General features: G+C 52.1%; 6 protein-coding genes and 3 long non-coding RNA genes across 9 annotated transcripts; 5 read left to right on the top strand and 4 right to left on the bottom strand.

Annotated features, from left to right (window-relative positions):
• Positions 1-26,342: 26,342 nt before the first annotated feature.
• Positions 26,343-182,041, top strand: LOC135306026 (zinc finger protein 345-like; the record flags this gene model as incomplete). Its single annotated transcript, XM_064429591.1, has 2 exons — positions 26,343-26,802; positions 181,407-182,041. Coding segments are annotated over exons 1-2 (1,095 nt in total), but the record flags the coding sequence as incomplete, so codon positions are not given.
• LOC135305929 (serine/threonine-protein kinase pim-1-like) lies at positions 90,072-95,529 on the top strand (the record flags this gene model as incomplete). Its single annotated transcript, XM_064429505.1, has 5 exons — positions 90,072-90,147; positions 93,926-94,032; positions 94,166-94,267; positions 94,405-94,771; positions 95,417-95,529. Coding segments are annotated over exons 1-5 (765 nt in total), but the record flags the coding sequence as incomplete, so codon positions are not given.
• On the bottom strand, positions 157,358-162,557 carry LOC135305802 (serine/threonine-protein kinase pim-1-like; the record flags this gene model as incomplete). Its single annotated transcript, XM_064429458.1, has 6 exons — positions 162,447-162,557; positions 159,029-159,241; positions 158,856-158,957; positions 158,689-158,739; positions 158,118-158,484; positions 157,358-157,470 (listed from the first exon to the last, which is right to left on the bottom strand). Coding segments are annotated over exons 1-6 (957 nt in total), but the record flags the coding sequence as incomplete, so codon positions are not given.
• Positions 182,042-188,924: 6,883 nt separating the features above from the next.
• LOC135306025 (olfactory receptor 14J1-like) lies at positions 188,925-189,857 on the top strand. Its single transcript, XM_064429590.1, has one exon. The coding sequence runs from the start codon at positions 188,925-188,927 to the stop codon at positions 189,855-189,857; it is 933 nt and encodes a 310-aa protein (XP_064285660.1).
• A 6,039-nt stretch (positions 189,858-195,896) lies between these two features.
• On the bottom strand, positions 195,897-202,707 carry LOC135306024 (serine/threonine-protein kinase pim-1-like). Its single transcript, XM_064429589.1, has 6 exons — positions 202,597-202,707; positions 199,457-199,507; positions 198,902-199,268; positions 198,085-198,288; positions 197,371-197,520; positions 195,897-195,982 (listed from the first exon to the last, which is right to left on the bottom strand). The coding sequence occupies exons 1-6, from the start codon at positions 202,705-202,707 to the stop codon at positions 195,897-195,899; spliced, it is 969 nt and encodes a 322-aa protein (XP_064285659.1).
• A 5,203-nt stretch (positions 202,708-207,910) lies between these two features.
• Positions 207,911-210,932, top strand: LOC135306078 (uncharacterized). The gene is made up of 2 exons (XR_010366946.1): positions 207,911-209,598; positions 210,350-210,932. It is a non-coding gene; the product is annotated as an uncharacterized LOC135306078 (long non-coding RNA).
• A 788-nt stretch (positions 210,933-211,720) lies between these two features.
• LOC135306082 (uncharacterized) lies at positions 211,721-212,972 on the bottom strand. The gene is made up of 2 exons (XR_010366950.1): positions 212,737-212,972; positions 211,721-212,128 (listed from the first exon to the last, which is right to left on the bottom strand). It is a non-coding gene; the product is annotated as an uncharacterized LOC135306082 (long non-coding RNA).
• Positions 212,973-215,908: 2,936 nt separating this feature from the next.
• Positions 215,909-216,946, top strand: LOC135306023 (zinc finger protein 551-like). Its single transcript, XM_064429587.1, has 2 exons — positions 215,909-215,941; positions 216,323-216,946. Exons 1-2 carry the CDS (start codon positions 215,909-215,911, stop codon positions 216,944-216,946), a joined length of 657 nt encoding a protein of 218 aa, XP_064285657.1.
• A 5,804-nt stretch (positions 216,947-222,750) lies between these two features.
• On the bottom strand, positions 222,751-223,794 carry LOC135305813 (uncharacterized). The gene is made up of 2 exons (XR_010366794.1): positions 223,450-223,794; positions 222,751-222,992 (listed from the first exon to the last, which is right to left on the bottom strand). It is a non-coding gene; the product is annotated as an uncharacterized LOC135305813 (long non-coding RNA).
• Positions 223,795-254,814: the final 31,020 nt, after the last annotated feature.

Below are 254,814 nucleotides of genomic sequence, written 5' to 3'. Positions count from 1 at the left end.
CAGGAAGGCTTTGCTCCCCTCCAGAGTCACTCTCAGGACTCTCAAGAGGCTCCTTGTGTTCCTTGTTCTCCCAGGGCTCAGTGGGATGAGATCAGGGTCTCACTGGGGCCGTCCGGGGACTCAGGTCTGGGTCAGGTTTTGCTTGTGGGTGGCCAGTGCCCATCAGATGGGGAATGGTCTGTGCTGAACCTTCCTGGGGCTCTGCAGCTTGTGCCAGGGCTGATGGCAGGGGAAGGTTTGTCTGGAGGGCCTTGGGAGCTGCCAGGAGAACACAGGGGACCTGCAGGGACAGTGTGTGCCAGGGAGCAGCAGGGAGTGGAGCTCACTGGGCACAGGCCTGGCCAGGCTGGGGTCACCCCGAGACCAAGGACTGAATGTCTGCTGTGAGCCAGGAGAGCTCTGCAGCCCAGGGACACAGCAGGCCCAGGGAAAGGAGTCTGGGCACTGCCTGGTCTGAGCCTCAGGGAACTCCCCCAGGAGGATCCAGGGCAGCCCCAAGCCCCTCTGGCAGCCCTGGCACAAGGCAGGCACCTCTGAGCCCCCTCCATGCCCCGCAGAGCCTGTGTGGGAGGGGGTGAGTGCAGGGGGCACCATCAGCTGCCTCTGTGTGCCAGGCTGAGCAGCAGAGCCCAGCAGAGGCAGCCCAGGGCCCCGGGCAGCACAGCCCCCGTGCTCTGCAGAGCAGCAGCCCCAGCTCGGGGCTCTGGGCAGCAGGGCAGGGGCTGCAGCAACGGCTGCTGGGGCCAGCCCAGACGTGTTCCCCTGGGAAAGGCTCTGGGGTCAGCTGGCATGGGCCAGGAGCAGAGCAGCAGCCCGTGGGTGTGCAGAGGAGCCCTGGCAAGAGGCTGGCCTGTCCCTGGGCCAGCAGGAGCTGCCTGAGGAGCCCCGGGGCCAACCCTGCTGCTGGGCCGGGCAGCGGGGCTGGCCCTGGGGCTGCAGGAGCTGCCCGAGCTGAGCATTTGCTGAGCATTCCAGACCCAGAGTGGCTGTCCCTGACCTCCAGTGCCTGCAGTTCCTGCAGTTCTGTGGAGCCCACAGGGTCAGTTTTGCCAGTGGGCAGGGTCAGCACCAAAGACACAGACACCAACTGAAGGAATAGTCTAATTTATATAATGTAAATTCCGAAATTACAAAAGGAGCAGCTCAGCAATGCACTCAACTATCACCACCAAAGATTGCAGCAGTGATTAAGAAAGATGCAGAACCTGGTCCCCTCAGGCTTCACCATCCCCCAGATCCACACAGCAGCTGGGGGAAGCTGTCCCAGCCAAGGGCTGCAGAGCCACTCCTGGACACTGGGAATTCCTGCAGGTGCCTCCAGCCACAGGTGAGGCTCCAACCTCGCTGGGAGAGGGCCCAGTTCTGACAGTGCTGAATGAACAAACTGACAGCACTTCTAGTGTGGGAACATCTGGTTTCATCCTCCTCTTGGGTTCCTCCCAAAGCCTGGCCAGGGCCCAAGGAGGAACCAAAGGAGGTGACTTTGATCCTTCAGCCCCCGAACAAGGCCAGATGGGGCCTTGTCTGTTTTTTAAATACAGAAAGGTAAATCCATGTTTCACCAATGAACACATACAGAGATCATATTCCTCATAGTGATACATTAATGAGTAGATACAAATATAAGATTTGGTGGCAAAGTTTATCTAGAGCTGAACTTTGGCTCAGGGCCTGTTGTTCAGGCCTCAGTCAGGGCCTGGTGCTGAGGCCTCAGGACTTCAATTTGTCCTTTAACCTGTAGAGGAACTACAATTCATAACAATTCTTTCAATAACACAGTTTAGATTTAGGTATTAGTCATAAAGGCATTGCCTCTTGTTCTTTATTTAAGTGCTGTTCAGTACTCAGAGCTATAATTCACATTCCTTTTAGAACAGCCCTAATTAATTGCTATTCCCTGTTATTTTATCAAATGTCCCTTTTTTCTTGAGACTGTGTCTCTTTTTAGACATGTCTCACTACTCCATTTCCAGCACAGTGTCACAACAACATGGAATCATAACACACCAAGTGTTCACACTGCAGTGATGACAGTGACTGCCACAAATGCATTACACAGCAGCCTCCAATTTGGCAGCCATGAAGCCAATGCCACCAAGAAAAATGTTCTTCTTGCTGGCACTCTTCTACTGCTTTTCCTGTCAAGGTGATTCCTGACTGCTGGCTTTCAAACCCATCAGATAGCAGTGCAACATTCCTGTCCCATGAGAGCCCAGGTTCCTCCCTGGCCAGCAAGCAGATAATCCCAGGCTGTGTGGTTCTGTAGAGCCCCATTTGTGTTTGTTGGAGCTCCTGGGATGTGCGATTGGACATTTTAAGTGTATCATTTGCTATTTCTTCTAATAATCTAATATTTCTTCTAATAATCATTACTGTAATATCCGCAGGACAGGGCAGTGGACATGAGGCACAGGGTGAACCAGAATCTTTGGTTTTCTGAGATCAAAAGCACTCCTTGGGTGGAAAATGTTCTCTTGGCCCCAACTCTTCCTTGTGGTTCTTGCTGATGGACCCTCATGGGAGGCATCAGCATTGCCTGGAAACAGGACCCAAACCATCCTTTAGGAAGCTGTTTATGGGCAGTCTCCATACACGCAGCAGCTCCCATTCCCAGTACCAAAGGTCTGATTTCCTATTTCCCACTGGGGGGTGCTGATGGATCCAGGGCTCCTCCCTGGGCCCTCCAAGGGAACCCCATTCCTCCCAACATCATCTAAGAACATTTACAGCAATTAGTTACATTGAGTATTTTGGCTACTTTAACCTTTACATTCTCATAAGAATTTAATGACGAATCCTTGGGGAAACTGTAGAGGTGTTCGTGGCAAACAAAGATTCTGGCTGACTCTCAAGATACAATTTACAGACATCAGCAGTACTTCAGTGACACGGTTAATCATTCTTTTTCCTCAGTCTCATTTGGGTTAGAAACAATAATTCTGTTGTCCATGGAGCTGGCACTGTGTTAATTCCAGAATAATGCCCCCAAGTCCTTTGCTGTTCAGCTTTAGCACGGTGTCTGTGGCTAACAAGGCTTGGTGGGGCCCTTTCCCCTTTGGCTGGAAGGGGGCTGGATCCCAGTCCATGAGGGGCACCCAGGCTCCTGGATGGAATTTGTGTGCAAGTCCCTCAGTGTCACAGCAGCCTCCACATGGAGCCCTGTGGATCAGAGCATTTTCCAAAGGGGTCATTGGGGCAAACAGGGAGATTTGGTCTGGCAGGATGTGTAAAATAGTATCCTGTAATATCTCCTTGTTCTCACACTTGGCTGCAGGGACACATTCCCATTGTTCCTGCCCAGGTTTCAGGATTCAAACAGTGCTGTCTTTCCCCAGAGCTGTTCCTTCAGCTGCCTCTGGACGACCTTTTGGCCTATGGAGCCACACTCTTGCTCCTTTATTAGGACTGGTGGATCCAAACCCTTTATCTACACCAACAGCAGTGATTTGAGACGGATGTCCTTTTTTCCAATTGTTTTAAAAACTGACAATATCAGTAATAGTGCTACTCTGTAGTTGAATAATCCAATCTTGTTCACTGTTTTTAACACAATTCCTTTAATTTTTCCTTGATAATCTGCATTAGTTCCTCCTCCCATGACATGAACACATTTCAAGGCCAAGCTCCAGTGAGCAGTTACCAAACCAAAGTGTCCTGGAGGAATCTGAATTACTGTTTTGGTATTTATAACTCTCATTTGCTTCTGATTTATCCTAATTAATTCCAAGGCATGAAGGTCCAGCCCTGCAGCCTCTGGGCTGGCCCTGCCAGGGGCCATCACACCCACAACAATTTCCCTGGCAGTCCAAGCCTCAATGCCCCTGGTTGTAGTTGCAAATTGGGTGCAGCTGTGCACAGCCAGGGGTTTCCATTTCCCCGGTGGGCCACTGTTAAGGGCATGGAGCACATCTGGAGGAGGGGTTCTCCATGGGGACAGGTTCCCATCTCCTCATTTTGTCAACTGCTCTTTTAATAACCCCTACACCCATTCAACCAATCCTGCAGCTTGTGGATTGTCTGGGATATGAAAAACCCAGCACACTTAATAATTGTATTTTTCACACTAACAGACAAAGGATTCCCCATCACAGTATCAGCAAATCCTATAAAAATAGCCAAATTCATCCCTTCCTCCTTTATCTCGCAAAGTTTAGCACTGACAGCTGGGTCTTGGCTAGTCATTTTATGTAGGGTATTTAGTGTTACAGTGAGCAACCAAAGCGGACATATTACGAGTGTCAGCCTTATTTCACAGTATCCATTTTTAATTATACAGATATAAATATAAATTTTTGTGTTATATTTATTACTAGTATTAGTATTACTATTAGTATTACTATTAGTGTTACTAGTATCACTTGCACAAATGCATCGGAGCTCAAGATTAAAACCTTCTTCTGTTGCTCCATGTGGGAGTATTCCAACAAGAACTGTCCCTCCTGAAGGTGCTGTTTCCAATGTACTGTTAACAAATCCATCGTTGTCTGCCCAAACCCACAAGTTCTTTTCCTTTTCTGTATGCAATTTTTGGATGCCTTTTAAGACATCCAGGGGTTCAGCTTCTTTTAACCAACTGCCCCACTGCTCACACAGTGCTGCGACCTCAGCCCACTCCAGAGCCAGCCAACTCCAGGGAAGGGCTTCCCATCTGGGAATTTCTGATGACACTGATTCCTCACATTTACATTTAACAAGAGACATTTTGCTGTGATCTGGCCAGACTGTGTCAGTTTTGTTTTACCAGTGGGCAGGATCAGCACCAAAGGCACAGACTCCAACTGAAGGAATCAGTGTCATTTACTGCAGCTCAAAGCAGCAAAGGATCACAAAAGGAGCAGCTCAGCAATGCACCCAACCATCAGCACCAAAGATTGCAGCAGTGATTAAGAAAGATCCAGCACCAGTTAACCTCAGACTTCACCATCCCCCAGATCCACACAGCAGCTGGGGGAAGCTGTCCCAGCCAAGGGCTGCAGAGCCACTCCTGGACACTGGGAATTCCTGCAGCTGCCTCCAGCCACAGGTGAGGCTCCAACCTCGCTGGGAGAGGGCCCAGCTCTGACAGTGCTGAATGAACAAACTGACAGCACTTCTAGTGCGGGAACATCTGGTTTCATCCTCCTCTTGGGTTCGTCCCAAAGCCTGGCCAGGGCCTCAGGAGGAACCAAGGGAGCTGACTTTGATCCTTCAGCCCCAGACAAGGCCAGATGTCAGATTTCATGGCCTTGTCTGGCTTCTAAATACAGAAAGGTCAATACATGTGTCACTAAGGAGTGGCTACATCTATCACAGTGCTAATGACCATGCATATTTCATCAGTGAGCAGATGCAAAGATAACCTTTGGTTGGAAGGTTCATCCAGAGGCCACCTTTGGTTCAAGGCCTGCTGTTCAGGCCTCACTCAGGGCTGTTGTCCAGGCCTTGGCACTTCAGGGATGTGGTTTAGTGCTGGGCTTGGCACTGCTGGGTGAGCGGCTGGACTGGATGAGCTCAGAGGTCTTTTCCAACAGAAAGGATGCTGTGATTCCAGGATTCTATCTGCTGAATTCAGCTAGGTCCATTTGAGCAGCACTCATTTGCTCAGAAAGTCTCCTCTTGCTCAGCTCTTGTGGCCTGAGGCTTCAGCTCATGCAGTCCTGGTGCTAAGCTGCTCATGCTGAACGAGACGACTTGGAGAGAAGAACACAGTCCATCCAATTGCTTCTGGGACACAGAGAGGGGAGGGTGTGGAAACAGGAGCATTGTTTGCTGTGGCCTCCTCTCTGCCCTTCATGCCTTTCAGTGCTTTGAACCAGCCAAGAGCTTTCTCCAAGAGTGCAATGGAGCAGCTGTTCCTGTCCCAGGTCTGGCTCTCTCCAGTCTCTGACCTTGCCTGGTTTTTGTCCCTCTTGCTGTGCCCTCTGTTCCCCCAGGGCTCAATGGCTGCTGCCCAGGACTGTGGGACTGGCACAGATCCAGTGGTTGAGATTCTCCTTGCTGTGGCCTTGGAGCTGCCTGGGCACAGCAGCCTCTTCCATCTGGAAGCTCCCCATGGACAGGGAGTCCCCAGCTCTGTTCCTTGCACAACCTCCAGGAGCCCAGGGCTGCCATCTCAAGTCCCTGCTGGCACTGGGGGCTCCCAGGTGCCTCAGGCTGCTGTGACACTGCTGCACACGGGACGGAAGAGTGGCAGGGGCTATGCTGAAAGTCAGCTCCATGTGCTGCTGCTGCTGCTGCTGCTGCTGTGGGGTCATTTGTCCAGCCCTGGCCCAGAGTCAGGGATCAGATCCAGGCCCTGCTGCTGCTCCCTCGGGATCAGCCCCAGTTTGGGTGTTGCTGTCAGGGCCAGCAGGAGCGGTGGCTGGAGCAGCAGGTGCTGACAGTGCCCCAAGCCCCGGGGCTGGAGGGGTCCCTGGGCTGGGGCTGGGAGGGAGCTGCCCCTTGTTCTCCCTCTGCCCCAAGCAAAGCTGGGCCAGGAACAAGTGGGGCAGCACAGCCAACAGGGAGCCTGCGAGTCTCTTCCAGCCCTGGCTGCTCAGAGTTTGGGCCTTGGAGCCTCAGGTGGCCAAAGGCAGCTGCTCCTGGTCTGTCTGGGTGTGCCCCCATGTTCAGCAGTGCTGCTCCATCAGTCTGTGCCCAGCAATGGGGAAAATTCTCAGCCCTGCAGGGCCAGGAGCTGCCGGGCTCTGCCTGAGCAGCTCAGCCAGCAGGAAGGGAGCTGCTCCACATGGGAACCAGGAGCAAAGGGCTGCAGCACCTCGTGCTGGGGCAGAGCCTGAATTCTGAGAGGGAATAACAGAGTTATTCGTGTGCATTGGTGCGTCAGCACTGCAGGTGCTGTGCCTGCAAACACCAGGTTCGAGATCTACAAAAGAATTCTGCAGCTCTTGACTGGATCAGGATGTCAGCAGTGCTGAACTCCAGCACAGTCCAAATGAAACACTTCACACCTCTGCTCATATCTGCTAGATTTTTTTCTTCAGTGTATCCAGAGAAAAGTAAACAGAGGAGGAGCCTACATTTTCATTGTTTATCAGAAATGTTTCTCATTTTGCTGTACATTCCTTTTGTAGGACGAGTTCTCTGTTAAAAACACTGGACAAAAAAGAAAATAAAAAACCATGAAAGATAAAACCAAAAAACAAATGTGTAGTGAAAATCTTCTCTAACTTTGGATTAAGAGGTAACTGATCTTCTTAAGAAGAGAAATCAGTTACTCTGTAAATGTTCTGATGGCATGGATTCGTCTTACTGACTTCAGCATCCCTTTTTTAAAACATTCAGGGGTGTGTTTGCAATATTATGTTATTCTAAATTGTGATTGAATCAATAGGAAATTGAAAGATCTCTTATGCATTTGTGCATTACTGTGTCTGGAGTGTAAAAATATTGCAGTTTGAAATTTGGATTTAAAGTGTTGCAAAAGAAAGTTATAAATCCCAGTAGATTGTCTGACAGCAGCTTTTCCTAGAGGATGTGCAGCGCTCTAAGGACTTCATCAGTGGGGTTGGGGGTACTTGGACCTTTGTCCTGTGCCACTCTGAGATGTCATGGAATGGAACTTCGCCTGCCTCCAGCCCAGGTCACCCTCTGCCAGCAAAGCTCCTTGGGCCTTGTGTCCCCCAGGCAGGCACAAAGTGTTTGTGCTGCTCCCCCTTTTGCGCAAACCCACAGAGAGCTGGGATTTTTCCAAGTCTTATGTCTGCGTTGGGCCAAATTCCTAAAGAAGCAGCAGCCCATCCCGATGAATATGGTGAGTTATGTGGATGGTTGTGAGCTCCACTTCCTGCCTAGAAATCCTGAAACTGCTTCTGAATACCGCTCCTTCAGATCTTGGACATCTTCTCACACAGAGCTGGGTTAAAAATCCTCTGGTCTCTGGCTAAAGGGTGAGTTATGCCAAAGTAAGAGCTCTGTGCGAAGTCTCTATCCATGCCTATCCTATTAATATACCAATATGTGGGGGTGTGCATGGATGTGTCTTGTACATAAAGGAAGGAGTGTGCAAGCAACGGTACTGACACTTTCACTGTCCATGTTCATCCCATACCCATGGGTACAGAGATATTATGGAAACTCCGGCACACACAAAGCCTTCTGTCCCTGGATACAGAGACATCCAAGAGCTCCTGGCACACACAGAGCCTTCTGTCCATGGATACAGAGACATCCAAGAGCCCCTGGCACACACAGAGCCTTCTGTCCCTGGATACAGAGACATCCAAGAGCCCCTGGCACACACAGAGCCTTCTGTCCATGGATACAGAGACATCCAAGAACCCCTGGCACACACAGACCCTTCTGTCTCTAGAGGATGGACCATGGTGGGTGGGGGCGGTTGGTGGGCAGCGAGTCCCAGACAGCAGGCCAGACCCGGCTCCAGCCCTGCCAGGCCCTGCCAAGGCTCAGTGCAGGATCCTCTGGAATGGGAAAGCCTTTCAGCCTTGTCCCTGCCCAGATGGGCAGTGCTGGTCTGGCAGCACAGGTTGTTTTCCCAACAGGCTGCAGGAGATGAGAACACAACACTTGCCAGCACTGAGTGCGAGGCACAGCTCCGGGTGCTCCCCATGAACCTCAGCTCTGGGAGCACTGTCTGCCCCAAGCTCCAGGGGCTGCAGTGGGAGCCCGGCTGGGCTCTGCCCTGGGGCCATCCTGCAGGGACAGCTGGAAACAGGGAGCATTCAGCTGCCACAAACAGCCAAGCCAGGGCTGCAGGGCAGCTGCTCCAGCCCGGACTGCACTGCTGTGTGCTGTGCTCTGGGGCTGGGGCTCCCCACACAGGGGACTGGACTGGAGTGCCAGAGGAGACAGAGAAGCTTCAGCTTCAGTCTCACTGAGGTGGCTGCGTGGGCTGGGAAGAGTGGGGAGGCTCAAGGGGATTCACAGAGCTCATCCTGCTGCAAGGACAAGGAAGGCAGTGGGAACTCAGCAGTGAGGAGAGCTGACGGCTGGAGAGTGGCTCTGAATGACACTAAAATGCCACTGGACCTCTGAAACATTGCTGCTCCTCAGCCAGGGACAGCATGAGTCCCTAAACCTGGGGCTCAGCCCTCCTTGTGGTCAGGGGCAACAAGGAAGGCCAGCAAGTGATGGAGACAGCAACGGGCTGGGAATTCACTGGGGGGAAAAAAAGGGAGCAGTTGAGAAGTAAAAGGCAGGTGGGGGAGAGAACTGTTCAGAGAAGGGCTGAGCTACAGCTTGAGCAAGCGAAAAAATGTCATTTGCAGTCCTCCCAGATTGATTTCATTTCAGAAGGTATTGAACAAGTTCAATTTTTGGGAGGTGTCATGTTTTCCCTTGGAGGTGTACACTCTGCAAACTTGAGCTGTGTTGCCAAAATGCTCAAGCAAGTCTGTGCTGCAGGTGACACCATTTCTTCTTTGGCTGATTCCGGCCCCGTGCTGAGCTCCAGCAGAGCCCTGGCAGAGCCCAGAGCAGCCTCAGCATCCGCAGAGCCCGGCTGCAAGGAGAGAAAGCAGAAACTGCCCGTCAGCTGAGGGCTCCTGCCCCCTTGTCCCAGCTGCTCGTGGTGCCCAGGCCATGCTGGCTGTGCCCAGAGCTGTGCCCAGAGCTGCCCATCAGTGCTGCCTTTGGGAGCAGGGCAGGAGGGCAGGACATGTGCCCAGCCTGCAGCCAGCCTTGGCACATCCACCTGCTCAGCAGCTGCCCAGAGCAGGATGCTCCTGTGCTCGCTGCCATCTCCCAAAAGCTCTGATCCCACCCTGCCAAGCAGATGGGGACCCACCTCATGCCATCCATGGCTGGAAGAAAAGCTGGTCCCAAACGATGTCCTCAGCCTGCTCCAAGGGCACGGCCCATCCACGCCGCAGCTGCTCCCAAGAACTTCCCGATCCAGACTGGACCAACCAGAATGCTTCCTCTAGAAAAACAAACAACAAATTGTTGAAAATAGATTACAGACAAAAAGGAAAAAAAAAGAACAAAGGTAAAAATCATATGTCTGTGAGGGGATTGAGGAAGGCCCAAGCCCTGCAAGCCAGGGAAAAACCCAGCCATGTGTGAGCAAAGCCCAGGTTTTCTCCGTTCCCCCTGCACTGTCCCCCACAATAACCGTGATCCCAAAGTAAACTAGGGCAGTGGAGCTGCCCAAGCCCTTCCTTGCCTGCACAGCAAAGCACCTGTGCACAGATTTGGGAGTCCCACCTCTGCTCCCACCATGGGGGTTTGTTTGTGTTGGTCTGGCTGCCCCAGCCCCAGCCCCAGCCTGGAGCACGGTGGGTGCTGGGGGCTGTTGGCAGGACCAGGAGCCCACTCCCATTTCGTACCCACCCCAGCCCATGCCCCCAGCCCTGCCAAAAGCAGCTGGGCAGCCGACTGAAGGATCAGCTGCATCTGCCCCCACAAAGGGGGGAACCGTTGCTTCCTAGCCCGGCTGGGCAATGCCCAAATCTGGGAGCATTTCCCCAGGTGTGGACTCATCTGCAAATTCCCTGTGGAGTTTGGCTTTGAAGAAGGTGCCACAATCAAAGTGCATCACCTTCAACTGCTGGTGGCCAGGTTGAGGAAGAGGTTGTCATCCTTCATGTCATCCTTCATGTCATCCTCGCTGTCTCCTGCAGCAGCAGCCCCACCCGGTACAGCTTCTCTGGGGGATCCTTCTCCTGCCCTGGGGTGAGACCAGGATGTCAGGGCTCTGCCCAGGGCCCCAGCTGTCAGGGAACCAGGACAAGCAAAACCTGCTTGGATGGCAGCCACCAGGGCTGGGCAGAGCAGCTCAGCTCCAGCACAAGGGCTGTGTGCTCCCATCTGATGAGCCCTGGGCAGTGACACAGGCCGGACAAAAAAGTCTGGGGTTCCTTTGCTTCTCATTGCCAAGGCATGTGTGGAGCTGTAACTTACCGGGGCTCTGCAGCACAGTGTGCCTGTGGCTCTCTCCCTTCTTCTATGGCAGATGAATATCCTGCATCCAAGGATGACAGAACACCTCTTCTAATGAGGGTCTGTCCCAGTCCAGCATGGATAAACACCGCCTGATCAGATCTTGGCATTCTGGGCAGAGAAACCAGAAACCGCTGGTCAGTTGGAGAAGGCTCCTGTTGGCTTTGCCCAACCATTCCCTGCCCACTCCATGCTGGATGTGGTCAGAGCTGGGCCTAAACTTTCCCATCAGTTCCCTGTTTTGGAGGCGAGCAGGAGAGCAGGACATGTGCCACCTCCTCAGCAGCTGCCAGAGTGGGATGCTCCTGAGCCCGCTGCTGTCTCCCAGCACTGGTATTGCACCCATGCCCAGAGATGAGGATCCACCTGGAGAGAGCCGTTGTGGCAGCGAGAGCTGATGGTCCCAGCTGATGTTCTGGTCCCTCCTGAAAGGGTGCTCCCCGCAGACCATCTGGTGCAGCACGATGCCCAGGGACCAGATGGTAGCTGGCTCGCCATGGTACCAGCCAAAATGGGTCCATTCCGGGGGGCTGTATGATGGTGTTCCTATGGAATACAGATGGAGCTCATCAGGGGGATGCTGCTGCTCCCAGAGGCTGGCCCCAGCATCCCTGGGCGTGCAGGGGCTGCCCCAGTGGTACGCAGGTTGACCCACTGCCCCTCTTTCCAACACATGGGGTTGGAAAAGAAGCCATCGGTGTTGGAAGAGGGCAGCAGAAGCCCTGGCAAGGCCCAAACATGTCAGAAACACACTTAGTGCTGAGGGAAAACCATGCCTTCATCCTCCCTGCCTGCATTGCCCCAAAAAACAAACCCAGAACAAACCAGGTGAGTGGAGGAGCCCAAGCCCTTCTCACCTGCACACCAAACTGGCTGGGGCACAGGTTCCAGGCCCCCCCATCTCTGCTACCCTCACCTACGGGTGTTTTTGTTGGGCTGGCTGCCCCAGCCCCAATCCTGGGCAGAGTGGTGGGCAAAGGCTGCCAGCAGGACTGGAAGCTGGCTCCCCACCCAGCCCTGCTCAAACCCAACTCAGCTGAAATCTCAGGGCCATGAAGGGCAGCAAAAGGAAGAATCCCCGCTGCCACACCCAGCTTGGGCCCTGAGATGCTGGGCCATGAGATACCAGAACCAGGAGCACACCCCTGTGTAGGCTCACCTGCAAAGCGAATGTAGGCTGTCTCTTGCAGGTAGGTGCCACAGCCGAAATCAATCAGTTTGGCTTGCCCGGTGGCCAGGTCAACGAGGATGTTCGCTGGCTTGATATCCCTGTGCAGGACCCCGCAGCTGGTGCAGTGCCGCACGGCCTCCAGCACCTGCCGGAACAGCTGCCGCGCCACCCCCTCGGACAGGAAGCCCCGTGCCCGAATGAAATGGTGCAGGTCCTGACAGTGCTCCGGGCGCTCCAGCACCATCAAGATGTCGTTGGGGAGCTCAACCCACTCCAGCAGTTGGACCACGCCGGAGAAGCCACTGGACACCTTGTCCAGCAGCACAATCTCCAGGGGTGCTGGTGCCGTCGGGCTGCGGGAGGAGCACGATGCTGTCAGTGGGGCTGATGCCGTGCCAGGGGTCAGGAAGCCCTCAGCCAGCCCGGGATGCTCTGCGCCCTGCGCTGGCCCCATGCCCGCTCTCCCTCGAGGCGTCCTGGCGGCTCCCACCCTGCCGGGCCTCGGCTCATCCCTGCCCAGCACAGCACCTCGCTGACTCACCAGCTCACCCCAGTGATGGACGCAGTACCGTGGCACCCTTTTGATGGCCACCTGCAAGCCAAATGCAGAACAGGGCTCAGCTCGCTGTCCACCCTACCCAGTGCCATCCTCCTCCCGCCTCCTCCGCCCTGCTCCTCCTCCTCCACCCCCTCCTCCTGCGCCCGCCGCCGGCCCTGCCGCTCACCCGGGCGCCGTCCGAGAGCCGCGTTGCTGCGAAGACGCTGCCGAATCCGCCCCGGCCCAGCAGCGAGCCCAGCTGGTACCGCTCCTTCAGGCGCTGCTGCGCCTTCCCTGAGGGCGGGACGCGGCTGTCAGCGCTCGGCCCGGGGCCGGCAACGGCCCCCGAGCGCCCCTCACCCGCCCCGGCCCGGCCATCCCCCGGCGTTCGCTCCCTGCAACGGGACAGCGGCGGCTCGGGGCCGGGGGCCGCGCTGCCGAGCGGCGGAGCTCGGGCCGGACAAGCCGCAGCGGAGGCGGCGGGAGCGGCCGCGCCGCGTGTGTCCTGCGCGGGCCCCGGGAGGAGCCGGGGCCGGGGCCGGGGCCGGGGCCGGGGCCGGGGCCGGGGCCGGGCCAGGCGGAGCCAAAAGCCGGCAATACCACCCCAGCCCCAGGCACTGATCCCCGCCCAGCAGCGCCAGCGCCAGCACGGCCAGAGCCGGGCTGGGACCAGACCTCGGTGGGACGGCCGGGGGCGGGCACGGGGCAGCCCCGCCCGGGGCCGGGGGCGGGCCGGGGGCATGGCCCAGCTCGGCACGGGGAGAGGGAGGCGGGGAGAGGAGGGGAGACCGGGAAAGGGAGAGCGGGAGAGCTGCGGGAAAGTGGCAGAGGGAGAGGGAGAGGACAAGGGAATCTAAAGTTTTTTGTCTCGCTGCTGCCGCTGCCGATGCTGCTGCTGCCTCTGCCGCTGCTGCTGCTGCTGCCGCTGCCGCTGCTGCTGCTGCTGCCGCTGCCGCTGCTGCAACTGAAGCTGCGGGGCCGTTTGTCCCCGTGTCTGTTTGTCCATTGCCCGCTCGCCCCCACCCCGAGCCCCACGTTCCCCGAGGGCAGCCCCTGAGCCTGTCCAAACACGGGAACTTTGCCGAGTTCAGCCAAGAGCCAGAGTCTGGACTCCTGCACAGTGGCTCAGGAATCCCCTCGGTCCCTGCTGTGCATTGTCCCTGCTGAGGGTCAAACACTCTCAGAGCGCATTCCCTGAATGCAGAATTTGTACCTGACACAAACACTGCACTTACCTCTCCAACATTGCTTTCCAAGAAAAACAGGGGAAGCCAAACTCTGTGTAGGTCATGGTATCTTAAAATGTCTAAAATGTACCAACTCATGGATCTGAGAGGTGAGATCTGCTTGGAATTAATGGGATGGACAACTAGTGCAAGATGGAAAAGGGGAGCATAAAAATAAATCGAGAAAAACGTCTTGAATTGTTTCAATTTTCATTTCATTTCTTAAAAGCTCTTTCAGTTTTTCCAGAAACTTCTCCTCAGTCCTGTTTGCTTTTTCCATGAACCTTTCCTGAAGAACAAGGTGCAGCTTCTGTCACAAGGTTGCCACCAACTGCAGCTTTCCACACTGTGTGTGCAGCTCAACTCTTGCAGCAAAGCAGGACAAATATTTGAAGAATTTTGCAGCTTGTTCTTTTATTTTCCTTGTGGGGTGGGCAGTTGTGCCATTGGTAAGGTTTTCATTGTTACTGTTCTACCCTAAGAAAACATGACAGGCTACCAAGAACTCCTGGGGAATGCAAGCCTGACTGAATGCAGAGAAAGAATCTGCAGAGCCTGCAGCCAGAAGTGGAGAGCTGTGTGATCATCATTCCAACACCCCCAAGGACATCTTGAAAGTGATCTAGAAGATGAAAATGGGCTGACAGAGGGAGTTTGTTGCGGTGCTCACTGCAGATTCTGCTACATCTGAAATCAATTCTACAGTCTCCATCTAAATCAAGAGTACAGTCAGTTCATGAAAAGCCCCAGAACAAACTGGACCTCTCAGGAGATGACTGAAAGAATCTGAAAAGGAAAAATGCAGGAGAAATGCATTTCTCAGCACTGCGGTATTTGCCTGCCTGAAACCCTCCTCCATTTCCGCCCCATCCCTGGATCTGTTGGTGTCAGTTCTGTATTTGGTGGTGCCTCCAGCCCTGAATCCCCTCATCTACAGCCTGAGGAACCAGGAGCTCAGGGCTGCAGTGTGGAGACTGATGACTGGACATCTTAGGAAGCATTAAACTGCTTGCCAATTTCTGCAAATCACTTGTAACAAAATTAATTTTTGATAGTTCTGTTGGTTTGGTTCTTTGATTTCCCTTTTTTTTTTTTTTAATATTCTCCCTAAAGCTAGATGATTGTTACTGCTATTTCTGACTTTGTTTCTCTCCACATTCACTGTGGCCGCAGACTGTGACAATGAGGAGCTGTGCACTCAGTGGCTTTAGACGAATTAAGAATCTCCCAGCAGAGTTTTCTCCAGAGATGCCCTTTTGTTGCCTTCTCTGGAGCTGCAGCAGCAATGTCTGTGTGCAGAGCTGGGGCAGATCAGTGCTGGCACAGCAGCTGTGCCCAGCAGCAGCAGCAGCACTTGGTGTTGCCAGTGCTGCTGCCGTGGCCCTGCCCCGCTGCCCTGGTGGCCCTGGTGTTGCTGCAGGGCCTGAGTGCTCTCGGGGCCGGGCACAGTCCTGGGGGTGGCAGTGCCGGGGCTGCAGCAGGGACAGGCCATGGGCACTGCTGGGGCAGCGCTGACACCTCAGGCCAGGCCCTGGGGGCTGCAGGCTCCTTGCCCAGGCTCTCTCAAGAACACGGCCAGGCCAATGCTCAGCACAGAAAAGCCCCAGGGTGAGCAGCCCCAGGCTGGCCGTGGGCAGGCTGGGGGCAAACAGCATGGCTGGGGCTCTGCAAGGGCCCTGGGGGAGACGGGAAGGAGCAGCAGAGCAGGGGCTGATCCATCCCCAGTGTGCTGCACAGCCCAGGGCAGCGTCCCAGAGCGTCCTGATGGAGCTGCCAACAACATCCCCCCTCTGCAGCCCTGGCCTCTCCCCCAGCTCACAGAGGTGCCGCATCCTTGCAGGCACAGCCACGGCAGCACTGGCTCAGGAGCCCCTGTTTGCATTGCACAGAGCAGGCAGGAGCACCCCCATGCTGTTGCTGTGGGGACATGAACCTGAGGGAGCACAAATGCCATCAGCCCCTGGAGCCAGCAAGGGCTGGGGGACACCAGGGAAACCACTCAGCTTTGTCCTGGCCTCTGCAGTCAGCCAGAAAGTTTGTTCCCATCAGCTGGGAGTGTCTTGTCCCGCTGCAGACGCTGTTGCTCAGAGCCAGGGCTGCCTGGCAGCCATCCCCAAACTGCCACAAGCATTTCATTTGCTTCACCTTTGCTTTTACTCTTCCCTTGTACAAATATCTTCCTATTGCCCACCCCTGTCCCCTCCCCTGCAAACAGCCCATCCCTGTTTGCCCTTTCCTCTCTGGCCCCACTCCCCATTGCAGTTCCTGACTTGGCACCATGGGAACGTCCCTTGGGGAGCAGGATCATCCTCCAAGTGCTGCAGGAATTGTCTGCAGGCTCCTGCAGTGCCTGGTGCTGCTCCCTTGCCAGAGGCAGCCCAGGCCAGGGGGGCACATCTGGGCTGCTGTGTCTGCCTGTGGGGCTCCCTGTTCTGGGCAATGAGGAGGAGCTGCAGAGGCTCTGCACGACTGACAGGATGGGCTTTGGGGCTGGCAGGAGAAGCTGAGGCACCTGGGCTGCTGGAGCTTCTGAAGAGAAGGCCCAGGGCTAATTGTAGAACTGCTCCAAGGGTGGTTTCAGAGAATCCCAGAATCAGCAGGGCTGGAAAAGACCTTGGACATCATCAAGTCCAACCTGTGCCCTGACACTGCCTTGTCTCCCCTGAGCCTCCTCTTCTTCTGGATAAAATATCCCAGCAGATCCCTCAGCCCCTTCTCACAGGACATGTGTTCAAGACCCCTCCCCAGCCTTGTTGCCCTTCTCTGGACACGCTCCAGCCCCTCCATGTCCTTCCTAAATTGGGGGGCCCACAACTGGACACAGCACTCGAAGTGCTGCCCAACCAGTGCCCAGCACAGGGGAAGAATCACTGCCTTGCTCCTGCTGGCCACACCATTCCTGATCCAGGCCAGGAGCCATTGGCCTTCTTGCCCACCTGGGCACACTGCTGCCTCATGTCCAGCCTGCTGTCCATCAGTGCCCCCAGGTGCCTTTCTGTCTGGCTGCTGTCCAGCCACTCTGTCCCCAGCCTGGAGCGCTGCAGGGGTTGTTGTGGCCAAAGTGCAGGACCCAGCACTTGGACTCGTTAAATCTCACCTTGTTGCATTTGGCCCCTGGATCCAGCCTGTCCAGGTCCCTCTGCAGAGCCCTCCTGCCTTCCAGGTGATCAGCACTCCCAGCCAGCTTGGTGTCACCATGCTTCCATAAGGCCCCAGAGTGTCTCACTGGTCTCCATGATTAAATGAGTGTCACAATATCCTTTTGGTTCCAGGGAACCCCTTGGTTTCACAGAGTCCCTTGGCTCCTTGGGCCCCACAGTGTCACAATGGTGCCATGGTCCCCCAAGGCCCTGCAGTGTCACAATGAATCCTTGGTTCCATGAGATCTGGCAGTGAAGCAATGCTCTCCTTGGTTCCCACAGTCTTTTATACCTCTTACTCTCAGACAAGAGAAGGATACCTGATAGATGAAGGGGAGTGGGAGTAGATATCCACTCAAGGAGGTAATAATAAAAATTCCTCCTGACCCCTACTCCCCAGCCAGGTGACACTTCGGAACAGGTATGAGCCCCTGGATCTGGAGAGTCAGCCACATGATTTAGAAGAAAATTATCTGTCCAGTGAGTCTCCCAATTATGATTCATCTGTGAGAGGTATTGCCACCTGTAACATCCAAAAGGAAAAAAAGGGTAATCATGGTGAGTGACTCCCTTCTGAGGGGAACAGTGAGCCCCATACATCGACCACACCCACCCCACAGAGAGGTCTGCTGCCTCCCTGGGGCCTGGGTACGGGATATCACTGAGAGACTGCCTGGGCTGATTTAGCCCTCTCATTATTAGCCACTGCTGATACTCCAGGCTGGCAGTGAAGAGATTGAAAAGAGGAGTGTCAGGACAATTAAAAGGGACTTTAGGGCACTGGGTCAGATGATTGATAGGACAGGGGCACAGGTAGTTTTTTCCTCAGTCCCGCTGGTGGCTAAGAAGAACAGTGAAAGGAATAGAAGAGCTCAAATTATTAACAAGTGGCTTAAGGGTTGATGTTACCTGCAGAATTTTGAATTCCTTGATTATGGGACAACTTTTACTGTACTTGGCCTGCTGGAACCAGATGGGCTCCATCTCTCTGTTAAGGGCAGAAAGTTTTTAGCTCATGAACTAGCAGAACTTGTTGAGAGGGCTTTAAACTAGGTCTGAAGGGGGAAAGGGATGCAGCTGGGCTCTCTGGAAGCAGGCCCAAGGGTGGTAAGCCTGAGTTAGGGGTGAAATCAGCAGCCCAGCTGAGGTGCATGGATACCAGTGCACACACCATGGGTAACAAACAAGAAGAGCTGGAGGCCATGGTGCAGCAGCAGAGCTGTGGTGTAATTGCCATCACAGAAACGTGGTGGGATGATTCACAGGGCTGGAGCACTGCACTGGATGGCTACAAGCTCTTCAGGAGAGATACAAAAGGGAGAAGAGATGGAGAGGTGGCCCTTTATATTAGGGAGGCTTTGGACACCACAGGTAATGAAACTAATGAGGATGGAGTTGAATGCCTGTGGGTGAGAATTAGGGGGAAGGCCAACAAGGCTGACATCCTACTGGGAGTCTGTTATCGTCCACCCAGCCAGGAAGAAGTGGTGGACAACTCATTCTGTAAGCAGCTAGAGAATGTTTCTGGATCATCAGCCTTTGTTCTTGTAGGTGACTTCAACTTGGTAAACATTTGCTGGGAACTTAATAAAACTGAAAAGAGGCAGTCCAGGAAATTTTTAGAGTTTGTGGAGGACAACTTTTTGTCACAGCTGATGGGAAAGTCTACCAGGGGAGGTACTGTGTTAGATCTTGTTGTTTGCAAATAGAGATGGGCAGGTGGGAGATGTGGTGGTTGGAGGCCACTTGGGGCAGAGTGATCACAAGATTATAAAATTCTTGATATTTGGTGAAGTCAGGAGGAACATTAATAAGACTTTTATACTAGACTTTTGGAGAGCAGACTTTGACCTATTTAGGTGGCTTATTCCAAGAGTTCCTTTGAAAGCAGCCCTTAAATGCAAGGGAGTTCAGAAAAAGTGGATGTGCTTCCAAACAGAGATATTGAGGGCACAGGAACAGACTGTCCCTCTGTGCTGAAAGATGAGGCAACGAGGCAATCACCCAGCCTAGAGGGGGAGGGGAGGTTTTGGAGGACCTTAAGAATAAAAAGAGGTTGAATCATCTTTGAAAGGAGGGTCAGGTCTCTCAGTAAGTATTTAAGAGGGCTTCTAGAGCATATAGGAAAAAAATCAGGGAGGCCAAAGCTCATTTTGAATTTAAAATGGTGACTTCTGTAAAGGATAATAAAAAATGTTTTTACAAGTACATTAATGGTAAAAGGAAGGGTAAGACCAACCTCTGTTCTATACTGGATGAGGCAGAGACTTAGTAACGGCAGATAAGAAGAAGGCAGAAGTGCTTAACACCTTCTTTGCCTCAGTCTTTGGTGGGAAGACGGCTTGACCCCAGGACAAATATCTTCTTGAATTGGTTGATGGTGTCAGGGAACAGAATGGTCCCCCCATTATCCAAGAGAAGGCTGTCAGAGAACTTCTGAGCTGCTTGGATGTTCATAATCCATGGAACCAGATGGGATCCACCCCAGGGTGATGAGGGAGCTGGCAGATGAGCTTGTCAATCTGCTCTCCATCATTTACCAGCAGTCCTGGCTCACTGGGGAGGTTCCAGATGACTGGAAGCTGCTCAATGTGACGCCCATTCACAGCAAGGGTGGGAAGGAGGATCCTGGTAATTACAGGCCAGTCAGCCTGACCTCAGCACCTGGTGAGGTGATGGAACAGTTTGTACTGAGTGTCATCACCCAGCACTTCCAGCATGGCCAGGGTATCAGACCCAGCCAGCAGGGGTTCAGGAGGGGTAGGTCATGTTTGACCAACCTGGTCTCCTTTTATGACCAGGTGACCCTCCTGGTGGATGCAGGAAAGGCTGGGGATGTGTCTATTTGGACTCCAGCCAGGCCTTTGGCACTGTGTCCCACAGCACACTCCTGGAAAAGCTGCAGCCCAGGGCTGGGACAGGAACACTCTGTGCTGGGTTCAGAACTGGCTGCATGGCCGGCCCAGAGAGTGCTGGTGAGCGCTGCTGCATCCAGCTGGCAGCCAGGCACCAGTGCTGTCCCTCAGGGCTCTGTGCTGGGGCCAGCTCTGTTCAATATCTTCACTGAAGACATGTATGAGGGGATTGAGTCTTTCATTAGTAAATCTGCAGATGACACTGGGCTCGGAGCGTGTGTCCATCTGGTGGAAGGTAGGCGGGCTCTGCAGGCAGATCTGGAATGGTTGGGTGATTGGGCAGAGTCCAATAAGATGAAGTTTAATAACTTCATGTCCCAAGTCCTGTATTTTGGTCACATAACCTCCTGCAATATTATAGGCTGGGGACAGAGTGGCTGGACAGAAGCCAGGCAGAAAGGGACCTGGGGGTACTGCTCGACAGCCAGCTGAACATGAGCCAGCAGTGTGCCCAGGTGGGCAAGAAGGCCAATGGCTCCTGGCCTGGATCAGGAATGGTGTGGCGAGCAGCAGCAGGGAGGTCATTCTTCCCCTGTACTCATTCACTGGTGATGCTGCATCTTGAATGCTGTGTCCAGTTCTGGGCTCCTCAGTTTAGGAAGGACATTGAGATGCTTGAGCACTTCCACAGGAGGGCAACAAGGCTGGTGAGGGGCTGGGAACACAAACCCTGTGAGGAACAACTGAGGGAGCTGGGGGTGTTTAGCCTGCAGAAAAGGAGACTCAGAGATATCCTATCAATCTCAACAACTTCCTGAAAGGTGGTTGTAGTCATGTGGGGGTTGGTCTCTTTCTGCAGGCAACAAGTGACAGAACCAGAGCACACGGTCTACAGCTATGCCAAGGAAAATATAGGCTAGATAGTAGGAAAAAGTTTTTCATGCAAAGAGTGATAAAGTACAGGAATGGTCTGCCCGGGGAGGTGGTGGAGTCACCATCCCAGGATGTGTTTAAAAAAAGATTGGATGTGGCACTCGCTGCCATGGTTTATTTGAGGCATCAAGGAATGAGTAGGACTCAATGATCTTAAAGGTCTCTTCCAACCCTGTGATTCTGTGATTTGGTGATTCTGTAACCAGGGGAGCATTATGACACCTCAGAGCCCCATGGAACCAAGGGAACATGGAACAGGTCTGGTTGGCTTGGCCTCCCAGGGGCCACCTGACAGGTCCAGCTGATCTTGGGATATCAAGGGCTGCCTCTCATCAGCTCCTGCAGCACTGGGACTCCATGATTTCATTGCTATGGAAAAGAACCATCCTTCTTTTCAGGTGACCATAGCCAAAATTGGTACTCTCCCTAAAAAATTTCCTGTAGGCAAGGATATCTCCCAGAACAAAACCTGCCAGCTCTGGCTGGCCTTGGCCTCTGGTGATCACCTCTCATCTTCCCCTGAAACACTGCGGCTGTTCCTTCCTTCCGATGGAAAAGAATGAGCTTTCATGCCAAGGGCCATGGCCAAAATTAGAATTTGGCCTCCCAAATTCCGTATATCTAGGGATTGCTCCCAGACAAAAGCAGCCAGGACAGACAGGCCAGGCAGGTCCTGTCCTCTGGTGATTTTCTTAGACTCCAAACTGAATGTTTTCATTTTAAAACACCTTGGGCGGAGCCCCCAGAGATCTCCCAAAAAAGGGGTTTTGAGGCCTCAGGCCCATGACCACTCCATATGGAGAAAGGAGCTCTGTGCTCTGTGCTGGTGTGGGGGTTTTCCATCATGGAAGTGATGTTCGAAGAGAAGCTGCTAGCAGATTCCTCTGTGTCTAATAAAAAAAAATCAGTAATAGCTTTGAGAATTGACAATCTGTTAAACCACTAAGGAAACTGTACACACCTCTGTGAAGACACATGTTAAAGACGAGAAAGCCTGGGAGGGTCTCTTTCCCTTCTGGCCAGCAAAGAGGTAACAAGGCTGGCCCAGCCCCTGTCTCAGCCGGGCCGGGCCGGGCGGCTCCTGCCGTGGGGCCGGGCCCCTTCCCAGGGAGCCCCCCAGGCCCCATCGGCTGCCGGGCAGGGCAGGGGAGGCCGCGGGGCCGAGGCCGGGCCGGGCCATGGCTGCGGTTGCCAACACCTGGGCGCTACCGAGCCCTGCCCCGCCGCCAGCCCGGGCCCAGCCAGGATCCGCCGGGCCCCAGGAGCAGCCCCGGGCCGGGCCGGCTCGGACAAGATTCTGCCACCCTTGGGGTTCACCCGTAAGCCCCGGGCAGGGGGAGGAGAAGCCATGGGCCCGGCCCTGCTGCTGCTGTGTTCTGGCCTGGCTGCTGAGATCCTGGCCCTGCCCCAGTGCAGCCCATCCTGACACAGCCCCAGCACAGCCGCTGCAGAAACCTCCATGGTAAAACAGCTCCGGCCGCAAGGACCCAGCCCGGCCGGGGTGACGGAACCATCTTGTCATGGTTTGACCCTGGCACAATGCCAGGGCCCCCATGAACGGTATATTTCTAAAAGGGTTGCTGTGAGATGTTACCCGGGAACAGAACAAAACAGGCTCCCATTCGGGGATGGAGGGAAAAACACAACATTTTATTAATAACAATATCCATAAAGGAACACACACACACAGAGCAAAGAATAAAAACTTTCCAAATACATTCCTCCTCCCCCCTCCCTTTTCTCCACAGAATGAGATAACACCATAGATTCCCACCTTTCAGGTAATCAGCTTTCAGTCCATCATCATCTTTTCAAATAATCCACCCTCAAATCCATCGGGGAGAGAGAGAAGTCCTCCCTTGCACCATAGGCTTCCCCCCCATGTCCAGTGCTCTCACCACTGGACACAGGCCAGGACTGCTTTTAGGGTATCTTGTTTAAGGATGCTCTACCCAGTTCCAAAAGCAGCAGTCTCTCAACTTTGGGACACCAGTCCCCCCCCAAATTTACCCCCTGGGGCCGAGGGGCTCGTGAGCAGAGATCTTCCCCTCCACGGAGACAGAGGGCATCCCACACCCTCCTCAGCCGTCTCTGTTCACTCCACTGCTTCACTCTTGGCTCCAAAGCATTGTCTCCCCCTAAATACAGTCTCCAGGTATGGGTCTGTCCATGGCCATACAAGAAAGAGTCCCGCTCAAGGCCACTCCATCATCTCTTCCCACCTAGGATTCTTCTCATCTCTTCCAGTTTTCCTCACACGCAGTCTATCATCTCTCTCTCCTCATTCTGATTCAGGAGGAGCAGTATTTGCAAGGTTTCTATTACTCTACCAAGGGGTTAAAAACTTCGCCTCTGCCTGTCCAGGACTCCCACAGCTGCCGGGCACCTTCTCTCGCCACCTCCCCCGCTTCTGGCCGGCTGAGCCGCCAGCACAATCTCTGTCCCTCTCTCCGGGGGGGGGGGGGGGGGGGCTGCCCAGACATCTCAAATCTCGTCAACCCCTGCATGTTCTCCTCCACCTCTGCAGCTTTTGGGGCTCCCGGCCTCCTCCCTGTCATGGCCTCCCCCTCCCCCACCCAGACGCAGCTGGGCAGGGGAGAGGCCAGACTCTACTCACCAACGCCGGATTCCCAAAGAGGAAGTTCTATGGGAATCTCCTGCTTTTAACCCCCGTGTGTTCTCAGAGGCGTATCCAGATCCTCAGTGGCCATATCACATGCCAATTGTGATTTTGGCCACTGATTGGCCCGACTTAGACCTTTCCAAAAACACATTTCTGGGCCAAACCACGACACATCTGCAGGCCCCGGGAGAGATATTAACTCTTTCAGTGCTTCCATCCTCCCTCGAGGGAGAGAAAAGGACAAAGTGCAGGTACATAGAAGAGCAACATGAAGACAGTGAGGTCAGTGAAGAGGAACTTGTGTCCCAGATGGGAGGGATGAGGAAATGCCTTGATCTTAGAGCTGAAATCCTCTTGTAAAGCTATGGAGAAGGATGTAATTGATACATCAGACTCTCTTTTTCCCTATCTAATAAATAGTTGTGATCTGTGGTGATAAAATTGAAACAGTACTCAATATTAATACAAGAATTAAAATAATTAATATTTGGAAATAATAAAACAGTTAAAGGTATAATGCCAAGAAAGACAGGGAGAGGAGGGGTGTCATCCTCCCCCCCCACCCTTCTCATGCAGATGTTCAGAAGAAGAAGAAGAAGCAAGAGATAACTATTTCTAAATTTAGTTGGAAGAGAGGAAAATTTGGTTGGACATCCAGGAAAATTAATTATATGAGATTTATTGCTTTGATGCTAGAACATAATATTGGCTTGTATGATATTAGCTGTGGCTTACATTATACCAGCTTGGTGTGCATGTGTAATCCAAAAGGTGAATCAAAGGACATTGAGCAAGAGGAGAGGCCTTCATCAGAGATGACCCCCAAAGAGTGGCATGACCCCCTAAAAAATGTTGGATCATGCATGGTAAAGGTGATAATGAGGGTGGAGATACAAGTGTGACAAATTGAAAATGGGAGGAGATGGTGATGATGTACATTATAAAAAGGAGAATTTTAGGTTTGGCAATATGTACGTGAGGGGACAGGGGTCAAGCCCTGCACTCTGTACCCTGTGCTACCCCACACAGTTATTTTTGCTTATGTGCTATTATAAGAACCAAATTATCCCTATAATAACCAAATTATATTGTCAATATTTTGAGTGCATTCAATTTTATATACTTTTAAGCTACTTCATTTAAACTGCTGCTACATTTAATGTTGTTTGGGTTTTTTTTATGATGGGATAATTAAGAAAATATAACATAAACATTTGTTCAAAAGACCTGAACAAGAAAAGCTCATGGCAAAAATTGAAGTTTTAAATCTTCTGTGCTTAATTAGACAGATTTCAGATGTGTATCCCAGGTGAATATGTTATATCGGAAAAAATGCAGAGACAACTATTTTGTCCTGTTTTCTTTTCCTGTTTATAGATTGATATCAGTAATGTCCAATTGATATTGACCTCAGCACCTTCTAAAGCAGTCTGAAAAGATATGAAAATCAAGAAACTTCATGGCTGACAATCAAGAACACTTTGTCCCCACCACCTCCCTGCCATATCCCCCATCCAACCTCTGGCACTCCTATGGATAAGGAATGGTGTGGCCAGCAGGAGCAGGGCAGTGATTCTTCCCCTGTGCTCAGCACCAGTTAGGCAGCACCTCAGGTGCTGTGTCCAGTTCAGGACCCCCAATTTAGGAAGGACATGGAGGGGCTGGAGCATGTCCAGAGAAGGGCAACAAGGCTAGTGAGTGGTCTGCAGCACATGTCCTGTGAGAAGCAGGTGAGGGAACTGAGTTCATTTATCCTGGAGAAGAGGAGGCTTCAGGGAGACAAGGCAATGTCAGGGCACAGATTGGACTTGATGATTTCCAAGGTCTTTTCCAACCTTACTGATTCTGGGATTCTCTAAATCCACCCTTGCAGCAGTTGCAGGATGAGCCCTGGGCCTCCTCTTCAGAAGCTCCAGCAGCCCAGGTGCCTCACCTTCTCCTGCCAGCCCCAAAGCCCATCCTGTCAGTCCTGCAGAGCCTCTGCAGCTCCTCCTCATTGCCCAGAACAGGGACCCCCACAGGCAGACACAGCAGCCCAGATGTGCCCCCCTGGCCTGGGCTGCCTCTGGCAAGGGAGCAGCTTGAGGCACTGCAGGAGCCTGCAGACAATTCCTGCAGCACTTGGAGGATGATCCTGCTCCCCAAGGGACGTTCCCATGGTGCCAAGTCAGGAACTGCAATGGGGAGTGGGGCCAGAGAGGAAAGGGCAAAGAGGGATGGGCTGTGTGCAGGGGAGGGGACAGGGCTGGACAATAGGAAGAAACCTGGATCAGGGATGGGTAAAGAAAGCAAAGGTGGAGCAAAGGAAATTCTCGGGGCAGTTTTATGGTGGCTGCCAGTCAGCCCTGGCTCTGAACAACAGCGTCTGCAGTGGGACAGGAAACTCCCAGCTGGTGGGAACAAACTTTCTGGCTGACTGCAGAGGCCAGGACAAAGCTGAGTGGTTTCCCTGGTGTCCCCCAGCCCTTGCTGGCCCCAGGGGCTGATGGCATTTGTGCTCCCTCAGGTTCATGTCCCCAGAGCAGCAGCATGGGGGTGCTCCAATGCTGTCCTGCCACAGATGAACTGGGGGAATTTCCTTTCCCTTCCCTCTGGCACAGAGGCAAATCCCATCCTCTTTCTGTCCTCCCCCCCCCCCCCCCCCCGACAAGGATCTGAGGATGGAGACCAGCGAGGACAAAGCCCCATGGCACGACATCGTAGCAGAGGCGATGATGTTGAGCAATTTGAGTGGCTCCACAGCACAGGAATACAACAGGGAAGAAAAGCCGCAGAGATCCCACAGGAGGAGGGGCTCCAAACTCAGCCCAGGGTACTCTGAAAAGGAAAGACCCACCCTGAGCCAGGTAGGTGGACAGAGCTTCAGCCAGAGCTCGGAGCTGGTGGTCCATGAGCAGCCTCATGATGGGGACAAGCCCCACAAGTGCTTGGAGTGTGGGAAGAGGTTCAGGCAGAAGACCACCCTGATCTGCCACCAGATGATCCACACTGGGGAATGGCCATACAAATGTGGGGAGTGTGGGAAGGGGTTCAGCTACAGATCCACCCTTGTGACCCACCAACGCATCCACAGTGGGGAGAGGCCCTACGATTGTCCTGAGTGTCAGAAGAGGTTTCGGATCAGCTCAGCTCTCCTCCTGCACCAGCGGATTCACTCAGAGAAGAGGCCCTTCTGCTGCCCTGATTGTGGGAAGGGCTTCAAGTGCAACTCCAACCTCGTCAGGCACCGGCTCATGCACACCGGGGAGAGGCCCTACGAGTGCCCCACGTGTGGGAAGAGGTTTCAGGCCCGCTCCAATCTCCTCAGGCATCAAAGGATTCACACAGATGAGAGGCCCTTCCGCTGCCCTGACTGCGGGAAGGGCTTCAAGCAAAACTCCCACCTCATCAGGCACCGACGCATCCACACTGGGGAGACGCCCTACGGGTACCCCACATGTGGGAAGAGCTTCACCCAGAGCTCTGACTTGACCAGCCAGGAGTCACTGGTAAGGGCTGTCCTGCCAGTGCCCCAACTGCAGGGAGAGCTTTGTGCCCTGCTCCAGCTTCATCCCCCATTGGAGGACCCATATTGGAAAGAGCCCTGGAGATATGTGTTCCCTGTGATCCATGCTGGGGAGACACCTGTCCCTCCTCCTGCCCCTGCCAATGACATGGTGTGGGATCAAAGACCATGAGGGTATGGCCAGGGCCATGTCATTACCTTCACTCTCACCTCTAGTCATTGCCAGGGGCAGGAAAAGGACTCTTTCCCTGAGGAGAAGAGTGTCCTTTCCAGGCAGGAGGAAATTGTGGCCGGGAAGAGACAGTTAGTTGCATTGTAGTTTTCCCTTTTGCATATCCCTTCTGTGATCAATATTGTTTTTGTTTCTGTTTGTTTCATATCTCATTGCTGTTCCCAATAAATTGTTCTTATCCCAGCCCAGGATCTTTGCCTTTTGTTATTTCCATGGGAGGTGGGATGTCAGCGCATGGCAGTGCAGTTTTAGTTGGATCAGGAAATTGGGGAATCCCATTCCTAAAGGCCAGCCTGTGGAAACAGAGCATCCCAGCTGGTCCCAGCCCTGGTGCCCATGGCAACAGCCTTGAGAGCGGGTCCCTGGCTGGGGCTGTGGGAACCTCTTCCCTCTGGTGCCCAGGGACAGGACTAGGGAACGGCTGCAGCTGAGTCGGGGCAGGCTCAGGTTGGATCTCAGGAAAAGGTTTTTCCCCAGAGGCTGCTGGGGCACTGCCCAGGCTCCCCAGGGAAGGCTCCCAGCTCCAGGGCTCTCTGAGCTCCAGCAGCATTTGGACAGCGCTGCCAGGCTCTGGCTGGCATTTTTGGGGTGTCCTGTGCAGGGCCAGCAGTTGGACTCCAGGATCCTGATGGGTCCCTCCCAGCTCAGCCAATTCTGTGGAACTGGGGGAACAGGGGCCTGGTGATGGATGCCATGGAAACTGACCATAGAAATGGGGCTGGTGATGGTTGCCTGTTAAGGATCAGATTTTTCACACGCCCTCAGAGGAGTTACATGGGGACATTCCAAGAGTCTCCAGGATGTTCAAGAGCTAGAATGTCACAGGCAGAGACAGGGGCTCCATGGACACCTCCCAGGGGTTTCTGGGGATGGTAAAGAGCCCTGTGCTCAGAGGCAGTCACAGCCATTCCATGGTGACATCCCAGGGCACCTTGGGCTGCAAAGGCACCGATCTGTCACAGGCACTCACGAGGGCTCCACGGTGACATCCCAGGAGTCCCCAGGCTGCCAAAGAGCCGGGATGTCCCAGACACTCCCAGGGTTTCCTGTCATGGGCACAGTGCGAGGTTCAGGCACAAGCTTTATTTCTTTATTGGAGAAACTCCTGTTGAGACATGATGTGGAGAAATGACACCCAAGAGCCACCATGGATCCTCAAAACCCCTGCAGGACCCCTACACTTCTAAAACTCCTTTTAATACAGGAGACTGGGAGTGGTTGGATCCCATCCCAGGCCCAGACATTTTCAAAGGTGTAAAAGATTGGACAGGTAGAATTGAACCTTAATGCAATTTGTCCCACAGGATTAATGATGGAATACCAGATAAATTTCTATTAATACAGCTCGGATTGCTTCTGATCATAATTAGAAGAAAGAACTTAACTACAGTTATTTACTCCACATTACAGGACCTATAACAATTATTAGAATATTCTGCTCTAGGCAACATTTTGAAATAAACAGGGCCTTGCAGGAGTTGTTGGAGCCCACTGCAGGCAGAGCCTCCTGCTCCAGCAGGAACTGCCTTTCCTGTGCCAGGAGCAGGGCAGGTCCCGCTGCAGGAAAAGCCCCAGGCTAGCCCCAGCACAGGGAAGGGCTCGGGCACAAGGGCAGAGTGCCGTGCTGGGAGCTGTGCCAGGCAGAGCCTGAGGCACCAAAGGCACCTTGGCAGCAGCAGCTGCTTGCAGGCCATGGCCAGAAGCCTCCCTTGGCAGCCTGGCCTGGTGGCCAGCACTGCAGAGCTGCTGCCTCAGGGCTCATTTCTGCCTGGGCTCTGAAAAGCCACTTCTGCTCCAGGAGCCTGCCTGGGAAGCCATTGGCCCCAGCGCCTTGGGCACAAGATATGAATGACAAAACTCTTCATGCCAGCAGAGACAAGGCAGGGGCAGAGGAAAGGGGAGAGGCAGGCCCAGGGCACAGGGCTGCCATGGTGATGGCTGTGAGGTCACTGCCCCTGCAGCAGCCTGGCTGCCCTCAGCAGACATTCTGGCCAGAAGCATTGTGAGGGCACCCAGCACATCAGAGAACCCACACAACAGCAATTCTGTTCTTGGGGATAAGAGGGTTTCACTGGCTCAGGTTGCACAAAGCTCCTGCTCATGGGCAATTCCTGGGATGGGGCATTCACTTATCTGGAAAAGCAGTTGCAGTTTCCTGCCTCTCTCATAACTGTAAAATATTTCCTCTTTCTAACAAATGTAAATCCACCCTCATTCGGTTTAGAGATATTGAGCCTTGTTCTGTCACTGCAAGATTTGGGAGAACGTAACTTTGACCACTATTTTTCCATTTTCACACATCTTGGAGAGGACCCAAACATCTCCCAAGATGAGGTTTGGAGGCCTCATCACATAACCAGCAGGGAGAGGCTGATGGCTCTGGGCTCAGTGGTGTGGAGACTGAGGACAGAACAGGAGTAGCCTGGGAGGGATTGAAGGGTGGTTTCAGAGAGGCTGGAGCTTCATATTTAAATGATCCTGAGAAAGATAATGGCAGCAAGGACAGCTGAGGAGGCCCGAAGTGGACACTAGGAGAAAGGAATATTCCTCCCAGGGCAGGGCTGTGGTGCAACACATCCCTCAGAAGGAGCCTGGAGCAGCCCAAGGCTTTGTGTGGGCGGGCAGAGGCAGGCAGGAGGCAGAGCTGTCAGCAAAGGAAGGGGCCAGCCAGGTGGGGCAGCCGGGGGATGACGACAGCCTGCAGGGACAGAGGCGCAGGGCAGGGACACCGTAGGACAGCCTGGGCTGCAGAGGGCACAGGGATGGGCAGCAGCTGCAAGGCCCTGACAGAGCCAACTTGGGCAGCACTTTGGCCATGGCTGCTGGCCCTGGGCCTGAGCCAGGAGCAGGAGACAAGTGACCCTTGCAGGCCTGGGGCCTCATTGCCTCCTTGTCCCTGCTCAGCAGCCTTGCAGGGGCCGCCCCATTGTGCTGTCCTTGGCATTGCACATCCCCACATGCCAGAGCCCATCCCGGGAAGAGCCCTGAGCAAGGAGGGAGGGACAGGATCTGCCTTGCCAGGGGCTGGGGCTCAGGCCTTGGCCCTTTGCATTCCTGAAACACATCCAGGTTTACTCAGCACCAGAGGCACGTTTCCCTTCCTTGTCTGAAGCTGTCATCACTGCCTCCATTGTTCTGCTCTAACTGGAACCTGGGGACACTTTCACATGAGTTATGTCCCTCAGTAGACCCCATTTAAACTACAAGAAATCTCTATGTTTCAGCTTAACTTGGAGTTCTTGAGAAGCTTTTTGAGCACACTCCAAGGGACTGAGTCTGATGCAAAGAGCACCAAAGCCCCAGAGTGTGATTAAAGTCCTGGTGCTGTGTCTGTGCTGCTGAGCTGGGCCGGGCTCCTGGCCCAGAGGCAGCTCCTGGCAAGGGCAGCGCTGCAGAGAGACAGCTCTGGCCAGGAGCAGCTCCTGTGCACAGCCCAGCAGGGCTGGGGCACTGCCAGGGCAGCTCAGGGACACCAGCAGGGCACAGCCAGAGCTGACAGGGGCTCAGCACTGGCAGGGGCTGGGGGATGTCCCAGAGGGGGCTGTGTCACAGCGGCACCTCTGTGGCTGTGTCCTAGAGGCACAGAGCAGCTGTGATGTCAGCAAGGGGCTGTGTGACAGCACAGAGTGGGCTGTGTGAGGTCACAGGTTGGGTTATGACATCACAGAGTTTGTTGTGTGAGGTCACTGAGCAGCTGCAGCATCATAGAGGAGACTGTGTGACAACACAAAGCAGGCTGTGACATCATGGTATGGCTGTATGACATCATAGAGGAGACTGAGGTCAAAGTGTGTGCTGTGACATTACAGAGTGGCAGCATGACATAACAGAGAGGGTTTTGTGACATCACTGAGGGTGTTGTGACATCACAGAGCTGTCTGTGACATCATGGAGTAGGGTATGAGGCGATAGAGCAGATCCGGACGTAACAGCTGGTGGCTCTGTGACATCAGCGAGTGGGTTGTGACATCACTAGGTGGCTGTGTAACATCATAGAGAAGACTGTGACATCACAGAACAGACTGTGACATCACAAAGCAACTTTCTGACATCACAGAGTCTTCTGGGACATCACAATGCAGCTGCATGACATTCCAGGGTGACATCCCAGAATTGGCTCTGTGACAAAACAAGGGTGCTGTATGACATCCCAGAGTGGGCTGTGACATCACAGGTGGCTGTGTTAAATCATAGGGTGCTCTGTGACGTCACAAGATGCTGTATGAGATCACAGGTGGCTGTGTGACATCCAAGGGGCTGTGTGACATCACAGGGTAGCTGCTTGTCCCTGCTCAGCAGCCTGGCAGGGGGCCGCCCCATGGTGCTGCCCTTGGCATTGCACATCCCCACATGCCAGAGCCCATCCCGGGAAGAGCCCTGAGCAAGGAGGGAGGGACAGGATCTGCATGGCCAGGGGCCGGGGCTCAGGCCTTGGCCCTTTGCATTCCTGAAACACATCCAGGTTTGCTCAGCACCAGAGACACCTTTCCCTTGCTTGTCCCCACCTGTCATCACTGCCTCCAGTGTTCTGCTCTACCTGGAACCTGGGGACACTTTCAGAGTCGTGTCCCTCAGTGGGACCCATTAAAACTTCAAGAAACTTTGGAGTTTCAATTTAACTTTGAGTTCTGGAGAAGTCTTTTGAAGGCTCTCTCAGGGACTGAGTCTGATGTAAACAACACCCAAGTCCCAAGAGGGTCATTAAAGTCTTTGTTCTGTGTCTGTGCTGCTGAGCTTTAAAGGAACAGCTCTTCCCAGGACCAGCTCCTCTCCCAGCCCAGCAGGGCTGAGGGCTCTGCCTGCAGGCACTGAGGGGACAGGAGCCTGGCAGAGACAGGCTGAGGAAGTCATTGAGCTGAAACTTCACTTGGGGAAAGATCTTCACAGCCCTCCACATGGTGAGTCAGTGGATGCAGGGCAATGTCCCCTGTGCTCCTGGAGGGATCTCCTGAAGCCAGCACACCCCACAGCCTGGGGGATGTGCCAGGAGGACTCTCCCAATTTCTCTGTGGCAGGGGAGCAGGAGGAGGAGGAGGATGTGCTGCAGAGCAGGGCTGCCCTGGGCACCCTCAGAGGGACAGGGCAGGACGGCTCCTGCTGCCAGGGACGGCTGCAGGGGGTGAAGCTGGGGCTGCAGCCAGGGCTGCCAGGGCTGTCCTGCAGAGCAGGTCCTGCAGCCCTCAGGGCTCTTGGCCAGCCCAGGGGATGTGCCACCTGCCAGGGGCAGCTCTCAACCTGCCTGGCAGCTCCCCATGGACACTGCAGGGGAGAAGTTGGAGGTGGCAGGAGCAACCCCCATCAGGACAGATTCCTCCTGCTGTGGAGATGGTGCTGCATGGCCAGGGCTGCTCTCAGCTTTCTCCTAAAGGGAAGGGGCTGTCAGCTTTGGCTGTGTCACTGAGACTCCTGCACTGTCAGCCTGGGCATGAGCAGATGTGCCTCAGATCTCCCTCAGAAATTGCCTCCTCAGCCTCCTCTCCCTACAGACAGCAGCAGCAGCACCTTGGCTTGCAGCATCTCTGTTTGTCTGCCCTGTCCTTAGGGCCCTGCTGCCAGGGAGATGCCCCTGGGCAGTGCCCTGTGCTGGGAGGGGTCTGCAGGGCAGAGCTGAGTTCCCAGGGCTGGGCTGGGCTCTGGCAGCACTGGCAGGGACAAGGCTCAGGTAAAGAGAAACAGCTCCAAATAGGCACAACTGCAGGCAGCAGACAGACAGACCAACCTTTGGCATCCCTCCCTGTCCAGCTGCACAGGGAAAGAGAGAAGGGTTTGGAGAGATTGATTTTGAAACTGGAGTGTTCAAAACGGCCACATTATTTTTAAGTACACTTTGAAATTTGTCCATCCTGTACTAGAGGCTGGTGAAATGAACAAAGGACACCTGTGTGGGACCAGCAGGTTTGACTGCTCTGGGGCACAGGGAGCCCTGTTTTCCCTCTGGGCTCCCCAGTGTTCAGGCTGAGAGCAGTGCTAAGAACAAGACATCAGCCCCTTCCAGAAAACACGTAGTTACTTAGCAGCCAAACCTAAATTAAAAAAAAAAAGTAAATGAAATTTCCCCAAAGAAAGAGAAGCAATTTTGAGTGATTGTGTAAGAAATTAGCAGAGGATTGACTCAAGGTACTTTGTCCAGATTATAATTGTTGTCTTTGAATAGCTCATAATACCCAGAGTGAAGAAATGTCCAACAGCAGCTCCATCAGGCATTTCCTCCTGCTGGCATTGGCAGACACGCGGCAGCTGCAGCTCCTGCACTTCTGCCTCTTGCTGGGCATCTCCCTGGCTGCCCTCCTGGGCAACGGCCTCATCATCAGCGCCGTAGCCTGCGGCCACCACCTGCACACGCCCATGTTCTTCTTCCTGCTCAACCTGGCCCTCAGCGACCTGGGCTCCATCTGCACCACTGTCCCCAAAGCCATGCACAATTCCCTCTGGGACACCACCACCATCTCCTACACAGGATGTGCTGCACAGGTTTTGGTTTTTTGTGTTCTTCATCTCAGCAGAGTATTTCCTCCTGACCATCATGTGCTACGACCGTTACGTGTCCATCTACAAACCCCTGCACTACGGGACCCTCCTGGGCAGCAGAGCTTGTGCCCACATGGCAGCAGCTGCCTGGGCCAGTGCCTTTCTCTATTCATTGCTGCACACAGCCAATACATTTTCCCTGCCCCTGTGCCATGGCAATGCCCTGGGCCAGTTCTTCTGTGAAATCCCCTAGATTCTCAAACTCTCCTGCTCAAACTCCTACTTCAGGGAACTAGGGCTCATTGTGTTCAGTGCCTCCTTATTATTTGGCTGTTTTGTGTTCATTGTTTTCTCCTATGTGCAGATCTTCAGGGATGTGCTGAGGATCCCCTCTGAGCAGGGACAGCACAAAGCCTTTTCCACCTGCCTCCCTCACCTGGCCATGGTCTCCCTCTTCATCAGCACAGTCATGTTTGCCTACCTGAAACCCCCCTCCGTGTCCTCTCCGTCCCTGGATCTGGCCCTGTCAGTTCTGTACTCAGTTGTGACTCCAGCCCTGAACCCCCTCATCTACAGCCTGAGGAACCAGGAGCTCAAGGCTGCAGTGTGGAGACTGATGACTGGATGCTTTCAGAAACATTAAACTGCTCATCAATTTTGGCAAATCTTTTGTAATAAAGGTTGTCTTTGATACTTCTTGTTGGTTTGGTTGTGTTTCATTTTTTTTTCCCTTTGTTTTAGTTTTTTCATATTGTCTACAAAGTAGGGTCATTGTTTGTTCCATTTCTCATTTTGTTTCTCTACACATTCACCGTGGCCGCAGACTGTGTCACTGAGGGGGTGTTTGCTCAGTGGCTTTAAAGGAACTAAAGGATCTCCCAGCAGAGTTTTCTCCAGAGATGCCCTTTTGTTGCCTTCTCTGGAGCTGCAGCAGCAATGTCTGTGTGCAGAGCTGGGGCAGATCAGTGCTGGCCCAGCAGCTGTGCCCAGCAGCAGCAGCAGCACTTGGTGTTGGCAGTGCTGCTGCCGTGGCCCTGCCCCGCTGCCCTGGTGGCCCTGGTGTTGCTGCAGGGCCTGAGTGCTCTCGGGGCCGGGCACAGTCCTGGGGGTGGCAGTGCCGGGGCTGCAGCAGGGACAGGCCATGGGCACTGCTGGGGCAGCGCTGACGCCTCAGGCCAGGCCCTGGGGGCTCCAGGCTCCTTGCCCAGGCTCTCTCAAGAACACAGCCAGGCCAGTGCTCAGCACAGAAGAGCCCCAGGCTGAGCAGCCCCCGGCTGGCCGTGGGCAGGCTGGGGGCAAACAGCATGGCTGGGGCTCTGCAAGGGCCCTGGGGGAGATGGGAAGGAGCAGCAGAGCAGGGGCTGATCCATCCCCAGTGCGCTGCACAGCCCAGGGCAGCGTCCCAGAGCGTCCTGATGGAGCTGCCAACAACATCCCCCCTCTGCAGCCCTGGCCTCTCCCCCAGCTCACACAGGTGCCGCATCCTTGCAGGCACAGCCACGGCAGCACTGGCTCAGGAGCCCCTGTTTGCATTGCACACAGCAGGCGGGAGCACCTCCATGCTGCTGCTGTGGGGACATGAACCTGAGGGAGCACAAATGCCATCAGCCCCTGGGGCCAGCAAGGGCTGGGGGACACCAGGGAAACCACTCAGCTTTGTCCTGGCCTCTGCAGTCAGCCAGAAAGTTTGTTCCCATCAGCTGGGAATTTCCTGTGCCACTGCAGATGCTGTTCCACAGAGCCAGGGCTGCCTGGCAGTCACCCCCAAACTGCCCTCAGCATTTCCTTGGCTTCACCTTTGCGTTCTTTACTCTTCCTTGGTCTAGATTTCTTCCTATTGTCCACTGCTGTTCCCTGCCCTGCAAACAGTCCATCCCTGTTTGCCCTTTCCTCTCTGGCCCCACTCCCCATTCCAGTTCCTGACTTGGCACCATGGGAACGTCCCTTGGGCAGCAGGATCATCCTCCAAGTGCTGCAGGAATTGTCTGCAGGCTCCTGCAGTGCCTGGTGCTGCTCCCTTGCCAGAGGCACCCCAGGCCAGGGGGGCACATCTGGGCTGCTGTGTCTGCCTGTGGGGCTCCCTGTTCTGGGCAATGAGGAGGAGCTGCAGAGGCTCTGCAGGACTGACAGGATGGGCTTTGGGGCTGGGAGGAGAAGCTGAGGCGCCTGGGCTGCTGCAGCTTCTGAAGAGGAGGCCCAGGGCTCAATCTGCAACTGCCCCAAGGGTGGTTTCAGAGAATCCCAGAATCAACAAGGCTGGAAAAGACCTTGGAGGTCATCAAGTCCAACCTGTGCCCTGACACCACCTTGTCTCCCTGAGCCTCCTCTCCAGGAAAAATGACCCCAGCTCCCTCAGCTGGTCCTCACAGGACTTGTGTTCCAGACCCCTCACCAGGCTTGTTGCCCTTCTCTGGACACGCTCCAGCCCCTCCATGTCCTTCCTAAATTGGGGGGCCCAGAACTGGACACAGCACTCAAGGTACTGCCCAACCAGTGCTGAGCACAGGGGAAGAATCACTGCCCTGCTCCTGCTGGCCACAACATTCCTGACCAGCCCAGGAGCCATTGGCCTTCTTGGCCACCTGGCCACACTGCTGCCTCATGTCCAGCCTGCTGTCCATCTGTCCCTGCAGGTCCCTTTGTGCCTGGCTGCTGTCCAGCCACTCCGTCCCCAGCCTGTAGCACTGCAGGGGTTGTTGTGGCCAAACTGCACGACCCGGCACTTGGACTTCTTAAACCACACCTTGTTGAATTTGTTTCCTGGATCCAGCCTGTCCAGGTCCCTCTGCAGAGCCCTCCTACCCTCCAGCAGATCCACACTCACACCCAGCTTGGTGTCATCTGCAAATTTGCTGATGTTGGACTCAATCCCCTCATCCACATCATCAATGCAGATACTGAAATCCACGCTAGCTGGCTCTGATCCCTCAGCCATCCTGTGGGTGCCCTGTGATGGCTCTCAAGGTGATCTGCTCCATAACCTTGCCAGGCACCCAGGTCAGGCTGACAGGCCTGGAGTTCCCCAGATTCTCCATCCCGCCCTTCTTGGGGATGGGCTCACACTGGCACCTCCACTCCTCTGGGACCTCCCTGCTGATCCAGGACTGATGGTAAATGATGGAGAGCAGCTTGGGGAGCTCATCCACCAGCTCCCTTAAGCCCCTAGGATGGATCCCATCTGATCCCAGAGACACCTGTGAGCACCTGAGTGGCTCAGCAGGTCTCCAGCTGCTTCCTCCTGGATTCCAGGGGGCTGTTCTGCTCCCTGTGCCCATCTACCAGCTCAGGAGAACACTTGTCCTGAGGATGGCCTGTCTTATTGTTGAAAACTGAGGCAAAGAAGGGGTGAAGTACCTCAGCCCATTCTTCATCTTTGGTAATCATATCCCTCACAGTAAGAAATGCAGGTTGTCCTTACCCCTCCTTTTGACATTAACGTACCTATAAAAACATAATAATTAACCTTCACAGAAGTATCCAAGTTAAGTCCTAACTGAGCTTTTACCTCTCTAATTTTCTTTCTGCATGACCTAACAACATCCTTAAACATTTCTTGATTTACCTGCCTCTATGTCCAAAGGTGCTGCACCCTCTTTTTAATCCCTAGAAATATCCTTTTTAATCCCTTTTTAATCCCTTTTTAATCCCCCTTTTCCTTGAAAAGCTCCATGACCAGCCAGGCCAGTCATTTCTCCCTCTGGGTCATCTTTCTGCACAAAGGGGGCAGCCTACTCTTGCCCCTTCAAGATTTCTTTTTTGAAGTGTTTCCATCCTTCCTGGAACTAGTTGTTTTTAAGGGCTGTTTTTTTAAAAAAATCAATACCTGATTTGGTACTCCCCAAATCTGCATCCTCAACAGGCCAAAGTCTGCCCTCAAAAGTCCAGTGTAGAAGATTTATTGATGCCCCTCCTTCTTTTATAGAATATTTAAAAAGTCAATAATTTCATTGTGACTGTGCCCTAAACATCCTCTGACCAGCACTTCTCCCACCAGCCCTTCTCTGTTCGTGAACAGCAGGAGACAGAGCTTTCCTTGGGAGTGGGAATTGCAGGAAACCTCCCCAAAGTGCAGCTTGGAAGGTTCAGGCTGGAGCTGAGGAGAAAGCAAAGTCCCTGCCAGGGTGGAATTGTGGTGCTCGAGGTGTGGCAGCGTGAGGCTGGGCCATGGCCGGCTCTGTGTGCCAGGAGCCGGCAGCGCTGGGTTCAGGGAGCCCAGGGAGGGCACAGAAACGCTGGGTGAGAAATGCTGGGGCACAGCGAGAGGGGCGAGTGCAGCCGGCCAGGGCACAGGAGCAGCACGCACAGGGGGCACAGCCTGCAGGACAGATGGCCGAGGGCTGGGCAGGGCTGGCAGGGCCACAGGCACCCAGGCCTTTGTGCCCTGGGCTCGGGCAGCGCCTCTGGAGGCCCCACAGCAGGAACTTTCCTGGCAGGGGCTGCACTTTGGCTCTCCCTCGGCCTCCCTGGCCAGGCTGGCAGGGGCTGCAGGTTGATGGCATTTGTCCTTGCTGCCCCTGACATCCCCCTGTCCCACAGAGAGCCCCGAGCCACCCGTGAGGGACAGGCCCTGCTGGCCCAGGCTGGGCTCAGGCCTTGGCCTTTCTGCTTCCCCCAGCCAGCCCAGGCCTTGCTCAGCATTGCAGTTCCCTGCCCAGAGCCTTGGGCTCCCTGCACTCCTGGCCTCAAGGATCTGCTCTCAGCAGTCCCTGGGGAGCCTTTGGCACACCCTGCCCTCCCTGGGGCCCAGCCATGCTCCAAGGCACTTGGAGTTTTGCTGCAGACTCCTTGAGCAGCTTCTTCATCCTTCTCTCAGTGCCTGAGTCTCCTGGACCCAGCCCCAAATCCACCGTGGGGCTGATTAAAATACAGAAAGCCCTCAGGAGCTCTTTCTCTTCCTTCAATTTTCCTCCAAGCCTCCAGGGCTTGTGAAGCTGCTTGGAGTCAGTCTGGAGTTCTGTTAAGGAGGGAGATTTCAAAGTGCACCGACAGCATGATGTTTGGTTTTAATCACGTGTGTGGGTTTTTATTTTTCAGTTCAGAAAAGAGGTGAAAGAACGATTCCCCAGGTGATCTTGATGCTGAATGTCTCCCTAGAAGATCTGGGCATGGAGAGGAACAAGCCCCTTGCAGGCTGACCCATTTTGGACAACCTGCTCCTCACCCCAGCCTCACCACGTCTGACATCGCCCACCTGGGACTGACATCCCAAAACATAAAAAAGTATGCATTTTTCAAATAAATAAGATTGATTAATTTATAAAATTATAATTATAGTTTTAAAATTTATATTAGTATTACTGTATATTTCTATTACCTTTGATATTTATGTGAAAAATTGAATACATTTTTAGCAATCAAAAAATTATTTGTCATTGGTTTTAAATAAAACAATTCCTTTCATTAAATCATTGACCACTATTGGCCATTTATTTCTCCTTCTTAATGCTACTTAGTGCTATTTTTACATCTTTTGACATATTTTTTTATTATTTTCACGCACAGGGTAAAAGGGGCTACTTTGGGGTCCCTGGAGACATTTCTGGGGCACATTTGGGGCAGTTTAGGGTCTGGGCAGTGGGATAAACAAGTCCACTGAATTTAAGGATCAAATAATTATCTTTATTATTTTTGCAAGCAAGAATAAGCAAGGACAGCGCTGGGCGGCCCGGAGTCTCCGCTCCGCTTTGGCTCACAAAATTCCTATCCCCTGAGTCCACCTTTTATTGCCTTCTTCTCCGGGTTTAGGGATGACGTGATCTGTCTTCTGCGCTTGCTCATTCAGTTGCTAGGGGGTCTTTTTCTGCCTTCTGGTGGTCGTGGGATGAAGGCTTAGTCCCCCTTAGTCTTCCTCTTTGTGAATGCTGAGTGAACTTATGCCTTATAAGGCATATCTATACAGAACACTATACACTTTTCTGCAAGCTAAGCAATTCTTACTAGTACTATACACTTTCTGCAAGCTAAGCAATTCTAGCGAGTTTAAGGATTGTTATTACAGCTGCTTCTCATTACTTTCCTTTCACAAGGCATAACTTTACAATGGAATTCCCAAAGCACTATAGTAAACCAGCAACCATATGTATCTGCACAAGAAGTTTTTTTTGCTATTTAACTATTGTTTTATATTGTATAGTTATTTAGCTATTGATTTAATTAATGAACAAATGTATTACTACTTATTACAAATCCCCCATTTCTTTTTTTACCAATTTTGTTCATTAAATCTTTCTAGTTCTTTCCTAGCAAGCATTAAATGAGCTGCCGCATCAGTTAAGCTATGTGCACTAATTATAGGTGCTAACTTCCTTAGTTTCGTCATCATATTCCAATTCATAATGAATAGAACTGCTGACAAAATAAAACCAAGCACAGTCAAAATCAACAGAACAACAATGGGATGGCATATACTGTTTAGGACCCCTGTGGCATTAGGAGACAAACCGAAAATGGTATCCCACTGGATGTCACTCTGGAAATGCCAGTGGCTCAGCTGAGAGCTCTGGGAGTGACTGACACTGCACTGAGAGGGGCCACAGTCCTGCAAGGGGCTTTCATCAGGAGCAAACAGCAGCCTGGAGGGTGGGCAATGCTGGATCTGTACCACTGCGTGCTCATCCTTCACCTGAATGTGGAGCTGCCCCCAAAGTTGCCATGGATCACTTTTTCTTTTTCTCCTCTTGGGTATATTTTGGAGCAGCTGTTCTATGTGGCTTTTGATGGTGATCCTGTGGCAAGCAGCCATTTTCCTGCTGTGCTATCCTCACAACTAATACTAACTCTTCATTTCCTTTGGTTTTATTTGGCGTTTTTTATCTATTTGTTTGATTGGTTTGCTGCATGGGTTTGTTTGTTTAATTGACTGGGTTTTTGTCTGATTTGGTTTGAGTTTTTTTTTGGTTTTTCATAAATGACTGGTGAAGTTGGCAAAGCCAAACTCAAGATAATGTAAACCAGGATCAGCTTTCCAGAAATTCCTTTTGGCTGGGTTTAGCTACATCCCCCAGGCTCAGGATCACCAGTATATTTCCAGGCTTTGCTCTGCATATCAGCCTGCCCAGACTCCGCTTGGTGTTTCACAAATGGAGAAGACAATGGACATTGTGCCAAGCTTCCTTTCAAACAGAAAAACCTGGGACAGCATGACAGAAAAGAAGAAAAAGAAATCACCAGTTAGAACAGAACTAGTGTCCCACCATCTTCCTCTCCGCTGTTATTAATTTTGAACATTTAGAGGCAAACCTGGGTCTAAAGCTTGCATCTCTCAGTTCCTGATGCTATTTGCTACCCTGCAGCCTTGACTGGCCCTGATGTGACTGACTGCTGGGCAAGTGGGGCTGGGGATGCTCAGCCTGGAGAGAGGAGACACTGGGCGGCCTCACTGTGGCTGTGCAGGACTGGAAGGGTCCTGCAGGAAAGAAGGGGACAGAGTGTTCAGCAGGGCCTGTGCTGACAGGACAAGGGGGGATGGCTTTCAACTGCAGCAGGTTGATGGAAGCTGCATCTAAGGAAGCTGCTCTTTACCACTGGGGGTGGTGGGGCACTGGCCCAGGCTGTGCACAGAGGCTGTGCATGCCCCATCCTTGGCAACAGGGCTCTGAGCAGCATGCTCTGGGGGAAGACTGCTCAGCTGGGAACAAGATGTTGTTCTTCAGGCTCCCTTCCAAGCCCAACCATTCAGGGACTCCATCATTCCATGGTCTCCAGTGTCCACTTCAGATGGAGCCTGGGAACTGTGATGTCACAGCCCACGCTCCAGCTGGAACATCCAGTGCCCAGCAAAGGGCACAACACAACCGTTGTTCGTTGTGTTCACATGCTCTTCACCCTGCTCCTGCCCACTCTGCTTTTCACCTGCCCCCTGATAACCCATTCAGTCCTGAAAGGTCCTTAGTGCCTGGATTTTGTCATCCAGCCCTGCAGGATGCTCCCATTTGTCCTGAGGAAGGTCTGGTGCCATTCCATGGAGGTGGACACTCCCCACCTGCCCGGGTGGGCTGGAGCTCTGTGGGGATGGAGTGGGACAGGGACCCCACTCTGAGGTTTTGCTGCCTCTGCAGGCTGTCCCAGATGGAGAAGAGGAGATGGAGGTGGATATAGAGATTGATAGAGAGGAGGACATGGAGACGGAGGGAGAAGACACTGGCGAGGAGGAGATGGAGGTGGAGGTGGAGGTGACGGTGGAAGAAGAGATGGATGTGGATATGGAAGAGTCCATTGAGGACATGGACATTGATTAAAAAGGTGAGGAAGAGGCCATGATCTTGGCATGAAGAGCAATGCCAGCAGCAGGACAGGCAGAGTGGGTCTCCTGCTGCCAGGCTGGGACTGGGCTGGGTGCTCCCTGCTCAGGGACATTGTACCCACTGCACTGGATTCTGGTAGCCATCCACAGCCTGTCCTGTGCCTGCTCGCTCCACACAAGCTCCGTCCCAGACCCAGCCAGGCTCAGTTCTGGTAGCAGAGTCCTGCTGCTGGGCCAGTGTCTGCCCGCCTGGGGGCACATGCAAGAGCCCTCTGTGCCTGACTGGAGTGACTGTGGCATTTGCTTTTCTTCCAGGTGCGATGGACATCATGAAGAGAGATGCCACCCTTTTGAATATATGTTCTACGCTTTGTTGTTGTTCTTTAGAATGTAGATTGTAGGGCTATTTTTGACTTCTGTAAATACGTTTCATATATTTTTTGTTAGATAGGTTGTTCTGTATATATGTTCTATCGATTGTTGTTGTTACAAATATTCTTACAATGTAAATGTATTCTGCATTTTTGCTGCTGTTCTTCTGTAATAAACAAATTTTACTTTTCACACCCCAGGTCTTCTTGCATTTGCTTCAGGCACAGGCAGCATTTTGCAAAGTGGTTGTTTCCACTTGCTCCAGGTCGCCAGGACTGGGGGTCCCTGGCACAGCCACCCCAGGAGTGGGGGTCCCTGTGCACAGAGGGGTTCCCCTGACAGAGGTGAGCCTCTCCTTGCAGTTTCTCTGGACACACTTGGGAGCTGTAGGAGCAAAGCCCAGCGTGCCCTGACCCATGGATCCCATGTTGGAGCAGGGCTGAGCCTGTGTGCTCCTGCAGAGCCTCAGCCATGGCTCTTCCCTGGGCAGCCCCAGGGCTAAGGAGGGAGCACTGGGCTGTGGGCAAGCCCTGCTCCTGGGCACCCTGAGGGGCTGGAGCCAGCCTGGATGGAGCCTTAGCCCTACATGGACCAAGATTTCCTTTGGAAACCCCCTCTCTCCCCAGACTCTGCTGAGCACAACAATAATTGATTTTCCTAGTTCAAGGTGTGACCTCCATTGGCACAAATGTGTCCCTTGCACTTTCTAGCACAGCAAATGGCAGTGCTTGTAATCCCTGTTCTGCACACTCTGCTCAGGCAGCAAAACATCTGAACCTGAGGGAACATCTGGAATTAGCATCAACCTGCAGAGAGCTCCAGGGGGAGAACCTACCCGCAAGCACCCAGTGAAATACTTGACACTGATAGTCTGGGGCAGAGCTGAAACTAAAGTATTTTAATGCCAAGAGAGAGGATTTTTTATTGCTGAATTCATTCTGCAAGAACAAGAATGGAAGCTTTTGGTCTCCTCACCTGCCACAGATATGTATTGCCAAGGTTTTGCTTCTGGCTTATGACTGATTTTGATGAATCTGTTCAGAACTCTGATGCTGTTCCTGGCTAAGGTGCAGAGATGATATTTCAGAGCCAGATGAGCTCAGCACATCTTGTGCAATGCAGAATTTCCAGAACCAGACATTCAGGCCATGCAAACTGATACTTTTTCATCTCTGTGCAAAGATCAGTAGTAGGACATCCCTGATGTACCACACACTACTCAGAGCTGTCCCTTTCATCCAGCTCTCCCCAGTCACTTCACAGACTTCGCTCTAAGCCGTTTCTGATAGAGCTCAGTAGTACATGGGATTTAATCCTGGTTTTTCTTCATCTTCTCCAGAGCTGTCTCGTAACACGGTGTGTGGGCACTGTCTGACAGCAGCAGCATTAACGTGTCACCTCCCTGACACTGAGGTTCATGTCACAACTTTTCATCAAAAGCAGCAAATCAATGATTCCCACTGGGTCCCACACAGCTCCATGGGGAGTTTGTGTGGCTGCAGTACCAGCACCAGCCCTGGTGCTCAGAATTTCAGGAGGACATATAGAAGGAATCAGCCATTCACAAGGAAAAACATCCGTTTGCAGGGCCCAGATCCCCACAACAGAGTCCCCAGACTCTGCATTTACACTTTGGCCTCTGTGCCTTATTTTTTTCTCACTAAAGTCCTGCCAGTTTGCCTCATGCTCAGGTTGCTAAGATAATTAAAAGCAGCTTTAGGAGCTGGGATAGGTGATGGGAACTGTCCCAAGGCTTGACAAATTCTCAGGCGTCACAATTCCAGCCAAGGAGAGAGGAAAATCATGCATGAAAGAGGTGTGAAATCAAAGCAGTAATCAAATTGAGGTATAATGAGAGCAGCTGAAGAGATTTTCAGTGTTCAGAACAGGATTAGCAGCTCCAGGCACAGGAGGGATGTGACATTTCCCCGCTGTAACAACTCTGTCATGCAAATTGCATCTCAAATCCTCCTCCCCAGCTCTGGGACCTGTTCAGCCACAAACGTGGTGCTGAATTTTTAAAGCAAAGTGGAAGCTGGTCAGAGAGCTGGTTTGCAAATAAAAATCACAGAGGACAGTTTGGAAGCACCAGCTGGAGCAGAGAAAGGCAGAGCCTAGCCCTGGGGGGCAGCACAGCCAAACATGCCTGAAACTCTAAGAAATTAATGAACTTGCCACTTTTTTTCCCTCAGGAGCTACAGAAGGTGCTTTATGGAATCCCTCCTTTACACTGCACCAGCATGCAGGAGAGCGTAGGGATGAAGATTACAGCACCTTCTGCTGCTGCTTCCATCTCCTGACTCAAATCTCACCAAAATCTGTCACTATTGGGCCTTCCCAAAGTCTCAGATTCAATTGGTCCTTGCAGGATTTTGGTTCTGAGGAGCATGAAGGGAGATAAAGGCACTTGCAGACACCAGAGATGCAGTTGGTGCCTGAGGTGCATTTCACTGCCCAGGTTAGTGCCTCTAAAACCATCAAAAGCAGCTCCTTTGACAGCACCAAGCCAAGAGCAGAACACCAGGGCCTGCACATGGTTGGAAATGTCATTGTTTCATATTCCTCTCCCAGTCTTTCATTTCATGGTGCCATTGCAGGGGTTAATCCCATCACTCAGCAGCAAGTCTTGGCAATCAGCTTCAGATGGATTTTTAGTGCTGAGCAAATAAAAGGCAATTTTACTTTGTCTCCAATGAATGAAATTTCACCTAAATCAGATGAACTCTGTGTTCTGAGGCTGACCAGGCACTAACCACTGCCAGGTCCCCAAGCCTGGATGTCAAACTGCTCTAATATTGAAAAGTTCAATTTATTTGGCTTTGTGTACAAGATTATTCTCTCTCAAAAGAATTGGGATCCATAGAATTGCATTTCCAAGCACTACACTCAGACCAGCCACAAAGTGCACAAGAGACAAGAAAAGAAATAAAGATTTCTAAGGAGATGGAAATTGAATGCTGAGTTTTTCCCATTAGAGAAAGTTTCATAAAATATCACCTGCCAGCTCCTTGCCTTCACTTGTGTGGCCACCACTGAATACACTCACAGATAAGAAAATGTTTGTCCTCCTGAAAACTGGGACTAGAAGTAGAAAAAGGCTCAGATATCGGAATTAAAAGACAACATAATGAAAAGAGCTGCCTTATAATAGCAAGATATGATGGACAGCAGGAATGGCTGAAGCCAGCAGAGATAAGTCCATGAACTGTTCATGCTACAAAGACTTCCGACAAAACCTCCAATAACCCAAAAGCAATGTTTTGTCTGGCAGAGCTGATAGGAACCCTGTGCATTTAATTCAGTCATTGACAGCAAATGGAGATCAGCTTGAAGCTCCTTTGGTCCACTACTACTTATTTTTTTTCACCCAGCAAATGAAATTACATCTACTCTTTGGGAAGAAATTACTGCTTTGAGTGGTTGAAGGCAAAGAGTTTCTTCCCATACCCACTCGTAATCAGTCACCAAGAGAAATATTTTCTAAAAAGGTCTCTTCAAAATTTTGGAGTGACTTTCAACATAAATAACTTGGTCATTTTGCTCAAAATGATAAGGGAATTGAATTGGGCTCCCTCAGCTTAAAAAGAAGTGTTTCTTCCTAGTTCTTCACAAAGAGGAACAAAACATTTTGTTGCAGAAAACTGAAGGGAGGAAGAGGTTCCTTTCCCCTGAGCTGCACAATAGGAGACAATTTGTCTCCAAGAGGGAATAAAACCCAGCCAATTTCCAGGTTTTTTTTGTGTAAGGGAAAAGCTCTGAGGATCACAGCTGTGGGAGACACAGAGAGGGAGGAGCAGGGATCTGCTGGGGGTTTTGGGGTGGGGGACAGATTAAAGAAGTGTTCAAGCAAAACCTCTGAGAGCTCAAGACTCCATCCCTCAGAGGAGAAACTCAGTTTGACCCAAATGCCATTCAAATCCAGCAAACATTGAGGCATTTCCCAAAACTCTGCTGGGACATCAGGTACCCCCCAAATCACTCTGTGGGACCAGGGCAGCAGGGCCCTGGAACGGGACAGAGATGCTCCCCTGGGAAGCCGCCTGCATTGCCCGTGGGATTCAAGATCTACTTCTGAAGACCCCAACATCCAAATAACTCCACACTCAAAGCCTTTAATTTGGGGTTTCACTTCTCCACTTGTCTGTTGTCACTAGGCAGCTGCTCCAGTTCAACACCCTTCTGATGGGTACAAATGTTCTCCTAATTTCCAGCCTAAACAGGAAGCTACTTCCATTCATTCTTCTGTAAGTACGGGGAGCTTGTACCTGATTTGCTCTTCCTCTCCTAGTGTGCATTTGTGCAGATGAAATGCCAAAGCCAGGAGCATTTCCTTGTTTAAATCATGTCATTTATTTCATTCCCATATAGTTGCACGGATTTAGCACTGGCTCAACACTCAGAATGTTGACAGCACAAAGTCCAGTTCTCACACCAACTCCTCCAAGTTTTGGACCAATTCTGCAAAGAAGGAAATACAGCAAAGAAATTCCAAACAGGGGCCCTAATAAAGATAATAAAATGCCACATGCCTATGTTTGCTGCAGGGAAGAACAGTGCTAATTATTAAATCATTACAAACAATTAAAGCAGCAGAGAGGAGGAAGACAGCGCTATCGTTGGCAGCTCCCCAGTCCTCTGCCCCTGGCATGAATTTCATAAAGCACAAATCTCCCAGCAGAAATCCCTCAGCAATTGATTTCCTCCTCGTGGAACACAGCAGGCACACACCCTGGCTTTCCTGGCCAAGAAAAAGAAGAATTTGCCTCGACGTTTTTCCCAGGCACGCAGCTGTGAAGTCAAATCCCCCTCCCTGCCCTGCCAGGAGATTCCTCAAGTGACAACTTTCTGTAGGGTGACAACCCTCTGGAGAGGCACAGAGAGCTTTGTGTCAGTGTAAGGCACCCCCACAAAGGGCACATCCCTCATTCAGGCTCCATCTTTGTTCACAAGCAGTTCCTAGCAGAAAATTCGCAGTGATTGCATTTCCCCAGAATAGGTAATTTCAAGCACATTTTTCTCTTGAGCTGTTCTGCCTTTCACAAAAGCAGCATGCCAGGGATTGCTTTGGAGCCTCAGGAAACATAGCAACACCCAACAGCCAAGACCATCCAAAGCCACTTATCAGCTCATCCCCACATCTTCTGGACTCACTTGAATGCCTGGGAGAGTCTGAAAAGCCAACTGTTTTCCAAGAAACTTGTTGTTTGTTGTGCAATTGAAAGGTAAATAACAGGGACAACCAGTCCCACACAGGCGCCTCAGGCAGGGGAAGGAGCAGGAGGGATCCATCCCTAACTGGCAGAGGTGCAGCTCAAGTGATGCTCGTTCACTGTTTGGGCTGCTTTTGTTGCTTTTACATTAACAACGCATCTCCACACCACAACTGTTCTCCCTCCCTGCAGCCACAGGAAAACAATTCACTGCTCTCTCACCTCTTTCTTGCCTCTGCCTGAAATAATTTTTTCCCTCATACAACCAGCAAAACAGGGGTTGTTTTCATGCTGGAAATAAGTCCACAAACTCTTGACTGATTTCAATAAGGAGAACATCACTACAAACCACCCATTACTCAGATGCCCCAAGGCAGCAAGGGAGGGAAATTTGACAACAGAGGTGGCAACACCAGCCATGGGTAACAGCATCACATTCTGCCTCTCTCACGGATGCTTTTCTTTCCAGTCCAGAAAGATCCCTGTCCTTTTTAGGGCTGTAGAAGGCTGCTGCCTGCCCCAAAAAATGAGGAGCAAACCAAGCAGGAATGCTGCAGAACACCTCTGTTCCTATGATAGTATTCTGCTGAACCCATAAATCTGCAGAAGAATGGGCACTGCCAACTTCTGATTGCAGAGGAAGGAGTTCATCACATCTTTACTGTAAATTAGCATATATCAGAGATGGAGAATTGATTGCCAAGTAACCTGCAGAGACACAAAACTGTTCTGCAGTTTTCTAGGACTCACTCAGCAGTACAAAAAGGTTATTGATGCAGTTGGGGAGTGTTTCTGTACAGGATGTGCACCTCCTGACATCCCAGGTGGGGAAAAATTTACTTAACATTTGCAAGGAGAAAGCAATTCTTGTTATTAAAAAAAAAAGAAAAAATGAGAAAATAAATAGAAAATCAAATTCATGGCAAAGAGCCTCATTAAGAGTTTGCAGAGTTTGGTGAAAACAGGTCATTTACAAGGAAATAATTTCCATCTGCCTTCAAGTGGAGTTGTGAAGCAGGTGGAGATGGAGATGTCTCAGGCACTGAGTGTGCTCCTTACTGACAAAATGGTACTGATATTACCAAGTATTAGAAGTGAAAAACTTCAGTGATAATGCAGCCCTCCAACACAAAACACCTTCTCCCACGCAGTCAGCACTTGTCTGAAATCATTCCCCTTGGCAGGAGGCCCTGCATGGCCTGGTGAGTTCTGCACTTCAGAAATTATTCCCTGTGGAAAACACAGGGGTGTACCTTTATGTCTTGGCTTTTTCTGCATCTCCTCCACAAGCATGCAAAACTTCTTTTTGGTGTGGTTATCTATAGTTTCCACCAATATGATTTCTGATGGGAGCTTTATTTACCCAGCATGCTGTGAAAGCCCCAGTCAAAGACCTCACAGCTTCACTCCGCAGGGAATTAAATTTGGGGCTTTGCTTTGGGGCTCAAATTAGATTTTAAAGAGAGAAGAGCCAGGATTTCCTGACTGTCACTGCTCTTGGGGCTGTTTCTGGGGCCCACACTGAATCCAGTCCCTCCCTCACTTGCTCAAGCATCCCCACTATGGCCATGAGCATGGGGTGCTGAGAGCACCAGCCATAAACTTCATCTTGCAGTAATCCCTTCCCTTTTCCTTTTATCTTTTGCATTTTAAATTATTTTTATTATGAGTTTTATAGCACACCATTTCCTACTCAATTCACCTTAGTTATCCACCTTACAGTTTTCTCCATCACACTGACATAACCAACACAGCTCATGCTCTTAGCACTGAATTTTCATGAGCACATACATGGCCATAAGAATTATGATGTCCTATTTAAGTAGGTCAGGCTGGTATTAATTGTAAAACAGAGCTGTAATAAATTATTGCAGTCCAAAGCCAGAAACAAGTTTCACTAAGCTCAAACCAGGCCTTCTGCTTTTCCCTCTTTTCCTTACAATAGTTGATGGTGTTGTAAACTTGGTATTCCACAACATCTGTTGGTCAAAAGAGTGTGGAGAAAGGTGCCAACTCTGTGTAACTGCAAGGGAAAACGTTCCAGAAAACAGATTTCATCTGTTTTGTTGGTTTGGGCTTTTTTACAATGAACATATACAAAATATTAGACCATTTCTCTAAAACATTATATTAAGGTGAAGATGAGTAATTTCACTGTTATAACAGAAAAGGGAGGGGAAACCAGAGTGAACAAAGCAGCAAATTCATTCAGCAGCAATTTGCACTCCATAAGCCTCTGGTGCTGAGGCTTTTAGGCCAGAGGAGCTCTGCTATTTAAGCAGACAAGGCAACACATTAAGCTGTTGCTTAGAGATATTGGAATATATTGCACAGAGCCTGCTCCCCAGTGAGATCCTTGGAGGGCTCCAGGCTGTTTTTCCAAGGATGCATTATAGCCTTGTTGCAGTGCTGCTGTTTGTAGAGACTCTCAGCTTTTCCAAACAGGTCAAGCAATGACAGAAAGGGTGACTTTTCACAAGTGAAATTTCAGATGGCATTAAAAATGTCAAAGTGAATACTCATCTCACTTGGATGTGGCACATACTGAGGGCTCTTAGCAGATGTGTTACAACCAGCTTAATAGCAGCTAAATAATGTATATTCCTGCATTCCAGGACTGCTGATGGATCACAGCACTGCAGGCACAGGAAGGACAGTAATCCAGAGAAGAGCTGATTCCTACCTGCTGACTCATGTTAACTTTGGGCTAAAACATCCTTTTATTTTGGTTTTGCTCTCATCCTTTCAAACTAGGATTCCTCCTTATGTCTTAGTCTTCAGCTGTGCTGGGGAACCTCCTTGCACACGCTCTGGGCACATCTGATCAAGGCAACCAGCAGGAAACAGAACCCTGTTAACAAATCCGTGGTCAAGAGAACTCCAAAAGGAAGCAATTAGCTGTGCCCCAGAGTACTGCAGCACCAGGTCCTGTCACATCCAGGGCTTTTTCCTCACAGGTCCCACAGGCAAATTACACAAAATCTGTCACTCATGTGGGCTGACGGAAGAACTCTGACAGAGAGAAGCAGAAAAGCCCCAAGTCCAGAGGACCAATCGACCCATAGATTGATGCAGCAGATTAGCTTTTCCTGCTTCCAGAGTTAAGGAGGATGAGGCAGCAGCATTTCTGGTAGATTCAGAGCCATGGAACAGTTTTTTCCCACTACTTGTGGCAGCACTGACACAAGGGAAGGCACAGGCCACTGCCCTGAGCCCCTCACATGCCACCAAGGTGATCAGCAGCACTGGAGAAGGGGAAAGTCCCCTTCCAGAAACCTACCTCTTCCAAAGGGAGGTTCACACTCACTTCCACCTCTGGAGAAAAGCAGGAGAAAATGCTGGACAACAAAAGTATCCTGGAATGGAAGCAGATTTTAATTTCTCTCTGGAGCAAGGCTGCTTGAAGCCAGACCAGAAGGGAGTGGGAGAGGAAATGAGGGTATTTAAAGCAGCATTCCCTCTGCACTCAAAATTCTCACAGATATGTATGAATTGCAGCAGGACTGGCACCATGTCCTGGCTCCACTGTCACCAGTATCTACCAGAGCTCCATTAATTAACACATCTGACAGCACAGCTCCTGCTGGGAGCCAGGCAGCCTCTTGCACCTCGCCCACCAAGGCTGGTGGCACCTCTGGGTGGCCCCAGCCAGCACCACGGGGCTGGGAAAGGTGTGGTAGAAGAGCCAGGGTCTCCAAAAACTTCTGGGAATGATGACTAACCCATTGCAGGAGCCTCCCAAACTCTTTCCTGGCTGGCAGGAAGAAAACAGCTTCAGTCAGACACCCACCAGCTCCTGGTGCTAACAGCTTTTATTCCCCATCACATCTGGTCTGAGGAAACTGCTAACATGGCGTTTGTGTAGACTGCTCCCCTGCAGAGACAGACGGGGCAGTTATTAAAAACAAATCCAACAAGGTGAGGTTGAACAAGTCCAAGTGCCGGGTCCTGCACTTTGGCTACAACAACCCGTGCAGCACTACAGGCTGGGGACAGAGTGGCTGGACAGCAGCCAGGCACAAAGGGACCTGGGGGCACTGATGGACAGCAGGCTGGACATGAGGCAGCAGTGTGCCCAGGTGGCCAAGAAGGCCAATGGCTCCTCATCAGGATCAGGAATGGTGTGGCCAGCAGGAGCAGGACAGTGATTCTTCCCCTGTGCCCGGTTCTGGTGAGGCCACACCTTGAGTGCTGTGTCCAGTTCTGGACCCAAAATTTAGGAAGGACATGGAGGGGCTGGAGTGTGTCCAGCGAAGGACAACAAGGCTTGGGAGGGGTCTGAAGCACAAGTCCTGTGAGGAGTGGCTGGGGCTGTTTATACTGGAGAAGAGGAGGCTCAGGGAGACAAGGCAGTGTCAGGGCACAGGTTGGACTTGATGATACCCAAGGTCTTTTCCAACCTTGCTGATTCTGGGATTCTCTGAAACCACCCTTGGAGCAGTTCCACAATTAGCCCTGGGCCTTCTCTTCAGAAGCTCCAGCAGCCCAGGTCCCTCAGCTTCTCCTCCTAGGCCCAAAGCCCAACCTGTCAGTCCTGCAGAGCCTCTGCAGCTCCTCCTCATGGCCCAGAACAGGGAGCCCCACAGGCAGACACAGCAGCCCAGATGTGCCCCCCTGGCCTGGGGTGCCTCTGGCAAGGGAGCAGCACCAGGCACTGCAGGAGCCTGCAGACAATTCCTGCAGCACTTGGAGGATGATCCTGCTCCCCAAGGGACGTTCCCATGGTGCCAGGTCAGGAACTGCAATGGGTAGTGGGGCCAGAGAGGAAAGGGCAAACAGGGATGGGCTGTTTACAGGGGAGGGAACAGGGGCGGCAAAAGGAAGAAATTTGTGGCGGGAAGAGTAAAGAAAGCAGAGGTGAAGCCAAGGAAATGCTGAGGGCAGTTTGGGGGTGGCTGCCAGGCAGCCCTGGCTCTGAGCAACAGTGTCTGCAGTGGGACAAGACACTCCCAGCTCATAGGATCAAACTTTCTGGCTGACTGCAGAGGCCAGGACAAAGCTGAGTGGTTTCCCTGGTGTCCCCCAGCCCTTGCTGGCCCCAGGGGCTGATGGCATTTGTGCTCCCTCAGGTTCATGTCCCCACAGCAGCAGCATGGAGGTGCTCCCGCCTGCTCTGTGCAATGCAAACAGGGGCTCCTGAGCCAGTGCTGCCGTGGCTGTGCCTGCAAGGATGCGGCACCTCTGTGAGCTGGGGGAGAGGCCAGGGCTGCAGAGGGGGGATGTTGTTGGCAGCTCCATCAGGATGCTCTGGGACGCTGCCCTGGGCTGTGCAGCGCACTGGGGATGGATCAGCCCCTGCTCTGCTGCTCCTTCCCGTCTCCCCCAGGGCCCTTGCAGAGCCCCAGCCATGCTGTTTGCCCCCAGCCTGCCCCCGGCCAGCCTGGGGCTGCTCACCCTGGGGCTTTTCTCTGCTGAGCATTGGCCTGGCCGTGTTCTTGAGAGAGCCTGGGCAAGGAGCCTGGAGCCCCCAGGGCCTGGCCTGAGGCGTCAGCGCTGCCCCAGCAGTGCCCATGGCCTGTCCCTGCTGCAGCCCCGGCACTGCCACCCCCAGGACTGTGCCCGGCCCCGAGAGCACTCAGGCCCTGCAGAAACACCAGGGCCACCAGGGCAGCGGGGCAGGGCCACGGCAGCAGCACTGCCAACACCAAGTGCTGCTGCTGCTGCTGGGCACAGCTGCTGTGCCAGCACTGATCTGCCCCAGCTCTGCACACAGACATTGCTGCTGCAGCTCCAGAAATGGCAAGAATAGAGGGATCTCTGCAGAAAACTCTGCTGGGAGATCCTTTAGTTCTTTTAAAGTCACTGAGAACACTGTTCCTCATTGTCACAGTCTGTGGCCACAGGGAAGGTGGAGAGAAACAAAGTCAGAAATGGCAGAAACAATCATCTAGCTTGAGGAAGAATATTAAATAAGCAAAACTACAGGCAAATCAAAGAACCAAACCAAGAGAGCTATAAAAGATAATTTTATTACAAGTGATTTGCAGAAATTGGCAATCAGTTTAATGCTTCCTAAGATGTCCAGTCATCAGTCTCCACACTGCAGCCCTGAGCTCCTGGTTCCTCAGGCTGTAGACGAGGGGATTCAGGGCTGGAGGCTCCACTAAGTACAGAACTGACAGGGCCAGATCCAGGCATGGGGAGAAGATGGAGGAGGGTTTCAGGCAGGCAAATACTGCAGTGCTGAGAAATGCATTTCTCCTGCATTTTTCCTTTCCAGATTCTTTCAGTCATCTCCTGAGAGGTCCAGTTTGTTCTGGTGCTTTTCATGAATTGATTGTACTCTTGATTTAGATGGAGATTTTAGAATTGATTTCAGATGTAGAAGAATCTGAAGTGAGCACAGAAACAAACTCCCTCTGTCAGCCCATTTTCATCTTCTAGATCACTTTCAAGATGTCCTTGGGGGTGTTGGAATGATGATCACACAGCTCTCCACTTCTGGCTGCAGGCTCTGCAGATTGTTTCTCTGCATTCAGCCAGGCTTGCATTCCATAGGAGTTCTTGGTAGCCTGTCATGTTTTCTTAGGGTAGAACAGTAACAATGAAAACCTTACCAATGGCACAACTGCCCAGCCTACAAGGAAAAGAGAAGAACAAGCTGTCAAGTTCTTCAAATATTTGTCCTGCTTTGCTGCAAGTGTGCTGCACACACAGTGTGGAAAGCCAAGAGAAGCTGCAGTTGGTGGCACACCTTGTGACAGAAGCTGCACTTCATTCTTCAGGAAAGGTTCTTGGAAAAAGCAAACAGGACTGAGGAGAAGATTCTGGAAAAACTGAAAGAGCTTTTAAGATATTAAATGATAATTGAAACAATTCAAGACATTTTTCTCGATTTATTTTTATGCTCCCCTTTTCTATCTTGCACTAGTTGTCCATCCCATTAATTCCAACCAGATCTCACCTCTAAGATCCATGAGTTGGCAAGTTTTAGACATTTTAAGATACCATGACCTACACACAGTTTGGCTTCCCCTGTTTTTCTTGGAAAGCAATGCTGGAGAGGTAAGTGCAGTGTTTGTGTCAGGTACAAATTCTGCATTCAGGGAACGCGCTCTGAGAGTGTTTGACCCTCAGCAGGGACAATGCACAGCAGGGACCGAGGGGATTCCTGAGCCACTGTGCAGGAGTCCAGACTCTGGCTCTTGGCTGAACTGGGCAAAGTTCCCGTGTTTGGACAGGCTCAGGGGCTGCCCTCGGGGAACGTGGGGCTCGGGGCGGGGGCGAGCGGGCAACGGACAAACGGACACGGGGACAAACGGCCCCAAAGCTTCAGTTGCAGCAGCGGCAGCGGCAGCAGCGGCAGCAGCGGCAGCAGCGGCAGCAGCAGCGGCAGCAGCAGCAGCAGCGACAGCGAGACAAGAAACTTCAGATTCCCTTCTCCTCTCCCTCTCCCGCTGTCCCGTACCTCTCCCGCTCTCCCTTTCCCGGTCTCCCCTCCTCTCCCCGCCTCCCTCTCCCCGTGCCGGGCCGGGCCATGCCCCCGGCCCGCCCCCGGCCCCGGGCGGGGCTGCCCCGTGCCCGCCCCCGGCCGTCCCGCCGCCGCCTGGCCTCAGCCCGGCTCTGGCCGTGCTGGCGGTGGCGCTGCTGGGCGGGGATCAGTGCCTGGGGCTGGGGTGGCATCGCCGGCTTTTGGCTCCGCCTGGCCCGAGCCCGAGCCCGGCCCCGGCCCCGACCCCGGCCCCGGCCCCGGCCCCGGCCCCGGCCCCGGCTCCTCCCGGGGCCCGCGGAGGACACACGCGGCCCCGCCGCTCCCGCCGCCTCCGCTGCGGCTTGCCCGGCCCGAGCTCCGCCGCTCGGCAGCGCGGCCCCCGGCCCCGAGCCGCCGCTGTCTTGTTCCAGAGAGCGAACGCCGGGGCATGGCCGGGCCGGGGCGGGTGAGGTGCGCTCGGGGGCCGTTGCTGGCCCCGGGCTGAGCGCTGACAGCCGCATCCCGCCCGCAGGGAAGGCGCAGCAGCGCCTGAAGGAGCGGTACCAGCTGGGCTCGCTGCTGGGCCGGGGCGGATTCGGCAGCGTCTTCGCAGCAACACGGCTCTCGGACGGCACCCCGGTGAGCGGCGGGGCCGGCGGCGGGCGCAGGAGGAGGGGGTGGAGGAGGAGGAGCAGGGGGGAGGAGGCGGGCAGAGGATGGCACTGGGCAGGGTGGACAGCGAGCTGAGCCCTGTTCTGCACTTGCCTTGCAGGTGGCCATCAAAAGGGTGCCACGGTACTGCGTCCATCACTGGGGTGAGCTGGTGAGTGAGCGAGGTGCTGTGCTGGGCAGGGATGAGCTGAGGCCCGGCAGGGTAGGGGCTGCCAGGACGCCTCGAGGGAGAGCGGGCATGGGGCCAGCGCAGGGCGCAGAGCATCCCGGGCTGGCTGAGGGCTTCCTGACCCCCGGCATGGCATCAGCCCCACTGACAGCATCGTGCTCCTCCCGCAGCCCGACGGCACCAGCGCACCCCTGGAGATTGTGCTGCTGGACAAGGTGTCCGGTGGCTTCTCCGGCGTGGTCCAACTGCTGGAGTGGGTTGAGCTCCCCAACGACATCTTGATGGTGCTGGAGCGCCCGGAGCACTGTCAGGACCTGCACCATTTCATTCGGGCACGGGGATTCCTGTCCGAGGGGGTGGCGCGGCAGCTGTTCCGGCAGGTGCTGGAGGCCGTGCGGCACTGCACCAGCTGCGGGGTCCTGCACAGGGATATCAAGCCAGCGAACATCCTCGTTGACCTGGCCACCGGGCAAGCCAAACTGATTGATTTCGGCTGTGGCACCTACCTGCAAGAGACAGCCTACATTCGCTTTGCAGGTGAGCCTACACAGGGCTGTGCTCCTGGTTCTGGTATCTCATGGCCCAGCATCTCAGGGCCCAAGCTGGGTGTGGCAGCGGGGATTCTCCCTTTTGCTGCCCTTCATGGCCCTGAGATTTCAGCTGAGTTGGGTTTGAGCAGGGCTGGGTGGGGAGCCAGCTTCCAGTCCTGCTGGCAGCCTTTGCCCACCACTCTGCCCAGGATTGGGGCTGGGGCAGCCAGCCCAACAAAAACACCCGTAGGTGAGGGTAGCAGAGATGGGGGGGCCTGGAACCTGTGCCCCAGCCAGTTTGGTGTGCAGGTGAGAAGGGCTTAGGCTCCTCCACTCACCTGGTTTGTTCTGGGTTTGTTTTTTGGGGCAATGCAGGCAGGGAGGATGAAGGCATGGTTTTCCCTCAGCACTAAGTGTGTTTCTGTCATGGTTGGGCCTTGCCAGGGCTTCTGCTGCCCTCTTCCAACACCGATGGCTTCTTTTCCAACCCCATGTGTTGGAAAGAGGGGCAGTGGGTCAACCTGCGTACCACTGGGGCAGCCCCTGCACGCCCAGGGATGCTGGGGCCAGCCTCTGGGAGCAGCAGCATCCCCCTGATGAACTCCATCTGTATTCCATAGGAACACCATCATACAGCCCCCCAGAATGGACCCATTTTGGCTGGTACTATGGCAAGCCAGCTACCATCTGGTCCCTGGGTATCGTGCTGCACCAGATGGTCTGCGGGGAGCACCCTTTCAGGAGGGACCAGAACATCAGCTGGGACCATCAGCTCTCGCTGCCACAACGGCTCTCTCCAGGTGGATCCTCATCTCTGGGCATGGGTGCAATACCAGTGCTGGGAGACAGCAGCGGGCTCGGGAGCATCCCGCTCTGGCAGCTGCTGAGGAGGTGGCACATGTCCTGCTCTCCTGCTCGCCTTCAAAACAGGGAACTGATGGGAAAGTTTAGGCCCAGCTTTGAGCACATCCAGCATGGCCTGGGCAGGGACTGGTTGGGCAAAGCCAACAGGAGCCTTCTCCAACTGACCAGTGGTTTCTGGTTTCTCTGCCCAGAATGCCAAGATCTGATCAGGCGGTGTTTATCCATGCTGGACTGGGACAGACCCTCATTAGAAGAGGTGTTCTGTCATACTTGGATGCAGGATATTCATCTGCCATAGAAGAAGGGAGAGAGCCACAGGCACACTGTGCTGCAGGGCCCCGGTAAGTTACATCTGCACACATGCCTTGGCAATGAGAAGCAAAGGAACCCCAGACTTTTTTGTCCTGCCTGTGTCACTGCCCAGGGCTCATCAGATGGGAGCACACAGCCCTTGTGCTGGAGCTGAGCTGCTCTGCCCAGCACTGGTGGCCACCATCCAAGCTGGTTTTGCTTGTACTGGTTCCCTGACAGCTGGGGCCCTGGACAGAACCCTGACAGCCTGGTCGGAGCCCAGGGAAGTAGAAGGAGCCCCCAGAGAAGCTGTACCAGGTGGGGCTGCTGCTGCAGGAGACAGCGAGGATCACATCAAGGATGACAGCCTCTTCCTGGACCTGGCCACTGGTAAGCTTAAGATGATGGACTTCAATTCTAGCACCTTCTTCAAAGCCTGGCTGCACAGCAAATTTACAGATGAGTCCACATGCAGGGGGATGCTCCCAGACTTGGGCATTGCACAGCCTGGCCTCAACCCAAAAGTTCCCACCCCACTCATTGCTGGGATGGATGCAACTAATTCTTCAGTCAGCTGCCCAGCTGCTTTTGGCAGGGCTGGGGGCATGGGCTGGGGTGGGTATGAAATGGGAGTGGGCTCCTGGCCCTGCCAACAGCCCCCAGCACCCACTGTGCCCCGGGCTGGGGCTGGGGCAGCCAGCCCAACACAAACAAACCCCTGTGGTGGGAGCAGAGGTGGGACTCCAGAACCTGTGCAGGGGCTGCTTTGCTGTGCAGGCAAGGAAGGGCTTGGGCAGCTCCACTGCCCTTGTTTGCTTTGGGATCACGGTTATTGTGGGGGACAGTGCAGGGGGAAGGGAGAAAACCTGGGCTTTGCTCACACATGGCTGGGTTTTTCCCTGGCTTGCAGGGCTTGGGCCTTCCTCAATCCCCTCACAGAGATATGATTTTTCCCTTTGTTCTTTTTTTCCCTTTTTGTCTGTAATCTATTTTCAACAATTTGTTGTTTGTTTTTCTAGAGGAAGCATTCTGGTTGGTCCAGTCTGGATCGGGAAGTTCTTGGGAGCAGCTGCGGCGTGGATGGGCCGTGCCCTTGGAGCAGGCTGAGGACATCGTTTGGGACCAGCTTTTCTTCCAGCCATGGATGGCATGAGGTGGGTCCCCGTCTGCTTGGCAGGGTGGGATCAGAGCTTTTGGGAGATGGCAGCGAGCACAGGAGCATCCTGCTCTGGGCAGCTGCTGAGCAGGTGGATGTGCCAAGGCTGGCTGCAGGCTGGGCACATGTCCTGCCCTCCTGCCCTGCTCCCAAAGGCAGCACTGATGGGCAGCTCTGGGCACAGCTCTGGGCACAGCCAGTATGGCCTGGGCACTGCGGGCAGCTGGGACAAGGGGACAGGAGCCATCAGCTGACGGGCAGTTTCTGCTTTCTCTCCTTGCAGCCGGGCTCTGCGGATGCTGAGGCTGCTCTGGGCTCTGCCAGGGCTCTGCTGGAGCTCAGCACGGGGCCGGAATCAGCCAAAGAAGAAATGGTGTCACCTGCAGCACAGACTTGCTTGAGCATTTTGGCAACACAGCTCAAGTTTGCAGAGTGTACATCTCCAAGGGAAAACATGACACCTCCCAAAAATTAAACTTGTTCAATACCTTCTGAAATGAAATCAATCTGGGAGGACTCCAAATGACATTTTTCAGCTTGCTCAAGCTGTAGCTCAGCCCTTCTCTGAACAGTTCTCTCCCCCACCTGCCTTTTACTTCTCAACTGCTCCCTTTTTTTCCCCCCAGTGAATTCCCAGCCCATTGCTGTCTCCATCACTCTGTTGCCTATCTTGATGCCTCTGACCACAAGGAAGGCCGAGCCCCAGGTTTAGGGACTCATGCTGTCACTGGCTGAGGAGCAGCAATGTCTCAGAGGTCTAGTGGCATTTTAGTATCGTTCAGAGCCACTCTCCAGCCCTCAGCTCTCCTCACTGCTGAGTTCCCACTCCCTTTTCCTTGTCCTTGCAGCTGGATGAGCTCTGTGAATCCCCTTGAGCCTCCCCACTCTTCCCAGCCAATGCACCCACCTCAGTGAGGCTGAAGCTGAAGCTTCTCTGTCTCCTCTGGCACACCAGTCCAGTCCCCTGTGTGGGGAGCCCCAGCCCCAGAGCACAGCACACAGCAGTGCAGTACGGGCTGGAGCAGCTGCCCTGCAGCCCTGGCTTGGCTGTTTGTGGCAGCTGAATGCTCTCTGTTTCCAGCTGTCCCTGCAGGATGGCCCCAGGGCAGAGCCCAGCCGGGCTCCCACTGCAGCCCCTGGAGCTTGGGGCAGACAGTGCTCCCAGAGCTGAGGTTGATGGGGAGCACCCGCAGCTGTGCCTCACACTCAGTGCTGGCAAGTGTTGTGTTCTCATCTCCTGCAGCCTGAGGGGAAAACAACCTGTGCTGCCAGGCCAGCACTTCCCCTCTGGGCAGGGAGAAGGCTGAATGGCTTTCCCATTCCAGAGGATCCTGCACTGAGCCTTGGCAGGGCCTGGCAGGGCTGGAGCCGGGTCTGGCCTGCTGTCCAGGACTCGCTGCCCACCAACCGCCCCCACCCACCACACTCATTCCTCCAGAGACAGAAGGGTCTGTGTGTGCCAGGGGCTCTTGGATGTCTCTGTATCCATGGACAGAAGGGTCTGTGTGTGCCAGGGGCTCTTGGGTGTCTCTGTATCCATGGGTATGGGATGAACACGGACAGTGAAAGTGTCAATCACGTTGCTTGCACACTCCTTCCTTTGTACACAAGACAAATCCATGCACACCCCCACATATTGGTATATTAATAGGATAGGGATGGATAGAGATTTCCCACAGAGCTCTAACTTTGGCATAACTCGCCATTTAACTGGTGGCCAGGAGATTTTTTCCCCAGCTCTGTGTGAGAAGGTGTCCCAGAGCTGAAGGAGCAGCATTCAGAAGCAGTTTCAGGATTTCTAGGCAGGAAGTGGAGCTCACAACCATCCATATAACTCACCATATTCATCAGGTTGGGCTGCTGCTTCTCTAGGAATATGGCCCAACGCAGACATGAGACTTGGAAAAATCCCAGCTCTCTGTGGGCTTGTGCAAAAGGGGGAGCAGCACAAACACTTTGTGCCTGCCTGGGGGCACAAGGTCCAAGGAGCTTTGGTGGCAGAGGGTGACCTGGGCTGGTGGCAGGCGAAGTTCCATTCCATGACATCTCAGAGTGGCACAGGACAAAGGTCCAAGTACCCCCAACCCCACTGATGAAGTCCTTGGAGTGCTGCACATCCTCTAGGAAAAGCTGCTGTCACACAATCCATTGGGATTTATAACTTTCATTTCTAACACTTTAAATCCAAATTCCAAACTGCAATATTTTTACACTCAAGACACAGTCATACACAATCCATCTTTCAATTTCTTATTGATTCAACCACAATTTAAAATTACTTAATATTGCAAACAAAACCCAGAATCTTTTAAAAAAGTGATGTTGATGTCAGTAAGATAGATCCATGCCAAAGTAACTGAGTTCTCTTTTTAAAAATACCAGTTCCCTCTTAATCCAAAGTTAGAGAAGATTTTCACTACACGTTTGTTTTTTGTTTTTATATTTCATATTTTTTTATTTTTTCCTTTTTTAACAGAAAAATCATCCTAAAAAGGAATGTACAGCAAAAAGAGAAACATTTCTGATAAACAATGAAAATGTAGGCTCCTCCTCTGTTTACTTTTCTCAGGATACCCTGAAGAAAAAAAGCTAGCAGATATGAGCAGAGGTGTGAAGTGTTTCCTTTGGACTAAGCTGGAGTTCAGCACTGCTGACATCCTGATCCAGTCAAGAGCTGCAGAATTCTTTTGCACATTTTGAACTCTGTGTTTGTAGGCACAGCACCTGCAGTGCCAATGCAGCAATGCACATGAATAACTCTGTTATTCCCTCTCAGAATTTGGGCTCTACCCCAGCACGAGGTGCTGCAGCCCTTTGCTCCTGGTTCCCGTGTGGAGCAGCTCCCTTCCTGCTGGCTGAGCTGCTCAGGCAGAGCCCGGCAGCTCCTGGCCCTGCAGGGCTGAGGCTTTTCCCCACTGCTGGGCACAGACTGACAGAGCAGCACTGCTGAACACGGGCACACAGAGGGACCAGGAGCAGCTGCCTTTGACCACCTGAGGCTCCAAGGCCCAAACTCTGAGCAGCCAGGGCTGGAAGAGACTCGCAGGCTCCCTGGTGGCTGTGCTGCCCCACTTGTGCCCGGCCCAGCTTTGCTTGGGGCAGAGGGAGAACAAGGGGCAGCTCCCTCCCAGCCCAGCCCAGGGACCCCTCCAGCCCCAGGGCTTGGGGCACTGTCAGCACCTGCTGCTCCAGCCACCGCTCCTGCTGGCCCTGACAGCAACACCCAAACCGGGGCTGATCCCGAGGGAGCAGCAGCAGGGCCTGGATCTGATCCCTGACTCTGGGCCAGGGCTGGACAAATGACCCCACAGCAGCAGCAGCAGCAGCAGCAGCAGCAGCACATGGAGCTGACTTTCAGCACAGCCCCTGCCACTCTTCCCTCCCGTGTGCAGCAGTGTCACAGCAGCCTGAGGCACCTGGGAGCCCCCAGTGCCAGCAGGGACTTGAGATGGCAGCTCTGGGCTCCTGGAGGTTGTGCAAGGAAGAGAGCTGGCGACTCCCTGTCCATGGGGAGCTTCCAGATGGAAAAGGCTGCTGTGCCCAGGCAGCTCCAGGGCCACAGCAAGGAGGGTCTCGACCACTGGATCTGTGCCAATCCCACAGTCCTGGGCAGCAGCCACTGAGCCCTGGGGGAGCAGAGGGCACAGCAAGAGGGACAAAGCCAGGCAAGGTCAGAGACTGGAGTGAGTCAAGACATGAGAGGAGGAACAGCTGCTCCATTGCACTCTTGGAGAAAGCTCCTGGCTGGTTCAAAGTGCTGAAAGGCATGAAGGGCAGAGAGGAGGCCACAGCAAACACTGCTCCTGTTTCCACACCTTCCCTTCTGCGTGTCCCAGAAGGAATTGGATGAAATGTGTTCTTCTCTCCAAGTCGTCTCGTTCAGCATGAGCAGCTTAGCACCAGCAGCTGAAGGAGCTGAAGCCTCAGGCCAAAAGAGCTGAGCAAGAGGAGACTTTCTGAGCAAATGAGTGCTGCTAACATGGACCTAGCTGAATTCAGCAGATAGAATCACGGAATCACAGAATCCTTTCTGTTGGAAAAGACCTCTGAGCTCATCCAGCCCAGCTGGTCACCCAGCAGTGCCAAACCCAGCACTAAACCACGTCCCTGAGGTGCCAAGGCCTGGACAACAGCCCTGAATGAGGCCTGAACAGCAGGCCCTGAGCCAAAGGTGGCCTCTGGATGAACCTTCCAACCAAAGGTTATCTTTGTATCTGCTCACTGATGAAATATGCATGGTCATTAGCACTGTGATAGATGTAGCCACTCATTAGTGAAACATGTATTGACCTTTCTGTATTTGCAAGGCAGACAAGGCCATGAAATCTGACATCTGGCCTTGTTTGGGGCTGAAGGATCAAAGTCACCTCCCTTGGTTCCTCCTTGAGCCCTGGCCAGGCTTTGGGAGGGACCCAAGAGAAGGATGAAACCAGATGTTTCTGCACTAGAAGTGCTGTCAGTTTGTTCATTCAGCACTGTCAGAGCTGGGCCCTCTCACAGCGGGGTTGGAGCCTCACCTGTGGCTGGAGGCACCTGCGGAAATTCCCAGTGTCCAGGAGTGGCTCTGCAGCCCTTGGCTGGGACAGCTTCCCCCAGCTGCTGTGTGGATCTGGGGGATGGTGAAGTCTGAGGGTAAATGATGCTGGATCTTTCTTAATCACTGTAGGCAATCTTTGGTGGTGATGGTTGGGTGCATTGCTGAGCTGCTCCTTTTGTGATCCTTTGCTGCTTTCAGCTGCAGTAAATGACACTGATTCCTTCAGTTGGAGACTGTGTCTTGGTGCTGACCCTGCCCACTGGTAAAACAAAACTGGTAGTGTCTGGCCAGATCACAGCAAAATGTCTCTTGTTAAATGTAAATGCAAGGAGTCAGTGCCATCAGAAATTCCCAGATGGGAAGCCCTTCCCTGGAGTTCTCTGGCTCCGGAGCGGGCTGAGGTCGCAGCACCGTGTGAGCAGTGGGGCAGTTGGTTAAAAGAAGGTGAACCCCTGGATGTCTTAAAATGTATCCAAAAATTGCATACGGAAAAGGAAACGAACTTGTGGGTTTGGGCAGACAAAGATGAATTTGTTAACAGTACATTGGAAACAGCACCTTCAGAAGGAACAGTTATTGTTGGAATGCTCCCACATGGAGCAACAGAAGAAGGTTTTAATTTTGAGCTCCGATGCGTTTGTGCAAGTGAAATATTAATATGATAAATAACTATGTACATATTTATAGTATAATAAGACCTTAATATATATATCTATATATATATATATTATATGTATTTCTATACCTATCTAGCTATATCTATATTTCTATATCAATGTCTATATCTACGTATAAAATAGTAATAATGTGAAATAGTGCTGACAATACTAATTTGGTAGCTTTGGCTGCTCAGGGATGTAACATTAAATACTCTACAGAAAAGGATTGGCCAGGACCCTAATGTTAGAGGTAAACTTTGTGAGATTGTATACAATGAACAAAGGAGGAGGGGATAAAATTGTCTGTTTTTACAGGGTTTGCTGATACTGTGATGCAGAGTGCTTTGTCTGTTACTGTGAAAAATACCGTGATTAAGACTGCAGGGTTTTTTCATGTACCAAACTATCCTCAAGCTGCAGGATTGGTGGATCGGGTGAAGGGGTTGTTAAAAGAGCAGTTGAAAAAATGAAGAGATGGGAACCTGTCCCCATGGAGAACCCATCTCCCAGATGTGCTCCATACCCTTAACAATGGCCCACTGGGGAAATGGAAACCCTGTGGCTGTGCACAGCTGCACCCAATTTGCAACTACAACCATGGGCAGTGAGACTTGGACTGCCTGGGAAACTGTTCTGGGTGTGATGGCCCCTGGCAGGGCCAGCCCAGAGGCTGCAGGGCTGGACCTTCATGCATTGGAATTAATTAGGATAAATCAGAAGCAAATGAGAGCTGTCAATACTGAGACAGGAATTCAGATTCCTCCAGGACACTTTAGTTTGGTAACTACTCTCTTAGAGCTTGGCCTTGCAAATAGTTCATGTCATGGGAGGAGGAAAGGAGGAATTGATGTAGAATATAAAGGAGAAATTACAGTAATTCTGTTAAACAATTGTCAATAAGATTGTGTTATTCAACCCCATGACAGGGTAGCACAATTATTGATAATGCAATTTTAAGCACAATTGTGAAAAATGGAGATCCATCTCCAGTCATTACCATTTGTGGAAATAAAGGGATTGGATCCAGCAGTCCTAATAATGGAGCCAGAGTGTGGGCCCGGAGGCCAAGAGGCCCTCCCGAGGCAGCTGAAGGAACAGCTCTGGGGAAAGACAACACTGAATCCTGAAACCTGGATAGGAACAATGGGAATATGTCCCTGCAACCAAGTATTGTGTGTGAGAACAAGTAGATATTACAGGATACTGTTTTACACATCCTGCCAGACCAAATCTCCTTGTTTGCCCCAGTGGCCCCTTTGGAAAATGCTCTGATCCACAGGGCTCCCTGTGAAGGCTGCTGTGACACTGAGGGACTTGCACACAAATTCCATCCAGGAGCCTGGGTGCCCTCAGGGACTGGGACCCGGCCCCCTTCCAGCCAAAGGGGAAAGGGCCCCACCAAGCCTTGTTAGCCACAGACAACATGGTAAAGCTGAACAGCAAAGGACCTTGGAGGCATTGTTCTGGAATAAAAAAGGCTCCAGCTCCATGGACAACAGAATTATTGTTCCTAACTCAAATGAGATTGAGCGAAAAGAATGAAGAACAGTGTCACTAAAGTACTAATCATGTCTGGAGGTTGTACCTTGATAATCAGCCAGAATCTTTGTTTGCCACAAACACCACCAGTGTTTCACCAAGGGATTAGTCATCAAAATTTGATGATTAGTTCTGAAAATTTCAAGATCAGAGTAGCTAAAGTACTCCATGTCACTAATTGCTGGGTTTGTTCTCAGCTGAAGTTGGGAGGAATGGGGCTCCCTTGGAGGGCCCATCCTGTGGGCTGGCCAGAACTCAGTCCATGGGCTCTGACTCGTAACTGTCAGTGAAGGGACAGTTCAAGAAAACACAGGAATACAATGATCCCTTTGACAGGATTCACTAAGATTTCCCTTCAGGAGAAACCGAAGCCTCTTCTAGTTACAGAGGCCACGGTGTGAGAGGATTTCTGTGTTTTACCATCACTCCCCATGTCAGTAGAGCTTGGGCTGCTGGAGCTGGTTCAGTGTCAGTGTTACACCACTCCTGGCTTCAGGGCCACAATTTAGGGTCCTTCAGCAACAACCACAAGGAAGAGTTGGGGCCCAGAGAACATTTTCCTCCCAAGGAGTGCCTTGGGTTTCAGAAAGCAAAAGATTCTGGTTCGTCCTGTGCCCCATGTGTGCTGCCCCATCCTGTGGAGTTGACTGGATGGATTATTAGAAGAAGTAGCAAATGATGCTGTTAAAATGTCCAGTAGCACATCCTATGGGCTCCAACAAACACAAATGGGGACTCCACAGAACCGCATGGCCTTGGATTATCTGCTTGCTGGCCAAGGAGGAGCCTGGGCTGTCATGGCACAGGAATGTTGCACTGCTCTCAGTGATGGGTTTGAAGGCCAACAGTCAGCAATCACCTTGACAGAAAGAGCAGGAGAAGAGTGGCAGAAAGAAGAAAATACTTCTTGGTGGGATTGGCTTCATGGCTGCCAAACTGGAGGCTGCTGTGAAATGCATTTGTGGCAGTGTCTGTCATCACTGCAGTGTGAGCACTTGGTGTGCACTCTGACATTCCATGTTCGAGTTGTTGTGACACTTTGTGCTGGCAAGTGGAGTATTGAGACTTGTCTTAAAAGAGACAGTCTCAAGAAAAGAGAGGCATTTCATAAATAACAGAGAAGAACAGCAACTCTTTAGGCATGTTTGAAAAGGAATGTGAATAGCTCTGAGTAACGAAATTTAACAGCACTTAATTGAAGCACAAGGGGAGATGCCTTTATGCCTAATACCTAAATCTAAACTGTGCTATTGAAAGAATGGTTATGAAGGTTGTACTTCATTGTAGGTCTCAGGGCCCATCCAAGTAGCAACGCCTGAACAGGCTGGGATCAAGGCCTGAACAGGCCTGGAGGCAAAGTTCATCTCTAGATGAACCTTCCAACCAAATGTTATATTTGTATCCACTCCCTAACAAAGCATTATTAACAACATGATCAGTGGATGGGTTCCTTGATAAAACATGGATTTCTCTTTCTGTATTCAGAAACCAGACAAGGCCCCATCTGTCCTTGTTTGGGGCTGAAGGATCAAAGTCAACTCCCTTGATTCCTCCTTGAGTCCTGGCCAGGCTTTGGGAGAAACCAAACAGGAGAATGAAACCAGATGTTCCCACACTAGCAGTGATGTCAGCTTGTTTGTTTGACAGTGTAAAAGCTGTGTCCTCTCACAGAAGGCTTGGAGGCTCCTTGCCTGCAATGGTGGAAGCACCTGCAGGAATTCCCAGTGTCTGGGAATGGCTCTGCAGTCCGTGTCTGCCCCAGCTGATGTGTGGATCTGGGTGATGGTAAAGTCTGAGGGTAACTGGTGATGGACCTTTCTTTAATCACTGCAGGCAATCTTTGTTAGTAATGACTGGATGGATTGCTGAGCTTCTTTTGTAATTCTTTGCTAATGATTATGTGCTTTGCTAAGCTTATCCTTTTGTAATTCTTTGCAGCTGTGTATTATATAAATGACAGTATTCCTTAAGTTGGTGTCTGTGTCTTTGGTACTGACCCTGCCCACTGGTGAAACAGGGCCCCCTCTTGCCTAAGAGTTACCTGGGAAGGCAAAAACCCTCACTCCAACATTCCCCCTGTGTTCCTTGTTCCCCCCACTTCATACACTGAACATGATGTCCTGTGGTCTGGGGAATCCCCAGGGTCAGTTGGGGTCACCTGTCCTGGCTGTGTCCCCTGCCAAGCTCCCCACAGCCCCAGCCCCTGCCCAGGGTGGCTGGAGGAGGGGCAGGACAGGCCTTGGCTCTGTTGCAGCTCAGCAAGAACAAAACCATCTCTGCGTGCTCAGCCCTGTGCTCAGCACCCGGCCCAGCCATGTCTCAGTGCCAGTGTCTGTGCCCTCAGTCCCTGCCAGGGCTTTCCATGGCAGCTGCCAGGACAGGTGACCCAGGTGTCACCCCCAGTGAGGGCTGCCATGGAAACAGTGCCAGCACTGCCCCTTTCTGTCTGGCTGACCTGGCCTTTGGCCCTGGCAGTGCCCTTTGCTGCTGGTTCCTGGTGCCTGAGCGGCCAGCGCGGCACAGGGCAGGTGGCCATGGCACAAGCCCCCAGCCAGGGATCCCCTCTGGCTCTGGGCAGTGACAGCAGCCCTGAGCAAGGGGCTGGCGCACTGGGGTCGGTGCAGTGTCCATCCAACAGTGTCTTGTAATGGCCCAGTGCAGACTGGGATGATGATCCACCCTCACAGCTGGCCCAGGGCAGGTCTGCAGTGCCCTTCCCCACAGCCTGTCTGCACAGAAGCACTTGCTGGGTGCTCTGCATTTCCCTTCCCTCACTCTTGGGTCTCTCCCACACCACCCAACTCGGAGCTTTCAGCTGCAAGGAGTTCAAAGCTGGTCTGTCCTTCAGGAGTTGGTCTAATTCTGCCCTGAGCAAATTCTGTATTTGTGTTTATTGCAGAACTTCCTGTGTGTCTAAAATATTCCTTGCAGGGTTCTGCCTTAGGGAAGGGGAACCTCCTTGGTGGCAGCTTGGGCTTGGCACACACTTGAGGAGGATGTCTGTTTTCAATGGGGAAACTCAGGAGTTTTAGATTGCTTCAAAATATAAAAGAAACTGTACCCTCTTTGGCTGTGTACAGCCAGTTCTCTGAGCAAAGCAGGTCCCAGGTGAGTGAGGAGAGACAAAATGGGCATGGGGAATGTGGAGCAAGGTTGTCCACGCTGCATCAGACCTCAAGGCACAGCTTCTCTGAGCAGGCCAGAGCTCCTTAGGAGAGTCCCTGCTGGATCAATATCAGTCACTGATGCTGCAATCACCTCTTGTGTAATAAGAACAGCAATAAAAGACACCCTTTAAAATAGGAATACATACTTGCTAGAAGCTCTTTGAAATATTTCTCCATAACTGAAAAAGGAAACCCTCCTAATGAACTGCACTAGAGTGGAGGTAAATCAAGGCAGAGCCATGGTTTGTCAGGACTTGCTTGATGCTAACAAGCCCCATGGTGCATTTGGAGCTGAGTCCTGGAACCTCAGGACCTGAGAGGAGATTGTACAAACCTGTCCAGGAGTCAAAGTCAGAAGAAAACCCCAAAGTGTGTCTCAAGGCATGAATGGGTCCCACTGAGTTCCATCCCAACACAGGCTTCTCATGGACTCCTTGGAGGAGAGAATTGGGAGCCAGATGGCACAAAAACTTCTCAAAGACTCGGTGTGAAAAGGAAAATCCAAAGTACTTTAAAAACCTTGAGTACCTCAAAGTATTAATGAGCCCCGCTGAGTGTCAGTACAAAGATCTCAAGGGACTCGTTAAAGCAGATAACTGGGGCCATGATTGCACAAACCTCTCACAGAGTCTGTATCAAAGGGGAACCATCGAGTACCTTAAAATAACTGAAGTACCTTGAAGTATTAATGAGCCCAACTGAGTGTTGTTACTGACAAAGCCTCTCCAGGGACTAATTACAGCAGATAATTGGAGGCCATGATTGCACAAACTTCTCAGAAAGTCAAGATAAACCAAAACCCAAAGTCCTTTGAAAAACCTGCAGTCCCTGGGAGCATTCAGGAGCCCCCAGGGCCATTGCTGAGCAAGGCTCCCCAGGGACTCCTTCAGCAGATCCTTGAGGCCACTGGGATGTGGGCTAGAGGGGGATGCTGAGGGCAGGACAAGGGGCTGACAGTGCCCAGCCTGGCTGGGGCTGTGCCAGGAGGCCCCAGGGCCTCAGGACAAGGTGTCTCCTCCCAGCCCTTGGTGGCACAGACCCTGCTGCTGTGCCCCAGGGCACCAAGACTTGGCTTCTCTTTGTCCCCACCTGGCATCAGTGCCTCCAGTTCTCTGCTCTGCCTGGGGCCTGGGGACACTTTCTGAGTCGTGTCCCTCAGTGGGACCCATTAAAAGTCCAAGAAAGTTTGGAGTTGGATTCTGACTTGGAGTTCTGGAGAGGTTTCTTCAGCTGCCTCTCAGGGACTGATGTTCAGGGCCTGAGCACAAAGCCCCAGAGGGTCATTAAAGTCCTGCTGCTGTGTCTGTGCTGCTGAGCTGGGCTGGGCTCCTGGCACAGAGGCAGCTCCTGGTAAGCAAGAAGAGCTTCAAAAGCACATTTCTCTTGATGAGCAGCTCTTCTGCCAGCCCAGCAGGGCTGGGGCACTGCCTGCAGCCAGCCCGGGCACAGCCCAGAGGCACAGAGAGCTTCAATCCGTCAGGGCTGGGAAGGTGCTGAGAAGTGCCTGGGGCAGAATCCCTGCCAGCCCTTGGCACAGGAACCTCTGGCTGCAGGACAATGCAGCTGCAGCTCCTGGAGCCATCTCCTAAAGCTGGAACATCCCAATGCCTGCATGTTGCCAGTATTTTTAGTGAAAAAGCCTCTGCTAGGATTTTTCCTGTCCTGAGGAGCTGAGGGCCTCAGGAAAGAAATGTAAACAATAACTATCTGCTGCTGTGGAGTGCCACAGGTGCATCTTCCATTGGTCCATGTGGATTGTTTTCAATCAGTGACCAATCACAGCCACCTGTGCCAAGGCTGTGAGCAGTCACAGGATTTTTGTTATTCATTCTTGTTCTATTCTTGTCTTTGTAGCCTTCTGATCTTCTTCTCTCTGTGCTTTTTAGTATAGTTATAATGTAGTATTTTAGTATAATATATATCATAATAAATCAGCCTTCTGACCAACATGGAGTCAAGCCTCGTGTCCTCGCACCAGGGGTTCAAGTTTAAGCAACACCTGCAGACCCTGTGAGTACATCTCTGAATATTTCTGGTGCAGGGGAGGTGAAATGCTCATGAAGCTCTGACATGCTGAGGGGTTCTGAGCAGTTGTATAACATTTCCAAGACAAGGATTTTGATAAATATGAGGAAATTTCCTAATGTTTCTATTCAGTTTCCTACTCTTGGAGAATGTCTGGGATTGGGACCAAAATATTAAAAGCTTGATTATGAATTTTGACATGTTCCTGAGATATCTGAACTGTTGATTTTAGTGATCAGTAGGTTCACAGGAGATCCCTAATGTGCTTTCAGCCACTCTGCCCATGGACAGCAGCAGCATCACCTTTGCTGGACCCATCAGGCTCAGTCTGAGCTGTCCTTTCTCCAAGCTGCAAACAGAACCTGCCCCAGCCAGTGCCCTCCAAAAAGGCAGGGCTCTTTCAGGCCAAGGAGAGTGCACAGAAATTTGGTGTCTGTGAGTGCTGGCAGAGAGAGATCAGGAACAGGGAAACACCTGCAGGAGGAAAATCTCCAGGAAGCAGAGAGAAGATCAGGGAAGGAGAGAAAACAAATCCCAGCAATGCTGTGGCAGGGAGAGTTTAGAGATGTCCACAGGAGCCCCTCCAGTGCAGCCCCTCCCTCTGAACAAGCCCTCTCTCTCCTGTCCCCCAGCCAAGCCTCTGCCCTCAGGGCTGGGGCTCCAAGGCATGAAGCCCCTCCTGTGCAGGCAGAGCTGCAGCAGAGCCGTGGGGCAGCTCTGCAGCCCCGGGCCCAGTTGCCTCTGCAGAGCACAGGGCTGGGAGCAGCTGCCCGGCCCTGGGAGCTCTGGGAGGGGGCACAGCTGGCTCAGGGTGACGCTGTGCCCAGTGCCCGGCTCTGGGCAATGCTGTCAGTGCAGCCAGGGAAGGAGCTGCATCTCCCTTTATCCAGTGCCATCATAAGGACACTTAGGAGTCTCCCTGAGATTTCAGTCCAAGCTGGGAGCTTCAACCCGGGATGGAAACCTTTCCTAGAGCATCTCTTAGTGATAAGATTGATGGAGAAAGGCAGAGGTGTTCTGACACTGAAAATGCTGCTGAGTTAGTGAAATGAGCAATGTGAGTCCTTGGCTACAAAAAAGGAGCTGGGCTGCGGGTGATCAATCTGCTCTCAGCAATGCCTGGTGACGTAGGGGAAGCAAGGGAACGTGATCATCCTCCACACGAGAAATGTTAAAGCACTGTAAGAAGGACAGACCATGTACCCCCAGTCTCTACTTACCACCTTACTTTTGAGAACTTGCTCTGTTCTCCTGGATTGTAGCAGAAATGCTGAGGGCTTCTGACACCCAACACTCCAGGATATATATGGGGGAGCTTAGAAAGAAAACTCCAGAATTAAAAACACTAAAGACCATGTCTGTGTGTGTTACAGAGGAGGGTGTATGAGAAATGGCTTTGATTTTGGTTAAAGGTGTCTCCTCTAACTCTTCACTGTATTTTTCTCCATGCATAGGTTCTCATGTGCAGCCCCAGGAAATGTCCAACAGCAGCTTCAACAGCCACTTCCTCCTGCTGGCATTGGCAGACAGGCGGCAGCTGCAGCTCCTGCACTTCTGCCTCTTGCTGGGCATCTCCCTGGCTGCCCTCCTGGGCAACAGCCTCATCATCAGCGCCGTAGCCTGCGGCCACCACCTGCACACGCCCATGTTCTTCTTCCTGCTCAACCTGGCCCTCAGCCACCTGGGCTCCATCTGCACCACTGTCCCCAAAGCCATGCACAATTCCCTCTGGGACACCAGCAACATCTCCTACTCAGGATGTGCAGCACAACTCTTTATTTTGTATTTCTTCCTATCAGCAGAGTATTTTCTCCTGACCATCATGTGCTACGACCGCTACGTGTCCATCTGCAAACCCCTGCACTATGGGACCCTCCTGGGCAGCAGAGCTTGTGCCCACATGGCAGCAGCTGCCTGGGCAAGTGCCTTTCTCAATTCTCTCATGCACACAGCCAGTACATTTTCCCTGCCCTTATGCCATGGCAATGCCCTGGGCCAGTTCTTCTGTGAAATCACCCAGATCCTCAAGCTCTCCTGCTCACACTCCAGCCTTAGGGAACTGAGACTTCTTGCTGTAAGTGTCTGTTTATTTTTTGGCTGTTTTGTGTTCATTGTTTTCTCCTATGTGCAGATCTTCAGGGCTGTGCTGAGGATCCCCTCTGAGCAGGGACGGCACAAAGCCTTTTCCACCTGCCTCCCTCACCTGGCTGTGGTCTCCATGTTCCTCAGCACTGCCATATTTGCTCATCTGAAGCCCCCCTCCATGTCCTCCCCATCCCTGGATCTGTCGGTGTCAGTTCTGTACTCGGTGGTGCCTCCAGCCGTGAACCCCCTCATCTACAGCCTGAGGAACCAGGAGCTCAAGGCTGCAGTGAGAAGACTGATGACTGGATGGTTTCAGAAACATTAAACTGCTGGCCAATTTCTGAAAATCATTTGTAATAAAATCATCTTTAATACGTCCTGTTGGTTTCATTTTGGAAGTTCTTTTCCGTTTGTTTAGATTTTTAATCTTGTCCACAAAGAAATGTCATTGTTTGTGCCACTTCTCATTTTGTTTCTCTCCACATCCCCTGTGGCCACTGACGGTGTCAATGAGGGGCTGTGCTCTCGGTGGCTTTAAAGGAACTAAAGGATCTCCCAGCAGAGATTTCTGCAGAGATCCCTCTTTTGTTGCCTTCTCTGGAGCTGCAGCAGCAATGTCTGTGTGCAGAGCTGGGGGCAGATCAGTGCTGGCACAGCAGCTGTGCCCAGCAGCAGCAGCAGCACTTGGTGTTGCCAGTGCTGCTGCCGTGGCCCTGCCCCGCTGCCCTGGTGGCCCTGGTGTTGCTGCAGGGCCTGAGTGCTCTCGGGGCCGGGCACAGTCCTGGGGGTGGCAGTGCCAGGGCTGCAGCAGGGACAGGCCATGGGCACTGCTGGGGCAGCGCTGACGCCTCAGGCCAGGCCCTGGGGGCTGCAGGCTCCTTGCCCAGGCTCTCTCAAGAACACGGCCAGGCCAATGCTCAGCACAGAAAAGCCCCAGGGTGAGCAGCCCCAGGCTGGCCGTGGGCAGGCTGGGGGCAAACACCATGGCTGGGGCTCTGCAAGGGCCCTGGGGGAGACGGGAAGGAGTAGCAGGGCAGGGGCTGATCCATCCCCAGTGTGCTGCACAGCCCAGGGCAGCGTCCCAGAGCGTCCTCATGGAGCTGCCAACAACATCCCCCCTCTGCAGCCCTGGCCTCTCCCCCAGCTCACACAGGTACCCCATCCTTGCAGGCACAGACACGGCAGCCCTGGCTCAGGAGCCCCTGTTTGCATTGCACAGAGCAGGCGGGAGCACCCCCATGCTGTTGCTGTGGGGACATGAACCTGAGGGAGCACAAATGCCATCAGCCCCTGGGGCCAGCAAGGGCTGGGGGACACCAGGGAAACCTCTCAGCTTTGTCCTGGCCTCTGCAGTCAGCCAGAAAGTTTGTTCCCATCAGCTGGGAGTTTCCTGTGCCACTGCAGACCCTGTTGCTCAGAGCCATGGCTGCCTGGCAGCCATCCCCAAACTGCCCTCAGCATTTCCTTGGCTTCACCTTTGCTTCCTTTACTTTTCCTTCTACAAATTTCTTCCTGTTGCCCAGCCCTGTTCCCTCCCCTGCAAACAGCCCATCCCTGTTTGCCCTTTCCTCTCTGGCCCCAATCCCCATTCCAGTTCCTGACTTGGCACCATGGGAACATCCCTTGGGGAGCAGGATCATCCTCCAAGTGCTGCAGGAATTGTCTGCAGGCTCCTGCAGTGCCTGGTGCTGCTCCCTTGCCAGAGGCACCCCAGGCCAGGGGGGCACATCTGGGCTGCTGTGTCTGTCTGTGGGGCTCCCTGTTCTGGGCAATGAGGCGGAGCTGCAGAGGCTCTGCAGGACTGACAGGATGGGCTTTGGGGCTGGCAGGAGAAGCTGAGGTACCTGGGCTGCTGCAGCTTCTGAAGAGGAGGCCCAGGGCTCATCCTGCACCTGCTCCAAGGGTGGTTTCAGAGAATCCCAGAATCAGCAAGGTTGGAAAAGACCTTGGAGATAATCAAGTCCAAACTGTCTCCTTACACTGACTTGACTTCCCTGAGCCTCCTCTTCTCCCGGATAAACAACCCCAGCTCCCTCAGCCGTTCGTAACAGCTCTTGTGCTTCAGACCCCTTACCAGCCTTGTTGCCCTTCTCTGGACATGCTCCAGCCCCTCCATGTCCTTCATAAATTGGGGGCCCAGAACTAGATATAACACTGGAGGTGCCGCCCAGCCTGTGCTGAGCACTGGAGAAGAATCACTGCCCTGCTCCGCTGGCCATACCATTCCTGATCCAGGCCAGGAGCCATTGGCCTTCTTGCCCACCTGGACACACTGCTGCCTCATGTCCAGCCTGCTGTCCATCAGTCCCTGCAGGTCCTTTTCTGCCTGGCTGCTGTCCAGCCACTCTGTCCCCAGCCTGTAATGCTGCACAGGTTGTTGTGGCCAAAGATCAGGAGCTGGCACTTGGTCTTGTTAAACCTCACCTTGTTGGATTTGGGCCCTGGATCCAGCCTGTCCAGGGCCTTGTGCAGAGCCCTCCTCTCCTCCATCACATCCACACTCACACCCAGCTTGGTGTCATCTGCAAATTTGCTGATGGTGCACTCAATGCCCTCATGTAGACTATCAATGCAGATATTGAAATCCATGCTGGCTGGCTCTGATCCCTCGGCCATCCTGTGGGTGCCCTGTGATGGCTCTCAAGCTGATCTGTTCTATAACCTTGCCAGGCACCCAGGTCAGGCTGACAGGCCTGGAGTTCCCCAGATCCTCCTTCCAGCCCTTCTTGGGGATGGGCTCACATTGGCACCTCCACTCTTCTGAGACCTCCCTGCTGAGCCAGGACTGATGGTAAATGATGGAGAGCAGCCTGGGGAGCTCATCCACCAGCTCCATCATCCCTCTAGGATGGATCCCATCTGCTCCCAGAGGCACCTGTGAGCACCTGAGTGGCTCAGCAGGTCCCCAGCTGCTTCCTCCTGGATTCCAGGGGGCTGTTCTGCTCCCTGTGCCCATCTACCAGCTCAGGAGAACACTTGTCCTGAGGATAGCCTGTCTTATTGTTGAAAACTGAGGCAAAGAAGGGGTGAAGTACCTCAGCCCATTCTTCATCTTTGGTAACCATATCTCCCACAATAAGCAATGCAGGTTGTCCTTACCCCTCCTTTTGCCATGAATGTGCTTATAAAAACATAATAATTATCCTTCACAGAAGTATCCAAGTTAAGTCCTAATTGAGCTTTCATTTGTCTAATTTTCTTTCTGCACAAACTAACAACAACCTTAAACATTTCTTGATTTACCTGCCCCTATGATCAAAGATGCTGCACCCTCTTTGTAACCCCTAAATTCCTGCAAAAGCTCCATGCCTAGCCATGACAGTCATTTCCCCCTCTGGGTCATCTTTCTGCACAAAGGGACAGCCTACTCTTGCTCCTTCAAGATTTCTTTTTTGAAGTGTTTCCATCCTTCCTGGAACTCGTTTTTATGGGCTGTTTATCTTTAAAAAATGAATACCTGATTTGGTACTCCCCAAATCTGCATCCTCAATAGGCCAAACGCTGCCCTTAAAAGTCCAGGGCAGAAAATTTATTGATGCCCCTCCTTCTTTCACACAATATTGAAACAACTCATAATTTCATGGTGACTGTGCCCCAAACAGCCTCTGACCAGCACTTCTCCCACCAGCCCTTCTCTGTTTGTGAACAGCAGGAGACAGAGCTTTCCTTGGGAGTGGGAATTGCAGGAAACCTCCCCAAAGTGCAGCTTGGAAGGTTCAGGCTGGAGCTGAGGAGAAAGCAAAGTCCCTGCCAGGGTGGAATTGTTTAGCTCGAGGTGTGGCAGCGAGAGGCTGGGCCATGGCCGGCTCTGTGTGCCAGGAGCCGGCAGCGCTGGGTGCAGGGAGCCCAGGGAGGGCACAGAAACGCTGGCTGAGAAATGCTGGGGCACAGCGAGAGGGGCGAGTGCAGCCGGCCAGGGCACAGGAGCAGCACGCACAGGGGGCACAGCCTGCAGGACAGATGGCCGAGGGCTGGGCAGGGCTGGCAGGGCCACAGGCACCCAGGCCTTTGTGCCCTGGGCTCGGGCAGCGCCTCTGGAGGTCCCACAGCAGGAACTTTCCTGGCAGGGGCTGCACTTTGGCTCTCCCTCGGCCTCCCTGGCCAGGCTGGCAGGGGCTGCAGGTTGATGGCATTTGTCCTTGCTGCCCCTCACATCCCCCTGCCCCACAGAGAGCCCCGAGCCACCCGTGAGGGACAGGCCCTGCTGGCCCAGGCTGGGCTCAGGGCTTGGCCTTTCTGCTTCCCCCAGCCAGCCCAGGCCTTGCTCAGCATTGCAGTTCCCTGCCCAGAGCCTTGGGCTCCCTGCACTCCTGGCCTCAAGGATCTGCTCTCTCCAGTCCCGGGGAGCCTTTGGCACTCCCTGCCCTCACTGGGGCCCAGCCATGCTCCAAGGCACTTGGAGTTTTGCTGCTGACTCCTTGAGCAGCTTCTTCATCCTTCTCTCAGTGCCTGAGGCTCCTGGACCCAGCCCCAAATCCACCGTGGGGCTGATTAAAACACAGAAAGCCCTCAGGAGCTCTTTGTCTCCCTTCAATTGTCCTCCAAGCCTCCAGGGCTTGTGAAGCTGCTTGGAGTCAGTTTGGAGTTCTGTTAAGGAGGGAGATTTCAAAGTGCACCGACAGCATGATGTTTGGTTTTAATCACGTTTGTGCGTTTTTATTTTTCAGTTCAGAAAAGAGGTGAAAGAACGATTCCCCAGATGATCTTGATGCTGAATGTCTCCCCAGGAGATCTGGGCATGGAGAGGAACAAGCCCCTTGCAGGCTGACCCATTTTGGACAACCTGCTCCTCACCCCAGCCTCACCATATCTGACATGGCCCACCTGGGACTGACATCCCAAAACATAAAAAAGTATGCATTTTTAAAATAAATAAGATTGATTAATTTATAAAATTATAATTATATTTTTAAATTTATATTAGTATTACTGTATATTTCTATTACCTTTGATATTTATGTGAAAAATTGAATACATTTTTAGCAATCAAAAAATTATTTGTCATTGGTTTTAAATAAAACAATTCCTTTCATTAAATCATTGACCACTACTGGCCATTTATTTCTCCTTCTTAATGCTAATTAGTGCTATTTTTAGATCTTTTGACATATTTTTTTATTATTTTCACGCACAGGGTAAAAGGGGCCACTTTGGGGTCCCTGGAGACATTTCTGGGGCACATTTGGGGCAGTTTAGGGTCTGGGCAGTGTGATAAACAAGTCCACTGAATTTAAGGATCAAATAATTATCTTTATTATTTTTGAAAGCAAGAATAAGCAAGGACGGCGCTGGGCGGCCCGGAGTCTCTGCTCCACTTTGGCTCACAAAATTCCTATCCCCTGAGTCCACCTTTTATTGCCTTCTTCTCCGGGTTTAGGGATGACGTGATCTGTCTTCTGCACTTGCTCATTCAGTTGCTAGGGGGTCTTTTTCTGCCTTCTGGTGGTCGTGGGATGAAGGCTTAGTCCCCCTTAGTCTTCCTCTTTGTGAACGCTGAGTGAACTTATGCCTTATAAGGCATATCTGTACAGAACACTATACACTTTCTGCAAGCTAAGCAATTCTTACTAGTACTATACACTTTCTGCAAGCTAAGCAATTCTAGCGAGTTTAAGGATTGTTATTACAGCTGCTTCTCATTACTTTCCTTTCACAAGGCATAACTTTACAATGAAATTCCCAAAGCACTATAGTAAACCAGCAACCATATGTATCTGCACAAGAAGTTTTTTTGGCTATTTAACTATTGTTTTATAACATATAGTTATTTAGCTATTGATTTAATTAATGAACAAATGTATTACTACTTATTACAAATCCCCCATTTCTTTTTTTACCAGTTTTGTTCATTACATCTTTCTAGGTCTTTCCTAGCAAGCATTAAATGAGCTGCCACATCAGTTAAGCTATGTGCACTAATTATAGGTGCTAACTTCCTTAGTATCTTCATCATATACCAATTCATAATGAATAGAACTTCTGACAAAATAAAACCAAGCAGTCAATATCAACAGAACAAAAATGGGATGGCATATACTGTTTAGGACCCCTGTGGCATTAGGAGACAAACCGAAAAGGGCATCCCACTGGATGTCACTCTGGAAATGCCAGTGGCTCAGCTGAGAGCTCTGCGAATGACTGACACTGCACTGAGAGGGGCCACAGTCCTGCAAGGGGCTTTCACCAGGAGCAAACAGCAGCCTGGAGGGTGGGCAATGCTGGATCTGTACCACTGCGTGCTCATCCTTCACCTGAACGTGGAGCTGCCCCCAAAGTTGCCATGCAACACTTTTTCTTTTTCTCCTGTTGGGTATATTTTGGAGCAGCTGTTCTATGTGGCTTTTGATGGTGATCCTGTGGCAAGCAGCCATTTGCCTGCTGTGCTCTCCTCACAACTAATACTAACTCTTCATTTCCTTTGGTTTTATTTGGCGTGTTTTATCTATTTGTTTGATTGGTTTGCTGCATGGGTTTGTTTGTTTAATTGACTGGGTTTTTGTCTGATTTGGTTTGAGTTTTTTGTTTGCTTTTTCATAAATGACTGGTGAAGTTGGCAAAGCCAAACTCAAGACAATGTAAACCAGGATCAGCTTTCCAGAAATTGCTTTTGGCTGGGTTTAGCTGCATCCCCCAGGCTCAGGATCACTAGTGTATTTTCAGGTTTTGCTCTGCATATCAGCCTGCCCAGACTCCGCTTGGTGTTTCACAAATGGAGAAGACAATGGACATTGTGCCAAGCTTCCTTTCAAACAGAAAAACCTGGGTCAGCATGACAGAAAAGAAGAAAAATAAATCACCAGTTAGAACAGAACCAGTGTCCCACCATCTTCCCCTCCACTGTTATTAATTTTGTACATTTAGAGGCAAACCTGGGTCTAAAGCTTGCATCTCTCAGTTCCTGATGCTATTTGCTACCCTTCAGCCTTGACTCGCCCTGATGTGACTGACTGCTGGGCAAGTGGGGCTGGGGATGCTCAGCCTGGACAGAGGAGACACTGGGAGGCCTCCCTGTGGCTGTGCAGGACTGGAAGGGTCCTGCAGGAAAGAAGGGGACAGAGTGTTCAGCAGGGCCTGTGGTGACAGGACAAGTGGGGATGGCTTTCAACTGCAGCAGGTTGATGGAAGCTGCATCTAAGGAAACTGCTCTTTTCCACTGGGGGTGGTGGGGCACTGGCCCAGGCTGTGCACAGAGGCTGTGCATGCCCCATCCTTGGCAACAGGGCTCTGAGCAGCATGCTCTGGGGGAAGACTGCTCAGCTGGGAACAAGATGTTGTTCTTCAGGCTCCCTTGCAAGCCCAACCATTCAGGGACTCCATCATTCCATGGTCTCCAGTGTCCACTTCAGATGGAGCCTGGGAACTGTGATGTCACAGCCCACGCTCCAGCTGGAACGTCCAGCGCCCAGCAAAGGGTACAACACAACCCTTGGCCATTGGGTTTGCATGCTCTTCACCCTGCTCCTGCCCACTCTGCTTTTCACCTGCCCCCTGATAACCCTTTCAGTCCTGAAAGATCCTTAGTGTCTGGATTTCATCATCCAGCCCTGCAGGATGCTCCCATTTCTCCTGAGGATGGTATGGTGCCATTCCATGGAGGTGGACACCCCGCACCTGCCCGGGTGGGCTGGAGCTCTGTGGGGATGGAGTGGGACAGGGACCCCACTCTGAGGTTTTGCTGCCTCTGCAGGCTGTCCCAGACAGAGAGGAGGAGATGGAGGTAGATACAAAGATTGATACGGAGGAGGAGATGGAAATAGACGGAGAAGACCCTGGAGAGGAAGAGATGGATGTGGATGTGGAGGAGGAAGAAGAGATGGACGTGTATGTGGATGAGGAAGAAGAGATGGATGTGGATATGGAAGAGTCCATTGAGGACATGGATATTGATTAAAAAGGTGAGGAAGAGGCCCTGATCTTGGCATGAAGACCAATGCCAGCAGCAGGACAGGCAGAGTGGGTCTCCTGCTGCCAGGCTGGGTCTGGGCTGGGTGCTTCCTGCTCAGGGACATTGTACCCAAGGCACTGGATTTTGGTGGCCATCCACAGCCTGTCCTGTGCCTGCTTTGCTCCACACAAGCTCCATGCCAGACCCAGCCAGGCTCAGTTCTGGTAGCAGAGTCCTGCTGCTGGGCCAGCGTGTGCCAGCCTGGGGGCACATGCAAGAGCCCTCTGTGCCTGACTGGAGTGACCGTGGCATTTGCTTTTCTTCCAGGTGCAATGGACAGCACAGACAGAGACACCCGCCTTTGTATATATGCTCTTCATTTTGTTGTTGTTCTTTAGAATGTAGATTGTAGGGCTATTTTTGACTTCTGTAAATACGTTTCACATATTTTTGTTAGGTAGGTTTTTCTGTATATATGTTCTATCGATTGTTGTTGTTACAAATGTTCTCACAATGTAAATATGTTCAGTATTTTTCCTGCTGTTCTTCTGTAATAAACAAATTTTATTTTTCACACCCCAGTTCTCCTTGCATTTGCTTCAGGCACAGGCAGCATTTTGCAAAGTTGTAGTTTCCACTTGCTCCAGGTTCCCAGGGCTGGAGGTCCCTGGCACAGCCACCCCAGGAGTGGGGGTCCCTGTGCACAGAGGGGTTCCCCTGACAGAGGTGAGCCTCTCCTTGCAGTTTCTCTGGACACACTTGGGAGCTGTAGGAGCAAAGCCCAGCGTGCCCTGGCCCATGGATCCCATGTTGGAGCAGGGCTGAGCCTGTGTGCTCCTGCAGAGCCTCAGCCATGGCTCTTCCCTGGGCAGCCCCAGGGCTAAGGAGGGAGCACTGGGCTGTGGGCAAGCCCTGCTCCTGGGCACCCTGAGGGGCTGGAGCCAGCCTGGAGGGAGCCTCAGCCCTACATGGACCAAGATTTCCTTTGGAAACCCCCTCTCTCCCCAGACTCCTCTGAGCACAACAAGAATTGATCCTCCTAGTTCAAGGTGTGACCTTCATCGGCACAAATGTGTCCCTTGCACTTTCTAGCACAGCAAATGTCAGTGCTTGTAATCCCTGTTCTGCACACTCTGCTCAGGCAGCAAAACATCTGAAGCTGAGGGATCATCTGGAATTAGCACCAACCTGCAGAGAGCTCCAGGGGGAGAACCTACCCCCAACCACCACGAGAAATACTTGACACTGATAGTCTGGGGCAGAACTGAAACTAAAGTATTTTAATGCCAAGAGAGAGGATTATTTTATTGCTGAATTCATTCTGCAAGAACAAGAATGGAAGCTTTTGGTCTCCTCACCTGCCACAGATGTGTATTGCCAAGTTTTTGCTTCTGGCTTATGACTGGTTTTGATGAATCTGTTCAGAACTCTGATGCTGTTCCTGGCTAAGGTGCAGAGATGATATTTCAGAGCCAGATGAGCTCAGCACATCTTGTGCAATGCAGAATTTCCAGAACCAGACATTCAGGCCATGCAAACTGACAAGTTTTCATCTCTGTGCAAAGATCAGTATTAGGACATCCCTGATGCACCACACATTTCTCAGAGCTGTCCCTTTCATCCAGCTCTCCCCAGTCACTTCACAGACTTCACTCTAAGCAGTTTCTGATAGAGCTCAGTAGCACATGGGATTTAATCCTGGTTTTTCTTCATCTTCTCCAGAGCTGTCTCCAGACACGGTGTGTGGGCACTGTCTGACAGCAGCAGCATTAACGTGTCACCTCCCTGACACTGAGGTTCATGTCACAACTTTTCATCAAAAGCAGCAAATCAATGATTCCCACTGGGTCCCACAAAGCTCCGTGGGGAGTTTGTGTGGCTGCAGTTCCAGCACCAGCCCTGGCGCTCAGAAATTTCAGGAGGAGATACAGAAGGAATCAGCCATTCATAGAGAACAACATGAGTTTGCAGGGCTCAGATCCCCACAACAGAGTCCCCAGACTCTGCATTTACACTTTGGCCTCTGTGCCTTATTTTTCCTCTCACTAAAGTCCTGACAGTTTATCTCATGCTCAGGTTCCCAAGATAATTCAAAGCAGCTTTAGGAGCAGGGATATATGGGAACTGTACCAAGGCTCAACAAAATTTCTCTCCTCAGGCCTGACAATTCTAGCTAAGGAGAGAGGAAAAGCCTGCATGAAAGAGGTGTGAAATCAAAGCAGTAATCAAATTGAGGTATAATGAGAGCAGCTGAAGAGGTTTTCAATGTTCAGAACAAGATTAGCAGCTCCAGGCACAGGAGGGATGTGACATTTTCCCCGCTGTAACAACTCTGTCATGCAAATTGCATCTCAAATCCTCCTCCCCAGCTCTGGGACCTGTTCAGCCACAAACGTGGTGCTGAATTTTTAAAGCTTAGTGGAAGCTGGTCAGAGAGGTGGTTTGCAAATAAAAATCACAGAGGGCAGTTTGGAAGCACCAGCTGGAGCAGAGAGGGACAGAGCCTGGCCCTGGGGGGCAGCACAGCCACACAACACATGCCTGAAACTCTAAGAAATTAAAGAACTTGCCACTGGTTTTCCCTCAGGAGCTACAGAAGGTGCTTTATGGAATCCCTGCCGCCTTCACACTGCATCAGCATGCAGGAGAGCGCAAGGATGAAGATTACAGCACCTTCTGCTGCTGCTTCCATCTCCTGACTCAAATCTCACCAAAATCTGTCACTATTGGGCCTTTCCAAAGTCTCAGATTCACTTGGTCCTTGCAGGATTTTGGTTCTGAGGAGCATGAAGGGAGATAAAGGCACTTGCAGACACCAGAGATGCAGTTGGTGCCTGAGGTGCATTTCACTGCCCAGGTTAGTGCCTCTAAAACCATCAAAAGCCGCCCCTGTGACAGCACCAAGCCAAGAGCAGAACTCCAGGGTGTGCACATGGTTGGAAATGTCATTGTTTAATATTCCTCTCCCAGTCTCTCATTTCATGGTGCCATTGCAGGGGTTAATCCCATCACACAGGAGCAAGTCTTGGCAATCAGCTTCAGATGGATTTTTAGTGCTGAGCAAATAAGAGGCAATTTTACTTTGTCTCCAACAAATTAAATTTCACCTAAATCAGACAAACTCTGTGTTCTGAGGCTGGCCAGGCACTAACCACTGCCAGGTCCCCAAGCCTGGATGTCAAACTGCTCTAATATTGAAAAGTTCAATTTATTTGGCTTTGTGTACAAGATTATTCTCTCTCAAAAGAATTGGGATCCATAGAATTGCATTTCCAAGCACTAAACTCAGACCAGCTACAAAGAGCACAAGAGACAAGAAAAGAAATAAAGATTTCTAGGGAGATGGAAATTGAATGCTGAGTTTTGCCCATTATAGAGTTCCATAAATTATCACCTGCCAGCTCCTTGCCTTCACTTGTGTGGCCAGCACTGAATACACTCACAGATAAGAAAATGTTTGTCCTCCTGAAAACTGGGACTAGAAGTAGAAAAAGGCTCAGATATATGAATTAAAAGACAACATAATGAAAGGAGCTGCCTTATAATAGCAAGATATGATGGACAGCAGGAATGGCTGAAGCCAGCAGAGATAAGTCCAGGAACTGTTCATGCTACAAAGATTTCTGACAAAACCTCCAATAACCCAAAAGGAATGTTTTGTCTGGCAGAGCTGATAGGAACCCTGTGCATTTAATTCAGTCATTGACAGCAAATGGAGATCAGCTTGAAGCCCATTTGCTCCACTACTACTTATTTTTTTTCACCCAGCAAATGAAATTACATCTACTCTTTGGGAAGAAATTACTGCTTTGAGTGGTTGAAGGCAAAGAGTTTCTTCCCATACCCACTCATAATCAGTCACCAAGAGAAATATTTTCTAAAAAGGTCTCTTCAAAATTTTGGAGTGACTTTCAACATAAATAATTTGGCCATTTTGCTCAAAATGATGAGGGAATTGAATTGGGCTCCCTCAGCTTAAAAAGAAGTGTTTCTTCCTAGTTCTTCACAAAGAGGAACAAAACACTTTGTTGCAGAAAACTGAAGGGAGGAAGAGGTTCCTTTCCCCCTGAGCTGCACAATAGGAGACAATTTTGTCACCAAGAGGGAATAAAACCCAGGCAATTTCCAGTTTTTTTGTGTAAGGGAAAAGCTCTGAGGATCACAGCTGTGGGAGACACAGAGAGGGAGGAGCGGGGATCTGCTGGGGGTTTTGGGGTGGGGGACAGATTAAAGAAGTGTTCAAGCAAAACCTCTGAGAGCTCAAGACTCCATCCCTCAGAGGAGAAACTCAGTTTGACCCAAATGCCATTCAAATCCAGCAAACATTGAGGCATTTCCCCAAGCTCTGCTGGGCCATCACCCAAATCACTCTGTGGGACCAGGGCAGCAGGGCCCTGGAACGGGACAGAGATGCTCCCCTGGGAAGCCGCCTGCATTGCCCATGGGACTCAAGATCTACTTCTGAAGACCCCAACATCCAAAAAACTCCACACTCAAAGCCTTTAATTTGGGGTTTCACTTCTCCACTTGTCTGTTGCCACTAGGCAGCTGCTCCAGTTCAACATCCTTCTGATGGGTACAAATGTTCTCCTAATTTCCAGCCTAAACAGGAAGTTACTTCCATTCATTCTTCTGTAAGTACGGGGAGCTTGTACCTGATTTGCTCTTCCTCTCCTAGTGTGCATTTGTGCAGATAAAATGCCTAAGCCAGGAGCATTTCCTTGTTTAAATCATCTAATTTATTTCATTCCCATATAGTTGCACGGATTTAGCACTGGCTCAACACTCAGAATGTTGACAGCACAAAGTCCAGTTCTCACACCAACTCCTCCAAGTTTTGGACCAATTCTGCAAAGAAGGAAATACAGCAAAGAAATTCCAAACAGGGGCCCTAATAAAGATAATAAAATGCCACATGCCTATGTTTGCTGCAGGGAAGAACAGTGCTATTTATTAAATCATTACAAACAATTAAAACAGCAGAGGGGAGGAAGAAAGTGCTATCGTTGGCAGCTCCCCAGTCCTCTGCCCCTGGCATGAATTTCATAAAGCACAAATCTGCCAGCAGAAATCCCTCAGCAATTGATTTCCTCCTCGTGGAACACAGCAGGCACACATCCTGGCTTTCCTGGCCAGAAAAGAAGAATTTGCCTCGACGTTTTTCCCAGGCATGCAGCTGTGATGTCAAATCACCCTCCCTGCCCTGCCAGGAGATTCCTGAAGTGACGACTTTCTGTAGGGTGACAACCCTCTGGAGAGGCACAGAGAGCTTTGTGTCAGTGTAAGGCACCCCCACAAGGGCACATCCCTCATTCAGGCTCCATCTTTGTTCACAAGCAGTTCCTAGCAGAAAATTCGCAGTGATTGCATTTCCCCAGAACAGGTAATTTCAAGCACATTTTTCTCTTGAGCTGTTCTGCCTTTCACAAAAGCAGCGTGCCAGGGATTGCTTTGGAGCATCAGGAAACATAGCAACACCCAACAGCCAAGACCATCCAAAACCACTTATCAGCTCATCCCTACATCTTCTGGACTCACTTGAATGCCCGGGAGAGTCTGAAAAGCCAACTGTTTTCCAAGAAACTTGTTGTTTGTTGTGCAATTGAAAGGTAAATGACAGGGACAACCAGCCCCACACAGGTGCCTCAGGCATGGGAAGGAGCAGGAGGGATCCATCCCTAACTAGCAGAGGTGCAGCTCAAGTGATGCTCACTCACTATTTGGGTTGCTTTTTGTTGCTTTTACATTAACAACGCATCTCCACACCACAACTGTTCTCCCTTCCTGCAGCCACATGGAAAAAATTCAGTGGTCTCTCACCTCTTTCTGTCCTCTCTCTGCCTGAAATAATTTTTTCCCTCATACAACCAGCAAAACAGGGTTTGTTTTCATGCTGGAAATAAGTCCACAAACTCTTGACTGATTTCAATAAGGAGAACATCACTACAAACCACTCATTACTCAGATGCCTCAGGGCAGCAAGGGAGGGAAATTTGACAACAGAGGTGGGAACACTAGTCGTGGATAACAGCATCACATTCTGCCTCTCTCACGGATGCTTTTCTTTCCAGTCCAGAAAATTCCCTGTCCTTTTTAGGGCTGTAGAAGGCTGCTGTCTGCCCCACATAATGAGGAGCATACCAAGCAGGAATGCTGCAGAACATCTCTGTTCCTATGATATTATCCTGCTGAACCCATACATTTGCAGAAGAATGGGCACTGCCAACTCCTGATTGCAGAGGAGGGAGTTTGTCACATCCTCCTTGTAAATTAGGATTTATCAGAGATGGAGAATTGATTGCCAAGTAACCTGCAGAGACACAAAACTGCTCTGCAGTTTTCTAGGACTCATTCAGCAGTACAAAAAGGTTATTGATGCAGTTGGGGAGTGTTTCTGTACAGCATGTGCACCTCCTGACATCCCAGGCGGGGAAAAATTTACTTAACATTTGCAAGGAGAAAGCAATTCTTCTTATTAAAAAAAAAAAAAAAGGAAAAAATAAATAGAAAATCAACTTCATGGCAAAGAGCCTGAGTAAGAGTTTGCAGAGTTTGGTGAAAACAGGTCATTTACAAGGAAATAATTTTCATCTGCCTTCAAGTGGAGTTGTGAAGCAGGTGGAGATGGAGATGTCTCAGGCACTGAGTGTGCTCCTTACTGACAAAATGACACTGATATTACCAAGTATTAGAAGTGAAAAACTTCAGTGATAACTCAGCCCTCCAACACAAAACACCTTCTCCCACGCAGTCAGCACTTGTCTGAAATCATTCCCCTTGGCAGGAGGCCCTGCATGGCCTGGCGAGTTCTGCACTTCAGAAGTTATTCCCTGTGGAAAACACAGAGGTGTACCTTTATTTCTTTGCTTTTTCTGTTTCTCCTCCACAAGCATCCAAAACTTCTTTTTGGTGTGGTTATCTATAGTTTCCACCAATATGATTTCTGATGCGAGCTTTATTTACCCAGCGTGCTGTGAAAGCCCCAGTCAAAGACCTCAGAGCTTCCCTCCCCAAGGAATTATATTTGGGGCTTTGCTTTGGGGCTCAAATTAGATTTTAAAGAGAGAAGAGCCAAGATTTTCTGACTGTCAATGCCCTTTTGGCTGTTTCTGGGGTCCACACTGAATCCAGTCCCTCCCTCACTTGCTCAAGCTTCCCCACTATGGCCATGAGCATGGGGTGCTGAGAGCACCAGCCATAAACCTCATCTTGCAGTAATCCCTTCCCTTTTCCTTTTATCTTGTGCATTTTAAATTATGAGTTTTATAGCACACCATTTCCTACTCAATTCACCTGAGTTATGCAACTTACATTTTTCTCCATCACACTGACATAACCAGCACAGCTCATGCTCTTAGCACTGAATTTTCATGAGCACATACATGGCCACAAGAATTATGATGTCCTATTTAAGTAGGTCAGGCTGGTATTAATTGTAAAACAGAGCTGTAATAAATTATTGCAGTCCAAAGCCAGAAGCAAGTTTCACTAAGCTCAAATCAGGCCTTCTGCTTTTCCCTCTTTTCCTTACAATAGTTGATGGTATTGTAAACTTGGTACTCCACAATGTCTGCTGGCCAAAAGAGCGTGCAGAAAGGTGCCAGCTCTGTGTAATTGCAAGGGAAAACGTTGTTCCAGAAAACAGATTTCAACTGTTTTGTTGGTTTGGGCTTTTTTACAATGAACATATACAAAATATTAGACCATTTCTCTAAAATATTATATTAAGGTGAAGATGAGTCATTTCACTGTTATAACAGAAAAGGGAGGGGAAACCAGAGTGAACAAAGCAGCAAATTCATTCAGCAGCAATTTGCACTCCATAACCCTCTGGTGCTGAGGCTTTTAGGCCAGAGGAGCTCTGCTATTTAAGCACACAAGGCAACACATTAAGCTGTTGCTTAGAGATATTGGAATATATTGCACAGAGCCTGCTCCCCAGTGAGATCCCTGGAGGGCTCCAGGCTGTTTTTCCAAGGATGTATTATAGCTCTGTTGCAGTGCTGCTGTTTGTAGAGACTCTCAGCTTTTCCAAGCAGGTCAAGCAATGACAAAAAGGGTGACTTTTCACAAGTGGAATTTCAGATGGCATTAAAAAAGTCCAAGTGAATACTCATCTCACTTGGATGTGGCAAATACCAAGGGCTTTTAGCAGCTGTGTTACAACCAGCTTAATAGCAGCTAAATAATGTATATTCCTGCATCCCAGGACTGCTGATGGATCACAGCACTGCAGGCACAGGAAGGACAGGGATCCAGGGAAGAGCTGATTCCTACCTGCTGATTCACACTAACTTTGGGCTAAAACATCCTTTTATTTTGGTTTGCTCTCATCCTTTCAAACTAGGATTCCTCCTTATGTCTTAGTCTTCAGCTGTGCTGGGGAACCTCCTTGCACACGCTCTGGGCACATCTGATCAAGGCAACCAGCAGGAAACAGAACCCTGTTAACAAATCTGTGGTCAAGAGAACTCCAAAAGGAAACAATTAGCTGTGCCCCAGAGTACTGCAGCACCAGGTCCCATCACATCCAGGGCTTTTTCCTCACAGGTCCCACAGGCAAATTACACAAAAGCTGTCGCTCATGTGGGCTGATGGAAGAACTCTGACACAGAGAAGCAGAAAAGCCCCAAGTCCAGAGGACCAATCGACCCATAGATTGATGCAGCAGATTAGCTTTTCCTGCTTCCAGAGTTAAGGAGGATGAGGCAGCAGCATTTCTGGTAGATTCAGAGCCATGGAACAGTTTTTTCCCACTACTTGTGGCAGCACTGACACAAGGGAAGGCACAGGCCACTGCCCTGAGCCCCTCACATGCCACCAAGGTGATCAGCAGCACTGGAGAAGGGGAAAGTCCCCTTCCAGAAACCTCCCTCTTCCAAAAGGAGGTTCACACTCACTTCCACCTCTGGAGAAAAGCAGGAGAAAATGCTGGAGAATAAAAGTATCCTGGAATGGAAGCATATTTTAATTTCTCTCTGGAGCAAGGCTGCTTGAAGCCAGACCAGAAGGGAGTGGGAGAGGAAATGAGGGTATTTAAAGCAGCATTCCCTCTGCACTCAAAATTCTCACAGATATGTATGAATTGCAGCAGGACTGGCACCATGTCCTGGCTCCACTGTCACCAGTATCCACCAGGGCTCCCTTAATTAACATATCTGACAGCACAGCTCCTGCTGGGAGCCAGGCAGCCTCTTGCACCTCACCCACCAAGGCTGGTGGCACCTCTGGGTGGCCCCAGCCAGCACCATGGGGCTGGGAAAGGTGTGGTAGAAGAGCCAGGGTCTCCAAAAACTTCTGGGAATGATGACTAACCCATTGCAGGAGCCTCCCAAACTCTTTCCTGGCTGGCAGGAAGCAAACAGCTTCAGTCAGCCACCCACCAGCTCCTGGTGCTAACAGCTTTTATTCCCCATCACATCTGGTCTGAGGAAACTGCTAACATGGCGTTTGTTTAGACTTCTCCCCTGCAGAGACAGACGGGGCAGTTATTAAAAACAAATCCAACAAGGTGAGGTTTAACAAGTCCAAGTGCCGGGTCCTGCACTTTGGCCACAACAACCCCTACAGCACTACAGGCTGGGGACAGAGTGGCTGGACAGCAGCCAGGCAGAAAGGGACCTGGGGGCACTGATGGACAGCAGGCTGGACATGAGCCAGCAGTGTGCCCAGGTGGCTAAGAGGGCCAATGGCTCCTGGCCTGGATCAGGAATGGTGTGCCCAGCAGGAGCAGGGCAGTGATTCGTCCCCTGTGCCCGGCTCTGGTGAGGCCACACCTTGAGTGCTGTGTCCAGTTCTGGACCCAAAATTTAGGAAGGACATGGAGGGGCTGGAGTGTGTCCAGAGAAGGACAACAAGGCTTGGGAGGGGTCTGAAGCACAAGTCCTGTGAGGAGTGGCTGGGGCTGTTTATACTGGAGAAGAGGAGGCTCAGGGAGACAAGGCAGTGTCAGGGCACAGATCGGACTTGATTATCTCCAAGGTCTTTTCCAACCTTGCTGATTCTGGGATTCTCTGAAACCACCCTTGGAACATTTGCAGGATGAGCCCTGGGCCTCCTCTTCAGAAGCTCCAGCAGCCCAGTTCCCTCAGCTTCTCCTGCCAGCCCCAAAGCCCATCCTGTCAGTCCTGCTAAGCCCCTGCAGCTCCGCCTCATTGCCCAGAACAGGGAGCCCCACAGACAGACACAGCAGCCCAGATGTGCCCCCCTGGCCTGGGGTGCCTCTGGCAAGGGAGCAGCACCAGGCACTGCAGGAGCCTGCAGACAATTCCTGCAGCACTTGGAGGATGATCCTGCTGCCCAAGGGATGTTCCCATGGTGCCAAGTCAGGAACTGGAATGGGGAGTGGGGCCAGAGAGGAAAGGGCAAACAGGGATGGGCTGTTTGCAGGGGAGGGAACAGGGCTGGGCAAGAGGAAGAAATTTGTACAAAAAAAATGGGGGAAAAAAAGCAAAGGTGAAGCCAAGGAAATGCTCAGGGCAGTTTGGGGGTGGCTGCCAGGCAGCCCTGGCTCTGAGTAACAGCATCTGCAGTGGGACAGGAATCTCCCAGCTAATGAGAACAAACTTTCTGGCTGACTGCAGAGGCCAGGACAAAGCTGAGTGGTTTCCCTGGTGTCCCCCAGCCCTTGCTGGCCCCAGGGGCTGATGGCATTTGTGCTCCCTCAGGTTCATGTCCCCACAGCAACAGCATGGGGGTGCTCCTGCCTGCTCTGTGCAATGCAAACAGGGGCTCCTGAGCCAGTGCTGCCGTGGCTGTGCCTGCAAGGATGCGGCACCTGTGTGAGCTGGGGGAGAGGCCAGGGCTGCAGAGGGGGGATGTTGTTGGCAGCTCCATGAGGATGCTCTGGGACGCTGCCCTGGGCTGTGCAGCGCACTGGGGATGGATCAGCCCCTGCTCTGCTGCTCCTTCCCGTCTCCCCCAGGGCCCTTGCAGAGCCCCAGCCATGCTGTTTGCCCCCAGCCTGCCCACGGCCAGCCTGGGGCTGCTCAGCCTGGGGCTTTTCTGTGCTGAGCATTGGCCTGGCCGTGTTCTTGAGAGAGCCTGGGCAAGGAGCCTGGAGCCCCCAGGGCCTGGCCTGAGGCGTCAGCGCTGCCCCAGCAGTGCCCATGGCCTGTCCCTGCTGCAGCCCCAGCACTGCCACCCCCAGGACTGTGCCCGGCCCCGAGAGCACTCAGGCCCTGCAGCAACACCAGGGCCACCAGGGCAGCGGGGCAGGGCCACGGCAGCAGCACTGCCAACACCAAGTGCTGCTGCTGCTGCTGGGCACAGCTGCTGTGCCAGCACTGATCTGCCCGAGGTCTGCACACAGACATTGCTGCTGCAGCTCCAGAGATGGCAAGAATAGAGGGATCTCTGGAGAAAACTCTGCTGGGAGATCCTTTAGTTCCTTTAAAACCTTTGAGACTGCAGCCCATCATTGTCACAGTCTGTGGCCACAGGGAAGGTGGAGAGAAACAAAGTCAGAAATGGCAGAAACCATCATCTAGCTTTAGGAAGAATATTTAAAAAGGAAAATGACACGGAAATCAAAGAACGAAACCAAAAGAGCTATAAGTGATGACTTTTATTACAAGTGATTTGCAGAAATTGGCAATCAGTTTAATGCTTCCTAAGATGTGCAGTGATCAGTCTTCTCACTGCAGCCTTGAGCTCCTGGTTCCTCATGCTATAGACGAGGGGATTCAGGGCTGGAGACACCACCGAATACAGAACTGACACCAACAGATCCAGGCATGGGGAGGAAATGGAGGAGGGTTTCAGGCAGGCAAATACTGCAGTGCTGAGAAATGCATTTCTCCTGCATTTTTCCTTTACAGATTATTTCAGTCATCTCCTGAGAGGTGCAGATTGTTCTGGTGCTTTTCATGAACTGGTTGTACTCTTGATTTAGATGGAGATTTTAGAATTGATTTCAGATGTAGAAGAATCTGAAGTGAGCACAGAAACAAACTCCCTCTGTCAGCCCATTTTCATCTTCTAGATCACTTTCAAGATGTCCTTGGGGGTGTTGGAATGATGATCACACAGCTCTCCACTTCTGGCTGCAGGCTCTGCAGATTGTTTCTTTGCATTCAGTCAGGCTTGCATTCCCCAGGAGTTCTTGGTAGGCTGTCATGTTTTCTTAGGGTAGAACAGTAACAATGAAAACCTTACCAATGGCACAACTGCCCAGCCCACAAGGAAAAGAGAAGAACAAGCTGTCAAGTTCTTCAAATATTTGTCCTGCTTTGCTGCAAGAGTTGTGCTGCACACACAGTGTGGAAAGCCAAGAGAAGCTGCAGTTGGTGGCACACCTTGTGACAGAAGCTGCACCTCATTCTTCAGGAAAGGTTCTTGGAAAAAGCAAACAGGACTGAGTAGAAGTTTCTGGAAAAACTGAAAGAGCTTTTAAGAAATTAACTGAAAATTGAAACAATTCAAGACGTTTTTCTCGATTTATTTTTATGCTCCCCTTTTCCATCTTGCACTAGTTGTCCATCCCATTAATTCCAAACAGATCTCACCTCTAAGATCCATGAGTTGGCACGTTTTAGACATTTTAAGATACCATGACCTACACACAGTTTGGCTTCCCCTGTTTTTCTTGGAAAGCAATGTTGGAGAGGTAAGTGCAGTGTTTGTGTCAGGTACAAATTCTGCATTCAGGGAACACGCTCTGAGAGTGTTTGACCCTCAGCAGGGACAATGCACAGCAGGGACCGAGGGGATTCCTGAGGCACTGTGCAGGAGTCCAGACTCTGGCTCTTGGCTGAACTCGGCAAAGTTCCTGTGTTTGGACAGGCTCAGGGGCTGCCCTCGGGGAACGTGGGGCTCGAGGCGGGGGCGAGCGGGCAACGGACAAAAGGACACGGGGACAAACGGCCCCGGAGCTTCAGTTGCAGCAGCGGCAGCAGCAGCAGCAGCAGCGGCAGCAGCAGCGGCAGCGGCAGCGGCAGCAGCGGCAGCAGCAGCAGCAGCGACAGCGAGAGAAGAAACTTCAGATTCCCTTCTCCTCTCCCTCTCCCTCTCCCGCTGTCCCGTACCTCTCCCGCTCTCCCTTTCCCGGTCTCCCCTCCTCTCCCCGCCTCCCTCTCCCCGTGCCCGGCCGGGCCATGCCCCCGGCCCGCCCCCGTCCCCGGGCGGGGCTGCCCCGTGCCCGCCCCCGGCCGTCCCGCCGCCGCCTGGCCTCAGCCCGGCTCTGGCCGTGCTGGCGGTGGCGCTGCTGGGCGGGGATCAGTGCCTGGGGCTGGGGTGGCATCGCCGGCTTTTGGCTCCGCCTGGCCCGAGCTCGAGCCCGAGCCCGGCCCCGACCCCGGCCCCGGCCCCGGCTCCTCCCGGGGCCCGCGGAGGACACAGGCGGCCCCGCCGCTCCCGCCGCCTCCGCTGCGGCTTGCCCGGCCCGAGCTCCGCCGCTCGGCAGCGCGGCCCCCGGCCCCGAGCCGCCGCTGTCTTGTTCCAGAGAGCGAACGCCGGGGGATGGCCGGGCCGGGGCGGGTGAGGGGCGCTCGGGGGCCGTTGCTGGCCCCGGGCCGAGCGCTGACAGCCGCGTCCCGCCCGCAGGGAAGGCACAGCAGCGCCTGAAGGAGCGGTACCGGCTGGGCTCGCTGCTGGGCCGGGGCGGATTCGGCAACGTCTTCGCAGCAACGCGGCTCTCGGACGGCGCCCCGGTGAGCGGCGGGGCCGGCGGCGGGCGCAGGAGGAGGGGGTGGAGGAGGAGGAGCAGGGCGGAGGAGGCGGGAGGAGGATGGCACTGGGCAGGGTGGACAGCGAGCTGAGCCCTGTTCTGCACTTGCCTTGCAGGTGGCCATCAAAAGGGTGCCACGGTACTGCGTCCATCACTGGGGTGAGCTGGTGAGTGAGCGAGGTGCTGTGCTGGGCAGGGATGAGCTGACGCCCGGCAGGGTAGGGGCTGCCAGGACGCCTCGAGGGAGAGCGGGCATGGGGCCAGAGCAGGGTGCAGAGCATCCCGGGCTGGCTGAGGGCTTCCTGACCCCCGGCATGGCATCAGGCCCACTGACAGCATTGTGCTCCTCCCGCAGCCCGACGGCACCAGCGCTCCCCTGGAGATTGTGCTGCTGGACAAGGTGTCCAGTGGCTTCTCCGGCGTGGTCCAACTGCTGGAGTGGGTTGAGCTCCCCAACGACATCTTCATGGTGCTGGAGCGGCCGGAGCACTGTCAGGACCTGCACCATTTCATTCAAGCACGGGGCTTCCTGTCCGAGGAGGTGGCGCGGCAGCTGTTCCGCCAGGTGCTGGAGGCCGTGCGGCACTGCACCAGCTGCGGGGTCCTGCACCGCGACATCAAACCAGAGAACATCCTGGTTGACCTGGCCACCGGGCAGGCCAAATTGATTGACTTTGGCTGTGGCACCTACCTGCAAGAGACAGCCTACACTCACTTTGCAGGTGAGCCTACACAGGGCTGTGCTCCCGCTCCTGGCATCTCATGGCCCAAGATCTCACAGCCCAAGCTGGGTGTGGCAGCAGGGATTCTCCCTTTTGCTGCCACTCAGGGGACTGAATCTGCAGCTGAGTTGCTTTAGAGCAAGGGTGGGTGGGGAGCCATCTTCCAGCCCTGCTGGCAGCCTTTGCCCACCACTGTGCCCAGGACTGGGGCTGGGCTGGGGCAGCCAGCCTGACAAAAACAGCCGTGGGTGGGGGTAGCAGAGAGGGAGGTCGGAACCTGTGTCCCAGCCGGTTTGTGTGCAGGCAAGAGGAAGGGCTTGGACTGCTCCACTTGCCCTGTTTGTCTTGCCTTTATAATATGTTTGGGGCAGTGCAGGCAGGGAGAATGAGGGCATGGTTTTTCCCCAGCACGCAGTGGGTATTTCCTTTGCGTGTCATGGTCAGGCCTAGCCAGGGCTTCCACTGTCCCCTTCCCACACCAGTGGCTTCTTTTGCAATCCCAAGTTTGTACACCTGTCCCAGATGCTGGTGAGAGGACAGTGTGCCCTGCGTGCCACTGATGCAGCCCCCGCCCGCCCAGGGATGCTGGGGCCAGGCTGTGGGAGCAGCAGCATCCCCCTGCTGAACTCCATCTGTATTCCACAGGAACACCATCATACAGCCCCCCGGAATGGACCCGCTTTGGCTGGTACCATGGCGAGCCAGCTACCATCTGGTCCCTGGGCATCCTGCTGCACGAGATGGTCTGCGGGAAGATGCCTTTCAGGAGGGGCTGGAACTTCAGCTGGGGCCAGCTCTCGCTGCCACAACGGCTCTCTCCAGGTGAATCCTCTTCTCTGGGCACGGGGGGAATACCAGTGCTGGGAGACAGCAGCGGGCTCGGGAGCATCCCGTTCTGGCAGCTGCTGAGGAGGTGGCACATGTCCTGCTCTCCCCCAAAACCAAGAATTGATGGGAAAGTTCAGGACCAGCTCTGAGCGCATCCAGCATGGCCTGGGCATGGGAATAGTGAAGCAAAGCAGACAGGAGCCTTCTCCAACTGACGGGCAGTTTCTGGTTTCTCTCCCCAGAGTGCCAAAATCTGATTGGGTGGTGTTTATCCATGCACCCCTTGGCCAGACCCTCATTAGAAGAGGTGTTCTGTCATCCTTGGATGCAGGATATTCATCTGCCCTAGAAGAAGGGAGAGAGCCACAGGCACACTGTGCTGCAGGGCCCTGGTAAGTTACAGCTGCACACATGCCTTGGCAATGAGAAGCAAAGAAAGCCAGCCCGTGTCACTGCACCAGGGTCATGGGATGGGAACATGCAGCCCTTGTGCTGGAGCTGAGCTGCTCTGCCCAGCCCTGGTGGCTGCCATCCAAGCAGGTTTTGCTTGTCCTGGTTCCCTGACAGCTGGGGCCCTGGGCAGAGCCCTGACAGCCTGGTCTCACCCCAGGGAAGGAGAAGGAGCCCCCAGAGAAGCTGTACCGGGTGGTGCTGCTGCTGCAGGAGACAGCGAGGATGACATCAAGGATGACATGAAGGATGACAACCTCTTCCTCAACCTGGCCACCAGCAGTTGAAGGTGATGCACTTTGATTGTGGCACCTTCTTCAAAGCCAAACTCCACAGGGAATTTGCAGATGAGTCCACACGTGGGGAAATGCTCCCAGATTTGGGCATTGCCCAGCCTGGCTGGGAAGCAAAGGTTCCCCCCTTTGCGGGGGCAGATGCAGCTGATCCTTCAGTCGGCTGCCCAGCTGCTTTTGGCAGGGCTGGGGGCATGGGCTGGGGTGGGTACAAAATGGGAGTGGGCTCCTGGCCCTGCCAACAGCCCCCAGCACCCACCGTGCCCCGGGCTGGGGCTGGGGCTGGGGCAGCCAGCCCAACACAAACAAACCCCCATGGTGGGAGCAGAGGTGGGACTCCCAAATCTGTGCACAGGTGCTTTGCTGTGCAGGCAAGGAAGGGCTTGGGCAGCTCCACTGCCCTTGTTTGCTTTGGGATCACCGTTACTGTGGGGGGCAGTGCAGGGGGAAGGGAGAAAACCTGGGCTTTGCTCACACATGGCTGGGTTTTTCCCTGGCATGTAGAGGTTGGGCCTTCCTCAAGGCCCTGACAGAGCTAAGAGTTTTGACCTTTCTTCTTCTTTTCCCTTTTTGTCTCTAACATCTTTTCAACAATTTGTTTGTTTTTTCTTGAGGAAGCATTCTAAGTGGTCCAGTCTGGATCAGGAAGTTCTTGGGAGCAGCTGCAGCGTGGATGGGCTGTGCCCTTGGAGCAGGCTGAGGACATTGTTTGGGACCAGCTTTTCTTCCAGCCATGGATGGCATGAGGTGGGTCCCCGTCTGCTTGGCAGGGTGGGCTCAGAGCTTTTGGGAGATGGCAGCGAGCACAGGAGCATCCTGCTCTGGGCAGCTGCTGAGCAGGTGGATGTGCCATGGCTGGCTGCAGGCTGGGCACATGTCCTGCCCTCCTGCCCTGCTCCCAAAGGCAGCACTGATGGGCAGCTCTGGGCACTGCTCTGGGCACAGCCAGCACGGCCTGCGCACCACGGGCAGCTGGGACAAGGGGACAGGAGCCCTCAGCTGACGGGCAGTTTCTGCTTTCTCTCCTTGCAGCCGGGCTCTGTGGATGCTGAGGCTGCTCTGGGCTCTGCCAGGGCTCTGCTGGAGCTCAGCACCGGGCCGGAATCAGCCAAAGAAGAAATGGTGTCACCTGCAGCACAGACTTGCTTGAGCATTTTGGCAACACAGCTCAAGTTTGCAGAGTGACACCTCCCAAAAATTAAACTTGTTCAATACCTTCTGAAATCAAATCAATCTGGGATGACTCCAAATGACATTTTTCAGCTTGCTCAAGCTGTAGCTCAGCCCTTCTCTGAACAGTTCACTCCCCCATCTGCCTTTTAGTTCTCAACTGCTCCCTTTTTTCCCCCAGTGAATTCCCAGCGCATTGCTGTCTCCATCACTTGCTGGCCTTCCTTGTTGCCCCTGACCACAAGGAGGGCTGAGCCCCAGGTTTAGGGACTCATGCTGTCACTGGCTGAGGAGCAGCAATGTTTCAGAGGTCCAGTGGCATTTTAGTGTCATTCAGAGCCACTCTCCAGCCCTCAGCTCTCCTCACTGCTGAGTTCCCACTCCCTTCATCCTTGCAGCAGGATGAGCTCTGTGAATCCCCTTGAGCCTCCCCACTCTTCCCAGCCCACGCAGCCACCTCAGTGAGGCTGAAGCTGAAGCTTCTCTGTCTCCTCTGGCACTCCAGTCCAGTCCCCTGTGTGGGGAGCCCCAGCCCCAGAGCACAGCACACAGCAGTGCAGTCCAGGCTGGAGCAGCTGCCCTGCAGCCCTGGCTTGGCTGTTTGTGGCAGCTGAATGCTCCCTGTTTCCAGCTGTCCCTGCAGGATGGCCCCAGGGCAGAGCCCAGCCGGGCTCCCACTGCAGCCCCTGGAGCTTGGGGCAGACAGTGCTCCCAGAGCTGAGGTTCATGGGGAGCACCCGGAGCTGTACCTTGCACTCTGTTGCTGTGTGTCACAGCGCAGGCTGGCTTGTACTGTGTGACGGTACCAGCCCCTGGTGTGACTGACAGGGCCTCGCCCAGTCACATCTCTCCCAAGGCTGCAGCATTTCACTGCCCAGAATCTGAAGGGGCGTAGAGATCAGACCCATGACATTTTCCAGACTGGGTTTTTCAAAGGCTTTTTATAATGAAGGGCTTGAGAATAAGCGCTCTCTGTTTGCAGAGATGAAAATCAGGGTGAGTGGTCTCTTTGTCTCCAACCCACTGCCACCCCCGGGCCAACGTTAGAGCCACCCAGTCCCTCACCCACCCGCCTTGTGCCTTCCCACTGCCTTGTCCTGTCAGGGCTTCTGCTGCCCCTCATCCCTTCATGGCCTCGTCCCCTCAGGGTCTCCCCCAGCCCGGCCAAGCTGCCCGGCAGCAGCGCCGCAGCCCTCCAGGAGCTCCAGAGGAGCCCCATCCAGAGGCACCTGGGAGCCCTCAGCAATGCAGCCAGCAGCACACAGGCAGGAGGACACGGATGGTGGTTCCTGCCTGGGACAGGGCTTGTGGCCATCTCCAGGTACCAGTCTCACAGGGATCCCTGCAGCTCCAGCCTCTGCCCACCTGCTCTGTTGGCAGCACAAAGGCTTCAGCAGACCCACCAAAGGCCAAGGGGCTTCTGGCCATTTTATCTGCAACACTGCACGTCTGGGCAGCTGAGCCCAGACACCCTTTTCCCCCTCTTCCCCTATGCCCTGCAGACCCTGGGCAGCAAAAGAAAGCTCCTGGGAGTCTGTTTATTACAACACATCCTATATTCATATACTAAAGAAAAAAACAAGAAGAAGAAAAGAATAATCTCAAAGAAATGGAAAATTCCTGCTGGCTCAGGTGAGCCCAGCAGACAGAGCCTCTGGGATCAGCTCTCTGCAGAGCTCCAGCAGCACAGCCAGCCGAGCCCTGACAGACGAGGCCGTGTCCTCCATGCCCTGCGGAATTGATTTTGCAGCCTCTGGAAGATGGAATATCGCCCACTCTGTAGTGCCCGGAGGACATACAATGTTTGAAGTGCTGCATCTGACACGGCACTACTGATGTCCTCTGTCAGGTGTTCAAGGGCTGAAAGAGAGAGGAACAGAGCAATGGTCAGATCCTGGATCTGCAGGGACCTGAGGAGAGCCCCCTGCTAGGGCCATCCCAGCCCGCTCTAGCCATGGCCGGGAGGGAGCAGGGAGAAACGGGATCAGACCGAAACTGCAGGCCACGAATGCCCCAATGGCCCTGAAATCTCTTGTGTGCTCTGCCCACGCTGCCCCTCGACTGCACAAGGAGCAGACCCCTCGGCAGCCGGGGCAGCGCCCGCAGCTGCCCCCGCCAGCCCCCACTGCCAGCCCGCTGCCCTCACTCACCGCTGCAGATGAGCTGGAGCTCTTCCCTCTTCCCCCTCAGGTGCCGCCCGGCCATGCCTGTGAACATAGAGCCTGTCACGGCACCAGCGGCACAGCTCCCTGCCAGCGGCGCTGCCGGCGCTGCGGCCACACGCCCTGCTGGCCCGGCAGGGCTCAGCCCGGGCCACGCCGCACGCTGCCGCCCGAGGGCACGGCTGCCAGAGGGCAGCAGCAGGGCTGAGCCCAGGTGGGGCTCCACGGCGCCGGGCCCGGACGGCGCTGCCGGGGCAGCGGGCAGGGCTGGGCTCGAGCTGCGGCGGGCCGGGGAGGGAGCAGATAAAATGGCCATGGGCTCGTGGCTCACCCATGAACCTGATGGCTGCCTCTCGCAGGGACTCCTGTGGGTTCCGCAGGTACGGCAGGGCCCGGCGCAGGTGCTCGGCCGCTTGGCTCGTGTCCTCTGCCAGCTGCAGAGATCGGCAGCAGGGAAGGCTTGGCGCGGGCTCAGCCCCTCAGCCAGGCGCTCCCTGCGCCCAGCCCCGGCCTCCCCTGCCCGCACAGCCCTGAGGCGCGGCCAGCAGCCGCTGGCGCCAGGCTCTGGAGGGGGCAGAGGGCCGGCTGCTGCCTGGGGAGCTGCACTGCCATCCCATCCCGCAGCCCCGCCGGGCCGGGGCTCCATCGGCCCCCGGCTCGGGCCCACAGGAGCCTGGAGAAGAGCCCGCCCGGCCTCTGGGTGCAGCAGCGGGCAGGGGCACAGCTGCCAGCGCCGCACACTGAGCACCGCGCTCAGGGGCCTTCTCCAGGCTGAGGCTGGGGCTTCCAGCCCGTCCTTACCAGGCACTCAGTGAACTTCCACAGCTTCTTGTCCTTCACCAGTTTTTCAAGATTGCTTCTCTTCAGGAACTCCACCACACAAAGCAGTGTTTCCAGAGAGGCCTGGAGAGCAGCAGAGACGCGGAGATGGCCCCACAGCCCAGGGTGCAGGACCCGCGTCCCTGTGCCAAGGCGTGGAGGAGGCTGCAGCCTGGCAGGCGCCAGGGCAGGAGGCAGCCGAGCCCCCTGCCAGGGGGACAGCAGCAGTCCACGAGTCCTCACCTCTGCCACACGCTGATTCTCATCGTGGCAATGGAAGAAGACTGGCAGCAGGCTCTGGCGCAGGTGTGTCTTCAGGGCCTCTTTTTCCTTTTCCTGTGGAAGAGTCACCAATGTTCGGAAGAGCAGTATGGAGAGCAGCTGCACATGGCTATTCTCCTGTATGAAAGGAAGAAAAAAAGACCTCAGCATCAGCTGCACAGGGCTCAGCTTGGCGCAGCCTGCAAATCCACAGGGCAAAAAGTGTCTGGGCAGCACCCAGTGGCCGTGGCTGGGGGCAGCAAGCCTTACGTGGTCAAAGACTGGCAGGAGCGCCTCAACCAGCTGCAGTGCCATGGGGCTGGGTATCAGCATGTCATTGTCCAAGATGATAAAGCTGAGTAGCATGACTGTCATGCTGACTATCTCTCCATCTGCGTCCCACAGGAGCTCCACAAGACTTTCAGTCAGGCTCCACATTTTTTTGCTCTATGCGGAACACAAGTTTGTGAATCACCATCCATCCTGCTGCCACAGGGCTCAGAGGCTAAAGGTCTGTCCCGAAGCACTCAGGCAGCTGAACCGGGAGGCAAGAGAGCTGGGAGCATCTGCCCCAGTTCCCAGAGCCCAGCCAAGCCCAAGTGACTGTATTTTCTAGCTCAGCCTCAGGCGCTCCCCCTTTCTCACCATTGAGGGATCGTCAATGATCTCAAAAAGGACCCTGAGTGCCAGGCGACGCCTCTCCCTGCACTCGCTCCGCAGCTGCCTTGACAAGATTTGCTGGAGTCTGTTAGCACCATGTTCACCCAAGTCCAGCAACTCGAGGACCTGAAAGGCACAGGGCAGTGTCAGGGGACCCGGCCGGCAGGAGCCCAGAACCGCACAGGGCTGGGTCCAGGCAGCAGCACAGGGCGCGGGCAGCTGTGTCTACGAGAGGGCAGAGAGCTGGGAGGCAGCTCAGTGAGGCAGCACTGGCCATCAGGCTCACCTCCGCAAGGAACGCCAGGGCAGGCAGCTCCCAGCGTGGCTCCTGGGTGCTGAGCAGCCGGAGCAGGTAGCGAATGATCTGGGAACGCAAGGGGATGGAGACACAGGACATCTCCCTGGCAGGAGAAAAAGTAACCAAGACTGTGGGCTGGGGGATAGACCTCTGCCAGGACTGAATCACAGAGGTCTGGTCTTTCCCCAGCATCCTGCACGGGGCCCTGGGCTATTTGGGAGGCGGCTCCTTATGGGCACCCTCCTCTCCCAGCCTTTTCCACTCTGCTTGGCTGTCCCTCAGTGACAAGGCCCTGTGGTTCATGACAACAGGGACTGTGTGGGGCTCCCTGGGCACAGAGCACGAATGTCAGAGGCAGCGGGGAGAAGGGAGTCTCACCTGGCCAGCAGACCCACGGCATAGTGGTGGGTGTCAGCACACAGCAGCGTGTCCCAGCCACACTTGCGTTCCATTGCCACCACCACATCCTCGTGCTGCATTCGGCAGAGCAGGGACATCAGGGTCCGCACTGCAAACCTGCGTGCAGAGCAAAGCCCAGGTCACGCTGGAGCACTGGCTCCTGCCCAGGGATGTGGCAGGGACAGGAGGAGTGGGATGGACCACCTGTTGGGGCTGATGGCAAGGCCGTATTGCTGCTGGCATCCCTTCCAGAAGGTATGGACCTCCTCTGGCATATCCAGAGTGCTGAAGAGCAATTGGAAGAGCAGATGCACAAAGAGGCGGGGGAAATACACCATCACAATACATGGGATACAGGGCACCTGGAGGATCTTCCACATCACCACAGTTGCCTGCAAAGCCCCCCGAGACAGCGCTCAGTGCTGAGGTGTCCGTGTGGCAGGGCCTGAGCAGGGGAGGGAGAGGCCTGGAGAGAGGCAGGGGGAGCACCGGGCCTGGTGCCCCTGAAGCTGCCCCGAGGCCAGGTTTCAGCCCAGCGCCTGAGGCAGGGAGATGCAGTGGGGGAAGGAGGATGGAGAGCTGCTGGAGAGGCGGCTTTGGGGCCCGCAAAGGCCAGTTGCAGAAACTCACAGCCAGGACAAAGACACCTGTTTTGTCCCCATCCGAGGTGCACGTGCTGTGCTCGGGCCATCTCCTCAGCACATCCAGGAGTATCAGCAGCGCAGGCTCCGCAGTCCTGGACGAGCACGTGATGCTGTTCCACATGGTCAAAGCAGCTCTGTGGGGTTAGAGCTCTGTCTCAGGGGGGTCTCAGACACAGCACCATGGCTTGGGCAGCAGTGGGGACCTGAACTGGCTGCCAGCTCTGCCTCTGCCCTCTGTCCCTGGCCAGCAGCAGCCAGGCAGCCCAGCCCTGTGGGGACAGGCCCCTGAGGGGCAGCGAGGGGGCATGGCAGCAGGCTCGGGGACTGACGTGCCAGGGTGGCAAAGGGAGCAGCCAGAGAGCCCTCGAAGTCTCTGTTGGTCAGACACCTGGGAGAGGTTGTACAGGCTGATGGGCTGGGGAGCCCTGAGCCCTCTGGGCAGGTGGGCCCATACCTGTCACAGGATGGGGCCACACGCAGGAGTGTCATGACTACATCAGCTGGCTGTGCTTTGGTGAGATACAGCAGGGTCCTGTTCAGCCGGTGCTCTACAAACTGATTGGCCATGAGCCACTGGTGGATGTACCTCACCATGGCGGGCACCTGGAGAAGGCACAGGGAGACTTGGAAAGCTGCCAGAGGGAGGAATGTTGCCAGCTTCCCCAGGGAAGTGCTTCCCTTCCCAGCACACTGCCATGGCCTCAAAGGCGTCCAGCGACCAGCGGGTGTGGCTTGGGAGGCCAAGCACTTCCTGGGAGGATCAAAACCTGGCCACAGGCTGCTTACTTGCTTTGGATTGCAAAACCCCTCCTGTACGAGCATGCTCAGCAGGGCAGCACTGGTCTTGGTTTTGAAGATGTGCGAATATGCTCTGAACCCAGTGCCCATGGTGCTGGTCTCTTCCTGCCGAATTCGCTTGATGAATTTGCAGACCAGCTGTAGGAGAAGGGCAAGAAGCCAGGGATGTTCCACAGAATGCTCCAAGCGTGGTGACAGCAGGCCCAGCCCAGGTGGGGATGGCTGCAGGTACCTGCGCTGTTCTGCGGAAGCGGCCACGGGCAGGGTCCTGCTCTTGTGTCTGCCCCACGGCTGCATCTGGCAAAGAGCGAGCGCAGCCAGAGCTGAAGGGCTGCGGGAGAGGCCAGAGAACACAGCCTAGCCCTGCGCTCTCCAGGCAGGGACAGCCCTGGGATGCCCCAGGGGATGGAGCATGGCTGCTGTGGGGTGTCTGCCTGGCCCCTCTTCCGTCCTGTCCATGGGCATGTCCCCAGGGGATGGGATGGGATGGGATGGGACGGGATGGGATGGGATGCCACGGGATGCCACGGGATGCCATGGGATGCAATGATGCCAAGCTGGCTGCAGGCACAAGTCCTGTGGCCCAGCTCTGCCACTCACCCTCCTGTGGCAGCTCGAGTGGCACCACCTCTTCAGTCTCCTGTGCTGGGGCAGCTCCAGGGCCTTCTTCCTCCTCCTCCACCCAGGCCAGCTTGGGCACTTTTGGGGGTCTCTGCTCCATGTCAGTGACTGGATTTGTGGCTGCTTGCAGGAGAGATGCCTCGGAAAACCTCAGAGTCAGCAAGTCCTGCAGTCGTGCCTGGAAGGCACCTTCAAGAGAGAAGCCTCAGGAAGGCTGCAGGACAGCAAGTCCTGCACTCTGGTCTCTAGGGCTCCTGCCACAAGGACAGGAGACTCCTGTCAAGGATTGTGGTCTGGCCTCGAGGGCACCGGCGGCAGGGATGGGAGATGCCTCCAGGACACCAAGTCCCATGCTCTGCCCTCGAGGGCACCTGCAGAAGAGAAGCCTCGGGAAGGCCAGGGCTCAGCAAGTCCTGTGGTTTGGCCTCGAGGTCAGCTGCAGAAATAACGTCTCGGAAAGGCTCCGGGTCAGACACGAACGAGTGTGCTGTGCGGGGGCTCCTCACAGCACCGCTCTGTCCCGTCCTGTCCCGTTGTGTGCTCCGAGCACTGTGGCATGGTCTTGCCACCTCCAGCTCCTATGTCACCACGTGTCACAAAGAGCTCTTGGACACCCGTTCCATGCCACAGTGACCATGCTGCACTGTGTCACAAAGGGCCCCTGCGCACACCGCCCCCTGCCCTGGGGCCACCCCCAGCCCACCCAAAGTGGTCCAGGTTGGAAGGAATCCCTGGTCCCAAGTGTCTAATGCAGCCCGACAGAGTCTTTAGGAATGGCTCAAACCATCAGCAAACACTGCCCTGCTCTGCGGGCTCAGGGCAGCAGAAGGAGCCCCCAGGGCTGCCAACAGAGCTGTTCTGGGAAGGGCACGGGGCCTTCCACAGAAGCTGGCACGGCCTCCCTGGGACACGTCCCGGCTGCTGGCCATCCTAAACCCACGGGTGTGACCCAGACAAGGAACGTGTGGGCCAGGGCACAAATGCTGCTCTGACCCCTGGAGCCAGGGGAGCACTGACATCAGCAGGTGTGGCAGAGTCGCTGCCCAAGCATACCTGCTACCCCCTGAGCCCTGGCAGTGCTGCTGTCCCTCTCCTGCCCCAGAGACCTGTGCCCCCGGGGGGCTTCTGTGCCTGGGGCAGCATGAGCCCATGTGCACTGGGAGCTGTGCTCCTTCCTGCAGGGACTGTTGGCAGGAGCACCCGGAACAACTGCTGGCAACACTTGGTCTCAATCAGAAGCCCTACATCCTGAAATTATTTTTCTTATTGAAGTAATTTCCTTCAGCACAAAAACACCTTAGTGGGGTAGGCACAGAAGAATCTGGCATTTAACAAGCCTCACTTCAGGAAAGCTTTACTTCCCGTTGCTCAACTCAAGTAGTTCCAAAAAGTTGCAAACTTCCCAAATTGATTGGGATGACCTGAGAAGGTGAAGAGCTGGAATTTTGCTTCCCATCTCAAAGCAGCAACTCATTTGCATTAACCTCGTCCGCTGAGAGTCACTTTACAGAACATAACACTACACAGAGGCAAAAGAAAAAGGGCCATTCTTTGGTTTGCAAACAGTTTTCTGTGAAAGGATGATATTATCCAAATTCTCTTAAGGAATAAAAGCTCTCAATAAATGAAAGTCCACTCAGTGTTACAAAAGTAGCCCAAACAAATGAGTAGATGGCAAAAGGGCTAATCCTCCCCCTGGTACAGTTATCTCAGTGGCCAGTAAAGTACAGCTCTCCCCTGTTGTTCCCTGCAGGAGAATCAGGACCATGAAGAGGAAAAGTCACAGATAGTCTTTCTGCCCTCCGTAACCAAAGCTGTGCCAAGCCATAGATGCTGCCTTCAAACTGACTCAAATTCCAGCCAAGACCTCTCACCTTCCAGACAACGCCTTCTCCAACACCCCATCAACACCAACTCCCCAAACTCCCCCACAGAAGCTGTTAACACCCCGCCAGGACCCCCAGCTGTCCCCGTCCCTCCGCAGAGCTTTCCCACCCTCCAGCAGACGCCCTGGTTCCCTGCACGTGCTGTGGGATGGCCCTCAGGAGGATCTGCTCCAAGGCCTTCCCCGGTGGCAGCTCAGGCTGCCAGGCCTGTGGTTCCTGGATCACCCTTCCCACCGAGCCTTCCTGTGCACGGCTGTCCCATTGGCACCTTTGCTCAGCTCGGACTTCTCCACTTAACCAGGACTGCTGGTCAAGGATCCAGAGCAGCCTGGCCAGCTCTTTCTCCAGCTCCCTCTTTACTCTCAGGGCAGGTAGAACATTCCACAGGAAAGCTACAGCTGCCACAAGGAGCAGGCTGCCTCAGGCACCTTTGGCAATGAAACAAGGCCTTTGTTTGACATAAGTAAGCACAAGGCATTCACATTAGTAAACAAGTAATTAGCACAGATAGACATAAGTACTTAGCACCAATTAGCATAAGAAAAACCTGGCTGGCCTAACTTGACATGAGAGTGACTTGGGAAAAAGCTTTAGACATAGTCTACCAGAAGAACTAAGGGGAAATACAGAATCAGCCCAGTGCAGAGAAGGCATGAGGAAGACTTTGTGCTTTTTAGGGCATCGAGACTGCTTCTGGCCAGTATCTGGACATCAGCTTCAAGTATAGGAATCTGACACAGTGTATTTTGAACCCCCTGCCAATCAAATCATCTCAGCAGCATAAAGATGGATGGTGTGTTTGATGCAATTCCTACATCAACCCACTGAAATTTATACGTGGCAGAGAAATATTTTAGTGGGGGGCAGACTCCTGCCCTCCTGCCAGGTCAGTAAAAAGGCCAATTTCTTTGAATGAGGGAGACCACTCAGGACTGCTGTATCCTGAGGGAACACCGTTGGCCTTGGCATGTAGGCACCTGCACAAGCTTAAAATCAGCTGCCTCAGCTTCCAAGACCTCTGTTGGCCATCCTGATGTGGATGCAGGACTGCTGCGAGGCACTGCTGGGACCCAGCGGGACAGGACCGGCTGTCTCGTGTCCACGTAGCACCCTCTGACACAGCCAGGGTCATCCCAAAACCAGACAAACGCTCATGAGTCAGCAGAGGGGAGCAAGGAGCACTGGGCTCCTCTCAGGGTATCTCAGCTGGGCTTGCTCCACAACACGGCCCCAGTTTAAAGCCTGCTGATGCCCAGCTGCCAGAAATGCCTACCTTGTTCTCTCCAAGATGCACAGGGAGAGCCAATGAGCAGAACACCTGGGGAGGCAAAGCTTCCAAGCCTTTTCTGAGGCCAGGGACACACCAAGACTTGCCATGCTGCCTGACCCACCCAGCCCAGCTCTGTGCTGGCCCTGGGCCACAGCAGCTTCCACCAAGCAAGAGGCAAATGCATCTTGCCAAGAGTTGAAACACAGCAGACAGGGAAGATGTGAAAAGTGTGTGCATAAAGACTTTTAATTCACAGATCTCAGAGAGTTTTGGAGCTTGTGGCTGGACAGAGATGCTCCTGCTCACACCTCTGTCCAAAGTGGGGGAACACACCCCGCTGCAGGTGCTTGGGTTGGTCTCCACAGGTCCAGGCAGATGCCAAACCTGCTCTTCACAGCCTTCTCCCTTGCCCTGCCCCTCTGCCAAGTGCAACAGTCCTCAAGGACTGAAAGGACCACAGAGAGCCAAAGGGGACACTTTTACCTACCTCACTGGGAGCTCCCTGGGAAGCACTTTCCTTGAGAAGCAAGCCCCTTTCCTCCAAAGGCATTTCCCCAAATGTGTAGCTTTCCTGGGGAACAGCAACACACTCTTAAGAAAAGCTGGCAAGGCTGAATGACTTCAGGTCCTTTCAGGACAGGCACTCCAGCTCTAGCTCGTATTCCCCAAGTGAGTTTCCAGGTGAAGGTTCAGGCGTGCAGCCCCAGGCCCTCTACAAACACAGGCTGCTCGCTGCCTCTTCAGCTGCCTCAACTCCTGCCTGTGGTCACAGCAGCAAAACCAGGCTTTTCCAGCCAGACACCAGAGCCCTGTCCCCGCAGGATGCTCTTGCCAGCACCTTCCAGGACTCTCTGCTGTGCACACAGTGCTTTTCATGCCTGCACCCAACAGGCTTTGGAACACAGAGCACAACCTGGCTGGCTCTGCCAGCAGCACACCCCAAACACAGGCGGAGGAAGAAGCAGCAGGGGTTGTTTGGCGGCCATGCCCCAGAGAAACTGGAAGGGTGCCCTCCCTCTGGTCTCACTTGCTTGGATTTCTGACTGGGTCTGAGGCTGGGGCTGCCATTCCTCAGCTGTGGGGACCAGAACCACACCCAAGATCCCAGCACTGTCTGACAAGGCTCTGGGCACTGGCACGGTCGCGCTTCTGAGTCTCGGGCACCGTGCTGCTGCTTCATTTGCTCTTAGGCACACCCAAAGCTCTCTGTTAAGCCCGGATGGTCTCTGGTTCTGCCCTCTTCCTGATCCTGTGCAGGGATGGAGCACTGCTGTGCTTTCAGGAAGCTGTTCTTGAAACCGTCCAGCATTTCCAAGCTCCTTTGCCCTCTGTGGATGCTTGCCATGGAATCCCTCACAGCTGGGTTCAGAGCATCCTGAGCTTGGCTCTTCCAAAGTCCAGGGGCTCCAGGGTGCTCAGCAAGATCTGTAACTGCACAGTGTTGTGGAACTGGACCTTCAGCACAGGGACCTTTCCAGCCTGATTTGCCCTCATTCCTCTGTGTCTGTGCACAAAACACGGCGTGGAAGAGAACAGCAGGAGTGGCCTGTGTGTCCCAGGGCTCTGGATTTGTATTGCATCAGTTCCACAGAGATGCAGGCAAAGCGAGGAAGCCAAACTGTTTATTAATGGAAGGTGAAGCAAAGGGGTGAGCTGAGAGGGAAGAAAGGGGATGGGCAGGGTCTGAGGGCTGGAGGGAGGCAGCTGTCAGCAGGGAGGGAGAAGGCAGGAGCTATGGGAGCTTCCCACAGGCTCAGCTGCGCCAGTCATCAGCTGTGCCTGGAGCTCCAGCTGGTCTCCTCTGGTCTCCAGGTGGTCTCACCTTCCAAGGGATCTGGAGGTCTTAAAGAGACACAGGCTCTTCTGAGCCAGCAAATGAAAGTAGTTCTGCAGCTCTTCCCTGGAACATCACCTGAACAAATATGCTTATGTGGGAGGGTCTGTTGTTTTCACTCAGGGCTTGAGGGGCTGGAAGAGAGAGGAACAGAGCCACTGTCAGAACCTGGATCTGCAGGAATCCAAGGAGACTTTCCTGCCAGGGCCATCCCACCCAGCTCTTGCCATGCCCACAAGACAAGAGCAGCCAAGGGGATCAGCTGCAAGGTGCTGGCCATGAATCCCCTCACCCATGTCCCTAAAATCTCTGTGTGCTCTGCCCACACCACCCCTTGTCCACAAAAGGAGCAAAGCCCACCGCAGCCGGGGCAGGGATTGCAGCTCCCTGCCCAGGCATTGCAGCTCACCCGGTCAGCCCCGCTGACAGCCCGCTGCTCTCACTCACCCTCACAGAGAGCCTGGAGCTCTTCCTTCTGCTCCATCAGCAGCACCCCGACATCCCTGGGAACACAGGCTAACCATAGCTAAGGCTGCTGTGGCTGTTATCCAGTTTGCTTTATGGTTAATAAGGTGAGGATTTAATGGATCTTTAACTTCCACTGCAAGGCAGACACATGGATTCAGAGCTATCACATGCTAACTATGTGTTTTTGGGGTTACTTTAAAAATGGTACATACTGTGACAAAATGATACCAAGGCAAATTTTCTCCCAACCTGTCATAGGTTAAGAAGGAAGTGAGTTTTTTGGGAGGTTGTGGTCAAACCAATCAGTGCTTGGATTGGAATATTGGCACCTGGTTTGGCCACTGAAGGTGTGGACCGCCTCTGAGAACACAGGGGGTTAAAAGCAAGAACTCCCAGGAGAGCTCTCTCTTGGTCCTGGTCAGTGGAGAAGCTCAGAGCTCCCCTGCCCAGCCGGGGCTGGCTGGGGGAGGGAAGCCATGCGGCCAGGTGAGGTAGGCCTGAGCCTTGGGCAGAGGAGGGGGGTGAAGGCCTTGCAAGATGGAAGGGTGGAGGAGCCTGAGAAGCATCAGGCCCCCCTCCTACCCCCCTGGAGAGAGATAGAGAGAGAGAAAGAGAGCCAGTGCCTGTGCTGCCTTGAAATTCGGTATCGTGGACTGGCAGCACAGCCAGCCAGAAGCGAGGGATGCATCGAGAGAAGGTTCCTGGCAGCTGTGGGAGTTCTGGGGAAACAGAGGCAAAGATTTTAACCCCTTCATAGAATAATGGAAACCTTACAAATACCGATCCTCCTGAATCTGAATGAGATGAGAGAGAGATGAAGCCAGAGGAAATGGGCAAGTGTGAAGAAAGCTGGTGCAAGTGAGAGATGTTAGAAGAGGTGAGAAGAGTCCTAGGTGGGAGGAGATGATGAAGTGGCCTTGAGCTGGACTCCTTCTTGTTTGGTCATGGACAGACCCATGTTTTTCCTGTCACACAGAGACTGCATTTAGGGGGAGGCAGTGCCTTGGAGCCAAGAGTGAAGCAGTGGAGTGAACAGAGATGGCTGAGGAGGGTGTGGGATGCCCTGTGTCTTCTGTGGAGGGGAAGATCTCTGTTCACAAGACCCCTCGGCCCCAGGGGGTAAATCTGGGGGGGACTGGTGTCCCAAAGTTGAGAGACTGCTGCTTTTGGAACTGGGTGGAGCATCCTTAAATGGGGAACCCTAAAAGCAGTCCTGGTCCATGTGCAGTGGTGAGAACAGTGGACATGGAGGGAAGAAGTCAAAAGGGCAAATGTTCTCCAGGCAGTGCCACGAGTGGCATGGAATCACAAGAGGTTTCAATTGTGTTTCTGGGGGAAGCCTATGGTGCAAGGGGGGGGACTCTTGTCTCCCTAATGGACTTCAGAATTGATTATTTGAGTGGGGATGATGGACTCAAAAGTTGCTTATCTGAGAGATGGTGATGGTGTGGAAATTTATCTTTATTTCATTGTTATGTTTCAATTTATTTCATGCTGTGGAAGAAAAGGAGGGAGAGGAGGAGAAATGTATTTGGAGGGGTTTCATTCTTAGTTTTGTGTCTGTTCCTTTTTAGATGTTGTAATTAACAACGTTTGTTTCCTTTATTCCTAAGTTGGAGCCTGCTTTGCTCTGTTCCTGATCACATCTCACAGAAGCCACTAGGGAAAGTATATTTTCATGGGGGGCACTGGCATTGAGCCAGCCTCAAACCATGACACGAGTACAGCCGGATTGTGAGCCCTCTCTACCTGGTCACCTGCAAAAAGAACAATTTCCAGTGGGGCCCTGAACAGCAACAAGCCTCTGCCCAGATCAAGCAGGAGACCACTCATGCAGTAGCCCTTGGCCCCGTCACGATAGAACCGGAGGTAACGAATGTGCTCTACTCTGTAGCCAGGAGCAATGGCTTGTCCTGGAGCCTTTGGCAGAAGGTGCCTGGGGAGACTCGAGGCAGACCACTGGGATTCTGGAGCCAAAGTCACAGAGGATCCGAAGCCAGCTACATTCCCACAGAGAAGGAAATCTTGGCCACCTATGAAGGAGTTCAAGCGGCCTTGGAGGTGATTGGCACAGAAACACAACTCCTCCTGGCACCCTGACTACCGGTGCTGGGGTGGATGTTTAAAGGAAAAGTTCCCCCTACCCACCATGCCACCAATGCCCCATGGAGCAAATGGATTGCCCTCATCACACAGCATGCCCCTATTAGAAACCTGAATCACCCTGGGATTTTGGAGACAATTACAAGCTGGCTGGAAGGTAAGAACTTTGGTCTCACTGACGAAGAGGAGCAGGAACAAGTGACATGGGCTAAAGAAGTTCCACCATACAACCAACTACCAGCAGAGTAAACACGCTATGCTCTTTTCACTGATGGTTCTTGTCACATCATAGGGATGAACTGGAAGTGGGAAGCAGTCGTGTGGAGCTCCGCATGACAGGATGCACAAGCTACTGAAAGAGAAGGTGGATCAAGTCAACTTACTGAACTCAAGGCCATTCAGCTGGCCCTGGACATTGCTGAAAGAGAGGTTGCCAAAGCTCTACCTTTATACTGATTCGTGGATGGTAGCCAATGCTCTGTGGGGTTGGTTAGAAAGGCAGAAAAGGCCAACTGGCAGCATAGAGGAAATCCAATCTGGGCTGCTGATGAGTGGAAAGACATTGCCACTGAGGTAGAGAAGCTACCTGTGAAAGCCTGTCATGTAGATGCCCATGTCCCCAAGAGTGAGGCTAGTGAGGAACGCCAAAACAACAAGCAGGTAGATCAGGCTGCAAAGATAGAGGTGTCGTAAATAAGCTTAGATTGGCAACATAAGGGGGAGTTGTTCCTAGCTCCATGGGCCCATGATGCTTCAGGTCATCAGGGCAGAGATGCCACCTCTAAGTGGGCACAAAACTGAGGGGTGGATCTAACCATAGACAGTATTTCTCAGGTTATCCATAACTGTGAGACGTGTGCTGCCATCAACCAAGCCAAGAGGGTGAAGCCCCTATGGTATGGTTGTTGGTGGTCCAAGTACAAGTATGGGGAGGCCTGGCAGATTGGCTACATCACACTGCCCCAGACACGCCAAGGCAAGCGCTACATGCTCACAATGGTAGAAGCCACCACAGGATGGTTGGAAACCTACCCTGTGCCTCATGCTATGGCCCGTAACACCATCCTGGGCCTTGAAAGTCCTGTGGAGGCATGGTACCCCTGAGAGGATTGAGTCAGACAATGGGACTCATTTCAAGAACAGCCTTATCAACACCTGGGCTGGGGAACATGGCATTGAATGGGTGTACCATATCCCCTACCGTGCACCAGCTGCAGGCAAAATGGAGAGGTACAATGGACTACTAAAAACCCAGGTGAAAGCCTTGGGTGGGGGACCTTTCAAAAATTGGGAACAGCATTTAGCAAAGGCCACCTGGTTAGTTAACACTAGAGGTTCCACCAGCCAAGCAGGTCCTGCCCAGTCTGAGTCCCTGAATATAACAGATGGAGATAAAGTCGCAGTGGTACATGTCAGAGGTTTGTTAGGGAAGACCGTGTGGATCAATTCTGCCTCGAGTACAGACAAACCCATTTGTGGGGTTGTCTTTGCTCAGGGACCAGGTTGCACATGGTGGATAATGCAAAGAGATGGAAAAACACAATGTGTACCTCAGGGAGATCTGATTGTGGGGTGAGGATGAGTATAGCTTGTAATTTTGGGGGGGAACAGATGGAAGTTTTATGTTAGTATGTTGACGATATGGGGATAAGGGGTGGAATGTCCTAGGGTGAGGTTATGATGCTTGTATCCCCAGTCGTGTGTTCTGTTAATGCTGGATATTATGTACTGTGCCTTCAAGACTGGCTCTGAAGAGCAAGGTTTGTTTTGGTTTGTTATCAGCCTGCTCCCCCACGGCTGGCAGGACAGAGAGACGGGGAAGTACATAGTGTAGCTTTTGCTTTTTGGCTTTGGTTTTTGCTTTTGCTTTGCTCTTGCTTCTTGCTGTGCTCCTGCTTTGCTTTTGCTTTTTGCTTCTGCTTAGTTAGTTAGTTCACCTAAGCAGTCCACATTTTTCCCTGGACTGTTTTTTCCTTTCCCTTTTTGGAACCACTCAAACCTGCTCCGGACTGGGATCTGGGAAACACCAAGAGTTTGTATCCTGTGGCTGCAGCAGCTATCCCCAGAGCCAGAGGGAGTGACAACAGAGCGATCACTCCCAGGAAAGGCTTTCTGAATTTGTCATCCTTTTCAGATCAGTGAAAGAGTGTTGTCATCTGGTATTTGTAATAAAGAGGACAGGAGATCTTTCTCCTTTTTAATGCCTTTGTTAAAAAGAATCAGCTCAGGTGGGGAGAAATCGACGGGTTGCACCCACGCTGCCGCTGCTCCCAGGAGTGGCACGGAGGAGGAGGAGGAGGAGGATGCAGCTTTGTCCGCTGGTCTCCAGGCAGAGCTGGGGCTTCCGTCCTCACAGGAGATTAGGAGATTCCACTTTTTCAGTCTAACATTCCAGGTCCTCTTTCTAGTTAAGACCTTTTCAGGTTAGGGTGAGAAGTAAAAGGATCTTAGCAGATATTTAGCAGTTCCTCATCTTCAGACATCACTTAGGTCTCTTAATTCCACATTGGCTAGTTGTTTTTAGGGTTTTTTTCCTGGAACATTTCAAAATCTGGTGAAATGCATTCTCCTACTCAGCTGCCCCGGAGCCATGTCCCTCTGTGGCTTCGCAGTAGGGACCTCGGCACAGTGTTCAGCTCCTGCCTTGGCAAACTGCTCCAATACTTTATCACTCTTTCTGTAAAAAACTTTTCCCTAAAATCCAACCTATATTTCCATTGGTGTGGCTGAAGACTGTGTCCTCTGGTTCTGTCAGTCGTTGCTGGAGAAAGAGACCAACCCACACCTGACTACAACCACCTTTCAGGAAACTGTAGAGAGGGATAAGGTCACCTCTGAGTCTTCTTTTCTGCAGACTAAACAACCCCAGCTTCCTCAGTTGTTCCTCAAAGGACTTATGTTCCAAGCCCCTCACCAGCCTTGTTGCCCTTCTCTGGACACACTCCAGGCCCTCAATGTCCTGCCTAAATTGGGGGGCCCAGAACTGGACATAGCACTCGAGGTACAGTGCCAGTCCAGGGGAATAATGCCAAGTACACCAGTGCCAAGTGCAGGGGAAGAATGAGCTCCCTGCTCCTGCTGGCCACACCATTCCTGATCCAGGCCAGGAGCCATTGGCCTTCTTGGCCACCAGGGCACACTGCTGGCTCATGTGCAGCCGGCTGTCGAGCAGGACCCCCAGGTCCCTTTCTGCCTGGGCACTGTCCAGCCACACCATCCCCAGCCTCTAGCATTGCAGGGGGTTATTGTGGCCAAACTGCAGGACTTGGGACATGGAGTTATTAAACTTCATCTTATTGGACTCTGCCCATCCCTCCAACCATTCCAGGTCGGCCTGCAGAGCCCTCCTACATTCCAGCAGATGGACACACGCTCCCAGCTCAGTGTCGTCTGCAGATTTACTAATGTAAGACTCAATCCCCTCATCCATATCATCAATAAAAATATTGAACAGCCCTGGCCCCAGCACAGAGCCCTGAGGGACAGCACTGGTGCCTGGCTGCCAGCTGGATGCAGCAGCACTCACCAGCACTCTCTGGGCCGGCCATGCAGCCAGTTCTGAACCCAGCACAGAGTGCTCCTGTCCCAGCCCTGGGCTGCAGCTTTTCCAGGAGTGTGCTGTGGGAGACAGTGCCAAAGGCCTTGCTGGAGTCCAAATAGACACATCCCCAGCCTGTCCTGCATCCACCAGGAGGGTCACCTGGTCATAAAAAGAGACCAGGTTGGTCAAACACGACCTACCCCTCCTGAACCCCTGCTGGCTGGGTCTGATACCCTGGCCATGCTGGAAGTGCTGGGTGATGACACTCAGTATAAACTGTTCCATCACCTCACCAGGTGCTGAGGTCAGGCTGACTGGCCTGTAATTACCAGGATCCTCCTTCCCACCCATTGTTGTGAATGGGTGTCACACTGGGCAGCTTCCAGTCATCTGGAACCTCAGCAGTGAGCCAGGACTGCTGGTAAATGCTGGAGAGCAGCTTGGCAAGCTCATCTGCCAGCTCCCTCATCACCCTGGGGTGGATCCCTTCTGGTCCTGTGGATTTATGAACATCCAAGCAGCTCAGAAGTTCTATGACTGCCTCCTCCTGAATAGTGGGAGCCCATTCTCCTCCCTGATACCATCAACCAACCCAAGAGGACAGTTCTTCTGGGGACAAGCTGTCTTCCCACCAAAGACTGAGGCAAAGAAGGCGTTAAGCACTTCTGCCTTCTCCTCATCTGCAGTTACTAAGTTCTCTCCCTCATCCAATATAGAACAGAAGTTGGTTTTACCCTTCCTTTTACCATTGATATATTTGTAAAAGCATTTTTTATTATCCTTTACAGAAGTCGCCATCTTAATTTCAAAATGAGCTTTGGCCTCCCTGAATTTTTTACTACATGCTCTAGAAACCCTCTTAAATATTTCGTGAGAGACCTGACCCTCCTTCCAAAGATGATTAATCCTCTTTTCATTCTTAATGTTTTCCAAAACCTTCCTCCCCTCTAGGCTGGGCGATTGCCTCCTCACCTCATCTTTTGGCACACAGGGACAGTCTGTTCCTGTGCCCTCAAGATCTCTGTTTTGAAGCACGCCCACCTTTCCTGAACTCCTTTGCTTTTAAGGGCTGCTTCCGAAGAAACTCTTTGAATAAGCCTCCTAAATAGGCCAAAGTCTGCCCTCTGGAAGTCCAGTATAAAAGCCTTGTTGATGTTCCTCCCGACTTCACCAAATATCAGGAACTCCATAATTTCATGATCACTCTGCCCCAAGTGGCCTCCAACCACCACATCTCCCACCAGCCCACCTCTGCAAACAACAGATCTAACATAGTCCATCCCCTGGTCAGCCCACCCACCAGCTGCGACAAAAAGTTGTCCTCTACACACACAAAAAATTTCCTGGACTGCCTTTTTTCTTCTGTATTACGTTCCCAACAGTTGTCTGGGAGTTTGAAGTCACCTACAAGAACAAGGGTTGATGATCCAGAAACATTCTCTAGCTGCTTACAGAATGAGTTGTCCACCACTTCTTCCTGCCTGGGTGGATGGTAACAGACTCCCAGTAGGATGTCAGCCTTGTTGGCCTTCCCTCTAATTCTCACCCAAAGGCATTCAACTCCATCCTCATTAGTTTCAATACCTCTGGTGTCCAAAGCCTCCCTAATATAAAGGGCCACCCCTCCACCTCTTCTCCCTTTCCTGTCTCTCCTGAAGAGCTTGTAGCCATCCAGTGCAGCACTCCAGCTATGTGAGTCATCCCACCACATTTCTGTAATGGCAATTATATCACAGCTCTGCTGCTGGACCATGGCCTCCAGCTCTTCCTGTTTGTTACCCATGCTGCGTGCACTGGCATCCATGCACCTCAACTGGGCTGCTGATTTCACCCCTAAGTCAGGCTTACCACCCTTGGGCCTGCTTCCAGACAGCCCAGCTGCATCCCCTTCCCCCTTTCAATCCTGGTTTAATGCCCTCTCAACAAGTTCTGCCAGTTCACTAGCTAAAATTCTTCTGCCCTTAACAGAAGGATGGAGCCTATCTGCTCCAAGCAGACCAGATGCTGTAAAAGTTGCCGCATTATTAAAGAATCCAAAATTCTGTTGGTAACACCAACCCTTAAGCCACCTGTTAATAATTTGAGCTCTCCTATTCCTTTCCACCAAAGGGACTGAGGAAAAGACTGCCTGTGCCCCTGTCCTATTAACCATCTGAACCAATGCCCTGAAGTCCCTTCTAATTGTCCTCACACTCCTATTTTCAATCTCATCACTGCCAGCCTGGAGTATCAGCAGTGGGTAATAATCAGAGGGCTGAATCAGAGGCAGTGTCTCAGTAATATCCTGTACCCGGGCCCCAGGGAGGCAGCAGACCTCTCTGTGGGGTGGGTCTGGTCAACATATGGGGCCCTCTGTTCCCCTTATAAGGGAGTCACCCCCTACGACTACTCTTTTTCTCTTTTTGATGTTAGAAGTGGTGATCCGTCCTATAGATGAATCATAATTGGGAGGCAGATAATTTTCTTTTTAAGTCTTCCTGACTCTCTAGATCCAGGAGCTCATACCTGTTCTGAAGTGGCACCTGACTAAGGGATGGGGATCGGGAGGAGTTTTTATTAAAACTTCCCTGAGCAGGGACCCATTTCCAGTCCCCTTCATCTACCAAGCATTCTTCTATTGCCTGACAGTGGGAGGCATGGGAGTCCTCTGACCCATGATGCATCCCCTCAAGGATGGAAGGGCTGAACTCCACCAGTCAATTTCCTTTTCACTTTCCATGATACTCCTTAGGCTTTCAACTTTCTCTCTAAGCTCATCCACTAATGTGAGGAGATCTTTGACCTGTTCACACATCAGGCAGAGCTCCTCTGCAACACCCCCTGAAACAACTGACAAGCTAAAACTCTCCACAGAAGAATGTGTCTGTATGGTCATTTCCTTTTTGGAGGGTTCAATTTGTTTACATAGATTTGCACTAACTGGGGTTTTTGATTGTGTAAAGACCATTACTAACAGAAACCTGAAACCAAACAACAAAAACACCGAAAGCAACACACAGCAAACCTTTTGAACAGGGGACACCTGGTGTCCTAGGTTACAACATAAAGATGTATTCTATTCCCATCTTCAAGAGCTGTTGAAACCAGGAGGGGCATTGTTTTTCCTTATCTCCTGTTAATGGCCCCATCAATGCCTTTCCTCATGACTCAGAGATAACTCCCTTTGTGAGCCCATGATATGACTCATAGAATAACAGCCCATTGTGAGATGCTCCGCCCAGGGGGAGGAGCTGAGCATCCCCCCCTTGGATATAATCTGGGATTTGGGACAGAACAGGTAGCCCTTACCCACTGGTTTCCAGAGGAGAAGAGCTACCAGATCATTTCAAAGGGATCACCACTTCAACAAGACCATTTCATCTGGACTGCTACCACCACCCTAACTAGCACTGTGTCAGGTTGTATTCTGGCTCTGTCAGTGGTTTTTCTTTTGTATTACTGCATGCATTTTGTTTTCTTTCCCTTTTCCTAATAAATTGTATTTCTGACTTGGAGACTCTCACTGGTTTTGCTTTCAAACCAGAACACCTGGAAACCTGCAACCCTGCCTGTGCGAGCTGTCGCGCAAACTGCTGCACCACGCCCTCAAAGCTGTGCCACACCCCGTTTGCCCACTCCAGGTCACTGCGCTCCCCAGAGGCCTCTTTTAAAGCCTCTGCTTCATGCAGCAGCTGAGAAAAACCGTGCTGTGAGCCTGCATGGACTAAGGAGCACAACACAACCCACCTGCTGAGCAGCATTATGGGGGTGCATCTCCATCCTGCCCCAGGGAGGGGGTTTGGGAGCTTAGAAGCGCTCCTTGTGCCTCAGCATTGCACATAAATGAAAGCAAACCCATTCTCTCTTCACATGGCAAAGAGGAAAACGGTTCCCTGGATACCTGCAACATGGACCGCAGAAAGATGTTAACCCCAGATGAATGACCTTGTGTCCCCACCTCCTCAAGAACCAGCGGGACCCCATTGCAGAGAAGCGCAGGGTGACCAAGGATGGATGGGACACTGCTGGAGCCAAGAGTCATGTACTCTCCTGTGTTTGATCTCTTCCCCACCCCAGTCCTGATCTTCCTCACACTCATGCACCCCCACTCTTTCCTTCCCCACCCCATCCTCCATCTTCCACCTCCTTCCTTCTCACTCTCCTGTTTCCTATCCCTTTCTATCTGTCTAGTGCACATTCATTGTTAAATAAATTCCCTGTTGATGACTTTTGTAGATGATTTTCTGAATTGCTCATCGTTCTCAAGGAGAACCCAAAATACACGTAGACACAGCCTGACTCACAGGGTGAAGACCCTCACTTCTTTATTTATGCCAATTGATAAGCATAAATCGTAATAAGTATAATTTTAGTTAAATTCTGCACCATACACCACATGTCTTCCTCAGATGTGGTTGCAATCTGCTGTAATAGCAATTAAAAGGGAAGGAAATGAGGGCACCTTGACCACTGCTAAACAAAAGGCAATTTGGGATTATGACACTCTCTTTGAAAGGGTTTCCAATCTTGGTGACATCTTGTTAATGACACTTATTATCCCATTGAGGGTAAAGCCACAGCTTTTCTTTTAACAATACTGTATGCCTTATACCAAATTATAGTGCTGATTAAATCCCAATGGAACTGTCCTCTATCCGTTAGAACATACAAGTGTGAGCCCTAAATGGGAGCAAATGGCCAACTGTGGATGTTGCTGCTTGACTGGACAGGAGCAGCAAGGATTTATTTGTGAAAATCATACTATTAACAGCTAAGACATTTGCCTTGACATTTAAGAAAATATCAATATCGTGTTGAAACCCATGAGACTATACTTGCATATATTGGAAATGGATGTATCTGTATGAGAACTCGGTGTGATTCTGTTTACAGAAAACACTACCTGAGAGACATCTGATCACTCTAATAGCTCTATCTGTAGCAAATGATGGGATGCAGCTTTTACAATTCAGCTCTCTCACAACTCACCAATTGCTACAATCTAACTGCACACACTGTGTCAAATTTCATTGCCTGTCACTGCTGGAGTCAATCTGGCATTGACAAGAAACTGTTGCAATATGATGATCTGAGTCCATGCTGAAATGGACAACAGCACAACAGACAAAGAACCCGCATTACCACCCATCGTCAGGCAGAGAAGATACAGCATGTCCTGGAAAGAGGGAAGAAAGATAGAGAACTTTGCTGGTGGGAAACTACTTTTGGATGGCCACGCAGAGCAACTGGAATTTTGAATTTAATGCTTCATCCAATTGTAGTTTTGTTAGTGTCGTGGTTTGGCCCGGAAATGTGTTTTTGGAAAGGTCTAAGTCGGGCCAATCAGTGGCCAAATTCAAAATTGGCATCTAATGCTGGCCACTGAGGTTTGGATATGCCTCTGAGAACACACAGGGGTTAAAAGCAGGAGATTCCCAGAGAACTTCCTCTTTGGGAATCCGGCATTGGTGAGTGAAGTCTGACCTCTCCCCTGCCCAGCTGCGCCTGGGTGGGGGAGGGGGAGGCCATGACAGGGAGGAGGCCGGGAGCCCCAAAAGCTGCAGAGGTGGAGGAGAACATGCAGGGGTTGCTGAGACTTGAGATGTCTGGGCAGCCCTCCCGGAGAGAGGGACAGAGATTGTGCTGGCAGCTCAGCTGGCCAGAAGCAGGGAATGCGGCAGCTGTGGGAGTCCTTGGGCAGGCAGAAGTGAAGATTTTAACCCCTTTGTAGACTAATGGAAACCTTACAAATACTGAATCCTCCTGAATCAGAATGAAGTGAGAGAGAGATGAGAGATGAAATGGGCAAGCGTGAGGAAAGCTGGAAGAGGAGAGAAGAATCCTGGGTGGAAGAGATTATAGAGTGGCCTTGGGCTGGATTCTTTCTTGTATAGCCATGGACAGACCCGTGTTTTTTCCCTGTGACCCAGAGACTGTATTTAGGGGGAGGCAACACCCGGGAATCAAGAGTGAAGCAGCGGCGTGAACAGAAACAGCTGAAGAGGGTGTGAGATGCCCTCTGTCTCCACGGAGAGGAAGATCTCTGCTCATGAGGCCCCTCGGCCCCAGGGGGTGAAATTTGGGGGGGACTGGTGTCCCAAAGTTGAAACTGTTCATGAGGCCCCTGGGCCCCAGGGGGTGAAATTTGGAGGGGACTGGTGTCCCAAAGTTGAGAGACTGCTGTTTCTAGAAGTGAGTGGAGCATCTTTAAACGGGGAGCCCTAAAAGCAGTCCTGGCCCGTGTCCAGTGGTGAGAGCACTGGACATGGTGGGGGGGGGAAGTCACGAAGGCCGATGTTCTCTGGGTGGGGCGATGGGTGACACGGAAGCACAGGAGGTTTTAATTGTGCTTCCAGGGGACGCCCATGAGGCAAGGGGGGACTCCTCTCTCCCGGATGGATTTGAGGGTTGATAATTTGAGGGGTGGTGAATCTGTGGAGAAAAGGGAGGGGGAGGAGGAAGGTATCTGCAAGGTTTTTATTTTTAGCTTGGTATGTGTTCCTTTTTAAATTTGTAATAAATAAAGTGTTGTGTTTTTCCCTCCATCCCCCAATGGGAGCCTGCTTTGTTCTGTTCTTGAGTCACATCTCACAGCAACCATTTTGGAAATATACCCTTCATGGGGGCCCTGGCATTGTGCCAAGGTCAAACCATGACAAAAACCTAATGAAAAGTGACATTTGAAGTATTTTTCCACAAGGCTCTGTCATTCTCAGCCAGAAATTGTCAAGACTATTAGGAAGGGGAACCTAGAAGGCCAAAAAATTCTCTGCCTGTTTTTTTTCCTGCATGCTTCCTGTGATGTTTGATCCAAGGCAGCAATAGAGATCTGTGTCCCAGAGCCACATTGTGGAGCCTGACCAATATATTTGGATTCTTGCAGCCACCCCAGGCACTTCAGCGTCCAGCACTCCAGCTGGCAGTGCTGGTTGTGCAGCATTGACAGCCTCCAGCTCCACACAGAACGCACCTGGGGAAGAGCAGTCACCAGTGGATCTTGGCTTTGCCATTGAGCAAATGATCCGGGAGATCAGGAGATCCCTGCCTGAAAGGTCTCCCTCTGCTCAGGTCACCCCGTTGGAGGGGAAGGGAAGAGGCTGGGCTGGGAGCTATTGAAAGTTGTTACATGGAGAAGGAGAGAAACTGCACCCCTGATGTGATTAAAAGAAAATACTGAATGATCTTGAGTTTTCTTTCTTTCCATTGTTCTTTCAAGGGCAATATTAATGTTGTGCCTGAGTCTTCCGGAGGTGAGACTGTGAACCAGGCTGCAGCAGAGGAAGCCTCATCTGGCACCGAGAGCTGCAGGAACAGTTTGCCAGAGCCCGAGGAGCTTGGTAAGGACAGAGCCCCCATTGGTTTAGAGAGGTGTGAGATGGCTGCTCTGAGCCTGCCTCTGGCAGCAAGGGAGATGAGCAGAGTTGAGTTCCTGTCTGCAGGGTTGGTGCTTCCTGGTGCCTTTAGTTCAAATCCTGCACTGGCACAGCCTCCGCGAGCCCTGCCCTCCATGCTTCTCCAGAGACGCTGACACTGAGTCCGCTGCTGTGGCAAGAGAGCAGGGAATAAAGCTGACCTTGTGGCAGTTGTGTCACCAAGCTGGGTGTCCCAGTTTGGTTCATAAATCAGCTCCCAGCAGCCTTCAGCTTCAGCCACTTCAGTGAGGACTGAGGTCTCTCTGTCACTGAAACTGTCCGTGTTTCAAGCTCAAGCCATTGCTAAGACTTTATCAGGATACTTAAACACTTTACACAATTCAGTTTTGAACACTTGGAAGGATCCCTGTTCTTTAAAGAGCAGGCTTCAAAATGCCAAGTGAGAGTTTGCCTTTCAGGCCATCTTTGACAGTCCCTGATAGAAGGACATTTGGTGCTCAAGGAACACGTGTACAAGCGCCAATATTGACTCAGTGTTCCCTTTGCTTCCCAGATTCTGTGTGATCAACCTCTGCAGGAGGGCTGCCCTGTGTGGCAGGAAGAGACAGAGGGAGAGCCTGTGACCATCGGGCAGGTAGAATTCCTCTGTCTCTAGTTATATTTATAGATGCGTATAGTTATGTTTATTTATCTAGGTAGTTGTATTTATAGATTTATGTAATTATATTTATCTATATAGATAGAGATCTGTGCAGTTAATTTTTTTTCTTTTAGATGTATATTGTTATTGTTATAGCTTTAGATGGGTTGTTATAGTTACAGATGTGCACAGTTGCATTTTTACCAGTGTATAGTTACATTTACATATATACATTTGTAAATGCACATTTATATTTGTATAGGGAGGTTTAGCTAAATAGATTGATATCTCTATACCCCTTTTTTAACCTCTTGCCCTGTTCTGCTTCCCCCCTCACCTTGTGCTTTTCCCCCTGTGCCCCCTCTGTCCCCTCTCCCTGGGCTGGGTCCGAGCTGGCGGCCGGGCCGGGCAGAGCAGCAGTTCCAGCCCCGGGTGTCCCTGGAGCGCTGGGAGCTGCTGGTGGCCCCAGGCACTGTCCCCTGAGGAGCTGCTGAAGGACAGTGAGACTGAGGGGGCTGAGGGGGTGGTGGTGCTGAAGGGACGCTGACCCTGAGGTGCTGCTGGGGCTGAGGGCTGTGGGGCAGCTGAGGGCCATGGTGGCACTGAGGTGACAGGCAAGTGGCACAGGCTGAGGGGGTGGTGGGTCTAAGGGGACGGAATGGGTCAGAAGGGACTGAGGGAGGTGAGAGGACTGTGAGGGGCTGAAGAAGCTGAAGGGGGCTGGGGGTTTGCCGAGAGCATGGGTGGGGCTGAGGCTGGCGTGGGCTGTGGCCATGGGCCCTGCCCGTGCTGGGGCTGCTCAGCGCAGCTGCCCCGGCTGGCACAGGGGCTGTCCTTGGGCAAGGCAGCTGTGCCAGCAGGGCCCAGGAGCTGTGCTGGCTCTGCTGGGCTGCCAGGGCTCCTGAACGGTCCTGCCACAGCTGTGCTCACCACAGCCTGGCCCGCTCGGCTGCTTTCTCTTTCTAACCCTCCTGGGGAGGCTCTGACATTTCCTCTTCCCTGATGGAAGTACAGCTGCTGCTAAGGGAAAGGTCCACATACTGACTCAGTGTTCCCTTTGCTTCCCAGATGTCCCATCTGCTGTCCCTGTCCAGGAGATCTGCCGAACTTTGTCTGCAGGCTCAGAAGAACCGGTGTCCTTTGGCCACCCCCAGATACCACTGAAGATGGGACCACCTGCAGAGCAGAGGGAACCAGCTGGAGCTCCAGGCCCAGCTCTTGCTGCTCACAGATGAGCCTCTGGCAAGCTCCAGGAGCTCCTGCCATCTCTCTCCCTCTTGGCAGCTCCCTCCCTGCAGCCCTAAGGCCCTGCCCATCCCTTTTTTGTCTCCCAGCTCACCCCTTCACCTTGCCTTCCCTTAATAAACAGTTTGGCTTTTTCACTTGACCCATGGCTCTGTCCGTGGAGCTGAAGCGGCACAAATCCTGAGCTCAGGGACATGCAGGGGTCTGCTGCCCTTCTCTTCCACGCTGTCGTCTGTACACGGGCAGAGAGGAACAAGGGCAGCTCAGGCTGCAAAGGTCCCTGCCCTGCTGCTCCAGTTGCACAGCACTGTGGAGTTACAGGTGGTGCTGAGCACGCTGAAGGGGACAAGGAGCCTGGGTTTTAGAAGAGCCAGCTTGAGTATGCTCTGAACCCAGCCATGAGGGATTCCATGAGGCATTCCATGAGGCATCCACCGAAGGCAAAGGAGCTTGCAATGCTGGAAGTTTTCACAAAAGCTTCCTGAAAGCACAGCAGTGCTCCAGCCCTACACAGGGACAGGAAGAGGGCAGAACCAGAGACCACTGTGGCCTAGCAGTGAGCTCTGGGTGTGCCTAAAGGCAAATGAAGCAGCAGCAGCAGCAGCGGAGTGGCTGAGGCTCAGAGGTGCGAGCGTCCCAGTGGCTGCCGTGCTGTCAGGCAGTGCCTGCACGCTGGGTGCGGTTCCAGTGGCTCTGCTTTCCCTACAAGTGAGGAATTGCAGCCCCTGCCTCAGAGCCAGTCAGAAACCCAACCAAGAGAGACCAGGGGCAGGGGATCCTTCTCATCTCTCTGGGACATGGCTGCAAAACAGCGGCTGCGTCTTCCTGCGCCTGTGTTTGGGGTGTGCCGAGCCCAGAGCTGGCCAGCTTGTGCTCTGCTCTCCCAGGAGCGTTCTGGGCAGGCAGGAGAAGTGCTGCGTGCACAGTGCGGAAGGGGCTCACCAGAGCCTCCTGCGGGAACAGGGCTCCGCTCCCTGGCTGGCAACAGCCTGGTTTTGCTGCCCTGAGTGCAGGCAGGAGTTCGGGCACGTGAAGAGGCAGCGGGCAGCTCGTGTTTATAGGGGGCCTGGGGCTGCGCGCCAGAAGGGACCCGTAGAAACAGACTCAGGGAAGCAAGAGGAGCTCGAGCTGGAGTGCCTATGCTGCAAGGAGCAGAAGGAATTCAGCATTGCCAGGGTTTCTTACGTGTGTGTTAATGTTCTCTGGGAAATGTGCACATTTGGGGAAATGCCTTTGGAAGAGAGGGGCTTGCTTCTCAAGCAAAGTGCTTCCCCAGGAGCTCCCAGTGAGGTAGGTGCAGCTGTCTCCCTTTGCCTCCCTGCGCTCCTTTCCGTCCTTGAGTCCCCTTGCACTTGGCAGAGGGGCATGGGAAGGGAGAAGGCTGTGAAGAGCAGCTTTGGCATCTTCCTGGGCCTGCAGAGAGACAAAGCCAAGCACCTGTGGTAGGGTGTGTTCGCCCTTTGAGCACAGGACAAAGCCAGATCATCTCTGTCCAGCCAAGAGCCCCAAATGTCTCTCAGAGAGCTGTGAATTCAAAGACCTTTATGCACACATTAATGCCATCTTCCCTATCTGGTGTGCTTTAGCTCTCGGCAAGATGCATTTGCTTCTTGCTTGCTGGAAGCCGCTCTGCTCCAGGGGCAGCACCAAGCTGGGCTGTGCAGGCCAGGCACAGAGGTGGAGAGTCCTTCCCTGAGCACTTGGCCGGCCTTGGTGTGTCCAGGGCTGCGTTAGATACTTGGGCCAATGGATTCCTTCCAACCGGGGGCACCTTGCCTGGGGAGGGGGTGGCCCCGGGGCACGTGGCAGCATCTCCAAGGGCTCTTTGTGACACGCTGCAGCAGGGTCACCGTGGGGCAGAGTGGGACAGGGTGTCACAGCAGCCCTTTGTGACACGTGCTGACATAGGTGCTGGCAGCGTCGCAGCCAGGCCAGAGTGCTCAGTGCACGTGACGGGACAGGACGGGACAGAGCGGTGCTGTGAGGAGCCCCCACACAGCCGGCTCGTTCGTTGCTGATCCAGAGCTTTTCCGAGGCGTTACTCCTGTGGCTGGTCTCACGGCCAGACCTCGGGACTCACTGACTTGGAGCTTTTACAAGGCATCCCCCATCCCTGTGGCCGGTGCCTTCGTGGCCAGGCCGTGGGACTTGGTGACATCCATCGTTCACGAGGAGTCTCCTGTCATTGTGGCAGGAGCCCTCAGGAACACAGTGCAGGACTTGCTGTCCTGTCATCTTCCTGAGGCCTCCCTGTCGCAGGTGCCTGCAAGGCGCGACTGCGGCATCGCTGACTCAGACCTTTGCCGAGGCATCTGTCTCGAAGGTGTCCTCGAGGTCAGACAGCGGGATGGCGAGCAGAGTGCTCAGCCTGTTCAGGAGGCTTCGGGGGAAGAAAAAGAATGGCCCTGAAGCTGCCCCAGTGCAGCAGCCTGCAGAACTGGAGCAGTTGCAGCCGCTGCAGGATGGTGAGTGGCAGAACTGGGCCACAGGGCTGGTGCCTGCAGCCAGCCTGGCCCCATCCTATTGCATTGCATCCCATTGCATCCCATTGCATCCCATTGCATCCCATTGCATCCCATTGCATCCCATCCCATTGCATCCCATCCCATCCCATCCCATCCCATCCCATCCCATCCCATCCCATCCCATCCCACCCCATCCCATCCCTGTGGACATGCCCACGGACAGGATGGGACGGGGGCTGGGACTGGCCCTCAGTGGCAGCCGTGCTCCATCCCCTGGGCACGCAGGGGGCTGTCCCTGCCTGGAGAGCGCAGGGCTGGCCTGTGTTCTTTGGCCTCTCCCGTGGCCCCTCAGCTCTGGCTTGCTCTCTCTTTGCCAGATGCAGCCAAGGACCAGACTCAAGAGCAGGATCCCACCCGTGGCCGCTTCCGCACAGCGGTGCAGGTACCTGCGGCCGTCCTCACCTGGGCCGGGCCTGCTGGCACTGCTCGGCCCAGCCCCGCGCTTGAAGCAGACCATGGAACATCTCTCTCTTCCCACCCTTCCTTCTGCTGCAAGCACTGCGGAGGTTCCTGCGCGTTCGGCACAGAAAGACCAGAGCCACAGCCACCGAGGGCACGGCTGAGCCCAACTCCAGGCCCAGCGAGCTGCAGACAGAGCCTGCTGCCAGCACAGCGTCCGCTGAGCTCGCTGCAACCTGTGACCGGGCAGCGGCCGAGGGCAGGGCGGAGGCTGACATGGCCCTGACTGAGGGCATGGCCAGCTCAAACAACCAGACTCAGGCCATCCCAGATACTGACACCATGATCGCACTGACTGTGAGTCCTGCACCCAGGCTGGAGTTTCCAGAAGGGTGTTTCTTCTCTGCAGCAGGCAAGCAGCCTGGGGCTAGGGCCGGAGGCCTCCCAGGATCATGTGGCCCCTCCAGCCATATCTGCTAGGCCCACTCAGCCTTTGGGGCCATCACAGTGGGGTGGGAAGGCAAGCACTTCCTGGGGGAAGCTGGGGAAGTTGCTCCCTTTTTACACCACACCAAGTCTTCCCCATGCTGCTTCTTCTGCTTCAGGTGCTAGCCATGGTCAAGGACATTCTACAGAGACTTGCGTCCTGCGACACTGTGGACACTGGGCTGCAAATGGACATTCTGAGCCTGACTGAAAGATACCCTGCTCATGTGGTGCTGATCCTCCTGTGCTGTGCCCCACTGTGTGACAGGTACGGGACACAACTGCCTCGAGAGCTCAGTGCTCAGCAGCCCGTATGGCCCCTCGGGCCCCTCTGTTTCCCCAGCCCTCTGCCATGCTCCCTCCGGGCCCCTCAGGGCACCGGGGCTCTGTCACCTGGCCCCACGCAGCTGCACGGGGTAGGGTGCTGACGCACAGCTCTGGTCCCACAGAGCTGCCACACTGATGTGGAGGGCCATGGGCACCTCGGAAGTAGCTGCGGAGGAGGTGCTTCCAGCACTGCTCTCTGTGCTAGAGAAGCAGCCACCATGCAGCAGGATCTTCTGCAGCGGGGATGAGGCCGTCTTTGCCCTGGCTGTGAGTTTCTGGAGCTGGCCTTTGCTCGCCCTCCAGGTCACCTCTCCAGCAGCTCTCCATGCTCTCGCCACGCTGCAGCTCCCGGCCTGGGCTGAAAGCTGGGCTCAGGGAGGCTCGGGGCAGCAGGCTGGGTGCTCGCCCTGCGTCTCCCCTCGGGTCCTGCCTCATGACACCTTGGCACTGAGCGCTGCCTCGGGGTGCTTTGTGTCTTGCAGGCAACTCTGGTGCTGTGGAGGATTGCCCCCACGTCCGAGTGGCACTACGCAATGCTCATTTATTCTCCCCAGCTGCTCGTGGATCTGCTCTTTCAAATTTTCACTACCACAGAGCAGATGCCAAAGAATGTTCAGAACTTCTGGAGAGCATGCCGGAAGGAACACGGCCTTCGCAGCAACCCCAAAAGGTCTCAGTCGCCCTGTCCTTCCCATGCCCCCTATGGCCAGGGCCTGTGCTCCCACCGTGACCTGGCCTTTGCTCGGCACACAGGTTTGCAGTGCAGACCATGAAGGCTCTGCTCTCCCGACTGGGCTTTGACAAGAAGCTGGTGGCTCTGGAACACCTGCAGGTCTGGGAGACCCTGCTCTGTGCCAACACCCAGCTGTTTGCAGCAGGCCTGCTAGCCAGGTGAGACCCCCTTCTCCCCGCCACCACCGACAGCATTTGTGCCCTGTGCCCAGAGTGCCCCACACAGTCCCTGTGGTTGTAAGTGAGAGGGCCTTGCCACCGAGGGACGGCCAAGCAGACTGCAAAAGCCTGGCAGAGGAGGATGCCCAGGAGCAGCCGCCTCGCAAGGGGCCCGTGTCCCCTTGCAGAGTGCTGGGGAAAGATCAGACCTCTGTCAGTCACTCCCGGGAGAGGTTTGCCCACCAGCTCAGGGCCTGGATGCCTTTTTCCCCTGCCAGGGAGATGCGCCGTGGGTTGACCCCATTGTGTCCCTACATGGCCTCGCACCTGCTCAGCCTGCTCATCGGGAAGCAGCCATGCTGGGATCTGCCTGCCCTGGCGTTCTTGGTGGAGGTGAGCCTGATGGCCAGCGCTGCCTGGCTGAGCTGCCTCCCAGCTCTCTGGCCTCTGGTAGCTGCAGCCGCCTGGGACGCTGCCCGTGCCCGCTGCTGCTGCCTAGGCCCGGCCCTGTGCGGCTCCGGGCTCCTGCCGGCCATGTCCCCTGTCACTGCCCTGTGCCTTTCAGCTTCTGGAGTGTCTGGACTTGAGCCAACACGATCCCAGTGCCCTGTGGGTCGTATCCAGGCACCTGCCGAGCAAGTGCAGGGACAGGCTGCGCCTGCAGCTCAGAGGCCTCATGGTGCTCAGCAAGGAGCCCTCACTGGTGAGAAGGGGGCAGTGGCTGAAGCCGCGCTGGCAGCGTGGGGCTGGGGAACACAGACCTTTGGCCTTGGCTGGGCCAGCAGAGGCAGCTGCTCCCAGCTCTCCTGCTTCCTGCTTCAGCTGCCCCAGTGCCCCAAGCAGCTCTTGGTGCTGCAGCCACTCACAGCTTCACAGCACAGCCTCGTCTTGCACACAGAGCGGAGAAATACGTGGCCTCTATCAACACCTGCTGGAGCAGCTGGCCGATCCCGATGCAGAGATGGTCTGGATGACCCTCTCTGTGCTCACACATGTGCTCCAGAAGAAAGACCTCAAGATACCCAGCATCACCGCCCTGAAGCTGGCTGAGCCCCTGCTGCCACACTTTGACAATGTAAGGCTCTGTGCCCCCAGCCAAGGGCACTGGACGCTGCCTGGAAACTTTGTGCTCTCTGCAGTTTTGGGCCTTTACCCCAGTGGGCCTGGAGTAGTTGGTGCTTAGGACTTTTCCTTTCCTTCCAGGACAACAGCCAGATGCAGCTGCTCTCCATTCAGCTCTTCAGCAAAGTGATGGAGCTGGTAGTGGAAGAGGGGGAAGAGCCTCTCACGAGAATCGTGAGCCAGAGCCTGCTCCCTCTATTCCTGCGCTGGCACAATGAGAACCTGCATGTGGCCAAGGTGAGGGTTTGTGGCATGCTGCTGCATCCCTGGGAAGGGGCTCGGCCACCTCCTGCCCTGGCGCCTGGCGGGCTCCAGCCTCCCCCTGGCCTTGGCACAGGGACACGGGTCCTGTGCCCTGGTGCCACCTGCGGCTCTGTGCTGCTCTCCAGGCCTCTCACGAAGCCCTGCTTTGTGCGGCACGCTTCCTGAGGAGGACGGACCTCGAGGAGCTGCTGATGAAGGAGCAGCGGATGAAGTTTGCCCAGAGCCTGGTAAGGACAGCCCGGCAGCCCCAGCCACAGCCTGGAGAAGCCCCCTGGCCCCGGTGCTCAGCGTGGGGGGCTGGCAGCTGTGTCCCTGCCCAGCGCCGCACCCGGGGCCGCCAGCCCGCGCCCCGCACGCTGCTCCCTGCCCTGGGCCGTGCGGGCCGGCTCGGCCGGTGCTGGGCGCAGGCAGCGCCCGGCCGAGGGGCAGAGCCCGTGCCGAGCCTTCGCTCCCCGCAGCTGCTGCAGGACGCGAGCCGAGCGGCCGAGCACCTGCGCTGGGCCCTGCCGCGCCTGCAGAGCCCGCAGCGGCCCCTGCGAGAGGCGGCTGTCAGGATCATCGGTGAGCCACGAGCCCGGCGTCCCTCCCCGCCGCCCGGCCGCTGCAGCCCCGCCCGCCCTCGGCGCTGCCGCCGCCCTCCCGCAGCCGTGCCCTCCCTCGGGCGGCAGCGTGCGGCAGGGCCCGGGCTGAGCCCGGCCCGGGGAGGAGGGCGTGCGGCCCCGGGGCTGGCAGCGCCCGTGTCGGGCAGCTGTGCCGCCTGGGGCCCCACAGCCTCTGTGTTACCAGGGGTGGCCGGATCGCTCATGATGGGGCAGAAGGAGGAGCTCCAGGTCCTCAGTGAGGGTGAGTGAGGGCAGCTGCGGGCCAGCAGGGACCACCGGGGCAGCTGCACATCCCGGCCCCGGAGCTACAATCCATGCCCGGGCTGCCGAGGGCTCTGCTCCCTGTGCGGACCAGGGGCAGCGGGGGCAGAGCCCGGAGAGCTTTCAGGGGCACGTGGAGGATGCGAGGCCAGCACCTTCCAGCCCAAGCCCTTGTCTGCCGCTCCCTCCTGGCCATGACAAGAGCCGGCTGCGATGGCCCTGGCAGGAGGCTTTCCTTGCATTCCCTCAATCTGGCCTCTGGCCGTGGCTCTGTTCCTCTCTCTTCCAGCTCTTCAAGCCCTCAGGGAAGATCAGAGCCCATCCTCCATGAGCATACTGGTGCAGATGACATTCGAAAGAATAGCTGCAGGACTTTGTTTGTCTGCTGGATCGGACGAACTGGCGTTTTTCGGTGATATCCAGATCCAATTGGAGATGAGAGAACCTGCAGAGGAGAATGGACCAGCTGGAGCTCCAGGCACAGATCTTACTGCTCACAGCTGAGCCTGTGGCAAACTCCAGGAGCTCCTGCCATCTCTCTCCCTCTTGGCATCTCCCTCCCTGCAGCCCTCAGGCCTTGTCTATCCCCTGTTTTACCTCCCAGCTCACCCCTTCCCTTCTCTTTCCCTTAATAAAGTTTGGCTTTTTCACGTTACTCACGTCTCCATGGAGCTGAAGCGGCGCAAATCCTGAGCCCGGGGACACGCGGGGCCCTGCTGCCCTTCTCTTGTGTGCTGCGTTCTGTGCACGGGCAGAGAGGAACAAGGGCAGCTCAGGCTGCAAAGGTCCCTGTCCTGCTGCTCCAGTTGCACAGCACCGTGGAGTTAAAGGTGGTGCTGAGCACGCTGAAGGGGACAAGGACCCTGGGTTTTAGAAGAGCCAGCTTGAGTATGCTCTGAACGCAGCCGTGAGGGATTCCATTTCAGCCTGTGCTGTGAGCCTCCTGTATTGCTGGGCTCTCCGCAGTACAATCTTACTTCTTTTTCTGCCAGGCCTCTTGTACCTACAGACAGTTACCCACAAATAAAATTTTTCTTTCTTCCTTCAGTTCCATGGTTTTAGTAAAGTCTTGCTGATACTTCCTATCAGAAGGAATTCTAAACACTGGTCCCCTGTTGATCATTCTTTTCCTGGCAAGTTGCACTCACTACATAAAAGAAGAGGCAGTCCTTGGGCAGGGATACTCTTTTTCTTTGTCAGCTAGAACGAGCAGCCCAAGGCTAGGATTGGTGGCTAAGTGATCTGCAATACCAGGTACCAGTTTTTTTGCATGTTGCTCTTTCTTTTGTATATACATCACATATAAAATGCATATGGATTTCAAGAATTATATAAACAGCATTCACAAAAGTGTTAGAGTAGGTAATGGTTTCCCCAAGGCACCTGTCTGAGGTTTCTACGCAGAATTTTATTTTCCCTTCTGTATCTTTGAGCTTCCTTTCAGATGGTTTGTAATAAGTACTAAATTGGCTGGGACTGCTGTGAAGGCTCTTGTTAAACCCCTTGATTAGTAAAAACTTGGGAATCCATGATCTGCCTTTAGGGCAAGGCCTGGATACTGGAATCTTTCTATGTCATCTTTACAAAGATAACTAAGTCCCATCTTTAAAGCCCTTAGTATGGGAAGCACCCCAAAGGAAGTACGCCTTCCTTCAGGAAGTCCCTCTGTCACCAAGCAGACCAAGTGCTGGGGTGACATCCAGGTTTAAGTACTCTGTTTTTCACTGGGATTAGGTAGGAAGGCCAGATGCAGCATCTCATCAGCATCAGCAAGCCTGATCATATCTACTTGCAGAACTGCTTCAGCTGTCTCCACACAGCAATGTCAAGCATAGCATGGCCCTGGGCTCTGGGCTTCAAAGACAGAGCAGTTGGTTTTAATCTACAAGTGAAATAACTTTAATAGAGAAAAAAAAAAAAGATAGCTTTTCTTCCGGCTTCTTAAACTGTATTTCAGGCTTTTATAATCAGATTCCTTAGCCAGGGAAATTAGTTTTCTTACATCATATCCAGGAATGTAAACATTTCTTTATGCAGGGTCTTACATGTGAAATATGTATTAGATCACAGTCTAGGGCATTTAATTGTCTTTCCTACAGAGCTTTGGGGAGGAGTTTTAGTTTCACCCACTTATAAGTCCTAAATCCTCCACAGACCTCACTGAATTTTGTCACTGGGGAAAAAAGAGGCTAAGATTTCACCTTGATCTTTTGATTAGTATTTACAAAGTTTAATATATTACCTACAGTTGATTTATTTGATGATTAATTTAATACTTCTAGTTCATGTTAACTTTGAATGTAAGTTTAAGTTTCAAGCTTTTGAAGCACTTTTGACAAAAAAATTCACTGTTTTTAACAGTCATCTCTCATGGCTCCAAATCCAATCCATACTTGGCCAGAAACCTTTACTTTGTAAATACAATTCTAAGTGAGGATAAAAACCAGAAATTGAAAATTTGTATCAGCAATACCTGTACTAAGATGATTCACAAGTTTATTCCAGTCTGCCATAATGTGAAATGAGAACTGAGCAAATTGTTTTATTAGGGAACTTCAAAATAGTCCACATACAAACAAAGAAAACGGCACGTGGTAATTGCAGATGTTTGGAACATACTATATTGGTCCTTGTTTTTCAACTATTTTTAAACATGAAAATGTGCTTTGTGTAACTTTTTAATTTATTTTGCCTCTTCCTACTACACGACTGACAAGTTCATCAAACAAAAAATGCTGCAGCTTTTCTTATCTGGGCTGTTTAATATCTCACTTTTTTGAGTAGAATCCAAATTTAAGCCTAACCATTTTTAGCAGTTTTCAATCATTAACAAATTTATTAAAAGCAGAAAGAAACTTTTTAGCCCACCATGTAATTTAAGGAAAGTAATTAAGTATATTACAATCAATTATTCAGTTTGCTTACGTGGGAGATGCTCAGGTAGCTTTCTGTCTTTGCTGCTCTCACACTCCTGAGCTCACACTGGTGTAAATGCCAATGCTCCATAATTGCATTGAGAAACATGCTCTGTGTATGACTATTGGATGGAAAGGAAATAAAAACAAATATTAGGCTGAGTTCTTGTCTAGAAAAGAAATAAGAGTTAAACTAAGCTAACCCCAAAGCCCACAATTTCATCTTCAAACAATGAAAGTCAAGCTACACAATTATTAAAAGGAAGCTTCTTCCAAAAAAATTGTGTGCATATTTTAATATTTAGAAGTATTTTATGAATAGGTGATATAAGAGACATAAATATTGTAAAGAAACTGAGTCCACCTCTCAAAGTAACAGTTATTTTGCTACCATTTAATCAAATATTTTTTTGCATTGCTATCAAACCAATCTGTGGGGTTTTTTTATTTAAAATTGCTCTTCTATCAATTCATAATACTTAATCTCTTAATAAACTTTTCAAAAATCACTGATGGCGATTAATTTGCTGCCAAAACCCTCTCCTCTAATTTTAACAGATAGAAAGGTGAATTAATCTTGGCCCTTTCCCAAAGTGTGAGCCAGCCACTTTAATGATAAATAAGGAAGAGGAGAGCAGAATTTTTTGCCTTCCAGTATGGCATGTTCATGTCAGGCAAATCCAGTCCAAATTAATTTTATTTTAATGACATTATTTTTGTGTCACTGCAAATCCTGATTGCTCTGTGGTTGTTTAAATAACATAAATGGAAATCTATTAAACAATATATTATATTTGGGGGAGGTGGGGGAGACCCCAAACAGATAGAGTTAAATGTCTACATCTGCATGAAATGGCACAGTTCAAGTAGGGACAGTTTTGCACCTCCTTTTTTTGTTAGAGATCTTTAGAGATGGGAATACTTTAATATATGATGCCTATGTTGTACTGACTGAAGATGTTATTTGTGGTTTTTTTAAATATTGATTAAAATATTAAAAAGGAAACCTTAAAAATAGATAATATATCTCCAAGAAAGCGCAGAACCTGCTGGGGATACAGCAGCACCATGAAACAAATGTGGTCTGCTTCTTCCATGCTAAAATTAACAGGAACAAAATCAACAGCTTTAGAGTGCTAAGATGTATATCCTGCCTGCCAAGGCTTAGCTGCTGAATTAAATCTGTTGCTGAGGCTGTCCAATGTGTCTATATACTATGCTAATTATAAAATAACAACCTGGATTTTCAAGGGGAACACCAATGTGACTCTGTAACTGTGGTCACAGCTTTAAGCAGGTAAATATTGTTGACATTAATGAAGGGGATGTCTACACTGCTTATCAGAGCCAGCTCTGGCCCCAGACCAGAGACCTGTGCTCACCTGGGGCCTCTTCAGCTGGCCTGAAGGTTGATCTCAGCCACTTCTCCCCAGCATTTCTACTTTCTGAACACTGTTTTCAACCATGGTTTTTGAGACTGTCAATATTATAAAAGCTTGTGCAGAGATGAAGGTTGTTGATGATAACCATAAATTTTGAGAAAAACAGATTTTGTCATTTCTATTAGAGCTGATTAGAAATGTTTTGACCGAATCTGGTCAGATTAATTAAATTCAAAATTAGCTGAATACAGTAAAAATAAGCAGTTGGTCTCATTTGACCAAAGCTGAAAAAAAATACAAATTCCCAGGAGACTGGAAGCTGTTTTTCCAAAATCCACTGATGGGCCATGTCCAGAAAGTCCCACAGATCCATTTAAGCTCTTTGCAGGCTGTGCCTGCTTTAAAAATTAGGATTAATCAGCCTCACTACAAATCAAATACATACAGTTGGCTAGCCAAAAATAATAGAAGAAAAAAGAAAATAACCCATCCATAATCAGCTCACAGTTTAGGGGAAAAAAAAGTTAAAATTATAGGCTTATTTCAGTACTAAGGTTTAGGAGGTGAATATTCTGCCAGTACATATATGATACAGAAATAATGGCATTAAAATTAACAGTTCCCAAACCCTTGGCATACTTCTGTCAATACATCTCTACCAATTCAGAGCTTCTGATGGTTGGGCTTGGTGTTTTAATCTGGCCATTGTCAATTCAACTTCTGTTTTTATTAATCATACCAGTGATGTCTGAATAACTAACTCCAGAGAAACTGGATTTAAGGGTTGGTATTAAAGAATAGAACGTACAAGTACAGAACTGATGAGCAGGAAGATATATATTGGTTCTTTTTAGGTGATATGTATTGCTGCATACACCTTCAAGGTATCTGTGGGCAATTTAAGTGTGTTTTCTGGCAGCTGTCACTGGTATCATCCATCAGAACAAGAGCCCTGGCCAGTGACACTTTGCTGAGGGGATGTGGATTTTAATTCTGAGCAGCTTTATATGACAGATTGTGGGAGGGATGAATGCCAGAAAAAAAAAATCCATTATAGAGCTTGCATAATTATAAATAATTTAGTCATTTTTCTTGTAAAAGCAGCAGCTGGACTGCTGCTGTAGTTGCTGCACAAAATTCTTCCCAAGTTCAGTGTAGTGTTTTACCACCTCTCTTCAATCAAATCATCATGGGTGTCATTGAGAGGAATTCAGGTATTACAAACACTGGACTTCTGCTGGGATCTGAGATGTCTTGGAACACCTTTTTGCTTTGCTTCCTTTTGGCCTCCTTTTTTATTACATACAACAAAGCACCTTGATAATACACTCAAGAAACCATACTTGTATCATCAGAAATGTGCTCTGAGAATGCAGGGGAGGGGAGAACTACAATGATTTGCCTGAGAATATCCATAATTTCCTGAAGAAGGGAAAAATTAATTTTGGCAGACCTGGCAGCATCCACAGGTATCTACCCCTGTGTTAAATGCAGAGCTTAGGGTCCTTTAGCTGTCTGACATTTTTTTACCTCCTCTGGATATTGTACTTTGGTCTCCCATTCAGCTCTTTGGCTGCCAGGTTCAAAATCAAACAGATTTACTTAGGAATTTAATAAATAGATCTTTGTTAACCACATTTACCTTGACTTGACTGCTGTAAACTCTAAACTCCACAGCAGATTAGGAAACATCCCCGTGACCAACCTGATAGGCTGGAGGAAGCACTGCTGATAACAACATATGACTGTGAGGGCATTTTAATTTACATCAGCATGAGGAAAAACTATCACCAAAAGAAAGAATGAATGAAGGATACTGCGCTTCAGCAACTCCTCCCAGGCTCCATTTTTAAGCCAGGGATGCTGGTGCTGTTGCTGACCATGCCCTGTGTGATCCCAGGAAGAATGTGGTTGTTTCCATAGCCATGGGATGTTTTAGCTGAGTGGTGCGGACACAGATTGCACTGTCACCCAGAAAGGGGAGCTTTTAACACAACTGGAGATTCTCTGCAAGTACATCTCCAAAAAGAAATAATCAAAGCCCTCACAGGTCTGGTATCAGCTGAAGTACAGCATGGATAGTAGCCTCGGGCTCGGTTTTCCACACTTAGAACTTAAAACTAGAAAATTGCTGAGCTTCAGACTGTACCATCAAATAAAGGCTTCCACTGCTCCAGTGTGAGACAGTTTGGGGATTACTGGTGGCCTTTGCCAGGGAAGGCAGCACAGGGGACCCTTCTCTAGAACTCAGAAATCAAAGAAGTTTACAAAATTCTGTCACACATGGCCTGTACAAGTTTACAAGATTCTGTCACACATGGCCTGTACATATTTGAAGCCTGTACAAGAAGTTACATTTCCCTGCTGAAAATTTGTAAGACCGTTTTTCCTACCCCATGAGTCTTTGATGAGATATCACAATCGGAATGTTACACTCTATGGCACTATATTAAACATGCAGCTTTTTAGTTTAATCCTGGAAGCCCTCAGTAGAGAAAGATGCCTTGAATAAAAGCAAGTATTTCACCTTGAAAATAAAACAAATTGCTAAAAATAGTGGGGGAGGAGAAGAGAAAAGAGAAGAAACAGACCTAATTTCAGCTCTCCTGTTAAAGGAGGACTAATTTTTAGGAATTCTGAGAAAACAGACACTGATTCTGAAAATCATAACCTACCATATAAATTTAGCAATTTCCTCATGAGTATTGGATGCAGAGTTTATTATGATGTTTTTTCCTTTTAACATAATAAACAATTGGAATTGTTGCTTGTTGAAAGCATTCTGTTTCTCTCCTGAACTAAATTTAGATTATTGTCACCCTTATAAGGAAAGCGGTAAGAGAAATTTATTAAAACAAAAGGAAAGGCATTTTTAAAATAGGATGCTTGAGTCATCCTTTGAAATCATGTATATTTTAATTAAAAAAAATGTGTGTTTATAATACCCAATGTGCTGATTTATTCCACACAGAAAATATGCTGTAGCATATTCTGAATTATTTTAAGTGGGTAAAAACTTCTGTCAAGTTAGAAGCTGCATTTTCTGTATTTCATTCTGAATTTAAATAGTAAAAATAGCAGGAAAGAAATTCTTTCCATAGAAGAGAAAAATCCATTTCATATATCTACACTCTGTAGGTCTGCATAAATGAAGCTGCCTCCCTTATATCAGAGTGGCAAAAAGGATGTGGTTTTAGGTTGGTTTGTTCCAGTTTGTGCCCAAGGACTCTGTGTGACCTTTGAGTTGGGGTGAGGGCAAGAGGGAAAGGCCTGGGCAATGTGGTTCCTGTGGAGGGAAGGGAGCAGCTTCCATCTGGTGATGTGTGCAGCAGGGAAAGGTGTTGGGGGATGTGAGGATGTGAGAATAGCAGAGGAAAGAGGAGGACCAGGAGCAAAAGTCTCAAGGTGGCAGGAGGAGGGAGCCTTTGCTTTGGGTTTCTGTGTCTATAAAACCCAGGAAGCTGCAGGGAGCTGCTGAACTAGAAAATAATACTGGAGGGATTAACTTACCTTTCAAGGACAGAAGCAAGAGGAGTGTTTTTCAAACCTTTTTAATATATCTTTCCACTACATTTCCTGTTTAATCTGACACCTTGTTATAGTTTATTATTTTACTGTTCTGATAAATATGTTTTTATATCCTTCGGCACATTTGCTTAAAAAAGTGAGGAAAAAAAAGTATGAGCAGTTGGTGGTTGAGCAGGTGGCCAGAAAAAAATCTGTTTTTTCCTGAGATGTGCTGAGTTTTTATCCTCATCACCCTCTGAGGCATCATGGCAAATAACACCAGCACCAATTTATACTCAAGTCACCCAAGCTAAAAAGTAATAATGGCTATCAAACTCTGAATTGGAACTTTCTACCCCTCAAACTCAGTAAATGAAGGTTTTTCTGTATGAAACTGTGAAGTACTGACAATGTAATCCTTCCTCTCTCCCAGCTGTCTTCCTTTTGTTCTGTCCTTTCTCTCTTGCTCAAACACTCTATACTGTATGTGGTGTGTTCCCATTCTTGCCTGCAGAATATCCTGATAAGATTACAGTGATGGGCCCTTGGAAACAACTCCAGGTCCTCCCTTTGTGATACCAGGAATCCATTCTGAGCAACTCCATAAAGAATCCTCAGAAAGAAAGGTGGCTTGGTAAGAGCCCACCTCACCTCTGAGAGCAGCCTAAATGTGTGATTGTTCTTGGTAATAGTGGTTTTAACATTCTTTCTGTACCTTTGGAAATGGAGAAAAGGGAAAAAAAAATTTTTGAAATATAGGACTACCATAAGGATACCAGCTTATCTATTTGATTTATAGTAGCCTGAAAAGTCTGTACAAAGAAAGCAAGAATGGGGTAAACAAAAGAGATATCTCAAGGTTGTGCACTTGTGCTGAGGTACAAGTGAGAATATAGGGGAATTTAGCATGGCAGAGAAAACCACCTTCCTAAACTATGCTTTAGGCTGGATCTCAACATCTGTGACCTCTCCTATGTCCTCAGCACCTTTTTTAAAGATTCAGGATGCCCAGACTTCTATGAGAATTAGTAAGTAGTTCCTGTGATGAGGCAGTACCCTACATAAGAGCAGCTCAGCATTCAGAGGAATATCGCAGAAGTGCACAAACCCTCTTAATTTGTGCCACTGATGCAACAGCAGTGGGAGGACCCCATTTGGCAGCAGAGAGGCCAACAACGTGTTAGTTTTGTTGTATTCTTTCCCCAGTTACTTAGAATCTCTCTCAGTCCGAATAACAGAGTGCAGTTGTCAGAACACAGTCTGTGCCCAAGCAATAAATGCCACTTGAAATAAACAGGGCAGGAGATCTTTCTCCTTTTTAATGCCTTTATTAAAAAGAATCAGCTCAGGTGGGGAGAAGCCGACAGGTCACGCCCACGCTGCTGGTGCTCCCAGGAGTGGCACAGAGGAGGAGGATGGTGCAGCTTTGTCCTCTGGTCTGCAGACAGAGCTGGGGCTTCCGTCCTCACGCGACAGTAGGAAATTCCGCTTTTTCGGTCTAACATTCCAAAGCCTCTTTCTAGTTAAGACCTTTTCAGGTTAGGGTGAGAAGTAAAAGGATCTTAGCAGATACTGGATTAAGTTCTTCATCTTAGACGTCATCTAGGTCTCTTAATTCCATGTTGGCTTGTTGTTTTTAGGGGTTTTTTCCTGAAATGTTACAACGTCAGGTGAAATGCATTCTCTCATCTGCATACAAGCGCTGATGTCACCCCCCTTCCCCTGCTGCGTGCGGGGTCTGGTATCACCCCTGGCAAGCATTAGAGGGGAGGATGGCTAATCACCAACCATTAACAGATAATTGAAGAACTCTTAACAATAGGTGGCTGCAACATGCAGGTATCCTTCCATTTAACAGCAATTGTTTCAACTTTTTTTAACTTTGCAACCTTAAAAAAAAATTGACAACTTTTTATTCATAGCAACACAGCAGAGCCCTGTTGAACCAAGGAGCCTTTGTGATACTCCACATCCTCATGGAACCCAGGGTGCATTGAGGCACAGCCGGGCCTTGTTGGAACCAGAGAAACTTCTGTAAAAAGCAGGGTAACACACACAGAACCAAGGAGTCCATTGCTACAGGATAAAACCTATGGAACCAGGGATCCATTGTGACAAAGTGGGGCCTCATGGAAACAAGGGGCCACTGTGACATAGTGGGACCACACAGAACAAATTGTGCATGATGACAATGTAGATCCAAGGAGACCATGGTGACACTATAGAACCTCATGGATCCAAGGGGACATTGTGACACTGAAGAACTTCATGGAACCCAGGGTCTGTTGTGGCACAGCAGGGCCTCATTGGAACAAAGGAACCATTGCTGACTGTTGTGAATGGAAAGTTGTATTTTTTTTGGGTTTCAGAGTTAAAAAAACCAAGTCAGACCGGGTCAGACTCCTTTGGTTTCGCTGCCAAAGAAAAAGTTTCTAATTACCCGTTAATGGCCGGTGATTAACTATTGTTCCTCTGATGCTGGACGTTTGCCAAAAAGATACCAAGGGAAACCCTCCAGGGTAAAGAGAATGGGCAGTGACACCAGAGACAACATGCAAATGAGAAATGCATTGCACCCTGGGTTTTTACAGTTTTACAGTTTTTACAAGAAAAACCCCTAAAATCACGAGCCAGCAAGTGACTTAAGTGACGTCTAAGGATGGGAGCATTGTCCCGTACCTGCTTGGACCCTTTTGTTTCTCACCGTAACCTGAAAAGATACTGATTAAAAAGACATCCCGGAGTGTTAAACAAACAAGCCAAGGACTCCACGACTCTCCCGTGAGGACAGAGTCCCCAGCTCTGTCCACAGACCAGTGGACAAAGCTGCATCATCCTCCTCCTTCGTACTGTGATGGGAATATGACCTTTTTGTTCACTGAAAACAGGAGAAAACATAAGATTGTGATGGGAATGTGACCTTGTTGTTCACTAAAAGCAGGAGGAAATATAATGTAAATAAGTAACTGCCAACTGCCATGCGATAATATATGAGACAAAACATTGCTGAGCTAATCAAAATACTAGTTATTCCCAGCCCAGGTTCCCAGAGAGGGGGGGGCGCCGAGGAAAAGTACCAGAAGCCCTATTCGACGACCACCAGGAGGCAGAAGGAGACCCTCTAACAACCTGGTGGACATGCGCGGAGGAGCACCGGAAATGCGACGGGGCTGGGAGCGCGGGAGGGTACAAAAAGGAGAACGGAACAGTTTTCGGTGCGGTAGTTGGCGGAGCAAGGACTCCCCCACCGCCCAGCGCTGCGATTTTGCTTTCTCTTTTCTGTATTATTAAATTGGCTATATAATTGACCCGACTGGCCCATTGTGCTCATTTATAACAGTACCACGCCTGGGAGCAACGGCGGTGTGGGCGCAACCCGTCGATTTCTCCCCACCTGAGCTGATTCTTCTTAATAAAGGCATTAAAAAGGAGAAAGATCTCCTGCCCATTTATTTCAGCTTGGGGACTCGTCCGGGATAGCCACACCTGAAGAGGACACCAGGACTGGGACGGCCGCCCACCCTGGACCTGCAGGACAGCTGGCTATCGGGACCAGAGAAGATCGGCTTGGGACAGTGACACGGAGCAGTGCCGGATAGGTGAGAATATCCGGCGGCGGGAGACGGAGGCGAACGAGTGTGTGTGAGTGAGACGAGGACCGGCAGCTCGGCCCCTCGAAGCGTGTGAGGACCCCTCAGTACCGCGGTTCCGCACCCCCGCGAGGGGGCCGGCCGGGAACAGGGGGAAGCGAGTGGAACTGGTGATTGAGGCGCCTCCAGAGGGGTAAAGAGGACCCCCCTACGGGCGTGCGGAGGAAATAGCTGTGTGAGTGGCACGCACCCCAAAGGCCCTGAACAGGTCCTAACGAAGGAAATTAGGATTGAGGATATCAGGCAGTTTGGCCCTGACAAAGGAGGTCAGGCACCCCCTAAGAAGCCAGGGTTTCGAGGTTTGACTGTTTGAGCCTTGGCAACGGAGGCCGAGGTCTCTCTAAGTCCTGACAAAGGAGATCAGGCGAACCTCAGAGGTCAGGACCTCGAGGATATTTTTTTTTATGTTTTGGTTGTTTGTTGAGTCTTGGCAAGGGAAGGCGAAGGTCTCAACAAAGTCCTGACGAAAAGGGTCAGTGAAATTGGAGTTTTGGCAGGAGGTCGAGACTTCTTAAATAAGATATATTTCCTTTAGAGAAAAAAAGACATCTTTGTGATTGGTTTAGAGGCAGAAAAATATGGGAGGGTGCGGTAGTAAGAAAAGTGGCCAAAGACTGAAGAATATACATCCCCACAGTTCCCTAGGTGAACTATTAGAGAAATGGGACTTTATAGAAGGCACAGAAGGATTAGATAAAGTTAAGATGATTCATTACTGTTCAGAAGTGTGGCCAGAATTAGAAGTGCAAGGAGGATGGCCATGGTGTGGGACGAAAGACAAGTGGATGTGTCAACAGCTGAGTAATTATCTGACGGCTCGAGATACTGATCCTGAGGAATTATTGTATGTAGCTTTTTGGTTGGATGCTATAAAGAATGAAGGAGTGCAAATTTGTAAAGTGCAGAGCAAGAAAGAAAGGAATGAAAGAGGAGATGCTAGAATTAAGGAAATTGGTAAAAGGTGGGACCCACTAGACTACTTGCCTCCTGATGCCCCTCCACCTTATAACCCTCTCCTTCGAGCACCTCAAATAGCAGATCCAGTTCTTCTCCCGGCGGCCATGGGGGCCATTCCCTCACCACCCCCTTCGACTCCTTCAGCTGCTTCTGCACCACCACTAATACCTACTACACCTGCTGCATGCTCCACCCCTTCTCCAGCTCCACCTAACATGCACCCAAGCTCTTCTCCCCCCCCCCTACTGCAGTCCCTCCACTTCCTCCTAACTGGGACACAAATTCCTCCTTATCTAGTAACCCCTTATCACCAGATACAGCTGTTGGCCTACAGCAGGTCCAAGCTAATGCTAATACCCCTCAAATGAACAATCTTGTGTCTGAAGATGGGCCATACTGTAGTACCCGATCCAAGACCTCCAAGGCAGAGAAACTTTTTCCCCTTAGAGAAGTTCCTATGGGAGGAGTAGCAGGAGGTGTTGGTTTTGTAAATGCTCCTCTAACTGCTTCTGAGGTAAGAGGATTCAAGAAGGAGTTAGGGAATCTAGTTGAAGACCCCGTGGGCATTGCTAACCAAGTGGATCAGTTTTTAGGTCCAAATTTCTACACTTGGGGGGAGATGAATTCCATTCTAAATATATTATTTTCCCCAGAAGAGTCCCAAATGATTAGGGCCGCAAGCATAAGAATCTGGGAAAAAGATAATCACCAGGGCCCCAAGTGCCATCAGGAGAAGAAAAATTGCCACTAGTGGATCCCAATTGGAATCCTAACCGGGAGGAAGGGAGGAAGGCCATGATGGAGTACAGGTCCTTGATAATTCGAGGGATAAGAGAATCAATTCCCAAAGGAACTAATACAAAACTGGCATTTGAGGGTATACAGGAGAAAGATGAAACTCCTGCCACTTGGCTTAATCACCTGAGGCGGAACTTTCAATTGTACTCCGAAACAGACCTGGACACCAGCGAAGGTGAAATGCTACTAAAAGTCCAATTTGTTACTAAATCTTGGCCTGATATATGAAGAAAACTGGAAAAGATAGAGGATTGGCAAGAAAAAGATATTAATGAGTTATTGAAGGAAGCATTGAAAGTGTATTTAAGAAGAGAAGAAGAAAAAGCAAAGGCCAAAGCTAGGATCATGGTTGCTATAGCCAGAGAAAGTGTGGGAGCAAACAAGTCTTTCCTACAGTACAAGGCCACAAAAGAGTGGGGGGGTACACCACCAGGAGCAAGCAAGGATACGCCAGTACTGTCAGGGACAGGAGGCATGGAGACGCCTCGAGTCCCTTTGAGTGAAAGCTGCTGCTATTACTGTGGAGCAACTGGACCCCCCTCCCCCAAGACTGTTTAGCCTAAAGTTGTGAAACCTTTGCTAGCTGATCAAGATAGCAAAGGAAGCAGCTTTAAGACCAGAAGATCTGGTAAAAGTTTTTTTTAAGCAGAAACCACACCCGAGTAGGGAAAAAGAAAAGAGAACTCATATTTTGTGAAATTTAAAGTTACATCAAGGGATATGGGGGAGTGGTTAATATCTGACGGACGGGTGTTTCTAAACAAAGCACTTGCTGGGATGGTGCTAACAGAACTACAGAAATTAACCCACTGGGGAGTCCAAGGACTATGTGATTATTTCCTAAGAAATAACCTGTGCATAAGCGGATATGACCTAGCAAAAACACAAGGAAATATTTAGAAGTAATTGGAAGAACCCTAGAAGGACTTAGAAAAAGAGGATACCTGCCCCAAACCTCCCCTCTTGATACAAAAGCACATGACATAAACCCAGGAGATTGGGTTTTAATAAAATCTTGGAATTATAGACCATTAATGCCTAAATTTGAAGGCCCCTTTCAGGTACTCCTCATCACTAATTCGGCTGTGCGAACCAGAGAAAAAGGTTGGACTCACATCACGAGAATTAAAGGACCAGTCTCACCCCCGAACATTGGACAAGATTCTTCAGTGTCTCCCTCTGGTATTGGACCAGATTCTACACCACCCTCACACCCTAACTCAGGACAGGATTCAACCGCATCGGGAGTTAATTCAGCTGAGTATACTATTATAAAAGGACCAAATGACTTAAAATTGACATTCAAAAAGACTGATGAACTGCATAAGAAAAAAGTTTAGAATCATAACATGTCTTGAAGTGTTTTAAGAAATTTGTAAAAGTTAAAAATTGTTAATAAGTAATTCTGGTTGTCGTCCCAACTTGGTACCAAAGACCCCAGGTTAATCTTCTCCAGAGTGCTCCCCTAGGAGGGACCAAATTAGCAGGGACAGATCAAGAGAGGTTTAACCAGAAGAGCAAGAGACTCTAAAGAACTTGGAGACTTCTTCTCAGTAAAATCCTCAAGAGGCAAGGCCGGGTGGGCAGGCTGTGCAGGATGACCCATACCGGACTCTTGGGAAGGGTAGTAGTGCTGGCTCTGATTGCTGGTGGTGCTCTGGAGAGCCCAGGAGAGCTGTGCAATGAGTACTACCAACCTTTCTATGAGAAAGAAGTAAGCTCCTTGCTGAGAGTCCACAACAATTGTGTTAACCTCTCCCAATTGATCTTTTATCAAGAGAATAAGAAAATATATTGGATAACCCGGAACACTGCCACCTTTAGGCAGCCACTCCTGGGAGAGCACCCTGTAGGAAAAACCTGGTGGTGCTTTGAACGTGATGCTACTGAAGCAAACCTGGTAAATCTGGTAAAAGGAAAAAGTATTTCTAAATATTGGGAGGGCATGACAAAAATTAATCTCTTTCAGGAAACCCCTAAACACCTGTTTTGGGTCAATGGTACCACAACATCCACTGAATTGCCAAGAGACTGGTCTAGTGGTGGCATCATTAGAATTATAAAACAAACTGTCTTTATAATACACAAAGAATCTGGATCAAGTTTAAGAGTTCCTATATATGAGAATTTGAGAAAAACAAAACTGAAAGAACAATATATGTTAAACAAAATTTTGAAACTACAATCAGAATTAGAAGTAATATCTAATCAGACCGCATTGGCTCTTAATCATATTAATGACCAACTCAACCAAACCAAAACAGTAGTTTATCAAGTCAAATTAATTGTGGCAGTCATTAGAAACACTTTAAACGAAATAAAAGAACTAGCATATTTACGAAATCAAAAGACTCCTACACTTGATTCCAGTTGGTGGGATAATCTATGGATTTTCAAAAAAAGTTGGAAAACTATAACCTTCACTGTGGGTACACTTGTTAGTCTGTTCTTATTTCCATGTTTAACAAAAATAGTGACATCTGCTGTACAGAATAACCTAAGGATCTCTAAAAGAATTAACCTGAAAAAACCAAAAAAGGTAATGAAGCTTAGTAAATATGATCACCCAAGTGCTGAAGAAATGTATTATCAATACAAAAAATATAGGAAATTCTATGTTAATAAGCCAAAAATTATAAGTTGATGCAAGCTTAAGCTTGATCAAAGAAAAATAGGGGGGAACTGTTATGAATAGAAAGTTGTATTTTTTTTAAGTTTCAGAGTTAAAAAAACCAAGCCAGACCGAGTCAGACTCCTTTAGGTTCCCTGGGGAAGAAAAGCCCTTAATCACTCGTTGATGGCGGGTGATTAACTGATTGTTTCCCTGATGCTAGCTGTATGCCAAGGAGATACCAAGGGAAACCCTCCAGGGTAAAGAGATGGGCAGTGACACCAGAAACAACATGCAAATGACAAATGCAGTGCACCCTGGGTTTTTACAGTTTTACAGTTTTTATAAGAAAAACCCCTAAAATCACGAGCCAATAAGTGACTTAAAGTGACGTCTAAGGATGGGAGCATTGTCCCGTACCTGCTTGAATCTTTTTATTTCTCACCCTAACCTGAAAAGAAACTGATTAAAGAGACCCCCCGGGTTTCTAAACCAACAAACCAAGGACTCAACGACTCTCCCGTGAGGACAGAGTCCCCAGTTCTGTCTGCAGACCAGCGGACAAAGCTGCATCATCCTCCTGCTTCGTGCCACGCCTGGGAGCAGCGGCGGCGAGGGCGCAACCCGTCGATTTCTTCCCACCTGAGCTGATTCTTCTTAATAAAGGCATTAAAAAGGAGAAAGATCTCCTGCCCATTTATTTCAGTTGCTACTATTCTCTCTTCTATATCAAATGCCTCTCTTTTCTTGAGACTGTCTCTTTTAAGACAAGTCTCAATATTCCACTTCCCATCACAAAGTGTCACAACAACTCGAACATGGAATGTCAGAGTGCACACCAAGTGCACACACTGCAATGATGACAGACACTGCCACAAATGCATTTCACAGCAGCCTCCTTTGGTAGCCATGAAGCCAATCCCACCAAGAAGAATTTTCTTCTTTCTGCCACTCTTCTCCTGCTCCTTCTCTCAAGGTGATTGCTGACTGTTGGCCTTCAAACCCATCACTGACAGCAGTGCAACATTCCTGTGCCATGAAAGCCCAGGCTCCTCCTTGGCCAGCAAGCAGATAATCCAAGGCCATGTGGTTCTGTGGAGTCCCCATTTGTGTTTGTTGGAGCCCATAGGATGTGCTACTGGACGTTTTAACAGCATCATTTGCTACTTCCAATAATCCTTTCAGCTTATTCATGTCAACTCCACAGGACAGGGCAGCACACATGGGGCACAGGATGAACCAGAATCTTTTGCTTTCTGAAACCCAAGGCACTCCTTGGGAGGAAAATGTTCTCTGGGCTCCAGGTCTTCCTTGTGGTTGTTGCTGAAGGACCCTAAATGGTGGCCCTGCAGCCAGGAGTGGGGTAACACTGACACTGACCAGCTCCAGCAGCCCAAGCTCTACTGACATGGGGAGTGATGGTGAAGCACAGAAATCCTGTCACACTGTGGCCTCTGTAACTAGAACAGGCTTCGGTTCTCCTGAAGGGAAATCTTAGTGAGTCCTGTCAAACGGATCATTGTATTCCTGTGTTTTCTTGAACTGTCCCTTCATTGACAGTTACGAGTCAGAGCCCATGGACTGAGTTCTGGCCACCCCACAGGGTGGGCCCTCCAAGGGAACCCCATTCCTCCCAACTTCAGCTGAGAACATACCCAGCAATTACTGACATGGAGTACTTTGGCTACCCTGATCTTGAAATTTGCAGAACTAATCAGTAAATTTTGATGACTAATCCCTTGGTGAAACACTGGAGGTGTTTGTGGCAAACAAAGATTCTGGCTGACTATCAAGGTACAACTTACAGACATCAATAGTACTTTAGTGACACTGTTCTTAATTTTTTCTAAATCTCATTCAAGATAGGAACAAAAATTGTGTTGTCCATGGAGGTGGTGCCTTTTTAACTCCAGAATAATGCCCCCAAGTCCTTTGCTGTTCAGCTTTACCATGTTGTCTGTGGCTAACAAGGCTTGGTGGGGCCCTTTCCCCTTTGGCTGGAAGGGGGACGGGTCCCAGTCCCTGAGGGCACCCAGGCTCCTGGATGGAATTTGTGTGCAAGTCCCTCAGTGTCACAGCAGCCTTCACAGGGAGCCCTGTGGATCAGAGCATTTTCCAAAGGGGCCATTGGGCCAAACAAGAAGATTTGGTCTGGCAGGATGTGTAAAACAGTATCCTGTAACACCTACTTGTTCTCACACAGAATACTTGTCTGCAGGGACATATTCCCATTGTTCCTGCCCAGGTTTCAGGATTCAATGCTGTCTTTCCTAGAAGCTGCTCCTTCAGCTGCCTCAGGAGGGCCTTTTGGCCTCCGGGCCCACACTGGCTCCATTATTAAGACTGCTGGATCCAAACCATTTATCTCCACAATAGGTAATGACTGGAGGTGGATCTCCTTTTTTCACAATCATTCTTAAAATTGCAATATCAATAATTGTGCTACCCTGTCATGGGGTTGATGTAATTTCTCCTTTATATTCTACATCAATTCCTCCTTTCCTCCTGCCATGACATGAACACTTTTCAAGGCCAAGCTCCAAGCGAGCAGTTACCAAACCAAAGAGTCCTGGAGGAATCTGAATTCCTGTCTCAGTATTGACAGCTCTCATTTGCTTCTGATTTATCCTAATTAATTCCAATGCATGAAGGTCCAGCCCTGCAACCTTTGGGCTGGCCCTGCCAGGGGCCATCACACCCAGAACAGTTTCCCAGGCAGTCCAAGCCTCACTGCCCATGGTTGTAGGTGCAAATTGGGTGCAGCTGTGCACAGCCAGGGGTTTCCATTTCCCCAGTGGGCCATTGTTAAGGGCATGGAGCACATCTGGGAGATGGGTTCTCCATGGGGACAGGTTCCCATCTCCTCATGTTTTCAACTGCTCTTTTAACAACCCCTTCACCTGTTCAACAAATCCTGCAGCTTGAGGATAGTCTGGTACATGAAAAGCCCTGCAGTCTGAATCACGGTATTTTTCACAGTAATAGACAAAGCACTCTGCATCACAGTATCAGCAAACCCTGTAAAAATAGACAATTTCATCCCCTCCTCCTTTTTTCATTGTATACAATCTCACAAAGTTTACTTCTGACATTAGGGTCCTGGCCAATCCTTTTCTGTAGGGTGTTTAGTGTTACATCCCTGAGCAGCCAAAGCTACCAAATTAGGATTGTCAGCACTATTTCACATTATTACTATTTTATACATTGATATAGATATTGATATAGAAATATAGATATAGATAGATAGGTATAGACATACATATAAAACATATATATCAATATATATATTAAGGTCTTATTATACTATAAATATGTACATAGTTATTTATGATATTAATATTTCACTTGCACAAATGCATCCAAGCTCAAGATTAAAACCTTCTTCTGTTGCTCCATGTGGGAGCATTCCAACAAGAATTGTTCCTTCTGAAGGTGCTATTTCCAATGTACTGTTAACTAATTCATCTTTGTCTGTCCAAGCCCACAAGTTGTTTTCCTTTTCCGTATGCAATTTTTGGATACATTTTAAGACATCCAGGAGTTCAGATTCTTTTAATCAACTGCCCCACTACTCACACGGTGCCCCGACCTCAGCCCACTCCAGAGCCAGCCAACTCCAGGGAAGGGCTTCCCATCTGGGAATTTCTGATAGGACTGATTCCTCACATTTACATTTAACAAGAGACATTTTGCTGTGATCTGGCCAGACTCTGCCAGTTTTGTTTTACCAGTGGGCAGGGTCAGCACCAAAGACACAGACTCCAACTGAAGGAATCAGTGTCATTTACTGCAGCTCAAAGCAGCAAAGAATCACAAAAGGAGCAGCTCAGCAATGCACCCAACCATCACCACTAAAGATTGCCTGCAGTGATTAAGAAAGATCCAGCACCTGTTACCCTCAGACTTCACCATCTCCCAGATCCACACAGCAGCAGGGGAAGCTGTCCCAGCCAAGGGCTGCAGAGCCACTCCTGGACACTGGGAATTCCTGCAGGTGCCTCCAGCCACAGGTGAGGCTCCAACCCCGCTGGGAGAGGGCCCAGCTCTGACAGTGCTGAATGAACAAACTGACAGCACTTCCAGTGCGGGAACATCTGGTTTCATCCTTCTCTTGGGTCCCTCCCAAAGCCTGGCCAGGGCTCAAGGAGGAACCAAGGGAGGTGACTTTGATCCTTCAGCCCCAAACAAGGCCAGATGTCAGATTTCATGGCCTTGTCTGCCTTGCAAATACAGAAAGATCAATACATGTGTCACTAATGAGTGGCTACATCTATCACAGTGCTAATGACCATGCATATTTCATCAGTGAGCAGATACAAAGATAACCTTTGGTTGGAAGGTTCATCCAGAGGCCACCTTTGGCTCAGGGCCTGCTGTTCAGGCCTCACTCAGGGCTGTTGTCCAGGCCGTGGCACCTCAGGGACATGGTTTAGTGCTGGGTTTGGCACTGCTGTGTGACCAGCTCGACTGGGTGAGCTCAGAGGTCTTTTCCAACAGAAAGGATTCTGTGATTCCATGATTCTATCTGCTGAATTCAGCTAGGTCCATGTTAGCAGCACTCATTTGCTCAGAAAGTCCCCTCTTGCTCAGCTCTTGTGGCCTGAGGCTTCAGCTCCTTCAGCTGCTGGTGCTAAGCTGCTCATGCTGAACGAGACAACTCGGAGAGAAGAACACATTTCATCCAATTCCTTCTGGGACACAGAGAGGGGAGGGTATGGAAACAGGAGCATTGTTTGGTATGGCCTCCTCTCTGTCCTTCATGCCTTTCAGCACTTTGAACCAGCCAGGAGCTTTCTCCAAGAGTGCAGTGAAGCTGCTGTTCCTGTCCCAGGTCTGGCTCTCTCCAGTCTCTGACCTTGCCTGGTTTTGTCCCTCTTGCTGTGCCCTCTGTTCCCCCAGGGCTCAGTGGCTGCTGCCCAGGACTGTGGGACTGGCACAGATCCAGTGGTTGAGACCCTCCTTGCTGTGGTCCTGGAGCTGCCTGGGCACAGCAGCCTTTTCCATCTGGAAGCTCCTCATGGACAGGGAGTCCCCAGCTCTGTTCCTTGCACAACCTCTAGGAGCCCAGGGCTGCCATCTCAAGTCCCTGCTGGCACTGGGGGCTCCCAGGTGCCTCAGGCTGCTGTGACACCGCTGCACATGGGAGGGAAGAGTGGCAGGGGCTGTGCTGAAAGTCAGCTCCATGTGCTGCTGCTGCTGCTGCTGCTGCTGTGGGGTCATTTGTCCAGGCCTGCCCCAGAGTCAGGGATCAGATCCAGGCCCTGCTGCTGCTCCCTCGGGATCAGCCCCAGTTTGGGTGTTGCTGTCAGGGCCAGCAGGAGCGGTGGCTGGAGCAGCAGGTGCTGACAGTGCCCCAAGCCCCGGGGCTGGAGGGGTCCCTGGGCTGGGCTGGGAGGGAGCTGCCCCTTGTTCTCCCTCTGCCCCAAGCAAAGCTGGGCCAGGCACAAGTGGGGCAGCACAGCCAACAGGGAGCCTGCGAGTCTCTTCCAGCCCTGGCTGCTCAGAGTTTGGGCCTTGGAGCCTCAGGTGGCCAAAGGCAGCTGCTCCTGGTCCCTCTGGGTGTGCCCCCATGTTCAGCAGTGCTGCTCCATCAGTCTGTGCCCAGCAATGGGGAAAAGCCTCAGCCCTGCAGGGCCAGGAGCTGCCGGGCTCTGCCTGAGCAGCTCAGCCAGCAGGAAGGGAGCTGCTCCACATGGGAACCAGGAGCAAAGGGCTGCAGCACCTCGTGCTGGGGCAGAGCCCGAATTCTGAGAGGGAATAACGGAGTTATTCATGTGCATTGGTGTGTCAGCACTGCAGGTGCTGTGCCTGCAAACACAGAGTTCGAGATCTGCAAAAGAATTCTGCAGCTCTTGACTGGATCAGCATGTCAGCAGTGCTGAACTCCAGCTCAGTCCAAATGAAACACTTCACACCTCTGCTCCTATCTGCTAGATTTTTTTTCTTCAGGGTATCCAGAGAAAAGTAAACAGAGGAGGAGCCGACATTTTCATTGTTTGTCAGAAATGTTTCTCATTTTGCTGTACATTCCTTTTGTAGGACGAGTTCTCTGTTAAAAACACTGGACAAAAAAGAAAATAAAAAAACATGAAAGATAAAAACAAAAAACAAATGTGTAGTGAAAATCTTCTCTAACTTTGGATTAAGAGGGAACTGATCTTTTTAAAAAGAGAACACAGTTACTCTGTAAATGTTCTGATGGCATGGATCCATATTACTGACCTCAGCATCACTTTTTTAAAAGATTCTTGGTTTTGTTTGCAATATTATGTTATTTTAAATTGTGATTGAATCAATAGGAAATTGAAGATTTATTATGCATTTATGCATTACTATGTCTTGAGTGTAAAAATATTGCAGTTTGAAATTTGGATTTAAAGTGTTGCAAAAGAAAGTTATAAATCCCAATGGATTGTGTGACAGCAGCTTTTCCTAGAGGATGTGCAGCACTCCAAGGACTTCATGAGTGGGGTTGGGTGTACTTGGATCTTTGTCCTGTGCTACTCTGAGATGTCATGGAATGGAACTTCACCTGCCACCAGCCCAGGTCACTCTCTGCCACCAAAGCTCCTTGGACCTTGTGCCCCCAGGGCAGGCACAAAGTGTTTGTGCTGCTCCCCCTTTTGCACAAACCCACAGAGAGCTGGGATTTTTCCAAGTCTCATGTCTGCATTGGGCCATATTCCTAAAGAACCAGCAGCCCATCCCAATGAATATGGAAAGTTATATGGATGGTTGTGAGCTCTACTTCTGGTGTAAAAATCCTGAAACTGCTTCTGAATGCTGCTCCTTCAGGTCTTGGACACCTTCTCACACAGAGCTGGGGAAAAAATCCCCTGGTCTCTGGCTAAAGGGTGAGTTATGCCAAAGTTAGAGCTCTGTGCGAAGTCTCTATCCATCCCTATCCTATTAATATACCAATATGTGGGCGTGTGCATGGATGTGTCTTGTACACAAAGGAAGGAGTGTGCAAGCAACGTGACTGACACTTTCACTGTCCGTGTTCATCCCATACCCATGGGTACAGAGACATTATGGAAACTCAGGCACACACAGAGCATTCTCTCCATGGATACAGAGACATCCAAGAGCCCCTGGCACACACAGACCCTTCTGTCCACGGATACAGAGACATCCAAGAGCCCCTGGCACACACAGACCCTTCTGTCTCTAGAGGATGGAGCGTGGCGGGTGGGGGCGGTTGGTGGGCAGCGAGTCCCGGACAGCAGGCCAGACCCGGCTCCAGCCCTGCCAGGCCCTGCCAAGGCTCAGTACCAGCTCCTCTGGAATGGGACAGCCTTTCAGCCTTGTCTCTGCCCAGAGGGGCAGTGCTGGCCTGGCAGCACAGGTTGTTTTCCCCTCAGGCTGCAGGAGATGAGAACACAACACTTGCCAGCACTGAGTGCGAGGCACAGCTCCGGGTGCTCCCCATGAACCTCAGCTCTGGGAGCACTGTCTGCCCCAAGCTCCAGGGGCTGCAGTGGGAGCCCGGCTGGGCTCTGCCCTGGGGTCATCCTGCAGGGACAGCTGGAAACAGGGAGCATTCAGCTGCCACAAACAGCCAAGCCAGGGCTGCAGGGCAGCTGCTCCAGCCCGGACTGCACTGCTGTGTGCTGTGCTCTGGGGCTGGGGCTCCCCACACAGGGGACTGGACTGGAGTGCCAGAGGAGACAGAGAAGCTTCAGCTTCAGCCTCACTGAGGTGGGTGCATTGGCTGGGAAGAGTGGGGAGGCTCAAGGGGATTCACAGAGCTCATCCTGCTGCAAGGATGAAGGGAGTGGGAACTCAGTAGTGAGGAGAGCTGAGGGCTGGAGAGTGGCTCTGAATGATACTAAAATGCCACTAGACCTCTGAGACATTGCTGCTCCTCAGCCAGTGACAGCATGAGTCCCTAAACCTGGGGCTCAGCCTTCCTTGTGGTCAGAGGCATCAAGATAGGCAACAGAGTGATGGAGACAGCAATGGGCTGGGAATTCACTGGGGGAAAAAAGGGAGCAGTTGAGAAGTAAAAGGCAGGTGGGGGAGAGACCTGTTCAGAGAAGGGCTGAGCTACATCTTGAGCAAGCTGAAAAATGTCATTTGGAGTCATCCCAGATTGATTTGATTTCAGAAGGTATTGAACAAGTTTAATTTTTGGGAGGTGTCACTCTGCAAACTTCAGCTGAGTTGCCAAAATGCTCAAGCAAGTCTGTGCTGCAGGTGACACCATTTCTTCTTTGGCTGATTCCGGCCCGGTGCTGAGCTCCAGCAGAGCCCTGGCAGAGCCCAGAGCAGCCTCAGCATCCGCAGAGCCCGGCTGCAAGGAGAGAAAGCAGAAACTGCCCGTCAGCTGAAGGCTCCTGTCCCCTTGTCCCAGCTGCCCGTGGTGCCCAGGCCATGCTGGCTGTGCCCAGAGCAGTGCCCAGAGCTGCCCATCAGTGCTGCCTTTGGGAGCAGGGCAGGAGGGCAGGACATGTGCCCAGCCTGCAGCCAGCCATGGCACATCCACCTGCTCAGCAGCTGCCCAGAGCAGGATGCTCCTGTGCTCGCTGCCATCTCCCAAAAGCTCTGATCCCACCCTGCCAAGCAGATGGGGACCCACCTCATGCCATCCATGGCTGGAAGAAAAGCTGGTCCCAGACGATGTCCTCAGCCTGCTCCAAGGGCACGGCCCATCCACGCCACAGCTGCTCCCAAGAACTTCCTGATCCAGACTGGACCAACCAGAATGCTTCCTCTAGAAAAACAAACAACAAATTGTTGAAAATAGATTACAGACAAAAAGGGAAAAAAAGAACAAAGGTAAAAATCATATGTCTGTGAGGGGATTGAGGAAGGCCCAAGCCCTGCAAGCCAGGGAAAAACCCAGCCATGTGTGAGCAAAGCCCAGGTTTTCTCCCTTCCCCCTGCACTGTCCCCCACAATAACTGTGATCCCAAAGCAAACAAGGGCAGTGGAGCTGCCCAAGCCCTTCCTTGCCTGCACAGCAAAGCACCTGTGCACGGATTCTGGAGTCCCACCTCTGCTCCCACCATGGGGGTTTGTTTGTGTTGGGCTGGCTGCCCCAGCCCCAGCCCCAGCCCCAGCCCGGGGCACGGTGGGTGCTGGGGGCTGTTGGCAGGACCAGGAGCCCACTCCCATTTCATACCCACCCCAGCCCATCCCACGAGCCCTGCCAAAAGCAGCTGGGCAGCCGACTGAAGGATCAGCTGCATCTGCCTCAGCAAAAGGGGAACCTTTGCTTCCCAGCCAGGCTGGGCAATGCCCAAATCTGGGAGCATTTCCCCAGGTGTGGACTCATCTGCAAATTCCCTGTGGAGTTTGCCTTTGAAGAAGGTGCCACAATCAAAGTGCATCACCTTCAACTGCTGGTGGCCAGGTTGAGGAAGAGGTTGTCATCCTTCATGTCGTCCTTGATGTCATCCTCGCTGTCTCCTGCAGCAGCAGCCCCACGCGGTACAGCTTCTCTGGGGGCTCCTTCTCCTTCCCTGGGGTGAGACCAGGCTGTCAGGGCTCTGCCCAGGGCCCCAGCTGTCAGGGAACCAGGACAAGCAAAACCTGCTTGGATGGCAGCCACCAGGGCTGGGCAGAGCAGCTCAGCTCCAGCACAAGGGCTGCGTGTTCCCATCCCATGACCCTGGTGCAGTGACACGGGCTGGCTTTCTTTGCTTCTCATTGCCAAGGCATGTGTGCAGCTGTAACTTACCAGGGCCCTGCAGCACAGTGTGCCTGTGGCTCTCTCCCTTCTTCTAGGGCAGATGAACATCCTGCATCCAAGGATGACAGAACACCTCTTCTAATGAGGGTCTGGCCAAGGGGTGCATGGATAAACACCACCCAATCAGATTTTGGCACTCTGGGGAGAGAAACCAGAAACTGCCCGTCAGCTGGAGAAGGCTCCTGTCTGCTTTGCCCCACTATTCCCATGCCCAGGCCATGCTGGATGCGCTCAGAGCTGGCCCTGAACTTTCCCATCAATTCTTGGTTTTGGGGGAGAGCAGGACATGTGCCACCTCCTCAGCAGCTGCCAGAGCGGGATGCTCCCGAGCCCGCTGCTGTCTCCCAGCACTGGTATTCCCCTCATGCCCAGAGAAGAGGATTCACCTGGAGAGAGCCGTTGTGGCAGCGAGAGCTGGCCCCAGCTGAAGTTCCAGCCCCTCCTGAAAGGCATCTTCCCACAGACCATCTTGTGCAGCAGGATGCCCAGGGACCAGATGGTAGCTGGCTCGCCATGGTACCAGCCAAAGCGGGTCCATTCCGGGGGGCTGTATGATGGTGTTCCTGTGGAATACAGATGGAGTTCATCAGGGGGATGCTGCTGCTCCCAGAGCCTGGCCCCAGCATCCCTGGGCGGGCGGGGGCTGCATCAGTGGCACACAGGGTGACCACTGTCCTCTCACCAGCATCTGGGACTGGTGTACAAACTTGGGATTGCAAAAGAAGCCACTGGTGTGGGAAGGGGACAGTGGAAGCCCTGGCTAGGCCTGACCATGACATGCAAAGGAAATACCCACTGCGTGCTGGGGAAAAACCATGCCCTCATTCTCCCTGCCTGCACTGCCCCAAACATATTATAAAGGCAAGACAAACAGGGCAAGTGGAGCAGACCAAGCCCTTCCTCTTGCCTGCACACAAACCGGCTGGGACACAGGTTCCGACCTCCCTCTCTGCTACCCCCACCCACGGCTGTTTTTGTCAGGCTGGCTGCCCCAGCCCAGCCCCAGTCCTGGGCACAGTGGTGGGCAAAGGCTGCCAGCAGGGCTGGAAGATGGCTCCCCACCCAGCCCTGCTCTAAAGCAACTCAGCTGCAGATTCAGTCCCCTGAGTGGCAGCAAAAGGGAGAATCCCTGCTGCCACACCCAGCTTGGGCTGTGAGATGTTGGGCCATGAGATGCCAGGAGCGGGAGCACAGCCCTGTGTAGGCTCACCTGCAAAGTGAGTGTAGGCTGTGTCTTGCAGGTAGGTGCCACAGCCAAAGTCAATCAATTTGGCCTGCCCGGTGGCCAGGTCAACCAGGATGTTCTCTGGTTTGATGTCTCTGTGCAGGACCCCGCAGCTGGTGCAGTGCCGCACGGCCTCCAGCACCTGCCGGAACAGCTGCCGCGCCACCTCCTCGCGCAGGAACCCCCGTGCCCGAATGAAATGCAGGAGGTCCTGAGACTGCTCTGGCCGCTCCAGCACCATCACAATGTCGCTGGGCAGCTCAAGCCACTCCAGCAGCTGGACGACACCGGGAAAGCCTGTGGACACCTTGTCCTGCAGCACAACCTCCAGGGGAGCGCGGGTGCCGTCGGGCTGCGGGAGGAGCACGATGCCGTCAGTGGGGCCGATGCTGGGTCAGGGCTGGGCAACCCCTCAGCCAGCCCGGGATGCTCTGCGCCCTGCGCTGGCCCCACGCCCGCTCCCCCTCGGGATGTCCTGGCGGCTCCCACCCTGCCGGGGCTCGGCTCATCCCCGCCCGGCACGGCCCGGCTTCTCCCGCTGTCCCGGCTCACTCACCAGCTCGCTCCAATGCCAGATGCGGTTCCGAGGCACTTTTTTGATGGCCACCTGCAAGCCAAAGGGAGCAGCGGGCTGAGCTCAACGCCCGCCCTGCCCAGCCCCATCCTCCTCCTCCTCCTCCTGCGCCCCCTCCTCCTCCGCCCGCCGCCGGCCCCGCCGCTCACCGGGGTGCAGTCCGAGAGCCGCGTCCCCGACCAGACGCTGCCGAATCCTCCACACCCCAGCAGCGAGCCCAGCCGGTACCGCTCCTGCAGGGCCTCCTGCGCCTTGCCTGCGGGCGGGACGCGGCTGTCAGCGCTCGGCCCGGGGCCAGCAACGGCCCCCGAGCGCCCCTCACCCGCCCCGGCCCGGCCATCCCCCGGCGTTCGCTCTTTGCAACGCGACCCGGGAGCCGCGGGGCCGGGGGCCGCGCTGCCGAGCGGCGGAGCTCGGGCCGGGCAAGCCGCAGCGGAGGCGGCGGGAGCGGCCGCGCCGCGTGTGTCCTGCGCGGGCCCCGGGAGGAGCCGGGGCCGGGGCCGGGGTCGGGCTCGGGGCCGGGGCCGGGGTCGGGCTCGGGCCAGGCGGAGCCAAAAGCCGGCGATGCCGCCCCAGGCACTGAACCCCGCCCAGCAGCGCCAGCGCCAGCACGGCCAGAGCCGGGCTGGGACCAGACCTCGGTGGGACGGCCGGGGGCGGGCACGGGGCAGCCCCGCCCGGGGCCGGGGGCGGGCCGGGGGCATGGCCCGGCCGGGCACGGGGAGAGGGAGGCGGGGAGAGGAGGGGAGACCGGGAAAGGGAGAGCGGGAGAGGTACGGGACAGCGGGGAGGGGGAGGGAGAGGGAGAGGGAGAGGAGAACGGAATCTAAAGTTTTTTCTCTCGCTGCTGCCGCTGCTGCTGCTGCTGCCGCTGCTGCTGCTGCTGCTGCTGCAACTGAAGCTCCGGGGCCGTTTGTCCCCGTGTCCGTTTGTCCGTTGCCCGCTCGCCCCCGCCCCGAGCCCCACGTTCCCCGAGGGCAGCCCCTGAGCCTGTCCAAACACGGGAACTTTGCCGAGTTCAGCCAAGAGCCAGAGGCTGGACTCCTGCACAGTGGCTCAGGAATCCCCTCGGTCCCTGCTGTGCATTGTCCCTGCTGAGGGTCAAACACTCTCAGAGCGTGTTCCCTGATTGCAGAATTTGTACCTGACACAAACACTGCACTTACCTCTCCAGCATTGCTTTCCAAGAAAAACAGGGGAAGCCAAACTGTGTGTAGGTCATGGTATCTTAAAATGTCTAAAACTTGCCAACTCATGGATCTTAGAGGTGAGATCTGTTTGGAATTAATGGGATGGACAACTAGTGCAAGATGGAAAAGGGGAGCATAAAAATAAATCAAGAAAAACGTCTTGAATTGTTCCAATTTTCAGTTAATTTCTTAAAAGCACTTTCAGTTTTTCCAGAATCTTCTCCTCAGTCCTGTTTGCTTTTTCCATGAACCTTTCCTGGAGAACGAGGTGCAGCTTCTGTCACAAGGTTGCCACCAACTGCAGCTTTCCACACTGTGTGTGCAGCACAACACTTGCAGCAAAGCAGGACAAATATTTGAAGAACTTGACAGCTTGTTCTTCTCTTTTCCTTGTGGGCTGGGCAGTTGTGCCATTGGTAAGGTTTTCATTGTTACTGTTCTACCCTAAGAAAACATGACAGGCTACCAAGAACTCCTGGGGAATGCAAGCCTGACTGAATGCAGAGAAACAATCTGCAGAGCCTGCAGCCAGAAGTGGAGAGCTGTGTGATCATCATTCCAACACCCCCAAGGACATCTTGAAAGTGATCTAGAAGATGAAAATGGGCTGACAGAGGGAGTTTGTTTCTGTGCTCACTTCAGATTCTTCTACATCTGAAATCAATTCTACAGTCTCCATCTAAATCAAGAGTACAGTCAGTTCATGAAAAGCCCCAGAACCATCTGCACCTCTCAGGAGATGACTGAAATAATCTGTAAAGGAAAAATGCAGGAGAAATGCATTTCTCAGCACTGCGGTATTTGCCTGCCTGAAACCCTCCTCCATTTCCGCCCCATCCCTGGATCTGTTGGTGTCAGTTCTGTATTTGCTGGTGCCTCCAGCCCTGAATCCCCTCATCTACAGCCTGAGGAACCAGGAGCTCAAGGCTGCAGTGTGGAGACTGATGACTGGACATCTTAGGAAGCATTAAACCGATTGCCAATTTCTGCAAATCACTTGTAACAAAATTAATTTTTGATATTTCAGTTGGTTTGGTTTTTGATTTCCCTGTCTTTTTTTTTTTTTTTTAATATTCTCCCTAACGCTAGATCATTGTTTCTGTTATTTCTGACTTTGTTTCTCTCCACATTCACCATGGCCGCAGACTGTGACAATGAGGAGCTGTGTACTCAGTGGCTTTAGACGAATTAAGAATCTCCCAGCAGAGTTTTCTGCAGAGATCCCTCTATTATTGCCTTCTCTGGAGCTGCAGCAGCAATGTCTGTGTGCAGAGCTGGGGGCAGAGCAGTGCTGGCCCAGCAGCTGTGCCCAGCAGCAGCAGCAGCAGCAGCACTTGGTGTTGCCAGTGCTGCTGCCGTGGCCCTGCCCCGCTGCCCTGGTGGCCCTGGTGTTGCTGCAGGGCCTGAGTGCTCTCGGGGCTGGGCACAGTCCTGGTGGTGGCAGTGCCGGGGCTGCAGCAGGGACAGGCCATGGGCACTGCTGGGGCAGCGCTGACGCCTCAGGCCAGGCCCTGGGGGCTGCATGCTCCTTGCCCAGGCTCTCTCAAGAACACGGCCAGGCCAATGCTCAGCACAGAAAAGCCCCAGGGTGAGCAGCCCCAGGCTGGCCGTGGGCAGGCTGGGGGCAAACAGCATGGCTGGGGCTCTGCAAGGGCCCTGGGGGAGACGGGAAGGAGCAGCAGAGCAGGGGCTGATCCATCCCCAGTGCGCTGCACAGCCCAGGGCAGCGTCCCAGAGCGTCCTCATGGAGCTGTCAACAACTTCCCCCCTCTGCAGCCCTGGCCTCTCCCCCAGCTCACACAGGTGCCGCATCCTTGCAGGCACAGCCACGGCAGCACTGGCTCAGGAGCCCCTGTTTGCATTGCACAGAGCAGGCAGGAGCAGCCCCATGCTGCTGCTGTGGGGACATGAACCTGAGGGAGCACAAATGCCATCAGCCCCTGGGGCCAGCAAGGGCTGGGGGACACCAGGGAAACCACTCCGGTTTATTGTGACAAACATTTGAGATCACCAAGTCCAACCTGCACCCTAACACTTCCTTGTCTACCCAGAGCATCGTCCAGTTAACCACCGCTCCCTCATGTGCTTTCAACCGAACTTCTCTTCCAGACCCCTCACCAGCCTTGTTGCCCTTGTCTGGACACGCTCCAGCCCCTCCATGTCCTTCCTAAATTGGGGACCCAGAACTGGACACAGCACTCGAGGTGTGGCCTCACCAGTGCTGAGCACTGGAGAAGAATCACTGTCCTGCTCCCGCTGGCCACACCATTCCTGATCCAGGCCAGGAGCCATTGGCCATCTTGACCACCTGGGCACACTGCTGCCTCATGTCCAGCCTGCTGTCCATCAGTCCCTGCAGGTCCCTTTCTGCCTGGCTGCTGTCCAGCCACTCTGTCCCCAGCCTGTAGTGCTGCAGGGGTTGTTGTGGCCAAAGTGCAGGACCCAGCACTTGGACTTGTTCAACCTCACCTTGTTGAATTTGTTTCCTGGATCCATCCTGTCCAGGGCCCTGTGCAGAGCCCTCCTCTCCTCCAGCACATCCACACTCACACCCAGCTTGGTGTCATCTGCAAATTTGCTGATGCTGGACACAGTCCCCTCATGCAGATTATCAGTGCAGATACTGAAATCCACGCTGGCTGGCTCTGATCCCTCGGCCATCCTGTGGGTGCCCTGTGATGGCTCTCAATGTGATCTGTTCCATAACCTTGCCAGGCACCCAGGTCAGACTGACAGGCCTGGAGTTCCCCAGATCCTCCTTCCAGCCCTTCTTGGGGATGGGCTCACATTGGCACCTCCACTCCTCTGGGACCTCCCTGCTGATCCAGGACTGATGGTAAATGATGGAGAGCAGCTTGGGGAGATCATCCACCAGCTCCCTCATCCCACTGGGATGGATCCCATCAGCTCCCAGAGACACCTGTGAGCACCTGAGTGGCTCAGCAGCTCCCCAGCTGCTTCCTCCTGGATTGCAGGGGGCTGTTCTGCTCCTTGTGCCCGTCTACCAGCTCAGGAGAACACTTGTCCTGAGGATGGCCTGTCTTATTGTTGAAAACTGAGGCAAGGAAGGGGTGAAGTACCTCAGCTTTTTACTCATCTTTTGTAACTATATACCCCACAATAAAAAATGCAGGTTGTCCTTACCCCTCTTTTTACCATTAATGTACTTATAAAAACATTTTTATTATCCTTCACAGAAGTATCCAAGTTAAGTCCTGACTGGGCTTTCACCCCCCTCATTTCCTTTCTGCACAACCTAACAACATCCTTAAACATTTCTTTATTTACTTGCCTCTACGTCCACAGGTGGTGCACCCTCTTTTTAACCCCTAAAAATATCCTTTTTAATCCCTTTTTAATCCCCCTTTTCCTTGAAAAGCTCCATGCCCAGCCAGGCCAGTCATTACTTCCTCTGGGTCATCTTTCTGCACAAAGGGGGCAGCCTACTCTTGCCCCTTCAAGATTTCTTTTTTGAAGTGTTTCCATCCTTCCTGGAACTCATTGTTTTTATGGGCTGTTTGTCTTTAAAAAATCAATACCTGGTTTGGTACTCCCCAAATCTGCATCCTCAACAGGCCCAAGTCTGCCCTTAAAAGTCCAGTGTAGAAGATTTATTGATGTCCCTCCTTCTTTCACAGAATATTTAAAAAGTCAATAATTTCATGGTGACTGTGCCCCAAACAGCCTCTGACCAGCACATCTCCCACCAGCCCTTCTCTGTTCATGAACAGCAGGAGACAGAGCTTTCCTTGGGAGTGGGGATTGCAGGAAACCTCCCCAAAGAGCAGCTTGGAAGGTTCAGGCTGGAGCTGAGGAGAAAGCAAAGTCCCTGCCAGGGTGGAATTGTGGTGCTCGAGGTGTGGCAGCGTGAGGCTGGGCCATGGCCGGCTCTGTGTGCCAGGAGCCGGCAGCGCTGGGTGCAGGGAGCCCAGGGAGGGCACAGAAACGCTGGCTGAGAAATGCTGGGGCACAGCGAGAGGGGCGAGTGCAGCCGGCCAGGGCACAGGAGCAGCACGCACAGGGGGCACAGCCTGCAGGACAGATGGCCGAGGGCTGGGCAGGGCTGGCAGGGCCACAGGCACCCAGGCCTTTGTGCCCTGGGCTTGGGCAGCGCCTCTGGAGGCCCCACAGCAGGAACTTTCCTGGCAGGGGCTGCACTTTGGCTCTCCCTCGGCCTCCCTGGCCAGGCTGGCAGGGGCTGCAGGTTGATGGCATTTGTCCTTGCTGCCCCTCACATCCCCCTGCCCCACAGAGAGCCCCGAGCCACCCGTGAGGGACAGGCCCTGCTGGCCCAGGCTGGGCTCAGGGCTTGGCCTTTCTGCTTCCCCCAGCCAGCCCAGGCCTTGTTCAGCATTGCAGTTCCCTGCTCAGAGCCTTGGGCTTCCTGCACTCCTGGCCTCAAGGATCTGCTCTCACCAGTCCCTGGGGATCCTTTGGCACTCCCTGCCCTCACTGGGGCCCAGCCGTGCTCCAAGGCACTTGGAGTTTTGCTGCTGACTCCTTGAGCAGCTTCTTCATCCTTCTCTCAGTGCCTGAGGCTCCTGGACCCAGCCCCAAATCCACCGTGGGGCTGATTAAAACACAGAAAGCCCTGGGGGGCTCTTTGTCTCCTTTCAATTTTCTTCAAGTCTCCAGAGCTTCTGCAGTGATTGGAGTCAGTTTGGAGTTCTGTTAAGGAGGAAGATGTCAATGTGCACCTCATGATTTTTGGTTTTTTAATCACATATGTGAGTTTGGTTTTTATTTTTCATTGCAGAGAAGAGGTGATAGAAGCATTCCCGAAGTGATCTTGATGCTGAATGTCTTTTTAGGAGATCTGGGCATGGAGACGAAAGAGCCCTTTTTGGGCTGACCCTTTTTGGACAACCTGCTCTTCACCCCCTACCTCACCATGTCTGTCATAACCCACCTGGGACTGACATCCCAAAATATCCAAAAATGTTAATGTAATTTATTCTTTTGTTTTATTCTGTAACACATTATTTTGTGTGATTATTTAATTATGTATATATTTATTTTCATTTATAATATTAACAGTGTTTTTTCTTACCTAGTTTTTATATTTGCATAAAAAATCTATACATTTTTAGTAGCCAAGAACATTAATGTTCTTTGGTTCTATGTAGCACATTCCCCTTCCTTAACTAATGAAGATTTATTGGCTATTTATTTCTTCCTCTTTATGGTAATTAGTAATATGTCCAGTCATTTTGTCATGGTTTTTATCATCTTTTTCTCAGACAGGGGCATGGGAGAGCCTTTTGGTGTCCAGAGAGACATTTCTGGGGCACATTTGAGGCAGTTGTGGGTCTCGGGAGGGAATTTAGAAAGAACTTGAGGGTATGGACGACACTTGGGGGAGCCGGGTGGGGACTTGGAGGGGCACTCAGGAATTCTGAGGGACATTTCTGGGTCCGGGGGAGCACTTGGGGGTCGAGGGCGGCCCTTGGAGGTCAGGGAGGGGAATTTGGGGCCCTTCGGGGTCTGGTCGAGCCCTTGGGGAGCTCGAACGGGGCTCTCTGGGGCGCGGGGGGTGATGGGAGTTGTAGGCGCCGGTTTAATCGCGCCGCGGAGCATCACGGGAGGTGTAGGCGCAGCTGCAATGGCTTTTGGTGGTGGCGGGGCATGACGGGAGATGAAGTCCCGGCTCGAAGAGCGCCGTACCTGCGCCGCGGAGCATGATGGGAGCTGTAGTCCCGGAAGTGGCTGGACCGCGGCGTTTGGGGGTTCAGGAAGGCACTCGGGGTGACACTTGAGGGCCCGAGCCGCGACTTGAGGTCCTCGGGGGGAACGTAAATGGTTCGGGAATACCTGGGGGGCGCTTGGGGAGCTCCAACTGGGCTCTTTAGGGCGCGGGGCACGGCACGAGTTTTAGGTGCGGGACTGTGCTATGAGGAGCTCTGGGGCCGCGGGGGATGAGAGGAGATGAATTCCCAGAAGCGGCTGTACCGGGCATCTGTGGGGCTGGGAGCACTCGGGGGATCCGGGGACTCTTTTTGCGGGGTCCCGAATGGGCTCTGAGGGGCACTGAGGGATCCTGGAGGGTCGGGGGGACACTTATGGGACAGATGGGGGCGGATAGCGGGGTGGGCTCTGTGGAGCGCGGGGCATGACGAGCGTTGCAGTCCCGGCTCCAGTGGGGCTCAATTGCGACTGGAGCATGACAGGAGTTGTAGGAAAAAACGAAAAGATGGCACTGACATCAGGCTCTGCCCTTGAGGCCCCGATCCCTTGGGTTGTTTGGTTGTGAGCGGTGATGGACGGGAGCTTTGGCAAATGGGAGACGGCAGAGGTGGGAACAGCCCATTCAATCCCTCCAGTCCCTCTCAGTATTGCCCAGTTCATCCCCAGTACAACCAAGCACATCCACTATGCCCCTTCAGGCCCTCCCAGTAGAGACCATTTGTCCCAATACACATAAGTTCCTTCCCAGTCCCTCTCAGTTCCTCCCAATGCCATCCACAGTATGCCCCAGTGTCTCCCAGTCTTCCCTGCAATGTCCCATGCCCCAGTGTCACTCCCAGTGTCACTCCCAGTATATCCCAGTATGTTCTAGCATGTCCCACTGTGTCTCAGTGTACCCCCACAGTCCATCCCAGTCCATCCAGATTCTCCCTCAGCATTCCTTGTGTTCTCAGGTTGTCCCAGTCCTCCGCAGTGTGAATCCCAGTATATCCCAGTGTCTCCTACAGTGTTCCCAGTGTTTCCCAGTATGTCCCAGTCCTCCCCAGTGTTTCCAAGCACAGTTTAATTTCTCAGGGTTGCCGTGGCAGCCAAACCCAGCAGTGGGGTCAGGGCAGTGTCCATGGCCACAGCCCCTTGCAGTGGCCCAGTGCAGCTTGGGCTGATGATCCACCCTCACAGCTGGCCCAGGGCAGCCTGCAGTGGTTTTGGTGGCACCTTGGGCTGGCACACACCTGAGGAGTGTGTCTGTGTTCAGTGGGGAAACTCAGGAGTTTTAGATTGATTCAAAAAGGGAAAACCCCTCTTAGGCTGAGTGCAGCCAGCTCTGCAACCACAGCAGGTCCAAGGTGAGTGAGGACAGACAGGATGGGGCTGGGGAATGTGGAGCAAGGTTGTCCACACTGGGTCAGAGCTCAAGACAAAGCTTCTCTGAGCAGGCCAGAGCGCCTGAGGAGAGACCCTGGGTCAATATCAATCACAGAATGCTGCAATCACCTCTGATCTAAAGAGAAATGTAATAAAATAAACCCTTTAAAATAGGCATGTGTATGTCTTACAAGCTCTTTGAAATATTTCTCCATAATTGGACTTGGAAAACTTTAATGACTCTCTCAGGGCTTTAGTGTTGTTTACATCAGACTTAGTCCCTGAGAGAGTGTTCAAAGAACTTCTCTAAAACTCGAAGTTAAATTTAAGCACTGAACTTTCTTGAAGTTTTAATGGGTCCCACTGAGAGACACAACTGAGAAAGTGTCCCCAGGTTCCAGGTAGAGCAGAACACTGGAGGCAGTGATGACAGCTGGGGACAAGCAAGGCAAAGGTGTCTCTGGTGCTGAGCAAACCTGGATGTGTTTCAGGAATGCAAAGGTCCAAGGCCTGAGCCCCAGCCCCTGGCCAGGCACATCCTGTCCCTCCCTCCTTGCTCAGGGCTCTTCCTTGGATGGGCACTGGCATGTGGGGATGTGCAATGCCAAGGGCAGCACCATGGGGCGGCCCCTGCCAGGCTGCTGAGCAGGGACAAGCAGCCACCCTGTGATGTCACACAGCCCCTTGGATGTCACACAGCCACCTGTGATCTCATACAGCATCCTGTGATGTCACAGAGCACCCTATGATGTAACACAGCCACCTGTGATGTCACAGCCCACTCTGGGATGTCATACAGCACCCTTGTTTTCTCACAGAGCCAATTCTGGGATGTCACCCTGGAATGTCATGCAGCTGCATTGTGATGTCCCAGAAGACTCTGTGATGTCAGAAAGTTGCTTTGGGATGTCACAGTCTGTTCTGTGATGTCACAGTCTTCTCTATGATGTTACACAGCCACCTAGTGATGTCACAACCCACTCGCTGATGTCACAGAGCCACCAGCTGTTACGTCCGGATCTGCTCTATGGCCTCATGCCCTACTCCATGATGTCACAGACAGCTCTGTGATGTCACAACCTCCTCAGTGATGTCACAAAACACTCTCTGTGATGTCATACTGCCACTCTGTAATGTCACAGCACACACTTTGACCTCACAGCCTGCTCTATGATGTCATACAGCCATACCATGACGTCACAGCCTGCTCTGTGATGTCACACACCCTCCTCTAGGATGCTGTAGCTGCTCAGTGACCTCACACAACAAACTCTGTGATGTCATAACCCAACCTGTGACCTCACACAGCCCACTCTGTGCTGTCACACAGCCCCTTGCTGACATCACAGCTGCTCTGTGCCTCTAGGACACAGCCACAGAGGTGCCGCTGTGACACAGCCCCCTCTGGGACATCCCCCAGCCCCTGCCAGTGCTGAGCCCCTGTCAGCTCTGGCTGTGCCCTGCTGGTGTCCCTGAGCTGCCCTGGCAGTGCCCCAGCCCTGCTGGGCTGTGCACAGGAGCTGCTCCTGGCCAGAGCTGTCTCTCTGCAGCGCTGCCCTTGCCAGGAGCTGCCTCTGGGCCAGGAGCCCGGCCCAGCTCAGCAGCACAGACACAGCACAAGGACTTCAATGACCCTCTGGGGCTTTGGTACTCTTTGCATTCGACTTGTCCCTCAGAGTGTGCACAACAACCTGTCAACATCTCAAAGTCAGATTGAAACACAGAAGTTTTCTTGAAGGGTTAATGGTTCCCATTGAAGGACACAACTGAGAAACTGTCCCCAGGTTCCAGGTAGAGCAGAACACTGGAGGCAGTGATGACAGGTAGGGACAAACAAGGCAAAGGTGTCTCTGGTGCTGAGCAAACCTGGATGTGTTTCAGGAATGCAAAGGGCCAAGGCCTGAGCCCCAGCCCCTGGCAAGGCAGATCCTGTCCCTCCCTCCTTGCTCAGGGCTCTTCCCGGGATGGGCACTGGCATGTGGGGATGTGCAATGCCAAGGGCAGCACCATGGGGCGGCCCCTGCCAGGCTGCTGAGCAGGGACAAGGAGGCAATGAGGCCCCAGGGCTGCCAGGGTCACTTGTCTCCTGCTCCTGGCTCAGGTCCAGGGCCAGCAGCCATGGCCAAAGTGCTGCCCAAGCTGGCTCTGTCAGGGCCTTGCAGCTGCTGCCCATCCCTGTGCCCTGTGCAGCCCAGGCTGTCCTACGGTGTCCCTGCCCTGTGCCTCTGTCCCTGCAGGCTGTCGTCATCCCCCGGCTGCCCCACCTGGCTGGCCCCTTCCTTTGCTGACAGCTCTGCCTCCTGCCTGCCTCTGCCTGCCCACACAAAGCCTTGGGCTGCTCCAGGCTCCTTCTGCACCACAGCCCTGCCCTGGGAGGGAAATTCCTTAATCCTAGTGTCCAGTCTTGGCCTCCCCAGCTGCCCTTGTGTTGTGTTCCACTGCAGTAAGCAGCAAAATGACTCCCCCAGACCCCGGAGTCTCAGACCTCAGGCAGGCATCGATGACCAACAGGGAAAGGAAGGCAACAGGATGGGTCTTGGTTTAGAAAAGCACAGGATCCTTTTTTGTGCCAGGGACCAAAACAAGAAACAAATCGGGAGAGGGGGTGGTGGCTTGTCATTGGTTTTATATGACAGGGTAGGGGTGGAGTTTAGGGTCGGGGTCCAATAGCAGAAGGAGCAGGGCACTGCAAAGGAGTGGATAGAGGAGGACAACCAATGGAAAAATCGATGGCGGGGACTTTGCAGTAGAATTTGGACCAATGAGTTTTACAGAAAAGGAAAAATGTTCTGTGGACACTCCAAATTTGACCAGATGGGGTGGAGTGTCTTTTCCTGGGCTTGCAGGGTCGTGCCCCACAGGGTGGAGGGACGGAATCCTCTTTAAATCATGCTCCTCACCCGATGCTGTCTGTCTGGGTAGAATGCCTGCTTCCTGGGGTGGGGGAACTCCACACCCTTGGTGCCATTATTTCTTTCTCTGGGTGTTTTACACAATGAAGAAAAACTCCAGCCTCTCTGAAACCACCCTTCAATCCCTCTTGGGCTGCTCCTGTTCTGTCCTCAGTCTCCACACCACTGAGCTGAGAGCTACCACCTTCTACCTCCTGGTTATGTGATGAGGCGTCCAAACCCCATCTTGGGAGATTTTTGGTTACTTTCCAAGGTCTGTGAAAATGGAAAAATACTGGTCAACATTATTTTGTTCCACATCTTGCAGTAACAGAACAAGAGTCAATAACTCTCAACTGAATGAGGGTGGATTTACATTTGTTAGAAGGAGAAATATTTTACAGTTATGACAGTGGCACAAAACTGCAACTGTTTTCACAGAAAAGTGGATTCCCCATCACAGGAAACACAGGAATTGTCCAAGAACAGGAGCTTTTATAACCTGAACTAGTGAAACCCACTTATCCCCAAGGACAGAATTCCTGTTGTGTGGGTTCTCTGCTGTGCTGGGTGCCCTCACAACGCTTCTGGCCAGAATGTCTGCTGAGGGCAGCCAGGCTGCTGCAGGGGCAGGGACCTCACAGCCATCACCATGGCAGCCCTGTGCCCTGGGCCTGCCTCTCCCCTTTCCTCTGCCCCTGCCTTGTCTCTGCTGGCATGAAGAGTTTTCTCATTCATATCTTATCCCCAAGGTGCTGGGGCCAATGGCTTCCCAGGCAGGCTCCTGGAGCAGAAGTGGCTTTTCAGAGCCCAGGCAGAAATGAGCCCTGAGGCAGCAGCTCTGCAGTGCTGGCCACCAGGCCGGGCTGCCAAGGGAGGCTTCTGGCCATGGCCTGCAAGCAGCTGCTGCTGCCAAGGTGCCTTTGGTGCCTCAGGCTCTGCCTGGCACAGCTCCCAGCATGGCACTCTGCCCTTGTGCCCGAGCCCTTCCCTGTGCTGGGGCTGGCCTGGGGCTTTTCCTGCAGCGGGACCTGCCCTGCTGATGGCACAGGAAAGGCAGTTCCTGCTGGAGCAGGAGGCTTTGCCTGCAATGGGCTCCAACAACTCCAGCCAGGCCCTATTTGCAAAGCCCCCAGTGGGAAATGAAGGAGGGGGGGTCATGCTGCTTTTGGGGTGAATAAAGCTGAAACCAGCCTGACTCCTCCATCTCAAAGTTCCACATTCTCAGAGGGAGCTGGAGCTGTGGCAGAGCTGGAAAAATCCCCAGAGAAAGGAACACCCAAGGGACAGCACTGAGAGCTTCCGCAGAGCTGCCAAGATGGACCAGCCTGTGCACATCTGACTGACAGGGCAGCACTTCAGACTAGAAAAGCCCCGTCCCAAATTTTAACAGCAGCATCTCCTGACATTTCCCTTCTTGTGGAGTGTGGTGATTCCTCCCCGCAGTGGAGACACTGCTCAAGGTCACAGCTCCAGGCTGAGCCAAAGGACTCAGTCCCACCATCATTGTTCTGCTTAATTACTAGTTTTGCTTTAATAAAATTGCTTTGAAATCACTGCCTAGTGCTCTATACAATATAATATCTTACAGCTCTTATACCTTAGAATAAATATTTCTGATTATTTTGAAGATAATTGTTTCTAATCATTACCATTATAGAATATATATATATATATATATATATATATAAATATAAATACCTCCAGCTTGCCAGCCTTAATTCTGTGTGACAAATTCTATAAAGGTCTAATTCCACCTTTATAATTCTTTACATAAAAATTCTTGAAAAGTCTAGGGCTGGGGTTGGAACCGGCTGTTCTAAGGCTCCTCTCACACCAGGGATTAACAAATCCTGGAGGTCCTTGGGGGTATTTGGGAAACTGTGGGGCCTATTAGGGCTCCTTTCTGCACCTCGAGACCCAACAGGAGCCTCTGTAATAAACTTTGCCTGAAGCTCTGTCCTGGCTTGTAAAATAAGCATGTATTCTTTTTTGCCATCTGTTGGGGGTTAGGCAGTTTTTCTTATCTCTTTCAAGAACAATGACACTGCCAGGAAGACAATGTCCTGCTAATGGGCTATTGAATTACTCACTGTGGCTGGTAAGATTAGTTACATCATCCCATTGGGAGATGCTCCACCCAGAGGGAGGAGCCAAGCATCCCTGCCACTATAAAACAAGCACTTCTGAGACCACAGACAGCCTTCTTCGCTGGATTTCCGAGAGGAATCAGGGACTGAGGCCCAGCTGCTCCTTCGCCGCATCTTCAGAAAGGATCTACACCCTTCTGCAGATCGCCGCTCCAGGAGGAGCAGCCACCATTTGGCTGGACTGCTGTCAGCACCCTGACTTCTCAGGGTGCCAGGTTTTTCACACTCTGCCAGTGGTTGTTTTGCTTGTGTTAAATTACATTGTTATTTAGTTTTTTTTTTTTCTTCCAGTAAAGAACTGTTATTCCCGTTTCCCATATCTTTGCCTGAGAGCCTTTTTTTTAATTCTGAAGTTGTGATAATTCGGAGGGGGGGGGTTTACCTTCTCCATTTCACAGGAGGCTTTTGCCTTCCTTCACAGGCTCCTGTCTTTTCAAACCAAGACAGATTTTGGCGCCCAACGTGGGGCTCGAGGGCATTGAGAAGAAAAAGGGGATTAACAGTTCTTAGGTAGCTTAATTTGTAAGTACCACCATGTGGTCCAGTTTTCCCTGGTTTGGGTGGCATTTGATCGCAAGTGTATACTTCCCATTTACAGGCCCTTATCTAAATATGGGTCCTATAACTAAGGCCACTGTGTCTGTTATCAAGTTTGTCCTCTGGGTGAAGGATTCATGGATCTTTAATTTCCTCTGGATGGCAGGTACATGGATTCAGAGCTATCACACACTAACTGCATGTTTTTGGAGTTACTTTAATAATGGTACCTACTGTGAGGAAATGACACGGGGGGAAACTTTCTCCCAACCTTTTAACCATCTTTTTGGGTCTGCGCCACCAGTTTTCGAAGGGTTAAGATCCACTTTAAGTGCTAATGATATCATACAATGGGTGGTGTTGCTGATATGCCTGTTATGTTTAGCACTCAGAGATAAGAGAAGATTAACCTGGATAACTACCCTGACACCTACACCAGAGACTAGGGGTGCTGCTGCAGAGCCTGACACTACCCCAGAGACTGGAGATGCTGCTGCTCCAGAGCCTGACCCTGCCCCACAGCCTGCCTCAGAAACGAACCACCCAGATTGGGTGAGGGTGCTGGTTAAGGAGATGCAAGCGATGCTGAAGGAGTGCATTTCACCAGCTGGTGAGAAGCCTGCCTTTTGCCTTGAAGAGGGACAGTCTAATAGTACAGCTGTGGAACCCACAAATGTTACAACTGTCCAGGTTCCAACTGAACCACAAAGGCAGTCACAGCCAGCAGCAGTTGCCCCGGTAGAAACAAGGAGGTCTAAGATGAAAGCAGAGCACCCAGATAGAGATAGGAATGGAGGAACCTCACAACCCACAGGGGAGCCAGAAGTTGCGATCATCACCGAGTCCCTGACGTACGAAAGTCTCCGTAATCTGCACAAAGACATTGTGCGACGAGGGCGTGAGGCTTATACTACCTGGCTACTCCGGGTCTGGGACCTTATGGGTACAGGCGTGCAGCTGGACGGTGGTGAGGCAAGGAACTTGGGACCCTTAACCCAGGACTCAGGTATGAATCAGATTTTTGTAAGGGAGCCAGGATCCCTTTCTCTCTAGGAGCGGCTTTTAATGAGTGTCAGAGAGAGGTTTGTCCACAGGGAGAGAATGCAGGAGCACCACCATAGAATGCGTTGGAAGACCCTGGAGGAAGGGATCCAACAGTTAAGGGAAGTGGCAGTATTAGAGGTACTCTTTGGGAGGGATGGACAACATAATAATGACCCCGACAAGGTCAGGTGCACAGGGCAAATGCTGTGGAGTCTGGCAAATCTGGGGCCATCTCAGTACACCACTTTCATTGCAACAATTGATGCTGACACTAACCGAGAGACAGTGGGCTCTGTTGCCAACAAACTTAGGAATTATGAGAGTATGATTAATGGCCCAATGCAGGCTCATATCTCAGCTGTGATTAAGGAGTTCAAAGAAGAGATGAGGGAGGAAATGAGGAAGGTTAATGCAGCACCCGTACGAGTCACAGGCCCCAAAGTCAGAGCCCAACATTCCCCAGCTAGAGAGAGAGGGTACACCCCAAGGGCTAATCTGTGGTTCTTCCTGCGTGACCACGGGGAAGACATGGGGAGGTGGGATGGGAAACCCACTTCTGTCCTGGCAGCACGGGTCCGTCAACTCAAGGAGGGAAACTCTAACCGGGGGAGTTCCACCAAGGTGAAGGTAGCCTCAACCTCCCATGACCAAGCTTTTGGGTACGATCTGTCAGATCCCCTTGAAGGGACCTCTAGTATGTATACCCAGGAGAGGAATAATAACCAGTGTTAGAGGGGCCCTGCCTCTAGCCAGGGAGAGGCACGGGAAAACCGGATCTTCTGGACGGTGTGGATCCGATGGCCTGGCACATCAGAGCCACAAAAATACGATGCCCTAGTTGATACTGGTGTGCAGTGTACCCTGATACCATCGGGACATGTGGGGGCAGAGCCTGTTTCTATTGCTGGTGTGACAGGGGGATCACAGCAATTGACCCTGGTGGAAGCCGATGTGAGCCTGACTGGGAAGGAGTGGCAGAAACATCCTATAGTGACTGGCCCAGAGGCCCCGTGTATTCTGGGCATAGACTTCCTCCGGAACGGCTATTACAAAGACCCAAAGGGACTCAGATGGGCTTTTGGCATAGCTGCTGTAGAGGCAGGGGACATTAAGCAATTGAACACCTTGCCTGGACTGTCAGAAAACCCATCTGCAGTAGGACTCCTGAGGGTGGAAGAGCAACTCGTGCCAATTGCGACCTCGACAGTGCACCGCCGGCAGTATCGGACGGATCGAGATGCCGTGATCCCCATCCACAGAATGATTCGTGAGCTGGAGAGCCAAGGGGTGGTCAGCAAAACCCACTCACCCTTCAACAGCCCCATCTGGCCTGTGCGCAAATCTGAAGGAGAATGGAGATTGACTGTGGACTATCGTGCCTTGAATGAAGTGACTCCACCGCTGAGCGCCGCTGTACCGGATATGCTGGAACTCCAGTACGAGCTGGAGTCCAAGACAGCGAAATGGTATGCCACTATTGACATTGCTAATGCGTTTTTCTCCATTCCTCTGGCAGCAGAATGCAGGCCTCAGTTTGCTTTCACCTGGAGGGGCGTGCAGTACACCTGGAACCGACTGCCCCAGGGGTGGAAGCACAGTCCCACTATCTGCCATGGACTGATCCAGACTGCACTAGAAAAGGGTGAGGCTCCAGAACACCTGCAGTACATCGATGACATAATTGTGTGGGGGAACACAGCGGCAGAAGTGTTTGAGAAAGGTAAGAGGATCATCCAGATACTGCTAGAATCTGGCTTCGCCATCAAGAAGAGCAAAGTCAAGGGACCTGCCCGAGAAATCCAGTTCCTGGGAGTGAAATGGCAAGACGGACGGCGCCAGATTCCCACTGAAGTCATTAACAAGATCACCGCTATGTCTCCACCAACCAGCAAGAAGGAAACACAAGCTTTCCTAGGTGCCATAGGTTTTTGGAGGATGCACATTCCCGAGTATAGCCAGATTGTGAGCCCTCTTTACCTGGTTACCCGCAAAAAGAACGATTTCCACTGGGGCCCTGAGCAGCAACAAGCCTTCACCCAGATCAAGCAGGAGATCGCTCATGCTGTAGCCCTTGGCCCAGTCAGAACGGGACCAGAAGTCAAAAATGTGCTCTACTCTGCAGCCGGGAACAATGGTTTGTCCTGGAGCCTTTGGCAGAAGGTGCCTGGTGAGACTCGAGGTCGACCATTGGGATTCTGGAGCCGAAGTTTCAAAGGGTCCGAAGCCAACTACACCCCAACAGAGAAGGAAATCTTGGCTGCCTATGAAGGAGTTCAAGCCGCCTCGGAGGTGATTGGCACGGAAGCACAACTCCTCCTGGCACCCCGACTACCAGTGCTGGGGTGGATGTTCAAAGGAAAGGTTCCTACTATCCACCACGCCACCGACGCCACATGGAGCAAATGGATTGCCCTCATCACCCAGCGCGCCCGTATTGGAAACCTGAATCGCCCTGGGATTTTAGAGATAATTACGAACTGGCCAGAAGGTGAAAACTTTAGTCTCACTGACGATGAGGAGCAGGTACAAGCGACAAGAGCTGAAGAAGCTCCACCCTATAACCAACTACCAGCAGAGGAAACACGCTACGCTCTTTTCACTGACGGTTCTTGTCGCATCGTAGGGATGAACCGGAAGTGGAAAGCAGCCGTATGGAGCCCCACACGACAGGTTGCACAAGCTACCGAAGGAGAAGGTGGATCGAGCCAACTTGCTGAACTCAAGGCCGTTCAGCTGGCCCTGGACATTGCTGAAAGGGAGAGGTGGCCAAAGCTCTACCTTTATACTGATTCATGGATGGTAGCCAATGCTCTATGGGGCTGGCTGGGAAGGTGGAGAAAAGCTAACTGGCAACGTAAAGGAAAACCAATCTGGGCTGCTGATATATGGAAAGACATTGCCTCTCGGGTGGAGAAACTAACGGTGAAAGTCCGTCATGTAGATGCCCATGTCCCCAAAAGTCGGGCTAATGAGGAACACCGAAACAACGAGCAGGTAGATCAGGCAGCGAGAATAGAAGTGTCAAAGATAGACTTAGATTGGCACCATAAGGGGGAGTTGTTCCTGGCTCGATGGGCTCACGATGCCTCGGGTCATCAGGGCAGAGATGCCACCTACAAGTGGGCACGAGACCGAGGGGTGGATCTAACCATGGACAGTATTTCTCACGTTATCCACGACTGTGAGACGTGTGCTGCCATCAAACAGGCCAAGCGGGTGAAGCCCCTGTGGTATGGGGGGCGGTGGTCTAAGTACAAGTATGGGGAGGCCTGGCAGATTGACTACATCACACTGCCCCAGACACGCCAAGGCAAGCGCTACGTGCTGACCATGGTGGAAGCCACCACTGGATGGCTAGAGACCTACCCTGTACCTCATGCCACTGCCCGGAACACCATCTTAGGCCTGGAAAAGCAAGTCCTATGGAGACATGGCACACCTGAAAGGATTGAATCTGACAACGGCACCCATTTCAAGAACGGCCTTATCAACACCTGGGCCAGAGAACATGGTATATCATATCCCCTATCATGCTCCAGCTGCTGGCAAAGTTGAACGGTGCAACGGGCTCCTTAAGACTACCCTGAAGGCACTTGGTGGGGGAACATTTAGAAACTGGGAAAATAACCTGGCAAAAGCAACCTGGATGGTCAACACCCGAGGGTCCATCAATCGAGCTGGCCCTGCCCAGTCTGAACCCTTACACACAATAGATGGAGATAAAGTCCCTGTGGTACGTATGAAGGGTATTTTAGGGAAAGTTGTCTGGATTAATCCCACCTCAGGCAGAGACAAACCCATCCGTGGGATTGTTTTTGCTCAAGGACCTGGTTACACTTGGTGGGTAATGCAGAAAGATGGGGAAACCCGTTGTGTACCACAGGGAAACCTGGTCTTAAGTGAAAACTGAGTATAAGATTTCATTGTGACACAGATGGAAATAGAATAAGGGGTGGATAATGTCCTGGCTTGTAAAATATGCATGTATTCTATTTTGCCATCTGTTGGGGGTTGGGCAGTTTTTTCTTATCTCTTTCAGGAACAATGACACTGCCCGGAAGACAATGTCCTGCTAATGGGCTATATAATGTCCTGGCTTGTAAAATAAGCATGTATTCTTTTTTGCCATCTGTTGGGGGTTAGGCAGTTTTTCTTATCTCTTTCAAGAACAATGACACTGCCAGGAAGACAATGTCCTGCTAATGGGCTATTGAATTACTCACTGTGGCTGGTAAGATTAGTTACATCATCCCATTGGGAGATGCTCCACCCAGAGGGAGGAGCCAAGCATCCCTGCCACTATAAAACAAGCACTTCTGAGACCACAGACAGCCTTCTTCGCTGGATTTCCGAGAGGAATCAGGGACTGAGGCCCAGCTGCTCCTTCGCCGCATCTTCAGAAAGGATCTACACCCTTCTGCAGATCGCCGCTCCAGGAGGAGCAGCCACCATTTGGCTGGACTGCTGTCAGCACCCTGACTTCTCAGGGTGCCAGGTTTTTCACACTCTGCCAGTGGTTGTTTTGCTTGTGTTAAATTACATTGTTATTTAGTTTTTTTTTTTTTCTTCCAGTAAAGAACTGTTATTCCCGTTTCCCATATCTTTGCCTGAGAGCCTTTTTTTTAATTCTGAAGTTGTGATAATTCGGAGGGGGGGGTTTACCTTCTCCATTTCACAGGAGGCTTTTGCCTTCCTTCACAGGCTCCTGTCTTTTCAAACCAAGACAAGCTCCCACTCTGCCAGGAACCTCTGTGAATGGGACATCCCAGCTCTTTGGCAGCCTGGGGACTCCTGGGATTTCACCATGGAATGGCTGTGACTGCCTCTGAGCACAGGGCTCTTTACCATCCCCAGAAATCCCTGAGAGGTGTCCATGGAGCCCCTGTCTCTGCCTATGACATTCCAGCTCTTGAACAGCCTGGAGATTTGGAAAGTCCCCATGGAACCCCTCTGAGGGCCTGTGACAAATCTGATCCTTAGCAGGCAACCATCACCAGCCCCCTGTTGCTATGGGTCATGGGATCCCAGATCCACAGAACTGGCTGAGCTGGGAGGGACCCATCAGGATCCTGGAGTCCAACTGCTGGCCCTGCACAGAACACCCCAACAATGCCAGCCAGAGCCTGGCAGCGCTGTCCAAACACTGCTGGAGCTCAGAGAGCCCTGGAGCTGGCAGCCTTCCCTGGGGAGCCTGGGCAGTGCCCCAGCAGCCTCTGGAGAAAAACCTTTTCCTGAGATCCAACCTCAGCCTGCCCCGACTCAGGGGGGCAGCCATTCCCTCCAGTCCTGTCCCTGGGCACCAGAGGGAAGACCAGGGGTCACACCAGGGCTGAGAGGGATAGAGACCCCCACGGCCTCCTCAGGGATGAGAAGGTTGGAGAGTCCCCCCAACCCCGAGCACCCTCAGTGGTGAGAGGGATGCAGAGCCCCTGGTCCCCAGCCCTGCACAAGCATTCCCTGAGGCCAGTGGGATGGAGACCCCTGAGCATCCCCCAGGGTGAGGGGACAGAGAATGCCCTGAGCACCCCATTGGCATGGGGCTGAGAGGGACGGAGAGTCCCCAGGCATTCCCTGGGGTGAGAATGATGGAGACGCCCTGGGGAATGGCCTGGGGTGACAGGGACAGGGACACCCCCTGGGGGACAGGGACACCCCCTCAAGAACGGCCTGGGGTGAGAGGGACAACCCCCCCCAAGCCCTTCCCAAGCATCCCCCAGGGTGAGAGGCACAGAGACCCTTCCAGCATCCCCTGAGCACTGGACAAAATAAACTTGGCAGAAATCAAACTTCAATCTGCATAAATCACTTTGAGGAAGATTTGATTTTCTCACAAGTCACATGTGAGGAAAATACAAATAAATCCCAAACATTAATAAACCAACAACAGAAGCAATTCTGTGTCAATTCCAAATTTCATCGCTTCCTGCACAGCTCCAGCTCAGCTGCTGGAAGATTCTGATTTAAAAAAAAAAAAAAAAAAAAAGAAAAAGAAAAAGTGAAAATTTGACCCAGTAGAGATTATTGAAAGGAAGGAAAAAATCTGTGTGGCTGTGACAAAGGTGACAGGAACACAGAAAATTATGATTCTCACATTTGGCAAAGTCCCCAAGCCTCAGAATTCTGGAGTTATTCGGGAATTTAGCTACTTGAGCTGGGCTTCTTCTGGGACGTTTAGTAGCCTTGTGTTCCTCAACCTGAATGAACCTTGTCAGCCTCAATGGTAACATTTGCTCACTTTCCTCCAGTGATTTAACAAACATTTCATGGAAAGACAACAAAATATTTTCTTTACTCTGGCCACCCACAACATCCATTTTCCTCATCAGTTCTCCCACAAGTCGCTCAGAGGAATTTGCATCCAAGTTTCCAAGAGTTCCTCTGGAAAGAAAGAGCCCTCCTCCCACAGAGGAGGGAACCATGCTGCTGACAAAGGCACTTGGGGTCAGACAACACTGCCTAAACACACTGTGCCAAAATATTATACACAATCTGGTTAAGAAAATTGTTAGAGAGATGCCTCTGCCCCAATTAAGGTGCTAACGAGACCAAATGCAAAGTGGATTTTATTGAACAGTAAATGTGAGGCAGAGAGAGATGGAATAAAAGAGAAAAAAGGGGGGAGGGCAAGAGAGTGACAGGGACAGAGACCTCCCCTGGGGCGGGGCAAGTGTGACATTGTCCCCTGTGTGGGTGGCCTTCTCAGGGAGAGGGCTTTACACCTGAGCCAGTTTGGGTAAGGGGGGTGGTGTTCACCCCCCGAGCAGGGATTACCCCACTGTTTCAGGTTGCAGTGCAAGATGTAACCAAATGCATGTTTTCCATCACCACCTTTAGAAACTGTTGTAAACAGGTGGGGCAGTGTTCTTTATCTCTTCCATAACTCAGCCCTGATAATCCCTCCAGGGGCTCTCTTCTGTGAATGGGCCATTGAGTGTCCCTGCAGGACTGGTAAAATGACATCATCCCATTGTGGGATGCTCCGCCCAGGGGGAGGAGCCAACCATTCCTACCTGGATATAAGCTGAGGCTTACAGCACCAGGAGCACCTTGGCTACTGGATTCCCAGAGGACAAGAGCTCCATCACCACCACTGGACCTTCAGAGGAAGACCAGACCCTTCTACAGATCTGCTTTGACAGAATTATGATCATCACTGCCACAGGACTGCAGCCACCATTTAATGGGACTCCTACCAGCACCCTGACCAACAGGGTGTCAGGTGATATCCTGACTCTGTCAGTTTAAGGCAGTGTTTCTGTATCATTGCCTTGATCTTAATTTTCTTATTAAATTGTAATTCTGTCTTAAAATCTCCCCCTGGTTTGCCTTCAAACCAGTACAAAACTCAATGTACTAATCTCTTGTTTTCCTCCCAAAACAGAATTTCACATCCCAAACCCACTGCCAGATGGAGGAGATGGCTGTGAGGAAGTGGAAGATGCCTCGAGACACTCAGGCAGGTGAGGAGGAAGTCAGGACCCTTTTCCCCCTCTCTCCTGCTCCATCTCCCTGCCCAGCACAGCCCAAGGCTGCAGGACAGCCCCACTGCCAACACCGTCCTGCCAGGGATGCACTGGGGGGATTTCCTTCCCCTCCCCTCTGGCACAGAGGGAAATTCCATCCTCTCCTTTCCCTGTCTTCCTCAGAAAACAAGCTGAGAATAGAGACCAGGGAGGACAAATCCCCATGGCAGAACCTCGTGGAAGAGGCAGATTTGAGCGGCTCCATGGCACAGGAATCTAACAAGGAGGAAAATTCCCTGAGATCCCGCAGGAGGAGGGGCTGCAAACCCAGCCCAGGGTGCTCTGAGGAGAAAATACCCACCCTGTGCCAGGAAGGTGGACAGAGCTTCAGCCAGGGATCGGAGCTGGTGTTCCATGAGCAGCTTCATGATGGGGAGAAGCCCTACAAGTGCTTGGAGTGTGGGAAGAGCTTCAGGCAGAGCAGCACCCTGATCAGCCACCAGATGATCCACACTGGGGAATGGGCCTACGAGTGTGGGGAATGTGGGAAGGGCTTCAGCTGCAGCTCAAAACTTGTCAGGCATCAACGCATCCACACCGGGGAGAAGCCCTATGAGTGTCCTGAGTGCCAGAAGAGGTTTCACACCAGCTCAAATCTCCTCCAGCACCAGCGGATTCACACAGATGAGAGGCCCTTCCACTGCTCTGACTGTGGGAAGAGCTTCAAGTACAACTCTTACCTCACGAAGCACCAGCGCATCCACACTGGGGAGAGGCCCTACGAGTGTCCCGAGTGTGGGAAGAGGTTTCACATGAGCTCCAATCTCCTCAGGCACCAGCGGATTCACACGGATGAGAGGCCCTTCCGCTGCCCTGACTGCGGGAAGGGCTTCAACTGCAACTCCCACCTCGTCACCCACCAGCGTATCCATACCAGGGAGAGGCCCTACGAGTGTCCCCAGTGTGGGAAGAGCTTCAGACAGAGCTCTCATTTGAGCAGACACCAACACAGTCACCAGTAAGGGAAGACATGCAAATGCTGCAACTGCAGGAAGAGCTTTGTGCACTGCTCCAACTTCATCCCCCATGGGAGAACCACATTTGGAAGGGCCCTGGTGATACGTGTTGTCTGTGATCCATGCCGGGAAGACACCTGTCCCTTCTCCTGCCCCTGCCAATGACATGATGTGAGCCTGAAGAACATGAGGGTCTGGCCAGGGCTGTGTCATTACATTCACTCCGACCTCACGTCATTGCCAGGGGCAGGAAAGGAACTCTCTCTCTCTATCTCTCCCTGAGGAGAAGGGTGTCCTTCCCAGGCAGGAGAAAATTATGGCTGGGAAGATACCGTTGTGTTGTAGATACCGTTGTGTTGTAGTTTTCCCTTTTTTAAAACCCTTCTGTTGTCAATATTGTTTCTGTTCCTGTTTGTTCTTTATCTCGTTGCTGTTCCAAATAAATTGTTCTTATCCCACCCTGGGATCTTTGCCTTTTGTGATTTCCATGGGAGGTGGGAGGGCAGCAAGCGGCAGTGCGGTTTTAGTGGGAGCAGGACATTGGGGAATCCCATTCCTAAACCCCAGCCTGTGGAAACCGAGCATCCCAGCTGGTCCCAGCCTGGTGGCCATGGCAACAGCCTTGGGAGCAGGTCCCTGGCTGGGGCTGTGGGAACCTCTTCCCTCTGGTGCCCAGGGACAGGACTGGAGGGAATGGCTGCCCCCCTGAGTCGGGGCAGGCTGAGGTTGGATCTCAGGAAAAGGTTTTTCTCCAGAGGCTGCTGGGGCACTGCCCAGGCTCCCCAGGGAAGGCTCCCAGCTCCAGGGCTCTCTGAGCTCCAGCAGCATTTGGACAGCACTGCCAGGCCCAGGCTGGCATTGTTGGGGTGTCCTGTGCAGGGCCAGCAGTTGGACTCCAGGATCCTGATGGGTCCCTCCCAGCTCAGCCAGTTCTGTGCATCTGGGATCCCATGACCCATAGCAACAGGGTCCTGGTGATGGTTGCCTGTTAAGGATCAGATTTGTCACAGGCCCTCAGAAGGGTTCCATGGGGACTTTCCAAAAGTCTCCAGGCTGTTCAAGAGCTGGAATGTCACAGGCAGAGACAGGGGCTCCATGGACACCTCCCAGGGGTTTCTGGGGATGGTAAAGAGCCGTGTGCTCAGAGGCAGTCACAGCCATTCCATGGTGACATCCCAGGGAACCTTGGGCTGCAAAGGCACCAATCTGTCATAGGCACTCACAGGGGCTCCCCGGTGACATTCCAGAAGTCCCCAGGCTGCCAAAGAGCAGGGATGTCCCAGACACTCACAGTGGTTCCTGTCATGGGCACAGTGGGAGCTTCAGGCAAAGCTTCATTTCTTTACCAAAGAGCCGGGATGTCCCAGACACTCACAGGGGTTCCTGCCATGGGCACAGTGGGAGCTTCACGCAAAGCTTCATTTCTTTATTGGAGAAACTCCTGTTGAGACATGATGTGGAGAAATTATTTCCGACAGCCACCATGGAACCTCAAATCCCTGCAGGACCCGTAGACTTGTAAAATTCCTTCTAATAGAGGAGACTGGGAGAGGCTGCATCCAATCCCAGCCCCAGGGTTTGTCAAAGGTTTATGTATAAAAGATTGGAGAGGTGGAATTAAACCTTAATGCAATTTGTCCCACACGATTAACGATGGAATACCAGATAAATTTATATAAATACAGCCCTGATGGATTGTGATCATGATTAGTCAGAAAGATCTTAACCACAGTACTGGAATTATAACAGTTATTAGAATATAGTGCTCCAGGAAGCAATTTTGAAGTCAACAGGGCCTTGCAGGAGTTGTTGGAGCCCATTGCAGGCAGAGCCTCCTGCTCCAGCAGGAACTGCCTTTCCTGTGCCAGGAGCAGGGCAGGTCCCGCTGCAGGAAAAGCCCCAGGCCAGCCCCAGCACAGGGAAGGGCTCGGGCACAAGGGCAGAGTGCCGTGCTGGGAGCTGTGCCAGGCAGAGCCTGAGGCACCAAAGGCACCTTGGCAGCAGCAGCTGCTTGCAGGCCATGGCCAGAAGCCTCCCTTGGCAGCCCGGCCTGGTGGCCAGCACTGCAGAGCTGCTGCCTCAGGGCTCATTTCTGCCTGGGCTCTGAAAAGCCACTTCTGCTCCAGGAGTCTGCCTGGGAAGCCATTGGCCCCAGCACCTTGGGGACAAGATATGAATGACAAAACTCTTCATGCCAGCAGAGACAAGGCAGGGGCAGAGGAAAGGGGAGAGCCAGGCCCAGGGCACAGGGCTGCCATGGTGATGGCTGTGAGGTCACTGCCCCTGCAGCGGCCTGGCTGCCCTCAGCAGACATTCTGGCCAAAAGCGTTGTGAGGGTACCCAGCACATCAGAGAACCCACACAACAGAAAATCTGTCCTTGGGGATGAGGGGGTTTCACTGGGTCAGGCTGCACAAAGGTCCTGCTCTTGTGGAATTCCTGGGGTTGGGAATCCACTTTTCTGTGAAAACCGTTGCAGTTTTGTGCCACTCTCATAATTGCAAAATATTTCCTCATTTTAACAAAAGTAAATCCACCCTCATTCAGTTTAAAAACATTAACCCCTGTTCTGTCACTGCAAGATTTGGGAGAAAATAACTTTGACCACTTTTTTTCTATTTTCACAGACCTTGAAGAGGACCCGAAAATCTCCCAAGATGGGGTTTGGAGGCCTCATAACATAACCAGGATGTAGAGTCTGATGGCTCTGGGCCGAGTGGTGTGGAGACTGAGGACAAAACAGGAGTAGTCTGAGAGGGCTGGAAGGGTGGTTTCAGAGAGGCTGGAGCTTTTCTTCAAAGAGGATATAAGCATGAGAAGGCAATAATGGCACCAAGGGCAGCTGGGGAGGCCCAGACTGGACAGCGGGAGAAAGGAATTTCCCTGGCAGGGCAGGGCTGTGGTGCAACACATCCCCCAGAAGGAGCCTGGAGCAGTCCAAGGTTTTGTGTGGGCAGGCAGAGGCAGGCAGGAGGCAGAGCTGTCAGCAAAGGAAGGGGCCAGCCAGGTGGGGCAGCCGGGGGATGACGACAGCCTGCAGGGACAGAGGTGCAGGGCAGGGACACCGTAGGACAGCCTGGGCTGCACAGGGCACAGGGATGGGCAGCAGCTGCAAGGCCCTGACAGAGCCAACTTGTGCAGCACTTTGGCCATGGAAGACACAAAGAGCACCAAAGCCCCAGAGGGTCATTAAACTCCTGGTGCTGTGTCTGTGCTGCTGAGCTGGGCCGGGCTCCTGGCCCAGAGGCAGCTCCTGGCAAGGGCAGCGCTGCAGAGAGACAGCTCTGGCCAGGAGCAGCTCCTGTGCACAGCCCAGCAGGGCTGGGGCACTGCCAGGGCAGCTCAGGGACACCAGCAGGGCACAGCCAGAGCTGACAGGGGCTCAGCACTGGCAGGGGCTGGGGGATGTCCCAGAGGGGGCTGTGTCACAGCGGCACCTCTGTGGCTGTGTCATGGAGGCACAGAGCAGCTGTGATGTCAGCAAGGGGCTGTGTGACAGCACAGAGTGGGCTGTGTGAGGTCACAGGTTGGGCTGTGACATCACAGAGTTTGTTGTGTGAGGTCACTGAGCAGCAACAGCATCATAGAGGGGACTGTGTGACATCACAGAGCAGGCTGTGACATCATGACATGGCTGTGTAAAATCATAGAGCAGGCTGTGAGGTCAAAGTGTGTGCTGTGACATTACAGAGTGGCAGCATGACATAACAGAGAGGGTTTTGTGACATCACTGAGGGGGTTGTGACATCACAGAGCTGTCTGTGACATCATGGAGTAGGGTATGAGGCCATAGAGCAGATCCGGACGTAACAGCTGGTGGCTCTGTGACATCAGCGAGTGGGTTGTGACATCACTAGGTGGCTGTGTAACATCATAGAGAACACAGTGACATCACAGAACAGACTGTGACATCACAAAGGAACTTTCTGACATCACAGAGTCTTCTGTGGCATCACAATGCAGCTGCATGACATTCCAGGGTGACATCCCAGAATTGGCTCTGTGACAAAACAAGGGTGCTGTATGACATCCCAGAGTGGGCTGTGACATCACAGGTGGCTGTGTTACATCATAGGGTGCTTTGTGATATCACAGGATGCTGTATGAGATCACAGGTGGCTGTGTGACATCCAAGGGGCTGTGTGACATCACAGGGTGGCTGCTTGTCCCTGCTCAGCAGCCTGGCAGGGGCCGCCCCATGGTGCTGCCCTTGGCATTGCACATCCCCACATGCCAGAGCCCATCCTGGGAAGAGCCCTGAGCAAGGAGGGAGGGACAGGATGTGCCTGGCCAGGGGCTGGAGCTCAGGCCTTGGCCCTTTGCATTCCTGAAACACATCCAGGTTTATTCAGCACCAGAGACACCTTTCCCTTGTTTGTCCCCAGCTGTCATCACTGCCTCCAGTGTTCTGCTCTGACTGGAACCTGGGGACACTTTCTCAGTCATGTCCCTCAGTGGGACCCATTAAAACTTCAAGAAACTTTGGAGTTTCAATTTAACTTTGAGTTCTGGAGAAGTCTTTGGAAGGCTCTCTCAGGGACTGAGTCTGATGTAAACAACACCCAAGTCCCAAGAGGGTCATTAAAGTCTTTGTTCTGCGTCTGTGCTGCTAAGGTTTAAAAAAACAGCTCTTCCCAGGACCAGCTCCTCTCCCAGCCCAGCAGGGCTGAGAGCTCTGCCTGCAGGCACTGAGGGGACAGGAGCCAGGCAGAGACAGGCTGAGGAAGTCATTGAGCTGAAACTTCACTGGGGGAAAGATCTTCACAGCCCTCCACATGGTGAGTCAGTGGATGCAGGGCAATGTCCCCTGTGCTCCTGGAGGGATCTCCTGAAGCCAGCACACCCCACAGCCTGGGGGATGTGCCAGGAGGACTCTCCCAATTTCTCTGTGGCAGGGGAGCAGGAGGAGGAGGATGTGCTGCAGAGCGGGGCTGCCCTGGGCACCCTCAGAGAGACAGGGCAGGACGGCTCCTGCTGCCAGGGATGGCTGCAGGGGCTGAAGCTGGGGCTGCAGCCAGGGCTGCCAGGGCTGTCCTGCAGAGCAGGTCCTGCTGCCCTCAGGGCTCTTGGCCAGCCCCGGGGATGTGCCACCTGCCAGGGGCAGCTCTCAGCCTGCCTGGCAGCTCCCCATGGGCACTGCAGGGGAGCTGTGGGGGCAAGGAGTGACTCCTGCCAGGGCAGGTCCTGCTGCAGTGGAGAGGGTGCTGTGTGGGCCAGGGCTGCTCAGAGCTCCAGCTCACACCCAGCTCATTCCTGAGGGGACTTTTCATGAGCTCATTCAGGGCAGGGGTCTCCTGCTTGGGTCTCTGCTTTCCTGAATCTGTGCTCCCACTTTTCCCTGGCTCAGCTTGGTGGCAAGGGAAACTCAGCTGTACAGGGCAGAGCAGAGGCTGAGGCTCTTAAACAATTACCCTGAGTTTTTCTGGGAACCTCAGCAAGTGCCCCTCACCCCTCCCCAGCCTCTAGGCCCATCCAGCATCACCTTTCCATGGTGCCCAGGCTGGGGGAGCTGTTCTTTAATCCCTGCAGCCCTGAGCAGCTGCAGGGCAGAGCTGGCCCAGGGGCTGGGCTGGGCTCTGGCAGCTCTGGCAGGGAAGGAGCCCGGGGCCACAGGAGCAGCTCGGGCTGGGACAGCTCCAGCAGCAGAGCAGTGGGCAGGGAGGGAGGGAGGCAGTGCTGAGGGAAGCCCTGCTGCAGGGCAGATGTGGCACTGCCAGCCCTGCCCTGCAGGGCAGACACTGCCCTGAGCAGCACAGCTCTCGTGTCCCCTCCCAGCCAGCACAGCTCTCAGCCCGGGGGCTCGGGGCGCTCAGTCCCTGCTGGGCTGGCAGAGCAGCCCCAGAGATGAAGGGCATCTCTCCTGCCATGTGCCCATTCCCTGCTGACAGGGCCTGAGGGCCACTGCCCTGCCCTCCTGCTGCCTGGCAGGGGCTGGGCAGGGCTGGGCAGGGAAAGGCTTTTCCTCAGGCCTGGCTCTCTCTCTCCTTGCCTTGCCCAGGTTCTCCTGGCTTTGCTGAGGGGCTCTCTGGGATGGCAGTTCCAGCTGCAGGGTCAGGCCCAGCCCTTGGGTTCCTCCTATGCAGGCTGAGCACAGCACTGGGGTGTCCCAGCTCCCTGTGCCTGGGGAGCTCTGGGCAGGGCAGGCTGGCAATGAGCCAACTCTCCTCAAGCAATGCCATGGACAGGACCCTTGATGTGTGCTTGGGATGCCATCCAAGCTGTGAGCTGCCTCCAGGGGACACTGAGGGACAGGAGTGTCCTTGGCCAGAGTGGGGCTGAGACTCTGAGAAAGGCTGAGCCAGTTTGCTCTGCTGTGGGTCCCTCTGCTCTCAGCTGTGTCAGGCTGATTTTCAGGGGAGCACAGGGACTGCCCCTGGATCTCAGAAACGGCAGCTGGGGACAGATGGGGTGACAGAGCAGCTCCCCTCACCCTTCACTGAGTCACAGCCACTGCTCTTGCATTGCTCATTTCTCTCTGATCTCCATGGGCACAGCAGGAAACCCTCTCAAACTGCCTTTGGCTGTCACCATTCCTTAGCCCTGGGACAGTAGGTGCTGCCGAGCTCCTCTGCCTCAGGAGCAGTTTGGGCTGATGAAATCCAAGCCCAGGACTGGCCCCTGTCCCCATTCCCATGACCTCACTGCTGCAGAGCAGAGCTGACCCCTTGGTGTCCATGGGCAGAGCCCCTGCTCGTCACAGCAACAGGGCCAGATCCCAGCAGAGCTCCAGGTACAGGTCTATGAGAAAAGGAAAATTGGGTGGCACAGAGCATCAGGGGGAGGGCTGGGAGAAAGGGCTTGAACATTGTTCAGCAAAGTCAGCCCTGACTTGTCACGGTGTCCTCCTTGGACAGGACTCCATGGCCAGTGTGAAGAAATGCCCAACAGCAGCTCCATCAGCCACTTCCTCCTGCTGGCATTGGCAGACATGCGGCAGCTGCAGCTCCTGCACTTCTGCCTCTTGCTGGGCATCTCCCTGGCTGCCCTCCTGGGCAACGGCCTCATCATCAGTGCCGTAGCCTGCGGCCACCACCTGCACACGCCCATGTTCTTCTTCCTACTCAACCTGGCCCTCAGCGACCTGGGCTCCATCTGCACCACTGTCCCCAAAGCCATGCACAATTCTCTCTGGGACACCACAACCATCTCCTACACAGGATGTGCTGCTCAGCTCTTTTTTTTGTATTTCTTCCTGTCAGCAGAGTATTCCCTCCTGACCATCATGTGCTACGGCCGCTACGTGTCCATCTGCAAACCCCTGCACTACGGGACCCTCCTGGGCAGCAGAGCTTGTGCCCACATGGCAGCAGCTGCCTGGGCCAGTGCCTTTCTCTATTCACTGCTGCACACAGCCAATACATTTTCCCTGCCCCTGTGCCATGGCAATGCTCTGGGCCAGTTCTTCTGTGAAATCCCCCAGATCCTCAAGCTCTCCTGCTCCAAATCCTACCTCAGGGAACTTGGGCTCATTGCAATTAGTGCCTGTTTGGTATTTGGCTGTTTTGTGTTCATTGTTTTCTCCTATGTGCAGATCTTCAGGGCTGTGCTGAGGATCCCCTCTGAGCAGGGACGGCACAAAGCCTTTTCCACCTGCCTCCCTCACCTGGCTGTGGTCTCTCTGTTTGTCAGCACTGTTATCTTTGCTCACCTGAAGCCCCCCTCCATCTCGTCCCCATCCCTGGATCTCTCAGTCTCTGTTCTGTACTTGGTGGTGTCTCCAGCCCTCAACCCCCTCATCTACAGCCTGAGGAACCAGGAGATCAAGGATGCCCTGAGGAAAATGATGACTGTATCTTTTCAGAAACATTAAACTTTTCTTCTCCAGAACCTCCAGAATGTAATTCTTGACAATCTTGGCCTTTTTTTCCTATTTGTCCATTTTGTCACTGGGAATTTTTCCTATTATTTTTCTGGTGTTATAATGTTTTTATAAGATACTGCAGTACTACTCTGAGTATTTCTACATGATATTCTCTTTTTTAACACAAAGGCTTTTAGGTGGCTTGTTCCTTGTGCATGTGAATAAAAAGAAGTGGCTATCCTGAGCTGTGTGTCCAAGGCATTTCCTCAGCCCTTCTCTGGCTCTGCAGGGGCAGTGCCTGTGAACAGAGGTGGAGGGAAGGGGCTCCCAGCACAGCAGCATGGCCAGGGACATTGGCCTTGCCTCTCCCCACATCTGCTCCTCCCAGCTCCACACTCCCCTTCCCAGCCCTGCTGTGGGGGCAAGGCCGGAGTGCTCTGGTAGCTTGGTCACTGTCCTGCTGCGTGTCCGTGCTGTGCCCTCAGGCAGGGACAGGCCATGGGCACTGCTGGGACACAGCTGGGCTCCAGCACAGCAGCTCCACCAGCAAAGGGCATCTCCTGAGGGCAGGGCAGGAAGGCTTTGCTCCCCTCCAGAGTCACTCTCAGGACTCTCAAGAGGCTCCTTGTGTTCCTTGTTCTCCCAGGGCTCAGTGGGATGAGATCAGGGTCTCACTGGGGCCTTCAGGGGACTCAGGTCTGGGTCAGGTTTGCTTGTTGATGGCCAGTGCCCATCAGATGCTGAATGGTCTGTGCTGAACCTTCCTGGGGCCCTGCAGCTTGTGCCAGGGCTGATGGCAGGGCAAGGTTTGTCTGGAGGGCCTTGGGAGCTGCCAGGAGAACACAGGGGACCTGCAGGGACAGTGTGTGCCAGGGAGCAGCAGGGAGTGGAGCTCACTGGGCACAGGCCTGGCCAGGCTGGGGTCACCCCGAGACCAAGGACTGAATGTCTGCTGTGAGCCAGGAGAGCTCTGCAGCCCAGGGACACAGCAGGCCCAGGGAAAGGAGTCTGGGCACTGCCTGCTCTGAGCCTCAGGGAACTCCCCCAGGAGGATCCAGGGCAGCCCCAAGCCCCTCTGGCAGCCCTGGCACAAGGCAGGCACCTCTGAGCCCCCTCCATGGCCCCGCAGAGCCTGTGTGGGAGGGGGTGAGTGCAGGGGGCACCATCAGCTGCCTCTGTGTGCCAGGCTGAGCAGCAGAGCCCAGCAGATGCAGCCCAGGGCCCCGGGCAGCACAGCCCCCGTGCTCTGCAGAGCAGCAGCCCCAGCTCGGGGCTCTGGGCAGCAGGGCAGGGGCTGCAGCAATGGCTGCTGGGGCCAGCACAGACGTGTTCCCCTGGGAAAGGCTCTGGGGGCAGCTGGCATGGGCCAGGAGCAGAGCAGGGGCCCGTGGATGTGCAGAGGAGCCCTGGCAAGAGGCTGGCCTGTCCCTGGGCCAGCAGGAGCTGCCTGAGGAGCCCCGGGGCCAACTCTGCTGCTGGGCTGGGCAGCGGGGCTGGCCCTGGGGCTGCAGGAGCTGCCCGAGCTGAGCATCTGCTGAGCATTCCAGACCCAGAGTGGCTGTCCCTGACCTCCAGTGCCTGCAGTTCCTGCTGCAGGGCCAGACAGGGCTAGGCTGGGGAAGGGAGAGGAAAACAGTGGGCCCTGCAGTGTCAGAATGATCTCCATGGTTCCATGAGGCCCAAAGTGTCACTCTGCTCCCCTTGGTCACAGGAGGCCTGCAGTGTCACAAGGCACCTTTGGTTCTGTGGGCCTGCAGTGTCTGTTTTGCTGGTGGGCAGGGTCAGAACCAAAGACACAGACACCAAGTTCAGGAATTGTGTGATTTATTGTAATGCAAACTGCAAAGAATCACAAAAGGAGCAGCTCAGCAATGCACCCAATCATCAGCACCAAAGATTGCCTGCAGTGATTAAGAAAGATCCAGCACCAGTTCCCCTCAGGCTTCACCATCCCCCAGATCCACACAGCAGCTGGGGGAAGCTGTCCCAGCCAAGGGCTGCAGAGCCACTCCTGGACACTGGGAATTCCTGCAGGTGCCTCCAGCCACAGGTGAGGCTCCAACCTCGCTGTGAGAGGGCCCAGCTCTGACAGTGCTGAATGAACAAACTGACAGCACTTCTAGTGCAGGAACATCTGGTTTCATCCTCCTCTTGGGTCCCTCCCAAAGCCTGGCCAGGGCTCAAGGAGGAACCAAGGGAGGTGACTTTGATCCTTCAGCCCCAAACAAGGCCAGATGTCAGATTTCATGGCCCTGTCTGGCTTCTAAATACAGAAAGGTCAATACATGTTTCACTAAAGAGTGGCTACATCTATCACAGTGCTAATGACCATGCATATTTTATTGATGAGCAAATACAAAGATAACCTTTGGTTGGAAGGTTCATCCAGAGGCCACCTTTGGCTCAGGGCCTGCTGTTCAGGCCTCACTCAGGGCTGTTGTCCAGGCCTTGGCACTTCAGGGACATGGTTTAGTGCTGGGCTTGGCACTGCTGTGTGACCAGCTCGACTGGGTGAGCTCAGAGGTCTTTACCAACAGAAAGGATGCTGTGATTCCATTATTATATCCACTGCATTCAGCTAGGTCTATTTGAGCAGCATTACTTCGCTCCAAAAGTTCCCTCTTGCTCAACTCCTATGGCCTATGGCTGCAGCTCCTTCAGCTCCTGGTGCTAAGCTGCTCATGCTGAACGAGGCGACTCAGAGAGATGAATACAGTCCATGCAATTCCTTCTGGGACAGAGAGAGGAGAGGGTGTGGAAACAGGAGCATTGTTGGCTGTGGCCTCCTCTTTGCCCTTCATGCCTTTCAGTGCTTTGAACCAGCCAGGAGCTTTCTCCAAGAGTGCAATGGAGCAGCTGTTCCTGCTCTCATGTCTTGACTCACTCCAGTCTCTGACCTTGCCTGGTTTTGTCCCTCTTGCTGTGCCCTCTGCTCCCCCAGGGCTCAGTGGCTGCTGCCCAGGACTGTGGGACTGGCTCAGATCCAGTGGTCGAGACCCTCCTTGCTGTGGCCTTGGAGCTGCCTGGGCACAGCAGCCTTTTCCATCTGGAAGCTCCCCATGGACAGGGAGTCCCCAGCTCTGTTCCTTGCACAACCTCCAGGAGCCCAGGGCTACCATCTCAAGTCCCTGCTGGCACTGGGGGCTCCCAGGTGCCTCAGGCTGCTGTGACACCGCTGCACACGGGAGGGAAGAGTGGCAGGGGCTGTGCTGAAAGTCAGCTCCATGTGCTGCTGCTGCTGCTGCTGCTGCTGCTGTGGGGTCATTTGTCCAGCCCTGGCCCAGAGTCAGGGATCAGATCCAGGCCCCGCTGCTGCTCCCTCGGGATCAGTCCCAGTTTGGGTGTTGCTGTCAGGGCCAGCAGGAGCGGTGGCTGGAGCAGCAGGTGCTGACAGTGCCCCAAGCCCCAGGGCTGGAGGGGTCCCTGGACTGGGCTGGGAGGGAGCTGCCCCTTGTTCTCCCTCTGCCCCAGGCAAAGCTGGGCCAGGCACAAGTGGGGCAGCACAGCCACCAGGGAGCCTGCGAGTCTCTGCCAGCCCTGGCTGCTCAGAGTTTGGGCCTTGGAGCCTCAGGTGGCCAAAGGCAGCTGCTCCTGGTCCCTCTGTGTGCCCGTGTTCAGCAGTGCTGCTCCATCAGTCTGTGCCCAGCAGTGGGGAAAAGCCTCAGCCCTGCAGGGCCAGGAGCTGCCGGGCTCTGCCTGAGCAGCTCAGCCAGCAGGAAGGGAGCTGCTCCACATGGGAACCAGGAGCAAAGGGCTGCAGCACCTCGTGCTGGGGCAGAGCCTGAATTCTGAGAGGGAATAACAGAGTTATTCATGTGCATTGCTGCATCAGCACTGCAGGTGCTGTGCCTACAAACACAGAGTTCAAAATGTGCAAAAGAATTCTGCAGCTCTTGACTGGATCAGGATGTCAGCAGTGCTGAACTCCAGCACAGTCCAAATGAAACACTTCACACCTCTGCTCATATCTGCTAGATTTTTTTCTTCAGGGTATCCAGAGAAAAGTAAACAGAGGAGGAGCCTACATTTTGATTGTTTATCAGAAATGTTACTCTTTTTGCTGTACATTCCTTTTTAGGGTGATTTTTCTGTTAAAAAAAAGGAAAAAAGAAAAAAATATGAAATATAAAAACAAAAAACAAACGTGTAGTGAAAATCTTCTCTAACTTTGGATTAAGAGGTAACTGGTATTTTTAAAAAGAGAACTCAGTTACTTTGGCATGGATCTATCTTACTGACATCAACATCACTTTTTTAAAAGATTCTGGGTTTTGTTTGCAATTATTTTAAATTGTGGTTAAATCAATAAGAAATTGAAAGATGGATTGTGTATGACTGTGTCTTGAGTGTAAAAATATTGCAGTTTGGAATTTGGATTTAAAGTGTTGGAAATGAAAGTTATAAATCCCAATGGATTGTGTGACAGCAGCTTTTCCTAGAGGATGTGCAGCACTCCAAGGACTTCATCAGTGGGGTTGGGGGTACTTGGACCTTTGTCCTGTGCCACTCTGAGATGTCATGGAATGGAACTTCACCTGCCACCAGACCAGGTCACCCTCTGCCACCAAAGCTCCGTGGACCTTGTGCCCCCAGGCAGGCACAAAGTGTTTGTGCTGCTCCCCCTTTTGCACAAACCCACAGAGAGCTGGGATTTTTCCAAGTCTCATGTCTGCATTGGGTCATATTCCTAGAGAAGCAGCAGCCCATCCCAATGAATATGGTGAGTTATATGGATGGTTGTGACCTCCACTTCCTACCTAGAAATCCTGAAACTGCTTCTGAATGCTGCTCCTTCAGCTCTTGGACACCTTCTCACACAGAGCTGGGAAAAAAATCTCCTGGCCACCAGTTAAATGGCGAGTTATGCCAAAGTTAGAGCTCTGTGGGAAATCTCTATCCATCCCTATCCTATTAATATACCAATATGTGGGGGTGTGCATGGATTTGTCTTGTGTACAAAGGAAGGAGTGTGCAAGCAACGTGATTGACACTTTCACTGTCCGTGTTCATCCCATACCCATGGGTACAGAGACGTTATGGAAACCCTGGCACAAACAGAGTCTTCTGTCCCTGGATACAGAGACATCCAAGAGCCCCTGGCACATACAGACCCTTCTGCCCATGGATACAGAGACATCCAAGAGCCCCTGGCACACACAGACCCTTCTGCCCATGGATACAGAGACATCCAAGAGACCCCGGCACACACACAGACCCTTCTGTCCCTGGATACAGAGACATCCAAGAGCCCCTGGCACACACAGACCTTTCTCTCCATGGATACAGAGACATCCAAGAGCCCCTGGCACACACAGACCCTTCTGTCTCTGGAGGATGGAGCGTGGTGGGTGGGGGTGGTTGGTGGGCAGTGAGTCCCGGACAGCAGGCCAGACCCGGCTCCAGCCCTGCCAGGCCCTGCCAAGGCTCAGTGCAGAATCCTCTGGAATGGGACAGCCTTTCAGCCTTCTCCCTGCCCAGAGGGGCAGTGCTGGCCTGGCAGCACAGGTTGTTTTCCCCTCAGGCTGCAGGAGATGAGAACACACCACTTGCCAGCACTGAGTGCGAGGCATAGCTGCGGGTGCTCCCCATGAACCTCAGCTCTGGGAGCACTGTCTGCCCCAAGCTCCAGGGGCTGCAGTGGGAGCCCGGCTGGGCTCTGCCCTGGGGCCATCCTGCAGGGACAGCTGGAAACAGGGAGCATTCAGCTGCCACAAACAGCCAAGCCAGGGCTGCAGGGCAGCTGCTCCAGCCCGGACTGCACTGCTGTGTGCTGTGCTCTGGGGCTGGGGCTCCCCACACAGGGGACTGGACTGGTGTGCCAGAGGACACAGAGAAGCTTCAGCTTCAGCCTCACTGAGGTGGGTGCATTGGCTGGGAAGAGTGGGGAGGCTCAAGGGGATTCACAGAGCTCATCCTGCTGCAAGGATGAAGGGAGTGGGAACTCAGTAGTGAGGAGAGCTGAGGGCTGGAGAGTGGCTCTGAATGACACTAAAATCCCACTGGACCTCTGAGACATTGCTGCTCCTCAGCCAGTGACAGCATGAGTCCCTAAACCTGGGGCTCGGCCTTCCTTGTGGTCAGAGGCATCAAGATAGGCAACAGAGTGATGGAGACAGCAATGGGCTGGGAATTCACTGGGGGGAAAAAAAGGGAGCAGTTGAGAAGTAAAAGGCAGGTGGGGGAGAGAACTGTTCAGAGAAGGGCTGAGCTACAGCTTGAGCAAGCTGAAAAATGTCATTTGGAGTCATCCCAGATTGATTTGATTTCAGAAGGTATTGAACAAGTTTAATTTTTGGGAGGTGTCATGTTTTCCCTTGGAGGTGTACACTCTGCAAACTTGAGCTGTGTTGCCAAAATGCTCAAGCAAGTCTGTGCTGCAGGTGACACCATTTCTTCTTTGGCTGATTCCGGCCCGGGGCTGAGCTCCAGCAGAGCCCTGGCAGAGCCCAGAGCAGCCTCAGCATCCGCAGAGCCCGGCTGCAAGGAGAGAAAGCAGAAACTGCCCGTCAGCTGATGGCTCCTGTCCCCTTGTCCCAGCTGCCCGTGGTGCCCAGGCCATGCTGGCTGTGCCCAGAGCAGTGCCCAGAGCTGCCCATCAGTGCTGCCTTTGGGAGCAGGGCAGGAGGGCAGGACATGTGCCCAGCCTGCAGCCAGCCATGGCACATCCACCTGCTCAGCAGCTGCCCAGAGCAGGATGCTCCTGTGCTCGCTGCCATCTCCCAAAAGCTCTGATCCCACCCTGCCAAGCAGGCGGGGACCCACCTCATGCCATCCATGGCTGGAAAAAAAGCTGGTCCCAAACGATGTCCTCAGCCTGCTCCAAGGGCACGGCCCATCCACGCCGCAGCTGCTCCCAAGAACTTCCCGATCCAGACTGGATCAACCAGAATGCTTCCTCTAGAAAAACAAACAACAAATTGTTGAAAATAGATTACAGACAAAAAGGGAAAAAAAGAACAAAGGGAAAAATCATATCTCTGTGAGGGGATTGAGGAAGGCCCAAGGCATGCCAGGGAAAAACCCAGCCATGTGTGAGCAAAGCCCAGGCTTTCTCCCTTCCCCCTGCACTGTTCCCCACAATAACCATGATCCCTAAGCAAACAAGGGCAGTGGAGCGGCCCAAGCCCTTCCTTGCCTGCACAGCAAAGCAGCCCCTGCACAGGTTCTGGAGTCCCACCTCTGCTCCCACCATGGGGGTTTGTTTGTGTTGGGCTGACTGCCCCAGCCCCAGCCCGGGGCACGGTGGGTGCTGGGGGCTGTTGGCAGGGCCAGGAGCCCACTCCCATTTCGTACCCACCCCAGCCCATGCCCCCAGCCCTGCCAAAAGCAGCTGGGCAGCTGACTGAAGAATTAGTTGCATCCATCCCAGCAATGAGTGGGGTGGGAACTTTTGGGTTGAGGCCAGGCTGTGCAATGCCCAAATCTGGGAGCATCCCCCTGCATGTGGACTCATCTGTAAATTTGCTGTGCAGCCAGGCTTTGAAGAAGGTGCCAGAATTGAAGTCCATCATCTTAAGCTTACCAGTGGCCAGGTCCAGGAAGAGGCTGTCATCCTTGATGTGATCCTCGCTGTCTGCTGCAGCAGCAGCCCCACCTGGTACAGCTTCTCTGGGGGCTCCTTCTACTTCCCTGGGCTCCGACCAGGCTGTCAGGGCTCTGTCCAGGGCCCCAGCTGTCAGGGAACCAGTACAAGCAAAACCAGCTTGGATGGTGGCCACCAGTGCTGGGCAGAGCAGCTCAGCTCCAGCACAAGGGCTGTGTGCTCCCATCTGATGAGCCCTGGGCAGTGACACAGGCAGGACAAAAAAGTCTGGGGTTCCTTTGCTTCTCATTGCCAAGGCATGTGTGCAGATGTAACTTACCGGGGCCCTGCAGCACAGTGTGCCTGTGGCTCTCTCCCTTCTTCTATGGCAGATGAATATCCTGCATCCAAGGATGACAGAACACCTCTTCTAATGAGGGTCTGTCCCAGTCCAGCATGGATAAACACCGCCTGATCAGATCTTGGCATTCTGGGCAGAGAAACCAGAAACCGCTGGTCAGTTGGAGAAGGCTCCTGTTGGCTTTGCCCAACCATTCCCTGCCCACTCCATGCTGGATGTGCTCAGAGCTGGGCCTAAACTTTCCCATCAGTTCCCTGTTTTGAAGGCGAGCAGGAGAGCAGGACATGTGCCACCTCCTCAGCAGCTGCCAGAGCTCCTGAGCCCGCTGCTGTCTCCCAGCACTGGTATTGCACCCATGTCCAGAGATGAGGATCCACCTGAAGAAAGCCGTTGTGGCAGCGAGAGCTGATGGTCCCAGCTGATGTTCTGGTCCCTCCTGAAAGGGTGCTCCCCGCAGACCATCTGGTGCAGCACGATACCCAGGGACCAGATGGTAGCTGGCTTGCCATAGTACCAGCCAAAATGGGTCCATTCCGGGGGGCTGTATGATGGTGTTCCTATGGAATACAGATGGAGTTCATCAGGGGGATGCTGCTGCTCCCAGAGGCTGGCCCCAGCATCCCTGGGCGTGCAGGGGCTGCCCCAGTGGTACGCAGGTTGACCCACTGCCCCTCTTTCCAACACATGGGGTTGGAAAAGAAGCCATCGGTGTTGGAAGAGGGCAGCAGAAGCCCTGGCAAGGCCCAACCATGACAGAAACACACTTAGTGCTGATGGAAAACCATGCCTTCATCCTCCCTGCCTGCATTGCCCCAAAAAACAAACCCAGAACAAACCAGGTGAGTGGAGGAGCCTAAGCCCTTCTCACCTGCACACCAAACTGGCTGGGGCACAGGTTCCAGGCCCCCCCATCTCTGCTACCCTCACCTACAGGTGTTTTTGTTGGGCTGGCTGCCCCAGCCCCAATCCTGGGCAGAGTGGTGGGCAAAGGCTGCCAGCAGGACTGGAAGCTGGCTCCCCACCCAGCCCTGCTCAAACCCAACTCAGCTGAAATCTCAGGGCCATGAAGGGCAGCAAAAGGGAGAATCCCCGCTGCCACACCCAGCTTGGGCCCTGAGATGCTGGGCCATGAGATACCAGAACCAGGAGCACACCCCTGTGTAGACTCACCTGCAAAGCGAATGTAGGCTGTCTCTTGCAGGTAGGTGCCACAGCCGAAATCAATCAGTTTGGCTTGCCCGGTGGCCAGGTCAACGAGGATGTTCGCTGGCTTGATATCCCTGTGCAGGACCCCGCAGCTGGTGCAGTGCCGCACGGCCTCCAGCACCTGCCGGAACAGCTGCCGCGCCACCCCCTCGGACAGGAATCCCCGTGCCCGAATGAAATGGTGCAGGTCCTGACAGTGCTCCGGGCGCTCCAGCACCATCAAGATGTCGTTGGGGAGCTCAACCCACTCCAGCAGTTGGACCACGCCGGAGAAGCCACTGGACACCTTGTCCAGCAGCACGATCTCCAGGGGCGCGCTGGTGCCGTCGGGCTGCGGGAGGAGCACGATGCTGTCAGTGGGGCTGATGCCGTGCTGGGAGTCAGGAAGCCCTCAGCCAGCCCGGGATGCTCTGCGCCCTGCGCTGGCCCCATGCCCGCTCTCCCTCGAGGCGTCCTGGCAGCCCCTACCCTGCCGGGCCTCGGCTCATCCCTGCCCAGCACAGCACCTCACTCACTCACCAGCTCACCCCAGTGATGGACGCAGTACCGTGGCACCCTTTTGATGGCCACCTGCAAGCCAAGTGCAGAACAGGGTTCAGCTCGCTGTCCACCCTGCCCAGTGCCATCCTCCTCCCGCCTCCTCCGCCCTGCTCCTCCTCCTCCACCCCCTCCTCCTGCGCCCGCCGCCGGCCCCGCCGCTCACCGGGGCGCCGTCCGAGAGCCGCGTTGCTGCGAAGACGCTGCCGAATCCGCCCCGGCCCAGCAGCGAGCCCAGCCGGTACCGCTCCTTCAGGCGCTGCTGTGCCTTCCCTGCGGGCGGGACGCGGCTGTCAGCGCTCGGCCCGGGGCCAGCAACGGCCCCCGAGCGCCCCTCACCCGCCCCGGCCCGGCCATGCCCCGGCGTTCGCTCTCTGGAACAAGACAGCGGCGGCTCGGGGCCGGGGGCCGCGCTGCCGAGCGGCGGAGCTCGGGCCGGGCAAGCCGCAGCGGAGGCGGCGGGAGCGGCGGGGCCGCCTGTGTCCTCCGCGGGCCCCGGGAGGAGCCGGGGCCGGGGCCGGGGTCGGGGCCGGGGCCGGGGCCGGGGTCGGGGCCGGGCTCGGGCTCGGGCTCGGGCCAGGCGGAGCCAAAAGCTGGCGATGCCACCCCAGCCCCAGGCACTGATCCCCGCCCAGCAGCGCCACCGCCAGCACGGCCAGAGCCGGGCTGAGGCCAGGCGGCGGCGGGACGGCCGGGGGCGGGCACGGGGCAACCCCGCCCGGGGCCGGGGGCGGGCCGGGGGCATGGCCCGGCCCGGCACGGGGAGAGGGAGGCGGGGAGAGGAGGGGAGACCGGGAAAGGGAGAGCGGGAGAGGTACGGGACAGCGGGAGAGGGAGAGGAGAAGGGAATCTGAAGTTTCTTGTCTCGCTGTCGCTTCTGCTGCCGCTGCCGCTGCTGCTGCTGCCGCTGCCGCTACCGCTGCTGCAACTGAAGCTCCGGGGCCGTTTGTCCCCGTGTCCGTTTGTCCGTTGCCCGCTCGCCCCCGCCTCGAGCCCCACGTTCCCCGAGGGCAGCCCCTGAGCCTCTGCAAACACGGGAACTTTGCCGAGTTCAGCCAAGAGCCAGAGTCTGGACTCCTGCACAGTGGCTCAGGAATCCCCTCGGTCCCTGCTGTGCATTGTCCCTGCTGAGGGTCAAACACTCTCAGAGCGCAATCCCTGAATGCAGAATTTGTACCTGACCCAAGCACTGCACTTACCTCTCCAACATTGCTTTCCAAGAAAAACAGGGGAAGCCAAACTGTGTGTAGGTCATGGCATCTTAAAATGTCTAAAACTTGCCAACTCATGGATCTTAGAGGTGAGATCTGGTTGGAATTAATGGGATGGACAACTAGTGCAAGATGGAAAAGGGGAGCATAAAAATAAATTGAGAAAAACGTCTTGAATTGTTTCAATTTTCATTTAATTTCTTAAAAGCACTTTCAGTTTTTCCAGAAATTTCTCCTCAGTCCTGTATGCTTTTTCCAAGAACCTTTCCTGAAGAATGAGGTGCAGCTTCTATCACAAGATGTGCCACCAACTGCAGCTTCTCTTGGCTTTCCACATTGTGTGTGCAGCACACTTGCAGCAAAGCAGGACAAATATTTGAAGAATTTGGCAGCTTGTTCTTTTTATTTCCTTGTGGGCTGGGCAGTTGTGCCATTGGTAAGGTTTTCATTGTTACTGTTCTACCCTAAGAAAACATGACAGGCTACCAAGAACTCCTGGGGAATGCAAGCCTGACTGAATGCAGAGAAACAATCTGCAGAGCCTGCAGCCAGAAGTGGAGAGCTGTGTGATCATCATTCCAACACCCCCAAGGACATCTTGAAAGTGATCTAGAAGATGAAAATGGGCTGACAGAGGGAGTTTGTTTCTGTGCTGTGTTCAGATTCTTCTACATCTGAAATCAATTCTAAAATCTCCATCTAAATCAAGAGTACAATCAATTCATGAAAAGCACCAGAAAAAACTGTACCTCTCAGGAGATGACTGAAAGAATCTGTAAAGGAAAAATGCAGGAGAAATGCATTTCTCAGTACTGCGGTATTTGCCTGCCTGAAACCCTCCTCCATTTCCGCCCCATCCCTGGATCTGTTGGTGTCAGTTCTGTATTTGCTGGTGCCTCCAGCCCTGAATCCCCTCATCTACAGCCTGAGGAACCAGGAGCTCAAGGCTGCAGTGTGGAGACTGATGACTGGACATCTTAGGAAGCATTAAACTGATTGCCAATTTCTGCAAATCACTTGTAATAAAATTAATTTTTGATAGTTCTGTTGGTTTGGTTCTTTGATTTCCCTGTCTTTTTTTTTTTTTTTTTTTTTAATATTCTCCCTAAAGCTAGATGATTGTTTCTGCCATTTCTGACTTTGTTTCTCTCCACATTCACCGTGGCCGCAGACTGTGACAATGAGGAGCTGTGCACTCAGTGGCTTTAGATGAATTAAGAATTTCCCAGCAGAGTTTTCTTCAGGGATGCCCTTTTGTTGCCTTCTCTGGAGCTGCAGCAGCAATGTCTGTGTGCAGAGCTGGGGCAGATCAGTGCTGGCCCAGCAGCTGTGCCCAGCAGCAGCAGCAGCACTTGGTGTTGGCAGTGCTGCTGCCGTGGCCCTGCCCCGCTGCCCTGGTGGCCCTGGTGTTGCTGCAGGGCCTGAGTGCTCTCGGGGCCGGGCACAGTCCTGGTGGTGGCAGTGCCGGGGCTGCAGCAGGGACAGGCCATGAGCACTGCTGGGGCAGCGCTGACGCCTCAGGCCAGGCCCTGGGGGCTCCAGGCTCCTTGCCCAGGCTCTCTCAAGAACACGGCCAGGCCAATGCCCAGCACAGAAAAGCCCCAGGGTGAGCAGCCCCAGGCTGGCTGTGGGCAGGATGGGGGCAAACAGCATGGCTGGGGCTCTGCAAGGGCCCTGGGGGAGACGGGAAGGAGCAGCAGAGCAGGTGCTGATCCCTCAAGTCCTTTTCTGCCTGGCTGCTCTCCAGCCACTCTGTCCCCAGCCTGTATTGCTGCAGGGGATGTTGTGGCCAAAGTGCAGGACCTGGCACTTGGTCTTGTTTAACCTCACCTTGTTGGATTTGGGCCCTGGATCCAGCCTGTCCAGGGCCCTGTGCAGAGCCCTCCTCTCCTCCAGCACATCCACACTCACACCCAGCTTGGTGTTATCTGCAAATTTGCTGATGCTGGACTCAATCCCCTCAGCCAGACCAACAATGCAGATACTGAAATCCACGCTGGCTGGCTCTGATGCCTCGGCCATCCTGTGGGTGCCCTGTGATGGCACTCACGGTGATCTGCTCCATAACCTTGCCAGGCACCCAAATCAGGCTGACAGGCCTGGAGCTCCCCAGATCCTCCTTCCAGCTCTTCTTGGGGATGGGCTCACATTGGCACCTCCACTCCTCTGGGACCTCCCTGCTGATCCAGGACTGATGGTAAATGATGGAGAGCAACTTGAGGAGATCATCCACCAGCTCTCTCATCCCCCTACGATGGAACCCATCTGCTCCCAGAGACACCTGTGAGCACCTGCGTGGCTCAGCAGCTCCCCAGCTGCTTCCTCCTGGATTCCAGGGGGCTGTTCTGCTCCCTGTGCCCATCTACCAGCTCAGGAGAACACTTGTCCTGAGGATGGCCTGTCTTATTGTTGAAAACTGAGGCAAAGAAGGGGTGAAGTACCTCACCCTTTTCCTCATCTTTTTTAACCATATCCCCCACAATAAGAAAAGCAGATTGTCCTTAGCCCTCTTTTTTCCATTAATGTACTTATAAAAACATTTTTATTATCCTTCACAGAAGTATCCAAGTTAAGTTGTAACTGAGCTTTCACCTCTCTAATTTTCTATCTGCAGAACCTAACAACATCCTTAAAAATTTCTTGATTTACCTGCCTCTATGTCCAAAGGTGATGCACCCTCTTTTTAACCCCTAAATTCATGCAAAAGCTCCATGCCCAGCCAAGCCAGTCATTTCTTCCTCTGGGTCATCTTTCTGCAAAAAGGAACAGCCTACTCTTGCTCCATCAAGGTTTCTTTACTGAAGTGTGTCCATCCTTCCTGGAACCCTTTGTTTTTAAGGGCTGTTTCTCTTAAAAGAATCAGTACATGATTTAGTACTCCCCAAATCTGCATCCTCAATAGGCCAAAGTCTGCCCTTAAAAGTCCAGCGCAGAAGATTTATTGATGCCCCTCCTCCTTTCATGGAATATTTTAAAACTCAATATTTTCACGGTTCACTGTGCCCTAAACAGCCTCTGACCAGCACTTCTCCCACCAGCCCTTCTCTGTTCATGAACAGCAGGAGACACAGCTTTCCTTGGGAGTGGGAATTGCAGGAAACATCCCCAAAGTGCAGCTTGGAAGGTTCAGCCTGGAGCTGAGGAGAAAGCAAAGTCCCTGCCAGGGTGGAATTGTGGTGCTCGAGGTGTGGCAGCATGAGGCTGGGCCATGGCCGGCTCTGTGTGCCAGGAGCCGGCAGCGCTGGGTGCAGGGAGCCCAGGGAGGGCACAGAAACGCTGGCTGAGAAATGCTGGGGCACAGCGAGAGGGGCGAGTGCAGCCGGCCAGGGCACAGGAGCAGCACGCACAGGGGGCACAGCCTGCAGGACAGATGGCCGAGGGCTGGGCAGGGCTGGCAGGGCCACAGGCACCCAGGCCTTTGTGCCCTGGGCTCGGGCAGCGCCTCTGGAGGCCCCACAGCAGGAACTTTCCTGGCAGGGGCTGCACTTTGGCTCTCCCTCGGCCTCCCTGGCCAGGCTGGCAGGGGCTGCAGGTTGATGGCATTTGTCCTTGCTGCCCCTCACATCCCCCTGCCCCACAGAGAGCCCCGAGCCACCCGTGAGGGACAGGCCCTGCTGGCCCAGGCTGGGCTCAGGGCTTGGCCTTTCTGCTTCCCCCAGCCAGGCCAGGCCTTGCTCAGCATTGCAGTTCCCTGCTCAGAGCCTTGGGATCCCTGCACTCCTGGCCTCAAGGATCTGCTCTCACCATTCCCTGCGGAGCCTTTGGCACTCCCTGCCCTCACTGGGGCCCAGCCATGCTCCAAGGCACTTGGAGTTTTGCTGCTGACTCCTTGAGCAGCTTCTTCATCCTTCTCTCAGTGCCTGAGGCTCCTGGACCCAGCCCCAAATCCACTGTGGGGCTGATTGAAACACAGAAAGCCCTCAGGAGCTCTTTGTCTCCCTTCAATTGTCTTCAAGTCTCCAGGGTTTGTGCAGCTGACTGGAGTCAGTTTGGAGTTCTGTTAAGGAGGGAGATTTCAAAGTGCACCGACCGCATGATGGTTGGTTTTAATCATATGGGTGTTTTTTTATTTTTCAGTTCAGGAAAGAGGTGAAAGAACAATTCCCCAGGTGATCTTGATGCTGAATGTCTCCCTAGGAGATCTGGGCATGGAGAAGAACGAGCACCTTGCTGGCTGGCCCATTTTGGACAACCTGCTCCTCACCCCCAGCCTCACCACGTCTGACATCGCCCACCTGGGACTGACATCCCAAAACATAAAAAAATTATTCATTTTTAAAATAAATAAGATTGATTAATTTATAAAATTATAATTATAGTTTTTTAATTTATATTAGTATTACTGTATATTTCTATTACCTTTGATATTTATGTGAAAAATTGAATACATTTTTAGCAATCAAAAAATTATTTGTCATTGGTTTTAAATCAAACAATTCCTTTCATTAAATCACTGACCACTACTGGCCATTTATTTCTCCTTCTTAATGCTAATTAGTGCTATTTTTAGATCTTTTGACATATTTTTTTATTATTTTCACAGACAGGGTAAAAGGGGCTACTTTGGGGTCCCTGGAGACATTTCTGGGGCACATTTGGGGCAGTTTAGGGTCTGGGCAGTGTGATAAACAAGTCCACTGAATTTAAGGATCAAATAATTATCTTTATTATTTTTGCAAGCAAGAATAAGCAAGGACAGTGCTGGGCGGCCCGGAGTCTCCGCTCCACTTTGGCTCACAAAATTCCTATCCCCTGAGTCCACCTTTTATTGCCTTCTTCTCCGGGTTTAGGGATGACGTGATCTGTCTTCTGCACTTGCTCATTCAGTTGCTAGGGGGTCTTTTTCTGCCTTCTGGTGGTCGTGGGATGACGGCTTAGTCCCCCTTAGTCTTCCTCTTTGTGAACACTGAGTGAACTTATGCCTTATAAGGCATATCTATACAGAACACTATACACTTTTCTGCAAGCTAAGCAATTCTAGCAAGTTGAAGGATTGTTGTTACAGCTGCTTCTCATTACTTTCCTTTCACAGGGCATACCTTTACAATGGAATTCCCAAAGCACTATAGTAAACCAGCAACCATATGTATCTGCACAAGAAGTTTTCTTAGCTATTTAACTATTGTTTTATATTGTATAGTTATTTAGCTATTGATTTAATTAATGAATAAACGTATTACTACTTATTACACATGCCACCAAACTGAAGACTGGCATTATCCCATCCTCTATTTCCCTCTGGCATTCTCTTTCAGAGCACAGATGGGACAAAAACAGACAGTAGAACTTGAGGCAATCTTTACCTTCAAAAGAAATTCAAGAGTCCCTCGCAAAGACCAATGCTTTGTCAGTTCCGGAGTCCCTGGCAGAAACCAATGTTCTGCGACTTCAGGAGTCCCTCGCAAAGACCAATGCTTTGCGAGTTCTGGAGTCGCTCACAGAGACCAATTCTCCACCAATTGACATCACTGGCTGACAGAAACCAATGCTGTGCCAACAACTGCCGTGGCAATGGCCGAGTGCAGCCGCCTGAAGGCGCCGAGGCTGCGAACGAGCAGCCAGGGCCGAGCTCTGGCGCTGAGGCCGCAGCGCCGGCACAGACGCTGAGGGCCCGGGCGCGGTTACCAGGCAACCGCGGCACCTAGCGCGGGCCGGGCCGGGCCGGGCTGCACGCATTGCCAAAGGACATTGGCACTGTCCCTGCTGACTGGACTCGTGTGCTTGCTGCAGAGCCTTTCTGTAGCTAGGAATGTTTAAAATGTGCTGACAAAGGCACCTGTGGCAGGTCTGTACACTGCTCTTTGTACAGCACCAGGATTCCATCCTGGCTGCAGCCCCAGGAGGGGCTGTGGCAGCTGCAAAGGGGCTCAGCCTGGAGAAAAGGAGGCTCAGGAGGCCCTTTTGCCTCTGCACAACTCCCTGACAGGAGGGACAGCCGGAGGGTTGGGCTGTGCTCCCAGGAACAGGCACAGCAGCAGAGGGAATGGCCTCAGGCTGGGCCAGGGCAGGCTCAGCGTGACACCAGGAGGAATTTCCCCAGGGAAAGGCTGCTCAGGCCTTGGCAGGGGCTGCCCAGGGAGCTTTGCAGTGCCCATCCCTGCAGCTGTCCCAGGAAGGCCTGCAGGTGGCACTCAGGGCTCTGGGCTGGGGACAAGGTGGGCATCAAGCACTGCTGGGACTCCATGGTCTCACAGAGCTTTCCCAGCCTTCATGATTCCATGAGTCTATGATTCCATGAAGGCATGATTCAAAACAGAGTTGAACTCAAATCTATCATACACAAATATTACAAAGGTCAAAGTTCACATGACAGAAATTTAAGATGATTCTTTAAGATTGAAAGAATCATATGTCAATGTTGCATACAGGTAAAGCCATATAAAAGAAGAGCCTTGTTATCCTTGTAAAATGATGGCTGAGGCCTGCTACTTTGGCTAAGTACAGCTAACAGCTAGCCTGACAAGTTCCTGTGAGAAAGGAATTTGCACCTGGGAGAAGAAAGACTTCTACCCATATCTTCTATGCAGGAGACAAGAATGGAAACATCGTTAGAGAGGAAAGGTTTTGACTGACACCTGCATGAGCAACTACTAACCAATGAACTGAGTGGCAGTAAGCTACTAAGCAATTAAAATTAAACAGAAAGCCTTTAGAAAACCATAGAAATATGAGCTGTGAAGAATAAAGATGGGCTGTTGTGCATGAACAAATAGATGTCTTGCCAGATGCCAATGGAAAAACTTCCAGAGCAGGCCTCACTTGGCAGAACAAAGGCAAATGACTCAGTGAAATCCTGGAGGCACCAGGAGATTCCTTACAGATTCTTGAGCTACGTGCTCTCATCAGAGTGTTTGAAAAGTGGCCAAATGATCCCCTTAACATTGTTTCTGATTCTCTTTATGTAGTGGTGTTGTCCAGCGCATGAAGCGACCACTGCTGGAAGAATTCCAGAGAAATCCAGGACCAGGGGTTGTGGCAACTCTTTTTGCAACTGTGCCAGTGTCTCAATTCTCACAAACAGGATTATTTCATTACCCATATTTGGAATTACTCTGGATTGGAGGGAGGCCTGGCCTTAGGTAAGGAGAAGGCTGGCCAATTGGTGGCACCACTCTGGGCCTCTGCTTCTCACAGCATCAATAAATTTGGCCAAGCCAGAAGGGCTGACGAGTTTTTCATCAAAGTGTGAAAGTTTTACCCAAACAATTTGGAATATGGCTGCAGGATGCTGAGGGAATTGTCACAAGCTGTCCACAGGGCCAGGCTATGATTGCTGGATTGGGTCGTGGAGCCAACCCCAGTGGTTCAGGGCCCCTGCAGCTGTGGTAAACTGATGTGACCATCTGCGCCTCTTTGGGTGGCTTTAAACGCATTCATGTGACCACAGACACCTTTTCTGCCATGGCTTGGGCCACTCCTGTGACAAGTGAAGGCTCTGGCTTTGGCATTCCACACTGGCCAGGCTGCTTTGCTGTTATGGGCTTGCCTCAGGAAATCAGAACACACAACGGGGCAGGATACACAGCCTGGCAAACCCAGGATTTCTCAGCTCCTTGGGGAGTGAAGCATAGCACAGGCATTCCAGGGAACTCCACACGTCAGCTGTCATCAAAAGGACACATCAGGTCCTGAAAGGACTGCTTGATAAACAAAAAATGGGGCAGGATGGGCTGAGCCCACAGGACAGAGTGCTGAAAGCCGTCCACACTATGAATCCTCTGTGGTTAGTAGGCAATCACAGTGAACCACCAGCATTAACACATTACTCAGGTTTGCAGCAAGATTCTGAATTGGTACAGCATCGGCCAGAAGTTTATTTTAAAAATCCTAGGACAGGGTTATGGGAAGGACCTGCAGATTTACTGATGTGAGGAAGGGGTTATGTTTGTGGCATTACAGACAAAGAACCCTGATGGATACCAGCAAAGTGGGTTCATCTCTGGCTAGAAAAGGACACTCTGATCCCTAATACCACTAATGAACCTACAACCAGCAACACCTGAAAACATCCATTGCCCTCAGAGCTGGAAATGCTTTTGTTATCCTTGGGTGAGATTAGAATGAGTGGGTGTGGAGCACACAGGTGGTGTGAGTTTGAGGGAGGAAGCTTTGCAAGGTGTGGGGTGTGCAGCTGTTGGCACAGCCAAGAATTCAATACCTGGGTGGTGTTATCCCAAGTGACAGGAAGAACAGGAAATTCCCCTGAAGCTGCTCAAGAAGCACTGAGCTTGTTTGAAAATCAAGAGCAATTGGGGCAGGCTATTCAGTGGTATCGTAGTGAACTCCAGAAGCTTGAGCAGAAAGAGAGAGAATAAAATCAAGGATATTGAGTGTGGTAAGGAAATATTTATCCCTAGGACCTGGGGAGTTAGACCTGATCAGAGGGAACAAAGAAAGAGAAGCTGGAAAGAAAGGAACCAGGAAAGAAAAAACAGAGGAAGGGCTCAAAGAGCAAGAGGCACAGTTAGTTCAGATTTTGTCCCTGATCTCAGAGGGGAAGGGTTCTTTACCAATGAGCAAGATGAAGAACAGCTTTAAATTAGAGAGGTGGGGTTTTGGGAGATTTTTTTCTATTGGCTGTAGTATGTGGTAACATCTGTAGTGCAGAGGAAATTAACCCACCAGGATGGCACTGACAGAATATGTGGCTTACTTGGGCCAAGGCTGCTGGGGTGGATTCCTCTCGTTTATCCTTGGCCATGCCTGGAGATCCCTTCCGCACAGGTCTAATTGGTATCCCAGTGAGTGATTTTACTGGTTTTGCAAGGTGGGTAGGAGCTAGAGGAAAGCCATACGTGGAAGCAAATAGATCAAGCATGGAGAATCATTGGTGTAACATCAGCAGAGGTGGTACAAAATTGGACAGATGCAAAAGGCTGGGAATTAAGCCAAAGGGCGAAGGCTTCCAAGCAGGTATGATAACACACACAATCCCTGAATGAAACCGGACTAGAACCCCAAGAACCAGACCTGTTAGGATCAGCTCCTGGAAATTACTGCTTGTTTTTTAACTACTTTCTGGAAGCAAAAATAACCAATTTGAGCAATGTTCTAGTCCCACATTCCAAGAATAATAGTGTCATCCTTAATCCCAATTCTCCATTATATCAGAACAAGGCCAAATATTGCCACATTGGACTTATCCTGGCAGTGCTGGTGCAAATGAGACTGTAAGAAAGCTTCCACTTGGTGTCTTTTTAATCTGTGGGGACAGAGCCTGGCCTGCAATTCCAAGTAATCCCTTTGGTGGAACTTGTTACCTAGGAAAACTAAGCATGTTTGCCCCTAGCATGTGACAAATGCTAAATCAGACTATCTGGAGAGCAGAACACAGCAGAAGAACTAAAAGAGCAATCACAGGCTTAGGATCTGTAGAGCTTTGGGGTGCTCCAGCACAAATCTCAGCATCATTCCTTGCTCCAGGTGTTGTGGCTGCTCAGGCTTTGACTACACTGAATAAGTTGGGATGCTGGGCAGCTAAACAACTGAACACAGCTTCAGCTGTTCTAAATCAAATGCTCAGTGGTGGAGATAGTATTAGCCATGGCACACTGCAAAATAGAGCTGCTGTAGATTTGTTGTTGTTAGCACATGGGCACGGGTATGAGGAGTTGGAAGGAATGTGTTGTATGAACCTCTCTGAGCATTCTGCATCCATTCACAGGAAACTCAACTACAGGACAACATGAAGAGATTGACTGTGAATGACTGAGGGTTGGATGAATGTTTTAAGGGGTGGGCAATAACTGGATGGTTGAAAGATATTGTAAAGGGAATTATGTTAGTATTAGTAGTCATTACTTTATTGCTTTGTGTTATTCCATGCATAATTAAGTTGGTGACCCCCTTAGTAGGGAACACAGTAAAGAGGGTCTGGCTGGTGCAAGAAGGGGGAATTGTAGCAATGTATTTGAACAACTCAGGCCTCAGTGTGCACCAGCCATACCCTCTGCAACTGTTCTTATCAGAATTGTCTCAGGGCTGTGTGGAATTCATCAAGGTGACTGAGATATAAACTGTGCTAAAATAAGCACAAAGAAGCTGAGAAACGGCACACCAGGATGGCAGGAACTGGATAACAGGGGACTGTGAAACACCTGCATGGTGACCAATCACAGAGACTGAGAAATGGAGGCAGAGAACGAGGGAACGAGACAAAGGCACCAAGCAAGAAGTGTGATCTTAGCAGTTTGTAGAATCCAGAAAAGTGTGTGTAATGTAAACAATAAACAGCTTCTGCTTGGTCACACCGGTCAGTTGTTCAGGAGTCCTGGTTTACCTGCAAGAGGAGGTGACTGGAAACATACTGGGAGAGGCTGGAACCATCCTAGGGGTGAATGGTAACACCTGGGACCATGCTGGGATCATAGTGGGATCATACTGGGAGTGACTGGGAGCCACAGGGCCCATGCTGGGAGTGACCTGGGCACCCCTGGGGGAACTGGGGCAACTGGCCCAGCTAGGGCTCAGGGTTGTTCTCCCCCAGGGCTGCCCCAGGTCCTGCTGCCACTTCGGACCTCACAGAGCCAGGGGAGAGGGGACAGGGACAGAGGAGAGCTGAGGGGCAAGGACAGGAGGCAGGGACAGGGGACAGGTGAGGGACAGGGGACAGGGAGAGGGGACAGGGCAGAGCCAGGGAACACGGCCTGGCTGAGGGACACTGAGCTCCAGCACTTGGGGCTGTTGCCCTTGGGGTCCCAGCACAGGCCCAGGGGTAGAATCCCCTCCAGAAACTGTTGTTTGCTTTCAGCTTTGCTCTGCAACATTCCCCAGGAGCCCCTGCAGCGGCTGCAGCCTGGCCGGGTGCCCGGGGCCACCAAAGCCGCTCCGGCAGTGCCCTCCTGCCCCGGGCAAGGCACACAACAGCCAAGGAAAGGCTCCTGCTGGGCTCAGGGCAGGCACAGGGCACTCCCCTGGCGCTGCCACGGGCACAGCAGAGCCGGCCTGGGCACAGCATTGGCATCCATGTCCCATGCAATCCCAGCAGGGATTAGGGCTCATTGTGTTACAAATGAGAAGCTTGACTAGGCCAATATTCAAGCAGCAATCAATTTATTAATTCATATGGTAAAGTATGAGCAATACAGGCTGGGTACAGGGGGGGAAGTTTTCCCTCCAGCTGCACACCGATAGTTGAGGCTTACAGGCATTGATAGGGGTACTCATAAGCTTTCTCAGCAGTTTCCGTTCCCAATTTTTACGTCACAATTCTATACACTATTATGATTTAGTTTTTCTCAGGATGTATCCCAGAAAGGAGTATCCCCAGATGGTGGGGTCCGGCTTCCGAAAGAAGAAAGAAGTCTCCCAGCTGGTGAGGTCCAGATTCCAGATGGGTCCACCTTTTAATTCCAAATCTCATTACAGTGATGTCCAGCTTCTCTTGGTCGAAACCATCAATCCTTGAGTAGATGTTCATCTTCCTTTCTTAAGCTGCTTTTCACTGTTTTTTTAATGTATCGAGATAAGCACGTTTCCTTTTTATATATTCTAAAGCTATGGTTTCAAAGATCCTTACTACGAGCAATATTCTAAAATTATACTTCAAAAGGTTATTATTGCAAAACTCTTTAAGGCTTAGCTACAAGCAGAAAGTTCCTGTCAAAGAGAAACATCCTTAAAGCTTTAATTCAAATGATCCTAAATCAACTGAAGACTTACAAAGGGTAATTGCGAACAAAGGATAGGTTCAAAGGCCTTCTTCCATGCTTTACCTCCTCAGTTATTTATTAGAATTTGTCTTCATAACTGTCCCATGGTCAGTTTCCACACAATCACAAATACACACGTTGCCTCTAGGAACCTGACACGAAACACAGCTTTGTATTTCCCAATTGCACTGCTGGCATTGCATTGGTCATCCGTTCAAATCATTTCCCCATGGAATTCCCAGGGCAATGGGTTAGGGGGAGATCCATCCATGGAATTCTCACCTGGCTGGGATGAGAGAGATCCGGCCATGGAAATTCCATGGCAATTTCTGCATTTCCAAGGCCCTCATTCCTGAATCCCACATTCCCACAAGAACTCCCTTCCTCTTCCCACACCCACCTTTGTGCTCCAGAGCCTCCTGACCATGTCTGATGGATTTTGGGAGCTCTTCCACACAGCTGTGTCCCAGATAATGCTTCATCTGCTCCACCATGATCCCTTTGCATTCCCAGCACCTCCAGGTGATCCAGGTGGCACCGTCGGACACTGCAAAGCTCCTGGGTCCCAGCTGGAAGGAGATGAAATCCCACCCCTCGTAGCCATAGAGATCCCATCCCAGCCCCTCAGAGTCCTCCATTCCCACAGATCCCAGCCCGGCCCCCGGCTCCCCCCAGTCCCCCCCACTCTGGTTGTACCGGCCCCGTCTCCAGGGCACTGTCGGCCACGTGCCCATTCCTGTCCTTGAGCCGGGGCTGGCTATCCCAATATCCCAGCACTGGCTATCCCAATATCCCAACCCTGCCTATCCCAATATCCCAACCCTGGCTATCTCAATATCCCAGTTCTGGCTAGCCCAATATCCCAGCTCTGGCTATCCTAATATCCCAGCACTGGCTATCCCAATATCCCAGCTCTGGCTGTCCCAGTATCCCAGCACTGGCTATCCCAATATCCCAGCCCTGGCTGTCCCAGTATCCCAGCCCTGGCTATCCCAATATCCCTGCCCTGGCTATCCCAATGTCCCAGCCCTGGCTATCCCAATATCCCAGTCCTGGCTATCCTAATATCCCAGCCCTGGCTATGCCAATATCCCAGCTCAGCTCCCCCCACCATCCCCGCTCTCTGCGGCTCCATCCGGCCCCGCTCGCTGCCCCAGCGCTCGCAGGGGTCCCGTCCACGTCCCCCACAATCAAGGACTGGGGGACCCCGGGCCGTGTTGTATTGTGTTTTATTCTCCTTGTTCTCAGTTTGCAATGGTTCCCTGATGTAGCCCCGCTTCTTTCCTGAAAATGCTTTGCCCCAAGTGCCTTCCCTCCTCCCCCATGTCAATCCTCCCTGTGGCTGCAGAGCCATTCCCCAGTCTCCTCCCTGGGCCCCTGTCAATCCCTCGGCCTCCCTTCCCCTCTTTCCAGAATCTTCCCACAGGGGCGTGGAGTGATTGGGCAGAGGTCAGGGCCCTCCCTTAAGGTGCTTCCTCATTTGTGATCCTTCATGTCCATCTGCCCGGTTTGCACACCCCCCGTTTCCCCCATTGGTTGTTGGATGTATCTTTGCCTTGTTTGCGCCCCCCTTTCCAAGCTGGTGCAGGGGCTGAGTGTGTGCTGTGTGCAGCAGGTTGCCCTGAGGGTCAGAGCTGCCCTGAGCCCTGAAATAAACCTTGGCTTTACCCTGCCCAGAGTGGGCCCTTTCTTCCTGCAGTAGCGTCTGCCAGCTGCTCCTGTGGTTTAGGGCTGGCAGCCCCGGCCGCTCTCCTGTAGCCCGGGCACAGGGGAGTGTGCCCCGCAGTCAACCGTGTCGGGCTGGTCGGGCAGGGCCCGAACGGGCACTGAGAGGACGCGGTGACAGGGCCGGGCTGCGACAGCGCCACTGCCAGGTACTGCAGGGAGTGCAGAACTGGGGGGACAGTGAGATCGGGGCAGCTGGGGGGGCTGAACGTGAGAGACTGGGGATCCAGGGGGGTCAAGAGGCCAAGGAAAGGGGGACTTGAAGGGCTGGCCGAGCTGGGAAGGAGGTTCAGGGGCTCAGAGTCAAGGAAAGGGGGTGCAGGGACTGGGAGAGCTGGGATGGGGTGTGCAGGGAATCCTGTGCCCAGGAAAGGGGGTACCGGGATGTCCTGGGAGTGAAAAAAGGAGGGTCTGGGGGCTGGAAAATGCAGGAATGGGGGCCCAGGGATCCCAGGTCAGGCAAAAGGGTGGGGCTGGGTGCTGGGAGAGGCGGGGGCCAGGGGAAGTTGAGTTGGTGCCAGATAAGGGGGTGCAGGGGGGTCTCAGTTCTGGGCAATGAGGTAAAAGGGGGTCTCGGTTCTCAGGAATGGGTTGCAGGAGGGGCTCAGGGTCACAGAAATGGGGGGCAGGGACATGAAGAGGCAGAAGGGAGTTCCAGGGGGCCTGGAGGCCAGGAAAGGGAGTGAAAAAAGGAGGGTCTGGGGGCTGGAAAATGCAGGAATGGGGGCCCAGGGATCCCAGGTCAGGCAAAAGGGTGGGGCTGGGTGCTGGGAGAGGCGGGGGCCAGGGGAAGTTGAGTTGGTGCCAGATAAGGGGGTGCAGGGGGGTCTCAGTTCTGGGCAATGAGGTAAAAGGGGGTCTCGGTTCTCAGGAATGGGTTGCAGGAGGGGCTCAGGGTCACAGAAATGGGGGGCAGGGACATGAAGAGGCAGAAGGGAGTTCCAGGGGGCCTGGAGCCCAGGAAAGGGGAGTCCAGGGTTTCCCAAAAAAGGTGGGACATGGCATAGGGACACCCAGGATGTTCAGGAAGGGGGAGTTCAGGGCGTGTCTGGTTTTGCAGAAGGGTGGGGCTGGGGGCAGGGAAAGGCTGGAATGGGGGTCCAAGGTGTTCCAGGTTGTCCCAGGGTCAGGCACATAGGAAGTCTGGAGGTGCCCAGGGAGGTGGAGCTCAGCCCAAATATTCTGGGGAGTGCCTGGGTTGGGATTTTTTGGGGGGATGTTTGGAGAATGAAGAACTCCAAGGCAGGGCAGAAAAAGCCCCTTGGGGGGACATCGGGGGGTGGCGGTGGCGGCAGAGGCAGCCTGGAGGAGCAGAGCCCTGTGTCCCCCAGGAGCCCAAAATGGGGAGCCCAGAGAGGGGGGAGCGCCGCCATTGGCGGGAGCCTGCAGAGCCTGGAGAGGGGCAGGGGGGACTCCTTGGAGCCCCTGCAGCCCAGAGCAGAGCATGAGGGGAGAAGGGAGCCCAAAAGGGAGCCCAAAAAGCCCTGGCACCCCTGAATGGGCAGAGCGAAGAGGGGGCAGCTTTTGGGATTGCTGGGACTGCCAGCAGGCTGGGGAGGGTGGGCACCGAGGAGAAGGGGGACCCCCAATGCAAGCGTGACCCCAGCAGCTGGGACAGGGGGAACTCCCAAAGAGCAGAGAGGAGGGAGCAGGGCCAGGGAATTCCTGGTGGCTTTTTCAAGGCTGAATCTTGGTGTTTGGGAGGTTTTTCTGGAGCCCAGATGCCCGGTAACTTGTAGAGAGGGACTTGGGTGGAAAGACTTTCAAAGTCAATGTGCTCATCCCTTGTTTTCCCCAAACCAGGATTTCCCATTGCCACTTCTTGTGAGGCAGTGAGAGAGAGGAATATGTCCCTGGACACTGAGGCAGGGGACGAGGAAGTCAGTGCCCCTTTCCCCCTCTGTGCTGCTCCATCTCCCAGCCCAGCATGGCCCCAGCTGCAGGACAGCCTGGGGGCATCTCCTTGCCCTTGCCTGTGGCCCGGAGGCAAATGCCATCCTGTCCTTGTCTTTCCTCCCCCAGAGCAGGAGCTGAGGATGGAGAGCAGGGAGGACAAATCCCCACGGCAGAACCTCGTGGCAGAGGCTGTTTTGAGCAGCTCCATGGCACAGGAACCCAATGGAGAGGAAAAGCCCCGGAGATGCTGCACGAGGAGGGGCTGCAAACGCAGATCACGGGGATCTGAGGGGGAAAGAGCCAGCCTGGGCCGGGAAGGTGGCCGGAGATGGAGCCAGAGCTCAGAGCTGGTGGTCCATGAGGAGGTTCCTGATGGGGAGAAGCCCCACAAGTGCTTGGAGTGTGGGAAGAGCTTCAGGTGGAGCTCCCACCTGATCGTGCACCGGAGGAGCCACACTGAGGAGAGGTCCTACGAGTGTGATCAGTGCAGGAAGAGGTTTCAGAGCAGCTCTGATCTCCTCGTGCACCAGCGCACGCACACAGAGGAGAGGCCCTTCCGCTGCCCTGACTGCGGGCAGGGCTTCAGGCGCAACTCCACCCTCATCAGGCACCGGCTCATCCACACTGCGGAGAGGCCCCACGAGTGTGAGGAATGTGGGAAGAGCTTCAGGCAGAGCTCCACCCTGATCCAGCACCAGAGGACCCACACTGCAGAACGGCCCTACGAGTGTGGGGAGTGCGGGAAAAGCTTCAGCCAGCATTCCAGCCTGATTGTCCACCAAAAGATCCACTCTGGGGAGAGGCCCTATGAGTGTTCCAAGTGTGGGAAGGGGTTTCGGATCCGCTTCCATCTTTTCCGGCACTATCAGAGTCACACAGAGGAGAGGCCCTTCTGCTGCCCCGACTGCGGGAAGGGATTCAGGCACAACTCCCACCTTGTCAGGCACTGGCGCATCCACACTGGGGAGAGGCCCTACGAGCATCCCTAGTGTGGGAAGAGCTTCTCCGGGATCTCTACATTGACCCAACACCAACGGAGGCACCGGTGAGGGAAGCCCTGCGAATGCCCCGAGTGCGGGAAGAGCTTCGTGCGCTGCTCCAGCTCCATCCCCCACTGCAGGACCCACGCTGGGCACAGCCCTGGTGACCCACATTCCCTGTGATCTGTGTTGGGAACACACCTGCCTGATTGTCCTTTTGGTTTGGCTTTAATTTTTTTCTCTTCTTCCTCTCTTTGCCCTCCAAAAGCCAAGAGGGATCTGTCACCTCAAAACCACTCAAATCCCACTGAAAACAACTGAATTTTAACCCCTATAGGCTCAATCCCTCCTCAAATTGCTTGTTCCCTCCTCAAAAAAACTCAATCCCAGGCTAAACTCACTCAATTCCACAACCACCAGGGTGAGATGGGGCTGGAAAGGGATTGGGAGCAGTGGGATCCCAATTGGGAGTGGTGGGATGGGGATTGTGTGGGGCTGGCTGGGTGGGATGTATTTGACAGCAAATAAAAGTTTCTGAGTTACTGATTTCTGTCCCATTCCTTTTCAGTCAGTTCTGTTTGCAGAGTGCCGCCTTCTCAGCTGATTAATTTGCTATAAAAATCCCATTTTTTAAATCATCTAACGCAAACAATCCAAAAACCAATATCCAAATAAAAGCACTCACCTACAATTAAATTTTAAAAAATAATTGGAATTGTTTTGGAGTACTTAAGGGTGTTATTAAAGTTTAATTGTTTGGTTAAAATGTATGAGAAATTCTAGTGGTGCTTGGTTTTGTGTTTAGTATGTTTGTAATATGAATTGTTTTACTAATGTGTGTTAGATTGTATGTTAGTTTTTTTATATATTTTTAGTCTAAAGTATATTAGTTACTACGATAAAGCTTTCAGAAGGTATTTCTTAGTATAGAATTTGTTTATATTTATTGGTAATATTATAGTAATAGTTATTGTTGTTTTTCTTGGATCATTGGAGTAACGTAAGAAAAAATATTTCATTTTTATTATAATTGATTTCATTGTAATTTTAGTTTATTGATTTATAATTTTGTTATCAGTTGTTGAGAGGACAGGAAGGAAGTTCAAGGGCAGGAACATCTTTTTCCCCGGCTTGTACAGCCCAAGTCTGGGTGCCATTCAGCCCAGAGCTATGGGATAATATTGTAGTGCCTCCCACACACATTCTGCCTCTAAGAAAAGCTTGGCTTGGCTTATTAGAGTGAAATAAATAGAAGCGTAATAAAATGGACAGTTAAACTCATCCCTCTTGAATGACTCTCTTGCTTTCCAGTGTCAATCCTGCACCTCATGCTCCCAAGGCTTGGTATGAACAAGTGTCTGAGATTGCTTAAAAATTCCCAGGCAAGGTTCAGTAAAAACCAGATTGAATATTAAGCAGTAGCTAAAGAAAATTCATTGGCAACATTCACATTATTACTTACTACTTGGTTAAGGAACAACATGGGGGAAAAAAGCAAGAAACAAAATTCAGTCAATCAAATGAGAAACATTCTGAGAATTCTGTGTGTGTGTGTGTGTGTGTGTGTGTGTGTGTGTTTAGGTGTGTTTGAGAAAGGGACAGAAAGGACAAGGATCAAAAGGAACACGGCCTAAAAGCTTAACAGCACTGGAGCTGAGCAGTGGTTAAACTGGAGCCTCCAGGAGTGGGCTCTTGGCCCAGGATCCATGGCTGCTCAGTCATGCTGCCAGTGCAGCAAGCTTGAGAGCGCGCTGGCTCTGCGAGGCCCCACTCAGAGGGAGGTTGCTGCTGGCACCTCTGGGCTCCAGGAGAGCCCCAAGGGCCTCCTTTGGGAGCGCTGTTCATGGGCCACAGGCGAGGGGCCTCAGCCATCAACGCTTCATCGTGGCCGCACCGTGGGTCAGCAGCCTGGCTCTGAGAGTGGGAGAAGGAGGATGTCATGCCATTGAGGCAGGAAAAGCGGTTTCCAAGGCAGTTCACAGGACACCCCAGGAGCTCGTCTGACAGCACAAGTGCCTGGCAGCGCTCGGTGTCTCTGGGAAGCTCAAGAGGAGCTGGGCCCAGGGGCTGCTCAGCAAGGCCCAGGCCTGACAAGCGTTTCTCAGGTCACCGTGTGGCCGGACAAGGCTGGGGCCATTCACCACCACAATCTGAAGCACGAGGTTTTGATGTAGGGTAAAAAGGCATGGCCCAGTGGAAGTGGGCCGTGTCCTCTGGCCTGTGGGAGAATCACAATGCAGATCCTTGTGCTGCTGATTCCATCTCTCCCATTTTTCTGAGTTCTTGGTGGCAAGGTCATTTAGGTCACACAGCTCTCTGAAGCTTTCTGCAAATGAATTAAAGTGAGATTACACATCCCAAATCGTGTTCTGTTACAGTTTAACTGATTGATTTAAGAAATTTCTGGAGTAGAAAACTTGCTTCCTCAGATATTTACTGTGTGTGGCACCAAGCACAGAGGAGAGATTTAATGTCAAAGTCATGGCCCAGGCAATGCTCTTTTGACAAGTTCTGCCCTGAGCTTTCCTGAGGAAGATCTAAAAGGTTCGATGTCACTGGCACAAGCTCCTGCAGTGGCTGCTGGCCAGCAGAGCAGGGCTGTCAGCTGTGCAACAAGTGTTGCCACAAGCAGCAACTCAGCCAGGGCAGCATATCAAGAGCTGGGAAGGAGCTGATCTGAAGGCCAAACCTCCTTAGCTCCTAAAAGAGCTGGAACAGTTCCTCATTCCAATGAGGGGCAGTGTTGGACACAGCTCTGTGTGAGCACTGGACACAAGTTGCTCCCACTGAGTGCTGTGATGGTTTCTGCAGGAGCTCTGGGCTCCTGTGTGTGCTGGACACAATGAGGAGAGAAGGAGCCAAGTGCACTGACACACCTTTGCCTTGAGCATGACCCGGCCTGGACCAAACACACTGCAAGCTTTCCCCTTTGGCCCATGTCTCAAAATGTCAGGTCAGCTGCTGGACGACTCAGGTTGGTTTGGTGTCAAGGAATTCCCCTCAGAAATACTGGGTTTGTCTTCCTCAGTGCCTTCCCCTCAGCAGCCTTGGGGCTGCTCCTGTGTGAAGCCATGGGTCTCACACAGTTTGGGAGAACTTGATACAGGACACTCTGCAATGAGTCATCTCCTCTAAAGTGTTCCAACAATCCCCTTCCAGTAACAGCAAATGAATAATAATAGATGAAAGTGGAAAAAAATTGCAACAGTTTCTTAAGAAGCGGAATAGCTGAAAAGCAAGCAAAAAGGCCAGTGAGTTCTAGATATCAAACTGCCAGACCTCACCGTCCCCCTGCTGGGACAAAGACCCAGAATGCCAGAGGAGAATCCCCCCTGGACACGCGTTACAAGGTGGTGCTGGGTTCTCCCTCGAGAAGAACAGGAGCTGTCACGGAGCAGCTCCAGCAGCAGATGAAAGCTCCATGCTTGTCCAGCGTCGACTTTCTCCCAGAGGCAGAGCTCTGTGGAGCAGTCACGGCAGGTGAAGCAGCTGGGCTGGAGCCCCTCGGTGTCTTTTCTCCCCGGCATGGTTCAGCTCACGCTCTCGGGCTGGGAGCGGGGCTGCTCCACTCCTGCCGGCACCATGTCCCTGGGCTTGGACAGTTTTCTGCCAGGAGAGCCCAGCATGCTGTTACACAGATCTCTCATAAAGGCCCAAACCAACTCCAAACACTCTGCCTACAGCAGCGTTTCACAAAGGGCTGCAGAAATCCAGGACAGCTGCAAGTGAGTGTCAGACGGCTTTTGTCTTGTTCTTGCCAGCAGAATTCTTGATGATCTGATGCAATTTTATTCAGATGTAACACAGGAGCTGTGTTTTTTTAGTGAAGTATTTCATGATGAGTAACAAGCCTTGGAGCATGAGGCACAGGACTGACGTGTGAAAGCATGAGCATATCCTCCAAAGTGACCAGTTTAATTGTCCATTTTATTACCCTTGTATTTATTCCACACTAATAAGCAAACTCAAGCTTTGCTTGGATATAAAACAGGCATGGCATACTCTACGGTCTCTTGCAGGGTCCCCAGGGCTGGCAGTGACAAAGCAGGCAGTCTGCTTCATTGTGAATCACTGCAGATCTGCATCACAATGTGTTTTTAAGTAGCATGGTATTATTAAGATCTCCTTTTCTGCACGAGATACAACAAGGAGGTTCTGAAATGATTTCCATGCAAGCAGGCAGTAAAGAACTGACCCAGCTATCCTAACAAAGCTTTGGCTTTGGCAATTGCACTCTTCCCATTCCTCTTTTGACGCAGACACTCCAGGTTTTCCCCACACCCCTGCAAGGCTGGCAATTGCTGTTTCCCATTTACTGTTCTTCCCTGGAGCAAGTACAGTGGCTGCTTTGAAACTAAAAGCCCTGAGATCTGGGCATCTTGAAGGAGCATGAAATGCTAATTAAGTGTTCCCATTGGCAATACCCAGGTCTGCACTTCCCAGAGCTCTGAAGCAGCAGCAGGAGGGCCATGCATCATTCCTGTTGGTGGATGTTCATGTTTCTGGTGTGCAAGAGCAATGGCTTTGAGGAGGGACAAAAATGCCCCTATTCAAACAGTGGCTGTGCAAGGAGATGTGAAGTTTCACTGCCTTTGTTAGGATAGTTTAGAAAGATCTAAGGATCTAAGAGATCCATACTGTGGCATGGAGCAGGTCCCTAATTTTGTCTCCAGAGAAATCCCCAAAGGACACATCGGCTCTGCTGGTGATGGCAACCCCATAAGCTTGTGGACTTGTTTTCCCTGCAACATGCCACCCTGCCTGGGCTTTACTAGGCCAGGACTAGACCCATAGCTATGCCAACACATGCAGCCACGTGACACAGAGTCAGACAGAGTTTTCCTTCAGAAAACTCAATTAACACATTCACATGCAGTTTCTTCTGGAACATCAGAAGCTGGCAGCCATGAGGACTTTGCTGTCAAAAGGTTACAGTTTGCACTGGGCCCAGAAGTATTTTTCCCTAAGGCAAAACAAATTGAAATGTGACGTTTAAATCTTCAAATGACTATGAAAGGAAACTGTAGAATAATTTCTGGAAAGGCAGCATTGTCAATGATCATGCAGCCCACCAAGAGCTGGAGCGGAATCCAGAATTGCTTGTTCCAGCTATGCAGGAATTCATTACCCTGGCAAGCACTGGTCCATGGGAACAAATGATCCCATAGCCCTGGGCAGAAGGGCACCCAGGCTGCAGTGGCAATAGATTCGAGGAACCCTTGTCACTTGTTATTGGCCTCACAGCCCACTCATCCCTTGGCAAGCAAGTTGCAAAAAACACTGTTGGACTGCTGTCCTGGGTAAATCTACATACAGACAACTATTCCAAAGCAGGGCATCTTTTCCCAGTGAAATACACATCCTCTTCTTACCTATGAAATTGTGCCTGAAGTCACCTGTGAGCCAGACCTCTGTGAGATTGCAAAGGAGCAAAGCTTTGGCATTTGGGCACACTTCTCTTGGTTTCTTTGCTCAGGCCTTCTGAGAGCACACAACATATCCAGGTAGAAATCTTTTGACTATACAGGGTCTTTTGGTTCCATTGTCCCCCAAACATGTCAATGTGTGGCCCTGTTGTAATGTCAAGTAACAAAGAGCAGCACTAATGACAGAAAGAAAATGTGACAAAAGAGGTAGTGGAGATGTGCAGTGAGGAAAGGATGTAGTGAGACACTGGCACATCAAGCAAGCTGCACTCCCATAATCTCTAGGCTGGCAGGTCCTGGTCTCACATTCTCCTTTTGGTTTATTTAATTTTTTTTTTTTTAAATAATGAAAATAAAATATATAGAATTAAAAATATGTCATCAAAATTGAAAGATACAATCAAAACCTTTATTCAAAACGACATCTAAATATCAGAATATATATCCATATGTAACTATGAAGCCTAACACATAAATCCTATTCTTGTACACTCTTCAGACAGGCAGCAGCTTCTTCCTGAGCTTGGAGGAATTAGAGCTCTTCTGGATGGGAGACAAAGACTTTGTGGGTAAGAGAACATTGGAAGTGTCCAGAGAAAACTGCTTGGTAAGGCTGTAGGCAGTCAGATCTGCAAAGGGGAGACACAAAATGCAACAGAGCCAGCAATACAAAAGAAAATCATCTGAAGCTCCATATTTCATGGGACAGACTTCCTGGAAACTTCTAAATAGCTGCATATGGAAACATGCTCTTGCTGGCAGACACTTGGAGTAGGCCATAGGAAAAACCCTGCCCCACTTCCACAGAGCTACCCCAGGAACAGCCTGGCCTCTGGGCTGCCCTGGGACAGCAGGGAGCCCCGAGCCCTGTGCTCTCCAGCAATGGCTCAGCTGCACATGCACCCTCCTGCTCCTCTCCCTGCCCCACAGCTGAGCAGCCCTCCAGCTGCACGGGGCACTGGCAGCAGCACAGCTCATTGCAGGGCCACATGCAGGGCACAGCTGTTCCCTGGCAATGTGCACAGCCTGGCTGGGCTGCCACAAGACCCTTCCTCCCAGCAGAGAGCGGCCCAGCTCCCCCCTCACCTCTGTGTGAGGCTGAGCCATGTTCACCTTGTCCTCAGTCTGGAGTTGCTTCAGGCCCCCCATGTCATGACTAAGAAGGGAAGTGGAGAGAGCAGGGGCAGATGCAAACCCTTCCTTAGGCACTCACAGCTCTTCTGGGCAACTTGTTCCCAGTGCCTCAACAGCCTCACTGTAGAGAATTTCTTCTTAGAAAATTGCAAAGAGAATAAAAATGCTTCTGTAAATCCATCAGCAACAAAAGGAGGGCTAAGGAGAATCTCTGTCTTTTCCTGGATGTGGGTGGAAACACAGAACAAGGAATGAGATAAGGACTGAAGATCTTAGTGCACTCTTCCCTGGGTAAAAACTGTCAGGATGGCCAGGCCCAGGGAGGGGTGGAATTCAATGGAATTAAATCCAGCTGGTGCCTGGTCACAGGTGGTGTTCCCCAGGGCTCAGCACTGGGACCAGTTGTGTTTCTCATCTTTGTCAACGATGGGAAAGAGAGGATCAAGGGCACCTCAGGCAGTTTACAGACGATGCCAAGCTGGGTGGGAGTGCTGATCTGCCAGAGGGATCTGGACAGGCTGGATCATGGGCTGAGGCCACTTGCGTGAGGTTCAACAAGGTGAAGTGCCCGTCCTCCACTGGAGCCACAGCACCCCCATGGATGGCTACAGGCTGGGGGCAGAGTGGCTGGGAAGCTGCCCAGCAGAAGAGCACCTGGGGGTGCTGGTTGGCAGTGGCTGAGAGCCAGGGTGCCCAGGTGGCCAAGAATGCCAATAGCATCCCGTCCTGGGATAGGCTTTAGGGGTGGCCTTGGCAGTGTCAGCAGTCTCAGATTATTGGAAGGACTCTATGATCTTAAAGGTCTTTTCCAATGGAAAAAGTTCTGCAATTTTAAACCTCCATTTGTGCTTTTGAAGGATGCAGTCCCAAATAGACCTGCATTTGTGTTTTTAAGGAATTTAACATTGACCTTTCCTTGAAAGTAATAGGAATCAGGCTTTAAATGTTCTCAAAGCACTTTTATTCCTTGATCTTAAGCTGTGTGTTTGAATTGAGGTGCTTTTGTACAGGAAGGTTGGACCATGGGATAAATACAGGCAATTTAACTGCAATGGCACTTGTTTCATCTGCTTTTCTGCTTCCTTTTCCCATGGGTGGCAGATTTGGGAGTATTTTCTTGTGCTTTGACTTCAGGCTCAGACTTGCTCATGGATGTGCTGTAAAATCTTATCTACCCCTTAGTGAAAAATGCTTGCAAACTGGTGGGAATTGCTAGAGACAAGAATTACAAACCGGTCCCCAGTATGATTAGCCCAGTGTCCCTGCTTAAATCAGGTATGCTTGTATTAAAAAGGAGCAAACTATTCTAACTCTCCTGCCCACTCCACTTTAAAAAAAATTTTTTGTACCTCTTGGGGCAGGTCCTGTGTGCCATTCCAAGTCTGTTATCAAATGTGTGAAGTGATGCTGCTGCTGTAGCAGCAGCCTGAGTTGAGTGGGAGCAACTCCAAAGCACTGGGTTCTACAGCAGTGGGCGTGGTGAGAGGCTGGCCTCTGCTGCCATGGCCATCCAGCCATGGGGAGAGCAGCTGCTGGGGCTTCCCCCTTCTGCCAACAGCAGTCTGCCTCCAACACGTGGACTGTATGGCCATGATTTTGCCAGAAAGTGGGAAATGCATCGTTTGAATGTATTTTGATGGTGTCTGACATCACCTGACTGGAGCGGTTTGGTGGGCAGGACGCCCTGTGGGCAGGGCCATGGCAGGGATCAGTGGCTGGCACTGGCACTGGCAGTGTTATTTTCCCAGGCAGGCTCCTGACACAGCTGTGGGGGAAGGCAGCAGCAGCTGTATCAGCCCAGTGAGCAGCAGCACATGGAGGACACCCTCACTGCAAAGAGCCTGTCACCCCCTTTGCTCTCCCATGGCAGCACAAGATGATTCCAGCAGGTGAAGGGCTGCCACAGCCTGGAGACTCCTTCAGCCAGCACTTGTTGCAATCTCCTTGCTGCAGCTGTCCTGGAGGATGTTGGCTGCAGAGGTGGTGCCAATGCCCAGGAATGCTGCTCGGCTCAGGGGCAGGGTGTGTACAAAGCTGCCTTCAGAGCGCTGATCACCAGACCCTGGAGCCGCTGGCAAGGGCAGCAGCTCTTCTTCATTCTGTGCAGGAGAGAGGCCAGCCTTGGAGCCTGGCCCTGGGGACAGGGAAACGCTCTGAGTATAGGTTTGAATTTTCAGAGACAGTCCAAATGAGAATTGTTTTGAGGCAGGTGTTGCAATGTTGGGTTTGGGTGTGTCTGCAGGAAAGCAAGCAGGAATAAACCCCTGCCACAATGAGGGAGAACTTTGCATGGCCAGTTTACACCCTACAGATACACTGATGATATGGGCCCACTGAACACTGGGGGCATCTGATGCAGTTCTTTGAATAGACAGGAGACATGAGACTTGAAGAAATAATATTGCAGATGCAGAAAAAGGGATCAGACCCACTGGTCCCATGGCTCAGGCTTAGTTTTGCCAAATCAAGCAGGATTAGTTTTATCCACTTTTTTGAGAATAACCTGCTCTGTGCTATTTCCATCATGAAAAGTTGAATTGTCAGGAACTGCCAAGATCAGAAATGTTTTGAGGCAGATCATGTTTATGTTGGGTTTGGGTGTTTATGCAAAAAAGCAAGCAGGGAATAAACCCCTAGAACAATGAAGCAGAGCAAAAGTGGAATATTTGGATGGTCAATTTGTTCTCTAAAGCTATTGGCCAGCTGAATTCTGGGGTCATCTGCTGGGGAGTGCAAAGCTGCTTTTACTTCCACGGCCCGGTGCCATTCTTTGTGTCCCAGCACTTTGTTTGATGTGAAGAGAAATTAACCAATTCCCACACCAACCAGCTGCAACCCAGATCTGAGTGGGAATTACAGAAATAAATTACAGAAATGAATTTACAGAAATAAAGGACTTGAAAAGTAGCTTTGGAGAGGGTTTACTTCCTAGACAGTGTGAAAGCCTCAGGCCTGGCCAGGCTGGGCTCAGGGCTGGCTGCCCTTGGGAAGGGAAGGGGATGGAGTTGGGGTGAGGTTTTGCAGCCATGGAAATGAGAGAGCCACGGGCTATTGCATCACAAAGGGGCAGCCCCATGGGCTATTGTGTCACAAAGGGGCAGCCCCACGCTGGGGCTGTGAAGGCTGTGCAGGTTGTGGTTGGCACGGCCGCAGCGGCAGCAGACGCGTCTGGCTCTGCCTCTCTTTGCCGAGCGCTGGCGATCGGAGTCACCCGGCCTTGTTCTGAGGCTGGGCACCAAGCTCCTGTCGCTGTCAGCTCTGAGAGTGTTCCCAGAGTCAAACCCAGATCCTTCTGCCAGGCAGAAGCACGGGTTTGAAGATGGACTTTAGTGGAAAAGGAAAAACCTCTGAAGGAAAAGGTGAGGATAGGAAGGAGCTGAAAGGCTGAAGCCAAATGGAAAACAAATCCCACCATATTTCAGGGAAAGCTGTTTCGTGGTGGTCAGTGCTGGCTCTGTGTCAGAGTAGGTGGCTGACAGCTACAGAGGATCCTGCAAGGGCGCCCATGGAATCATAACATTCTGTCATTAGTTTACTCTGCTTTCTCCTGTTTGACAGTAGCCAAATCAGTCATACTGTCAGCCAGGACAGGGACTGTGGCCACAGCTGCCCACAAACTGGCCATGAGATGCAAGTCCTGTTGCTTTCTTTACCATCAATGTTGGGTCTCAGTACAGAAAAATTTCCTGTTCTTCCTCTGCTTGCTGATGGGGTCCCACCCAGGGGATGGTATTATGGTGGTACAGAAACACCAATAAGGCCTGCCTGCTTGCTGAGAGGTCTTTGTGGTTTTCCGAAATAGCAGTCACAGCTGTGTGGGTCTTTCCTAGGGATTCCCAGAAGGCCAACCTCAAGAAGGAATTTTTTTCCCCTCTTATCTTTGGAGCCTTCCACCTTTCCCTTCACACTTGCTAACTCAATACTGTTGAGAGGAATGTAATGCAGACTAGTTTCATGAAAAAGAAAACCAAAGAAATTTTCCCAATAATTAAAAATTATTCCCATCGAGTGCCATACCTATTAGATGTGTTGATGATAAAAGTGGGCCTTCACATAACTCACTTCTTCCCTTGAGAGCATGGCTCAGGCTCACACAGAGGTGAGGGGGGAGCTGGGCCGCTCTGCTGGGAGGATGGGTCCTGTGGCAGCCCAGCCAGGCTGTGCACATTGCCAGGGAACAGCTGTGCCCTGCATGTGGCCCTGCAATGAGCTGTGCTGCTGCCAGTGCCCCGTGCAGCTGGAGGGCTGCTCAGCTGTGGGGCAGGGAGAGGAGCAGGAGGGTGCATGTGCAGCTGAGCCATTGCTGGAGAGCACAGGGCTCGGGGCTCCCTGCTGTCCCAGGGCAGCCCAGAGGCCAGGCTGTTCCTGGGGTGCCTCTGTGAAAGTGGGGCAGGGTTTTCCCCTGGGCTATCTCCAGTGTCTGCCCGTAGGACCATGCTTCCCTGTCCAGCTCTTTAGAAGTTTCCAGGAAATATGTCCCATGAAATATGGAGCTTCAAATGTTTTAGGTTTGCATTGTGGCCTCTGTTACATTTTGTGTCTCCACTTTGCAGGCCTGACTGGCGACCCTCTCGCCAAGAGGTTTTCTCTGGCAAATCCCTCTATGCTCCTTCCCTCCAAGCCATTGCCTCCCATCCAGAAGAGCTCTCCTTCTACCACACCAAGTCAGACACGCAGTGGAGAGCAGGAGAATGGGAAAAATGGCAGTGGCTGTGACGAGCACCGGGCAAAAATACAGGAGCTGAGCTCAGAGAGAAAAGGCCATAAGGTAAAGAGACCAAGCTAATACTGTGTGATAAATTTTCAATTTCTTTGCTGTAGGTAGAACTCTGAGATGTTTTTGCTGACAGGAAGTGACCCTTTCACTGAAGTTTGAACAGGTCCCGATTTGGATCCTTAGCTGGGCCAGACATGATGGGATATGAAGGAAAGGTGCCTATGCACCTGCTGCCTCCACCACCCTTCCTGGCCATGGTATGGGGGCTCAGGAAGAACTTGGGCAGGCAGATAATTTCCAGAGAGCAGCAGGGCAAGGAGCTCTGCTGGACTTCCTAAATGCCAGTGAGCCTGAGATGATGGATGTGTGGGAGCTGGAGAGCAGCGAGCATCCCGAGAGCTCAGCAGCAGCATCTGGGCTGAAAGGCTGCTGGGGAAGTGTAGGAGGGAAGGGCAGCAGCAGCAGAAGAGAGGGGCTTGAGAAAAGCAGGTTTTGCCATCCTGCAGAATGGCTTTGTGGGGTGTGCTGGAGATCAAGAGCGGCTGTAAGGTGCCTTAGGGTCAGAGAGAGAACCGTGATCTAAGCACACTCCAATACCATCCACAAAGCCAGTGGAGGCAGTGGCAGCCCAGAACACCTTGATGTCACACCTGTGGATGCCAGCTGGGAATGTAGCCACACTTGCAGAGAAGTCACCACAAGGGAAGGGGTGGCAAATCTGGGGCATGGTCTCTCCCTCACCACCTCCCTTTCCATTCCCCATCCTCGGCCAACCGCACCATAAGTTTGACTATTCCTGCCAGGTCCCAGCTGAGGGCATATCTAGATGTCTTGAGGCATGAAGGGGGGCAAGGCTGGATGCTTGATCTGAGCCCTGTGTTCTACTCTTTCCAGGCTGCCTTGCTGCCTTCCATTGGTGGGGATATGAAGAAGGGGTCACTGGGACTGCCTTTGGTCCCCCCAATAGGCAAGGCAGGAAGTCCCCCTGTGGGCAGTGCTGCGGGGTCCCTGCCAAGCTCTCCCCAGCTGGATTCCCAGGAGTCCCGGGAGATGAGGTAAGCCAAGGTGTCTGCTGCTCCAGTGTGCTGTTCACCTCACTCCTCCCATCTCGTGTGATTATTTTGTACAGTCAGCTGTCCCCAGTGTTTATGCAAACATCTGTGTTTTCACCATTTTGCACACCTATAATGACGTAGCACAATGTCATACCCAAGGGTGTTCGATCTGATCCTTCTTCTTGAAAAAACAAGGAGTTGTAATATTCTAAGGAGCCAGCAGTGCTCTGACCACATGTAGAACAAGGCTGTCACCAGGGTAATGCAGGAGCAGGCAAAGTCAAGCTTTGGCAGCAGTACAAAAGTAGCTGCCCTCCATACAGACTCGTGTCTCAGCTCAGCAGCTCTTGCTGCTTCAGAGAGGCTCTAGGAACCACTTGGCTCCAAAAGGAGAGGCAGCAGACTTGGGGAGTTTTGATGCCAGTTGAAGAATGACTGTTGTGTTTCAGCCAGAGCTTGGCCAGCTCTGTGTGACTCCAGAAACAGAAAGCCCAAGGACAGTTAATCAGCTTGGCATCTTGTTGGGTTTATGTGTTGCATTTCCCCTTTCATGACAGTGACCATGCTAATAACTTTGCCTCCTTTCATGGTACGCCCTTTCCCTCCCTTCTCTTTCTACCTCCTCATATGTTCTTTTGTCCTCTGTTTTCTCCAGGCCAAGACCCAGCAGCAGAAGCAAAGAGAACAGCTCTGAGGATGCAGGTAGGTAGAGGGCATGCCTGTCCTAAAATGACCATTGTAGTCTTGCTTCAGAGGTGACATTTGGAGAGCTTGGTTAAAACCCATTCTTTTGAAAATTTCATTAAATTCATTTCAATTCCTTGATGGGTTCAGTGGAGTCTCCCAGAGTCCAGTCCCTGCGAGTGTGCTCTGCTGGTGCCGTGAAAATTCCTCCATTTTGCAGGAAAGAATAGGTTCAATTCTTCCAAGTCTTTCCGGCCATGTCCCTCTTCACTGCTTCCCTCCAAGCCATTGCCTCCCATCCGGAAGAGCTCTCCTTCTCCTAACACAAATGAAATGTACAGGATGGAGAAAGAGAACAAGAAAAATGGCACTGGCTGTGATGATGGGTGTAGAAAAAACCAGGAGCTGAGTTCAGAAGGAAAAAGTTATAAGGTAAGGAGACCAAGCTAAGACCTGTGCAGAAGATTTCCAGTTTATTTGCTCTAGGCTGAGCTTGGAGACCTTTTCTTGTGGTGTGAGCCCAGGGAAGCAGCTGAGTCGAGGAAGAGCTCAGCTGGACACTGCACTTCAGGTTGGCATTGGGTTTGTGGTGGAGACTTCACATCCTCAGTGTGGATCAATAGCAGGAGAGGTCTTTGAATGGTTTCTGGGCTCTGTTGTGGTTCCTCCTCTGTCTTATGGCTGAGAAAACACCAACAAGCAGTCAGAGCAGCTAAAGCTGTCTAATCTGGAAAAGCTATCCTTCTAGATTTAGTAAACTATAGGTATCTGTGAACTATCTCTATGTCTTGGTGATGTTTTCTGCCTGCTCTGTCTGGTTGGGAAGCAAAAAGGTGTTTGTTGGAGCAGGCAGTCCTGCAAAGTCAGTTCCAGGTTATCTCAGCTTCAGAGGTGGTGAGAGCCAGACATCCTCTGCTGCTGTTTCCAGACTTATCAGCTTCTGGGCGGCTGTGTGCTCTGGCATGGCTTTGTCCAGAGGGAAGGGATGGGAGGTGGCCATGGGGAGAGCAGCCCCGAGCCCAGGCACACGATTGCCTTGGCAGCAGGGCCAGGAGCTGCAGTTGTTCTGGGTTTGCTGTGGGGTGCAGGAGGAGGCAGATGAACAACAGCTTTGGTAGACAAAATATCCAATCCAAGGCTTGGGTATTGATTTCAGCCTGGCTGAGAAAGGGCCCCATGTATCCCTGACAGGACCTGACCCTCTCACTGAAGTTTGAACAGGTCCTGAGTTGGCTCCTTAGCTGGGCCAGAAATGATGGGTTAAGAAGGAAGGGTGTGCATCTGCCCCTGCTGCCTCCACCCCCCTTCCTGGCCATGGCATGGGGGCTCTGGAGGAACTTGGGCAGGCAGAGACCTTGCAAAGATCAGCAGGGCAGGGAGCTCTGCTGGACTTCCTAAATGCCAGTGAGCCTGAGATGATGGATGTGTGGGAGCTGGAGAGCAGCGAGCATCCCGAGAGCTCAGCAGCAGCATCTGGGCTCAAAGGCTGCTGGGGAAGTGTAGGAGGGAAGGGCAGCAGCAGCAGAAGAGAGGGGCTTGAGAAAAGCAGGTTTTGTCATCCTGCAGAATGGCTTTGTGGGGATGTGCTGTGGCTCAATACTGGCTGTTGGGTGCCTAAGGGTCAGAGAGAGAACAGTGATCTAAACCCATTCCCATGCCATCCAGAAGGCCAGTGGAGGCAGTGGCACCCCAGGATATCTTGATGTCAAACTTGTGGATGCCAGCTGGGAATGTAGCCACACTTGCAGAGAAATGAGCATGAAGGGAGAGGGGGCAAATCTGGTGCATGGTCTCTCCCTCACCATCTCCCTTTCCTTGGTCAACTTTCCCTGTCCTAAGCCAAGCTGCTCCATAGGTTTGGCTTTTCCTGCCAGATCCAGATCAATTGCACAGCTAGATGTCTTGAGGCATGAAGGGGGGCAAGGCTGGATGCTTGATCTGAGCCCTGTGTTCTACTCTTTCCAGGCTGCCTTGCTGCATTCCATTGGTGGGGATATGAAGAAGGGGTCACTGGGACTGCCTTTGGTCCCCCCAATAGGCAAGGAAGGAAGTCCCCCTGTGGGCAGTGCTGTGGGGTCCCTGCCAAGCTCTCCCCAGCTGGATTCCCAGGATTCCAGGGAGATGAGGTAAGCCAAGGTGTCTGCTGCTCCAGTGTGCTGTTCACCTCACTCCTCCCATCTCGTGTGATTATTTTGCACAGTCAGCTGTCCCGTGTATGTATGCAAACATCTGTGTTTTCACCATCTTGCCTATCTGTGATGATCCAGCACAATGTCAATCCCAACACCAATGCCCCAAGAGCAGGGGCTGTGGTGGGGAAGAGGAGGAAGGGCTTAAAAGCTCCTCAAGATGCGTCCAGGGCTGGACTTGGCTATTTATTGCCTCTGCAGTGGTTGTGATGTCATTTGGTAGTTGTACTGCATGGGTCTGGATCCTGAAAATCCTTGAATGCTGTGATCCTTGACTGTCAACTTCTGCAAACAGGAGAATATGTTTGGGCAAATATTGGCTCCTGGAGAGGTGTCTGCAACTTCAGGTGCTGCTCCTGTAATCTTCAAGTGTAAATTCAAGGTGCCTGGGCCTCCACTGTGAAATGAGATCCCAGAGAAATTTTGGGATATAGATGTATAATCTGATTGATGTTTAATATTTTGATCTGAGCTTAAGATCAAACAGGGCAAATTGCTTGAGAAGAGGCATAGGACTGTACCTGATGGAAAGGTACTGGCTTGGATATGTATGAGAAAATGAAGCTGTCAAGCTGATCCAAGTGATAACAATAAAGAAGGAGTCACAGAAGTATCCTTCCAATTGAAAATCTTCAGTAGGGCTTTGAAAGTGTGATCTGAATATCCTTCCCTAAGAGCTGAGTTGGAAAAAGCCTTTTTGTTCTGGAAAGAGCCAGATGGTGTAATGTCATTCTCAGGAGACAGCGGTGCTCTGACCACATGTAGAACAAGGCTGTCACCAGGGTAATGCAGGTGCAGGCAAAGTCAAGCTTTGGCAGCAGTACAAAAGTAGCTGCCCTCCATACAGACTCGTGTCTCAGCTCAGCAGCTCTTGCTGCTTCAGAGAGGCTCTAGGAACCACTTGGCTCCAAAAGGAGAGGCAGCAGACTTGGGGAGTTTTGATGCCAGTTGAAGAATGACTGCTGTGTTTCAGCCAGAGCTTGGCCAGCTCTGTGTGACTCCAGAAACAGAAAGGACAGTTAATCAGCTTGGCATCTTGTTGGGTTTATGTGTTGCATTTCCCCCTTCATCACAGTGACCATGCTAATAACTTTGCCTCCTTTCATGGTACGCCCTTTCCCTCCCTTCTCTTTCTACCTCCTCATATGTTCTTTTGTCCTCTATTTTCTCCAGGCCAAGACCCAGCAGCAGAAGCAAAGAGAACAGCTCTGAGGATGCAGGTAGGTAGAGGGCATGCCTGTCCTAAAATGATCATTGTAGTCTTGCCTCAGAGGTGACATTTGGAGAGCTTGGTTAAAACCCATTCTTTTGAAAATTTCATTAAATTCATTTCAATTCCTTGATGGGTTCAGTGGAGTCTCCCAGAGTCCAGTCCCTGCGAGTGTGCTCTGGTGGTGCAGTGAAAATTCCTCCAGTGGGAAGTGTTGGGTGGCAAGAGCTGGAGTGGTGGCTTGGGGCCCTGGAAATGCCGTACAGGAAAAGGAAACATTCCTCTTTTTCCTGCACATGCCTTTTATCTTCCTGAAGCCTTCCTAGTATCGCACTTAGTAGGGAAAATGAAGTCATTTAGCATGAAATGAGAAATGTTACCACTCCTTTCTCCTGCTTTTGAAGGAGAATACCTTTCCTTGGGGCAGTTTCTGAGCTGAACCCTTTGAGATCTGGAGGAGATTCATGGGCACTGCCTGGTTTTGCACTGGCAGAAATAGGGAAAGCTCCTATGACAGAAAGTCCTTTTGAATTTTCCAGTGAAGGAGAAGGAGGCTTCCAGGTGGATGCAGCTTAGGCAGGGTGTGAGTTTGTCATCCTCTGAGAGCACAAGAACAAAGCCACCCGTGGCAGGTTCACAATGACAAATCTCTTCCCTGGCTGTCTCTGCCTGTGTCAGTGCTGCAGGCTGAGGCTGGGGGAGGAGATGCCTTCTGCCTTGTCCCTGTCCCTGCCTTGCCTGATCCCTGACAAGTGGAATGTGCCAGACAAAATGCAGTCTCTGGTGCATCTGGCTCAGCCAATGCTTTCAAGTTGAAAGCCCCAGTGACACTGTTGTTGTTCCTTTGCCATCTCTGGGCGTGTCATGCTAGGAGAGATGAGACTTGGAGAAATAATTCTGCTGATGCAGAAAAAGGGATCAGATCCCCTGGTCCATTTGGGGATCAGAGCTAGGTCTGCCAAATCCTGGGTGTGGCCCCTTTGGAATGACTCTTTATTTCCTGATATGCAGCTGGAGTGCTAAATGCAGCTCAGGAGTAGTACTGCTCAGTACGTTAGGTGATATTTTTGCTGGATCAGTTCTGGACTAGAAATTACCTATCTTATTAAACCCTGCCTGTTTTACTTTTATTACTGACCCCAGCATTCTACAGGGTGAAAGAATCCAGTTTTAAGACACTCATTCTGCTTGGATGCCATATGATTTTATCCTCCGTGAAGCCATGTAAAGAATTACATGTTGATGGAAAGTATTTTAGAATGATCCTCCAGGTCTGATGGAGAGTATTTTAGAACGATCTGCCCTCTGCTATTTCCATTAGGAAAATTTTGAATTGACCATATCAGCCAAGATCAGAAATGTTTTGAGGCAGGCCATGTTTATGTTGGGTTTGGGTGACTCTGCTGAAAAAAAAGCAGGGAATGAACCCCAGGAAGAGGCAAGTAGAGCAGAATTGGCACTTTTGGATGACCACTTTGTTCCCTACAAATACAGGCTCGCAGAATACTGGGCACATCTAATGGAGAAAGCAAAGCTTCTTTTATGTGTAACACGTGGTGCCATTGTTTGTGTCCCAGCACTTCCTTTGTTGTAAAGAGTAATATAAAAATCCCAAATGTGCAAAACCCGACCTCAAATTGAGTGGGACCTACAGAAACAAAGGCCTAGAAAGCTACTTTTGAAAACAATGATTTCCTTGACAGTGTCCGATTCTAGAGACCACTGTGAATTTCCAGCTGTTTGGAAGGAAAGGGATCCTGTAGTAGTGGGGAGGCCACAGGCAACACATAAATAGTAGAACCCTTCTCTCCTGGCTTGCCAGCTCCATATTGTTCAGAGAAATTAAACTGATGCTGGTTTCATGTAAAATAAGAAACCAACCAATCTTTTCAGTAACTAAAATGTGCTTTGAATGCCTCACCCATTAGATGGGTTGATTGTAAAGGCATGAGTTCAATTAACTCACTTCTTCTCTTGTACCTGAATTACAGCTTCTTCTGAGCCTGCTGCAAACACCCAGAGGAAGAAGGGAAAGAGCTCTTGGTGCAAGACAGGACCTGGGATGCCTCTGTTCCCAAGGAAACTGGCTGACCTGTTTGGCTTGGAGACCTATGTGCCGAAGCCCGACCTTGGGAATGGAGGTCTGGGCTCCCGGCCAGCTCAGGGGGCCTCGGCCCAGGAGCCCCAGGAGCCTGGCTCAGGCTCACACAGAGGTGAGGGGGGAGCTGGGCCGCTCTCTGCTGGGAGGAAGGGTCTTGTGGCAGCCCAGCCAGGCTGTGCACATTGCCAGGGAACAGCTGTGCCCTGCATGTGGCCCTGCAATGAGCTGTGCTGCTGCCAGTGCCCCGTGCAGCTGGAGGGCTGCTCAGCTGTGGGGCAGGCAGAGGAGCAGGAGGGTGCATGTGCAGCTGAGCCATTGCTGGAGAGCACAGGGCTCGGGGCTCCCTGCTGTCCCAGGGCAGCCCAGAGGCCAGGCTGTTCCTGTGGCAGCTCTCTGGAAGTGGGGCAGGGCTTTCCCCTGGGCTGTCTCCAGTGTCTGCCCGTAGGACCATGCTTCCCTGTCCAGCTCTTTAGAAGTTTCCAGGAAATGTGTCCCATGAAATATGGAGCTTCAGATGTTTTAGGTTTGCATTGTGGCCTCTGTTACCTTTTGTGTGTCCATTTTTCTGGCCTGAATGACTGCAGTGGTTCCAAGGAGGTTACCCTGGGATCAGGAGTTTCCCTGCCAACTTCCCAAATGCTTTTACCTTCCAAGGCATTGCCTTCCACCCTGAATTCCCTACCTTCCTCAAAGCCCATTTCTAACTCTCCTTTTTTATTGTTAAGCTGACCATTCTGCAGGAGCAAAAAATTCTGATTTAAGAATTCCTTTTTTCCTACTTGATTTTGTCCTCTATGAAGCTGTTGTATAGAATGATTTGTTCTCTGAATTTTAACAGCTCTGTTGGAGAGTATTTCAGAATGAGCTCCATCGTTCTACTTGAAATTAGAAAATCAATCTTTGGTCAGACTAGCTTGAAAGTGGCCCAATCTCATACAGTTTAGAATGAACATCCTTGGGGAAAATGAAATTTCTAGTCTCAAGGACACAGTTCACGTTTGGGTAACACTCCTGCAATGCTGAGCTTTTCTTTGAATGTCCTCCAAAACAGTCCAACAAAGAGAAGAAAATGTAAATCCAAGTGCATACATGTATTAGTACCTGTGACTTCTTCCAGGAGCTGGAAAGAAGATGTTTACTAAAATCAGTATGAATAAGGGCAGATAAGAATCTCTGTCAAGAGCAATCTCCATCTCTGCCCTTCTCTATCAGGCACAGAGGCTCTCCAGCATCCAGGGGCTCTGGCCTTCACCATGCAGCAGGTTTCAGTCTGCTGGCCAGCAGAGTAATGTCATGTCTGCTGCCAGTAGCCCATCCCTTGGGAGAGGGTCTAGGCATGTGGACCTTACTGCTCTCAGTCCCAATCTCTGTGTTTTATGAGAGCTCTGCAACCTGGAACCTGTCTTGCCTGTTGCCCAGCACGGCATTTTTGGGGGCTTGAACTCTGCCAGAGATTTACAGGAACCTTTGCTTCCATTCCCAGGCCTCCCCCTGAGCCAGGCCAAGGAGACAGATCATCCCAGCAGTCCTGGTCTTACGAGGGACAGAGAGCTGAAGGACGGCTTTGGAAAGGTAAGGGACAAGGACAGGGATGAGCAGACTTCCTTTCCAGTGGCTGTTTAGTACTCGGCCCAAAACGTCACTGAAAATCATGATCTTCCCCCTGCCCTGGGAGATGGGGATTCTCTTGGGAATATATTTGACAGCTCCAGAGCAATTGCTTGGCTATTTCCAGTGGTGCCAAGGTCACTAGCTTGGACATGGTGCTAAGGTCACGCCAGAAGCAATCTTTATGTGCAAAAGCTGTTTTAGAGAAGTTCTGAATGACAGAGCAAGCTACACATCAGTGAATGTGGGCAAAGTGCACCCTCAGAAGCAGAGAAGCAAAGACTCTAATGTTGAGTGTAAGCAAGACTGGAAAGTAAAATGGGAGAGTTTGACTTTTCCTGGTTACCTTTGTGGCTGTATCTCACAGCCCTCTCATTCTCAAGTTTTCTGCTCATTAACTTCAGCGTTTCTGCAACTTGTTTTCACACGAGTCCTCCTTTTGGTCTCGTGTTCTCACAGACCAAGTCCTTCAGAGTCCTTCAGAGCTGAGTCCTTCAGAAGCCAGGAAGTGAGAAATAGCTGCAACTCCTGGCCATGAGTGTTAAGCAACAGCTCATTACCACTCCTTGCTGGGCATTGCACATGGTTTTTATTCTGCTGCCATGGCCTGTAGGAACTGAACTGCCTGCTCACTGTCATGTGAGCTCTTCATCTGTCTTGGAGCACTCCTATGAATTCATGCTTCAAGCAGGGCTTCCTGACATAGGTTGCAGTTGCAGCAGTGGAAGGTCATGGCACTGAACTGTTCCACCTCACTGTGTGTAATTGCCAAGGTGAGGACGGGAGACATTCCTCTGAAACTATTGGAATGGATATGGAGCTGCATTGAAGCCTATGGCACCCTGTGGACTCTGTGCTCCTGATGAGATGTTGTGTCTGGTTTGTGTGTCTCTGCTTACAGTCTGTGATGTATTTCCATTGCACCTAGATCCGTGCTGCACTGTGGGAGTTGGCTCAAGAGAACTTGGAGCCAATGGACACAAAGCATTTTGTGGAAGAGATGAAGAAAAGGAGACAAAAGAAAAGATTCTTGCAGCTTCTTCCTGAGACAGTTGAGACCAGGGACGCAGCTGAAGCAAGTAAGTGGTGGCTACACTTGTGGTCCTTTTTGACCACTTGCTTGCCCCTTGCACATGGCTGCAGTCAGACTGGGGGGCTGTTCTGCTTGCATCTGAGTAGAAGCTTGCTTATTTGTTTCTGTTTCCCAAAATAAAATGCAGAGGCATGAAGAGTCTTGCCCATGGCCTCCCTGAGTCAGTAACAGAATATCAGCTTCCCACCTTCACCTCTAAAGTCTTTCAGAGTAGAAAATTCTGTCTTGCAAAGTACACTGGGGCTTCAGACTCTCTCCTGGAGAGCAGCCTCCAGGGAAGGTGAGGCCAAAAGACTGCTTTTCAACTGGGATTCCACCTGGACGAAACAAAGCTCCATTCCTTCTCATGAAAGCACCAGAGATCCTTCTCCTGCTGCTCCCTGATGAGGAGCTGATGCTGTAGAGCTGTGCTGAAGCCCCAGGCAGTGCTTCTGCTGCTGCCCCAGGAGCAAGCAGCGTTCCCGACTGAATCCCGGCCGGGCTCTGCCTGCAGGGCTGTGAGCGCTGCCCGAGGGCGGCAGCGGGGCCCTCAGGAGGCAGCACTCAGCCCCAGGGCAGCACGCAAGGTTAGCTGCACTTTCTTGGGTAACTTCCCCTGCCAGTGTCTGGAACAGGAGAACAAAAGCAAGGCTTTTCCTTGTTTCTTCGAGGAAGCATCACTGCAGGTTGGTTTTATACTAGAAGAGGGTAGATTTTGACTAGATATCAGGGAGAATTTTTTCTATAATGAAGGGGATGAAAAGTTGGAAGGTTTGCCCAGAGAAGCTGTTGTTGCTCCATCCTTGAAGGTGTTCAAGGCCAGTTTACATGGGGCTCTGTGCAACCAGGGATATCTAGACGAAGATATCCCTGCTCACAGGGCTTGGACTAGACGGTGGTTAAAGGTGCCTTCCAACCCAAACTCTTCTAGGATTCTGTGATCACTGTCCCTTGTTAGTGTTATCTTGGTATAAAGTGGTATACCATTGTTATACTTGAAGTTCTTTGGGATAACAAAGAGATGTTGCCCAGCTCCAGCAACTTTTGTTGTCAACCTGTCCAGCACCCTCCACTTACAAGCTCTTCTTTGCTTCCTGCAGCCTTTAGCTTACCACCTGTTGATGGCACAGCTCCTAGGGTGCAGAGAAAAGACCCTGGTACTGCCTTGAAGAAGAAGGTCTTGACAAAGCAGGACAACGTGCCCTTACTGCCCAATAAGCCCACCATCCTTGGAGATGGCAGCTTCCCACGCAACTCCTCAGGTAAGCCTGCTCCATGGAAGCTTTTCCCTGCATGGCTTTTTCCCTGCACAAGGAGCACAAAGTGTCTCCTGCCTCAGCCAGCACAGCTGGGATCTTGGGGCTATAGGCTGTCCTGAGAATGAGCAGCAAATCTACTTTTCAGTTACTACAGTTTGGTAGCACTAGAGAGTTGGTTCTTAGAGATCCATTGGAAAGTGGGGCTGAATAAAGTCTGTGCTAAAGGCCTAAGCTCTGGCTTTTGCCCATCCTAATACTCCAAACTACAGCACTGGTGCCAGGAGGCAGCTGTGACTGCAGGGATGAGGTATGGGGCAGCATGCCAGGCTGTGCTCACCGTGCACCTACGAGTGCCACCATGATCTGCTGTCCACTCACCATCTGGGCCCTCTGCCTGTCTGCAGTCCGGCTCTGCAGCCAGCTTTTCTGCTGTCCAGCAAGGGCTGTCTCTGCAGGGCCGTCAGTGGCTTGGTGCAGCTGTGCCTCTGCTCCCAGCAGTGCCCGAAGGCTCCTGGCTGCCGCCATCCAGGGCCTGCAGTGCCAAGAGGGAACAAGCAGTGCCTCCTGTGTCACCCACCAAAGACAGTGGCTGTGTGCAGCAGGTGACAGCCAGGAGGGGCTGCCTGCTGCTCCCAGGCTGTTTGCTGCCTGCAGGAAATGCACAGCAGACAGTCCCCAGTGGCTCTTGTCTCTCCTTTGTGGGCAGCCTGCCTGTGCTGTGATGCCAAGCAGGGCGAGATAAGAAGAAGGCAGCTAGGAATGATACTTCAATGCTCTTTGCTACTGATGCTACTTCCATGTTCAGAATTGACCAGAACTAGCCTGATGTGGCTCTCCATTCACAGTGAATCTAGATGTGTGTATGTCTACATACTTCTGCAGTGCCATCACTAGTGTCAGTGGCTGAGGTACATCAGTGACACCCAGATTAGCTCCTGCCTGAATAGTTCTGATGTTTGGGTTCCTCCATACTTTGTGAGAACATGCAAGGTAGCACAAAAGCCCTACAAAGTCTAGAGCAGTTTGTCTAGATTCTGTGTAATATTTATACTCCATCCTTTTAGACAGCTCAAATGTTTTCATCTACACAAGAGGAAATGAGCTTTTGAGTACATGATGTGAAATTTTTGATTGACAGTACTTTTGATGACAGATGGGTTTCATAAGAAATGCATTTACCATCTGATTTTTTCATACCTTGTTAATTCCTTTCTTTACCAAGGAATTCAATTAAGGCAAACCCAGGCCAATTGATTAACAACAGAGTGCATGTGCCAACAATGTGCATCTGTATTTGCCTATTTTTATCCCCAGGACGCATTTGGAAGGCTTTTTTATCAACTGTCTAGTCTGGAAATTGCATTTTTCCACAAGAGAAAGTTTAGAAATGTCTGAGTTTGCAAATACAGCCATTAGATGGCAAATACATTTCCCCATAGCATCTTTGAAATACAGCCAGTGTGTACCTCTGAAAGAGCAAAGTTTCACAATGCTTGGAAAGAACAAAATCCATAAATCACTGCCTTCCCAATAGTAGGCTAAATGTATGTGCAGTCAGCTGCCTCTGTCTAGAATATGTGAAGTTAATGGAAACAGAGGCACTGTCAGGTGTGAAGGGTCAGGTATGGCTGTTCCCTGGTCGTTGCTCCGTGGGGATTGAGCCAGGCCCAGCAGGGCTGGCTTGTTCAGGCTTGGCTTGGGGCTGTCACGAGGCAGCTGCAGGTCTTTCCTGAGGGAGCTGCAGAGTGCCCCTGTCCTCAGGGCTGGGGAAATCAGGGTGCTGAGACAAGAGGGGCACTGAGGGGTTCCCTCCTGGGCAGCGAGTGCTGCTGGTCAGCGCTGTCTGGCAGGGAGCGGGAGCTCTGCGGCCGCAGGAACCTGCCGCTGGCCGTGGCACCTGTGGCCCTGGGGAGCTGGGGCTGCGGGGCAATTGTCAGGTTTAGCCTGGAGCTGTGCCCAGCTGGGGAAGGCTGGGAGCAAGCAAGGAGCCCCAGGAGGCAGACAGCAGGGAAATCTCTGCCCCAGTGGCAGTGTGTGCCACAGGGAACCCTGGCTGGGAGAGGGGCTGCAGGCCGCTCCATGGCGGGTGCCTTGCCCAGGCCGCAGCGCCCATGGCCGACCCTCTCCTTGCAGTGACCTCGCAGACGGCCACTGGTGCCCAGCGCCGAGAGGAGCCGCTCCGTGGGCATGGGCAGGAGGACAGAGCCTCTCCAGACCCACAGCAGTCCTTGCAGGAGGCACTCTCCTTGCTGGGCAGCGATGACTGGTAAGAAAGGCCCCATCACTCTGTGTCCCTCACAGCGTTCGGGTTGGTCAGAAGCGTGTCTCGCTGGTGCCTCTGAGCCCCGAGAGCCCAGAGGGCCAAAGGGCACTGCTGAAACCTCTGCAGAGCAGTGAGAGGATAAAGACTGGAGAGCAGCCTTTTCTTGGCCTTGCTCCGCAGCACCGCTCCAGCTGCAGCAGGTCCGTGCTGTTTCCGGGCTTTGGCAGCTGCTCCATGGAGCTGCAAAGGAAATGTTGAGGGAAGAGAGAAAGCTGTGCAAAGAGATGATTTGCTGGCTGAAGGCAGAAGCAGGATGGCAGCAGTTTTGAGTGTACAGATTTGGGTGCCTTGGTCCACTGGCCCAATGGGACTGAGTAAGATTTCTCTCTGCTCCCACTGCTGACAGCAAGGGCAGGTGACAGGCTCTCCCTGTCATCTCCTGCATGTGAGTCCCAGAAGCAGCTCCAGGGAGTTCCTCTTTCTGAGCAATGGACTGAGTTGTGCTTTCAAGTCCCTCAGCCTGTCATTACTCCTGAGGGGCTCATGGCAGAAGAGAAGGAAAAAGAAATAAAATCCTCTAGGAATCTTGCACTTTTGGAGGTTAACTTTTTCCTTCTCACTGCTTCCTATGGGCCTGAGATATTTTGTCAGTACTCCCAGTGTGTCCCAAAATTATACACAGGTACAAGGAGGCCCAGAAGTTACAAGCCTACAAATGTGAGGTAATATTGGTTGTCTTTCTGATGGCTTTTTGATCACTCCCCGTTGGATGCTTCATTCACACAGGGGTAAGGCCTCCATTCATATTGGGAGAACCATAAGAAACCTCCAACAGTTCATCTCCTTCTGCAGTGGCCTTTGCTTTGCCCTTTCTCTTCTGCTTTCTCTTCCCCATTCTCTTTGGTGCCCTGTGAGGTGCAGAGAGCTTCTGCAGCTGTGAGTGTCCTGATGACGCTCAGGGGTGCCCGTGGGATCAGTCGCCAGCCCTGTGCTGCAGCCCTGATGCCTCACACTCCTTCCTGGAGCTGAGGACCTGCACAAAGCAAATGCTGAGAGATGGAGTTGTTTGCAGCTTTGAAATAACATGTGGCTGTTGTGCAAGTTGTTTTAGGTAGGGGGGTTTTGAGTAAGCCAGAGTTTCAACAGTTCTTGCCCAGGGCTGGAATCTTCTGGGGCATCCAGCTGATTTCTTTGGGAATTTGTGAGGTGGGGTGGAGTGGGTGAGACACACAGGCCTAGACTGAAGAGTGGAAACTCAGCTCCAGAGTGCCAGTGCAGACTCTCAGTGCTGAACTGCCTGCTGGGGCAGACAAAGAAGGAAAATGCCCCAGTAACAGCCCAATGGGACTGTGTCTCAGGGACAGGTACAGGGAACTGAGAAGAAACAGCAGCATGGCCCAGCCTCACAGCTTCTAGGAAGCAGCAGCAGAGGGACTTCATGTGCCAGAGATTTCAGGAAGGCTGTCTTCTTAAACAGCCACGAATGAAGTCTCTGAAAGCCCTCTCTTTGCCTCTTGGATTTATGCATGCTTTTGACAGCTACAGCATCCTGTGGCAACGCATTCTACGATTTCATTAAATACTCCTTGAAAAGCACCTCCCATGGCTTGAGCTGCCAGCCTGGTCATTTCGGAGGGTGCTGCCTACTTCTTGGGCAGAGAGAAAAATCAATCTTTTTGTTACATGCCTTTCAGGGAGCTGAAGGAGAAGGGACTCTTCAACATCAAGCACCTGGCTGAGTCCCATTCAGAAGTCCTGCTGTCCAGACTTCATGACATTTGCTTGGCAGTTACCAGCGAGGTGAGAACATCGTTTTGAATTGTTCCCCATACTTCATACAGGATGTGCAGAGTAGGTATGTGCTTGTTCATCTCCATGTGTGCTCAGGGTGTGCCTCCTTTTCTGGTTTGAGACCTTCTATTTCCCATGTCTGTCAGCTGTCTGTAGGATCTGTGTGCACATGTAGCTGTATTTACTGGTAGGTCGAATATCTGACACTTGTCTGTGAGTGAGGTGCCATTACAATGCAATGTGCAAATGGCAAAATCAAGACACTAATGACGTTATTTGCCAGAGTCCTAATCTCTGCCCAAGCTGTAATTCAACACTGCAAATGAGTCTGTAGATCTGAGCCTGTGTTTTCTGTTTCCTGGCTGAGTGCTTCAGCTGCTGGTGTAGCTTTTCTGAACAGGAGCAATTGACTCTTCTATTTTTATGACTTGTGTCTTTATGATTTGAAAGCAGCCCTTGATTTAATTTTCTAGTGAAAGGGCCTAAAATCATGGCAGTGGACATTTTAGAAGGGTTAGGTAGGAAGCTTTAGTGAGTTTTGGTTTTGTTTTTGGTGTTTTTTTTTTTTTTTGTTTTGTTTTGTTTTGTTTTGTTTTGTTTTTTTTGCAGTAAGCAGGTCTGAGGTCAGAAATTGGTTCCAGAGTAAGTGCCTTTCAGTATTTGTATCTTCCTGCTCTTACTGTGCTTTTATGTTCCTCTGGACACAGTGGGATGTGTTGTCATTTCTTGGGATTTCTGCTGAAGGCAACTGGTTTTCTGTTCAAGGTGATTCTTATGTTTCCTATCATGTCTTCCCCAGGTGACCAATCTCCGGTCCAAGGTGTCCTACTCTGCAGTCGTCACTCTGGGAGAGTTCTTTGTGACCTTGAAGAAGGACATGGACTGCGAGGCGGATGAGGTTGCTGCAGTCCTTCTCCAGATGGTGTGGAACTCCCCAGAGTTTGTTCAGAAGGCAGCCTGTCAGAGCCTGGGGATGATGGTAGAGAATGTGACTCCTGCACGAGCAATGGCTGCTCTCATGGACAGGGGAGTCAAGTAGGTTCTTCTTCCAGTGATGTTCTTCAGCGTCTAGTGTGTGGGTGGGGGAAGGGATGAGGGAAAGAATGGGAATGATGGGAGGGAAGGGTCCTGTATCCTGCATCTTCTGGGAACTCAGTGACTTCATTCTCTGATCAACCTCATTTCTTTCCTCTTGTCACCTATTTCTGCCCTCCTGCAGCCTATTAGTTCTCAGAATCACAGAACTGTAGAATATGGCCAGTTGGAAGGGGCCCTTCAGGATCATCAGGATCATTGCACAGAGCAGCCCAATGCTAACTTTGTGTTTATCTGAGGACAGAACCTTCTGCAGGTGTCTGCAGCTGCAGGGAGAAGCCAGGCCCCCTTCCCCCAGCAAGGACAGGGAGCAGGCTCTGGCCAAGGCCTGTGCTGCTGCTGCTCCTTCTCCCCGTGCCCCAGGGTTTGCTCTCTCCTTCCCAGGAGCCGCTACGCCCAGGTGCGGAAGTGTGCGGCCCAACTCCTCCTGTCCTTGATGCAGAAAATGGGAGTCACGAAGCTGGCAGGCACAGCCAGGGCTGAGAGGCTGGCACAGGTGGCAGGGACGCTTGCTCAGGACTGTCACCAGGACACAAGGTAATGATCTTCATTTCACTTCCTGAAACAGGAAAACCGTTTTGTGTTTGGCTTTAAAGGTAAAACCAGAAAAGAGTGGAAACTCAAGGAAATAAGTGACCTCACTGTGTGGATAAGGGTCATAGAATCACAGAATATGCCCAGTTAGATGGGATCTATCAGGGTCATCCAGTCCAGCTCCCAGCCGTGTGCAGGGCACGCCAAGGGTCACTCCATGTGCCTGAGAGCATTGTCCAAATGCTTCTCGAGTTCAGTCAGACTTGGTGCTGTGACCACTGCTCTGGAATGCCTGGGGAAATAACTGTACTGGGTAACCCAAGGTTGGCCAGCAAGAAGGAGCATTGCCAACTTCCTGTGACTTGAAGGATTCTTTACTGAGATCAAAAGAGCTCAGATTAGCCAGTCCAACAGTTCTGATTGGCCTTAGGTGCAAAACACAAAGCCAAAGTGTTGGCTAATATTCATCACTGAAGGATCCCAAACATCTGTTTCTCATTAACTTAAGACATTCCTAGAAATATTTTAGGGGTCTTTAGACAATGTATTCACTCTTTCTAAAACCCCTTCTACAGATTTCTAGAATGCTGTTATCTGTGGCTCAACAACCTCCAAATTTCTTCTTGAAGAAAACTGTGGTTTCCTGGTGGCAAAATCAACCCAAACCACCAAAATCCCCTTACTTTGATGTGAAATTGCCATTAATAGCTGCCAAGAACACCAGAGCAACTAGCTACCCCTGTGCATACATGTAGTATAGAATAAGCAACAGGATGCAGGAGGTGTTTTGTCCTGGCTTCCCTGACAGTTAAAGAAAGGCAGATTTTTGTGCAATGGCAGCAAGACACTGCTAATAGGCTCTGACAACAAAGCAGGTGTGTTTTGCTTATTCCCTGGGAACAGCCACAGTGTCAGAGTGAAATGGTATTTTTCTGTGGCCCCACATTCTCCTCTTGCCTCTTGTGTTCAGCTGACACACTGTGCAGTGTCAAGTGGAGGTAAATCTCCCTCTTTGCTGAGTAGGTAATGCCTTCTCATGCAGGGGTTGCACCTGATGAGTTTAAGGTGTCAGCCTCTTCTGTTAACACTCTCCCTTTCTTCACTTTTCTTCCCTCCCTCCCTCCCTCCCTCCCTCCCTCCCTCCCTCCCTCCCTCCCTCCCTCCCTCCCTTCCTGTCTTCCTGTCTTCCTGTCTTCCTGTCTTCCTGTCTTCCTTTCTCCTGCCCTTCCTTCTATCCTTCCTTAGGCATTATGGACAGGAGATGGTGAAGATGTTGCTGAGGCATCAAAAATTTAAAATGCTTCTGGAACAATCTCTCTCCACGCGTGACCTGGAAGATATTCTGACAAGAATTAAGAAGAAAGTAAGTGCTTGACACGAGAAATGTCTCCTTTGTGCTAGTATGCTTACATTAGGTCAAGCATACCCAATGTGTCTTTATCTCATTTCTCTTCTGCTGAATCATTTTGCTCCTGGGAATGAGCTGTTAATCCTCAGCCTGTTCATCTGCAGGCCGCAAAGAAACTGCCATTATTAGGGAATAAGTGGGGTTTTGAATACTTTGAATATGGGTCACAAAGAGGAAAGGGAAAGAGGAGAAAATGGGTTTACCTTTAAGAGTAAGCCCCCACCACGTTCTCCCTGCTCTGCCCCCAGTAAAGCAATTAAGTGAGAATTGAACATAACAGAGTCTGAAGATAACAGTCTTTGCAAAAGACATGGAAGCAGTAGTACCAAGAAAACTTCCAAATATACAAAAGATGTCCAAGTCAATCCTAGTTACTACAATTACTGTCTGTCTTTTGGGAATACTGCCCTGCTGTCAAGCCCTGTGGAGCTGGAAGAAGCTTGGTGAATTCAGCAGCATCCAGTGAAAAATCCTTTGTTTGTTAGGAGGGGGATTTTATTTTTTTAATCAACATTATAGAGTGTGCCTTTGTGCAGGCACAGGGAGAGTGAGTGTTGAACCAAATCAACTTCCAACACAATGGGCCAACCCCCAAAGAGTCCAACTTTTTCTGCTGCTTCCTTTAAGACCACTCATTGCCTACCAGTTTGCATTATTCCCATTTGTGCTCAGGACTAATGAATTTGGGATTTTAGACTGCTGCTCAGTGTGGTAGCACCCATAACCTGCCTTGGGCTATTGAAAACAAAGAGTTGGCATCACTGAATCTCTGGTCTGTTTATTTCTGTAAGTTAGGAAATGTTTCCCTAGGCCTTGTTAGCAGTGATTCTGGTTCTAAGTTGTGTTTTAAACAGGAATTTCCTGTTTTATATCCTAAAGATTGATGGGTTTCTTTATGTCTCACTAGGGGATGGAAAACCAGAAGGGTGAACGTCCATCTGTCAAGGAGCCGGTGGAGAAGAGGAACGATGGCTCCAAGAAGCCCCAGGCCACATTGCCTTCTAGCAAACGGTACGGAGCACTTTTGTCAGATGTGACAAAGCCCATGGCAAGCTTCACATGCCTCTTCCTCAGGCAAATCTTTCTGGCAGAGATGACCAGTGCCAGAGATTGTTTCCTTTCCCTACAAATGCTCTAGGATAAAAAATGTCTACTTCTGCATTACGCTGAACACAACTTCTCTGGAGGGCTTTCCACAAAAAATGGAGAGACAAAAAGACATCCATTGGTGGCAGCTCAGATGATCCAGTGCAATGGCAAGGGCAGGGTTGTGGAGGCTAGGAGAGGTCCACTTTGCTGCTGCCTGACTTGGGACAAGTGAATTGAACTAGAGTGGTTTTTTATTTAATCTGAGTGGAGTCTTTTTCAGATGGGTGTTTTGATGAGGAGTCCCAGACTAGAAGCAAGGTGCCATTCCACAAAGATGCAGGTCTCATCCATGTGATTTGGCCTGGCTGAATCATGGCTTTCTTACCCTCAGACAGTACCAAGTTTGAGTAGGAAGTAGCAAGGCAATTCCTTTGCAGCTTTGGTCAACAGATGTCTCAAGGTGGACTTTTTGTCTTGATATTCCTGTCCTTCGTATATGTTGCTCGATGGAAAGCATGTTTGGTTTATTTCCCCCTGTGCTGCAATCAGCATTTAAGACAGGAATTTGGTCCTTGCTGTCTCTTCATGCCAGTGGCAGAGCTACCTATGCTCCTCTGATAACAGAGGGGATTTATTTAGCTCTGTCATGCTCAGCAGTGGCAGGAACATGACCACATGCCTCAGCAGCATCTAGCATCTTTCCATGCTTGTGGAAGAGACAGGTTGATCCAGGAGAATTGTTTCCTGTGGGGTTGTTGAGCTATGCATCTAGTCTCTAGGGAAGCAAACAAAATGTCAGCGTAGTTCTGGGATGTCTGGCTTCTGGTTTTATCTCTGTTACTGATTTTCTGGATCCTTCAGATATGCCCCTGTTCATCTGTTCAGATGCATCTGAGCTGCTTTTGCAGATTGTCATGCCTGGTTGTAGAGACACTTCTCCAGAGTGATGAGTTTCCTTATTATAAGGCACACACATCCCATATGAAGAGGCATTTAAACTTGGAAGTAGTGTCTCTCTTTCCCCACAAAGCAATGTAACCTGTGTGCCTTGGAAGCCATCTGAAGATAGATCAGATGCATCTCATCCTTGGTTTTCCTGAGTGAGCACTGGGAGAATGTTTCTTGCAGATTGTCTCCCATAATGATAGTCACGAGGTCCATGTTGTTCTTCCGAGCCTCATGATTTTCTAGCTTGAAATAACATCATGAGGAAAGCTCCTCAAGCTGTTTTGCTCACAATTAACTGAAGGCATTGTCACCAACAGGTCCTAATTTGGATTTATTTTCCAGGGTGAAACCTACCTCTGATGGACGCCTCTCACACCGTGCCAAAGCCCAGGTCACGCTGCCTGCAGCTGTGGAAGAAACGGAGCCGCTCCAGAAGCTTTACCATCTCCTGGAAGCCAAGGGGTTTCAGACACGCATGGAAGGAGTGGCACTCCTCCTAGACCTGTGCAAAACCAGCCCCCAGCTCATCTCCACTAACATTGTCCAAGTATGTAGGGTGTCTTCATTGTCCCTTTCCTTTAGCTCCTTTCCTAAGGCTGCAGAAGTAAAGTTAATTCAGTGAGTCTTGGCACTCCATCCTGGCTGTTTGGGACAGTCTGGTCCCTCTTACCCAGACAAATTTATACCAGGTTCAGGCTTCAGGACAAGTTTTTTTAGTCCAGCTGCATTTGTCTGGCAGGTGCCCATTGGTGCTGTTCATCAGATGATGGCAGCATTTTCTGCTGCTGTAATTGCTGCTGTCTCCTACTGCTAGTTGGGTTAAGTGAAGGGAATCCAGCCACTGAAAGCATGGCTGTTGTTCTCTAGAGAAATGATGGATTTGCATGGGGAAGAGAAGTATTAGGCTGGGTTGGTTTAAACCCAGTTTTTTTAAAAGATTTTTTCTGTAAACTCCACCTTGTCTTGCTCAGGCACAACTCTGGAACTCATTTCCACTTGTCCCTATTCCTCTTGGTAAAGACAGTGCTCACCCTTCTTGGGGGGCCTTTTGTTCTCTTTGGAAAGGAAGAAAACAGCTAAGGACAGATCCATCCTTTCTCCTCCCAGTAGCTGCTTTTTCCCTTTTTCCAGAATATGGTGCCTGATGCTGTGGCTGTCAAGGGACTGAACCTGCTCTAAGGAGAGCTGTACAGCACATTTCATTTCAGAAGTCTCCCTCTTAGTCAGAGAAATGATCTGGATCCTGGAAGAGTTGATCAGAGCCCTGCCCTTCTCCAGACACAGGCTGTGAGACAGACAACATCCAACTTAGATCTTCTCCAGCCATAGTTCTGCCAAAATCATAGCTGCCCTCAGTACTTGAGGGAACTGTATAGAAAAATGGGCATTGTAAATATCTGCTTACATACTTGTAAAGCAAAAGTAGCCTTTTGCATTAACAAATGGAATTGATTTAATGATTTCTAGATGGAGAGAAATACAATAGAACTAATCTGTCCCCAACCAAACCTCTTAAAAACAGAAGGAAATCTTTCAAGCAGCATGAGGTTGCGCTACCATTCCAGTGAGTGGCCCACAGGAAAACAGTGCAATTGTGCAAGCAAGTGCTGACCTGAGAGAGAGGATCACTTTCATCTCTTACATTGCTGAGTGCTATATCCACTCTTCAAACAAAGACATTCTAATCCAGCTTTCATGTTTCTTGTTCTCCTCACAGATTTTTGATTATTTTGTCCTGAGAATATCTGACAGCCACAAGAAAGTGAGGCAGAAGGCACTGGACGTGCTGGCTGAAATCATTGGCCTCCTGGAAGATGCCCTGAACCCAGTGATGATCCCCTTGGTGCAGGGAATAACAAAGAACCTGAACTCAAAGGATCCCGGGGTTCATGCCGCAGCTGTGAACGCACTGGAAGAATCCATTGCTCATCTGGGTAAGGCTGAGCCCTGGCACGGACTCTCCTCTCCTGTGCCTCTGTCTCTCCCACACAAGAGAACGCTGAGTGCCTTGGTAGCTGCTGTTGTCTGTGGAAGGCTCCAGCTGGCAGCCACCAGAAGCTGTGCAGGTGCAGTCCTTATGCACCAGTCCCCAGCAGGCTGGAATGTGCAGCAGCATTGCCCAACAGTCCCAGGAGCCCTTGGCTCTGTGCTGCAGGTCTGAAGAGCAAGTCCTGGACTACAACTTTGCTACAAATCAGAGGGAAAGGGGTTCTGCAGTTTTCTTGGTCCCCATTTGAATTCCCAAATGAACAGCTTTGCTGTTGGCATGCAGGGACACTGGCCCATCAGAGCTTCTGCAGAGCAGCCACCTGGCAGGCTCTACATTATAGGCATTAGCTGCCTATGTTCTACCTTTCTTCTTTCTCTTCTTTTTTCAAAGGGGAACTTATGATTCACCAAGTTAATTTCTTTGTAACAAGCAAGTCTAAATCCAGCTGCAACGATGCCTTGTTCTACGTGTTGTTTTGTGTGGGGCAAGATGGCAATAGCAAAGAACTACATAGGCAAGGGCTGCTCTAAATTCCTTTGCCACATAGACTTATGTCAGCTCTGAAAATGCCTGGAAAATGGAGTGTTGAGGAGGCAGATCTTCAAGGGGAGTTTCCACTTTCTCCACCTCAGCTGCTCTGTGAAGTCATGAACTGCCTGACTCAGTGCCTTTCTGTGTGCCAAGGATGGGCTTCTTCCTTTTTGCTCTGGGATGCAAAACCTTTCCACTGCTTCTTACATGTGACTGAACTCCTCTTGAGGTCCCTGATGTGAAATGCTTTAACATAGCTCCTGGTACAGGAGATGAGTTGGGATTTGCAAATGTGAAAGAGAGCTTTTCTTTTGGAATTTTAAACCCTGCCAAGTAGGCAGGAAGGAAAGTCAATAACGATTCAGAAATCAGCAGAAATTTACTTTCTTTGATAAAATGGGGTTGCCCCTGCCCTTTCCCTCCCCACTCTCCTTTCTCCTATGACCTCAGACAAGTGAGCAGAAACATGTGTTTTACTTGTAGATAAAGTATCACTGCTGAAAGAGTTCAGCCACCAATGGAGTCATCTGAGTGGCCAAGCTCTGCTGGATGTCACCGGGAGTATCGCAGGTATGGCTTCCCCTTCTAAGCCAAGAGGTCTCCGAGGGAGTATTTACAGGGAATGCCTGTGAGCAGACAGCAGAGTAGCTCCTCCACATCAGGAGGTGCTGAGCTTGTCCCTCCTGCCCAGCAGCCAAGGCAGGTGTATTTGGCAGGTTTCCCTGGCTGCTGCAGAGCTGTGCAGCACCTGAGATGGGGCAGCACTCAGCCTCAGGGCTGAGCCCTCACTGGGGCATCTCAGAACCCAGCTGTAGGAAAGGGAGGGCTCAATTACCCCAGCTGGCTCCTCTCTTGGGAGCTCAGGGACATCTGTGATCCTTTAGGGAAAATGGTGGCAAACGCTGTTTCAGGGAATCAGTTTGTTTTGTTCTCACAGAATTCTTGTTTTTCTCTTGGGAAGTTTTGAGGCTGAACCGTGCAGAGCCTGGGGTCACAGCTTAGGTCAAAAGTCAACAGACGTATTAGAGGCACGGATTTAGTGCAAGGCAGCCTTTGGGGGCACAGGGGCAGAAGCAGAGTGCTGGGCTCCCTGCCTGTGCTGAAATCCAAGTGGCATTGGAGTGAGCATTTCAGGGTGTGCAAACAGTGTCTGCCTGTGTCTGCGCTGTCCCAAATGCTACAAATGCAGCTGTTAATGGATTCCTCAGAGGAGCTTGCTATGTCAGCAGTAGCCAAAGAATGGAAAAATTACAATCTCTATATATAGCAGAGAAGACAATTGTTAGCGTTGCATTAGCTGCGGCTAAATCCACTGCTAATTATGCCAGCATCTTTAAATGCTAGGTGTCATAACTTTGTGTCTTCATTAGGAATCTCAAAAGGGCATGTTCAGTGATTAGGAATGTCAAAGGCCCATTATAGAGCATTTGAATAAAGTAGATCTCCAGCAACAGGGAATTTAGTTTTGCAGTTCTTTTGATCTCTTTTTCAAATAAAGGAATTAAGCATAAATTAGGACTACTTTAGAAAGAGCAGATGTTCTCTCTGAGATTTAGTAGGAACAGACAGCTGTTCCTCACCTTCAATAGTCACCAATGTCTTTAATTACATTTAAACTCAAATGAACTCCCATTTAGAAAGGGGTACCATAACCCTTTCCCTGCTTAGCAGAATTGGTTGAGGGTCTTTCAGGAGCTGTTTCAATGTTGAATTGTTGCATTAAGGTGCTGGTGGATTAACAGCATAGAGAAAATGAAGTCTCTTCCAGCACAGGATAATAAATGGCTACTACATAACATTTTGCCTGATCAGAAAATAAGAATGGTCTCCAGACCACTTCAGGTTTTGATGTCCCAGCCAAATTTGCCATGCAAGAAGCCTGTTGGTAGTAAATTTTTGTCTGTGTTTGATATGGTTCAGTTCAGAAAATGAGCAGAGTGCAAGTTTCAGAAACAATGTGAGAAAACACTTGTGTTTTGGTTAAATTTCCATCCGCTGTGCAGCATTTTTCTCTCGCTATGTCCCTATTTCAGTGGACATTATAAGAAAAAATGGCATTAACACTGGGAGTGGAAATGCCATTAAAATGTGGAGATGTCCTAATGCCACAGCAATGGGGTCTGGTAATTCTCTAAGACACCGTGAAGTTTGAAGCAGCATTTTGTTGGAAGCCTCAAAAGCATTCTGCCAAAGACACCAGCTAGTCACTGGTGTTTCTCATCCAGCTGTCAGGCAGCACCCATCACTGTGGGCTGGAGTTTTGAAGTGGGTTCTAATGCTGCCCTTTGCTATGCACCACTGAGCAAAGGGGAGAGCCAGGTTAGACCTTTGGCCCTTGACATCAAAGTTACAAAAATTGAATCATCCCTCTTATTAGAAATCTCTCAATTGCCTCTCTAGGGTGCATTTCCAAATCTTCAGTGTGGATTTAGACAACTTCTTAATGGAAATAAAAAGCAATTTGACATTTCAGTCATTGATCTTGCAGAAACAGATTGTGAAATGCTTTAGGAAAGGTACAAAGTCTGCCACAGGGACAAGGCTCTGGTTGGAGAAATTAGTCCTGAGGGGTTGGTAGTACTGTTTCCAGGATGATCAGCTGCATTGCCCGTTTCTGGGTCATGGGGCTCTGTGTGCTGTTTCACTGACCTTAGCCAGAGAGGCTCCCAAGAAGCACAAGCAGAGGTAGATCCCTGTTTGCATTGAGGCTGGTGGGTAAGGAGCTGTGTCTCTCTCCCGGCAGTGCTCGTGGAGTGGGTTCATGCCAGGAGCCCTGCAGTGGTCCAGCGCTGCGCCCTGCCCGTGCTCTGGTCCTGCCTGGAGAACAAGGCGCTGCCGGTGCGAAGCGCCAGCGTCCGCACTGTGCTCACCAAGCTGGCCTGTGCCCTCTGCCAGGTGATGGGCACCCAGCTGAGGAAGTGTGCTGCCAGCAAGCCTCCCCACGTGTGGGAAAACATCAGCAGCCTTTTGGGCTGGTGAAGCCATCATGTTCTCCAGAAAGCTGACCAAGAGCTGAGTTGGACACCTCCGGATGTGACTTCCTAGCTGTGCCAAAAATGACAAAAGACTAAGGAAGGGCGTGCATCTGCCCCTGCTCTCTCCATCGCCCTTCCTAGTCATGGTGAGTGGGGCCTGAAGCAACTCCAGACTGAGGACAAGGTTAAGGCCAAGCTTGGCTCAGGCTCACACAGAGGTGAGGGGGGAGCTGGGCCACTCTCTGCTGGGAGGAAGGGTCTTGTGGCAGCCCAGCCAGGCTGTGCACATTGCCAGGGAACAGCTGTGCCCTGCATGTGGCCCTGCAATGAGCTGTGCTGCTGCCAGTGCCCCGTGCAGCTGGAGGGCTGCTCAGCTGTGGGGCAGGGAGAGGAGCAGGAGGGTGCATGTGCAGCTGAGCCATTGCTGGAGAGCACAGGGCTCTGGGCTCCCTGCTGTCCCAGGGCAGCCCAGAGGCCAGGCTGTTCCTGGGGCAGCTCTGTGGAAGTGGGGCAGTGTTTTGCACCCTGGCCTGCCTCAAGTGTCTGCCAGCAGGACCATGTTTCCCTGTGCAGTTTTTGGAAATAATGTCCCATAAAAGATCTTGGCAGGAAATATGGCCCATGAAATATGGTGCTTTGGCTGTGTTAGGTCTGCATTGTGGCCTCTGTTGTACTTTGTGTCTCCACTTTGCAGATCTGACTGCCTACACTCTTACCAACAGGTTTTCTGGGCTGACTTGCCATTATCTCCTACCCTCACATTCAGAAGAGCTCTCTTTCCTCCAAGCTCAGGAAGAA

The sequence above is a fragment of the Passer domesticus genome, chromosome 8 (genome assembly GCF_036417665.1).
Source record: "Passer domesticus isolate bPasDom1 chromosome 8, bPasDom1.hap1, whole genome shotgun sequence".
NCBI classification, from domain to species: domain Eukaryota; kingdom Metazoa; phylum Chordata; class Aves; order Passeriformes; family Passeridae; genus Passer; species Passer domesticus.
The sequence above is the reverse complement of the archived record's forward strand: the minus strand, read 5'-3'. Positions and strand labels throughout refer to the sequence as shown.

Coding starts and splice junctions, on each gene's coding strand:
- LOC135306023 (XM_064429587.1), top strand. CDS start 215,909: ATGTCCCTGGACACTGAGGCAGGGGACGAGGAA. Junction 215,942..216,322: donor CTGAGGCAGGGGACGAGGAA/GTCAGTGCCCCT, acceptor GTCCATGAGGAG/GTTCCTGATGGGGAGAAGCC.
- LOC135306025 (XM_064429590.1), top strand. CDS start 188,925: ATGCCCAACAGCAGCTCCATCAGCCACTTCCTCCTGCTGGCATTGGCA.
- LOC135306024 (XM_064429589.1), bottom strand. CDS start 202,707: ATGGCCGAGGCATCAGAGCCAGCCAGCGTGGATTTCAGTATCTGCATT. Junction 199,269..199,456: donor TCCATCACTGGGGTGAGCTG/GTGAGTGAGTGA, acceptor CTCCTCCCGCAG/CCCGACGGCACCAGCGCGCC. Junction 195,983..197,370: donor CTTCCTGGACCTGGCCACTG/GTAAGCTTAAGA, acceptor TTTTCCCCCCAG/TGAATTCCCAGCCCATTGCT.